The sequence below is a fragment of the Ovis canadensis genome, chromosome 4, assembly GCF_042477335.2.
Source record: "Ovis canadensis isolate MfBH-ARS-UI-01 breed Bighorn chromosome 4, ARS-UI_OviCan_v2, whole genome shotgun sequence".
Taxonomy (NCBI): domain Eukaryota; kingdom Metazoa; phylum Chordata; class Mammalia; order Artiodactyla; family Bovidae; genus Ovis; species Ovis canadensis.
The window spans coordinates 43884313-44172670 of NC_091248.1; the positions used below are offsets into that span (position 1 = coordinate 43884313).

Genomic DNA, 288358 nt, shown 5'->3' on the forward strand with positions numbered 1-288358 from the left:
ATATCTTCAGGACATTCCATCCAAATGGAGACGAATACACCTTTTTCTCAAGGGCACATGGAATATTCTCTAGGATAGACCACATCTTGGGTCACAAATCAAACCTCGAGCATCTTTTACGACCACAACACTATGAGACTAAATATCAATGACAAGGAAAAACTGTAAGAAATGAAACTCATGGAGATTCAACAACATGTTTCTAAATAATCAACAGGTTACTGATGAAAACAAAAGGGAAATCAAAAAATCTCTGGAAACAAATGACAATTAAAACACAACAACTCAAAACCTATGGGATGCAGCAAAAGCAGTTCTAAGAGGGAAGTTTATAGCAAAAATCCTGCCTTAAGAAACAAGAAAAATACTGAATAGACAATCTAACTTTATACCTAAAACAATGAGAAAAAGAAAAAAAATTAGTAGAAAAAAATCATAAAGATCTGCACAGAAATAAATGAAAAAGCAATGAAAGAAACAATAGAAAAGATTAATAAAACCAAAAGCTGGTTATTTGAGATGATAAAATTGACAAACCTTTAGTCAGACTCATCAAGGAAAAAAGAGGGAAGAATCTAACCAACAAAATTAGAAATGAAAAAGGAGAGGTTACAACAGACAATGCAGAAATACAAAGGATTATAAGAGACTATTATGAACAACTGTAGGGCAATAAAATGGATAACCTGGAAGAAATGGACAGATACTTAGAAAAGTTCAATCTTCCAAGACCGAACCAGGAAGAAATAGAAATTATGAACAAACCAATTATAGGCACTGATATTGAAGCTGTGATCAAAAAATCTCCAAAAAAACAAAAGCCCAGGACCAGATGGCTTCACAGGAGAATTCTATCAAACATTAGACAAGAGCTAATGCCTATCCTTCTAAAACTCTTTCAAAAAATTGTAGAGGAAGGAACACTTCCAAACTCATTCTACGAGGCCACCATTACCCTGATACCAAAACCAGATAAAGACAACACAAAAAAAGAAAACTACAGGCCAATATCACTGATAGATGGAAAAAATCCTCAACAAAACTTAAGCAAACAGAATTCAGTAGCACATCAAAAATCTCATACACCATGATCAAGTTGGATTTATTCCAGGAATACAAGGATTCTTCAATATACACAAATCAATGAGATACACTATATTAACAAATTGAAAATTAAAACCATATGCAGAAAAAGCCTTTGACAAAATTCAGCATCCATTTATGATTAAAACTCTTTAAACAATGGGCACAGAAGGAAGCTACCTCAACATAGTAAAGACCATATATGTTAAGCCTACAGCAAACATTATTCTCAATGGTGAAAAACTGAAAGCATTCCCCCTAAGTTCAGAAACAAGACAAGGGTGTCCACTTTCACCACTATTATTCAACATAGTTCTGAAAGTCCTAGCTTCAGCAATCAGAAAAGAAAAAGAAATAAAAGGAATCCAGATCAGAAAAGAAAAAGTAAAGCTCTCACTGTTCACAGAGGACATGATTCCCTAATGATAGTATCAGAAAATTACTAGAGCTAATCAGTAAATTTAGCAAAGTTGCAGGACACAACATCAATAGACAGAAATCATTTGCATTTCTATATACTAACAATGAAAAATCAGAAAGAGCAATTAATTGCTCAGAAAGCAATTCCTTTCACCATTGCAACAAAAAAATTAAATATCTAGGAATAAACTTACCTAAGGTGACAAAAGAACTATACACAGAAAATCATAAGACACTGATGAAAGAAATCAAAGATGACATAAACAGATGAAGAGATATTCTATGTTCCTGGCTAGGAAGAATCAATATTGTGAAAATGACTATACTACCAAACGCAATCTACAGATTCAAAGTGATCCCTATCAAATTACCAATGGCATTTTTCACAGAACTAGAACAAAAAATTTCACAATTCATATGGAAACACAAAAGGCCCCAAACAGCCAAAGCAGTCTTGAGAAAGAAGAATTAAGCTGGAGGAATCAACCTTCCTGACTTCAGATTATACTACAAAGCTATAGTCATCAAGATAATATGGTACTGGCACAAAAACAGAAATATAGACCAATGGAACAAGGTAGAAAGCCCAGAATAAGCCCAAGAACTTATGGGTACCTTATTTTTGACAAAGGAGGGAAGAATATACAATGGGGCAAAGACAGCCTCTTCAATAAATGGTGCTGGGAAAACTAGACAGCTACATGTAAAAGAAAGAAATTAGAACACTTTCTAACACTATACACAAAGATAAACTTAAAATGGATTAAAGACCTAAATGTAAGACCAGAAACTATAAAACTCTTAGAGGAAAATTAGGCACAACACTCGATGACATAAATCAAAGCAAGATCCTCTAATACCCACCTCCTAGAGTAATGGAAATAAAAACCAAAGTAAACAAGTGGGACCTGATTAAACTTAAAAGCTTTTGTACAGCAAAGGAAACTATAAGCAAGGTGAAAAGACAACCTTCAGCATGGGAAAAAATAACAGCAAATGAAACAACTGATAAAGGATTAATTTCCAAAATATACAAGCAGCTTATACAACTCAATACCAGAAAAACAAACGACCCAGTTAAAACGTGGGGTAAAGATTTAAACAGACATTTCTCCAAAGAAGAAATACAGATGGCTAACAAACACATGAAAAGATGCTCAACATCACTCATTATTGGAGAAATGCAAATCAAAACCACAGTGAAATATTACCTCACATCAGTCAGAATGGCCATCATCAAAATGTCTACAAACAATAAATGCTGGAGAGAGTGTGGAGAAAAGGGAATGCTCTTGCACCTTTGGTGGGAATGTAAATTGATATTTGGAAGACTATGGAAGTCTTCTATAGAAGACTGTATGGAGATTCCTTAAAAAAAAAAAACTAGGAATAAAACCGCCACGTGACCCAGCAATCCCCCCCTAGGCATATAGCCTGAGGAAACCAAAATTGAAAAAGACACATGTATCTCATTGTTCACTGCAGCACTATTTACAATAGTTAGAACACAGAAGCAACCTAGATGTCCATCAATAGATGAATGGATAAAGAAGTTGTGGTACATATACACAATGGAATATTACTCAGCCATAAAAAGGAATGCATTTGAGTCAGTTCTGATGAGGTGGATGAATAGAGAACCTATTGCATGGAGTGAAGTGAGTCAGAAAGAGAAAGATAAATGTTGTATTCTAATGCATATATACAGTCTCTAGAAAAATGGTATTGAAGAATTTACTTACAGGGCTGCAATGCAGAAACATAGAGAATAGACTTATGGACATGGGGAGAAGGGAGGAGAGAGTGAGATGTATGGAAAGAGTAACACAGAAACTTACATTACCATAGGTAAAATAGATAGCCAACAGGAATTTGCTATATGGCTCAGGAAAATCAAACAGGGGCTCTGTATCAATCTAGAGGGGTGGCACGGGGTGGGAGATGGGAAGAAGGTTCAAAAGGGAGGGGATCTATGTATACCTACAGCTGATTCTTGTTGAAGTCTGACAGAAAACAACAAAATTCTGTAAAGTAATTATCCTTCAATAAAAAAAAGTTTATAAAATGTGGTAAATTCAATCAACAGAATACTATTTGTCCATAAGAAGGAATGAATACTAGTACATGTTACAATACAAATAAACCTTGAAAATATTATTCTAAGTTAAAGAAGCTAGTTATAAAAATGCACAAATTATATGATTTCATTCATATGAAAGTTCAGAATAGGGAATCTCAGAAACAGAAAATAAATTAGCCGCTATTAGGACAGGAAGGAAGAGTATGAGTGATGGTCAGGTGACAGTCAAACGGTACAGGGTATCTTTGTGAGATGATGAAAATGTTCTAAAATGAGAGTAACAATGGTCACATATATCTGTGAATATACTAAAAACCATTAAATTTATACTTTAAGTGGGTGAATTATATGATTGTATGTATAGTTTCCTGGAGAAGGAAATGGCAACCCACTCCGGTACTCCTGCCTGGAGAATCCTATGGATGGAGGAGCCTGGTGCATGGGGTCGACAAAGAGTTGGACACGATTGAGCGATTTCACTTCACTTTATGTATGATACAATTGTATGATACATGAATTGTATTTCTAGAAGACTATTTTAAAATTGATAATACAGCAAAAATAGTTAATAATAAGGCAAATTGATAAAAACTGACAACACAGAAAAAAGTATTAATGGAAGAATTAGACCACTTCACCAGCATAATGAGCGATTTGAACATCTCTCTTCCAACTATTGACAAAGCCTCAGTAAATTACTAAAGAAAATCTCAACATTACTAAATAATATGGAACGAATGGTCCCAAATATTGAGTATATATTTTTATGAAATACATGGAATATTTACAAAATCGATCTTGTATAATGCCATAAAATACTTCCCTAAAGTTGAAAAAATTGTCACACAAAATCTCATTCTTTGAATAGAATGTAACTTAGAAATTAATAACAAAAAGGTTTTTTTTGTATATATGCTGTAGCTTTTCTTTTAATTTGTTTTTTTTTTTAATTTTTATTTTTCCTTTATTTTACTTTACAATACTGTATTGGTTTTGCCATACATTGATATGAATCCACCACAGGTGTACATGCGTTCCCAAACATGAACCCCCCTCCCAAAAAGAAGTTTTAAGCTTACATATTTAGAAACTAACTCCTTGGTCAAAGGAGAAATCATAATAGAAACTTTAAAAATATTTCCACATATTTTTATCCATTTTGGAGAAATCTAAAATATAAGGCTACAAATACTACCTATAACACAATAAAATTTTTCACAAATAAGTATATTAGAACTTTGCAGTTTCTCAAGGACTGCTGGGCTTATAAGCAGTAGTACCAAAACACAAGTAAGAACAAATGTTAGCTGATAGGAAAGATTACTCAGATATACACAAGAAATTGGATATTGCTGAAAGACTCCTCTATGAATGGTCCTATGGGTAAAAGCTAACAAAGCTAAACTTTTTTAGCTATTCTTATAAACATAATTCTCCATATCTATTTCCAAGGGAGAAGTGTCAGAGTGTTTCCGATTTTTGAGATCACTCTCCCAACAACAATTATTTCAGTCAAGAAGATATTCAGATAGGAAGAGTCTGAATAAATAAGGCTTTATAAATAAATTCTTTCCAAAGATTTTCCTTTCCCCACCTAAATCCAGTCAAAGTTTAAATACATCTATTTTAACAGGCTTCCCAGAAACAACATCAGAACTTCAACAAGCAAAAACAAAACCATATTTTTGTTTCATGGGGCACTAGTTGACATAATAATTGCATAGATGTGATAGATATTTTATTGACCAGCTTAAAATGTATTTTCCTTGGTAAAAATGGTATGGTACATACAGAAAAAGGTTGTATGGCACTAATACTTGAGTGAAGATAGTGAGGAATACCATGAAATTAAAATGCACTATTTTCTATGTTATATAAATACAACTTCCAATTTATTTTTAGAAAAAAAGTAGTTGGCTAAAATATGTCAATCATATTTCTGGTACATATATACAAGTTTAGGTACCAAATTGACATTTCTGGAATCTAAATTGTCTTTTGGCATTTAGAACAAAACTCAAAAATCTCGATGCTAAAACTGAAGCCACAGAACATGGTAGGATTTTTGTTCTATACATGTATCAGAAACATGAAGTCTTATCAGTAACAAGCTAAAAAAAGTTTCAAAAATATTGTTACTGTGTGAAAATTCTCAGTAATGTTTCAAGACATATGACGATAGTTATTTATAGAATGTGTTGGTTTCCTCTGGACAGCTCTCAGAATCAAAATCTCTCTTTTCAATGCTTTACCATCATATACACTAGAGCTGATTCTGTTAAATAGCATACATGTTATGAGCATGCCTATGTGTGTGCTGCCTCTGGACTGTAGCCCACCAGGCTCCTCTGTCTGTGGGATTCTCCAGCCAAGAATATTGGAGTGGGTTACCATGCCCTCCTCCAGGAGATCGTCCTTACCCAGGGATTGAACCCATATCCCCTTGGACTTCTGCATTGCAGGCGGATTCATTACCTACCAAGCCACTGGGAAGCCCTGTTGTAGCATATTTCACTTCTATTCACTCTCTATTTAATGAATGTCGCTAATAATGATGATGACATATGTTACCATTAACTATTTTCTTTATACCAGGCTTTGTGTCATATACTTACCATGTTTATCTCTAATTCTCATGATAACATAACAAAGCATCAGTTGTTATTATTGTTATTTCATTTTAAAGAAATCACATCTGAGACGACAAAAGTTTAGTTAGATCATCTACCCAAGAAACAATCCCTAATCTGCAGTTCTCAAGGGTCCAGAATCTTTCCTCCACTCCATGATTTAATCTGCATTTCCCTGTTGATCAGTTATAAAACCAAATTCAAATAGGTATGTCTATACTCCAGGCTGTGATAAATACATTTGACAATATACTATTACAAAAACATACACTTCTTTTAGACTTTAGAATGAAACACAAGAATTCTGTTAACCTTGGATTAGAGACTCCTTTTTCCTGCTTTTGGCTGTCTGTACCTACCAGTGAATATCCATGTATCCCTCAGGCTTCCTTTATAGAGTTGGGGCTGTTGATTTACTTAATAGTTTCCCATTCTCAGGAAATTGTGTGTTACGTATGGTTTTGAATAACTTTAAAAGGTGAAATGGGGCACGTATCATTTTCAATTTATGTTTTTCCAGCTTTCAATACCCTCTTCTAAAGCAACAGCTCTCAAATTTTAATGTACATAATTAAGTGTGTATGGGACTTGTTATAATTGCCATATCCCAGAACCTCCTCCAAGATTCTGGCTCTGTAGGTCTGGAATGAAACTGGGGGTTTCCAAATAATCCTTTTTTTCCCCAAATGATTCTGATGCAGGTGGTGTTTAGATGACAAAAGGACTGGATGTTATCCTTTTCCAAGATAAACTAAATATGATTATAATCATATTTAAATAAGAGTGGCAAGAAGATGAGCTCCAGGTCTAGATTAACCTGTGGTTATGTTCTACTTCTGCAGCTTTCTATCTCTGAACTATGACAAATCTCTTAAACTCTATGAGCCCCAGTTCTGGGAGGATTTAATAAGATAAAATGTAAAAGCCCTTAACCCAGTGCCTACTGCTCACCAAAGTCCTAAAAAAACATTTGTTCCCTGTCATTCACTCCCCCCTTTTAAAGCTCAGATCTTCATATTCCCAACCTTCCTTTCTTTCCTCTCCACAAATATGACTAAGAGCAAAATGCTGCCTGCTAGAACTGCTACAGCTCAAAAATGCTGCCTGTCTTTTTAAATTCCTATGCATTAAACCAAAGCTACTATTCATTTCCTCAATGATTAATCTTCTAGTCGTCACTAGATGAATTTTCCACCGGCACCAGTTTGTTTTGACATTTCGAGCCTTCTGTGGACAATAATGCCATTTATTTGGAGAAAATAAAATGATGATGGAAATTCAAAACTTAAAAAAACACACACACACATTTATAAGGTACTATGTTCCAGGCAGTAGGAAGTCACCCGAATTTTGTCAGAGACCTATTACTTTTCTGGTTTCCTTCTGAATATGGCTGGCAGATAGCTTCAGTCATCATGGCCTGTCCAGCTTTTACTCTGGCTAAATAGACATAAATTACCTTCTATTATTGGACACACTTCAGGAGACATAAGTGGCTTGGAAGACACTAAAAGAATACATTCTTTACATTGTAAAATAGCTGTGCTATGGAAGAGGACAGAAAAATCGTGTAAAAAGTTGGGTAATTGATACTTCAATCTTCATGTATATAGATCTTTGATATAAATTATAGGTTCAGTTTGGTGAAATACAAATATTCTCTCATTTTTTAACTTCTCACAGTCTATGGACATTTTATCTTAGAGAAGTTCTTAATTTTAAATGGTTTTCTAATAAAAAGTAAATGGTAGTAAAGGTTAAGAAAGAACAGAATGGTATAGTCATTAAAACATTATTGAAGGAATATGAAATACTTATTTGAAATGACTACTGGCATAGCCAGAAAGGATTTTTAACCTTTCAGTTAACTTTATAGCTCTGATTCTTATTTCCAAATTTAGATTTCACCAGTCCCAACAGAAAATATAAGAACAGTATCCTCACTGTAGGTTTGGTATAGGATTTGTTTTGATCATCTTTCACTTATAGTTCTAAAGATAAAACATAAACATGTGGAAACAAAAATGAAATACAATTATATTTACTAGTACTTTATTTGTAGCTTATTTCTTTCAGACAATAAACTACTATCAGGAGTCTAATTCTCAATACTTATTTCATCCAGAACTAAATCTGGCTGTTTTTAATCTGTGCTGCTTAAAAACTGGCTCTGCTGCTTTTAAGCTGTGTACCATTGGTAATGTTACTCAGCTTCTTTGATCCTTTATTTTCTTATGTGTAATACAGAAATAACATTAAATTGCTTATAGAGTTATTGTGAGGATTAAATTAAGCATCTATAACCAATGCTGAAACATAGTGGGCAATCAACAAATAAGAATTTTTAACATACTCTGGATATTTAAAAATAAAATGAAGGCCAATTAAAACTACAAAAGAAGACAGGCAGAGCATTTTCACACAATATCTACTTGTTTGAGGACTAGAATAATAAAAACTTAATTGCCAAGGGAAACTTAGGAAGTCAAAATGTATGCATTTCTTTAGAACCAAAAGTGTGAGCTTTGCTGTTTTAAGGTTCAGTTCAGTTCAGTCGCTCAGTCATGTCCAACTCTTCATGACCCCATGAATCGCAGCCCACCAGGTGCCCCTGTCCATCACCATCTCCCAGAGTTCACTCAAACTCATGACCATCAAGTCGGTGATGCCATCCAGCCATCTCATCCTCTGTCATCCCCTTTTCCTCCTGCCCCCAACCCCTCCCAGCATCAGTCTTTTCCAATGAATCAACTCTTCGCATGAGGTGGCCAAAGTACTGGAGTTTCAGCTTTAGCATCACTCCTTCCAAAGAACACCCGGGGCTGTTTTAAGGTTGGGTCATCACAATTAATCTTTGATTTTAATGAATTAATTAGTGCTTATAAGTATTGTGTCTGAAACTCTCTACAGCATACCTACCTCTTCATTAATGTGGAGATCTACAGATAGAGAATATAGCCTACTATACAGTGATACCTAGGATTTGAAAGCACATTTATTTATTATTATAACTATAAAAAATTAAGGATGTAATTTTCAAATTTTTAATTGTGCATAGGCAAAATTACTGAAGCCCCAAAATATGCAACAGTTTGAAGTTTAATTGCAACTGGAAAACTATGCTTTGGAAAGTGTATGTGGATGGAAATATTTATAAGTTAGCACCAAGAGCTGGCACAGTACATTTGCTATGGAATAATTTTAACTGTTAACCTTGTTTTACAAGCTGGATTTTATCTGGCACCTTTATGGGGGAGCTGAACAAGGCTATTATATGTACTTTAAGTGCTGAGATTTCTGTTTTTATTTCAATTCCAGATATGCTTGAGAAGGTTTTAGTAAACTTTTTACAGAAAAATGATCAAATGAAACAAACTAGAAACATTTTCCATATAAGAATGACATGATATTCACGTACTCTACTGTTTCATATGTCATCAATTTTGCACCAGATTTTGGCAAAGGAAAAGATCCTGCCTCCGAGAATTTTTATTTCTTGGACCACAAATAAAAATCCAAAAGTAAACAAAGACCAAACCAAAGAAGAAGGCATAAAACAATGAAAATCAGAACCATGACTTGCATGTAAACTAGAAAAAGAAATCATACAATAAGCTTTCTGCTCATTCTGATTATAATTAATGCTTATCAAAACAGAGCAGTCTTGCTCACAAAAGATTCAAAATCCTTGTTTACTCTTAAATATGAAAATAGCCCCACTTTGGAAATAATACTTCGTGTTCACCTCTGAACGCATACCTCAAAAATACTAAATTTTAGGAATATATCTTATAGAAATACCATGAGTCTAACAAATCTGTATACACAAAGATGTCCATTCAATATTATTAAAATAGAAAAAATGTTTAAAATCTATATTTTTCTAAAGCAAGGAGCTGATGAAGAACATACATTCACAGTACATTATTTTGCAGTCATTGAAAAAGTATATGTAAGAAAATATAATGAGGTGGAGAACTGGCATTTGATCTCAAGTGGAAAAAAGTAACGTGATTCTATTTTAGTTGAAAAAAAATGTGCTTATGCATCAGAAAAATTTTTAGTTTTATTCACCAGCATTTATCTCAATATGATATATAATTTCAGCAGTTTATTTGCATTGAAATTAAATATATTTTCTAAAATTTCTAGCAATGTACATACTATCTATATGATAAGAAAGCATTTATTACCATAAATAAAAATCTGTATAAATAGTGGGAATTATCTTTTTTACCAATAAGAAGACTACTTCTTAATTGATATTTCTGCTTCCAAACTCATGTCAGAATGTTCAGGTATGTCTAACTAGGACAAATCACCATCAAGGAAAAAAACTGAACAAAGGACAAAAGCAAGTTAAGAATTAGGGAACCAGAGCAAGGGTGGAAGCCAGGGAACTTGAGAAGGCTACAGAGGTCACCCAGTGATCAAAGGGCCAGATGCTGAAACCCAAAGAGGTCAAATCAACTGTTTCCTGCCCAGATCCATCTTCCACACTAAAGGGTCTCTCTTTCTCTCAGATTTTAATAGAGTTCTAGGAGAGCCCTAATATTCCTGAAAATACATTAGGAAAGACAACTTTAAAATAAATGCATAAGTTATGGTTTTCTCTGAATATCTGTCCAGGAATGGGATTGCAAGATTATACGGTAGCTCTATTCTTAGTTTTTTCAGGAGCTTCCATACTGTTCTCCATAGTGATTGTATCCATTTACATTCCCACCAACAGTTTAGGAGAGTTGCCTATTCTCCACACCCTCTCCAGCATTTACTGTTTGTAGACTTTTTGATTATGATCATTCTGGTTGGTGTGATGTGATATCTCATTGGAGTTTTGTTGTGCATTTTTCTAATAATTAGTGATGCTGAACATTTTTTCATGTGCATCTTGGTCGTCTGTATGTCTTCTTTGAAGAAATATCTATTTAAGTCTTTCTCCCATTTTTCGTTCAGGTTTTGTATGTTAAGAAGCATAAACTGTTTATATATTTTGGAGATTAACCCTTTGTTGGCTGCTGTCCTTTATTGTTGTTCAGTCACTAAGTTGTGTCTGACTTTTTTCTACCCCATGAACTGCAGCACGCCAGGCTTCCCTGTCCATCATCTCCTGGAGTTTGCACAAACTCATGTCCACTCAGTGATGCCATCTAATCATCTCATCCTCTGTTGCTCCCTTCTCTCCTTCCACTCAATCTTTCCCAACATCAGGTCTTTTCCAACAAGTAGGGTCTTTTCCAATGAGTCAGTTCTTTGCATCAGGTAGCCAAAGTATTGTCCAGCACCAGTCCTTCCAATGAATATTTAAGACTGGTTGATTTGTTTGCAAATATTTTCTCTCATTCTGTGGGCTATCTTTTCATTTTGTTTACATTTTCCTTTGCAGTCCAAAAGCTTTGAAGTTTAATTAGGTCCCATTTGTTTATTTTTGTTTTTATTTTCATTACTCTAGGAGGTGGACCCCAAAAGTTCTTCCTGCAATTTATGTCAGAGAGTGCATTACTTGTGTTCCTTTAAGAGTTTTATAGTTTTGATGTTTGATTTAGATCTTTAATCTACATTGAGTTTATCTTTGTATATGGTGTTAGGGAGTGTTCTAATTTCATTCTTTTACATGGAGCTGTCCAATTTTCCCATCACCACTTATCAAAGACACTGTCTGTTCTCCATTGGATATTCTTGCCTCCTTGGTCATAGATTAGGTGACCACAGGTATGTGGGCTTATCTCTGATCTTCCTATCCTGTTCCACTGATCTATATTTCTTTTTTTGTTTGTGAGCACCATACTGTATTGATGACTCTAGCTTTGGAGTATAGTCTGAAGTCAGGGAGCCTGATTCTTCCAGCTCCATTTTTCTTTCTCAAGATTGCTTTGGCTATTTGAGTCTTCTGTGCATCCATACAAATTGCAAAATTTTTTTGCTCTAATTCTGTGAAAAACACTATTGGTATCTTGATAGGGATTACACTGAATCTAGATTGCTTTAGATAGTACAGTCATTTTGATAAGACTGAGTTTTCCAATATAAGAACATGGTATATCTCTCCATCTGTTTGTGTCACCTTTGATTTCTTTTATCAGTATCTTATAAGATACATATATCCCAGTGTTCACTGCAGCATGATTTAAAATAGCCAAGATGTAGAAGCAACCTAAATGTCCATCAACAGAGGAATGGATAAAGAAGTTATGGTCCGTATATACAATGGACTATTGTGTGCTAAGTCACTTCGGTTATGTCCAACTCTGTGACCCTGTGAACTATAGCCCGCCAGGCTCCTCTGTCCACAGGATTCTCCAGGCAAGAATACTGGAGTATTTTCAGTACTGAAGTGGGTTGCTGTGCCCTCCCCCAGGGTATCTTCCCGACCCAGGGATCATACCTGCATTTCCTGTGGCTCCTGCATTGCAGGTGTATTCTTTACTGCTGAGCTACCAGGTAAGCCACAATGGAATATTACTCAGCCATAAGAAGAATGAAATGCCATTTTCAGCAACATGGATGGGCCTAGAGATTGTCATACTGCGTAAAGTAAGTCAGAGAACGACAAATATCATATGATATAACTTACATGTGGAATGTAAAAAAAAAATAGTCACAAATGAACCTATCTACAAAACAGAAATAGAGTCACAGATATAGAAAACAAACTTATGGTTACCAGGTGGGAAAGGAGAGGGAATAGAATGGGAGGTTGGGATTGACATATACACACTACTATATGTGTGTGTGTGTGTGTGTATGATATGTATGTGTGTGTGTATATATATATATATATATATAACATATATGTATATACACACATACACACAAAAGATAACTAGTAAGAACCTTTTGTATACTACAGGGAACTCTACTCAATACTCTGTAATGGCCTATATGGGTAAGTAATCTAAAAAGGAGTGGATGTATGTATATGTATGGGCTTTCCCTGGTACCTCACCTGGTAAAGAATCTGTCTGCAATGTGGGAGACCCCAGTTTGATTCCTGGTTCAGGAAGATCCCCTGGAGAAGGGATAGGCTACCCACTCAGGTATTCTTGGGCTTCCCTGGTGGATCAGCTGACAAAGAATCCAACTGAAATGCAGGAGACCTAGGTTCTATTTCTGGGTTGGGAAGATGCCCTGGAGGAGGGCATGGCAACCCACTTCAGTATTCTTGCCTGGAGAACCCCCATGGACAGAGGAGCCTGCTGGTCTACAGTCCATGCAGTCGCAAAGAGTCAGACACAACTGACCGACTAAGGGCAGCACAGCACAGCACAAGTATATGTATAACTGATTCACCTTGCTGTACAGCAGAAACTAACAGAACATTGTAAATCAACTATACTCCAAAAAATTTTAAATAAAATAAATACATTAAATTCTACAGGAAACCAATAGCCTAAATATAAATCCTAAACTCTAAAAAAAAAACTTCAGTCTTCAATTCCAGAGTGGTTTTGGTATGCACATTATGAAGAGAAGAAGCAGCTGTACACTGCTTGGTAATGTACCTGCTAATGTACCCCCAAATTATAAAGACCATGCCAATATTACTGATCACTATAATGGGAAATAACTACTTAATGAATTTTAAATTTTTATCTCTAGATTAAAATAATATTGATTTAACTGAATTTTCTTTAAAAGCTGACAAATGCTTTTCTTTCTTCAACTGGTCCCTGAACTTCTCAAATGTTTTTTCTGAAAAAAAAGTCCAAAATTGAAGCTAGAACTGCTGCATTGAATATCATAGGATTCCATTCTCAGCACTTCTATGATATTTAATCTCATATTATGAATAAACAACAACTTTTAGAACAACCTGTTCAGTTCAGCTCAGTTACTCAGTCATGTCCAACTATTTGCGACCCCATGAACCACAGAATGCCAGGCTTCTCTGTCCATCACCAACTCCCGGAGTTTACCCAAACTCATGTCCATTGAGTCGGTGATGCCATCCAGCCATCTCATCCTCTGTCATCTCCTTCTCCTCCTGCTCTCAATCTTTCCCAGCATCAGGGTATTTTCAAATGAGTCAGCTCTTTGCATCAGGTGGCCAAAAGTATTGGGGTTTCAGCTTCAACATCAGTCCTTCCAAAGATCACCCAGGACTGATGTCCTTTAGAATGGACATGTTGGATCTCCCTGCAGTCCAAGGGACTCTCAAGAGTCTTCTCCAACACCACAGTTCAAAAGCATCAATTCTTCAGCACTCAGCTTTCTTTAAAGTCCAACTCTCACATCCATACACGACTACTGGAAAAACCATAGCCTTGACTAGACGGACCTTAGTCGGCAAAGTAATGTCTCTGCTTTTCAATATGCTATCTAGGTTGGTCATAACTTTCCTTCCAAGGAGTAAGCGTCTTTTAGTTTCATGGCTGCAATCACCATCTGCAGTGATTTTAGAGCCCAAAAAATAAAGTCTGACACTGTTTCCACTGTTTCTCCATCTATTTCCCATGAAGTGATGGGACCAGATGTGATGATCTTCATTTTCTGAATGTTGAGCTTTAAGCCAACTTTTTCACTCTCCTCTTTCACTTTCAGCAAGAGGCTCTTTAGTCCTTCTTCACTTTCTGCCATAACGGTGGTGTCATCTGCATATCTGAGGTTATTGATATTTCTCCCGGCAATCTTGATTCCAGCTTGTGCTTCCTCCAGCCCAGCGTTTCTCATGATGTACTCTGCATATAAGTTAAATAAGCACAGTGCCAATATGTAGCCTTGACATACTCCTTTTCCTATTTGGAACCAGTCTGTTGTCCCATGTCCAGTTATAACTGCTGCTTCCAGACCTGTATACAGGTTTCTCAAGAGGCAGGTCAGGCGGTCTGGTATTCCCATCTCTTGAAGAATTTTCCACAGTTTACTGTAATCCACACAGTCAAAGGCTTTGGCATAGACAATAAAGCAGAAATAGATGTTTTTCTGGAACTCTCTTGCTTTTTTGATGACCCAGTGCATGTTGGCAATTTGATCTCTGGTTCCTCTTCCTTTTCAAAAACCAGCTTGAACATCAGAAAGTTCACGGTTCACGTATTGCTGAAGCCTGGCTTGGAGAATTTTGAGCAGTACTTTACTAGCATGTGAGATGAGTGCAATTGTGCAGTAGTTTGAGCATTCTTTGGCATTGCCTTTCTTTGGGACTGGAATGAAAACTGACACTTTCCAGTCCTGTGGCCCCTGCTGAGTTTTGCAAATTTGCTGGCATATTGAGTGCAGCACTTTCACAGCATCATCTTTCAGGATTTGAAATACATCAACTGGAATGCCATCACCTCCACTAGCTTTGTTCGTAGTGATGCTTCCTAAGGCCCACTTGACTTCACATTCCAGGATGTCTGGCTCTAGATGACTGATCACACTGTCATGATTATCTGGGTCGCAAAGATATTTTTTTGTATAGTTCTTCTGTGTATTCTTGCCACCTCTTCTTAGTATCTTCTACTTCTGTTAGGTCCATACCATTTCTGTTTTTTATTGAGCCCATCTTTGCATGAAATGTTCCCTCAGTATCTCTAATTTTCTTGAAGAGATCTCTAGTCTTTCCCATTCTGTTGTTTTCCTCTATTTCTTTGCATTGATCACTGAGGAGGCTTTATCTCTTCTTGCTATTCTTTGGAACTCTGCATTCAAATGGGTGTATCTTTCCTTTCCTCCTTTGCTTTTTGCTTCTCTTCTTTTCACAGCTATTTGTAAGGCCTCCTCAGACAGCCATTTTGCTTTTTTTCATTTCTTTTTCTTGGGGATGGTCTTGATCCCTGTCTCCTCTACAATGTAACAAACCCCTGACCATAGTCCTTCAGGCACTCTGTCTATCAGATCTAGTCCCTTAAATCTATTTCTCACTTCCACTGTATAATCTTAGGGATTTGATTTAGGTCATACCTGAATGGTCTAGTGGTTTTCCACTTTCTTCAATTTCAGTCTGAATTTGGCAATAAGGAGTTCATGAACTGAGCCACAGTCAGCTCCCGGTCTTGTTTTTGCTGACTGTATAGAGCTTCTCCATCTTTGGCTGTAAAGAATATAGACAATCTGATTTTGGTGTTGCCCATCTGGTGATGTGCATGTGTAGAGTCTTCTCTTGTGTTGTTGGAAGAGGGTGTTTGCTATGACCAGTGCATTCTCTTGGCAAAACTCTATTAGCCTTTGCCCTGCTTCATTCTCTACTCCAAGGCCAAATTTGCCTGTTACTCCAGGTGTTTCTTGACTTCCCACTTTTGCATTCCAGTCCCCGATAATGAAAAGGACATCTTTTAGGGGTGTTAGTTCTGAAAGTCTTGTAGGTCTTCACAGAACCTTTCAACTTCAGCTTCTTCAGTGCTACTGGTCCAGGCATAGACTTGGATTACCATGATATAGAATGGTTTTCCTTGAAAACGAAAAGAGATCATTCTGCTGTTTTTGAGATAGCATCCAAGTACTGCATTTTGGACTCTTTTGTTGACTACGATGGCTACTCCATTTCTTCTAAGGATTCCTGCCCTCAGTAGTAGATATAATGGACATCTAAGTTAAATTCATCCATTCCAGTCCATTTTAGTTCACCGACTCCTCGAATGTCGACATTCACTCTTGCCATCTCCTGTTTGACCACTTTCAATTTGCCTTGATTCAAGGACCTAACATATTCTTAAACCATCAGATGATAATTTCAACTAGTGATTATTATTTATTAAGTTGGTAATAGTAATGACAGTGATAACATAGTTTTACTCATTACACTTGTGATAAAAATATGACCCAAACACTGGCTTTTCAAGCAGAAGTTTTCCAGCTGGCTTCTCAGATATTCCCAGCTTTCCATAGAGTCCCATTATCTCCCAATGGCAAACCTCAAGAGTCAGTTTCTTCTTCAAGCACTTGACTCCTGCTCGAAAGGGTCTTTCCTTGCACTTCTTATGAGACCTCCTTCACAGCTAATTTCAGTAGAGCTATCCACAACAGCTACTTAAACTGCAAAAGCCACCTCTCTCTGTGTGTGGATATCTCAGTGTACAATACATTTCACCAAGTACAGGCTGGCTACTCAATTTATCTTAGTTTAGGTTAACATATAAAGCCAGGATTTACAGCCGTCTCCAACTCCAATTATACTCTACGTTCACTCAGTGTGACATCTGAAAATTTGTGCTTAACCACACACCTTACTGAGCCAACCTGATTTCATATGGTCCACTAGGCAGCAGAGGTGTTTACAAGGAATTGAAGATGAACAATACCCAAAGTGAAGATGTGTGTTAGTCGCTCCGTCGTATGGGACTCTTTGCAACCTCATGGACTGTAGCCTACCAGGATACTCTGTCCATGGAATTCTCCAGGCAAGAATATTGGAGTGAATAGCCATTCCCTTTTCCAGAGGATCTTTCCGATCAATGGATTCAACCCAGGTCTCCTGAATTGCAGATTCTTTACTGCCTGAGCCATCAGACAATGCCCAAGGCTCCTTGAAGAGATCAGCAAGGAGAAAATGAAAGACAACCTAATTAGAGGAATATATGGTATTTATAAGTTATATAATACACATGTGGAAGTGCGAGTGAAAGTCACTCAGTCATGTCCAACTCTTTGCAACCCCATGGACTATCCACTCCATGGAATTCTCCAGGCTCTGGCCTGAAGAATACTGGAATGGTTAGCCATTCCCTTCTCCAGGGGATCTTCCCAACCCAGGGATTGAACCCAGGTCTCCTACATTGCAGGTGGATTCTTTACCAGCTGAGCCAAAAGGAAAGCCAAAAAAATACTGGAGTAGGTTGCCATGCCCTCCTCCAGGGTATCTTCTCAACCCAGGGCTCAAATCCAGGTCTCCAGCATTCAGGCGGATTCTTTACCAACTGAGCCACCAGGGAAACCCAAAGAAAGTGAAAGTCGCTCAGTTGTGTCCTATTCTTTGTGACCCCATGGACTATACAGTCAATGGAATTCTCCAGGTCAGAATACTGGAATGGGTAGCTGTTCCTGCTTCAGGGGAACTTCCCAAGCCAGGGATCAAACCCAGGTCTTCTGTATTGCAGGTGGGTTCTTTAACCACCTGAGCTCCCAGGGAGGCCCAAGAATACTGGAGTGGGAAGCCTATCCCTCTCCAGCAGAGCTTCCTGACCCAGGAATCGATCCAGGGTCTCCTGCATGGCAGGTGGATTCTTTACCAGCTGAGCTACCAGGGAAGCCCTATGTATCATATACGTATCACATATATATCAAAATGTAAAACCACACACACACATAAACACAAATTTGAATTTTAAACAAGATTCAAAATCTACCACAAATAGCAAAAGTTACCTAGCTAGCTAACACTGCTTGTATTTAATAATTATTTAAATAAAATGTGCCTCTTTTTATAATTCTTTAAAAAAAGCTGACATTAAGAGGCTAAATGGGCAGTGTGTAAGGTCCCACTTTGGCATTGATTCTGACTACACCATTGCTCAAAACATTAATGATGGGAATGTTATAAAGATTATTAACCAGGAAGGGCATAATGAGGCAGATAAAATTTAAAAATATGCACGCTTCATTGACACTGGCCTAAGGCACCATGGAACCTTTTCTTTGTTATTCTTTTTCATTATATAAACTGTATATCTAATTCCTAATTCTGCATGACCTGTCATTATGGAGAAATAATGGAGAATATATCCAGGGTGAGTTGTGGCTTCCCTTAAAAATGAAAATTCCATTTAAAAAGGATGAGGGCTCCCCTGGTGGCTCAGTGCTAAAGAGTCCACCTGCTAATGCAGAAGAAATGGGTTCGATTCCCAGTTCAGAAGGATCCCATGTGCTGCATTGAGCCTGTCCTCTAAATCCCAGGAACCGCAACACTGGGCCCACATGATGCAACTACCGGAGCCCATGTGCCCTAGGGCCCATGCTCCACAACAAGAGAAGCCACTGCAATGGGAATCCCTGCACTGCAACTAGAGAGTAGCCCCTACATGCCACAGCTAGAAAAAAGCCTGCACAGCACCAAAGACCCAGCACTGCTGCTGCTGCTGCTGCTGCTAAGTCGCTTCAGTCGTGTCCAACTCTGTGCGACCCCATAGATGGCAACCCACTAGGCTCCTCTGTCCCTGGGATTCTCCAGGCAAGAACACTGGAGTGGGTTGCCATTTCCTTCTCCAATGCATGAAAGTGAAAAGTGAAAGTGAAGTTGCTCAGTCTCTTAGCGACCCCATAGACTGCAGCCTACCAGGCTCCTCCGTCCATGGGATTTTCCAGGCAAGAGTACTGGAGTGGGTTGCCCAGCACAGCGAAAAATAAATAAATAAAATTTTAAAATAATAAGAATGAAAGAAGATGGTAATGATAACCCTGTATGCGAGACAGCAAAAGAGACACAGATGTATAAAACAGTCTTTTGGCCTTTGTGGGAGAGGAAGAGGGTGGGATGATTTGGGAAAATGGCATTGAAACGTGTATAATATCATAAATGAAACGAATCGCCAGTCCAGGTTCGATGCATGATACTGGATGCTTGGGGCTGGTGCACTAGGACGACCCAGAGGGATGGTACGGGGAGGGAGGCGGGAGGGGGGTTCAGGATGGGGAACACGTGTATACCTGTGGCAGATTCATGTTGATGTATGGCAAAACCAATACAATATTGTAAAGTAATTAACCTCCAATTAAAATAAATTTATATTTAAAAAATAAATAAAATAATAAGAATGAAATAAGACTGAGCAGAAACAGAGTTAAAAACAATGGCTACTCTGACGATACAGAATAGGAACTTTAGATTTCAACATTCATAAGGTTGGGGTAGCCAAAGTAAAGAAAATAATCACAGAGATATGGGCAAAATTGAACCCCAAAAACCTGCATCCAGAGAGATACAACTCTTTTCTTAGCACACAAAGTAGGACTTTCAAGGTTTCTTGCAGTACAAGTTGAGAGTACCAGTAATAGGTACGTATCATACTTCGATTTTAGAAATGAATCAATATTCAAAGTGACAATTTTTAAAAGCATTCTAAATGGCAAAACAATCATAGCCATAGTGTGAAAAACATAACCTATAAGATATCATAACAACCAAAATATCATATTATTAAACTATAATATTATACAAATCATATAAAATCACAGTATTATTAAAGCTCAAAGTATTGTCATTGGCAGTCAGAAAGCAGCTTGTATACTGGAGTTCTCAAATGGAAAAAATATTGGGTCTTTTAAAATTGCGATTTAGAAAACACAAATGGAGGGAATGACCAAGGATGACTATATAAGGTCTAGTTATAAAGTCACTATAATTAAGAGATCTTATAAACCTTAAAAGGAATTCTACTGCTTGAAGTGATAGGGTAAACTGAAGTAGAAATTAATTTACTTTGCTGAACTTATTTCAGTCCTCTGTCCATCATTTTAGCCAATTTTTCTAACGCATATTACCAGCCCTCATTTTACCTGGCATAATCTGTTATGCCCAGAGTCTGAGTCCCCAAAACTGACAGAATAAGATGTCCACAGCAATGCAAAAGCATGAAGGGGTTTTATTTCTAGCTCGAGCTAGGGCTCCCGCCACATCCAACGCAGTGGAGTGGAGCAAGGAGCCCCGAGCCCAGATTTACAGCAGTATTTATAGGTTTTAGAACAGAGAGTTGGCAAGGGCTGATTGGCTGCAGGAGTTTCCTAGTATTTACTAATTGGCTAATCTTTATTGGCTGCAGGGGTTTCCTGGTATTTACTAATTGGCTATTGGCTGCAGGGGGATGTCTTTTACGTCCTGATAAGCTCAAACCAGGTTACGGGGAGTATGCTGATTAGACAAGTCCTGGCATCCGCGGGGATGACCTCACTGGGCAATGACTCAGCCTTTCCTGTGAGTCCTACCTTAGTCCCTGAAGCCTATCATGGCATTTGTTAGGTCCCAACATAATCCATACAAGCTAACAACCCAACTGCAGCTTCCCCAGGTGCCTATGACTTAGCGAGCATGCACACAACAACACAATGATCCTATTTTCTGACTTACAGTCTGATAGGGACTTTTTTCCCAATTTTTGATAGTCTTGCAATGGCATAAGAATTAAATATACTTATGAAAGCATGTAAGAAGTTGTTTTTGTTGAAAAACATAAAATAAGATGAAATAAAGACTAGGAAAAACTGAGACAGTTAAACACAGTTAATGTTATCTTTTTTTTTTGAAAGTAGCAATCAAGACTTAATCACATAGTTAATCTTATATTTGAAGTCAAATAACTGATGTATAACCAACCAAAGATGTGTGACAGCATCTGTAATGCAAAATCTTAATGTAATGCAATACTTTTGTATCAATATTTCATGTTTAAGGTGTTCAATTTATTTATTCCTTAAAATTATACTTGTGTGTGAATAAATTTGATTAGCATATTCACATAATTTATTTCTTATTAAAAGGAAGAAACTAGAAATAAATAAAACTCCTACCTCTCCCCACCATGCAGAGTGGAAGAGGCAGCTCTCCAGGGGCATTTGTTTTCGGTCCTGATAGGAAGGAAGCACTCAGAGAATCCATTTCCTGTAGTTGCTATTATCAGTCTCCACAGCCATAATAAAAGTCTCTCACTCTTCCTTGCTTTCAGATGTCCTAAAAAGTCATAGATATGCTTTCTCATTATTTTAAAAATACAATAAAATACACCAATTAAAGAGAAGGGAGTATGGTGGCCAGAAATATGTATTCGCTTTTGCTTAACTCTTAATTTGAAGGCATGTTTTATCTTTTGTTCTGAAATAATTTCAAACTTACAGGAATGTTGCAAAAATTATACAAAGGACCCTGTACGCTTCACTCAGATTCATCGACTGTTAATTTTTGGACTCATTTGCAGTCTCTCTCTCTCACTTTCTATATATATGTACCTTTATATACACATAAAAAAATTTCCAAAACAAATTGAGAGGAAATCTTAGACACTGTACTTCATTATTCCTTTAGTACTCCAGTGTGATCTGTTGAGAAAACGACGTTTTCTTACAAAGCTCCAGTATAATGAAAAATTTTAGGAAATGAACAATGATGCTGTTATTTAATCCACAGTCCATATTCAAAATTCACCAATTATTTAGCCACATCAATGCCTTCCTTCTGCTGAGGCATTCTTAGGGCTTAAAGTAAAACCTAACCTTCATACCATGACAGTTTACAATGAAATTATCAATATGAGAGAAATGGGCTTAATAATTCAATCAATAAGGGGACTGCTGAAGCAATCTATTAAAAAAAACAACAACAACACAATATCCTTTACATCACTGTACACACTGCTCAGGAAACCTTGGAAGACATCCCGAAAGATAAAAGTACTAATGTTAAGGCTAATTCCAGGACAACTATACAAGATGAAGACATCATGGACACTTCCGTGACCAAACTGATGAAATAGGAAATTCCAGCAGTTTTCATTAAAAGATAGTCAATATTTGACTTTGTAAATGCATAAACACATTTAATGAACACTGTTATTAAAGTTAGAGCATTATAGTCCAACAAATAATACTAGAATGAAGATTAACTTAATGTACCATAGTACTGTAAGGGGTACAGGCCTGTAAGGGGCAAATATGAGTGGAAATCTCAGCTCTCTTACTTCTTTACCTAAATAAAATCTTTTTCTGTTTAAACTTTCAGAATTCCAGCCACTCCAATACCAAATTTATCTGTATCTGCAACAGACTCTCTTAAATATTAATAAAGAAAAGTAATTGAGTTGTATTCTACTGACTGTATCACACTCCAGTATTCTTGCCTGGAGAATTCCAGAGACATTCTGGTGGGCTACAGACCATGGGGTGTGCTGTAGTCCATGCAGTCGTGTATCACTGATCATATTCGTAATGCCAATTGTCTTGCTGTTTACACTCTTCCCACTGTTCACTGAACCAAGGGTAGGCAAGGTGCGAGCTAACAGGCTGGAAGGAGACTCCAGGAGCTGTAGGAACTACAGACATGTTTATTCTCTCCTAGCTGGCATGGCAGCCATAACACAACCTCTCTCCTGACTGACAGAGCAGCCGCAGCAGCAGCCACAACAAAACCATAATATAGCCATAATGGAGCCATAACAGAACCTCATATAACACAGTCATGATGTCACTCCAGTGTAGCCCCAGGGCAGCAGCAGCCAGGGCTTCCCTGGTGAAGTTCGTACAGGCTTACCACACACAGGAGCCCATGACCAAGCAAGTACCTTGTGACATACACGCACAGTGCTTTAAGTGATCAGAGTTGTTACAGTATCTAGCTAAGTCACTGTTTACAGAACACGGGGCAAGAAGTGTGAGAGCATGGGACAAGAGAGCCTGACTGATGCCATCTTGTTAATTTCCCAATAGGTCACAGAGTCAGGCATGACTGAGTGACTAACACACACACAGAAGGAATTTTTACCATAACTGCTACTGTACTTTAGAACTAAAATGTGTATAAACTTTTCTGTCAATTCAAAATTTTAAATATTAATTTTTAAAGATATGCCATGCTCTCCTTTTAAAAGGAAATTATGTATTTCAGGTTTTTTTAATATAATAAGAAAAGTTTTAACAATTACTTAGAGTTTTGCTTCTTTTTTTTTCATTTAGAGAGCATGTTTAAAAACTGCTAGTTGGAAATTTTGTAAACAATATTTATAATCATTTCAATCCCCTCAGTATGCCTCTGTAAGCAAGTCTTCTATTTTGCGCAATTAAATTATATATATATATATATATTTGAAAATATATTGTATATATATTATATAATTGAAAATATATATTATATATAATTGAAAATATTTTGTTTTTTAACAAAAGTAAATTTAGCTAAATTACAGATAAAAATAAAAACTTAAAGGTGCTTGGCAGATAATTCAGTTATAATGTTCAACTTACAGAAAAGGAAACTTAAATAAAGCAAGACCAAAAAAAGTTCAAACAAAATCAAATTTGATATCTCATTTGTGCACCACGTTCACATGAACAATGTGAAAGAAATTACCTTCTCACTTTACATAAATTCATTCTTAGCTTCATTTTTAAGGATAATTAGGTTTTAATTTGAAAAATTCTTTTAAAATGTATTGTCTGCTGATGCTATTACTAACAACCCGAGTACAATATTCCTGGAGCCATGCCACCCCCAACAGTCCATCCGGCACCCTCCCTGCATAAATCATCCATCTAATTCACATCTTTACATTGTAATATTTAATCCCCAAGTCAAAATTTTGAAAAGAATGGTCAACTAGGGGTAAAAAAAAAAAAATCAAAGTTCCTTGGAATAGGGAATGTGAAAACATGGTAACAGCTGCTAGGTACTGATGAAGAGTTTATTTTGCATCCAAAATATAAATCATTAAATTCTCCAAGAAGAGTCAGAGACAGCCTTAACTTTCTGTGCTGTTTTTAAAAGCTTTACTACATTTCCAAGGAAGGGAGTGGCTACCTTTAACATTTATTTGGTAGCTATTTACTTGGAGCAAAAACTGAGGGCACCTAACGAGCTGAATAAACTATAAGTATCACATTTTCTTAGATTCATCTCCTCGGGTTTCAAATACCCACTTCTTCCTTCTGCTTTTCAAACCTGAATCAGGAAGAAGCACCTGGGGTAGGGGTTCACTTCACTACAACTTGGGCTTCCCTGGTGGTTCAGACCGTAAAGCGTCTGCCTGCAATGCAGGAGACCCGGGTTCAATTTCTGGGTCGGGACTAGAGGGGCTTATAAGCAAACAATATAAATAAAACAGGTTGAGTTGTCTGCTTACCAGGCTTTCTTAAGCTGCTCTTACTAAAGTATATATTTCATAAATGTGGGTAACTTTGTCATGGAACCATTCAGGGAGGAAAAATCCAATGAAGGAAGTTCTACTGCACTTGGACTCCAAAACATACAATGTTTGTATGAATTCCATGAGGGTATTTATCAGCATTATAGGCTAGAATCTGACAACTTGATTTTGAATTCCAACATAAGCAAGAAGGGAATATCCCTTGGAGAAGGAAATGGCAACCCACTCCAGTACCCTTGCCTAGAAAATCCCACAGCCTGGTAGGCTACAGTCTATGGGGTTGCAAAGAGTCAGACATGACTAAGCGACTTCACTCACTTCAATGCAGGAAAGATCACAGAAGAGCAAATGAATTAACTTCTCCTCATCTCTTTACTTCATTCATACATAATAGCTGGGAAGATCCCCTGGAGGAGGGCATGGCAAGCCACTCTAGTCCTCTTGCCTGGAGAATTCCATGGACAGAAGAGCCTGGTGGGCTACAGTCCATAGGGTCGCACAGAATCAGACACAACTGAAGCGACTAAGCAGCAGCAGCAGCAGCAGCAGTTAGCTCATCACATGGTAAGAGTGAAATTTAACAGAATGTGTAAAACTTTCATGGCATATAATATTTAACCATGCTTTGGGCTCCAAGTACCAGACTTCTAGAGTAGCAACATCTTGAACTCATATACCAAGTTGCTGAAGGTGGGCACCTGCACACATGGGCTCAATGACTCAACACTATGAGGGTCACATCTCTATTAGACTCATAGCCTTTTTCTTATGCTAATAAACTCATGGTTACAAGATGACTTCCTTAGTTCTGATGATCACATTAATGTTTTCTAGCCAGCCTCACCCCAGGTTTCATTAACTGAAAATATGCAATCTCTATCAAATTACTAATGACATTTTTTCACAGAATTAGAGCAAAAAAATTTACAATTTGTATGGAAACACAAAAGACCTCAAATAGCCAAAGTGATCCTGAGAAATAAAAATGAAACTGGAGGAATCAGGCTCCCTGACTTCAGACTATACCAAAGCCACCATCATCAAAACAGCATGGTGCTGGCACAAATACAGATCAATGGAATAGGACAGGAAGTCCCGAGATAAAGCCAGACACCTATGGTCACCTAATCTATGACAAAGAAGGCAAAAATATACAATGGAGAAAAGACAGTCTCTTTGATAAATGGTGCTGAGAAAATTGGACAGCTACATGTAAAAGAATGAAATTGAAACACTCCCTAACACCATACACAAAGATAAATTTAAAATGGATTAAAGACCTAAATATAAGGCCAAACACTATAAAAACCTAAGAAGAAAACACAGGCAGACTACTCTTTGACATAAATCACAGCAAGATCTTGTTTAACTCACCTCCTAGGGCAATGCAAATAAAAACCAAAATAAACAAATGAGACCTAAGCAAACTTCAAAGCTTTTGCACAGCAAAGGAAACCATAACAATATGAAAACACAACCCTCTGAATGGGAGAAAATATTGGCAAATGAAGCAACTGACAAGGGATTAATCTCCAAAATATACAAACAGCTCATGCAGTTCAATATCAAAAATAATTGGAAATAGATGCTTTAGCTTCAAGAAAGTGCCCAAGGGAGACAGGGTGGAAATGGCTGTTAGAAAAAATAAGGAACAGTACCTGCCACATAATTTCCTTTGAATAACTATAAAAAGTATGTTAGTAATGTTAATAAATCCCCATAAAAATATTTTGTTTTTACTCTACATAGTGTACATTTACATTTGTCCTATGATTGCTTACTTCATCAAATCCCATAAGCCTCCCTCACTCTGATCTCAACAGTACATGATAACAGGTGTTTTTCACAAAAGGTGATTAATATGCCTTCTGTAAAACCTGGCACAGTCATCAGAACAACAGAGGGGACATATCATGGGATCATCCTAAGGAATAAAAGATCAAATATATCCAATTATTTTATTTAATCAATTTACTAAAATTATATTTTTAATAACTAAAATATCAAAGTGTGCGATTTAAATACAATGCTTCCTTTAAACAACTACTCTAATTAGTTCAGTGAGGTAAGATGTCCTGCCTGAAGTTGCAAAACCTGGCTCCATACTTTGCACATTGGTTCTGCTAGCTTACACATGCTTAATCTTTATTGCCATCTTCTGGACGATGTGCTTCTATATACAAATAAGTAATACTGGGCCAATACATTTCCTCTGGAAACACATGCCCTTTTGGGTGTCTCAAATTAAAATATAGGTCAAATGCCATAATCACAGAGCATCTTATCCTGGGCCATGGAGACAAGTCACTTTAGAGTGCATTTCAGAAATAACAAGAAAGCCACTTGCCAAGAAAAACAAGAGCCCATTTATAAGCAAAGGTTTGTATTTCCACTATTATAGTTCCATATTAATAGATAAAATGAACCATGGCAAAAAACAGGTACTACTGGAAATACTGATCTTTCAAATGTATCAATCACCTCCACATTAGTGTAAATGAGTTGGGAGTGCCTTCTTTTTATGACAGATGATGAACAAGGTGCAGGGGTGAAGAATACAATTCATGAATGGCATGAATATCATTTTTCTAAACATCACATAGTTCAGCCCTGCTGCCAAATAGGTAGACACAAGAAGTCACAGTTTGAATCTGGAATTGCTTAGAGAGGGAAAGACCAAGCTGTGAAAGAAACAATGATTTTATTTGGCAGCCAAGGCATGGCATCCAAGGGAGTATGGCACCACAATTTGTAAACAGTTCGCATCTGGGAATCCAACCTCAATTCATTAATCATCCCAAGGCAAGGTGAGCAGTCATAGGAAATAGCTTAGGTAGAGGGGCTGACAGCTAAAACTGGAGAAATCCAGCAGCACAGTGTAGCAACTCAGTCATCTAGCCATGGCTCAAGATTAAATTCCAGTCTCTGAGTCCATGGCTATGAAAAGTAGCACAACAATTCAGTCCTAGAGTTACTGGGGTATTGAAAGTGTATTATGGCAAGAAACACTAGTACAGTGCATTTTACCCTCCTTGCTTTTAGGTTTACAAAGAAAATGGATGCAGGTGCTCACAGAAGAGGCTCTGGGCACTCAGCACTTCTGTAATCCTCCATCTCCACATACCAGAAGGGACAATGCAATGGGGAGAAGAGACTAAAGACTGGCTCTCTGAATCACACCCACAGGCAAAGCCAGAAGGAAGAAAGTAAGAAGAACCTGAAGCTCAAACTCAGGTCTGGAAGGTACCTAGGGTTGTGGCTGAGCTCTGAATAGAAAGCAGATGGCTCTTGCCATGCAAGTAGAAGACCCAGTACCTATAGTGTCCTTTATTTAAAGGATATACTCATATTGTTCATTCATTCATGAAGCAAATATTTACTGAATCTGTACTATAGGAGGAGCATAATGTTAAGCACTACAGATACACCATGAAAAAAATAGATATGGTCTGCTCTTTAAAATATTACTGACATTAAGTAACAAATTCAAAACTTTTCTTACATATTTCAGTAAGTATCATATGGGAAAAGAATACAAGACTTGTTCTAAGAAAGAACAGAGCCAGGTGGCCAACTACTTTTTGAGTTAAGAGATCAAAAGTGATCTTTCTAAGAAAGATATGTTACAAGAACAAGCAACAGAGAAACATAAATTCTTTTATAACACTTTAAATAAATTTAAACTTTAGTATCATTATATATGTGATATTATATAGTAATACATAATAATATATACAGATATATTACTATAGAGGGATTATCATCCAATGATTAATGGCAAACAACTAAAATTAACTTTCAAAAGACTGGTTTTACTATGAAATATAACACTACTGCTGGATTCTTAACGACCTGTCCTTTCAGGTAAGAGAAGAGTTTAACCTTTCATGAGAGACCCAGAAGATGAAGAGAGAAGATCATATCCCATATACTAGTTATATATAGGTATATCTACTTCTAAAACAGCAATATTTAATCTTGGTTATTATTTATGCAATCTGAATATAACAGCTGAAATTTGGGCAAACAAGCAAACTCAAATGGGTATCTATGTTCGAGATCAGAGGCTTCCAAGTTGATAGAAGAATCTTGAGCACTAGTGGGTACACCTAGTTCTGGGAAAAATATCAGAGTAATTTCAAGGAGTATTTATAGAATAAGCAGACAAACTTATTGGGGTATAATGTACAATCAAATTCACAATGCTATCAATTCCCAAAGGAGGGTAAGAGTTCTAAAATTTGAATGACTCAACTGGAGGTTAATGGGCCTACAAATTTTGCTTTTATATACAAAAGTTTGTGAGCATACAGAAGGAAATATGAAGGGGCCCTCCAGGGGTACATTTTATATGGTGTCTTAAATGTGTGAAAATTTCATCAAGTATATGCTTATAATTTGCACAAACTTTTCTGTTGGTATATAATATGAAAATGCCAATTAAAATTTGTCTGGCATTTGTTAGTTTGAGAAGAAAAAAATCAAGTCCAGGAAAATTCAGATATACTTTTATGGGACACAACAGAACAATATCTTAAAAGGAAAATTTAGAGCAATTCACAATTGTGAATCAGTTAGGAAGCCATTCCCAAGCATGCTACTTATTTTAAATAATGGGAGAATTTTCAAGAAGTACACGAAAGCTAATAAAATCAGAAATCATTGTGTTTACCTAAAACAAAATTTCACCTTAACTGCAGATTTTGAAAATCAGTATCATCTTTTAATCTGTATTTTAATCATAACTTTATCTTCACATATGGTCTAAATTTACACATACCTGGAAAGTTTATATTTGCTCTTTTGCAATTTCAGTCATTGATGCCTAAGGCAAGTGCTCATAAAACTATAAACACTGTGTTTGCATCTTTCATCTATCAAGCAAAAAGTAAAAGGAGCAGGATGCTTACTCCATAAGAACAATGGAGAAAAATCTGAAGTTGTACTTAATAGTTATGAAATCATCTAAGCTAAAGTAAAAATGTTTCTCTTTTGAGACTCATTTTGCTGTGCTTTTCTCTACTCTTTGTATTTTAGATACTTTCAGACATGAAACAACTTCTTCCAAATGTTCATCCTAATTCTTCTGGTTATTTCCCATTTACTAATATATTTTTTATACCAATATCCACTTGAAATTTTGGATTTCTAAATAGCAAGTAATTATACAAGGATAAGGTTCTCTTCTATTCTGTCCTCATGGATTTTTCTTAAATAACATACAGTTGATAACGATTATCCCCTCTACATGTATAATAGCAATGAAGCGGTTAAAGAGAATTGGGGTCAATTTGTATATTGTACTTGTACTTGTGTATCCTTACTCTTAGAGAGCTCTACATCATTACTCTTAGGGAACTGGTCAGACAATAACCTAGGATACAAGTTATACAGATTCATGACAGTCATTTATTTGTGAGGAAATGACAAAAGCAAAGAAAAGCGCAGAGTTTGAATATAATGAAAAATCACAATTTTCCATATCTGTGATTTTCTTAACCAATGAAACCTTAAATTCACTGGAGAAAAAAAAAAATCCCTGAGCACTTGCTAATGCTGCGGTTTATTCCAACAGTTGCTTCACATCAGATCATACAATCCTTCATTCACTTTGTGAAACCAGTTACTCATGGTCACTCAATTTCATTTTCTTTCTTATTGGACTCTAACAGAGGCATTCACCAGGCCTTTTGTTCTCAAAGGTTAAAGTACCCCATGAACCACTACATCACTTTTAAAGTATGTCCCAGTCATAGGAACAAACTCAGCAACATAACTCCAGGGAAGGGAATGGGGAAACCTTAATTTTAATCTGATCTCTGCTACTAACTAGATGAGGAAAAACTCAGCTAATTTTCCATCTCAAGTCTCTGCCTCAGATACAATTTTTTAATAAAAAAGCAGTTTTCTAGTGCAGAAGTTCATAAGATATATTCCAAAGCACTAAAATGCTTCACAAAAAGTTTGGGCAAGACTATATATATAGAGAGAGAGACTATATAATAGACTATATAGCTCTCTTGGAAATCCACAAGGAGCATTAACACAGTAAAGGTTCTGAGAATTCCTGCAGCTCTGTTTAATTGTGTTCAACCTATACAGACTATTTTTTATGACCTAACATCCCTAAACATCTATGGAACCTGTACTGAGAAATGCTGCACTGGTGGTTTTCAAACTAGGTTCTGCAAAATGGAGGTGAAGATCAGGAAGCACTCAGCAAGAAGGACATTGGGTCCTCCACCCCAACTTCAATCATTTTACTTTTGAGCCTCAAAATACAATATTACTTTGAATAAAAGAATTCATTACTTTAAAATTCTTTTGTGTTTCAAACATTTTCTGACTTAGAAATGATTTATTTGTAGTCTGAATCAACAAGTTGAGCTTATTATGGGATTGCACAGAAAGAGTTCACACTAATTCCAAGAGAAGTTCTTATGATAGGCTGAATTATTATTCATGTCACTACCTCCACATCCTTACTGTGCTTTCCTGGAGGCTGAGTTCACTTCTCTGCCCCTATGATTTGGGGCTAGGTCACATGACCTGCTTTGGTCAATGGATTATGAGGGTCCAATGTACTTATGTGGTTTACTCCCTTGATCTCTCTTCATCATGAGAAGAGAATGGCCCAGACATTAGAAGAGACATGAATCCCAGCTGATACCAACAAAGCCAACGAGCAACCCACAGGCCTCATGTAAACATGAACAAGAAATAAATGTTTACTGTTGTAAGCCTCAGGTATTTGGGGGTTACTTGTTGACATAGCAGAAGCTGAAACTGTAAATCAAATCTACACCGATTTGACTCTAAATCGTATCCCTGCAATATTACCCTTGAATAGCTTTGGATTAGAAAATAAACTTAAAGGTAGGGATTGTTAAAGCCACCAATAGTCTTGCAATACATCTGTATAACTTTGAAAAAGTAAAATAATGCTATGTTTCCTCACTCTATAACCAATTTCCTTTCTTCAATCTCCAAAGGTAAATGCTTTACCCACCATGATTCATAGGGACAATCAATGGTTAACATCAGTGTCAATAAAATTCACTATATAGTGTTCAGTCATGAAAATCAAGTGATTTTCCCTTTGTTCATGAAGCCAAATTCTGCTTTTGAGTTGAGATTCAATAAGAAAAAACTTAGTATGCTTTATCCATGCTTATAATTATTTTCAGACAGCTAATTATGTCAAAATTAAAACTCAGTTATATTTAATCAAGCTGTAACTCAAACAAGAGCCTTCCCAACCAACAGGCATGAAAAGCAATCCAGAAATAATAATTTAAAAAGCTACATTCATTTTCATTCTAAAAACTGAAACCACAACTACTAAAAATGGGTACATAGGGAATGAATAAGCTTTCACTTTACTCAAGTTCTTTAAATTTACAGGAGAGTTATATATGAAAATAGGTCCCATACTACATGGAATGACCATGGAACTACTCTATTTAATAGAAAATACAGTCGGAAAAACACTTAACTCTGAGAAAAAATTCTACCAGTAAGGTATCAACCCATGGCCATGCATAAGTAAATGCAAAATGAAAACCTTCTGGAAGCAGTCTATCTTCATGGAGTTAAACATGTGCACAGAAGGGCCAAACAATTAAAAGGAGAATTATATAGGAATGATAAGAGACAAATAGATTTAAAATTACTAAGCAGTAAATACTAATGATACATGTGAACTTACAGTTCATGATTCTTTTGAAAAAGAATGAGAAAGGGATTTGTGATCTATAGGGGGAGAGGAATCCCTCTTTTACTTAAATAATTTAAAATAATAGCCGGGTCTCCCGCATTGCAGGCAGATGCTTTACCTTCTGAGCTACCAGGGAAGCCCATTTATTAAGCACCAGGAATGTGACAGTAAAGAGTTTAATGTAAATAGGAAACAACAAATTAACACAGTAATGATATGTTCATTTTACAGATGAACAGATGAACACTTCCACAGTTTAAGTAACATGCATGTATAGCATGCTCAGTAGCTTCAGTTGTGTCCAACTCTTTGCGACCCTATGGATGATAGACTGCCAGGCTCTTCTGTTCATGGGCTTTTCCTGGCAAGAATCCTGGAGTGGGTTGCCATGCCCTCCTCAAAGGGATCTTCCTGACCCAGGGATTGAACCCACATCCCATGCATCTACTGCATTGCAGGCAGATTCTTTACTGCTGAGCCACCAGGGAAGCCCTTAGGTAATACATTTTCACAACTATTAAAAATGGATGTGCTTAAATATAAATTAAAGTGATAAACAAGTGACAAGATTAAGATAAAAAGAGAGAAGACAACTAAAATAAGAAATGAAAGAGAAGATATTATAACTAATACCACAGAAATTTAAAAAAGTCACAGGGGACTACTATGAATGCTGCTGCTGCTGCTGCTGCTGCTAAGTCACTTCAGTAGGGTCCGACTCTGCAACCCCACAGACGGCAGACCACCAGGCTCCGCCGTCCCTGGGATTCTCCAGGCAAGAACACTGGAGTGGGTTGCCGTCTCCTTCTCCAATGCATGGAAGTGAAAAGTGAAAGCGAAGTCGCTCAGTGTTGTCCGACTCTTAGTGACGCCATGGACTGCAGCCCACCAGGTTTCTCCGTCCATGGGATTTTCCAGGCAAGAGTACTGTAGTGGGGTGCCATTGCCTTCTCCACTATTATGAATAATTATACCTAAAAACTGCACAATCCAGGAGAAATAGGTAATTTCTAAAAACATACAAAGTACCAAGGCTGAATTATGAAGAAACAGAAAATATGAACAGATTTATAACTAGTAAGGAAGATTAATCAGTAATTAAAAACCTCCCAACAAGAGAAGAACCAAGGACCAGACGGCTTCACTGGTGAATTCTACCAAACATTTAAAGAATTAATATCAACCCTATTTAAACTCTTCCAAAAAAAGAAGGAACACTTCTAAATTCATTTTATAATGTCAGAATAACCCTTAATATAATAAAGCCAGAAAACACACTACAAAAAAAAAAACTAATTAAAAATCATGATCTCCAATTAATACTGATGCAAAAATCCTCAACAAAACACTAGCAAACCAAATTCAATGGTGTATTAAAAAACTTTTTTACATCATCACCACCAAGTGGAATATGGTTTATTTATTCATTTATTCTTACAATGCAAAGGTAGTTCAACATACAAAAATCAATCAAATGTAATCACCACAAGACAAAATGAAGGACAAAAAATTACTTCAGTTGATGCAGAAAAAGAATTTGAGAAAATTCAACACCTATTCATGATTTTAAAAACTCAACAAACTTAGAAATAGAGGGAAATCATATCAACATAACTAAGGCCATATATTAAAATTTCTGCAGATCCATTGCACAATAATGTGAATACACTTAACACTACTGAACTATACATTTAAAAATGGTGAAGATGATGAATTTTACATCATGTGGTTTTTTTCATTTTTATTTATTTTTTACTTTACAATATTGTATTGGTTTTGCCATACATCAACATGAATCTGCCACGTTCAGGATTGGGAACATGTGTACATCATGTGTTTTTTATAATAATTTTTAAGAAGTGAACATGTATCCAGATTGTTTCACAGATGTTTTCCTGAAACATGTACCTGGAGGAGATTGAAAGGAACAAACAGTAAGCAGTCCAGGTGGAATGAAGTGGTGAGATGAATAAGTATTGACAGTAATATGTGTCAAATGATAATAACATGGTAGGAAACCAGAACTGTTTTATAAGTACCAATATAAACAGTAGCCTGTAGTTCAAATGTCAGGATATGTACCTTTATAAGAGATTTAAATGACAATAATTTTCTTCAAAGATTTAGAACCTACTTCATTATCATCACTGTATTAGTTGCCAAGATAGCCATAACAAAATACCACAGACGTGTTTTCTCTTACAATTCTTCAGGCTGAAAGCCCAAGATCAAGAGGTCAACAGGTCTGCTTTCTCCTCAGATCTCTCTCCTTGGCTTCCAGGCGGCCTTTTCTCAGTGCACATGCATCCCTGATGTGATTCTCTATCTGTCCTAATTTTTTCTTATAAGGACACCAGTCAGACTGGATTAGGGCTCACCACAATAGCCTCACTTAATCATAATTAACTCTTTAAAAGCACTATCTCCAAACGCAGTAAGTCTTTAAGGTAACAGGGGTTAAGGCTTCAACATACGAATATAGAAGGAACAGAATTCAATGCATAACAATCACACTGTTTAATGCCTTAGTTAATTGTACATGTGGTTTTTGCGAAAGAAAAACAGAACTTATGGGTGAATGGTTCAGGTCATACGCTATCAGCCAGGGATAATAAACTCAATGGACAAGAGTTTGAGCAAGTTCCAGGAGTTGATGATGGACAGGGAAGCCTGGTGTGCTGCAGTCCACGGGGTCACAGTCAGACATGACTGAACTGAGGGAAAATAAGAGAATGTAATTCTTTTATGTTCTCAGCATCACCAGCCACTTACGATTTCACAAATTATACATTTCTACAGATGTAGCTCTTTTTTTGTTTGGTTGGTTAGTTGCACGATTGGTTAACTATTCTATATTTTACTCAGTAGCAGGGAAAATAAAAACATCAAAAAGCAGGCTGTCAGGGCCAAGTGAAAGTTTGAAGGAACACCTCTATAATTCTGCAAGATTGTTCCCAAGAGATTTCACAACATTTCCTTGGGGAAGTCTGAGAGCATAACTTTTCTTCAAAAGGTTTTAATATTCTGGCCTTATCTGATGTTCAGGACTTACCCTGGACTGCGACATCTCTAAGTATTTTTAAATGAAATTTTTTAAAAAACTGTAGGACTATTTCAGAAGTTTTTCTTTTAATATCGTAAACGAAAATGTGACTTAATTTTGACCCCTGGAAACCAGGTATGTTTTCTCTTTCTCATGTTCATTTTATAGTCACTTCTGTAATACACTCAACAGCCATTTCTCTTCTGAATTTTTAACTGATTTAAATTCTTAAGAAAATTATATTCTTGCACACACTGACTAATTTTCTCAGTATCACTAACATCAGTAAATATTTATGAAGGCCAGCTGCATTAACTACATACATACACATATATTCTTAACAAAATACAACACAAGAGCTATTTTTAATTTAAGAGCCTAAATAACTGTGTTTCTTTGATGGTTTAGTTTCTGTTAATAGAATCTGACAGAATTAAGGAAAACAACCCAATTTATGATGCTGCTGCTGCTAAGTTGCTTCAGTCATGTCCAACTCTGTGCGACCCCATAGACAGCAGCCCACCAGGCTCCCCCCTCCCTGGGATTCTCCAAGCAAGAACACTGGAGTGGGTTGCCATTTCCTTCTCCAATGCATGAAAGTGAAAAGTGAAAGTGAAGCCGCTCAGTCGTGCCCAACTCTTTGCGACCCCATGGACTGCAGCCTACCAGGCTCCTCCATCCATGGGATTTTCCAGGCAAGAGTACTGGAGTGGGTTACCATTGCCTTCTCCAACCCAATTTATAACTGTCTATAATTTATGAAGAGCTATGTAGCAGAGACATTACTTTGCCAACAAAGGTCCATCTAGTCAAAGCTATGGTTTTTCCAGTAGTCATGTATGGATGTGACAGTTGAACTATAAAGACAACTGAGCATTTAAAAATTGATGCTTTTGAACTGCGGTGTTGGAGAAGACTCTTGAGAGTCCCTTGGACAGCAAGGAGATCCAACCAGTCCATCCTAAAGGAAATCAATCAATCCTGAATATTCACTGGAAGGATTGATGCTGAAGCTGAAATTCCAATACTGTGGCCACCTGATGCGAAGAACTGACTCACTGGAAAAGACTCTGATGCTGGGAAAGACTGAAGGTGGGAGGAGAAGGGGACACAACAGAGGATGAGATGGCTGGATGGCATCACCGACTCAATGGACATGACTATGAGTAAACACCAGGAGTTGGTGATGGACAAGGAGGCCTGGCATGCTGCAGTCCATGGGGTCGCAAAGAGTTGGACACAACTGAGGGACTGAACTGAATTGATGTACCAAATATATTCCCTTTTCAATAATATGAGATCTGGCACATTTTAAAATCCATAAAATAGAGAAAAATGCAAGATAATAATTTAGAACAATTTCTAAATGGATGAGAAAATAAGATTGTTCAACTTTAAACATAATTTGAGACCACTTTACCATATCAGTAAGCACATCTCTGTTTACACAGATTTGATGTTCCCAACTATCATATTTTTAAATGGACAAGCAAATTCATGAACTTTACACCCCAAATACTGTTTACAAAGGCCCAAGTTTTTTTCTCTGATTATCTTACAAATATTGATCTACATGAAACATTATTTTAAAAGTAACATATTTCTATTTGTAGGTTAGAGTGATGGTTAATTATTTAATCTCTCTAGTACACTAATAATATTCTTACATTCAGCTTACTGAAGAAAAAAATTCATTCTAGTTCAATAGGAATATCAGCTAGAATACTGAGTACCAAAAGCAGGCATTCCACATTCAAATGCAGTGACTAAATGTTAAATTTTAAATAGATTGATATATTAAATTTTCCTCTATAAACCTAAATATATAGACACCAAATACTCTTCTACTTCCCTGAAAAGTTCAAGAAACAAAGCAATGTCATGTTAGTATTTAAAATGTTAACATCAAAGAAATAGTGATGATGATTTATATTCTGCTCCCCTTTTTTAAAATTTCTTTGAAGACACAGAAAAACCAATTTTTTATAACTCCTGGATTAGACTGCACCCTGGTGTCCATTAATATAGCAATAAAGGGCTTCCCTGGTGGTCCAGTAAAGATACACCTTGCAATGTGGTAGACATGGGTTCAATCCCTGGTCCAAGAAGATCCCACATGCCGTAGGGCAACTAAGCTCATGTGCCATAATTACTAAGCCTTCACTCTAGAGCTTGCAAGCCACAACTACTGAGCCCAACTTTGCTGCACCTACTGAAATCAGAACACCCTAGATCCTGTGCTCCACAACAGGAGAAGCCACCGCAAAAGGCAATGAGAAGTCCATGAACCACAAGAGTAGTCCCTGTTTGCCACACTAGAGAAAGCCGGCTTGTAGCAACAAAGACCCAGCACAGCCAAAAATAAAAATAAATAATTAAGTAATTTTTAAAATATAGCATAAAACAGGGGATAGGATGAGTTGAGACTAAATCATATTTAAATGTTAACTTCTATCTAACTGTCAGAGCACTGATGTCTTCTTGGCTTCTGAGGTCATCCTACAAAGTAAATATGAGAGCATAAATGCCAGGCAATATTCCTTCCAGACAGTCTAAAAACATGAGAAGACAAGTCTGTGACAGCCATTTAGAATAAGCCCTCACTCTACATAAGACTTACATAAGGCAAACATTTTCATCTCCTAATTATCAGCCACCCTGTGTACTTCTGGACTATCCTTCACCATTAATTTTTCCGCCTAATGAAACAAATTAATTGTAGTACAATTTTTTTTCACTTTTTATTGAAATATAGTTGATTTACAATGCTGTGTTAATTTCAGGTGTACAGCAAAGTGATTTAGTTATAAATATACATTATATATATTTTTTCTTACATTTTCTTCCATTATAAGTTATTATAAGATATTGAATAGATTTCCCTATGATATACAGTAGGTCCTTTATGGTTATCTATTTCATATATATTCATGTGCATATTTGAATCCCAAACTGCTAATTTATCCTTCCCTTTGACAGAGTCAATTCCTAGGCAGGTTGATAAGAAGTCCAGGGGTCCCTGAGGAGAGAGGGGTCTGGAGTTCTCAAGGAGGAGGAAAGGATAAGCTATTTTTTTCTCTACATTCCTTCGTTTTAGTCACATAAAACGTGTTTTGTTTTTTTTTTTCTTTAAACCCGGAACTGATGATTACACAACTTAAACTTTGTACTAAGGATTATACCACAACAGTATATCCTGCTTGAGGACAGTTTCTCCTTCCTGAAAGCCTTCTGGCTAATCCTGTTATTTAAAATGTAAATTATGGGAGTGAGTCTAGTAAGATCTTTACAACCTTGAGACATTCTTTTGATCTATTATAATAACCAATCAAAAAAGTATATAACTCGCTTACTAACACTAGAGAGGGGGTACTCTCCATCCCCCTTCTCATGTCTATGTCAGAAGCCTTTCCATACTTTAATAAAACTGCTACACAAAAGCTCTTGAGTGATCAAGCCTGGTCCCTTGTCCTCAAGCTAAATCTTCTTGGGAGATCACGAATCTGATGTCATTCACTGTAAACTATCATCTTCCTCCCCTTTAGTAATCATAAGTTTGTTTCTATGTCTATGAGTCTATTTCTGTTTTATAATAAAGTTCACTTGTATCATTTCTTAAGATTCCACATATAAGTGGTATCTTATTGTATTTGTCTTGGTCTGGCTTACTCCACTTAGTATGATAATCTCGAGGTCCATTTATATTGCTACAAATGGCATTATTTCATTATTTTTCATGTCTAAGTAATATTCCATTGTATATGCATACCACTTCCTCTTTATGCAGTCATCTGTCTATGGACATTTAGACTGCTTGCATGTTTTGGCTATTATAAACAGTGCTGCTATGAATATTGGAGTGCATTTATCTTTTTAAATTTTCTCTGGTATATGCCCAGGAGTGGGATTTCAGGATCATATGGCAGCTCTGTTTTTAGTTTTTTAAGAAAAAGCCATACTGTTCTCCATAGTAGCTGTAAAAATTTACATTCCCAGCAACAGTGTAGGACGGCTTTTTCTTCCACACCTTTAACATTATTTTCAGACTCTAATGTTGGCCATTCTGATTGGTGTGAGGTGATACCACATTGTAGTTTTTAATTGTATTTATTGAATAATTAGCTATATTGAGCATCTTTTAGTGTGCCTATGGGCATCTGTATGTCTTCTTTGGAGAAATATCTTTTTAGAGTTTCTGCCCATTTTTCTGCCCATTTTTTTTTCACACAGCCATGAAATTAAAAGACACTTGCTCCTTGGAAGAAAAGCTATGACCAACCTAAACAGCATACTGAAAAGCAATGACATGACTTTGCCAACAAAGGTCCATCTAATCAAAGCTATGTTTTTTCCAGTAGTCATGTATGGATGTGAAAGTTGAACTATAAAGAAAGCTGAGCACCAAAGAACTGATGCTTTTGAACTGTGGTGTTGGAGAAGACTCTTGAGAGTCCCTTGGACTGCAAGGAGATCCAACCAGTCCATCCTAAATGAAATCTGTCCTGAATATTCATTGAAGGGACTGATGCTGAAGCTGAAACTCCAGTACTTTGGCCACCTGATGCAAAGAATTGACTCATTTGAAAAGATCTGATGCTGGGAAAAACTGAAGGCAGAAGGAGAAGGGGATAACAGAGGATGAGATGGTTGGATGGCATCACCGACTTGATGGACATGAGTTTGAGAAAGCTCCAGGAGGCAGTGATGGACAGGGAGGCCTGGCATGCTGCAGTCCATGGGGTCGCAAAGAGTCAGACACAACTGAACTGCTCATTTTTTGACTGGGTTGGGTTTTTGCTTTTTGGATACTGAACTGTAAGAGCTGTCTGTATATTTCAAAAATTAATTCCTTGTCAGTCATATCAGTTGCAAATATTTTCTCCTGTTCTGTAGGTTGTCTTTTTATTTATGATTTCCTTTGTTATACATAAGTTTTTAAGTTTAATTAGGTCTCATAATTTAATTAGGTCTCAAAAGTTTTTAAGTTTAATTAGGAAATGGATCCAAAAAGATATTGCTTCAAATTATGTTAAAGAGTGTTTGTTCTATGTTTTCCTCTAGGAATTTTATAGTATCGTCTTAAAATCTAGGTCTTTAATACACTGTGACTTTATCTTTGTGTATGGTGTAAAGGAAGTGTTCTTAATTCATTCTTTTACATGTAGCTGTCCAGCCTTCCCAGTACCACTTATCAAAGAATCTATCTTTTATCCATATATTCTTGCCTCCTCTGTCACAGATTAGGTGACCATGGGTTTGTGGATTTATTTCTGGACTTTCTATCCTGTTCCACTGATCTGTATTTCTGTGTTTGTGCCAATACCACACTGTTTTGATGACTGTGGCTTTGTAGTATAGTCTGAAGTCAGCAAACCTAATTCCTCCAACTCCATTTTTATTTCTCAAGAATAAAATAATAATAATTTTATTTAAAGAATAAAATAGTAAAATTGCTTTGGCTATTTGGGGTCTTTAGAGTTTCTACACAAATATTAAATCTTTTTGGTCTTGTTCTGTGAAAAATGCCATTGGTAATTTGATAAGAACTGTACTGAATCTGTGAATTGCTTTGGGTAGTATAGTCATTTTCACAATATTCTTTCAATCCAAGAACATGGTATATCTCTACACGTTTGTGTTGTCTTTGACTTCTTTCATCATTTCTTATAGTTTTCTGAGTACTATTCTTTTACCACCTTAGGTAGGTTTATTCCTAGATATTTTAATCTTTTTGAAAGATGCTTACTACTTGGAAAAAAGTTATGACCAACCTAGATAGCATATTCAAAAGCAGAGACATTACTTTGCTGACTAAGGTCTGTCTAGTCAAGGCTATGGTTTTTCCAGTGGTCATGTGTGGATGTGAGAGTTGGACTGCGAAGAAGGCTGAGCGCCGAAGAATTGATGCTTTTGAACTGTGGTGTTGGAGAAGACTCTTGAGAGTCCCTTGGACTGCAAGGAGATCCAACCAGTCCATTCTGAAGGAGATCAACCCTGGGAATTCTTTGGAGGGAATGATGCTAAAGCTGAAACTCCAGTACTTTGGCCACCTCATGTGAAGAGTTGACTCACTGAAAAAGACATTGATGCTGGGAGGGATTGGGGGCAGGAGGAGAAGGGGACGACCGAGGATGAGATGGCTGGATGGCATCACTGACTCAATGGATGTGAGTCTGAGTGAACTCTGGGAGTTGGTGATGGACAGGGAGGCCTGGTGTGCTGTGATTCATGGGGTGCCAAAGAGTCGGACATGACTGAGCGACTGAACTGAACTGAACTGAATCTTTTTGTTGCAATGGCAAATGGGATTGTTTCTTTAATTTCTCTTTCTGACCTTTCATTGCTAATGTATAGAAATACAAGAGATTCCTGTGTATTAATTTTGTATCCTGCAACTTTACCAAACTCATTGATGAGCTCCAGTATTCTGGTAGTATCTTTAGAATTTTCTGTGTATAGTAAGTATCATGTCATCTGCAAACTGGTCTTACTTCTTTTCCAATTTGGATTCCTTTTCTTTTCTTCTGATTATCCTGGTGAGGATTTCCAAAACTATGTTGAATGAAAGTGACAAGAATGGACATTCTTTTTTTATTCCATATATTTTAGAGGAAATGCTTTTAGCTTTTCAGCACTGAGTATGATGCTAGCTGTGGGTTTGTCATATATGGCCTTTATCATGTTGAAAAACACTAAAATGAAAATATGGAGCTACACTGAGTACATAATACAGTGAAATAAAAATGCTTTTATGTTTTTTGCCTTTGCTTACCTTCTGAGTGAGAAGTTGGTTGCATTTTATAACTGATTTCTATGCTTCTATTTCTCCATTAAAACATTACTAAGTCATCAATGATTCTACCTTTGGTTAGTGGTTAGAAAACCTCTCCTATCAGCACTTCTGTCTAATCTTACAATGAGAAAACTGACATGTATACATATAAGAGCAGATATTGACTATGTTCGATAGTTGGCACAAATTGGAAACAAAACACATTACCTAACACATTATCCACATTACTAAGAAAGCAGGCTTCTTTTGTAAGATTTATTCCTAATTCTTTTGAGGTTAGAGAGCAAAATGTAGTAAGAAGGAAAATTGCTTTTGAAACCAGTTATATTCCTCTTGCTTCTCTGTAAGGACTCTCCTGTTATCTCAGCCATCATTTTGATGTGGATAACTTTAGCCCAACTCCTTCCCTTCCCTCCAGGACAACATTTCAACTTTTCAGTCCAATGGCTGACACTTCCATCTGGATGTTCTGCTAACACCTCTGGCTTTAAAATGTATTCAAAATGGAGCCTCTTATCTAGGTCCTCCATCTGCCTCCCTTTCTCCTATCTTAATAAATCTCCCTTATTATTATTTTAAAGGTTTTTTTGATGTGACCATTTTTAAAGTCTTTATTGAATTTGTTACAATATTCTGTTTTATATCATGCTTTTTGGCTGCTAGAAATGTGGAATCTTAGCTCCCCAACCAGAGATCAAACCTGCACCCACTGCTTTGGAAGGCAGTCATAACCACTGGACCACCAGGGAAGTCCCATCCCTTTTTCTGCTTCCTATTTGCCATTATTATCCCCATCTTTGAAATCATAGTATGGGTCCTTCATCCATGTGGATGCTACATCAGCCTGTCTTTACCAAGTTAAGCTCCTATTTTTGTGTCTACTATTGTTAAAGCCTTCAGTCCCTCCTTGAAGCAACTGGTCCTATAGTCTGCTCTAAGATGTGTCTCCCTTCAGCACATCTGTCCCAGGCTACTTCTAGCCCATTTGATGCTTTTGTATAAATCAGAAAAGACATCCTACCTTCAATACATTTGACTTACCTGTCAGGAAACTTGCAATAACATATTTACAATGACTGAAACATGGTCACAAAAGAAGGAAATGGCAACCCACTCCAGTACTTTTGCCTAGAAAATTCCATGGATGGAGGAGCTTGGTGGGCTACAGTCCATGGGGTCACCAAGAGTCGGACACAACTGAGCGACTTCACTTCAAAGAGTTTCCATGTGAATGGCACCCTCTAAGATTTTCAGTGGAAAATCTGCATACAACACTGGGCAGCCCTATGACCCTAGTGTTCCTCAACTGTATACATTTTAACAACCCCATCACCTGTGGAAATAAATGCACACCTGTCAGCTTAGTACAGGAAACTCATCATACTTGGCATCAGCCTGCATCTTCTGTATTATTTCCTATTTCCTACATTTTTACATACCTATGCTCGACTCTAACTAGCACAGTTTTCCAGAAACAACTCACACTTGCCTGTCATCTTGCTTTTAATCCTTTGTCTCCTTGGTATGCCCTCTATCCCTTTTTTCACCTGTAAATATCCCATCTGTTTTTCAAATGTCATTTCTTCCATGAAGACATATATCTTTTTCCCATCCCAAATAGAAGTGAGCATTCTCTTTGAATCTCACTGAACTTTGTTTACACCCCAGTTACAATACTGTAATATACTTCCTTTTATTAGAGTTATTGGCTCATTTGATTGATCCTGTACTATATTGTAAACTTCGTGAAGCTCTGGGTATTGTGTTTGATTTTACATCTTCTTTGGGGTCAAAATGACTTCCCTGGTGGCTCAGATGGTAAAGCATCGGTCTACAATGAGAGAGACCCAGGTTCAATCCCTGGGTCAGGAAGATCTCCTGGAGTAGGAAATGGCAACCCACTCCAGTAAGTATTCTTGCCTGGAAAATCCCATGGATGGTGGAACCTAGTAGGCTATAGTCCATGGGTCGCAAAGAGTCGGACACGACTGAGCGACTTCACTTTCTTTCACTTAGGGTCACAATGAGGATTTCATGCAGAATATTTTTAATTTGCTTAGTTGAACTAAATTAGTAGGCCTTTCTTGCAATAAGTATGTACTATGTTTTTGTGGTTAAAAGCCTTCCTTATTCCTTAGGAACATCATCAAGGAATTTTTTCTTTACTATTGAATTGGCAAAAAAATAGAATAAATAACTATGTTTCTAGTCTTCTTATCTGTATCACATTTCATTTGATTTCTCCTTTAGCTGAATAACAGGCAATTGCTATAAAATGTATAACTCATAAGATATATGCTCACTATTTTATTTTGTTCAACCAAGCAGTGTTAAATATAATTCTTTCTTGCCTACAGACTAACTATAAAGTCAGTCTATCTCTAATTATATAGATCTCATTCCTCTGACATTTTCACTGCAAATAAATAAGAAAAGTCTTTCAAAGAGAGTGGGTAATAAAGTATTTTCTTATTTAAAAAGGACCAGATCCAGCTCACAAACAATTATGGGACAGCAAGCATCTTCAATCTTTCACCTGCTGTGACTACTATGCCACTATGGATTTTAAAGAGTTCAAGAGCTCAACTGAGCTGAGCACTAGTCATTCATTTTATCAATTTTTTAAAATTTATTTATTTTTCTTTACAATATTCTTTGGTTTTGCCATACATTGACTTGAATCCACCATTGGTGTACATATGTTCCCCATCCTGAACCTCCTTCCCACCTCCTGTCCCATCCCATTCCTCTGGGTCATCCCAGTGCACCAGCCCCAAGCACCCTGGATCATGCATCAAACCTGGACTGGTGATTCGTTTCACGTATGATAATATACATGTTTCAATGCCATTCTTGCAAATCATCCCACCCTCTTCCTCTCCCACAGAGTCCAAAAGACCGTTCTATACATCTATGTCTCTTTTGCTGTCTTGCATACAGGGTTCTCATTACCATCTTTCTAAATTCCATATATATGCATTAGTATACTGCATTGGTGTTTTTCTTTCTGGCTTACTCCATCTGTATAATAGGCTCTAGTTTCATCCACCTCATTAGAACTGATTCAAATGTATTCTTTTTAATGGCTGAGTAATATTCCACTGTGTATATGTACCACAGCTTTCTTATCCATTCATCTGCTGATGGACATCTAGGTTGCTTCCATGTCCTGGCTATTATAAACAGTGCTGCAATGAACATTGGGGTACACGTCTCTTTCAATTCTGGTTTCCTTGGTGTGTATGCCCAGCAGCGGGACTGCTGGGTCATATGGTGGTTTATTTCCAGTTTTTTAAGGAATCTCCACATTGTCCTCCATAGTGGCTGTACTAGCTTGCATTCCCACCAACAGTGTAAGAGGGTTCCCTTTTCTCCACACCCTCTCCAGCATTTATTGCTTGTAGACTTTTGGATAGCAGCCATTCTGACTGGCGTGAAATGGTACGTCACTGTGGTTTTGATTTGCATTTCTCTTATAATGAGTATCACTTTGTGGTTAAAGTTATACAGACAGTGCTAATGAGACATCATTTATTTGTGTCAATTTATTTAACTTGTAAATATTTGATAAATATATGATTTTTAAAGAATATGTTTCTCAGGCCCTGAGACATACTGAATAAGCATGTGTCAGAAATTGGGCCCAGGACATCAATCGAAAATGGTGATCAATGACACAAGGATACAAATGCAAACAGGGCTGACAACATTAATAATTTAAAATCATTTCAAAATCCCTGTTATTTCATACTTCTTTCATTGATTGAGACACTCCGCATTCAATTGTCCTCTGAGATTCAGTTCAATCATGTCCAAATCTTTGCGACCCGTGGACTGCAGCATATCAAGCTTCCCTGTCCATAAAGAACTCCCAGAGCTTACTCAAACTCATATCCCATCGAGTCGGTGATGCCATCCAACCATCTCATTCTCTGTCATCCCCTTCTCCTCCTGCCTTCAATCATTCCCAGCATCAGGGTCTTTTCAAATGAGTCAGTTCATCACATTAGGTGGCCAAAGTATTAGAGTTTCTGCTTCAGCATCAGTCTCCAATGAATATTCAGGACTGATTTCCTTTAGGATGAACTGGTTGGATTTCCTTGCAGTCCAAGGGACTCTCAAGAGTCTTCTCCAACATCACAGCTCAAAAGCATCAATTCTTCAGCATTCAGCATTTTTTACAGTCCAAATCTCACATCCATTCAGGACTACTGGAAAAACCATAGCTTTGACTAGATGGACCTTTGTTGGCAAAGTAATGTCCCTGTTTTTTAATATGCTGTCTAGGTTGGTCATAACTTTTCTTCCAAGGAGCAAGCGTCTTTTAATTTAATGGCTGCAGTCACTATCTGCAGTGATTTTGGAGCCCCAAAATATAAAGTCTCTCACTGTTTCCATTGTTTCCCCTTCTATTTGCCATGAAGTGATGGGACCAGATGTCATGATCTTAGCTTTCTGAATGTTGAAATTTAAGCCAGCTTTTCATTCTCCTCTTTCACTTTCATCAAGAGGCTCTTTAGTTCTTCTTCGGTTTCTGTCATAAGAATGGAGTCATCTGCATACCTGAGGTTATTGATATTTCTCCCAGAAATCTTGATTCCAGCTTGTGCTTCATCCAGCCCAGCATTTCTCATGGTGTACTCTGCATATAAATTAAATAAGCAGGGTGACAGTAGATAGCCTTGACGTACTCCTTTCCCGATTTGGAACCAGTCTGTTGTTCCGTGTCCAGTTCTAACTGTTGCTTCTTGGCCTGAATGCAGATTTCTCAAGAGGCAGGTCAGATGGTCTGGTATTCCCATCTCTTTAAGAATTTTTCCACAATGTGTTGTGATCCACACAGTTAAAGGCTTTGGCATAGTCAATAAAGCCGAAGTAGATGTTTTAGGGCAAAGAAAAGGTTCACTTGCATTGATAAACTAAATTTCTACCTGTTTATCAACTTGAGAATGCATTTTCCCTCCTTGTTTTTTCTCTCAGGAAAATCAAGATTAGACTTGACTTTAAACTCTTACTTTCTAGGCCCCAAAATGCATATGAACTCTGACATTTATAGGAGCTTTCAAGGGTGATAATTTTCAATCACAAGGAGTGAAATTCACCTAGTCTGCCATTCCCACTCATATCTGAAATTCCTCTACAGCTTCTCTAACATATGGCCATTGAATGCTCACTTTAACATGTCAAGTATTATAATAGGAAGCTCAGCTTCACAAAGACTCCTTTTCCTAGAATTAATTCAAATTTTAGAAAACCTTTCCTTATGATGCACTGAAATCTACTTTTTTGTCTAATTTCCCCTTCATTCCTATCTGTACCTCTTTTACCCTCCAGGGCTACAAATTATATATATATATATATATATTTTTTTTTTTTTACTTTACAATACTGTATTGGTTTTGCCATACATCAACATGAATCCACCACGGGCGTACATGAGTTCCCAATCCTGAACCCCCCACCCACCTCCCTCCCCATACCATCTCTCTGGGTCATTCCAGTGCACCAGCCCCAAGCATCCTGTATCCTGCATCGAACCTAGACTGGTGATTCATTTCTTACATGATATTATACATGTTTCAATGTCATTTTACCAAATCATCCCACCCTCTCCCTCTCCCAGTTAGTCCAGAAGTCTGTTCTATCTATACATCTGCATCTCTTTTGCTGTCTCACATACAGGGTTATCATTAATGGAAAAGAAAGCTGTAGTACATATACACAATGGAGTATTACTCAGCCACTAAAAATAATACATTTGAATCAGTTCTAATGAGGTGGATGAAACTGGAGCCAATTATACAAAGTTCAGTAAGCCAGAAAGAAAAACACCAATACAGTATACTACAAATATTTTTTAAACTCCCTTTTAAGTTATGTTCCTCCTTCAAAATTTTAGTGAAAATTATCTTGCTGTTCATTATATTTTAATCCTAGCTCTGCTACTTGCCAGCTTTGTCATGCTAGCTTTATATGTCTAAAAATATTAATGACCCTGGAAAAGTTACTTAGTATCTTTAATTGTCAATGTTTTCCTCTATAACATGGAGCTAAAAATATGATCTGTCTCATATGGTTTATCTTAAGGATTTCATGAGAAAAACACTTACAACAGTGCTTCACACATTTTCAGTACTCCCTTTGACTATTACAAAGACCTCATTTTTAAGTGTCCTCTCTCACCTATCTGGAAAGCCCTCTTTTTCTCAGTCCATCACCATCCCTCCTTTTTGTTTTTGTTCAAATTGCTCTTTTCAGTGCCTTTTCTACCTGTCTGGCAAACAAAGAGAAAGTGGCAGTGATGTTGCTGTGGCCTCACACAGTTCTAGTGACTTCTGATAATATATTCAAGTCTTATTTGTTTCTTTGAGGTATACCTTCTCTATAGCTTGGAGCTCAGCGCAATGTTAAAGAAGGCCACAATGCTGACTGGCATCGCCTGCTTTCCTCTTGAAATTTCCACTCTTTCCACCTGAGAACAACTTCCCAAGTGGTGCAAGTGGTAAAGAACCCACCTGCCAATGCAAGAGACATAAGAGACTAGGGTTGGATCCCTGTGTCAGGAAGATCCCCTGGAGAAGGGCATGGTGACCCATTCTGGTACTCCTGCCTGGAGAATCCCAGGGACAGAGGAGACTGGCAGGCTACAGTCCATAGGTTCACAAAGAGTCGGACACAACTGAAGTGACTTAGCACACATTCATGCTCCCCTCTTGAAATTTCCACTCTAGGCTCCTCATCCCAGCCATTAATCCCCTCTCTGAGCTAATCCCCTCTCTGACAAAATCTAGACCATCACTCTTTCTCCTCCAGCTTCTCTGGCACTGCAACAGAGAAAAAGATAACTAAACTTGTATGCTCCACGTTCTTTTTCTGTCAGTGCCGTTGCATTAGCCAGCTAATCTTACAAAGCAATTTTGCTATTGAGCTAATGGGAACTAATGCTCTAATATTTTGCCCTTCTAAATAACAAAAAATGCTATATTTTAGACCAACTACAGAATCTAGATATGACTTTTACATGTTGGATAAGACTTAATTTTATCCTGTAGGTGTCTTAACAATTATGCTTATAAGGTTATTTTTCCTAGCAGTTTAAATTTACCTTAATTTATTGTCCTGTGTGCTGGAATGACGTGCTACAAGAAATGGTGACCCAAATGAAACTCAACACAGCCACAGATAAATAAGTATGTATTTTTTTAAATGTGCATGTATGCAGCACTTCACAGGTCTCCATATCTATTAATAAGAAGTGGAAACTACTTGGAAAATCAGTGACGGCAATTTCAGGCACTCACTAGTGTGAGATGGGCTTCTCAATGAGAAATTTTGCAACATTTTTGTGCCCACAAAAGTTCACACCATGTATTGCTAAGTCCAATTCTAAAACAAATTAAGTCTGATTCTATTCTAGAAACATGTTTATATGTAAAGAGTTATTTCACAACTATTGCTGTTACTTTTGGGAGGTGAATGTTCACTGTCAACAGATGATTACCTAAAGATTATGAAATTAACCTAAACAGAGAAAGGAAGAGATGAAATCAAACTTTTAACCAAAATCAACAAAAGCACAACTTTCCTGCCTATTCTATCTCCAAAACAGGAAATGATCAAAATTCTTCTAATATTTATTCTTTGCACAGCATTCCTTCAACCTTTTCCATTTAGAAGTTGTTCATGCTAAGTATGAGATCTCTCTTTGAAGTAAATTTACAGTAATATGTACAAACCAAGATTGCTTACATTAGTGGCTGGCTCTTCTGAGAAACATCCTCTCTTGGCTTGTTTTCTATTTTAAGGGAAGTGGTAAATTTCAAGAAGCCTATCTTATAGAAATTTAGATGGAATTAAATTAAGATATTAATTAATATATTAAGATATTACTATCTGATAGATAGAGTGCCTGATGAACTATGGAATGAGGTTCGTGACACTGTACAGGAGACAGGGATCAAAACCATCCCCATGGAAAAGAAATGCAAAAAAGCAAAATGGCTGTCTGGGGAGGCCTTACAAATAGCTGTGAAAAGAAGAGAAGCAAAAAGCCAAGGAGAAAAGGAAAGATATAAGCATCTGAATGCAGAGTTCCAAAGAATACCAAGAAGAGATAAGAAAGCCTTCCTCAGCAATCAATGCAAAGAAATAGAGGAAAACAACAGAATGGGAAAGACTAGAGATCTCTTCAAGAAAATTAGAGATACCAAGGGAACATTTCATGCAAAAATGGGCTTGATAAAGGACCGAAATGGTATGGACCTAACAGAAGCAGAAGATACTAAGAAGAGGTGGCAAGAATACACAGAGGAATTGTACAAAAAAGATCTTCAAGACCAAGATAATCACAATGGTGTGATCATTCACCTAGAGCCAGATATCCTGGAATATGAAGTTAAGTGGGCCTTAGAAAGCATCACTATGAACAAAGCTAGTGGAGGTGATGGAATTCTAGTTGAGCTTTTTCAAATTCTGAAAGATGATGCTGTGAAAGTGCTGCACTCAATATGCCAGCAAATTTGGAAAACTCAGCAGTGGCCACAGGACTGGAAAAGGTCCGTTTTCATTCCAATCCCAAAGAAGGGCAATGCCAAAGAATGCTCAAACTACCACACAATTGCACTCATCTCACATGTTAGTAAAGTAATGCTCAAAATTCTCCATTCCAGGCTTCAGCAATACATGAACCGTGAACTTCCTGATGCTCAAGCTGGTTTTTAAAAAAGCAGAGGAACCAGAGATCAAATTGCCAACATCCGCTTAATCATCAAAAAAGCAAGAGAGTTCCAGAAAAACATCTATTTCTGCTTCATTGACTATGCCAAAGCCTTTGACTGTGTGGATCACAACTGTGGAAGATTCTTCAAGAGATGGGAATACCAGACCACCTGACCTGCCTCTTGAGAAACCTATATGCAGTTCAGGAAGCAGCAGTTAGAACTGGACATGGAACAACAGACTGGCTGCAAATAGGAAAAGGAGTACGTCAAGGCTGTATATTGTCACCCTGCTTATTTAACTTCTGTGCAGAGTACATCACGAGAAACGCTGGACTGGAAGAAGCACAAGCTGGAATCAAGATTGCCAGGAGAAATATCAATAACCTCAGATATGCAGATGACACCACCCTTATGGCAGAAAGTGAAGAGGAACTAAAGAGCCTCTCAATGAAAGTGAAAGAGGAGAGTGAAAAAGTTGGCTTAAAGCTCAACATTCAGAAAACGAAGATCATCGCATCTGGTCCCATCACTTCAAGGGAAATAGTGGAAATAGTGTCAGACTTTATTTTTTTAGGCTCCAAAATCACTGCAGATGGTGACTGTAGCCATGAAATTAAAAGACACTTGCTCCTTATAAGAAAAGTTATGACCAACCTAGATAGTATATTAAAAAAAAACAGAGACATTACTTTGTCAACAAAGGTCCATCTAGTCAAGGCTATGGTTTTTCCAGTGGTCATGTATGGATGTGAGAGTTGGACTGTGAAGAAAGCTGAGTGCTGAAGAATTGATGCTTTTGAACCGTGGTGTTGGAGAAGACTCTTGAGAGTCCCTTGGACTGCAAGGAGATCCAACCAGTCCATTCTGAAGGAGATCAGCCCTGAAACCCCAGTACTTTGGCCACCTCATGCAAAGAGTTGACTCATTGGAAAAGACTTTGATGCTGGGAGGGATTGGGGGCAGGAGGAGAAGGGGACGACAGAGGATGAGATGGCTGGATGGCTTCACTGCCTCGATGGACATGAGTCTGAATGAACTCTGGGAGTTGGTGATAGACAGGGAGGCCTGGTGTGCTGTGATTTATGGGGTCACAAAGAGTCGGACATGACTGAACTGAACTGAACTGAACTGAAATTAAGAAAAACAATCAGTGACTTGAAGGGTTGTTTCCACTGTTAAACAAGGTATTTTGGGTCTTCCATTCCACTCACCACAAAGAGACCATTTGTGTCAATTAAGTTGATTAAGCTAATAAAGACTAAGGCATCAATAAAGTTCATCTTCTGTATTCACATTCAAAATTCTCATTTATAACACAAGGAAGAACATGTTCATGACTTCACAAAAATTATAGAAACAACACAAACACATCATGAACAAGTCATTAAAGAGATCTCCTCTAGAAACTGGATGTCAGGTGTGGGTGAAAGACATGAGACAATGGGAGAACTTAACTGGAGTCAACTAGTTAACCAGTTAACTGGACTTGCAATCTGATGTCTGAGATCTTTAAAATAATCAAAGAGTAAAACACTTAAGTATCTCACATTGTTAAAAACTTTTAATTTTTAAGGAGATTAAACTACTTTTTGATTCAATATTCTGTATATCCTAGATGTGCCACTGTTTTGAGGAATATGACAGTTTCCTAACACATGTATTATCTTACTGTATAAAAGCCCCTCTTGATCTCAAGCTTCCTTTCCCTTTCCCCTTTAGAACATACATGAAGGGACTTTGCACAGTTATATGCCATCCTAATGGTCAGCCCCAAGCTGCTGAGACCTTAATTTTGACAAGGAGTAACACAACGGCAGTAACTTACTCTGCAGTTCATCTTTTTATCCCTGGCAAGTAAAGAACTGGAAAAATCCTTAGACAGGGAGAAAGCAGTCTTTGGATGTCATATTAACTATGCCACCTGTTAGCTATATGACTTTGGGCAAATTACTGTACTTCATACAAGTTCAGTTTTTTGAGTGTTTAATGAGAATAATACTTTGCTCATTTACTCATTCAGGAAGGACTGGAGCCTAAGGCCAGGCATGACCTTCAGAGCTAGAGACATCTCTTAAAACCAGACACTACCTCTGGCCTTGAGAGGTCTATGATTTAAAAGAGAGGAGGCAGACATCTGAATTGGCAAGCAGAATAAAGGGTGATAAAGTGTCAAGCAAAGGGGCCCGATGACCTCCCTAAAAAAATTAACATTTCTCAACATTATTGAAAAATATATTCCTGACACTTAAAGTTGTAGCAAAACAGAGAGAAATATGAGTCAGCTAATGTACTGTCAAAATGTATACAAACCAAACAGGGAATTAAAAAATTTTTTGTGGTTGCTAGTAGGGTATCAACTAGTAGGGTAAATGTGTATATAACTGCAGTTCAGAGGATAACTAACAATGTATGCATGATTTGGTGAGTATGTTCTAGAAACAGGGTCCTTAGCTTTTATCAGATTCTCAAAAAGTTCAATGACTCCAAAATCCTAGGGGTCAATAGTTTCTAAGATAGATACATTTTGGAAGAATTATAAGTAAAATGCTTGGGAAAAAAAATAGACAGGTAGGTAGGTAGATGGATAATAATGTAGCTCAAACTCTAGATATATGACTTTTTAAATATGTTATTTATATCACTCTTGGCAAAACTCTATCAGTCTTTACCCTGCTTCATTCCTCATTCCAAGGCCAAATTTGCCTGTTACTCCGGTGTTTCTTGACTTCCTACTTTTGCATTCCAGTCCCCTATAATGAAAAGGACATCTTTTTTGGGTGTTAGTTCTAAAAGGTCTTGTAGGTCTTCATAGAACGTTCAACTTCAGCTTCTTCAGCATTACTGGTTGGGGCATAGACTTGGATTACTGTGGTATTGAATGGTTTGCCTTGGAAATGAACAGAGATCATTCTGTCGTTTTTGAGATTGCATCCAAGTACTGCATTTTGGACTCTTTTGTTGACCATGATGGCTACTCCATTTCTTCTGAGGGATTCCTGCCCAAAGTAGTAGATATAATGAGTTAAATTCACCCATTCCAGTCGATTTTAGGTCACTGATTCCTAGAATGTCGTCGTTCACTCTTGCCATCTCCTGTTTGACCACTTCCAATTTGCCTTGATTCATGGACCTGACATTCCAGGTTCCTATGCAATATTGCTCTTTACAGCATCAGACCTTGCTTCTCTCACTAGTCACATCCACAGCTGGGTATCGTTTTTGCTTTGGCTCCATCCCTTCATTCTTTCTGGAATTATTTCTCCACTGATCTCCAGTAGCATATTGGGCACCTACTGACCTGGGGAGTTCCTCTTTCAGTATCCTATCATTTTGCCTTTTCATACTGTTCATGGGGTTCTCAAGGCAAGAATACTGGAGTGGTTTGCCATTCCCTTCTCCAGTGGACCACACTCTGTCAGACCTCTCCACCATGACCCACCCATCTTGGGTTGCCCCACGGGCATGGCTTAGTTTCATTGAGTTAGACAAGGCTGTGGCCCTAGTGTGATTAGATTGGCTAGATTTCTGTGAGTATGGTTTCAGTGTGTCTGCCCTCTGATGCCCTCTTGCAACACCTACCATCTTAATTGGGTATCTCTTACCTTGGGCGTGGGGTGTATCTTCACCGCTGCTCCAGCAAAGCACAGCCGCTGCTCCTTACCTTGGATGAGGGGTATCTCCTCCCGCCGCCCTTCCTGACCTTCAACGTGGGATGGCTCCTCTAGGCCCTCCTGTGCCCACACACCACCACTCCTTGGACATGGGGTTGCTCTTCCTGGCCGCTACCCCTGGCCTCGGGCATGGGGTTGCTTCTTCCTGCCGCCGCCCCTGGCCTCGGGCACCACCCCTGGCCTCGAGAAAATGCACTGGTCATAGCAAACACCCTCTTCCAACAACACAAGAGAAGACTCTACACATGGACAACACCAGATGGTCAACACCGAAATCAGATTAATTATATTCTCTGCAGCAAAAGATAGAGAAGCTATATACAGTCAACAAAAACAAGACCAGGAGCTGACTGTGGCTCAGATCATGAACTCATTACCAAATTCAGACTGAAATTGAAGAAAGTAGGGAAAACCGCTAGATCATTCAGGTATGACCTAAATCAAATGACTTATGATTATACAGTGGAAATGAGAAATAGAATTAAGAGCCTAGATCTGATGGATAGAGTGCCTGATGAACTATGGAATGAGGTTCGTGACACTGTACAGGAGACAGGGATCAAAACCATCCCCATGGAAAAGAAATGCAAAAAAGCAAAATGGCTGTCTGGGGAAGCCTTACAAATAGCTGTGAAAAGAAGAGAAGCAAAAAGCCAAGGAGAAAAGGAAAGATATAAGCATCTGAATGCAGAGTTCCAAAGACTAGCAAGGAGAGATAAGAAAGCCTTCTTCAGCGATCAATGCAAAGAAATAGAGGAAAACAACAGAATGGGAAAGACTAGAGATCTCTTCAAGAAAATTAGAGATACGAAGGGAACATTTCATGCAAAGATGGGCTTGATAAAGGACAGAAATGGTATGGACCTAACAGAAGCAGAAGATATTAAAAGAGATGGCAAGAATACACAGAAGAACTGTACAAAAAGGATCTTCCCGACCCGGATAATCACAATGGTGTGATCACTCATCTAGAGCCAGAATCCTGGAATGTGAAGTCAGGTGGGCCAAAAAAGCATCACTACCAACAAAGCTAGTGGAGGTGATGGAATTCCAGTTGAGCTGTTTCAAATTCTGAAAGATGATGCTGTGAAAGTGCTGCACTCAATATGCCAGCAAATTTGGAAAACTCAGCAGTGGCCACAGGACTGGAAAAGGTCCGTTTTCATTCCAATCCCAAAGAAAGGCAATGCCAAAGAATGCTCAAACTATCACACAATTGCACTCATCTCACACGCTAGTAAAGTAATGCTCAAAATTCTCCATTCCAGGCTTCAGCAATACATGAACCATGAACTTCCTGATGTTCAAGCTGGTTTTCGAAAAGGAAGAGGAACCAGAGATCAAATTGCCAACATCCGCTGAATCATCAAAAAAGCAAGAGAGTTCCAGAAAAACATCTATTTCTGCTTCATTGACTATGCCAAAGCCTTTGACTGTGTGGATCACAATAAACTGTGGAAGATTCTTCAAGAGATGGGAATACCAGACCACCTGACCTGCCTCTTGAGAAATCTGTATGCAGGTCAGGAAGCAACAGTTAGAACTGGACATGGAACAACAGACTGGCTGCAAATAGGAAAAGGAGTACGTCAAGGCTGTATATTGTCACCCTGCTTATTTAACTTCTGTGCAGAGTACATCACGAGAAACGCTGGACTGGAAGAAGCACAAGCTGGAATCAAGATTGCCAGGAGAAATATCAATAACCTCAGATATGCAGATGACACCACCCTTATGGCAGAAAGTGAAGAGGAACTAAAGAGCCTCTCAATGACAGTGAAAGAGGAGAGTGAAAAAGTTGGCTTAAAGCTCAACATTCAGAAAACGAAGATCATCGCATCTGGTCCCATCACTTCAAGGGAAATAGTGGAAATAGTGTCAGACTTTATTTTTTTAGGCTCCAAAATCACTGCAGATGGTGACTGTAGCCATGAAATTAAAAGACACTTGCTCCTTATAAGAAAAGTTATGACCAACCTAGATAGTATATTTTAAAAAACAGAGACATTACTTTGTCAACAAAGGTCCATCTAGTCAAGGCTATGGTTTTTCCAGTGGTCATGTATGGATGTGAGAGTTGGACTGTGAAGAAGGCTGAGCGTCGAAGAATTGATGCTTTTGAACTGTGGTGTTGGAGAAGACTCTTGAGAGTCCCTTGGACTGCAAGGAGATCCAACCAGTCCATTCTGAAGGAGATCAACCCTGGGATTTCTTTGGAAGGAATGATGCTGAAGCTGAAACTCCAGTACTTTGGCCACCTCATGCAAAGAGTTGACTCACTGGAAAAGACTTTGATGCTGGGAGGGATTGGGGGCAGGAGGAGAAGGGTACGACCGAGAATGAGATGGCTGTATGGCTCGATTGACGCGAGTCTGAGTGAACTCCAGGAGTTGGTGATGGACAGGGAGGCCTGGCGTGCTGCAATTCATGGGGTCACAAAGAGTCGGACATGACTGAGCGACTGAACTGAACTGAACTGAACTGATTTCACTCTATGAAGTTCTTTAAAGCATTTTTAGAGATTTGCAAATAAATAACTATCTCCGTTGCACAAAAACAAATAATCAAAAAAAAACACATAGCTGTATAGTAACTATTAGAACAAGAAAGACAGTATTATAAATTAAAGTAGCTATATCGCTTCATGACAAATAGATGGGGAAAAGGTGGAAACAGTGACAGATTTCTTTTTCTTGGGCTCCAAAATCACTATGGATTGTGACTGCAGCCAGGGTTAAAAGATGTTTGCTTCTTGGGAGAAAAGGTACGACAAACATAGACAGCATATTAAAAAGCCGAGACGTTACTTTGCTGACAAAGGTCCGTCTAGTCAAAGCCATGGTTTTTCCAGTAGTCATATACGGATGTGAGAGTTGGACCATAAAGAAGGCTAAGCTCCAAAGAACTGGTGTTTTCAAACTGTGGTGCTAGAGAAGACTCTGGAAAGTCCCTTGGACTACAAGATCAAGCCAGTCAATCCTAAAGGAAATCAACCCTGAATATTCACTGGAAGGACTGATGCTGAAGCTGAAGCTCCAATATTTTGTCCACCTGATTCAAAGTGCCGACTCACTGGAAAAGACCCTGATGCTGGGAAAGACTGAGAGCAAGAGGAGACGGTTGGATGGCATCACCAACTCTATGGACATGAGTTTGAGCAAACTCCAGGAAATAGTGAAGGACTGGAAAGCCCAGCATGCTGCAGTTCATGGGGTTGCAAAGAGTCTGACAGGACTTGGTGACTGAACAACAACAACAGTAATTGGAGAGAGCCTGCAAACTTTTACAAGGACATATGCAGAGAAAAGGAGATTCACTTTGTTCTATAACTGATTTGATCTTGTTCTCAAGTCATACACTGCTACACATTAAGAGAAAAAAAATCAATTAAACATATTAAATTTCTCTTGTGGCCTAAAAGAATAGTTATACAAGGTATACACCCACCCATCCACACATATAATGAGAATTCTCTTATATTCTCATTCCCTCTGAATCCCTTGCATGCCAAGGTACACTATGAGGAACCAGAAAACTTTACCTCAGTTTTGTATATTGAGAAATCTCCCTTTGCTAATCCTGCATTTTGACTCTGAATCAGGATGTGTAACTCTGGAGTTTAAATGTATAGAATACCCTAGATGCCTTGCCAAGGAAGCAGGCCACTAGGCCACACATCTCCCCAGATTTCTCCTATCCATCTGGATGTAATTATGGCACTCCACCTCATCATGTCCACTGCCACAATATTCCTCAACAGAGAAAAAAGCAAAGACATTGCTCTTTGCTCCATTTAAAATCATTTACAAAAAAAAAAAATCTTATATTATCAAAAGTTCTAAATATGAAAACCACAGAAGCCAACTGTATTGCTGATCCTGTCAGTGATGCCAACTGTCTTGCTGTTCACACTGTTTGCTGAACCCAGGGTAAGAAAGGCTGGAGCTAAAAGGCTGGAAGGAAACTCGAGGAGCTGCAGGAACTGCAGACATGTTTATTCTCTCCTGGCTGGCACGGCAGCCATAACACATTCTCTCTCCTAGCTGACACAGCAGCCATAGCAGCAGCCACAACATAACCATGATGGAGCCACAACATAACTTCAGTGCAGCAGCAGCAGGGCTTCCATGGCGAAGCTCATACAGGCATACCACTCACGGGAGCCCGTGACATGCATGCACAGTGCTGCAAGTGACCTCAGCAGTTACATAACTGTGCAGTCATTGTTTACAGAACATGGGGCGAGAAAGCCTGACTGGTGCCATCTTGTTAATTTCCCCATACCAATCATAGGCCAACTACGTGACTTTGGATAAATTAGAACCTCAACTAAAGAGTAACATTGGAAGTTTAGGTCTTCCAGTTCCAATTTCATTATTTTTTCCAGTGTTCCTTGTTTCCTTAATTATGTCTTTGATACTTCATAAATCAGATGCAGTCCATATTTTAAAATCACTGGAGTTGAATATTAGCCACAGAGTGTCTTCCATGTAATAGTTATACACACAATGTTATTTACATTACAGTCAGAGTGATACTTTTCAAAATACCTTTACTAATGTAGTAAACATTTCCATAGACTTAGTATGTACCAGGAACTATTCAATGTACTTTAAAGATATAAATTACTTTGATCTTCATTCTAACCTCATGCTACATGTGCCATGGTCATCCCATTTTACAGTGAAGAAAACAAACACAGAAAAAAAAATTAACTTGTCCAACGTCATCAGCTAACCTCAGGGAAGCAAGATTCAATGGAGGCAGTCTAGCTCCTAGACCATTCACTCAGATAATGTCATTCCCCTACTTGGAAACATCCAATATCTTCCCATACTACACAAATGCCTTACTAGGTCCTATATGTCTCTGGTCTACCTTAAATGAACCAAGTAGCCTCCCATGTCAGGATCTTGGAGTTGTCCCTCCACCTGAAGCATTCTTCTCCTGTTTAATGTTTGGCTTGCTCTCCTGCCTTTCCCAGCTTCACACCCAGACTTTGCCCATCTTTGCTATTCTGCTTTACTTTTCTTCAGATCACTTAACTGCTGCCTAAATATGTATTTTTTTGCTTTTATTTTCCCACCATTCAAAATACAAGCTACCCAGCTCAGTGCTCTGTGATGACCTAAGTAGAAAGCCAGTTGGGGTGGGAAGGAGGCTCAAGAGGGTATGTATATGTACACATATAGCTCATTCACTTTGTTGTACAGCAGAAACTAACATAACATTGTAAAGAAATGATACACCAATAGTAAAATTTTAAATGGTAAAATAAAGTGAAGCTCCCTGAGACAAGGGCTTTGTCTTTTGTTCATTGCTGTTTATCTCCAATGCTTAGAATAATGGCTGGCATATAGCAGAGAGACACTGAATGACCCTCTGTTGGACAACTAAATAATGATTGGATGGATGTGCAGAAGATGTATACATATATTTGGGGAGGGAGGAAATTTGTATTCTACCTCTTTCTAGCCTGCCTTTTTGATCCCAGTGCTATTTGATCTGACATTCTGACTCTGCTGCTTGTTTTGTGTTTCAAAAGGACACAGACTGCAAAGTGATTCAAAGTACACAGAAAGTTATACTTATTTACAGCAAGGCAATCCTGGACATGGGCTTCCCTGGTGGCTCAGATGGTAAAGAACCTGCCTGCAATTCGGGAGACCCAGGTTCAATCCCTCAGTTGGGAAGATCCCCTGGAGGAGGGCAATGCACTCCAGTATTCTTTCCTGGAGAATCCCCATGGACACCGAAGTCTGGCAGGCTACAGTCCATGGGGGTCACAAAGAGTCAGACATGACTGAGAAACTAAGCACAGCAACCCTGGACATAGACTAATCCTAAACTATTTGTGGGAAATTATCAGCTTTCTCACAATTAAGCTAAAATCTATGTACAATTTAAATAATTTATAATAAATACTATTACTAGAAATCAATATATTTTCTTCACAACACAATTTTTACAGGTTGTGGGCTAGTTGCTCAGTGGTGTCTGACACAACTCCATGCACCGTAGCCCACCAGGCTCTTCTGTCCATGGGATTTTCCCAGCAAGAGTACTGGAGTGGGTTGCCATTTCCTCTTCCAGAGGATCTTCCTGATAGAGGGATTGAAATCACCTCTCTGGCATCTTCTGCATTAGCAGGCAGAGCTTCCATGGTGGCTCAGAAGTTAAAGCGTCTGCCTCCAATGCGGGAGACCTGGGTTCGATCCCTGGGTCGGGAAGATCCCCTGGAGAAGGAAATGGCAATCCACTCCAGTATTCTTGCCTGGAGAATCCCATGGACGGAGAAGCCTAGTAGGTTACAGTCCACTGGGTCACAAAGAGTCGGACACGACTGAGCGACTTCACCTTCACCTATTTATCACTGAGCCACCTGGGAAGCCCTTTTATAGGTTAAAAACTGACTAAATTTATTAACAGAACTTATAGCTACAAAGAGCAATAGTCATGTATGGATGTGAGATTTGGACCATAAAGAAGGCTGAGCGCCGAAGAACTGAGGCTTTCAAATGGTGGTGTTGAAGAACACTCTGGAGAGTCCCTTGGGCTGCAAGGAGATCAAACCAGTCGATCCTACAGGAAGTCAATCCTAAATATTCATTGGAAAGACTGATGCTGAAGCTCTAATACTTTGGCCACCTGATGCAAAGAGCTGACTCATTGGAAAAGATCCTGATTCTGGGAAAGACTGAAGGCAGGAGGAGAAGGGGATGACAGAGGATGAGATGGTTGGATGGCATCACCGACTCAATGGACATAAGTTTGAGCAAACTCCGGGAGATGGTGAAGGACAGGGAAGCCTGTTGTGCTGCAGAGTCAGACATGACTGAGCAACTGAACAACAACAATAGCTACAAGAGCAGAGAAACTAATAATTGTACTTTATACAAATAAATAATAAAAAATTGAAGTTAATAGTCTTAAGTCTCTGTATTTTTTTCACTACAAATACTTAATAGTTTTTTTTTATATAGTTCCAGCCACTACTCTGAAAGCTTTAACAAAAACATAGTTTACAGGCATGTGTTTGCGCTCAGTCACTCAGTCGTGTCCAGCTCTCTGTGATCCCATGGACTGTAGCCTTCCAGGCTCCTCTGCCCAAGGAATTTTTCAGTCAACAATACTGGAGTGGGTTGCCATTTCCCCCTCCAAGGGATTGTCCTGACCCAGGGATTGAACCTGCATCTCCTGTGTCTTACAGGCATACCTCAGGGATATTTTGAGTTCAGTTCCAGACCATTGCAATAAAATGAATATTGCAATAAAGTGAGTCACACAATGTTTTTGATTTCCCAATATATATATTGCAAAAAATTATGTGTATACTATACTGTAATCTATTAAGTATGCAGTAGCATTATGCCTTAAAAAATGTACATACCTTAATTTTAAAATACTTTAATGCTAAAAAATGCCAAGACAATTATAATAGTGGCATCAAAGATCACTGATGACAGATCACTATGACAAATATAATAATGAAAACATTTGAAATATTGCAAGAATTAGCAAAATGTAATACAGAGACATGAAGTAAGCAAATGCTGTTGGAAAAAAATGGTACTGATAAACTTGATCGACACAAAATTGCCACAATCTCCCATTTGTAATAGAAGTAGCATCTGCAGTGCAATAAAGCAAAATGCAGTATAATGTACTAATTCCTTTATTATTGACTAGAATATTAAAGAATATTCACATCTTCCTACTCAAATTCATATCTGCAAATTTTGACACACTCAAACTGAGCCTGTTAGAAATAATGGCCATAAAACTGTCAAAGCAAAAGCTAAAATCAGTGTGATATGATATGAAAAAAACTATGAATTAATAATTTATAGGAATTTACACAAAAAAATAGTTGATTGTGAAAATATATCAACCATTGATTTCTTTAAAACATGAACTTTTTAAGTGACATAAGTATGCAATACAAAACAGTTATCTAAGAGTGAAATAGGTTTTACGGAACCTGCTTGTCTATACTAGTTGGGGTAGGCCAAGGAAAGCTATAGTAATAGATGACAAATACATTCCAGTTACTTCAGTGGTGTGAAACTGAAAAGTTTATTTTTCATGCATGCTATATGTCTTACATTTTGGCAAGGGGTTCTGTACCCATTTTTCTTAGCTGGGACTTTCTGAAATGCCATTGACTGAGGTAACAAGCATCATCTTTTATTTCTTTCACCACAGCAAGTCATATGGCTGTGCCTACCTTCAAGCAGGTAGGGAAGTGCCATCAGAAATAGAGGGGAAGTATTAGTGAGGTTTTCAATCAAGATTTATCGACACATAGTTCCTAGATAAATACATAAAATCAGTACTCAGGTTAAAAGGAAGATAGAGAAGCAGGATGTGACTATAGATAAGCAACCAACATTTTCTGCTACCATCAGAAGTGCTAGAAACAATAAATATGATAATAGTGGCCAACATTTATTGAGAACTCACAAAAAGCCAGTCACTGTGCACTGTAGCCACTGTCATTTAAACCCAAATCCCACAGAGAAAGTGCTTTTTTGTCTATCTTCTAGAACACAAAACTGAAGAACAGAGAAGTAAAATATCTTTCTGGACCTCAGAGCTGGTAACTTGGAGCTAGGTTCAAGAAACTAGATAACCTGGTAATACTCCCTCTTAGAATGACTCCCCTATACCACTTCCCGTATAGTGCTTCTCTTCTGAGTTGCACATGATTCAGCGTTTAGAGCATTTTACCTCTGGATATTACACACTTTGCAACTATATTCATCACTGGATCATGAGTGCAAAGTAGACACTGACCCTGGTGGTTTAACTATAACCGGAAAAGACAACTTCCACAAAATTTTCTCATTAAGCCTGTTGCCAAGATTGTTGAGAACAACATGTGCTTTCCCAGATTACAGTGATACGAAGGTCAATGTTACTGAGGGCTGCAAATCCTAACGAAGCAGCAGGTCTCCGGGAGAGGGATAATTCTGCTGGCCTCCACAAAAGCCTGTGCAATGGTTTCTTGGGGAGGAGCTGGCTAAGTTGGTTGGGAAACATTGACTAGATTCATGCTGTTGGAAGGCCCATCAACAGGGAATGGTCACTAGATTCTCTTAAATCCACTGAGCTTACATTGGGGTACTGCTGCAATCAGCTGAGTATTACCATGCTGTCCATTTACTTGAAGACTGCAAGACTCCTTCTGTTCTAAAGAAGGAGTAATTAAAGAAAAAAAGAGTGTCTGCCAAAATTAACTATTCAAATTACTCACCCACAACTGGGAATTTACACCAATCCTACCAAGAAAAAGGTAACTATTTCAGTGTCTGGTATCTGCTGAGCTGTAAATATCTTCAACAGGTGTTTACTGTCATGGGCTGGCAGGTGCTAGTGTCAAACGGCCTCTAGCAAACACATACAAACACATACACACTCCACGTCTTCTTTTCATGTCCAAGTTCTTTTAAGTCCATTGGATCTCTGCACCTCCACTGGATCCTTTCTCTCACTCTTGGGGTACACAAGACTCAGAGGAGATCCTCAGAGATATTACATAAGGCTCTTCATCAGGCCATGGCTGGTCTGCTACTTCAGCCCCATGATAAACAAGGGCTTTCTCTTTATTTTATTTTTAGGCTGTGTTGGGTCTTCACTGCTGCACTCGAGCTTTCTCTAGTTGTGGCCAGGGGGGGCTACTCCTCATTGCAGTGCACCAGCTTCTCTTGTTGTACAGTACAGGCTCTAGGGTGTGCAAGCTTCGGTAGGTGCAATGTGTAGGCTCAGTAATTATGGCACACAGGCTTAGCTGCTCTGTGGCACATGGGCTCTTCCAGGACCAGGGATTGAACTAGTGTCCCTCGCATTGCACGGTGGATTCTTAACCACTGGACAACCAGGGAAGCCCCCAAGGGGCTTCTAACAGTACTCCAGTCTCCCTGGTTACACCTTGGAACCCTGGGAAGTGATGTACCAATTTCCTTCTGGTTAGGGTGAGGGAATACAGAGCAGGATTTGGGTTTCTCTCATTAACTCTTACATCATCATACATTCTTTGATTTTGGCATAATCTCCGTGCCTTATCACCTTCAGGACCTTGGATTCTAATACCCAAAGCCAAGCACCTGAATTTTAAAGTGCCTTATCTGTCTCAAGCACTTGGTTCCTAAGAATTTCACCTCTGCTCTAAGTTTCAAAATCCATTCATCATTCCAATTGTTTCCTTTCAAAGCTACATATGCCCTCCCTCTGTGGGTGGTGTATAAAGAAAATTATATTGTGGAGAAAAGGTAAATGGGTTCCAAGCTCCCCTACAGAAGAGTAGAAAATGGGATCAAGAACTCTGACTACTGTATCTCAAAATATAACATTATTTGTTGGATATGTATGGGTGTTTCTCCTATTTTGAGGTTATTCTAATAACTGTAATAGCTACACTTATGTAGCATTTGATGACACCATGTGTCAGTATCTTAGATGACTTTACCCTCTAATCCTCACAAAACATTATGAGTTGGAGTTTTTATCTCCTTTCACAGATAAAGAAAGGGAGTCTCAGACATGCTTATTAATTTGGCTAAATTCACACAAGGTAGCAGATGGTGGAGCCAGGCACTATATTAGGCCCTGAGTGTTGAAAGATTAACGGTACAAAGATGAATGTACCAACAGGTACAGACATCAGAAACTTAAATGGACCCAAGACAGCCCATGTGACTAGACCTGCTGATGAGGTTTACACACACAGGAAGGACATTTGACTAAGGACTATGAATGACTTCCTAAAGAGATTAAGTCCTGAGTTGATTCAAGAAGACTAAGCTGGAAGGTTAGACAAGTGAAAGAAATGGGAGAGGAAGAAAATAAACGGTATTTCAGGCCCAAGAAATAGAATCAACAAAGGCACAGAGGCAAGATTACATAGAATGATTTGCTCCCTATTTAGGCTTATTTCTCTGGTTACTGACTTCTGTGTAACAAGCCACCTGAAAACTTAATGTCTTATAACAGCAGTTATTTTGCTTACAGAGCCTGCAGTTTGGACAGGGCTTTGTGGGAACTCCTTATCTCTGCACTGCCTGGCTTCATCTGGGAGAACTTAAAGGCTAGAGCTAGAATCAACAAAGGCTGACTCATATGCAAGCTGATGATGGCAATAAGCTGAGACCTCAGATGAGTCTGTGGGCTGATAAATCTAGCCCTGGCATGTCCCTGTGGGTTAAGCTTCTTCACAACATGGTTGCTGGGTTGCAAGAGTAACCACCCTGAGAGAGAAAAAACTAGGTAGAAGCCATATCACATTTTTAAATCTCACCTTTTAGTCACCAAGTGTCACTTCCACCACCTTCTCTTTGTCAAGAGAGCCACAAAATGTCACCCAGATTCAAAGAAAGGAGCAAAATCTCAACCCTTGAGGGCATATGGCAAAGTTTTGGAGGAGCATATGGAACTGGAAATAAGTCTGTGATCACTTTTTAAACACACAATCTGATGGCGCTATAAACATGAAAGAATAATATACAATGCAGATAGCCCTCTCCCATAACAGTCATGTCATTCCTGATCTAATCACACTATTAGCTGTATGAGATCACTGACTGACTCATATCTTATTAGGAGGAGGTTAACAGCACTAAGTCAAGAAAAGAATTTAAGTCATTCACTATCCATGCACTAAATTGGACACAGGGAAATCCTGTCATCACTCCACAAAATTCAAAGAACACATTCATGAACTGTCTACAACAAAGACTCAGCTAAAAATTGTGTCCAAAAGCTTGAATTTGACTTTTGCAATTAAAAGACCATTTGAACCTTTGTCCCATGCTGCCATGGGACATGTGGAAATCTGTATGTCTTCACCAAGAATGCCTAACAGTTTTGCAGTCATTCAGGGAAGGTTTTATTGTTTGTGGAAACGTATTCAAAATGGCTTAACCACTTTTAGCTTCATCTCACTTGCAGAGTACAAAAATCACAGCCCCATGCCATTTAATCATAAGATTGTAAGATGCTGAGGTTTCTATGCCCTACAGGGTTCAGAGAACAAGTGGGTCGGTATTTCTTGCCATGTTAAGAAAATGTAAAGTTGCTTTTCTCAGGCAACTTGGAATGAAGCTAAAAAGATAAGAGCTCTCTTATCTAGGAAAACTTAGCTCTGAATTTTCAGCTTTTTAACCACCTCATCTCCACTCCCCTGGGGTCAAAACAGACACAGAGTAGAGCTAAGGTTTTTTTGTTTTTGTTTTTTCCAGGTATCTCAGAGATAAGTTTAGAACTAGCCATGAACAAATGCAGACAGGAACCCTGTTACCAAGCAATTTAATTCTAACAGGCACAAAGGTTTATCAAAGTCACACAAATATGGGATGTAACTAAGAAGATAAATGCTATTTAAAAAAAAAAAAGCACCTCAGACTACTAAGAAAGAAGAAAGAAAGTGAAGTCGCTCAGTCATGTCCAACTCTTTGCGACCCCATGAACCGTAGTCCACCAGGCTTCTCCATCCATGGAATTTTCCAGGTATGAGTGCTGGAGTGGGTTGCCATTTCCTTCTCCAGGGGATCTCCCCGACCCAGGGATTGAACCCGAGTATCCCGCATTGCAGGCAGACAGTTTACCATCTGAGCTACCAGGGAATCTCCCGAGGCTACTAAAGCATACTATAAGTTGACAGATGCCTGGGGAAGGTTTCCCAGAGGAAGTGACAATAGGGCTGAAGCTACAGAACAAGTATAGCTAACTTGGAGTCTGGCCTGAGAAGGGGAAAGGGACAGAGGCTGGTTCCAGACAGAGCTAAATGAGCCTGGTGAGCCCCAGGAAAGAAGGCACAGCATACAGGATGCTTAGAAGTTGTGGAACTAGGTGATCCTGGAGAGCCTTTGTCCTAAACCTGGTGCTGTGCCCAGGGGACACACATACAGACACACACACACACACACACAGACACAGGATGCTTAGAAGTTGTGGAACTAGGTGATCCTGGAGAGCCTTTGTCCTAAACCTGGTGCTGTGCCCAGGGGACACACATACAGACACACACACACACACACAGAGACACAGGATGCTTAGAAGTTGTGGAACTAGGTGATCCTGGAGAGCCTTTGTCCTAAACCTGGTGCTGTGCCCAGGGGACACACATACAGACACACACAGACACACAGACACAGACACAGACACAGACACAGACACACACACAGACACAGACACACACACACACACACACACACACACACACGAGAAAAGCCAGAAGAGCCTCACAATGAAGAAACAAAAAGCACCAGACCCTTATAGCCCGGCTCGCCATGTTGCAACTGTTGCAGAATTTTCAAGCCTTCTTGGGCAACATGGCTTGTCTCTTTTTGTCTCATATAAGGAAAGGTATTCGTCCTGGTCTCTCCTTTCCAGTAAAAGGAAAGTATATGTACCCCACGCAGTCAACAAGTGACTCAGAAAGATTTCTTTGTTCCCCAGCTATAAAAACAGGGAGATGACCCACGTTCCTTGAGGTGACCCAAGGTTCTAACAGCATCTCCCGCTCTAATAAACTCTATTCTCTTCATTCTGCTTCCTGTCTGGAAATTCTTTTCCAACACATGCATGGACTAGGACACTGAGGTCAATGAGAAGCCATTAACAAGATGTTAGTCCCTCGGTTTATAAATTCACTGCCTTCAGTATCATACAATTTTCAACTAAAAGGAAGCCAAGTCAGAGCAGGGCGGCAGTTTCGGCACTGAGGTACACGTCTTCTGTCACAGCCTGGCCCTTGGACACTACCGCTACCGTCCGCTTTGTGTAACCATACGTTGTATCCTTACCCTGTGCTCCTCTCAGAGCGTCTTCAGTGGTCCACACGGCTGGTAAGCACCCAGCTACCTCAGCACGGACCCCGGCCGTGCGCCGCTATGGCGGCGAGGACGCCAGCAACGCCTGGTAGGACCCGGATGATGAGGACGCCCTCTCGGTGAGAGGAACCAGGCTAGCAAAGGGGCCGCCGAGAGCTTCCGTGGCCCTGTGGAACGTGTTGCCTGTCTTCCGCTATGGCTTCTCCATCCTCTTGGTGTTTGGCAACATCTTTCGTGGCTTCTCTGCCTGAGGCCAAGATGCCCGAATGGGCGCCCGGGAAACTGAGAGGCCTGTGAATGTCCAAGAAGCCCACGGCTCCGGATCTGCCTCGACTCCACTGAGGACCGCCTGCCGGACCGTGGTGAGGACCGCCTGCCGGACCGTGGTGAGGACCGCCTGCCGGACCGTGGTGAGGACCGCCTGCCGGACCGTGGTGAGGACCGCCTGCCGGACCGTGGTGAGGACCGCCTGCCGGACCGTGGTGAGGACCGCCTGCCGGACCGTGGTGAGGACCGCCTGCCGGACCGTGGTGAGGACCGCCTGCCGGACCGTGGTGAGGACCGCCTGCCGGACCGTGGTGAGGACCGCCTGCCGGACCGTGGTGAGGACGTACCAGTTGCCGCGGGGGTTTAAGAAGTGCCGCCTTCTCCGCTCGCCGGCCGCCCTCTGCCCTCTCCTCAGAGCACTTAAGCAAAGGAACTGAAAGGCTGAACTCCACCCTCCGCCCCCCGTGCTTTCAGAACTTTATTAGGTGAATTTTGGGCAGAAATGAAAACCCTTGAAACTGTAGAAGTGGGGTAGAGGCGCCTTGGCTTGGAGACGTTTCTCTCACTGAAAAGAAAGCCATCTGGTTTGGTTTGTTTGTTTGTTTTTCTCTTTTTTTTTTTTTGTTTTTTGTTGGTTTTTTTTTTTTTTTTTTCCTAAAGAGGAGCTGACTGGCTGAGTATATCTGAACACAAATTATGTTCAGAATGGAGAACCAGAGGAAGGCAAGTCTCTGGGCACAAGACCAGACGAGAAGCAGAAGCCCCTGCTCTATAGGAAGGCAGACAGGTGCCAGTTTTATGTTGGGCACGGGAAAGTTGAGGGAAGGATATCTCTGCTCTTTGTAAATCGACATTTGGTGAGAAGGAAACCTGAAAAATGGCGAAAAGACCGGGATGAGGGATATAGTCACACGGGGAAGAAAACAGATAACGGAGCTCAAGAAGTCGTGATCCTTCTTCAGCATCTGCCTAATACCCAAGAGTTCATCTTCCTATAGTGAAATATTCCTCATGTCATTCTGCTCAAAAACTTTTAGAGGCATATTCAGAAAGAAGAATAAATTCCTCCTCTTTGTTATTTGTCATTTCTGGTTCTATACAATCTGTCTCCACAGCCAGCTCCCACTCTTCCCCAAATCTTTCGCTTCACCGGAACTCAGTATTTGTCGCCACCTCCTCGTTTGTGCTCATGTCAGTAGGCACGAGCTTGCTCTCTTCCTGCCTTGGCCAGCTCTTACTAATTATTAGAATATCACCCTAGTCCCACATCTGTGGAAAGTTACATTTTACATTTATTTCTCTGAGAGCTTATAGCTCCTGTTACCTATACCCTTTCTATTTGCTAAGTCTCTTCAGTCGTGTCCGACTCTGTGTGACCCTATAGACGGCAGCCCACCAGGCTCCTGCGTCCCTGGGATTCTCCAGGCAAGAACACTGGAGTGGGTTGCCATTTCCTTCTCCAATGCATGAAAGTGAAAAGAGAAAGTGAAGTCACTCAGTCGTGTCTGACTCTTCGCGACCCCATGAACTGCAGCCTACCAGGCTCCTCCATCCATGGGATTTTCCAGGCAAGAGTACTGGAGTGGGGTGCCATTGCCTTCTCCGCTTTCTATTTGAAACTAGTCACAAATGAATGCACACGCCTGTGTTATTCTGTAACTGTTCACATAGGTCTGTCTTGTCTCTTACAAGAAAAACACAAGTTCCTTGTCAGAAACCTTGCCTTTAATCTCTTGAACACCAACCTGCGTTGGCGATTCCATTTCTTAAGCAACAGTGCCATCTAGTGGTTGGAAGTTTTCATGGCTTCGACTGAATTTAATAGTTACATTTTTAAGAAGGTTATAGATTAAGTAATGAACTCAAATGATTCCCATCAATTATGCTTGCTCATGAAGGGACTTAAAATGCATATTTATGTGCTCTCCCTTCCCAGTGCTTTCCCCATCCTCCTGTGGTCCAGTGGCCCACAAACTGCTGGTAAAGGGGTCTCTGCATGTGCTCCCTGCAAACCACAACATCCCTTTCCCGTAGGAAGATCACTAGACGCTTTTATGGTGATTATGCGATTTTTAATTCTGTGCTTCCTGTTGATATAGAGGTTTATGTGCATAAATATTTATTTTGGAAATAAAATATGTACTTGAGGAAGAAACTTGAGATGATAAATATGATAGCCAGAGTAGAAACTCATTTCAAAGCCAAATGGGAGAGGCAGTGTGGTGTAAAGGAAAGCTTGTGTACTTTGGCTTCTGAAGGACTTGGGATCAAATGCCAGGTCTTTCCATTAAAGTCATGTGGTAGTTGTGACAACTAACATCTCTGAAACTGTTTTCTCATCCCAAACAAAGAAAATGACCTATACTTTGCCAAGCTGCTTTGGATAGGATTAAATAGAATCGTGTACCAAAAAATTCTGGTCCAAAGTAGGCAGTCATAAATGATAGCTATTATTATTGTTGTTGTTTACATTTCGCTAAGAATTATTACCATCGTACTTCCAATTTTGTATCTTTTAAAAACAAAATCCTAGTTTTTAAATTTGGAAACATCAGTAACTAATTTTGATTCTGATTAAAATTACCTCATCATTCTTGGTTTAAAATGATAAAGCTATAAAGTAATGAATTTGGGAAAAGTATTTTAAATCTCTGAAAATGAAACAGGAATTCTAATCTTCTGTAGACATCAAAATTTGAATAGTAATGAAGGATTTAGAAGAAATGAAGCAGACTGAAATTATCTTTACATAGAGAACTTGAAAAACAGCCACTTTAACTCAAGTTATAAATTTCGATGACAACCTGGATTTCTGGAGGGATAAAAAAGCACTAGGACTAAATATGCAAATAAGTTTAGCATAAGAAAATATAAAGTGCTGACTTGTATGGCCCCCTTGTGGGCAAAATGTGAATAACAATTACCCTTTTTAAATGTACTTTTTTTGTTTTTAACAATTACCCTTTTTAAATATGATTTGAGTTTTATCTGAACTTTAAGGTAAACCAAGAATTTGTTTAAAGTTCACTTTTTTGCCTATTATTTGGAAAACTTTTTTCCATATAAGGGATGTTATATATGGTGGTTTATTTTCCTGTCAGCCCCATATTAATGCTACATTTATGCCTCAACAATATAGCCCCACAAATTGTATTAGCCCAAGTAGCAAAAATAGACAATGATGTTTCTTTAAGCACATCAAAGAACAATAGAATTTCTAGTTTGGAAGAAATCTGAGATCTCTATTCTAAATTCCAGCTAAGTATACCAAAAATGGGCTTTCCTGGTGGCTCAGACAGTAAAGAATCTGCCTGCAATACAGGAGGCCTAGGTTTGATCCCTAGGTCAGGAATATCCCCTGGAGAAAGAATGGCTACCCACTCCAGTATTCTTACCTGAAGAATTCTATGGACAGAAGAGCCTGGAGGGCTGCAGTCCATTGGGGTCACAAAGAGTCAGACACGACTGAGCGACTCACACACACACACACACACACACACACACCAAAAACACTCCTTCCCCCCAACTGCCATCCCATCAATGGAAACAAATAATTCCTTCTTCTCTTAGATCAGACATAGCTCTCTTATCCTGTTGAGAATTATAATAGAAACAGCAAGTCTTGGACAGAAGACCTGGGCTCAGATTCTCACTTTTTTTATAGTTGTTGTAGAAGAAGAGTAGAGAGTTGGGATTATCATCCCAAAATTTCATAAGAGTAAGCAAAATTATCCTTTGTGCTCACGTTAAGGGCCTCCACAGGTTGACTGCTACTCTCTTCCCAAGTCTTTTTCATTCTGCTGTCTTGACTGAGACAGCAGCCACTGACCAGGAACCTGATAGTCTGGTGGCAGAAGGGAAAAATAAATTGACCAGTGAAATGCCTCAAAGTGCCTGCTTGGAAGCAGCGTGGGCCTCTTCCGCTCACATTCCTTAATCAAAGCAAGTTATAGGACCAAGCCCAATGTTAACAGAATAGTAAGTATACTCCTTTCACAGGGTAGAGCTCCAGAGAAGGGCAAGATAGGGAAGTCAGCAAATATTTTGAACAAATACTGAAATGCATCATTTTTTGTGGCAGTAAATAGATCACCTATGATCTGTTAGTCTTAAGACTCAACCCCAAAATTGGAGGTAACAATCCTCTCCAGCCTAAGCTCAGGATTGTGGTAAAGATCAAGTATTTGTTATTTTATCTTTTCCCATAGATTTTGTACAGCAAGTCTCATGTGGAACCCTGCTATCTATATTTTTTAAATGTCCCCGTACATTTCAGAACCCAGAGAGCTTTTAGGGAAGACATACTTTTGGGCCTTATGCCAAAAATTCTGATTTCACCAGGACTGGGATGGAGTTCTAGACATTGTATTTTTAAAAGCTCCTCCAAGTTTCTGATCTAAATCTGGGCAAGAAACCCTGAGCTATAGATCGTTTTTAACAACAAAATTCTGTAATGGATATAGTCAATAACTTCTCCTTTTTTTTTTTCAGAGAGCAGGGTATTTTTATTAACTGTTTATATAGCTTTCTTTAGAAATGTCATTTTTTTATATCTCAATCTAATACTGGAAAAAAACAAAAAAGATAGGTAGCAGATAAGTAAAGAGGAAATAAAGGAGAGAGATACCTAAAGTGACTACATAGCACTGAGTGAAGAAATAACAATGACGGCACTCATTAGTTCTGTGATCTCAGGCTCTGGCTTGGCATGTAATATTTCACTGGAACCTCAGGATATCATTATAAATTAAGAAATATTATACTACATTAACCTGGGTGCCAAAAAAGTTAAGTCAGAAATATATAAAGCAAGATTCATACTCAAAACTGTCTAACTCAAATCTCAGGAATACTGGAATGTGTTGTCATTTCCCTTCTCCAATTTAATCTGTGCTACATTCTCAATAGGTGGCCAATAAATGTTTATTCAGTTCAGTTCAGTTCAGTCGCTCAGTCGTGTCCAACTCTTTGCCACCCCACGAATCGCAGCACGCCAGGCCTCCCTGTCCATCACCAACTCCCGGAGTTCACTCAGACTCACGTCCATCAAGTCAGTGATGTCATCCAGCCATCTCGTCCTCTGCCATCCCCTTCTCCTCCTGCCCCCAATCCCTCCCAGCATCAGAGTCTTTTCCAATGAGTCAACTCTTCGCATGAGGTAGCGAAAGTATTGGAGTTTCAGCTTTAGCAGCATTCCTTCCAAAGAACACCCAGGACTGATCTCCTTTAGAATGGACTGGTTGGATCTCCTTGCAGTCCAAGGGACTCTCAAGAGTCTTCTCCCACACCACGTTTTTTACTAGACAACATAAAAAGAAAAATTAGGGCTTCCTGATTGATTTTCATGATCCCAATATACACCTGGAAGCACTTTTCTTCTCTAGTCAGCTTTCAGAATTCTGCTTCTTTGGCCTCACCTAGGAAAACCTACAGGAAGAATCATCCTAATCCAGTGAGCACCTTGGGGCTTCTAAAATGAGTGCTTTGGCCCACAAGCCTTCCACATCTGCTGGTAGAGTGAGACTTGGAGAAAATAATACTAGTTCCCAGTCCCACCAACCTTAAGTCTTTGTTTTATGCTAAAGCTGTTTGGCACTGGCTTTCTGTCACTTGTAACCTAAAGAGTCTTAACTAATATGTTCTACTCAGAAATATCCAACTTTTAACACATAAAATTTGAAAAGTAAAGCAGGCAGGTAACCTGGTTCTTCAGAACACCAGTGCTAAAACAATTCATGCCATACCACTGCTTCCCTTGATGTTGAGGCCTTTTAGTCATTTATAGATGTCTCTATGGTACTAGAGACAGAAATAGGAGAAAGAAATGGCAACCCACTCCAGTATTCTTGCCTGGAGAATCCCAGGGATGGCAGAGCCTGGTGGGCTGCCGTCTATGGGATTGCACAGTCGGATACGACTGAAGCAACTTAGCAGCAGCATGGTACTAGAAGCCAGACTTCCAAGAAACATAAAATCTCTCATAGGTGTTTCAGGAAGGTAAAAGAAAAACCACCATCTGACCAGATGAGGACATTTGGAAAAGGGAGGAATACTGTACTCAAAGAGCCTTCCTTCCAGGCTTCTCTGACTCTTCCAGTCCCTTTTGTCTACATTCTAACCACTTCTACTCCATACCTAAATCCTTTACCCAGTTCCCCTTTTTCAGAGATTCTTTAGATAGCCTTAGCTCTATGTAATAAAGTATCCTTTTCATCAAGAAACCAAGGGAATCTTAGCTCAACTCCTACTCCAGTGCCTGTAGTGGCAACTTTTGAGATGTAGCTGTTCCTTAGATTTACGGGTTTCTGGAGCAGGTCTCCTTCATTCTTATCTCATAACATTCAATTCTTTGCTGCTCCAATTATTAGTTCTCTTTGGCTACACACCAAATTTCAGAACAGATGGACTTGAATTGACAAACGCTGCTGTAAAGTTTAACTTTTTTCTTGCTCTAAATTTAAAATGTTACTGTAGAACTGCTGGTCCCATCACTTCATGGGAAATAGGTGGGGAAACAGTGGAAACAGTGTCAGACTTTATTTGGGGGGGCTCCAAAATCACTGCAGATGGTGACTGCAGCCATGAAATTAAAAGACGCTTACTCCTTGGAAGAAAATTTATGACCAACCTAGACAGCATATTCAAAAGCAGAGACATTACTTTGCCAACAAAGGTCCATCTAGTCAAGGCTATGGTTTTTCCAGTGGTCATGTATGGATGTGAGAGTTGGACTGTGAAGAAGGCTGAGCGCCGAAGAATTGATGCTTTTGAACTGTGGTGTTGGAGAAGACTCTTGAGAGTCCCTTGGACTGCAAGGAGATCCAACCAGTCCATTCTGAAGGAGATCAGCCCTGGGATTTCTTTGGAGGGAATGATGCTGAAGCTGAAACCCCAGTGCTCTGGCCACCTCATGCGAAGAGTTGACTCACTGGAAAAGACTCTGATGCTGGGAGGGATTGGGGGCAGGAGGAGAAGGGGACAACCGAGGATGAGATGGCTGGATGACATCACTGACTTGATGGATGTGAGTCTGAGTGAACTCCGGGAGTTGGTGATGGACAGGGAGGCCTGGCATGCTGCAATTCATGGGGTGGCAAAGAGTTGGACACGACTGAGCGACTGAACTGAACTGAACTGATAGAACTTAGTCTATTAAGAATTTAAATTTATTTATTCAAGTACTCTGTAAGTCTTTGAGAAGCAATATAACATTAACACATTACCTCAGAATAGAGTTAGTATGTAGAAAACAATCCACCCACATATGCTACAAGTGCATCTAATGTATGAATTCAAAAATTTGTCCTGTTTTATACCAACAGCCCAAGAACTTTTTCTGTATTTTTCATGTTTTTTGTTTTCTTTATTCTCTGATGCTTTTACATCTTGGGGCTTTACTGATCCTAGAGGGAATAACCCTCCCAGGGTTAGCTAATACCTAGGGAAATAGACAATTCAAGCTCGAGTGTTCCTTTTATATGCAAACCATATGAAATCCAGAGCCCGTACCCTTAATCATTTCCTTTATTAGGCTGAGTAATAAACATGCTGAGTATGCCACTATCCTTCTGCCCTAATCACCACAAGGAAGGTCAGGTACCAGACAACTAGAGACAGAACCTACTACATCCCAGCATCCACAGAAAGTATTCACATTAGCAAATTCTAAGCCTGCTTATCCTGCTTTGCTTTGGCCTTTTCACAGAAACTACAGCAAAGCCTCTTATACATGGTTTCTTTTGCTTTCCCTGCTTCCTTTCCAACCCTGGTACTTCTTTATGTGCAACTGCATGAAGTGGTATGCTTCGTGTTCCTAGGCTCTAGGAAATCTGTACAACCTCTTTTGATATGAATAAAATACTGTGAGTCACCCAAGGGAAAATAATTTCTCCTTTTGTTGATTAGAAGTGATACATAAATTTTTACAAAACTCTAGGGGAAAGGCATTGTTTCTAACAATTTACCTAATTGTTCATTCGAATCTGGTGGATTATCTTGCAGTTTATTTAAGACAGGGCTATTGAGAAGCAAGTGGCCCCTACATGTGACTAGCTAGTGTTTCCTTCCCTGGAGGAAATTAATCTTGTGGCAAATTATGCATTTTCTTTTAGTTAATCTTTAAATGAGTGTGGAGTTGATGGCCTACCTGGCTACCTGACGGGGAGATTTTACACACAAGGGTTACATTAATGTAATCTGTTGTAATTCATATTAAAAAATAAAAACACCACTGTCCCAGAGAAGTTATTTTTCCTCTATTTAGAAGAGGAAGTTTAAAATAGAAATTCTGCACATGAAAACAACCAGGGGTAGAACCAGCTGTCCATTATTTTATACAATGGACCTCAAATTCTAATTTGAATCAAATCCTTTGTGGAGTGTGTTTAAAATGTGTATTTATAGATCATACTCTCCAGAGATTCTGATTTAAGAGTCTAAATAGAAGGTCAAAATCTTTATTTTATCAAGAAGTCCGTATCCTGCCACACGTGTTCCAAGAATCACAATTTAATAAACACAAGGAAACCACCAGCCTACTTTGCCTGATTCTGAAGATTTATTGTTGAGTCACGTATGCAGTCAGCTGCCAGCTTTTAGGTCCTAAAGTATCTCCTAGTAACAGCTTCTCTCTAAACATTGGATTGATAATATTAATATCACGCATATATTATGTATACATTTATAGACAGATAGATCTAGCTATCTAGCTATAGATATGGTTTTGATATCACTTCATCTGAGCCAGACATAAATGAGTAAAATTTCTATCTCAGTCACTAACTGTCTGAGTCAGGGCAAGTTAAACACTTTGAATCTATTTCCTCATTTTTAAAATGGGATTATTATGCCACTTCACAGAATTGTGATAAGGATTAAGGGAGCATTTGTGTATAATGCATTTAAACCAGTACCCAACAAAGAGTGAGGATAGGAGTGGAGACAGTACTACTGACTGATGTTTTACATGTATAGAAAGTGTTACATGGTTTCCAGAGCTCTTTCACATGCATCATATAATTATATCCTCAAAATGTGCATGTGAGGTAGAGGCTGCAGATTATTGTTCCAATTACGAAAGTTTCCATCTCAGTCTGCCACCATGGTGGTAGGAAAGAAAGGAAAGTGTTAGTCTTTCAGGCATTTCATAAATGCCCAACTCTTTGCAACCCCTTCGTAGCCCGCCAGGACTCTCTGTCCATGGGATTTTCCAGACAAGTATACTGAAATGGGTTGCCATTTCCTTCTCCAGGGGATCTTCCCAACCCAGGGATTGAACCCGGGTTTCCCATATTGCAAGTTAATTCTTTACTGTCTGAGCCATCCTCAGTGGGAAAAAAAAAATGAGCATCAGAGTATCTGAGAGTATAGGAGTTTCTTTCACCTTTTGAAGCCGAGGAATTAGTGTGTCCCAGAATACTTCACACTTCAGAGTTCAAGGTGAGTTTCAAATATGTAGAATGGCAGAGTAGTAGTGGTTAGGAGCATGGGTTTTCCAGTAGACAAATTTGGCTCTGTCACTTTAATAACTGTAGTAACTTGACAATGTTATTTAAGTCTTCTAAGCCTCAATAGCTTCTTAGGAAAACAAGACTTATAAAGCAATGGTTAAATAATTTTCATAAGTGTAATAATGATATCTAGTATTTATCAAAGCCTCCATAAAATATTTTGTAGAGTGTTTAGCAGAGTAGTGCTCATAATAGAGCTAGTATGTAAGAAACCATCCACCCACACATGCTGCAAGTACTACTAATGTATGGGAACAGTTATTACTATTGCTAACAAAGAATAAAGCAATAAATTTTTTAACTTGAAGAGATAGCTAATGGGCAAATTCTTAGTTATTATTATAACCACAGACTTTATTAGAAAGCAGAGTAAACATGAAGAAACTATGTAGATAGACCCAGATCACAAAATGACTCCATAGCAGGGTCAGGTTTCTGCCCTGTCCAAGACCTTGTCTCTTCTCCAGGGATTACTATGATCCTTTCATTTTACTCAGAAGAAGGACTTACACTTGGAGAATTCCCTTGTAGAGTTCCATGGTTTTATACCAAATGCTCTGAGGTCTTGAAGATTGCCTTGTTTAATATGTTAAATTACCTTGTGTTTGATGTTCTGTGTTTATGTTGAAAATGGAGTTTTTGCAGAGTGAAAGGCCTACACAGTTCTTACAGGTTCCAGTTTGGAACCAACCCTAATTCTTTTGTGGCTTTAAGTTAGTCTTGGCAGAAGAATTCCAGAGTGGGAGGATTTTTAATGGTTTCTTTAAAAGATTCACTTTAAAACATTCATTTAGGCTCAAACCAAAGTAAACTGACCAATCTATTCCCATGGATTTTAGAGGAACAAGGGTTAGAATTCAGAGGAAATGTGGTAAGCAAAGCCTACTGAGAATTTGGTTGATACTGAGGGCCATTAAGTGAGCACGGTGTCACTAAAAGCAACTTTCTCACAAAGAAACTTTCTCACAAATAGCCTACTATATTATGCTCCCATAATATTAGAGGTGTTTTGAATATATACATATATGTATACACACACATAATTTATATACCTTGTATCAATCCCAAAGATTGTCATAAAAGTGATATTTTGCTGAACTTAAAATCATAAAATAACCTTCTAGTACAAAAGAATAACTCTAAATTTTTTTTGTTGACAATAGTAGTAAAAATTTAAAGGTCTAAGATGACAGTGAAGACCTATAATTTTCTAAAGATTGTCATCTGTTAATAGCTCCCACGGTCATTATACAGCACATCTGTCTTACTAAGTAGCCATTTTTCTAAGTGAAATATAAAGATATTTTCCCACAATACTTGTTTTCTCTCCCCCGTAGCTTTTCTATTCATTTTTAGGTCTGAAAATTGTATATGGTTTTGGAGCTTTTTCACCCTCAGGAATATTTGAGATGGCAAACTAGTGTTCTGCTCTTAATTACTTCTCATAAGTTGTGAAGAATCTTAATTGGGACTTTTTTCCTGAAAGAACTCATGGCTCAAATATATTCTAAAAGTTAAGCAATATGTGTTCTAATAATGACATTGTTTAGTATTGGATGAATGTTAGTGTCCAATAATTCTATAAAGATTAAAAGTATAAACCATTTCATTTCTTTTACACTCTATCTTTAAAGTCATATAGTGATTATTTTTAATAGTTTTCCTAAATCTATCTAGCTGAAGTATCTTCTCTTCTTTTAACACTCAATCAAATTTCTTACTTTGTTAACTCTTCTATTTTTTAAACTGAGATATAACTGACATACAATATTGTGTAAGTTTAAAGTATACAGCATGTTGAATTAATACCTTTATATATTGCAATATGATTACACTGTAGCATTAGCTAACATCTCTAGCACATCACAGAATTTATAATTTCCTTTTTTGTGAGAAGACTTAATATCTAATATCTTAACAACTTTGAAGCATATAAAACATGATTGCTGACTATAATCACACTGCTGTGCATTAGATCTTCAAAACTTATTTAACTTCTAACTATAAATTTGTGCCCTTTGACTACTGTTTCTGCATTTTTTCCACTTCCCAGTCCCTGGAAACAGCCATTCTACTGTTTCTCTGAATTAACCTTTTTTAGATTTTATATACAGTCATGCATCAGAAATATTGAAGATCTGGTTCCAGACAACTGCAATAAAGCAAATATCACAATAAAGCAAGGCACATAAAAGTTTTGATCCTCAAAAAATTATAAAAGTTACATTTACACTGTACTATAGTCTATTTTATGTCTTTAAAAACATGCCCATATCTTAATTAAATAATACTTTATCACTGAAAATGCTAACCATCATATGAGCCTCCAGCAAGTTTTCATCTTTTTGCAATAATAGCACCTGATATAACTGATCATCAATCACTGTAACAAAATATAATGAAATAGTTTGTAATGTTGGATAAATTACCAAAATGTGGCACAGAAGAGACATGAAGTGAGCAAATGCTGTTGGAAAAAATGACACTGATAGACTTGCTCAACACAGGCTTGCAACAAGACTTCAATTTGTAAAAAACTGAATATCTGCAAAGTGCAATAAAGCTAAGTGCAGTAAAACAAGGTATGCTGGAGTTCACTCAAACTCATGTCCACTGAGTTGGTGATGCCATCCAACCATCTCATCCTCTGTTGTCCCCTTCTCCTCCCGCCTTCAATCTTTCCCAGCATCAGGGTCATTTCCAATGAGTCAGTTCTTCGCAACAGGTGGCCAAAGTATTGGAGTTTCAGCTTCAGCATCAGTCTTTCCAATGAATATTCAGGACTGATTTCCTTTAGGATGGACTGGTTGGATCTCTTTATAGTCCAAGGAATCTTGTCTAACACCACAGAGTCTTGTCCAACACCACAGTTCAAAAGCATCAATTCTTCGGCGCTCAACTTTCTTTATAGTCCATCTCTCACATCCATACATGCAATAAACATGAAGAGCATATTTCTCTTCAATACTGTTTTTATTTTCTTTGTTTATGTACACAAAGTGGTATTTCTGCATCATTATGGCTGTTTTATATTGAATATTTTGAAGAACCTCCATACTGACTTTAGTATCAGGGTAATGTTGATTTTGCAAAATGAGTTTGGTGTGCTCCTTCTTCTTCAAATTTTGGAAGAATTTGAGAAGTATTGACATTAATTCTTCTCTGTTTGGTAGAATTTATGGGGAAACCATGTGGTCTTAGTCTTTTCTTTCTTAGGAGGTTTTGGATTACTGATTGAATATTCTTACTTATTGCTGATCTGTTCAGCTCTTCTCTTTCTTCATGATTCTTGATTGGTTGTCTTGAGTCTTAATAGGTTGTATCTCTTTCTAGGAATTTATCCGTTTGTTCTACATAGATTATCTAGTTTGTTCGTATGTAATTTTTCATAGTATGATGCTTTGTATTATCAGTTGTGATATCTCCTTTAACTTATTTTTCTTTTTTGGCCACATCTCACGGCATGCAGGATCTTAGTTCCCTGATCAGAGATCAAACCTGAACGTGCTGCAGTGGAAGCTCAGAGTTCTAACCACTGCACCGCCAGGGAAGTAAGTCCCTTAAATAAATGTTTAATCTTTTTTTGACACCTTTAATTTCTGATTTTACTTGAGTCCTTTTCTTAGTCTACTTAATGATTTTTCAATGTCATTTATCTTTTTTAAAAAATTAGCCGTTAGTTTCTTTTCTGTCGTTTCTCTAGTCTCAGTGTCAGTTATTTCCATTGTGATCTTTCTTACTTCCTTCCTTCAACTAACTTTACGTTTAGTTTGTTATCCTTTTTCTAGTTCCTTGATGTGTACAGTTAGGTTATTTGAGATTTTTCTTTTTCTTAATATAAGCATTTATCATTATAATCTCTCTTAGAACTACTTTTGCTACATACTATAAATGTTGACATGTTGTGTTTCCATTTTTGTTTGTTTCAAGATTTTTTAAGTTTCTGTGTTGACTTTTTCTTTGATTCAGTGGGTGTTCAGTGTATGTTGTTTAATTTTCACACATTGTGAATTTTCCAGTTTTCTTCCATTATTGATTTCTAGTTCCATACTATCATGGTCCAAAAGATACTTGGCATTTCAGTCTGCTTAAATTTGCTAAGACTTGTTTTGTGATCTAACGTATGATATATTCTGGAGAATGTTCCATGCGTGCTTGAAAGGAATGTGCATTCTGCTGCCGTTGGATGGAAAGTTATGTATGAGTCTGATAGGTTCATTTGATCTAAAGTAGTTCTGGTTCAGTGTCTCTATTAACTTTCTGTCTGGTTTAGCTGCTACTGCTAAGTCACTTCGGTCGTGTCCGACTCTGTGTGACCCCATAGATGGCAGCCCACCAGGCTCCCCCGTCCCTGGGATTCTCCAGGCAAGAACGCTGGAGTGGGTTGCCATTTCCTTCTCCAATGCATGAAAGTGAAAAGTGAAAGGGAAGTCGCTCAGTCGTGTCCAACTCTTCGCAACCCCATGGACCGCAACCTACCAGGCTCCTCTGTCCATGGGATTTTCCAGGCAAGAGTACTGGAGTGGGGTGCCATTGCCTTCTCCGAGGCTATCCACTGTTAAAAGTGAAATATTGAAGTTTCATACTGTTATTATATTGCTATCTGTTTATCTCTTTAGATCTGTTAGTATTTGTTTTCATGTTTAGTGCTCCAGTGCTGGGTGCACAAATATTTACAATTGTTATATCCTCTTGGTGAATTTATCTCTTTATCATTATATAATAATTACCTTCTTTATTTCATTACAGTTTTGATTTGAAGTCCATTTTGTCTGATATAAGTGTGGCTACTCCTGTTCTCTTTTGATTTCCATTTGCATGGAATATCTTTTTCATCTCTTCACTTTGCACATTTGTGTGTCCTTAAGGATGAAGTGAATCTCTTGTAGGCAGCATGTAGTTGGGTCTTGGGGTTTTTTTTTGTTACTCTGTCCGCCACTTTATACCTCTCAATTAAAAATTTTAATCCACTTATATTTTAGTGATTATTGATAGGTGAGGACTTACTAATGCCATGTTAGTATTTTCTGGCTAATTTTGTAGTTCCATTGCTTCTCTCTTCCTTTCTTGTTATCTTCCTTTATATATTCATGATTATCCATAAAGATATGCTTTACTTCCCTTTTTTTATCTATTGTGTATCCACTGTAGGTTTTTACCTTATGGTTACCATGAGGGTTATTTAAAACATATTTTATCAGTCTGTTTTAAGCTAATAGCAACCTAACTTTGATCATATCCAAAAACTCTAACCTTCTACCCCTCCTCCCCCACCTTTTATGTTTTAATATAATAATTTAACTCACTTTATATTGTGTATCCATTAACTAATATTACAGCAATTGTTATTTTAATAATTTTGTCCTTTAACCTTTATACTAGAATTAAGTAGTACCACCATATTATAGTATTAGAGTATTCTACATCTAACAATATACTTAACCTTACTAGTGTTCTTTATGTTTTTATATATTTACATTACTAGGGTGGCTCAGGCAGTAAAGAATCTGCCTGCAATGTGGGAGACTTGGGTTCTGTCCCTGGGTTGGGAAGATCCCCTGGAGAAGGGAACAGCTACCCACTCCAGTATTCTTGCCTGGAGAATTCCATCAATAGAGGAGCCTGGCAGACTACAGTCCATGGGGTCTCAGAGAGTCGGACACAACTGAGCAACTTTCACTTAGGGTTTCCCTGGTGGCTCAGATTGTAAAGAATCTACCTGCAATGCAGGAAACCAGGGTTCAACCCTTGGATTGGGAAGATTCCCTGGAAAAGGGACTAATTCATGTCCTTTCATTTCAGCTTTAAGAATTCCTGTCAGCGTAGGCAGGTCTTGTGGTGATGAACTTCCTCAGCTTTTGTTTGTCTGGAAAAATCTTTATCTCATCTTCATCTGTGAATGACAGCTTTGCAAGGTATTCTTGGTGGACAGTTGTTGTTGTTTTTTTTCTTTTAGTGATTTAAATACAATATTCCACTTTCTCCTGGTCTGCAAGGTTTCTGCCGAAAAATCTGCTGTTAGCTTTATGAGCATTCCCTCACACGTGAGAAATTTCTTTTGTCTTATTGGTTTTAAAATTCTCTCTTTGTCTTTAATTTTAAACAATTTATTATATAAGTGTGTCTTGGAGAAGATCATTTGGAGTTGAAACTGGAGACCTATGAGCCTCTTGAACTAGAATGTCTAATCTCTCCCCAAAAATGGAAAGTTCTCAGTCGTTCTTTTTTTTTTTTTCGTTATTTCTTTAAATAAGCTTTCTACTCCTTTCTCTGTCTCATCTCCTTCTGTAACTCTAATAAAGCTGGGCTTTTTCTCTTCATAGTGTCTTACAGTTCATGGGAGCCTTCTTCACCTTCTTCACTCTTTTTCATTCATTCATCATTTTATTTTCGTTTTTCCTTTGTTATTCTCTCACCAGTAATTTCAAATGACCTGTCTTCTACTTCATAGATTTCTTCTTCTGCTTGATTGATAGGCTGTTGATTCCTTCTCTTTCATGTATCTCCATTCATTGTATTCTTCAGCTCGAGGTTTCTCTCTTACGATTTTTATTTCTTTTATACTTCTCATTTTGCCCATGTATTGTATTCCTGATTTTGTTGAATTGTCTTTCTGTTTCCTAGTAGCTCACTGAGCTTCTTTAAAACAATTATTTTGAATACTTTATCAGGCAAATCTCAGTGCTCCATTTCTTTGGGATCAGTTACTAGAAAATTATTGTGTTCCTCTGGTGATATCCAGTTTCCTTGATTTTTTATGTTTCTTGAGGTTTTACATTGCTGTCTTTGCATTTGAAGAAGGAACTATCTCTTCTAGTCTTTCCTGACTGACTTCAGGAAAGAAATACACTTGTTCAGCCCTGTTAGGGAATTTTAGGTGTTCTTAGACCTTTTCTATGGTTATGTCTACTTTACACTTCTTGCTTCCTCATGGAGGGAGATTCTTAAGATTGTGTGCCTTCTCTTGATCCTGCACTGCCAGACCACATACTGACAGCTTCTCACTTTCTTTATTCTCCTAGGGCGGTGCTGTTTTGTGTGGTTTTTCACAATCCTGTAAACCTCTCTCAGTTTTCTGTGCATATGCATGCATGTTCACTAGCTGTTTGTAAAGCCTTGCTTACACCATCCTCAGGGGTGCACACAGGGAGCCAGTCACAGGTTGGGAGGCAGTAGATTGTGCGTGAGGCGTGCAGAATGTAGGGGGTACTCATGGGCCAGTTGAGGAAATCCGTAGGCAAGGCATCCCAAGAAACTTTCGAGCTGGCTTCTTGATATGACTAGTAGGATCATATCAAGACTAGTAGGATCTGCACCCCTTTGATATGTTCCATTCTGAGCCCCTGGCTGCTATTATCCCAGCTACTCCCAGCCCCCTAGTCATGCAGCACTCCTCAGTATTCTAGATAGGGCTAGAAAGAAATGGGCATCTTTAGCGGCTTCCTATATAGCTGAGAAAGTTAAACTATTTCTCTTACTCTCTTCAATCCATTTAGTCTCAGGTTTTTACTGCAATAGTGAGCTGAAATTTCTCTGCTGGACCATCCCAGACATCTCCAAAGGCACTCTTGTCTGTGAGTGATTGTCTAAATCAGTGTTTTGGGGTGGGAGATGGTAGAAAGCTCCTATTTCACCATTTTGACCTCTGCCTTCACTTCTTTTTTTTTTTTTTAAATCCTGATGTTACACTGACATCTTGTGGTAAATTGATATGGCTTGTTTGTCCTAAGCTGACAAAATGAACCAAGTAGTTACATACTTTAGAAAAGGAAGAGAGGTATTGAGTTGTAGACACTGTGCTTAGTGCTATAGTAAGGATTAAATGTCTTACCCAAAGTTATATGCATGGGGAGTACAGAATTTGAGTCTAGGCAGTTTGACTCTAGAAATGTACTTTTTAATATGATAGCCACTAGCCATGTGTGGTTTTTAAAAGTTAAATTAGTTAAATTATGTAAAACTAGAAACTTAGTTCCCTCAGTAGCTACACTGTGGTCATGGTGATTTGGTCGCTAAGTCAGGTCCGCCTCTTGGGACCCCAGGGACTGTAGACTGCCAGGCTCCTCTGTCTGTGGGATTCTCAGGACAAGAATACTGGAGTGAGTTGCCATTTCCTTCTCCAGGGGATCTTCCCAACCCAGGTATTGAACCTGGGTCCCCTGCATTGCAGGCAGATTCTTTACCAACTGAGCTATGAGGAATACCCCTAATAGCCACATTACAGGTGCTCCAATAGCTACACATGCCTAGTGACTACATCTTGGATGATATAGAGAATATCTTCATTTTTGCAGAAACTTCCATTGGATAACACTGCACTAGAAGCAAAACTCTTGACTTCTCTGCTATACCACTTCACCTGTACTTGTATATAACATTGTCAGATTATTAAAGCAAGTTTATCCTCAGATTGAAATGGTACCCCATTCCAGTATTCTTGCCTGGAGAATCCCATGGACAGAAGAGCCTGGTGGGCTATAGTCCATGGGGTCTCATAGAGTCGGATACGACTGAAGCGACTTCACACACATGCACGCATCCTTAAATTTTTAATCATTCATTCTGTGCAGATGACTATCACAAATATACATCTAGCTTAACAGTTTTCCTAATTATCAGTGTCACATTTCCATCTATATGAAAGATATGTTCACTTGGACACACAAATATTAACCAAGCTTTCATTTTTAATCTAAATGTAACTTTTTCCCCTAACCAACTTTCTCTCCTGACTTCCCTATTACCATCTTTCTTACTCTTTTACTCCCAGTTGCTGAAGTTTAGTTATTGAACGTGTTCTAATTCCTTCTTTCTTGTTTCCTGACTCTATATCTTGTCAATTTTTCCTTAAAAATATTTCTCAGATTTGACTTTCTTACTGCTGTTAAACTAGATCATAATGGGTCAACCTGGATTTTATCTTTTCCCATGTCCTTATAATCAACATTTATCAGGTTAATTGTATCAAATATCAATGGCCCTGTCACTCTCATTCTCAGAAAATTATAACAGTTGCCCTAAAATTTGGTTCAGTGCATTCTACAATCTCATCTACCTCATCTCTTTCTTGATTTTTGCATGAACTGTTAATTCTAACCAGACCGGTCTCATTCCTCTATTTTGAGATAATTCATCTTTGCATTCCTGAGATTATGTTCCTATTCCTCCTCCACACATCTCTACTTATTGACATATTAACCACCCTCCAAAGATTAACCTCAGGGCCCTTCTTGTCTGTGTGGTGAAACAATTTAGGTCATAATGTTCTTCTTAGATGCTAGAAAAGTCACTCTATGTACTATTCATCATATAACTTCCTGTCTTGCTGGGTATAATAATCAGGATTCTCCAGAAACTACCTATTGGTTTTGTCTATGTCTATATCTGTATCTATCTATCTATCTAGAGAGAGAGAGATTAGAAAAGGGGAGCATTAAGTTTTAAAAATTGACTCACATGAGTGTGGTGGCTGGCAAGCCCAAAATCTTCAAGAAAGGATAAAGGTTAGAAACTCTAGCAAGAATTTGATATCTTGAGCCTCAAGACAGTCTAGAAGGAGAATTATTTCCTTTTTTTAGAGAAAAAAGAGAAAACTACAAACAAATATCCCTTATAAATATTTATATAAAATTCCTCAACAAAATGCAGTAAGTTCCCTATATATGAACCTAAAGTTCCGAACCTTCAAAGATGGGAACATGCATTCACATGTCCAATCACATAAGTTAGTTCACGTGTCTGATGTATATTGTGATGTTCATGTATCCTCTACAAGGGTTTGTGCTTTTGTGTACTTTACTGTACAGTACTGTACAGAGTATAGTAGTATAGAATCTTTATTTTAAGCCCAGGATGTCCAAAAACAAGGGTAAAAGCTGTGGTGATGTAGCTGACACTGCTAAGAAACACCGTCTGTTTCACTGTACTACTATACTTTTTAGAGTACTGTACTATAAGACTAAAAATATTGTCTTTACTTTTTCTGCTTGGTTTGTGTATTATTTGTGTGGAAAGTATTTAAACCTATTACAGTTCAGTACTATATAGCCGATTGTGTTAGTTTAGGTATTATGTTAGTTTATGTTAGTTCAGGCTAATTTTGTTGGACTTAACAACAAATTGGACTTTCAAACACGCTCTTGAAATGGAACTCGTCCATATGTAGGGAACTTGCCGTACTAGCAACCAAATTCAACAGCTTATTAAAGTGATTTCACATCTTGAAAAAGTGAGATTTATTGCCAGATTGCAAGGGTATGTGAACTTTCAAAAAGCAATCAATTTAATGCATGTGTGCTTGCTAAGTCACTTCAGTTACATTCAACTCTTTGCCACCCTATAGACTATAGTCTGCCAGGCTCCTCTGTCCATGGTTTTTCCAGGCAAGAATACTGGAGTTGGTTGCCATGCCATCCTCTAGGGGATCTTCCCAACCCAGGGATGGAACCTGCATCTCATATCTCTTCTGCACTAGAAGGCAGGTTCTTTACCACTAGCACCCCTTGGAAAGCCCCAACCAAATTTAATACATCTCATTAATAGACTGAAGAAAAATCTGTGTCTATCTCAGTTGATACAATAAAAACATATGACAAAATTCAACACCATTTAATGATAATAACACTCTACAAACTAAGAATAAAAGGAAACTTCTTCAACATGATAAAGACCATTTATTCAAAAACCTACAGGTGACATCCTACTCAATGGAAAAAAACTGAAAACTTTCCCATTAAGATCAGGAGCAATTCTAGGATGCCTCCTCTCACCACTTCTGTTCAACACAGTTCCAGCCAGCACACTTGGGCAAATAAAGGAAACATAAAACATCAAAATTAGAAAAAGAACTCTGTTCTCAGACAAGATCTTTTATACAGTATCTGTCTCTGTCTCTCTCACACACACACAATTGTCATAGCTAATACATGTGTTCATCAACATGCAAAAATCAGTTGCTTCTTACTATTCACATTAGCCAAGATATGCAAACAACTGAAGTGTTCAGCCACCAGCAGATAAATATATAATGTATATCAGTCAATGAAAATGTGTTGTGCAAATGTGCCATTGACATTAGAGACATTTATTTTACTTATTACAATTACTAACTCAGCTAATAAAATTATATGGGACTAAACAATAGAAAACTGGGTATATAAACACTACACATCTTTAAAAAGAGTGTTTATTTGGCTCAGTGAATTTTCTTTGCTCATTTTGTTTCCCAAGCACACTATGACAAGAACATGGTGTGCTTTACTTGGAAATTCACCCTTGCTGTAATCAGATATTAAGGTGTGGTCAGAAAATAGGCTTTAGCAAAGCACAGTTCTGAAAATGCAGTTGGTTTTTTTTGTTGTTGTTGAAGAGGAGAAACCACTGACGAGTTTGGTATAAAGCAGCAGATCATGCACTTACCAAGGTGAGCCTAAATTGTTTTGGTTTCTTTTAATGAATTTATGAGTTTTATTATAGAATTGCTAATTTCTATGAAATGCAATGTTTGATAGAGTCTATTTAATTACTTACACATATGTTAAATAACTGGAGATGGTATAACATCAGTATAGCAATTATGAAGATTTCTTGTATGAAGTTATAAACATTGGTTTCCAAAACAGGAAGAATATGCCAGTGTATTGGTATCATGCCTTCTTTCTCAAGGTCTCCCCTGGCGGCCCAAATAGTAAAGAATCTGCCTACAATGCAGGAGACCTGGGTTCTATCCCTGGGTTTTTGGAAAGGTTCCCTGGAGGAGGGCATGGCAACCTACTCTCATATTCTTGCCTGGAGAATCCCCATGGACAGAGCCATTTCTGACCCATTGAAATCATTTCTTCATGGAGAAACTTACTATTTGAAAGTATATTTTACAGGTTTTTACAGATGCTTAGGTAGTACAGTCCATGGATCTCAAAGAGTCAGATAGAACTGAGCAACTAACACTTTCAAGTAGTGTTTAATTGATTACTAAGTCCACTCTACAGTTTAAGTCCATATATGTTATAATCATCTCAATATAGATATTACCCCATGAACTATACAGTCCATGGAATTTTTCAGGCCAGAATACTGGAGTGGGCTGCCGTCTCTGGGGTCGCACAGAGTCGGACACGACTGAAGTGACTTAGCAGCAGCAGCAGCCTTTCTCTTTTCCAGGAGATCTTCCCGACCCAGGAATCATACCCAGGGAGAACCCAGGTCTCCCGCATTGCATGTGGATTCTTTACCTGAGCCACAAGGGAAGCCCAAGAATACTAGAGTGGGTAGCGTATCCCTTCTCCAGCGGATCTTCCCGACCCAGGAATCGAACTGGAGTCTCCTGCATTGCAGGCTGACTCTTTACCAACTGAGCTATCAGGCCCATAGATATTGCATGGCTTAACAAATCATATTGAGTCAAAAACATCTGTGTATTTGCAAAGAAACGATAATTTATGTTGATAATTGCAATCCTGAGACTAGCTAAGATCCTAACTGGGCTTCATTGGTGGCTCAGATGGTAAAGAATCTGCCTGCAATGCAGGAGACCAGGGTTCAGTTCCTGTGTTGGAAAGATCCCCTGGAGAAGGAAATGGTGATCCACTCCAGTATTCTTACCTGGAGAATCCCATGGACAGAGAAGACTTGGGGGGGCTACAGTCCATGAGGTCGCAGGAGTCAGACACAACTTAGTGACTAAATGACCACCTAAGATCCTAAAATATCATCTAAAGGAAGAATACACTATATTTAATATAATGAGGTCTTTTTAATATTCTAATTTTTAAGAGCTATTAATTCATATATAGTAGAAGCTCTAACTTCCTCATATTTAATAAACTAGAGAACTCTGCTCCCTCAAGCTACTGGCTATTGCACCAGTTTTTTATTTGTTTGTTTTTTGTTTTTGTAACAGAGAAAACTAAGCACTAGATAATTTAAAGGTTTTTATTAGTAACAATAAAATCCAATATCCTGGGAAAACATGCATTGGTCATGAAATCTGGCTTTTCTCCTTTTTATTCTATTTCTAGAATTTTATTAGCTCCAAATCTAAGCCCAGAATGAAGCAAAGAAGTTATAAATTCATGTTAAGTTCTGAATAGGTGAGCTAGGTAACCAGAAACTTATTTGGTGTGTCAGGGTTGGGGGGGCATGGTGAAACTCAGCAGCATGCTTTTCTAGAAGCCCTTAGGGATGTAAAGAACGCTTCATATCAATTAAGTGATAAAAGTTCACATTGTCATGATATACTTGTTGGTATTTTATTTCAGAAGAATTAAGTTGTAAATAAGATGGCAAATTCTGAACAAACTGAAGAAATGCAAAAAAATTACCAGAGAAATGGGTATGTTTTGCCTAAATTCTACAAAACATGTTCTGCAACTTCAATTATATCTTATCCTTTTCTCAACTGTAGCAAAATGTCAATAATATTTTCCAAAAATAACAGTGCTGTTTGCATTTTGCTGGACTTTAACATAGTGCTATAACTGGATTAATAGTAAATTTAGGAAGCATAATTGCTAGAGGCTTTGATTTTGTATTTACTTCAGATATTTATTCTTCCAAATTTCTTATCTCTTACCAACATGTAGAGGGAAAATACTTAAATATTTTTAATTCTTTGTGAATCCTTCATTCCATGTGGTACAGTTAATAAAAGAAAATATTGGATTCTAACTATTTTTTCTATATGTATATTTGTATGTTATAAAATTTTCCTACACCTGTAATTCATTAACTTAGAGATGTAAAATGGAAATGATTTTAAATATTTTATTTCTATTTTTACCATAATAATTGAGTTAAATTTCAGTGTATAAACTATAAAACTGTAGAGGCCTGCTTTAGATTACCGGTCATATATTCCTGAAACAAAATTTATCAAAAGAAGATAGGGCTCACTAGATCTAGAGCTTTAAAAGTCCACATTTGAGCTGGGAGAAGGAGTAGTAGGGCTTTATCATCTTGAAGCAATAATTTTTGTCATCTATGAATTATCTCTGAGCAAACTGGCCCAATATGTTAGTAAATTATTAACTTCAGGTGGAATAAAATTAAGTGACTTGTCATTTATCAAAGCGGCCAGAACAATATGTTATGAAGCTGAAGAGAGGAGTCAGGAGTTCATCCTTCTGTGACATCTTTTTTAGGAAATTTAATCTGATCCCCTCCACCCTTCTTTTAATGCTTCAGAGTCGTGTGTGTGTGTGTGTGTGTGTGTGTGTGTGTGTGTGTGTGTGTGGTGTGTGTGTATTTAAAGACAGATTACAGATTCCCTGAAATCAGTGGACAAAAATTTACATTCTTTGTCTGGAACTCCTTGAAAGTGAGCTAAGAAATGAAATTTTCAGTGAGTACAAATTTCTCAGTACACTTGTTTAATGTGTACCTAATAGAACTTCTTTCATTTAAAGCATACAGTTTCTCTTAAGCAATTTGTTACAAAGGGTTAAAAATTCTAATTCACCACCTCATACTCATTAGGATGGCTCCTATCTAAAAATAGTAATAATAATATAAAGCAGAAAATAAGAAATGTTGTTGAAGATATAGAAAAATTGGAATATTTGTGCATGGCTGATGAGAATGTGAAATGATGTAGGAAACAGTATGGTGATTCCTCAAGAAATTAAAAGAATTCCCACATGATCTAGAAATTCTACTCTTGGTTGGATACACAACAGAATTGAAAGCAAGGACTTGGAGAGATATTTTTATACCTATATTCGTAGCAGTATTGTTCACAATAGCCAAAAAGTAGAAGCAACCCAAGTGTTCACTGCTGGTAAACGGTGAACAGAATGTGAGATAATACTTGCAATGGAATAGTATTCAGACTTAAAAAGGAGGAAAATTCTGAAAAGTACTACAACATGGGTTAACCTTGAAGACATTTTGTTAAGTGAGATAAACCCTTCAGAAAACAATAAAACACTGTATTATTCCACCAAAATGAAGTTCTTAAAGTAGTCAGATTCCTGGAAAAAGAAAGTACAATGATGATTGGCAATGGCTATGGGGGAGGAGTTATTTATTGGGTACTGAGTTTCTTTTGGCCAAGATGAGAGTTCTATGAGTGGTTGATGGTGATAAAAGCAGTATGATTGTACTTAATACCATTATATTCTTAAAAATAGTTAAGATGGTAAGTCCTATGTTATGTGTATTTTATCACTATAAAAAAATTCTACTTCAGATGTGTGTCTTTCAGTTGTTACCTAACTAATAATGCAGAGACAGCCAGTGATAAATTACTTTCCCAGTGATTATACTAAAAACCTTTGTACTGTATATCATCGTTTGATTTTAAAATTTCAGTGTTGATACAAACTTATTACCAAGTTTGATACTTCAACACAGTTTTAATTAGAAAATTCTACAAATTATATTCACATTGTAATCTTTCCATTTTAAACATTTGTTTTCCAGAAAACTCCAAGAACTGCCTAAAGTAAGAAAGCAAGTTGTTGGACCTATTGAAATAGTAAGTAAAAGTAGTTAGAAAGTGTGTCTATGTATCAGAAAATTTTAGGGAATTGTCAGGAGAATATAGAATAATTGTGTTTGTCTCATACAATTTATTTTTGTGTTTGGGGGGGTGTTTAAGAAAATAATTTACGAAACTATTATTTCCAACAGGAAAAATATATGTAAGTAACCCATAAATGCTATAATAAAAGATTTTTAAAAAATAACACAATACCTGTACAAAGATCCAATTTTGCCCAAACTAATGGCAAAAGCTAAAGGCTGATTTTTGATGTTTATTTAATGTGTTTTATTCATTTTCCTCAGTTTCGCTTTGCTGACGGACTGGATATCACACTCATGATCCTAGGATTACTAGCATCACTTGTAAATGGGGCCTGTCTTCCTGTAATGTCACTGATACTAGGAGAAATGAGTGACAACCTTATAAGTGGATGTCTAGTCAAAACCAACACAAGTGAGTACAATATTTACCTTTCCATGTTGCTAGGGACTCAAAAGTATTAAGGAAAGCAGACATTAAATTCATAATACAGATTATTCTCTTGTCAAACTGTGTAATATTTATTCTTCTGTGTTGCCAGGGACTAAAGAACCAAAATCCATATTTGTCAGCCTTCTTCAAAGAAACAGAACCAATAGGATGTGTGTGTGTGTGTGTGTGTGTGTGTGTGTTTATGTAGAGAAAAAGAGAGACATGTATTTTAAAATATATATATATAGCTCACATGATTAGGGGAGATCATAAGTCCAAAATCTGTAAGGTAAGTTGACAAACTGCAGACCCTCTGTTCCTTATTTGACTTTAAATATTAATTTATACCATATTATTTTCCACCCAAATTTTAATTTTTTAAATGCCCCAGTTTTGTTCAAGTGGAATAAATTCATAGTTTCCATTTCTATTTCCTTCCATGTGATGACATCCTATCTACACAGTTATTAATTTTTTGATATTTTAATGATAGAGTCTAAAGATGTCATTTCATTTGGTAAACAAATGGAACTGCCAATTTATTGAATATATGTTTGTTGATTGCCAGTTATGTCTGTCTGTCTCTTTCTCTGAATGAGTGAGTGAAGAAAGGGAAGGAAGGAGGGGAAAAAAGGGAAGGAGTAAGGACAAACAGCAACTTAAGACAATCTCTTTGGGAGTACTCCTTCAGTTGCAGGCAAATGTGCTAAGTAGCTTCAGTCTTAGATCTGCTCTGTAAATTATTACTTTGTTAACTTTAGATAGGGTAGTCATGTGTGAAAGCGAAAGTCACTCAGTCCTGTTTGACTCTTTGCAAACCCATGGAGTATACAGTCCATGGACTTCTCCAGGCCAGAACACTGGAGTGGGTTAGTTAGTTAGTTCAGTCGCTCAGTCATGTCCGACTCTTTGCAACCCCATGAATCACAGCACGCCAGGCCTCCCTGTCCATCACCAGCTCCTGGAGTTCACTCAGACTCACGTCTATTGAGTCGGTGATGCCATCCAGCCATCTCATCCTCTGTCGGCCCCTTCTCCTCCTGCCCCCAATCCCTCCCAGCATCACAGTCTTTTCCAATGAGTCAACTCTTCACGTGAGGTGGCCAAAGTACTGGGGCTTCAGCTTTAGCATCATTCCTTCCAAAGAAATCCCAGGGCTGATTTCCTTCAGAATGGACTGGTGGGATCTCCTTGCAGCCCAAGCTGTTCCCTTCTCCAGGGGATCTTCCCAATTCAGGGATTGAACCTGTAGTCATGAGTATCTGACTGATATTGCTGAATTTTAATTTTGTTTTTGTTTGAGCCGTGTTACTCAGGGTTTAATTGTGTGTTGTTTCAAATGTAATGAATACATAAAGAGGTTGAGAAATATCTAGGTAAATAATGGGTTTTATTTGTATAGGGATTCCCAGGTGGCTCAGCAGTAAAGAATCTGCCTGCCAGTTTAGGAGAAACAGGAAATGCAGTTTCGATTCCTGGGTCAGAAAGATCCCCTGGAGGAGAAAATGGCAACCACTCCAGTATTCTTGCCTGGAAAATCCCATGGACAGAGGAGCCTCGTGGGCTACAGTCGGTGGGGTCACAAAGAGTTGGACATGACTTAGAGACTAAGCACACATCCTATTATTGGTATAGCATATTATTAAAAAGAAGTGGAAATATTAAGGAGTATATTTTCAGCCTTCTAACATTGGTTTTCTGAAGGATAACAGAGGAGGATTTTTTGCTCCTACAATTAAAGATACATTTAATAACTATCATTGATCAGAGGCCCATTTTTATTCCAGCACTGAACTTTTTCACATTTTACCTCTATTAATATAATCTCCAAAATGAAATTATACCATTTTTATGTGATTCTAGGTATGATTTTTAGAAACAATATATATTCTTTGTTGTTGTTGTTTTTTTCCAAAAGATATATTGTAGGAAGAGAGCTGACTTCAGAGGCATTTCTCATTCAGAATGCAGAAACAGTTTTCTTCACAGTCTCCAAAAACCAAATTAAGAAATTGGCCCCATTCTTCACAAGACTCCTCTCCACTTCAATAAGAGACCTTGTTCTGTCTAAACAAGTGCTTCTGAGGAGGAAGCTTGTGAATTATAGCCACATGCAGAGTTCCCTTTCTCCATAACTCCTTACATCCCATGACCTCTTTTTTTAATATAAATTTATTTATTTTAATTGGAGGCTAATTACTTTACAATGTTGTATTGGTTTTGCCATACATCAACATGAATCCGCCACATGTGTTCCCCATCCTGAACCCCCCTCCCATCTCTTTGTTAATTCAGTTAAATTTCCTTAAAACTTTGTACTGAGGTTTAATATTTCTATGTCAACTTTGATATTTGTGATAAGCTGCTTTAAAAAAAGTTCCAAAAATGGAATAAAGGAAAAATGCACATAAAGATCATATATATCATCATATAGGATGTTATTGTGTTTATGTAAGAAATGAAGAGCATGAGGTCTGTTGATTTATTACAAATGTTTATTATGATCAGAGAAGGAAATGGCAACCCACTCCAGTATTCCTGCCTGGAGAATCCCATGGACAGAAGAGTCTGGTGGGCTACAGTCCATGGGGTCGCAAAGATTCAGATACGACTGAGCGGCTAACACACACACATATTATGGCCCTTTAAGAAAGAAAATTATGATAGTTGATATCAACCTCTGTTTTGTGCTGTTGGTGAAATTACAACCTTGGTATACTAATTAAGGTATGATGTAGGTTATTTTAGAATATATATAGAAATTTTACATGGAAACAGGTAAACCAAGAATTATTTAAATACTATTTTATGATGTTGCCATTCTTGTACCCAACAAATTTCAATGAGCTTCTTTTAAATTTTTCCCATAACTATTACAACTTTCATTGGTATTCTTGCTTTTCCTGGACTTTCTAAATTATTTCCTGGGGTATTTCAAACTGAATTCTAAATGCATAATCTCAAAGGAAAGGAAATTCTGTTACTATTACTTACATTCCTGTTACTGAAATCAGAGATATCCTAAAGAATTATTTCCAGGTATGAGCTACATGGTTAATGTTTCCTTGCAACTTTTCATGTTGCATGTGTACTTCATGTGACCAGAGATAATAAATTCAAATTTCAAATTTTAGTTTGAAGAATAGAAAAGAAAGATGATTATTAGCTATTGTGTTAAGTCCATTTTCTTGAGAAGGCATTATGTTTTGTTTGGAGGACTATGTATAAAACACACCATGGCCAATTATAAATAGATTAATATCCTTTATAATTTGAAAAACTTTTCTACAGCAAATTATCGGAACTGTACTCAGTCTCAAGAGAAGGTGAATGAAGATATGATTGTGTGAGTACAAATGAAATGTTAATATCATATTCATTGCATGCTGCTTTGTATGTAAAAAACTGAAATACCTATCTGATTATTAATATTACATATAAATAAGTAAAGTAAACACGTCCTCTTCTTTCATTAGATATATAAAACATAATTATATATTATTTTTTCACCTACTTGAAAGGTGTATAGCTTCATATGCTTTCAGTTTTGACAAAATTGTCATAATAGAAATGTTGTATTGGGATTTGCATTTTTGTATCAGCTTTGCTTCCTGGAACTGAAGGTACATATCCCAGAGGTTAAATGACTAAGTTTTCCTTTTTTTCAAGTAATTTTTCTTACAAAACTTCCAGAAAAAGTGCCACCCCAGTAAACTTTAAAAGCCAAAAATATGTGCAACAAATAGTTAAGTGGAAAAAAAAAAGTAAGGAATAGTAAAGTTTTATTCAGATGAATTTTGGAAATGAACTATTCAGATTGTTATCAGTTCAGTTCAGTTCTGTCACTCAGTCGTGTCTAACTCTTTGCGACCCCATGAACCGCAGCACACCAGGCCTCCCTGTCCATCACCACTCCTGGACTTTACTCAAATCGTGTTCATTGAGTCAGTATTGCCATCCAGCCATCTCATCCTCTGTCGTCCCCTTCTCCTCCTGCCCTCAAACTTTCCCAGGATCAGGGTCTTTTCAAATGAGTCAGTTCTTCGCATCAAGTGGCCAAAGTACTGGAGTTTCAGCTTTAGCATCATTCCTTCCAATGAACACTCAGGACTGATCTCCTTTAGGATGGACTGGTTGGATCTCCTTGCAGTCCAAGGGACTCTCAAGAGTCTTGTTCAACATCACAGTTCAAAAGCATCAATTCTTTGGTGCTCAGCTTTCTTTATAGTCCAACTCTCACATCCATACATGACTGCTGGAAAAACCATAGCCTTGACTAGATGAACCATTATTGACAAATAATGTCTCTACTTTTGAATATGCTATCTAGGTTGGTCATAACTTTCCTTCCAAGGAGCAAGCATCTTTTAATTTCATGGCTGCAGTCACCATCTGCAGTGATTTTGGAGCCAAAAAAAAATAGTCAGCCAATGTTTCCCCATCTATTTGCCATGAAGTGATGAGACCGGATGCCGTGATCTTAGTTTTCTAAATGTTGAGCTTTAAGCCAACTTTTTCACTCTCCTCTTTCACTTTCATCAAAAGGCTCTTTAGTTCTTCTTCACTTTCTGCCATAAGGGTGGTGTTATTTGTGTATCTGAGGTTATTGATATTTCTCCCAGCAATCTTGATTCCAGCTTGTGCTTCATCCAGTCCAGCATTTCTCATGATGTACTCTGCATATAAATTAAGTAAGCAGGGTGAGAATATACAGCCTTGACATATTCCTTTCTTAATTTGGAACCAGTTTGTTTTTCCATGTCCAGTTCAAACTGTTGCTTCCTAACCTGAATGCAAATTTCTCAGGAGGCAGATCAGGTGGTCTGGTATTCCCATCTCTTTCAGAATTTTCCACTTTATTGTGATCCACATAGTCAAAGGCTTTGGCATAGTCAATAAAGCAGAAATAGATGTTTTTCTGGAACTCTCTTGCTTTTTCCGTGATCCAGCAGATGTTGGCAATTTGATCTCTGGTTCCTCTGCCTTTTCTAAACCCAGCTTGAACATCTGGAAGTTCACGGTTCATGTATTGCTGAAGCCTGGCTTGGAGAATTTTGAGCATTACTTTACTAGCGTATGAGATGAGTGCAATTGTGCAGTAGTTTGAGCATTCTTTGGCATTGCCCTTCTTTGGGATTGGAATGAAAACTGACCTTTTCCAGTCCTGTGGACACTGCTGAGTTTTCCAGATTTGCCGGCATATTGAGTGCAGCACTTTCAAAGCTTCATCTTTCAGGATTTGAAATAGCTCAACTGGAATTCCATCAGCTCCATTAGCTTTGTTCATAGTGATGCTTCCTAAGGCCCACTTGACTTCACATTCCAGGATGTCTGGCTCTAGGTGAGTGATCACATACACCATCGTGATTATCTTGGTCATGAAGATATTTTTTGTATAGTTCTTCCATGTATTCTTGCCACCTCTTCTTAATATCCTCTGCTTCTCTTAGGTCCATACCATTTCTGTCCTTTATTGAGCTCATCTTTGCATGATCTATTCCCTTGGTATCTCTAATTTTCTTGAAGAGATCTCTAGTCTCAGAATATTTATAGTAAAATTGTATTCAGATTAAAAATTGTAAATTCTGAAATAGATAACTTATAAGGACATTTTGTTTTTGTAGGCTTGTGTCTTAAGCAATATGCTTTCCTCTGTCACATGTGTTGTTTGTTAGAGAAATGCAGTGTTACTGGGTATATTCACTGGATTTCAGTAGTGTCTCACTAAAACTATCTGTCTTATCAGACCTAAAGTGAAAGTAAAAGTGTTAATCGCTCAGTCGTGTTGGACTCTTTGCAACCCGTGACTGTAGCTTACCAGGCTCCTCTGTCCACAGGATTCTCCACACAAGAATACTGGAGTGTGTTGCCATTCCCTTCTCCAGGGGATCTTCCTGACCCGGAGATCAAGCCTGGGTCTCCTACATTGCAGGCAGATTCTTTACCATCTGAGCTACCAGGGAAGCCCTTATCAGACCTAGGGGATCTCTTATTCTTTTCCCCCAGAAGTGAAGCCTCCATGTTATATAACCCTAAGACACTGCAATGGCACTGTCTAGGCCATAATTCTTGATCTTCCACGCTGTTAGTCACAACCTCATGTGACTGTAGCTTCATAATCTTCAATTAATTAAAATTAAATAAAATTTTAAAATCAGTTCCTCATCTTCAGTCACATGCCAAGTGCTCACAAGTCATGTAAGGCTGGCTGCCATATTGTACAGCATAAATATGGAACATTTTCTTCATCACAGAACATTCAGTTGGGCTGTGCTGTTCTGCAACTAAATGTGAATAGTACTGCCTCAAGTTTTGCTTTGCTGCAGTCTCACCTTTCTTTGAGGGAACGTTTCTAACTTTTTTAGCAATTTTCTCATAAAATTTATTGGTATTGGATCTTTTGAAAATTCCTAATTAGGATCCAGGAACTTCCTTCTATTGAATATACTAGTCTTACAGTATTAGAACAGGGCTCTGATGTTACAATCATGAAGTATGAGTTTCTTACTGAAAAAGTTTGGAACCTTTAAAATTAGGGACATCTATTTTAAAAACAGATAATAAAAGGGCTAGAGTAAGATATGTCTATGTAGTCTATGCACAGTTATTAAGAGATTACAAAATTTATGAGGAAATATTCCTAACATTTATAATGTAATATTTGTTATGATGTTGTTTCTCAAACTAGTGTATCAGTTTTGAAATATTTGAGGTATGTAATGAATAATAGTTCCACAGTCAAGTTGGTTTAGAAAACACTGTATATGACACCCTTGTTGGACACTTTGGACAGATAAGCATAGTTAAGGCTCAGTTTAACCCAAGTTTTCCAAACCTCTTTAATTATGGAAACCAAACATCCTGCTGAGCTAATGTTTTGATGAACAGCTATCTGGGAAACAGTTTTTTATAGAACTCTTTTGGTAGGAATATGGTTGTGCCTCTTACCTCTGTAATAATCAGGAACTGAACAATTTTATTCTACCTCAGTCATTTTACAAAGAGAATCACTCATAGCCTTATGTAATTTTAATGTTTTAATGTTGTCTGTGCCTTTGTCTTACTAATTAGACAATTGTTCTGAAAATAAGATTCCTCCTTTGTAATCAGTTCCCATTTCCACCCCGCAGTCCAGTTCAGTTCAGTCGCTCAGTCGTGTCCGACTCTTTGTGACCCCATGAATCGCAGCACGCCAGGACTCCCTGTCCATCACCATCTCCCGGAGTTCACTAACTCATGTCCATCGAGTCGGTGATGCCATCCAGCCAACTCATCCTCTGTTGTCCCCTTTTCCTCCTGCCCCCAATCTCTCCCAGCATCAGTCTTTTCCAATGAGTCAACTCTTTGCATGAGGTGGCCAAAGTACTGGAGTTTCAGCTTTAGCATCATTCCTTCCAAAGAACACCCAGGGCTGATCTCCTTTAGAATGGACTGGTTGGATCTCCTTGCAGTCCAAGGGACTCTCAAGAGTCTTCTCCAACACCACAGTTCAAAAGCATCAATTCTTTGGTGCTCAGCTTTCTTCACAGTCCAATTCTCACATCCATACCCCCAAGCAAATACTTCTCTGCTATCTTTAAAGATTTGCAGAATTCAGACACTGCATGTGCTTAGAGACATACAGTATATAGGATTTCCCAGCTAGCTTCTTTTATTAAATGTAATGTTTTTGAGATTCACCCATATTATAATATGTATTAGTAGTTTATTTCTTTTCATTGCTTAGTAGTAATCCACTGCAAGGATATATCACATTTTGTTTGTCTGTTCACCAGATGATGGACTTTAGGGCTGTTTCCGTTTTCTTTTTTTTCATGTGCAATTTAAAAATAATGTTTCTATGAACATTAATATGTAAGGTTCTGTGTGGACATATGTTTTTATTTCTCTTAGGAGTGGAATTGCTGGGTCATATGGTAATTTCACATTTAACTTTTTAAGAAATTGCTAAACTGTTTTCCAAAGTGGATACACCATTTTACTTTCCTACCAACAATGTGTGTTTCAGTTTCTCTGCATCTTCACCAACACTTGTTATTGTCTTTTTCATTATAGCTATTTTGTAGGTATGAAGTGGTGTGGTATTGTGACTTTAATTTGCATCTCCCTGGTGACTAATAACGAGTATTTTTTTTCATTTACTTTTTAAGCATTCATGTATTTCTTTGGTAAAATACATATTCAAATATTTTGCCTATGTTGTTGTGTTTGTCTTAAATATTGAATTGTAAGAGTTCTTCATAAATTCTAGATATGAGTTCTTTGTCAGATATATGACTGGCATATATTTTCTCCTAGTGTGTGGCTCATTTTCTCATTTTTCTTAAAGATTCCTTTTGAGGCTGAAAAGTTTTAAATTATGATTAGGTACAGTTTATCAAGTTTTTTGTTTATGAATTTCCCTTTTGGATTTAGGAATTCTTTGCATAGGATCATGAAAATTCTCTTCTATATTTTCTTCTAGAAATTTCAACATTTAAGCTCATCCTTAGGTTTTTGATCCATTTGGAGTTTATTTTTGTGACTGTTGTGAGGTAAGGGTCTAACTTCTTTTTTGCATGTGGCTATTCATTTGTCCCAAAACTATTTCTTAAAAAAACTTTTTTTCCCTGTTGAATTGCCTTGGCACTTCTGCTAAAAATCAAATGCCCACAAATGTAAGGGCTTCTGTTCTCTCATTTTTGTTGCATTTATTGATATGGTTATCCTTATACTACTGTCGGGCTTCCCTTGTGGCTCGGACAGTAAAGAATCCCCTGCAGTGCAGAAGACCTGGGTTTGATCCCTGGGTTGGAGAGATCCCCTGGAGGAAGGCATGGCAACCCACTCCAGTATTCTTGCCTGGAGAATTCCATGGACAGAGGAGCCTGGCAGGCTGCAGTCCATGGGGTCACGAAGAGTTGGACAGGACCAAACGACTAAGTACAGCACATGTTGGTATCACACTGCCTTGAATACTGTAGATTTAGAGTTTAAATAAATAAAATTTTTAAAATCAGGTAATGAAGATCCTCCAGCTTTGTTCTTCTCTTTAGACATCTCATCTCTACATACATTTCTACATCTATTTTGGGATTATCTTTCAAAATCTGCAAAATAGCTTGCTGAGATTTTTGACAGGGGTTAATTGAATCTATAGGTCAATCTGGGGAGCTCATCATCTTATCAACACTGAGTCCTCCAAGCCATTTATTCAGATCTTTAATTTCTCCCAACAATGTTTTATAGTTTTCAGTGCACACGTCTTCCATTTCTTCTTTGCATTAGGTTTTCTTAACCCTTTTTCCTCTTATGATATTGCAAACATTTTCCCCACAACATTCCCCACAAAAAGTTCGATAAGATTTCTATTAAACCTATAGCATCCTGTGGTGTCTTTGGGCAGTCCCTTCTATTAGAAAAGTCATTTCTCATTATTGTAATAATTATCTTCTATTAAAGTCATCATGAACACCGAAATACCAATACTGAACCATCACTTCTAGGTTTCTGTGAACCTCCAGTCACAACATTTTCATTAATCAATTAATATTGAACTCATAGTCAACAGCACTGTAACTCATGTCTGAATGACACTTGGCTTTCACATGTATTTTCATGCTCCATAGGGGACTTCACAGCTTCCTGCACTTAGGAACACTAGACAGGACTTCAACTTGCTTCTGGAGAGTTATTTTAAACAGTGAAATCATCAACAACAACAACAAAAAAAACACACAAAAATAAGGACAATTTGCCACTACCTAAATCACAAAAATGACATTGAAGGACAGGGAAGCCTGGTGTGCAGCAGTGCATGGAGTCACAAAGAGTCAGACACAACTTAGTGACTGAACAACAACAACAACAAAAACAACGAGAGCTAAAACAGAGAAGCAGAATGTTGCCTTGTTCAGCCTCAGCTGGGAACATCTATCTATGTCGGGTGACTCAAAATTTTTGCCACTCTGCACATGTCCATAAATAACAATGAAAACAGCAATAACTGATTTTGGGGTTACAAGTAAATTTTATTGAACAGGCACATTTGCCAACAGAGAATCTGGGAATAATGAGACTCAAGTGTGCATTTCTTTGTGCTTTTTTGGTACTTTACTATCTTGGCTTTCCAATTACCTCACTGGCCATTTCTCAAGCTTTCTTTACTGGTTCTTTGTCTTCTTCTTAAACTCTACTATGTTTGGAGAGTACTTGAGCTCAGTCCTTGGCCTTATTCTCTTTTTTTATTGATATCTACACTTTATTCTCTGTCTCTGTGGGTGATCTCAGCCAGTACTTTAATTGCCATCTAGAGCTGTTGACTCAAATTTTCATCTCCAGCCAATACCCCTCTCCAGCACTTCAGCTTCTCATTTTCAACTTGTTATTTGGTATCCACTTTGATGTTTAATGGGCATGTCAGACTTATGTCTAAATTAGAACACTTAATATCTTCTGCAAATCTGTTCCTCTGTCAGCTGCCCACATATGTAAATGGCACCCCATTCACTCAGTTGCTCAAGACAAAATCTAAGCAGTTATGCTTGCTTTCTTCCCTTCCTGCTTCCTGTTTTCCTGCCAGTACACTGGCAATTCTTGTTTGTTGTTGTTTTTCCAAAATATAACGCAATCAGCTTCCACCATCTACGTCCAAGCCTCCATCTTTCTTACTGTGACCACTGCAATTGCCTCCTATCTAAACTGTCTTTTTTTCTTCTTCTTTTGTTGTTGCCTTCATCCATTCTCAGAGAGGATCCAGAGTAATCTTTAAAAGTGGAATAGATAAGGACATTGTATGTTTAAATGGTCTTCTTATCTCTTGGAATAAAACTTGTGCAGTGCACCATAGCTAAGAGCCCTATGACACGCCAAATTCTCCAGCCTCACAATTTCATACCACTTTGGGCTTCTTTTGTTCTGGAAATATAGTAAGCTCTTTCCTGCCTCTGAATGTATTACTTGCTCTTCTCTGTTCCTGCAATGCTTTTCTTGCTTTTTTATGGCTAGTTCCATTTCTTCTTTTGAATCCCAGCCATTATATATTTCCTCGAAGGAAATTTTCTTAATCATTCTTTTTATCTCCACTAACTCTCCTGACTCACCTTTTTGTTAGTTGCTAAGTCCTGTCCAACTCTTTTGGAACTCCATGGACTGTAGTCTGCCAGGCTCCTCTGTCCTTGGGATTTCCCAGACAAGAATATTGGAGTGGGTTGCCATTTCCTTCTTCAGGGATCTTCCCGACCCAGGGATTGAACCTGCATCTCCTGATACATACATATATATATATATATATATATATATATATATATATATAGCCATTGATTCGTCAGTGGCGCTTAGGTTGTTTTCATTTCTTGGCTATTGTAAATAATACTGTGATGAATGTAGAGAAGCATATGTCTTTTCAAATTATTGGTTTTATATTCTTCAGACAAACACCCAGAGTGGAATATCTGGATCATATGATAGTTCCATTCTTAATTTTTTGAGGAATCTCCATACTGTTTTCCATAGTGCCTTCACCAATTTAAGTTCCCAGCAACAGTGCACAAGGATTCCCTTTACGCCACATCCTCGCCAACACTTGTTATTTCCTGTCTTTGTGATAATAGCCATTTTAACAGATGTGAAGTGATATCTCATTGTGGTTTTGATTTGCATTTCCCTGATGATAAGTGATATTAAACACATTTTCATGTGTCTCTTGGTCATCTGTAGGCTTTCTTTGGAAAAATGTCTCTCCCGATCCTCAGCCCATTTTTTATTTGAATTGTCTGTTTTTTCCTTGTTGATTTTCATTAATTTTTATATATCTTGGATCTCAGCCATTATATCATTTCCTCAAAGGAAATTTTCTTAATCACTCTTTTTATTTTCACTAACTCTCCTGACTTACCATTTTGTTAGTCGCTAAGTCCTGTCCAACTCTTTTGGGACTCCATGGACTGTAGTCTGACAGGCTCGTCTGTCCTTGGGATTTCCCAGGCAAGAATACTGGAATGGGTTGCTGTCTCCTTCTCCAGAGATCTTCCCAACTCAGGGATTGAACCTGCATCTCCTGATATACATATAATATTAGATATATTACTTGTAAATATCTTCTCCCATTCAGTAAATTGTCTTTCTATTTTGTTGATAATTTCCTTTGTTGTGAAAAACTTTTTGGTTTGATGTCATCCCATTTGTTTATTTGAAAGCTGATTCTAAGAACCAATCTATTTCTTCGAGGTTGTCCAACTTGTTGGCAAATAACTGTTCATTATATTCTCTTATAATCCTTTGTATTTCTTTGGTATCTCTTGTAATTTCTCCTCCTTTGTTTCTGATTTTATCTAAGCCTTTTCTTTTTTCTTAGTAAGCTCAGCTAAAGGTCTGTCAATTTTATCTTTTCAAAGAATCAGCTTTTAGTTTCATTGATATTTTCTGTTGTTTTTTGTCTCTATTTCATTTATTTCTGCTCACCACTGTCTTCAAGCTTCATTTCTTTTTCTTTTTCTAGTTCCATGAGGTGTTAAGTTAGATTATTTATTTGAGATTTTTCTTATTTATAGGCCTGCTGTGAACTTCTCCTTAGTACTGAACTTGCTGTGTCCCATAGATTTTGGCATGAAATGAATAAATTTCTTATCTGGTCTCCCATTGTTAGATATTTAGAATGCTTACAATTTTATGTATTAATGCTGCAATAAACATTCATCAAATTAATCTTTGTACATATTTCCTCAGGGTAAATTATTTAAGTTGGATAATTTTGGATTTAATGGTATATATATATATATATATATATATATATATATATATAAAGCATTTAAAATATATATTTAAAGCATTTTATAAAATGCTTTTGACTACTATCATTTCTTTACTCTGCCTTTTCCACATACAACTAAAATAATTACATCAATGTAGCACTTTCAAATGAAAGTATTAAAAATATGGAAAGAAGCTATAACTAACAAACATATTTAGAAATACTAATCTATGCTAATAATATAAGAGATATATTCTGAATGTCATACAAGGGTAACCTAGATTCCTCTATCAGCATACTCAGTCTTTCTGATGGTGGTTTATTTTTAATTATGTGCTTTAGCACAAACTCTCTTAGTCAAATATGACAAATCTCATTTTTTGGTAACAAAGGAAAAAAAGGTGTACGTCAGTCTCACTAAAATTTCCAATAATCTTTTTTCCAGGCTCACCTTGTATTATGTTGGAATAGGAGTTACTGCCTTGATTTTCGGCTACATACAGATTTCGTTTTGGGTCATGACTGCAGCACGGCAGACCAAGAGAATTCGAAAACAGTTTTTTCATTCAGTTTTGGCTCAGGACATCAGCTGGTTTGACAGCTGTGACATCGGTGAACTCAATACTCGCATGACTGAGTAAGAGAATGGATGTGCAGTGTATCAACTTTGTTCTTATACATGATGTATAAATGACTTAATTTCACGTGTTTTCTTGTTTCAGTGACATCAACAAAATCAATGATGGTATTGGAGACAAAATTGCTCTGTTGTTTCAAAACATGTCTACTTTTTCTGTTGGCCTGGCAATTGGCTTGGTGAAGGGCTGGAAACTCACACTGGTGACTCTGTCCACATCCCCTCTTATAATTGCTTCAGCAGCCATATTTTCTAGGGTAGGTAAGATGGCTAATGCAGTGTTAACTGAAAGCAAGAATGTGAAGATATTTTACTGAGATTGTATAAAAAGAAGGCAGTTCTATTTATTTATGTGTCCCCAGATAAGAAAGAATATCATATGCCACAAATACTTTTGATTTTGTTCATCATTAACCACCTTTCTATCTTCAAGTAATTTGACTACAATGAAGTCTGGTTTTAATATCTTACTAACATCTAAAAATATTCCTTTCATTTAGAATCTAAAGCAGTTTCAAATACTAGCATGGATAAAGTTTTATGCCACTATACATTGAATGCTGGAAAAATCTTGTGTATTTTCAATTCCCAGATAAATGTGTTTCAATTAATTTCACTAGAACAGAATGGAGAAATCCTAAAACAGTAAACATTTAAGCTGTTATGTGACTATTTTATGTCAACCATTCCAAATTTATATTTTATAAGGTTCTGAATAACCATTTAAAATGTCTGCTAATGTATATGTTTATATATTATGTCAATGTTTCAATTTTTTAAAACAAATTATGTATTTACACAAGTTATAGTTTATCACTGTTATGGTGTGAATATTAATCTTTTTACAAGATATTAATCTATTTAAAGCCTGGTTTTGAAATCAGTGCCCTTTGTCAAGGGCAAAATATATATATCCCTGCACCAATATATCCTTAATATATCTCTCCATGTTAAGTCTTTGGCAATACTACCAATGTGTATATCCATTTCCTAGATTGGAGGCACAGTGTACTCTTGAAAGATGAAGTTTTGTTTTGTTTTTGGGTTTTTTGAGTTTGAAATTTTTCAAAGCTAATTGTTCTTTATGGAAGTAAAAACCATAAAATTCACTGAGTTTATTTTTTAGCTATATACAAATTCAACCAGATAATAACTTTCAGCAATAAAAAATATTCTATGATTAAAACTCCCTTCACAATAGATTCGGGTGTTTAGACAACAGATCTTTATTTAGTGAATTCTAGTGTTGACCTTGTAACCCTTGTAAAAATCTTCATCCCCAGCTTACCTGAAATGAGGACCCCTCAGTAGGAAAATTACCCATGTTACTAAAATCAGAGTTTTAACTTCCCAGGAAGTCAAGTGGACAATGAGTTTAAAAAGAATAGCAGTGGGGAAAACTAAAGTCTGCTCTTGTTATTAACTGGTTGCAATAGGAAGCAAAGTCAAAATTATCTAAATGACTGAAGAAGCCAGGCTGGATGGTTTCTAGCATCTTTCAATTCAATTTAATTTGACAAGTATTTATTGAATACATCGATAAGATGTTACAGAAAAGCCCAAATGAATTTTTTGGCCAACCCACTATGAGGTATTTTGCTATGTGCAGCTTCCCCTTCAGGGATACATTATAGAAATAGCTATCTTTATTAAGTGAATTTGGTAAATAATGAGGATTAGTCAGTTTATAATACCTTCTGCTTTAGCAAACATCTGAACATGTCTTACATAAAATTAGTTCCAATTCAGTTCAGTTCAATTCAGTCGCTTAGTCGTGTTCGACTCTTTGCGACGCCATGAATTGCAGCACACCAGGCCTCCCTGTCCATCACCAACTCATGGAGTTCACCCAGACTCACGTCCATCGAGTCAGTGATGCCATCCAGCCATCTCATCCTCTGTCGTCCCCTTCTCCTCCTGCCCCCAATCCCTCCCAGCATCAGAGTCTTTTCCAATGAGTCAACTCTTCGCATGAGGTGCCCAAAGTACTGGAGTTTCAGCTTTAGCATCATTCCTTCCAAAGAAATCCCAGGGTTGATCTCTTTCAGAATGGACTGGTTGGATCTCCTTGCAGTCCAAGGGACTCTCAAGAGTCTTCTCCAACACCACAGTTCAAAAGCATCAATTCTTCAGCGCTCAGCCTTCTTCACAGTCCAACTCCCACATCTATACATGACCACTGGAAAAAACATAGCCTTTACATAGACGGACCTTTCCTGGCAAAGTAATGTCTCTGCTTTTGAATATGCTCTCTAGGTTGGTCATAACTTTTCTTCCAAGGAGTAAGCGTCTTTTAATTTCATGGCTGTAGTCACCATCTGTAGTGATTTTGGAGCCCCAAAAAACAAAGTCTGACCCTGTTTCCACTGTTTCCCCATCTATTTCCCATGAAATGATGGGACCAGATGCCATGATCTTCGTTTTCTGAATGTTGAGCTTTAAGCCAACTTTTTCACTCTCCACTTTCCAACTATGTGGAGTGTATTTTGAAAGTGGATTGATTTGTTATGTGAGCAAGCCACAGTTACAGACTCATAACCCTAAGGACCATTTCCCTGCTTCCTTTCATTGAACTGTTACGCTAATTACTAAATTAAATCCTTCACTTATTAAAGGAATAGTAAGTGAGATATATAATAGGGAAAAAGGCACATGCTGATTAAAAACTTTGAGAAATCAAGTAAACTTGACTAATATCACCAAGAAATAGTCTCTCTCTCTCTCATTCCTCTTCTTGCTACAACTCTCTAAGTCACCCTTGGGAAGTCTTTTTCTTTTTTCTTTTTTACATAGTAAGAAATCAAATCAAGTCAAATCAGGCACACTAATTTCCAAAATACACTTAACAAGAATCATGTCCCTAATATTCTTCTCCAAATCAAATTTTTCCAAACTGAATTGAGATAGATACTCATTTTCTAAGCTTTCAAAAATATAGAGGAAAAAACAGTGAAGCTCCATTAGAAGGTAAAACAGATTTAGACTCTAGGTTATGTTAAGCTAAGCTTATTCACTGCTGTGAGATTCTAAAAAGTCAGTATCTGTCATCATTGATTTCCATATTTGCAAACTGACTGGGTTAGAATGTTATAAAGTATCTTTTCAATAGCAAAATTTTGTCATTCTAGATTCTACCTGAATTAAATTCTCTGCACATTGTTAGTATCTCAGGTTATTCTTTTTTTTTTCTGATAATCGGTCACACTTTTATTTTTTATTGGGGTATAATTTACAATATTGTGTTAGTTGAAGATGTACAACAAAGTGAATCTGTTATACATATACATATATCCATTCTTTTTTAGTGTCTCTTCCTATATAGGCCATTACAGAGTGCTGAGTAGAGTTCCCTGTGCTCTACAGTAGTTCCTTATTACTTATCTATTATATATATATGTTTGTATGTGTCAAACTCAATCTGCTAATTTGTCCCCTTACCCTTATCCAGGGTAGCCAGAAATGTATCTTTCACACCTGTAACTCTATTTCTGTTTTGTAGATAAGTTCGTTTGTAGCTGTCTTTTGGATTCCACATGTAAGTGATATCATATGGTATTTGTCTACCCTAAGTTATTCTCAGGTTAACTGTGGTCTTTGTTTATTATAGATAGTTATTTCATTATCCAGTAAGGAATTAAATGCCTATTCCAAAGCTGGTGCTGTAGCAGAAGAAGTCTTGTCATCAATCCGAACAGTCATAGCCTTTGGGGCCCAGGAGAAAGAAATTCAAAGGTCTGTTTCTTTAATCATGATAATATGCACTTGCTTTTATTTACCCTTGATGCTATTTCCACCAGGAGTCAGTGGTCCAGCTGTGATGGGAACACATCTCTGTCTGACATCACAGCTGCAACTTTTTTTTTGGTGGTTGTTTTTTTGTTTTGTTAAATAAGATCAGTAACTTTATTATTTGTGTAAAAGTGTTGCAGCCATATTATAAAAATTCAAGCCATTGGAGAAATGCACAGAAGAAAAATAACTCACCTTGTTTCACCCTCTTCAGAAAAACATAATTAATATTTAGTGACTATCATTCCAGGCATCTTTTCACATATATACACAGACATCAGAATAGGGAGGTCAGTGCAAAGATCAATGAAAATTATTCTGCTAAGTACGAGCCTGCACTTCATCTTATTCATAACAAAAATAATGACTTTAACTTTTACCTGAAGAAAATTAAATGGAAATGGAATTTGAAGAAATTGTCAAAGTTCAGATAGCAAATCTCTTCCCAGAAATAATCCTCATCCCAAAGTTATTCCTCTAAAGTGAAGAGGAAAATTATGGACTCACTTCATGGCTAGAATCTTTGTTTTTCATCAACTTGTTTCACTTTATCAAGGTTGGAGAAGGAAATGGCAATCCACTCCAGCATTCTTGGCTGGAAAATTCCATAGACGGAAGAGCCTGATGGGCTATAGTCCGTGGGGTTGCAAAGAGTCAGACACGACTGAGCGACTATCACTCAAGACTATTATATTTTGTTGTGTCTTTTAAAGGTATTTGCAGAATCTAAAAGATGCAAAGGATGTTGGCATAAAAAAAGCTATTGCTTCAAAACTCTCTCTTGGAGCTGTATACTTCTTTATGAATGGAACCTATGGACTTGCTTTTTGGTATGGAACCTCCTTGATTCTTAGTGGAGAACCTGATTATACCATCGGAACTGTTCTTGCTGTAAGTCTTATTTGAGAACAAAGGAGACTGGCTTAGATAATCTTTTCTTACCTAGCGTTTATTAAAAATTTCTCTTTGAATCATAGTAATATTTAAAGATGAGTGTTTTAATAAACAAGTATTTGTTTCCTTCAAATGATTTGTATGCACCTTTATAGTTGTATGTTGTCAGGATTTACTCATCCAGTATAATTTAGTGTCTTCTAAAGCATGATGCTTTTGAAAGAATCATAATTGAATTCTTCACTGGGAGTTAGAGTCATCTTAATCCAGGATTCAAAAAGACCAGTCTCTTGTAAGACTGTTTTCTTTCCATCTTGCTGAGATAAGAGGGTGCTCTGCATTCACCTTGCTAAATGTCTTCTTCTGGAAATAGTCTCTAGATTGGACTCTCCTACTCTTTCTCTGTCCTTTCAGCTCATAGTAATGTTTAAAACAAACTATATACAGCTATGTTCAACATCACAACTTAGAGTTTTTTAAACTCTTAATGGTTATACATTAAATTATAATTTTTTCACTTACACTCCTAAGTTTCAATAATAAACATATCAGTTCAAGGTTAAGAGTCATTTGTCTTGATGAACTAAATGGATCTGGCCGATATACTTTAGTTCTCATTTGGCCTTCCCATTCTATGTAGATTTCTTTTTTGTCAACTAAAGTCATCTTTTAAAGTTTAGACTTTTAAGACTTTAAGCTATTCATTAATTTCTGGTAAACAAAACTTGAGTTTGAGAAATTTTTAGCACCTTTTTCCTCTTCAATTTATATGTGACTCTAGGCTTATAACTAACTTGCTAAGCTTTAGCTTCCTCATCTATAAGACAGGGAAACTAGCACTTAGCTTGTGAGATTCTTTGCTTATTTGTCTTTTGGCAGAGATGTGTCTGTCTGAAAATGGACAACTGTCCACTAATACAAGTAATCAGAAAGTTGGGGAAGAATATTACAGCATCTCTAAGACAATGAAATGTATAACATCCTTCCCTTTAAAGTTAAGAAGTTAACCAGCATGCAAGAGAGTACAGCTCACCTCCTCACCTATCCAGGTTCATGTATGGCTAGCAGTCCTCAGTAAGCAGATTTTTCTGCTCAGCTTCCCCACAGGTAATAACAAGATGATTACAGGACAATTAGAAATTGTTCAACATTAAGAAAAGGCCAACTGCACTTGGATTAACTAATATTTCCTTTCTGTTTGACATCATCTTCCAATCTTTCCTATCTAATTTCTCTAAAATCCCTCTGAATCTCAACCAAGTATATACTTCATTCTCTGGTCCCTCTTATATAACTGTGAAGGATAAATATTATTTTTTTGTTTCTGTAGGTTTTTTTTAGTGTAATCCATAGTAGTTACTGTATTGGAGCAGCAGCCCCTAACTTTGAAACGTTCACTATAGCCAGAGGAGCCGCCTTTAATATTTTCCGCATTATTGATAAGGTAAGACTCCCAATTGATTTGAAAGATAACTATCATTACTGCAAGAAGAAAACCAAAGAACAGGCACACTCATTTCAGTATGAAAAGGGACAAAATCCATGTTGACCAATTGGCTATGGAAAGAGGAATTGTTTTAACTCTTCTATAAGGAGATTGTGTTTTATCAAAGCCTTCATATCCAACTCAATGCCCTTCTAAAGCAGAAAGGAAAATATTGCAAAAGAAAACACATCTTTAAACTACTTTTAGAATATAGAGAGTGTCAGTTTAGTTTCTCTAAGATTTATAATGCCCTCTTTGTTTTTCCAAGAAACCCACTATAGATAACTTTTCAACAACAGGCTATAAATTGGAATGCATAGAAGGAACTGTGGAATTTAAAAACGTTTCTTTCAGTTATCCATCAAGACCATCTATCAAGGTAAGTAAAATTTAATTACGGAAATGTACAATTTTCTAATATTACTTTCCACTGGCTCGATCACTTCTTAGGATATTGTTTCGGATTAGTCTGACCAAGATTTGGCTGCTTTGTTTAGAGATTTGAGGGGAGAGATGGAGATAGAGACACATAAAGAGGAGAAGGAAAGAAGGAAGGATAGATCACAAATGCACAAATAACGCTGGAAAAACTACTTGCATTTTGCAGCCTCTTCTCTGTATTCAACTGACTAAAGTATTTTCACCTCCCTGGAATTCCTTCACTCTGAATTTGGGAGCACAGCAAAAATGTCTTGAATTGATGGTGCCACCTATTGGTGGTCCCTGGATATTTTCCCACTCAGCATAGACAACTTGGTGAACTTTTTGAAGTTTCTAATCTGGGGGAATTGTGTATATGCTGTGTCTTTCCCTTTTCCCTTCCCTAAAGCCTTTACTGCACCAGCTTTTGTGCCTCAGCTTCTGTCTCTTACTTTTACACAAGCACACACTCACACACACACACCACTCAGCAAAAGTGCATCCTTCTCCGTTTACCATTCAGTCTTGGACAATTTCTAGTAAAAATACACCTGTCTGTTCTATTGTTTTCATCCTTTCATCTTATTAGTGTATGTATCTTAAAAAGTAGTTACTGTTAAAGATTGCAAGGAATAATTCCTACTAAAATACCTGTTTTATAGAAAAAGGATGATTTTAAGTGAAATAGGTAAAATTACTAATGCCATCAATCTTTACTGTCTTTTAAAGTGTCCAAATATCTCCTGCATAATTTGCATCGAAAAAAATATTTACCTACTCCTACTACCTTATTTTTTTCTATGTATTTGATTGAAATTATTGTTTTCAAAGATTGCTATTTTAAAAAAAAATTTGTTACTCAATTACCATTATTGGAACAGTGTTGTCTTCCATCATTTTTCTTAATATAAATAGAGCATTTTAATTCCATTTTGCAACTACATTTGGGTTGGCTTCCTGGAGACTTAAGCAACAGTTTTGCCAGTACGTTGCTTGGTAAAGAGCTCTCTGGGTTGTTGTTGTTGTTGTTGTTGTTTTTCTGGGTTTTAAACAACTATTTCTTAAATGAACCTTTGAAACATAGCCTTTTTTGTTAAATTTAAAAATGAATAATTCCCCCCGGAAAAAAGATCTACCCGCTGTAAATAAACAAAATATAGATTCTTCGAAAGAAAGAACAGAAGTGAATTCTAGAGTAAAATTGCAAATGGGAGAGGAGGTACTCCCACTGGGTTCCCTTATTTCTCATCTCTTTTAGCGAATTTTTCTCTGCTTGGCCCTTTGAAGGTTTTACCTTTGGTCTCTTTAAAGAGTCTCTTTCTTTACAAATGTGGAGATCAAAGTGAAAGAATTCAAGAGAATATTCCCATGTTTGGGAGAAATGTAAGCAAAGATAGGTGAGTTTCTCAACAGGATTACTGTTGTCATTTTGGGAGGGCAGTTTTTTGGAGTTTCTCTCATAATGCAGGTTCCAGGACACTAAATGCTGGTAGTAACCCCCAGGTATTGAGAAAAGTATAAAAGCACTTACTCCCCCTAAGTTAAAATGTTCCTATGAGATCTACCACTAGAAAAGGAGGCTTTCTAGTGGTGAAATCCTATTCCAGTGAATCCCTAAGAAGTCTGCCAGTTGTTTTACTTTAGAATATATTTTGCAACAGTGTTAAATATATTCTAAGAAAGAACTTCCTTAAACTGCTCACAGAGATATCTGGCAAGGTTTCATTCCTGTTGTTGCAAGTTAGAAGATATAACTTTCTTTAATTTGGTAGTCACGAAATTCACATGAAATATTTTGACTTAAAAGTTGAAAAGTTTTCTGTGGCTCATTAATAGTCTGAGTACTCAACTTAGATCTTTTTGTATAGAGAGATGATTAGTTCTTTACTGTTACTTTCTAAAATTGTGTAGGTAATACACATATATGAAAAAAAACATAGCAAGATCTAAGTTTGTTGTTAAGTGCCAAAATTTTTCTGTTTGTAATTATACATTAAATTTCTGAAGATAGGAAAATCATATTCTTACTTATCCTACTTTTATGAATTTTCCTCCCATACATTTCAATAGATTCTGAAAGGTCTGAATCTCAAAATTAAGTCTGGAGAGACAGTAGCCTTGGTCGGCCCCAACGGCAGTGGGAAGAGTACAGCAGTCCAGCTTCTGCAGAGGTTATATGATCCTGATGATGGCTTTGTAAGTGCACCTAGTAAGATCATGTACAGTCCTCACAACGAGATATGGAAATGCCCACCTGTTACAGAGAACTTACAGCTATGTCAACTTTTAACTTTTAACAGTGGGGCTGGGAGAGAAGCCATATTGTTTTCTCTCTTGGATATTAATTCATTCAGCAAGTATTTATTGAGCACCTACCAAGAGCCAGACATTGTTCTATGTGCTGGGAATACACTGCTGAACAAAGCAAAAAAAAGCCTCTCTGCCCTCATCAAGATTGCATTCTAATAAGCGGAGACAGACCATAAATAAAATCAGTAAATTATATAATGTTAGAAGATAATAAATGCTGTAGAGAAAAATAGTAATTTTTAACACCAAGAACTTAACAAGAATTTCACTCTCTCAAAACTTCCCAATAGAATAACATCTGTAGCAAATAAGCACTCTCATTTTTTTGCATCATCCATATGTTGCACTTAATTTTTTAACCTGTAAATAGCATAGAAAACAAGACTATGACAGTCACAGAAGCATAATTTGCACTGCTTCTATTCAGTTTTTCAACTGTGACTTTTAAAAGAAAATATATTCTTCTGAAACATAAATTTAACATCTTAAGTCTCTATGTGGAGTATACTGCTGCTGCTGCTAAAGTTGCTTCAGTCTTCTGCAACTCTGTGTGACCCCACAAACAGCAGCCCATCAGGCTCCCCCGTCCCTGGGATTCTCCAAGCAAGAACACTGGAGTGGGTTGCCACTTCCTTCTCCAATGCATGAAAGTGAAAAGTGAAAGTGAAGTCACTCAGTCGTGTCCGATTCAGCGACCCCATGGACTGCAGCCTACCAGGCTCCTCCATCCATGGGATTTTCCAGACAAGAGTACTGGAGTGGGGTGCCGTTAGACCTATGTATTCATGCTAATATTGAATAAATTATTGGCCAAGTATCCCGTATATAAAGCAGTTGCATGGAAATGCCCATGCCCTGACAGAATACCAGTTGGTGTGAAATACCAGAGTTGCGATTATCATACCTTGGCTTCTGTCATTGAAATATGTTGGGATAATGGATAATGGCATTATCTATGGGGAATACAATGTTCATTTAAGATTATTTATATCAGGGAGTAAAATGCACTTTTATCTTTTGCAGAGGATTGTGGTGTTGAAGGGAAGGAAAGAATTTCCTAGAAAACAATGCAGAAGTCATATAAGTCTTAAAACAACAAAACTGAAGTTTTTTACATGTGTCTACATAATAACATTTGTGACTCCTAGGGTATATATCCTCATAATACCTAATTTGTGGATCATGTTAGGGCCTGTAGATCATGTTAGCCTTAGCGTTAGGGCTTCCCTGGTGGCTCAGACAGTAAAGAATCTGCCTGTAATGCAAGGGACACTGCATTCAATCCTTGGGTCAGGAAGATCTCCTGGAGAAGGGAATGACTACCCACTCCAGTATTCTTGCCTGGAAAATTCCATGGATAGAGGAGCCTTGCAGGTTATAGTCTATGGGGTAGAGTAAAGATATTCATATAGTCTGACCAAATTTTAAGTCAATTTTTTTAGGTTTTAAGTCAATTTTTTTAGCTTTTATTAGTTCCCAACTGCCAGAAAAATTCTATTGGCAATGTACTTGTTATACATATTTTATCAAAATATAGTCAGTCTTTGTTTCCTGAAACAACCTGCTTCTCAGCTTATGTTTTGGAGTAGTAAAAAAGGTTTTAACCCAATGCAGTGAAAGGCATCACAATGATTCATTTCTTTGGATTTGTAGATCACGGTGGATGGTAACGACATCAGAACTTTGAATGTGCAGCATTATCGAGAACATTTTGGAGTGGTCAGCCAAGAGCCTATTTTGTTTGGAACCACCATTAATAACAATATTAGATATGGACAAGATGGTGTGACTAATGAAGACATTGAGAAAGCAGCAAAGGAAGCAAATGCTTACGATTTTATAATGGAATTTCCCAAGGTAAGCACACTATGTAACCTATATTCTTAGCTTAAACCTAAAGCACTAAAATATTCCAAAATAAGTTAAATAATGATAACATCTACACAGTAAGGTAAGTGTGATTAATTTTTGCATTGTCCTAGATGAAACAACTATAAATGAGAGAGCATGATAACAACCCAAAGTATACATTGTTGAAAGTCAATGTTTTAAATCTGTTTTGTTCTTACTCGTTCTCACTGCTAATGGAAAAGAAAAATAAAGGATATGTTCAAATATAACAAAGAAATATGAAAGAAAATCATCAGTCCACCCTGAGAAATGTGTTATCTGCAAAATGTTGATTTGCAAGGCCATCTTGTGGCTAAGAGTGGGAATGTCACAGGCAATGTTCAGAATTGGTTCTGTGTTAAGGCAAAGGAAAAAATTTTGTTTTTGAAGTATATAGAACTACTATTGGATAAGAAATGTGAAATCATAGTTGGAAAGAGATACAGTAAACTATAATTTGGGGTATTAGGACATATGAGATCCTAATGGAGATTTTCCAGGCAAGAGTACTGGAGTGGGTTGCCATTGCCTTCTCCGTTAAAATTGATAGAGAGCTATAAAAATATGTATATTTCTTAAAGTATTTGTTCATTAGTAGCATTTCATTTTCAGTTATTCATTTAATTTTCAATTTCATGCCAGTATCACCTGAAATTATTATGGGGAGCACCTTGTGAAATAAGAAAGGATGATATGTGAAAGTAAAACACAAAAAAAATTCTAACATCCCAGAAGGCAATAATAACAAAAAAGTTATTTTAATGAATATATTTTACAAACCACATTCCATAGGTCATAATAATTTTGTTCTTTTGTTTTATTCATAAAATTTTTGTTATGCTATTTATTACCTCCTTTCCCCATTATTTAGGGTCATACTTAGGACAGAAAAGTTATTCTTTGAAGTCATTCTTTGCCTTGTGGTTTGGGAAAACACAAACTTCCTTTCTTTGACCTTCATTCAACACTTTCACTGACTTCTTTTCCTCCAAAAAAAAAAAAAAATGATCTTCAGGTTTCCCCTTGGAATTAAGGAGTTTTCCGGTGTCTCTTGTCATTTTTTGAACTGTGGTGTTGGAAAAGACTCTTGAGAGTCCCTTGGACTGTAAGGAGATCCAACCAGTCAATCCTAAAGGAACTCAGTCCTGAATATTCATTGGAAGGACTGATGCTGAAGCCGAAACTACATTGGAAAATACCCTGATGCTAGGAAAGATTGAAGGTGGGAGGAGAAGGGAATGACAGAGGATGAGATGGTTGATTGGCATCACCTAATTAATGGACATGAGTTTGAGTAAGCTCTGGGAGTTGGTGTTGGACAAGGAAGCTGGCGTGCTGCAGTTCATGGGGTCGCAAAGAGTTGGACATGACTGAGCGACAGAACTGAACTGAACTGAAGTCATTCCCTGTAAGTTATGACTTATTTTTACTAAAAGGCCAATATTTACACAAAGGTGTCCTTGCTATAAATCTAATAGTAAATCCTAAAGATATAATGCAAAGAACAAATTAATATTTCTGGTTTATTATGATAGAAGCTAAATCCCACAGCCATGATCGTTAAACTGGGACATAAGAATAAACATAATAATAAATAAAAGTTACAGTAGTGGTTTCATATAGGTGAAAATTTAGGGAAAGCTATACTCAAAAATAAATACCATTTCTGGGCTTTCTATCTTGTTCCATTGGTCTATATTTCTGTTTTGTGCCAGGACCATACTGTCTTGATGACTGTAGCTTTGTAGTAAAAGGGCTTCCCAGGTAGTGCTAGTGGTAAGGAACCCACCTACCAGTGCAGGAGACATAAGAGACGCAAGCTCGATCCCTGGGTTGAGAAGATCTCCTGGAATAGGGCACGGCAACCCACACCAGTATTCTTGCCTGAAGAACCCCAAGGACAGAGGATCCTGGTGGGCTACAGTCCATATGGTCGCAAAGAGTTGCACATGACTGAGGCAACTTAGCAAACACGCATGCACATGAGAGTAAAATCAACATTTTCCTCAGAAGAAAACAGAACTGAGTCTCTTCAACATATTACGCATAGATTTCAATATGTATTCTACAATATCTAAATGTGCAAAGAAACAGGAAACTATGATCCATAGGCAAAAAAAAACCACCCATAATCTCAATATTTATTCACTTAAGCAAAATTTCAAGGGACTTCTGTGGCAGTCCAGTGGTTAAGACTTCCCCTTTCAGTGCAGGGGGTGCAAGTTCAATTCCTGGTCAGGAAGTTAAGATCCCACATGCCTCAGGGCCAAAAAACCAAAAACATTAATAAAAGAAGAAGAAACAATATTATAACAAATTCAATAAAGACTTTAAAAATGGTTCACATCAAAAAAATCTATAGGGCTTCCCTGGTGGCTCAGTCGTAAAGAATCCACCTGCCAATGCAGGAGACGCGGGTTTAATCCCTGGTCCATGAGGATCCCACATGACTTGAAGCAACTAAACCCATGCATCACAACTACTGAGCCTGTGCTATAGAACTACTGAGCCCTCCCACCGGAAATGCTGAAGCCCATGTGCCCTAGAGCCCATGCTCAGCAACAAGAGAAGCCACCGCTATGAGCAGCCTGCACACTGCAACTAAAGAAAAGCCCACACAGGAATGAACACCCAGCACAGCCAAATAAATAAACAACACTATTTTTTTTTAATCTATAAAGAAGAAGTCTTTTTTTTAAGTTTCAAAAAAAATTTCAAAATGCATGAAGCAAAAAGAATACATCTGAAAGGAGAAACAGGCAAATCCACAATTTTAGCTGAAGGCTTTAATACTTGATTGAACAAGCAGGCAAAAGATCTAAGGATATACATAACCTCAACAATACTATCATCCAACTAGATATAACTGATATTTATAGACAGTTTCACCCAATAACAGCATAAAACATTTTTCTTAAGTGCATGTGGAATGTTCACTGAGATAAACAATATTCTCGACATTGAAAGAAAAAACGTGTATAATTTCAAAGTACATATAGTTCAAAGTTCAAAGGAAACATACAAAGTATGTCCTTGGGCCATAATAGAATTAAAATGTAGACATCAATAACAGAAATATACCTGGAAAATCCACAAATATTTGAGAATTAAAGAACCTACTTCTAAATAATATATGGACCAAATAGAAAGTTTCAAGAAAAATTAAAAACTTTTGAAGTAAAAATGAAAATACAAGGTATCTGTATTTGTGGAATACACTTGATCTTTCAACAACATGGGTTTGAACTGTACATATTCACTTATACAGGAATTTTTTCCAAAAAATACATACTGTAGCACTACATGACCCCAGCTGGTAAAATTCAAGGATGTGGACACAGAGGACTGATTATAAAGTTATACTTGGATTTTTGACTGGGTGGGGGTTGGTGTCCCTAGCACCTATGTTGTTCAAGGATCAACTGCTTTAAGAGAAACTTATAGCATCAAGTGCTTACTTTAGAAAAGAAAAAGATCTAAAATCCATTAACTGAGTTTGCATCTTGAGAAACTAGAGTCAGAAGAGCAAATCAAATGCAAGGCAAGTAGAAGAGAAATAATATAGACTAGAGCAGAAAACAGTGAAATTAAAAACAGAAAACATTAGAAACAGTCACTGTGAAACTAAAAGCTGATTCCTTAAAAAGATCAATAAAATCAGTAAAACTATAGCAAACCTGATGAAGAAACAAAAAAGAGAAGAGAATATCAGGGATCAAAGAAGGTACATTATTATTAATCCCAAAGACATTAAAAGATTGATATAGGAATACTACAAACAAAGATATACCTATAATATTGACAACATAGAAGAGGTTCTATTCCCTGAAAGATACAAACCACAAAAACTCACTCAAAAAGAAGTGGGTAGGTAACCTTAATAAGATGTATAACTATGAAAAAAATAAACTGGCTCTCAGAATAGTAGCAACAGCTACAAATGAAATTAAAAGTGGCATTCACAATAGCATTAAAAATATAAAATAGAATAAATATAATGAAAGATCTGTAAATCTTCTATGTGAAAACTATAGAACGCTGCTTAGAGAAATTAAAGAATACCTAAATATAATAAATAAGATGTTATCTTATTCATTGATTTAGAGGTTGAATATTTTTAAAGATATGCATTCTCCCCAAACCAATCTATAAATTTAGTGCTATTTCAATCAAAATCTCAGCTGTCTTTTTCATGTGCAGAAGTCTGCAGTCCAAGGGGTCGCTGAGAGTCAGACGCGACTGAGCGACTTCACTTTGACTTTTCACTTAGGAAATGGCAACCCACTCCAGTATTCCTGCCTAGAGAATCCCAGGGACGGGGGAGCCTGGTGGGCTGCCGTCTATGGAGTCGCACAAAGTCGGACACAACTGAAGTGACTTAGCAGCAGCAGCAGCAATCAAAATCTCAGCTGTCTTTTTCATGTGCAGAAGTCAACAGGCTGATTAAAAATTTTATTTAGAAATCTAAGTGAAAGTGAAAGTGAAGTCACTCAGTCGTGTCCGACTCTTTGTGACCCCATGGACTGTAGCCTATCAGGCTCCTCCGTCCACGGGGTTTTCCAGGCAAGAGTGCTGGAGTGGATTGCCATTTCCTTCTCCAGGGGAACTTCCCGACCCAGGAATCGACCCGGGTCTCCCACATTGCAGGCAGACGCTTACGCTTTACCGTCTGAGCCACCAGGACCAACAATCGTCAAAACAATTTTGGAAAAAGAGCAACAAACCTGGAGACCTACGATAGTTAATTTTAAGACAGCAATTAAGACAGTGATAATTACCTAACAGCAGGTTTCCCAGGTGGTACAATGGTAATGCAAGACGCATAGGAGATGCAGATTCGATCCCTGGGTTGGAAAGACCCCTGGAGTAGAAAATGACAACCCACTCCAGTATTCTTGACTGGAAATTTCCAAGGACAGAAGAGCCTGGCAGGATACAGTCCATGGGGTGGCAAAGGGTCAGACATAACTGAGCATACACAGGCATTGACATAACAATGGACGTGTAAATCAGTGGAACACAGCACAGAGTCTAGAAATAGACCCACATATATCTACTGAATTGATTTTTGACAAGGCCAGTGTAATTCAGTGGGAGAGATGAAAGTCTTTTCAACAAATGGTGCTAGAAAAATTGGATATCCATGTGTTAAAAAAAAAGAAATGTGGCCCTTACCTCATACTATATACACATATAATTTACCATGAATCTTAGACCAAATGAAACTTAAGCCATCTAACTTCAAAAATAAGTGCACACTCTGTGATTCTATTTATATGAAATTGTAGAACTAGCAAAATTAATTTATAGTGCTAAATATCAGATCAATGGTATCTGAGACAAGGTGTGGGTTTTGACTGGAAAGGGTCATTTGGAACCTTTCTAGGATGATGGAAATTTTCTGTTTTTATTTGGGTGGTAATAACATGGATACATGCATTTTTCAAAACTCATACAACTATTCTTTTAAAACAGGTGCATTTTATTATGAAAAATTATTCATTAATAAGGTGTGTGTGTATATATATATACTTTTTTTAAAATGTGGGGCTTCCCAGATGGTGCTAGTGGTAAAGAACCCCCCTGCCAATGCAGGTTATCCCTAGGTCAGGAAGATCCCCTGGAGGAGGGCATTACAACCCATTCCAGTATTCTTGCCTGGAGAATCCCATGTACAGAGGAGCCTGGCAGGCTATTGCCGATAGGGTCACAAAAAGTTGGACATGAATGAAGCGACTTGGCATGCACATTTTTAATGTAAAGGTCAAACTCTAGAAGTTAAAAGTTTAGAAGTAGTATTTGAAAATAAGTCCTTGAAGAAATGAAGTTTGTATCAGGGACTTAGCACAATAGAATATTACTAATTATGCTTCATTAATTCTAGAAATTACTCCAACTTCAAATATCTAACAACATATACTTTGTTGAAGATATAGATATCAAAAAAAAGTAAAAGAAGGCCCAAAAATTCTCCCAAGATTGAAAAAACATTTTGAAGAAGTTTGTTTTTGCAGCAATCTTTTTCATACTGTTTTTCAGAATGTAAAGGAAATTTTGAGTAATACATTAAATTACTAATAAACATTTTAAATAATAAATTATGTGTACTACAGTGTATTATAAAAGTATCTTTAAAACTTTGAAAATTGGTTCAAATTATTGTTAATCTTCCTTAAAATCCTAGATTATGCTATGTCCTCATTTTTTTTTAGCCCTAGCCAAATTTTCCTTTGGTCTTCTCTTCAATAGATTCTTTTTAAAATAGTTATTTATTTTTACAAAGAACAAATCATAGATCAAATACTATCCAGACTGCAGCAGTGACTAATCTGGCATTAAAACACAACTATCTGGGGGAGAATGAATTCACATATATATATATATATATATATATATATATATATATATATATACGGCTGAGTCCCTTTGCTTTTTGCCTGAAACTGTTAACAACATTGTTAATCAGCTATACCCCAATGCAAAATAAAAAGTTCAATAAATAAATAAATGAGAAAAAAAAATCCACAACTGTGACTGCCATTTCCTGTTCTAATCATCTGACCATGCTGCCTTCTGTTTCTGTTTTCTTTCCTAATTTTCATTAGAAATTTAATACCTTGGTAGGGGAAAAAGGAACTCAAATGAGTGGAGGACAGAAACAGAGAATCGCAATTGCTCGAGCTTTAGTTCGAAACCCGAAGATTCTGATCTTAGATGAGGCTACGTCTGCCTTAGATACAGAAAGCGAATCAGTAGTTCAAGCTGCACTGGTGAAGGTAAGTAAGCAGAGTCATTATTTTAATATTCTTGGTTCAGCATTATTTTTAAGTACAAGGAAGTATGGCTCCATAGTGGATTATTTATTCATTTCAGAGCCCTCCTTAAGTTATGAATGCAGTGTTCATCCTTGTAAAAATTTCTGTAATGTTTATAGGAAGTGATATGGAGGAGAAAAGAAGATGCTATGCTTGGTGTTAAAAATACATATGAGGCTCGTAACCAAGCAATCATCCCATATATACAGGTCTGCATCCCATTCCAACAGGTCTGCACTTTCCACTTCCCCAGGGTAACTCCATACTCCTACCACAATTATAATCACATCCACCCTTTATCTCTTCCATATACTGCTATGGGGCTCTCTTCTCTGACCATTTTTTCCTCTCTAGGATAATCCCAGAGTACTCATTTTAACTTAATTTCACTTCAAGTGGAGAAGCATACCGTGTGGTTTGCCTTGACCTTGAACCATCCTCCTTCAACAGCCCTAAGGCCCTCATTCTGCCTTCCTACTCACTGTGTGGATGCGTGCTAAGTCGCTTCAGTCGTGTGCGACTCTTTGAGACCCTAGGGGCTATAGCCTGCCAGGTTCCTCTGTCCGTGGGATTCTCCAGGCATGAATACTGGAGTGAGTTGTTATGCCCTCCTCCAGGGGACCTTCCCAACCCAGGGATTGAACCCACATCTCCTGCGGCTCATGCACTGCTGGCGGATTCTTTATTGCTGAGTCACAGGGAAGCACCCTACCCACTACAAGCTGCTGAATATACTTCATGGCCACAATGCAGAACTGGCCTTTTACCAAAATGCACTGCATCTGGGAAGGTAGTTAGTGGTGGTGACATGAAAAACCATAGAATACTTTTTCCAATAGCCAAACCCTCTTTGAAATCATGGCCTTCAAACCCTTTAGAAGGCTTAATGGCACTTTTTACTTTGTGCTTCTCTAAAAATGGATTGGGTTTTTCTAAGAAAATTACAGACTTTTCTTTTTAAATACTGAGTTTGCATGACTAGAAATGGATACTGGCAACCAGAGTCCCAAACAATTATTGAAAAATCTATTACTTACTATTGTCAATTTGCAAATCAGAGTTTTACAAATTTATAAATTTTTACCTTGTTTCCATCTCACATGATAAGAGTACCGAAAGGTGCTCATATTTCTTATTTTCATAAAATAAGTAATATGAAAATCCATGTTCATTATAGACATTTTGCCAATTTGGTTCATTTTGGTGAAGAAATGATAATTTCCTCAAAGGCATGACTCATATTCTATTCATTTCTTAACACTTAATAACTAAGACAGGGCTCTATTTATAAAATACATTCAAATTGTGTATACTAATGGTGATGTTTAGTTACTTAAGGCTTGAATGTACTAAAAAATGATTAGATTTAACTGTTTCAAATTACATAATTTTTCTAGTTTTATTGAAATATAATCAACATATATATAAGATTTTTTAAAATATTATACTAGGCTCTGAAGTTGTTTACAGGTTAAATGTTGTGCCCATTGCCTTTTCATTCAATATGTTAATCACATCAGGCAATCAAAATTTGTTCAGACTTTTGAAAAAACAGTAAGTCCCCTACATATGAACAGGTTTCATTCTGAGAGTGCATTTTTTAAGTCCAATTTGTTCGTAAATCCAATAAAGATAGCCTGGGTACCCAACTAATACAATTGGCCATATAGTGCTGTACTGTAATAGGTTTATAATACTTTTTACACAACAAATCCATTAAAAACAAACAAACACAAAAAATAAAACATTTTTAATCTTACAGTACAGTATCTTGAAAAGTATGGTACAGTACCAGCTATATCACCTCTGCTTTTACAGTTGCTTTGTGACATCATTGCCTTGAAATAAAGATACTGTTCTCTATATAGTATTGTACAGGAAAGTACACCAAAGCACAACCACTTGTAGAGAATGCACACAAGTGATGATGTATACCAGACATGGGAACTAATTTATGTGATTGGACATGAGAAACATCTTTGAAAGTTCACAACTTGCAAGGGGAACTTACTGTAAATAGTTGCTTAGAGTCATGATAAACTAATCAATATTGTTTTCTACTGCCTGAAATGAAATCTATATCATAAGTGAAAATATAAAAATACAAAATGCTTGTAAATGATTATTCCAAGTATATATTTTTAAAATTCAGTTACTGTTATTCTTTTTCAGTTTTTAAAGGGTGTAATTAAATCAGTGTTATAGAGATATACAGGTGTGAAATTACTTTAAGTAGACTTTGCTGATCTTTTGTGAGGTGAGGGTAAATGGTTACTATGGGGTGACGAGTGGTACAGCTCATTAAATATGTATGCTTTAGTATTTAATTGACGTGTGGTGGAGAGGAGAGTTGGAGCTTCCCCATTGGCTCAATGGTAAAGAATCTGCCTGTGATGTGGAAGATGCAGGAGACCTAGGTTCAATCCCTGGGTTGGGAAGATCCCCTGGAGGAAGGCATGACAACCCACTCTAGTACTCTTGCCTGGAGAATTCCCTGGACAGAGGAGCCTAGCAGGCTGCAGTCCACAGAGTTGCACTGAGTTGGACACAACTGCAGTGATTTAACACACACACACACACACACACACACACACACACACGAAAGGAAGAGTTAAAATACAGGCAAAGCTATGAACACTCCAGCGCTGTGAGAGTTCTGTACACTCACTACACATATGGTGATTGTGGAACCAAGCTTTAAAGAGGTCCCCACCTAAAGAGGGTAGGGCATCCAACAGGTCTCATTTCTGCTCAGACATCTGTCTATAAATTCTAGAACCCTGTGGCATGATACAGCCTAATCCACAGCAGTTAACAGATTTTTATAGCTCAAAATATCATGTAAACCACTAGCCAACAAAGAGGGAACAATAAAATGTATTCTTTCTCACTGGTGAATGCAGCATCCACCTCCTTCCATACCCAGCCTTCAGATATCCTCCCAATCCTCCCAACTCCCCCTCTCCATTACCCCATCGTCTTCCTTTTGTATGAAGCTATAGAACCAACAAAATTAATCTATAGTGATAAAAAAATCAAATCAATAGTTTACTGGGAGAAGAGGGTGGATTTTGACTGAAAAGGGGCATGAGGGAAATATCACTCTTGTTCTTACTTGGATTATTGCAATAGCTATCTCCCACGGGCTTCCTTGGTGGCTCAGATGGTAAAGAATCTGCCTGCAATGCAGGAGACCCAGGTTCAATCCCTGGGTTGGGAAGACCTTCTGGAGAAGGAAATGGCAACTCACTCAAGTACTCTTGCCTGGAGAATCGCATGAACAAAGGAGCCTGGCAGGCTACAGTCAATGGGGTCACAAAGAGTCGCACACGATTGAGTGACTAACGCATAACATAATATCTCACATACTGCTCACTTCAGTCTGTTCTCAGCACAGCACACAGACAATATTACTAAAATGTAAATTTGATCGTGTTGCCCTTCTGCTCAAACCCTTCAGTGGCTCCTTATCTTACTTGTCACTCTAAGTAAAAACCAAATTCCTTACAGAAGCTATAAGGTTCTATGGAGTTGGGCACCAAGCTCTTTCTGGAACCGAGCCACTCTGTCCCACATTGGCTACCCCTTAAACATACCATAGCCCTTTATATCAGCTAATATATTATACACATATTTGTTTATTTTCTCTCTTCCCCTACTAAAATATCTACTCTCTTCTACTAAAACATCTGCTGTCTATCATCAAAGGCATTGATTGTTTAACTGCAGCATACTCAGCAATAGAACAATGCCTGGCCCTCATTAGTCAATACATTTTTGTTGACTAGTGTTTGGATGAGTGTGATACAGAAGAGTTTCAAGGCCTGAAGTGCTCTTTTCTGGACTTTTTTAGTGTAGGCTTGCTACCATCTAGTTTTGCGTCACTAATCTTGTTCAAGAGGAGGATTTAGGATCAGTGGATAAAGATCTATATCACAGCTATGGAGTTTTACTCTGCTACTGGTTTGGACCTGGTGTGCCAATGCAGCAGGCTTCCAAGCTGTCCTACTATGAGGAGGCATGGCAGTGAACACCTGCAAGCCCCTGGAGAAGCAAAGAAAGCCCATGTTGATTTTAGGATTAAGCCTATGAAAGCTCTTTGAAATGTTAAAAGTTGTATGCAAATCTAGGGAATAATTATTTAGGGAGGTTCAGCTATACCACATCAGTGGAGAACCTTTAAAAAGGCCCTTTGCTGATTATGAAAGATGGGTTTCCATCACAGCTTTATTCTTTGAAGAGACTGAGCTACTTTGTTGCAACAGCCATGGGCTTTTCTTTATCATCATTTTTGTTTCTGATATGATGCATTCTGTTGGTCTTCCTCTGAAGTCCCTTACATTATATTTATACTACTTGGAGAATTAATAAGTAAGTTGGTATATTGTATTAAGCTGTGGACTACTTTATTAAATTAAGCCCCAAGAAGTGAGGTTAATTATATTACACACACAGATGCACACACATACATACACACACACATACACATATGGTTTGGTGTGCCTGTGTTAAATATCTTTCTCTTTATATGTGGAATGGGAAATACTTTAGATCTTTTTCTTTCTGCCCTCCCTGTTTTTAAAACTATTTGTTAATAGTTGGGAACAGAAAGGGAATTTCTACAAGGGAAATTCCTTGGCTGAAATTTAATTAGGAGAACAAAGGTAACACAGATAACACCTCATCCCAAAGCATCATGGGACATTTTACAAGTTTGCTTAATCAAGCTCACATGCATAAGATTTGGTGTTAAGTTATAGGCCACTAACTCCTTTCAGAATAGTATTTCGCCCCATTTGAAAGATCAGGGGCCCATTGACAATCTGACTAAGAAAGGGAAAAATAAACCACTGTAAATCTTCCCCAAAATCTGCAAATTCACTTGTACACTAAGACTTATGTATAATATTGAGGGGTTCATAGACCCCCTGAAGCCATTCATAAGTCATTATTTTAGGTGTAATAATGAAACAGATTAATAAGAAAAACTAATCCTTACAAGAACCCAATGAAAGTTGTACATTTATTCTCCTGTTTCACAGATGTGTAAACTGAAGCACAGGGAGGTTGAGTAATAGCTAGGAAGCAGTGAAGCCAGAACCTGGACCCAAAGAGTCAGCCCTCCAGCTCATCCACGTAACCACCATGGTTCATTTCAGTTCAGTCACTCAGTTGTGTCTATGGACACAGAGTCACTCACTCTGTGACCCCATGGACTGCAACACATTCCCGGAGCTTACTCAAACTTATGTCCATTGAGTCGGTGATGCCATCCAACCATCTCATCCTCTCTTGTCCCCTTCTCCTCCCGCCTTCAATCTTTCCCAGCATTAGAGTCTTTTCTAATGAGTCAGCTCTTCGCATCAGGTGGCCAAAGGATTGGAGTTTCAGCACTAGCATCAGTCCTTCCAATAAATATTCAGGGTTGATTTCTTTTCAAACTGACTGGTTTGATCTCCTTGCAGTCCAAGGGGCTCTCAAGAGTCTTCTCCAACACCACAGTTCAAAAGCGTCAGTTCTTCAGTGCTCAGCTTTATGGTCCAACTCTCATATCTGTACATGACTACTGGAAAAACCATAGCTTTGACTAGATGGACCTTTTTGGCAAAGTAATATCTCTGCTCTTTAATATACTGCCTAGATTTGTCATTGCTTTTCTTCCAAGGAGCAAGTGTCTTTTAATTTTGTGGCTGCAGTCACTGTCTGCAGTGATTTTGGAGCCCAAGAAAATTAATTTAAGTCTGTCACTGTTTCTGTTGTTTCCTGTCTATTTGCCATGAAGTGATGGGACTAGATGCCATGATCTTAGTTTTCTGAATGTTGAGCTTTAAGCCAGTTTTTTCACTCTCCTCTTTCACCTTCATCAAGAGGCTCTTTAGTTCCTCTTCACTTTTTGCCATAAGGGCAGTGTTATCTACATACCTGAGGTTATTGATATTTCTCCCAGCAATCTTGATTTCAGCTTGTGCTTCATCCAGCTTGGCATTCAGAATGATGTACTCTGCATATAAGTTAAATAAGCAGGGTGACCGCATACAGCAATTTGGAACCAGTTTGTTTTTCTATGTCCGGTTCTAACTGTTGCTTCTTGACCTGCATACAAGTTTCTCAGGAGGCAGGTAAAGTGGTCTGGTATTCCCATCTCTTGAAAAATTTCCACAGCTTGTTGTGATCCACACAGTCAATGGCTTTAGGGTAGTCAATGAAGAAAATATTTTTCTGGAGTTTTTCTGCTTTTTCTATGATCCAATGGATGTTGGCAACTATTCTCTGTTTACAGCTTATTGCAAATAAGACATTTTTTAATGTATCATTTTTTGGTCAGTGCTCTGAGCTAGGTTAGACATTATTTCCTCTTAGAAGAAAGATGAGCTAACTATTGTAATATTTTCTCTTCTTATTCACTGTTTACTTCTTCATTTAGTTTTTGTTGTAAGTTTATCCACAAATGTTAGCTTGTTAATAAAGTTAAGAGAAGGAAAACAGTATTAAATTATTATAAATAATTTTATTATCTTCAATTGCCAAATTGTTTGTTAAGTTATTTAGAAATGATAATGAAGAGATTCCAGGATATAAAAAGAAAATTCTGTACTATAGAGTCCTGTTCCAATTTACTAACTTGGTAGACCACATGGCTTCAACTCAGCAGAGTTTAGATTTTCAATGTGTTTTCCTTTCTAAAGGGTCTTAACCTAAGCATACATACATATTCACATGCAAGTTGAAAGAAAGAGATTGGGAAGGAGGTGAGTCCCTTATTAAATATAGCTTCTAAGTCCTTAATATTTTTCTTTTCATCACATTTTACAAAAGAGAAAGCATTCTTGGACAGGTGATTAGAGGGGGCAGTAAATTCTTGTTCAGCTATGGAACTAGTATTGACCCAGAAGAACACCAAGCCAATGGGCTCTCAACATCATGAGGTAGATAAGACTTCCAATATCCTGTGATTCCCATATAACTATGATACATATATGCATACATACAGTCACTAAGTCGTGTGAGACTCTTGTGACCCCATGGACTATAGCCTGCCAGGCTCTGTCCATGGGATTCTCTGGGCAAGAATACTGGAGTGGGTTGCCATTTCCTCCTCCAGGGGATCTTCCCAACAAAGGGATTGAACCCAGGTCTCCGCATTGCAGGCAAATTCTTTACCTCTTTTACTAACTATGAGCTATGAGGGAAGCCCATATATAGAGCTTCTTATAGCAGATGAGTTAAAATTTGGTAGCTAAAAAGACGGAAACTTGCAAAAGAGTAGTGACAGGTTTGTCAGACTTTATTTTTGAAGTACTAGAGTTTTCCAGAAACCTCTTGAGGTGTGGAAGAAGGCAGGGAGGTGGAGTAGGATGAGGAGGTAGGGCTAAGGTCAACAGTTCATACAGAGGAGTTACTCATTAATCTGTATGGTTTATTTAAACATATTAAGTTTCTATGCATGCTTTCATTTGATGAAAGGATTTTTCATCTTAAAGAAAAAGAGTTTGAAGACCACAGGCCTGGATCATGGAGCATATGTCATCAGTGGGCCCCAAGTCTACCTGAGGCAATCTTCTAGGAGGCAGTCAGTGAGAACTTGTGGTTCCACAGGTTTCTTACATCATGCTTGCTGTTAGACACTAGAACTCTGTGTTTGCAGGCTTCTCCAGAGAGTCTATTACCCCTGTTAATTGACCCAGCAGTCAAATGCAGGCCCTCTCAAATGCTCACAGCTTGTTATTGGTCTCCCTTCTTTTCCTGCTGCCCACTCTTGTTCAAGGCTTATGGCTGCCAATGGTGAGAAGCTAGATGACCTCCTCAGGCCCTTATCTCTGCCCTAGCAATTCTGGGAGGGATGTTTTAAGGCATGCTGTCTTTCAAAATCCAAACTAATTACCTGATAATTTATGGTTGTGCATGAAACTGTGAAGTAATCTGAAAATGCCAGCCAAGTGTCAAGTAGAAATCTTTCTGTTGACCTTTCTTTGGTCAAATACCTAATGGTTTGTCTTTCAGCATTGTACAAACTGTGAAGGAGCAGAGGAAATGCCAGGAAATTCATTCAAATTGGTACTTTCTAGAAGGAATAATAGCAACAATGACATATTGAAAATCTACTACACCTGAGCATCTGAAAAAAGCATGGAATGAATTGAACTACCTTCCTTATCTTTACAGTGAAGTGAAAGTCGCTCAGTTGTGTCTGACTCTTTGAGACCCCATAGACTATACAAGTCCATGGAATTCTCCAGGCTAGAATACTGGAGTGGGTAGCCTTTCCCTTCTCCAGGGAATCTTCCCAGTGCAGGGATCAAACCCAGGTCTCCCACATAACAGGTGGATTCTTTACCAGCCGAGCCATAGTGGAAGCCCTATCTTTATAGTAATTATTGCTAAAAGACAAAGCATCAGCTCACACTTCTTTGATCAGTTTTCTAAGAGGCCTTGGCTTCCAAAATCTCTTCTCTGTTCTAAGTCTGAAATGAATGAGTTCTAGGTCACACTTATGATGTAGTTAAGTTGTACTTTATGGGCTTCCCAGGTGGCACAGTGGTAAAGAACTGCCTGCCGATACAGAAGACTCAAGAGACTCAGGTTTGATCCCTGGGTCAGGAAGATCCTCTAGAGTAGGAAATGGCATCCTACTCCAGTATTCTTGCCTAGAAAATCCCTTGGACAGAGGAGCCTGCAGGCTGCAGTCCATGCGGTCACAAACAGTCAGATACCTGAGCAACTGAACATACACACACAGTGTACTTTATGGTACCTTAACTGCATACCTTGATGCTTGCAGGCTCCATTTTATAGGCCTTTGGAGCAGTATTATGTATTTCTGTAATTTGTTTGAAATACTCAGATTCTAATGCATGATATCATAAATTAATTGTAACATAATATATGTACTTGTGCTCAGTCATGTCTGACTCTTTGCAACCCTATGAACTATAGCCTGCCAGGATCCTCTGCCCATGGGATTTCCTAGGCAAGAGTACTAGAGCAGGTTGCCATTTCCTATTCCAGGGGATCTTCTCGTTCCAGGGATGGAACTCAAGTCTCCTGCATTGGCAGGTGGATTCTCTACCACTGTGCCACCTGGCAAGCCCCAGCACAATATATACTTTAATCAAATGTCTGTAGTTTACATCAGGATTCTGGCAGAGTAAAGATGATACAAACGTGTAAGCTCAAGCCATTCCTGTTGGGGGAACATCAGTGCAGAAATGCTTATCTCTTAGTGTCAGTTTTCAGGTGTCTCACAACAGTATGAACTTTCTCAGAATAAGTACACCCACACCATGTGTAATGCCTAGTATATGAAGAAATACGAGAATATATGTGTGTAAAAGTGCCTGAGTCCCTCTTTGAAGAAGAGAAGGGCTAAACAAACTGCCACAGGAAACCTTGTGATTCTGACTCTGTCTCAAGAGGCTGCACACAACCCAGACCTCTTCTAGTTGCAATCTCCAAATTGTTTGATTTTTACAACATTCTCTCTCCTCACATTCTCCTTTGAACATGAGGTGTTATATGTGCCCTTTCATATTTTTAATTAAATGTCATACGCATTAATTTGTTTAGGAAATATTTAATAGTAGTGGGAAAATCATTGAACTAATTGACAACATAGCTTTATCAATAAGGTTTGAGCTCTGTTGCTTTTAGGAAATAACATTTGTAACCTCATGGAAAAGTAATTGAATAAATGGGAGCAATATAGAGCAGAAGCCTGAGTCTCTGGGTGTTTTCACCTTTGTGGTGATAGTTCTAAGTCATATCCACTTAACAACATTATTAACATTCTCTTTTAAGGCACTGTTGTTAAGTCCTAGGATCTCCAAGTTTGAATGAGAAAAGTGGGATCAGTATAAGCTGAATACCGTGCCCCTAAAAACTAGACACATCAGACATACCCAAACTGAGGGCCCTTCCACCAAGTATGTGACAGATATTCCTCAAAACTGTCAAGTTCATCAAAAATAAGAACAATTGAAAAATTGTCACAGTCAAGAGAATCTTAAGGAGTCATGATAATTAAATGCAATGTGATATCCTGGAACAGAAAAAAAGGGATCATAAGTAAAAATTAAGGAAATCTGAATAAAATTTGGAGTCTAGTTAAAAATAACATAGTATATATTAGTTTTATTAGTTGTGACACGTGCGCTATAGAAATATCAGATGATGATACTGGAGTATACTATGTGCAGGTACATGGATACTGTACTTCCTTTGCAAATTTTCTGTAAGTCTAAAACTATTCTAAAATTAAAAATTTATTTAAAGAAACTAAAAAAGTCTCATTACATTTTTTTACTAACCTTTTATACCATTCATAAGGATCCTTCCATATAAGGAAGGTTTAGAATTACCACATAAAAGTAAGTAAGAGACTGAGGAAAACAAAGCAAACAATAAATATTCATTGCCTAAATATATCCACTCATTAGTTTAATAAAAAATTATGTATTTGGCAATATGAAAAATGAAGGAAGCACTAAGCATTGTAGTACTTAGACCTCTCTTCTACTGCAGGGTATGTTACCTAAATATCATCCATAGAAACTCACAATGTCCATTATCAGACTTTGCTGAAGTTAAGAAAAAGAAAGCTTCCTACCTGCAATGCAGTTAGTTGATACTCAGTTCACTTTTTCATTATATTTGCATAATATCATTAAAATATCTGTCTCATTGGCGATTTTTGCAGAACTTCAAGATTGGCCACCTGGGGTGCTGTAAACATGCTTCTTTTGTTTGACTTTCTTTTTCTTAACAGCTTTTTGACTTACCATAACTGCACATACTAAAGTATACAATTGGAAAAGTTTGGGCATATGTATACACTTATGAAACCATCACCATAATCAAATCTGTCAACCAGTCACTCCCAAATATTTTCACATGCTTTTTGTAATCCCTCCATCCCAACCCCTCTACCCTTCTTTGACTCTTGACAGCCACTGATTTGTTTACTGCCACTATAGAGCGGTTTGTATTTTCTGGAGCTTATAGTATGTATTCTTTTCTGGCTTCTTTCACTCAGTGTAATTGCTTTGAGACTCATCCATGTTTAGTTCCTTTTTTATTGGTGGATGGTGTTCCATTATATAGATATAACACAGTTAGAGTTATTGGTATTGATGCCCATTTGAGTTATTTGGTTTGTTTGCAGGTTTTGAATATTAACGGATAACGAAGCTCTGAACATCCATATGTCATTTTTTTCTGTGGGCATACACTTTCGTTTCTCTTAGGTAAATACCTAAAATTTGAATGGGTGAATCTTATAGTAGGAGTATATTTAAGTTTTTCATTAAGAGCCAAACTATTTTCCTTTTATGTTCTTTTCTTTTCATAGATACCTTTTTTTATTCTTTCTTTTTTGTTTTTTTGTTAGGAAAATATGATAACACATTTATAGTAGACTTGGAAACAGCAGAACAAAGGTACATATAGTTCCACTATATATTACAATTACTTTTAAGCAGATAAATCAAGATTTTTATTGATGTTTCAATACCAACCTCTCAAAAATTAATAGAGTAAATAGACAGAAAAGTAGAAGAATAGGGTAGATCTGAAAAGCACTATGAACCAACTCAACATAAATAAGATTTATACAACTTTCACACAACAGCAGGATACAAATTCTATTCAACTCCTATAGTCTATAAACCCTGACTATAAACCCCTATAGACTATAGACCCTGGAACATATCCAGGGATATAAAACAAGATGCAAAAAATGTATGGCCTAAAGATAGTGAAATAATAGTCTGTTCTCTTATCACTGTGGAATTATGTTAGAAAGCAATATCAAAAAATATTTGAAAATAACCCACATATTTTCAAGTGCAATGTGACATTTACCAAGACAGATATTTGATTTAGCCATTGAAAGCCTCAATAAAACTCAGTTCAGTTCAGTTTAGTTCAGTCACTCAGTCATGTCCCACTCTTTGCAGCCCCATGGACTGCAGCATGCCAAGCCTCCCTGTCCATCACCAGCTCCCGGAGTTTACCCAAACCTATGTCCATTGAGTTGGTGATGCCATCCAACCATCTCATCCTCTGTCATCCCCTTCTCCTCCTTCCTTCAATCCTTCCGAGCATCAGGGTCTTTTCCAATGAGTCAGTTCTTTGCATCAGGTGGTCAAAGTATTGGAGTTTCAGTTTCAACATCAGTTCTTCCAGTGAACACCCAAGGCTGATCTCCTTCAGAATGGACTGGTTTGATCTCCTTGCAGTCCAAGGGACTCTCAAGAGTCTTCTCCAACACCATAGTTCAAAAGCATCAATTCTTCAGCACTCAGCTTTCTTTATAGTCCAACTCTCACATCCATACATGACTACTGGAAAAACCATAGCCTCGACTAAACATACTTTTGTGGGCAAAGTAATTTCTCTGCTTTTTAATGTACTATCTAGGTTGGTCATAACTTTCCCTCCAAGGAGTAAGCGTCTTTTAATTTCATGGCTGCAATCACCATCTGCAGTGATTTTGGAGCCCCCAAATATAAAGCCTGCCACTGTTTCCACTGTTTCCCCATCTATTTCCCATGAAGTGATGGGACCAGATGCCATGATCTTAGTTTTCTGAATGTTGAGCTTTAAGCCAACTTTTTCACTCTCCCCTTTCACTTTCATCAAGAGGCTCTTTAGTTCAATAAAGTTAAAAGACTGAAAAAACAAAGAGGGCAGCTGCAGAAAAGAAAGCATTTAAATGAGAAATTAATATCAAAGATACTTTAAAACCCCCATGTATTTGGAAATTAAATATCCACTTTCAAATTAAATATCTAAGGAGCCATAACAAGGAAAATTAGAAAATATTTGTAACAAAATAAAAATGAAAAGAGAACTTAGAATTAGTCACATGCAGCTGAAGCTGCTCAGTGCAACTAAATGCAATGTGGAATCTTGAATAAGGTATGAAAACGATTAATGGGCACCAGCAGAAAGTTTTGTGAAATTTGAACAAAATCTGTCCTTTAGTTCGTATTACTGTATCACGTTAATTTCTTTTTTTTTTTTTACAACATAGTATTTCTTTAAATTCTCAGAATCAGATTACAGGTTTCCAGCCTCATTCAGATTTTTTAATCACTAAAATAATAAACTTTCTAGACTTTTAGCAGTCACACTAGATGCCAGAATAAAGGGAATTATATCAAAGTTTTGAGTGAATATAAATTAGAAATCTAACATTCTGTTTGTACTGAGTATAACAAGTGTAAAATGTCATAAATTCTTTAGCTAAGCAAAAATTCATGTTTTCTAAAATATATATTATACATAGTATTTATATACATGTGTGGGTATACAAAAGCTTTTCTACTACACTTGATAAAGATTTGAGAAAGAACAACAAAGAACAGATGGAGAAACTGGAAAACATAAACCAAATGGAATACGAGCACTGAATATGAAAGAGTAAAAGTGAAACAAACTAGATAAAAATAAAAGATCATCATATAATCCAGTTGTTTTTAAACATGGATGCTCATTAGAATCATACCTGGAGCTCTGGAAAAAGAAACAATACCCAGGCATTTGCATTTTTCACAAAATTCCAAGATAATTGTAATGTGCATCTGGATTTTTAAAAATCATTATAGGTTTTTGTATTAAATGTTAGTTTTAGTGGTATAGAATTCTGTTATTTTCTGTTGAACAATCATGATACAATGGAATTAAAACAAATAATAGTTACATAATCACAACAGTAAAAGATATTTATCAGCTATATGAGAATTCCTGCTACTCCACATACTTGCCAACACTTGGTATATCCAGACATATTAATTTTAAAACTGTTTAGTGGTGCTTTATTTTTATTTTAATTTGAGTTTTACTGATGACTAATGATCATTCAGTTTTGCTGAATGATGCTAAAGCTGAAACTCCAGTACTTTGGCCACCTCATGTGAAGAGTTGACTCATTGGAAAAGACTCTGATGCTGGGAGGGATTGGGGGCAGGAGGAGAAGGGGATGACAGAGGATGAGATGGCTGGATGGCATCACAGACTTGAAGGACGTGATTTTGAGTGAACTCTGGGAGTTGGTGATGGACAGGGAGCCCTGGCGTGCTGCGATTCATGGGGTCGCAAAGAGTTGGACACGACTGAGTGACTGAACTGAACTGAATGACGTTGAGCATTTTTATGTGCTTTTTGAACATCCATATCTCTTCTTTTTTATTATATTTTATTTTTAACTATAAGATAATTGCAATATTGTGATAGCTTCTGCAATACATCAGCATGAATCATATCTCTTCTTTTTTAAAGTTTCCATTCACGTGTTATGCTTATACCATTTTTTGATTGGTCATTTGATCTCTTGTCATTGAGTTTTGAGATTTCTTTATATATTCTTTACATTCTGAATATAAGGACTTTATCAGATAACTGGAAAATATTTCTTTAATCTGAGACTTGTCTTTCCATCCTCTTAGTATCTTCCAAAGAACAGAAGTCTTTGATTTTGATGAAATTTAGTTTATCATTTTTCCCTTTATAAGTCAAGCTTTTGGTGTTCTACTTCAGAAATTTTTAGCCAAATTCAAGATCAAAAACATTATTTCCCTGCTTTTCTTCAAGAAGTATTATAGTTTTAGTTTTTACATTTAGGTTTATGATCAATTTTGAGTTAATTTCTGTACATGGTGCCATGTATGGTTTGAAGTTTGTTTTATTTTTGGTTTGTTTTATTTTCTTTGCACACTAACTTTCAACTGTTTCAGCAATATTTGTTGAAAAGACTGCTTATCTCTGCACTGAATTAGCTTTACATCTTTGTAGAAAATCAGTTTTTCCATATATGTATGGGTGTATCTTTGGTCTCTCTTATACTGATGTCTCTCTTTTTGACTTATTTTCCTCCTTTATATTTAATTGTTTTCTGCTTGGATCTTTATTATTTCCTTTCTTCTGCTTACTTTGAGTTTAACTTTCTCTTCCCTTTTTTGTTTTCTTAGGTTGACTCTGAGGTCATTTACTTGAAAAATGTTATTTGGTTTCCAAGTATTTAGGGAATTTCCAAAGATCTTTCTGTATTAAATTTTAATTTAATACTATTGTGGTCAAAGAACATACTTTGTATGATTTGAATACAAAGTCATACTTGTATGACTTCAATTTATTAAGATGCTTTAAGAAACAGAATATGGTCTGTCTTGGTAAATATTCTATGTACACTTGGAAATAATATGCATTTGCTGTTGTTGATCAAATGTTCTATGAATACTGATTATGGGAAATTGGTTGATAGTGTTATTCAAGCCTTCTTTATCCTTACAGATAGTCTGTGTACTTGCTTTATAAATTGAGGAAGAGTTATTGAATTATCCATCTTTCCTTATGGATTGGACTTGTCCTTGCAGTTGTGTTCATTTTGGTGTCATGTATTTTGGAACTCTGCTGTGATGTACATAAACATTCAGGATCGCCAGGTCTTCTTGATTAATTGATCCCTCCATCATTATGGAATATGCTTCTTTACTCTGGTTATATCCTTTGCTCCTTAGTTTTCTTTGTCTGATACTGATAATACAGTCCGCTCCGGCTTTCTTTTACTTAGAGTTAGCATGGTATGTTTTTTTTCATCCTTTACTGTAGGCTTATTTATGTCTTGATTTTAAAAATGTGTTTCTTTGTAGTTGGCATACAGTTGGGTCTTGGTTTTGTGCTCAGTCTGACAATCTTTGACTTTTAATTGGGGCATTCAGACTATTTACATTTTCTGTGATTATTAGATCCCCTGGAGAAGGAAATGGCAAGCCACTCCAGGATTCTTGCCTGGAAAACACTATGAACAGAGGAGCCTGGCAGGATATAGTCCGTGGGGTCACAAGAGTCAGATATGACTTAGCGAGTAAACCACCCAATTTATTAGTTTTTCCACTGGAAAGAAGTTTATCATCTTTAGACTCAACAAATTAACAGGGGTGCATGCAGATTACACCAGGCCCAGGGTTTTGTGGCTCCTAGAGACAGGCTTACTTACAGCAAACCCACAGGGAAATGAGGGGAGAAGTGAGCAGATTTGGTCTTGAACTTGAGGGGAGAGAGTGATGATTTTCTGGCTGGGGAATGGGGAACAGCAAGAGGCAGTCAGGGGTTGGGGAGGGGGTGCTCTGGGTGGGTGCAGAGGGGCATTCCCCTACCCCTGGGGCTGAGTGGGGAGGAAAGAGAAATGAGGCCCCTCCCCTCAGTGCTGAAGGAAAAGGCACTTGGCTCAGTCTCCTTCTGCCCCACCCTGTCCATGGAAGAGGTAGGGTCCTTGTCCCTCACTCCTTTCAAGGGCTCAGAAGCTGTTCCCTGTTGAGCCTCTGGAAGAAGCTTTTGCCGAACTCATAAGTGCTGATCATGATGGCGCAGGAAGGGGTGGCCTTGATGATCCTCGGGAGGAAGCCTGCAAAGAGGCCCCTGGTGCCTGACTCGGCCAGGATCCTCCGGAGCAGCAGCCACGTGGAGTCGGTGTATGGGGGCATCACTCTCACACCCTTCACTGCTCCTAGCGCGACCTGGCGCTGAGTCTTCACCACGTCGAAGGGTAAAGTCAGGGTGGCCGCCACCATCCCTGAGATGCCGCCAGCAACAAAGCTGATGCCCACGGAGGTCTGGTCCTTTGGCCTGAGCCCACTCAGCCAGCTCTTCACCAGTTCATAGTTGAACCAGTACAGAGCTGAGAAGGGCACATCCCGAAGGGCAGTGGGATCCCAGCCCAGCCAGAGTGAGTGCCAGCCACCCTGAGCCACAGCTGCTCGGACACAGGTGTCCAGCTCCCGGTATGATAGGTGCTGAGCCTGCAGCTTTGTCCGCACCAGCTCTAGGGGTCTGATCACAGTCACGGTGCCCAGGCGGGCCAGTGTGACAGCCACCATGGGAGCGTAGAGGTCAGAGGTCAGGGCTCGACCACACAGGAAGGCCTTGAGTTGGTCCTGGGCGGTGAAGTAGGCGGCAGTGGCTGGCACAGTCATCACCAGGGTTAAACCACCCAATTTAAATAGATAATCTTTGTTGTTTTTTCTACTCTTATTTCTGTTTTCCACTGCACTTGTTTCTGTTTTCCTCATGCCTCCCTTTACATGGATTAACTGAATACTTTATATTATCCCATTTTATCTCTTTTGTAAGTATATTAGCTATAACTCTTTTTTATTTCAGTGACAGGTTTAAGGTTTAGAGTATGTACCTTTAACTTATCACCATCTACCCTCAAATGACATTATATCACCTCACGTATAGTAAAAAAAAACTTACTTCCATTCCTCCCTTTCTGGCCTTCAAGCTATTATTATTATTATTTTCTAGCAAGAGATGCAAGAGACATGGGTAGGGAAGATCCCCTGATGTAGGAAATGGCAACCCACTCCAGTATTGTTGCCAGGAAAATTCCAAGGACACAGGAGCCTGGTGGGCTGCAGTTCATGGGGTCACAAAGAGTCAGATATGACTGGGGCAACTGAGCATGCACAATAATAATATACATGTGTTGTACACTTATGCATGTGTTATAAACCCCAAGCTGTTAATACATTGGGCTTGCCCTCAGTAAATTGTCAAGGGTCTGCAGCCTGAAAACAGTTAATGGTATAAAAGCTATTATTTACTGCAAACTTTCCATCTTTGAGGCATGGTACCAAGAATATTGGTACCTCTTATATAGCAAAAAAAACTTGCATTAGTATACTTCCACAACTGAGTGACTTTCACTTTCACTTCACTTCACCAAGAACATTAATCTGCATGATAACCCTAAAATATAGGTAGCATAATTTACCCCATTTAATAAATGAGGAAACTAGTCTTAAGATCGCAGACCCAAAAAGTGGCAGAAAAAAGACTGAAACCTAGGAACTGTGACTCCAGAGAACACAAATGATGAAGAAATTATTAAAAATTAAACTTTCCTTTATAAGTATGGCATATTTTATAGTCTATATATGAGATTGTTTACCATTTGTACTTAATTAGCATGTAATACAGTAAGTTGAACTTCCTAGGTGGCTCAGTGGTAAAGAATCTGCCTGCTAATGCAGGAGACATGGGTTTGATCCCTGGGTCAGCAAAATCTCCTAGAGGAGGAGCTGGGAACCCACTCCAGTATTCTTACCTGGAATATCCCATGGACAGAGGAGCCTGGCAGGCTACAGTCCCCAGGGTCACAAAAGAGTCAGACACAACTTAGCAACTAAACAACAACATTATGTCCATCAATATATATGTCAGAGTAACTGTATTGTGAGTTTTAATTGAAACAGTGGGCTCCATTCCTAGTTTATTGCTTGCTTAGCTATTCATGCAGTGTGATGATCTGCTTTCAAACTAAAAAAATCAAGGGCAATTTGGTGCCAGTCATATTATCTCATATTATTTTTTAAAAAGATCTAAAATATAGGTAGGCCTGCTGAGGGCAGTAATAACTACTCTATCTAATCTATGTGACAGAAGATGTGGATTAACTGTGATACAAGTTTAGATGTTTGAATAATAATTACAGTCTGATTATTAGAATGTTATTGAGGTCATGACAAGAAGAAACACTGGTAAAATATACATGACATTAAATTTACCATTCTAAAACCATTAAAGAAAAATTTACTGACATATACTTGACTTACAATATTATATAGTCTCAGTTGTACAACATAGTGATTCAATATTTTTATAGATTACACTACATATAAATTTATTATAAAATTTTAGCTATATTGGCTGTGCTACATTTTTCTGTATATACATAATACTTGTTAAAAAGTTAAAAACATATATTATCTTGAATCTGTACCTTTAGTTTAGAGATGGAAAATAAGAAATAATTAGTTACCTTTAGTTACTGATAGCCAGGCAGTTGTTAGGTGACTCAGATTAAATAGTCTTTAGTTTCCTTTCCAGCTCTAAGATACTGTGTCGGTGTTTTTTTAAAGTATTTATTTATTTATTTTTGGCTGCACTGGGTTTTCTTTCCAGTGCGAGCAGCTGCAGTGAGTAGGGGCTACTGTCTAGTTGCAGTGCATAGGCCCTCATTGTGGTGGCCTCTCTTCTTGCGGATCATGGGCTCTAGGGTGCGAGGATTCAGTAGTTGGGACTCACGGGCCCTAGAGCATAGGCTCAAAAGTTGTGGACACAGGCTTAGTCGCTCTGCAGCATGTGGGATCTTCCCAGACCAGGGACTGAACCCGTGTCTCCTGCATTGGCAGATGGATTCTTTAACACTGGGCCACCAGGGAAGCCCTACTATGGTTTTATAAATTCAACAATTTGGAATCTAACTTCCTGCTTTTTAATTTTAATTTCTATTGGCCTTCCAAATCAGCTAAAGTTTTCAAATTTCTATATCCAAAGGTAAGATTCTTTTCTACTTAAATGATAGTATAAGTTTTCCTGAATATTCCAAGTTTATTTTTCCTACTAACGTTCATTTTCTATGCTTATTGCTTTATAGGCAAGCAAAGGTCGGACTACAATTGTAGTAGCTCACCGGCTTTCCACGATTCGAAGTGCAGATATGATTGTGACCATAAAAGATGGGATGGTGGTGGAAAAAGGGACACATGCTGAATTAATGGAAAAACACGGTCTATATTATTCACTTGCAATGTCACAGGTAATGTTTACATGACATATGTTGTGTTTGCATATTTTAACTTTTCAGAGATCATGCCATGCTAGAAAACAGAAGTCCTGAATGAATCTTATGTTTCATGAGTCAATCAAGGATATTCATAGCTCCTTAGTTAAGAAATTCAGCGTGTCTAATATCCTCAGCATTGTTATAGATAATGATGAAAGTTAAAGAACTAATTGGTATATATAAACATATATATATATACACACACATACATATATAGTAGTTTTACCTAATATTTGCCATGCAGATAACAAATAGGCTTCAAAGCTTGTATCTGGCAGATCCAGAATAATCTAACTCTGTATACCGTGATCTTTTTGTTAAAACACAAAGACCTATAACACACAATCCCTACTTAAAGGCTTAAAACTTACTTAGCTACAGAGGTAAAATGCAGAATCGCATACAGATGCTACAAGTTGTAGAAATAAGAAGCAAGATTGTTGGAGACATGAATCCCATTAAAGTATTCATGAAGAAATCTTGCAGGCAAGCAGCGGGGTAAGGAGATGAAATCTAGGTAATATGAAAGTAAGAAGGAACTTGGTTTGCAGGTCAACAGAAAGGAGACCAGAAAGTAATAAGAGTGTTGGGAGAATAATGGAAAATTTGGATAATGAAGATCAGACCATGTAAAGATTAAGACTTCCTGTGTAGAAAGCACCTAACCCAGTGCCTAACACACAATGGGCACTCAAAAAATATCTGCTAAATGAAAGGATGTATAATACATGTCCATACTGTGTATACACTACATTATCACAGGTATACCAGAAAGCTTATGTTAGGTAATCAAGAGGATACATGACAATACTGGGGCAAGCTGGCAAATCCCAAATTTGGGATCCAAATTTCTGCATGTCATGTGATCTACCCTACTGAATTTCAGTTTTTTGTTAGGGCACATTAACATAAGTGGTAGTGATTAGGCTCTAGCTATCTTCATTCTGCCTTGTTCTCTTGGTCAAGAAGGCAGCCCTCTTTCCAAGGGGTCTTCTGCAGGCAACTAATATTAACCTTTTTTTGGTTTATTTTACTTCTTTAACTTTCTGACTATATTTTTTATATCAACATTATTATTTCACAAATTAGGAAATTTAGAAAGCTATGAGCCTATATCTCACGAAACTTAAAATTTCAGACCCCAGCTTTCTCCATATGCTAGAATGAAGGATTTTTAAACACAACCTAAAAGCAAAGATAGTTTTAAAAAGAGAGAGAGAAAATAAAAAGTTTGAAAATGTGATCTCACACTTGATTAATTTTAAAACTTCTTTATTTCAATTTTATTTCATGTTAGGCCATATTCCTCTTTAAAGATAAAATTTATGTGTTATTTGCCAGTTGAATTTGTCTGGTTTTCATTCCATAGTAAATTTAACAATTTATGAATTTCAATATTTTCAAACTAATAATTGTAAAAAATAAAAGGAAATAATTGTAGTCAAACTAACCCTATTTTAAGATTCTTAAAAACTACTACACTCAGATCTTTCTTTGAAGCAACACATATTTCATTATAGCCAAACTAAAACTCCATTTTTAGGTGTTAGGTTAAAGAGCTCCACAATGTAAGGAAAACAAAAATGGAGTGTTTATGGTATAACTGTGTAAAACTTCTATTCAAAATCTTATTCAGAATGGATTAGTACTCTCTGATTATCTAAAATAATGTTCATTCTGATATAATAATATAATTTTTAATATTAATACTCAATGAACAACTCTAATATTCTGGGAACTGTATATAGTAAACATAACATACATGATATCTGCATAAACAGTAACACAGTTCTGAAACTCTGGATGGACTTATTGGCTACCATTGCCTGTAGTGTCCAAATGAATCAGTTTATGACAATTCATGATTTTCTTAAGTATTACAAAGTTATAAAGGCCCTGGTTGGGCCTTCATCATCCTAACCAAACTCTTCGTTTCTGTCTTTACCCCTCCTCCCATGTCTTCATAAGGAAGTCACTAAAACTGGCCTTACTTCCTGGAGTAGCAAGAAAAACAAAAACTAGACTTAGAGGAATCTGGTTTAGAACTTTATCCTATTCTATGATTTAAGCAATTTCTTTAAGGTTAATTTGATGTCTTTGGAATTTCTCATTCTTTTGGAGCTGACCCCACCAAATTTGCTTTTTAGTTTGTTTGGAATGGGCAGCAGTGGCCAGCCTGCAAAATATTATTGTCTCCTGAGATCTATCTCCTACCTAGGGCCAGCTTCACATTTGAGTGCCTAACTATATGTTATAAATTTGTAAGCGCCAGAAAAGGCTGGGAAGAAGGAATCAGAGAGAGAGAGAGAGGTATAGTTGAGTCATTGCCCTCACAAAGCTCATTTTACTAAGATCTGTTCTTCCCAGAGGAATAATTGTTTTTAATTAAGGCATTATTTTCTGCGGTTAATTATACAGGTCTTTGGGGGGAAAGACACAATAAGCTATTGTCACTCACTAACATTTTAGTATGAATTGGACTTACTGGTTCTGTATTGAGTCTAAAAACTTCAGCAAGAACTGCTCAGAAATACACCACTTTCAGTAACAAAGGCAGTACAATTTTAGAGGGATGCTTAATAGAGTTGCTTTGAATTTTTCAGGCATTATTCTGGTGATAACATGGGTATTCTTCATTTAAGGATATTAAAAAAGCTGATGAACAGATAGAATCGGTGGCTTATTCTGCTGAAAAAGATACCAGCTCAATTCCTCTGTGCTCTGTGAATAGCATGAAGTCAGATTTTACTGACAAGTTTGAGGAATCCACCCAATATAAAGAGGTAATGGGTCAACTATCAACAAGTTACCAACATGTTCTCCAATGAATTTTGATACAATCCTTATAATATATTTAGAATGTATATATTATAAAATGTTATTATAGCACTTAAGTTACCAAACCTAAGTCTTTGCCGAACTTCACTCTAACATCACTGTGACTGTAAGAAAGAAGCCTTCAAATAAGACTGCACTGAATGTCAGAGGTCATTATTGGGGCAAGAAATCTTGTGAGAATCCTTTCCTATATGGCAAACCATGGGTTAAAACAGTGGCTCGTGTGGTGTGGTACTAACAGTGATGCTCAAGGTCAATCTAAGTCAGATTAAGACCCAAATCCACTCCACACACTGGATGCAGATAAGCACTAGCACATACAGGATCCAGTCTTTCAACCCCAGGGTGCAACCCTAATAGCTTTGCTCAGCTGGGCAAGGAGTACTTGTTCCCGTGCTTGCTTCCCTACACCTACCCCCAGGCTCTTCCTGAGTCCAGATCAGTCTCCTTTAAGCCTCCTTATGTCTCATAACTCTCTGTACTATCTCTTCAGTCTTCATTCTTACCTCTAGTCTAATTTCTCTTTCCCATTCAGCCTCCCTTTTCTTAAAATTCCCAGCACCTTCTTTGGACCTCAACTTCCACTCTAACTCTTTCCCTCAGCATTCTTTCATAAAACCTAGTTCCATCTCACTGCAGCCTGTGATCCTTCCAGCCTCCTCATTCCCTAAGTCCAGCTCTCTCCTCAACCCCAGGCAACCTTACTCAGCCCTTCTGCTGCTTCTCAGTTGTAAACTCATACACCATGAAGTCTCTCACCTCAGCCCCTGAATATTAGCTTCTGTTTTCCTAAACTCCAGCTCCCATATCATCCACTCTTATCTTTGGCTCACTATTTCTCACAAACTGGAGTTCCCTTCTTCTCCTTGGGTTGACAAATACTTAAGATTGAATACCCCTTAGCCATTCCCGCCATCTTCCTGCCCACGCTTCCCAGGCTCATCTATTATTTGTCTAAAGCCCTGGGATGACCTGTCTCAAACCTCCTCCTCTGCCTTTCTCTGGCACTGCCAGTCTGTTGCTTTTAATTCTAGATGCAGTTTTTTCCTTTTTTAGGTATGTGATCCTACATAGCATTCACATTTGTATGTTTGCTTATCTATTAATTTTATTTTAAAAATGCATTTATGTAAACATTAAAAGAACAATATTAAGTAAATAATAGCATAGGTAATTTTCTCTATGGCAAAAGGCCTGAGTATAAGACAGTAAAGAGTTTATACTATATAAGAATTTGTGAAATGCTGTGCAAGAGTATAAAAAACACTATGTTAAAACATCTGTTAACAGCTACTGGACCTCCCACTGTAATTGTTAAAAACAGAATGAAAGTCCACCTTGAAGTCTGAAAATTCACTAGGTGTATAAAGTGGAATTTTAAAATCTGATAAAGGTGAAAATCATAAAATTAAAAAACAACTCAGACTTACAGAGAAAATGATTGGGTAAATTTATACTCTGATACAACTGCTCTGCTCCATACATATAGTAATGATAGAGAAAACATAAAAAGGGAAGAAACAATAAGACATATCCAGGCTCCAAAACAAGATAAATATCTCTGCCTACTAGAAACAGAGCAGAAGTACCAAGTGGTTAGCTGGGCTTCAGTCATGCGTCTCCTCTTTTGTTTTGTTTTTTTTTTAATTGGAGTTTAGTTGCTTTACAATGTTGTGTTAGTTTCTGCTGTACTACAAAGTGAATCAGTTATGCATATACACACAGCCACTCTTTTTTGGATTTCCTTCCCATTTAGATCGCCACAGAGCACTGAGTGGAGTTCCCTGTACTATATAGCATGTCCTCACTAATCACCTATTTTATATGTAGTAGAAAAAGGAGACTACAGACTTGGTGACCAGTGCCTGGTGCTATAGCGAGTAGAAAGCTGAGAGCCTGGAAGGAAGGATACAGTCTTACCAAGGGAAGCAAGCCAAACCTCAGCTCCGTGGCCATATTTGCAAATAACTTTTTCAGACTATAGTAATGCAATAAAAAGTGAACAGAGACTATAAAAATAAATAATGAAACGGAAAATATGAAGTAGGATTTTAGAACAGAATTAATAGGAGGTTGGGTTGAGTCAGAAGACAGAAACCACACAATTTGAACAGAGACAGTTTAGTGTAACAAATCATTAGGGAATTAAAGTAATAGGAATTGGTTAGTTAAAATTAAGAGAACACTAAAGAATGCCGAGGTAGCAGATAAAAAGTGCCAACCACTATCCCTGGGGTGAAACAGAGACCCAAGGAAGAGCCCTCTTTAGTCCCTGCAACTAAATGACTCAGTGGCTAACAAAGAAGATACCAAGGTACCTTGCTGGTGAAGTTTACTTGAAATCTGTCCTTTAGGATGCCGGGTGAGGGTCTGAGCTTCAGAATAAAAAGATTCAACATTATTTGGAAGTCATTACTTCCCAAATTGGGTCCATAGTTCAAAGCAATCCCAGTCAACCTCTTAGCAGATTTTTTGTAGAATTTGGCAAACTGATTCTAAATGGAAATTCAAAAAGATAAAAAGAGAAAAACAACTTTCATAAAGAAGAACAAAGTTGTAGGATTTATAATTACTAATTCCAATTTTTAGTATAAAGCTATAGTAATCAAAATAATGTGCTATTAGAACAAAAATAGAGAAATAGATCAATAGAATAGAGAGAATCAAGAATTAGACCCACACACATATAGTCAGCTCTTCAGACAAAAGTGCAAAGGCAATTTAATATAGAATATATAGTCTTTTTCAATTTTATTTGTTTATTTTGGTTGCTGAGTCTTCATTGCTGGGCGGAGACTCCTCTAGTTACCTACCACAAGTGGGAGCTACTCTCTAGTTGCTGTGCATGGAGTTCCCTTTGCAGTGGCCTCTCCTGTGGCTGAGCACAGGCTCTAGGGTGTGCAGGCTTCAATAGTTTTAGCACCCGGGCTCAGTAGTTGTGACTCTTGGGCTCTATAGTACAGGCTACTTAATGGAGCATGGACTCAGTTGCTCGGCAGCATGTGGTATCTTCCCTAACCAGGGATCAAACCTGTGTCTCCTGCATTGGCAGGCAGATTCTTCACCACTGAGCCACCAGGGAAACCTCAAAAATATATAGTCTTTATAAGAAAAGATGCTGAAAGAAATACCTATGTATCCAAAAGAATCATCTTCAATCCATACTTCAAAACAGATGAAAATTAACTATAAATTGAATTCAGACCTTACTGAAAAGCTAAAAATAGAAAGTTTTTATAAGAAAATATAGTAGAAAATATTTATGGCTTTGAGTTAAGCAAAAATTTCTTAGCTACAACACAAAAATCACAATTTGTAAAAGAGAAAGATAGATAAGTTAGACTTCAAAATGAAGAACATTTCTATTTGTAAAACTTTTTTTTTTTTTTTTTTTTGGCTACATCACAAGGCTTGCAGCATCTTAGTTGCCTGACTAGGGACCAAACCCAGGCCCTGGCAGTGAAAGTACAGTGTCCTAGCCACTGGACTGTCAGGAAATTCCCAGTAAAACTTTTTAAGAAATGAAAAGATAGACTATAAACTGTAAGAAAATATTTGTAAGTCACATATGTGATAAAGGACTTGTATCCAGAATATACAGAGAACTCCCAAAGCACAGTAATAAGAATATCAAAAACCCAATAGGAAAATGGGAAAAATATTTTAATAGAAATTTTGACAAAGAAGATATGCATATGGGAAATGAGCATATGAAAATATGCCTAACATCATTAGGCATTGTTATTGTTTAATCACTCAGTCTTATCTGACTGTTTGCAACCCCATGACTGTAGTATGCCAGGCTTCCCTGTCCTTCATTAGGCATTAGAGAAGAACAAATGAATTATAATTGAGATGTCATGATACACCTTTTAGAATAGTTAAATCTAAAAAGACTGTACCAACTATTGATGGTGATGTGGAGCATCTGGAACCCTACATTTTGCTAGTGGGAATAAAAAGTAGTAATCCCAATTTGGCAAAATAGTTCAGCAGTTTCATTAAAAGTTAAATATGCACCTACTATGATCCAGCCATTCTTTTTCTAGGTTTTGTTGTTGTTGTTGTTAGTTGCTAAGTCATGTCCAACCCTTTTTTGACCCCATGGACTGCAGTCCTCCAGGCTCTTCTGTCCATAGGATTTCCCAGACAAGAATATGGGACTGGGTTGCCATTTCCTTCTCCAGGGGATCTTCCCAATCCAGGGATCAAACCTGCGTCTCCTGCATTGGTAGGAGAGTTCTTCACCATTGAGTCACCAGGGAAGCCCTTCTGGGTGTTCACTCAAGAGAAATGAAATCATATCTCCACACAAAGTCTTGTATGTGAATGATAGCAGCTTTATTTGTGATAGCCCATAACTTGGGATAATCCAATTTATGTCAAGAGGTAAACTGTGGTATATCCAAATAATGAAACACTTCTCAGCAATGAAAATGAATGAAATATTAATTCATAGAATAGCATGAATAAATCTCAAAGCAGTTATTTTGAACAGAAAGAAGCCACATGAAAAGAGTACATACTATGTGATTTGATTTATATATATTAAATAAAACTCTAGAAATTGCAAAGCAGTCTATAGTGACAAAAATATATCAGTGGTTGTAGGGGAAGAGCACGGGCAGCTGAGAAGTGTGGAAGAAAGGGATTAGAGATCAGGAGGAAACTTACCAGGGTAAGGAGTATGTTCATTATGTTGACTGTGGCAAAGCAGTCTATAGTGACAAAAATATATCAGTGGTTGTAGGGGAAGAGCACTAGCAGCTGAGAAGTGTGGAAGAAAGGGATTAGAAATCAAGAGGAAACTTACCAGGGTAAAGAGTATGTTCATTATGTTGACTGTGGTGATAGTTTCATGGGTGTGTACTGAAGTCTAATCTTATGAAAATGTACACTTTATATATGTGTAGCTTGTATGAAAATTATAACTCAATAAAGCTTTAAAATATATCTCATTAAATTTTAAAGTTTTTTTAACTTTTAAAAATCTTTTCATATCTCTTTATAAATTGACTCTAATTTCATATATTTTTATATCAAGTTCTCTTAAAAACACACTATTAATATAACCTGTAACACAGTTAAGTAGTCCAGACTCTCATGATTTTACTAAAATTTTTCATTTTGTTTTTATTTCAATTTATTCTTTTCTCTCTTTATAGCAATAGTTAAGTAATACCCTTTTTTCAATCTTTTTCATATTTTTAGAGGTAAAAAGGTATTTTACAGAAGCTGATAGACCATTTACATTAGCTGGCTCTGTAGTGTACTGGTATTGTGTCCTGGGACATACTTGTAGTTTCATTACAAACTGAGATAATTTTGTAAAGAGTTTGACAAAAAAGAAAATCCATGTTTAGGACTTCACAAAGAGTTGGAATGGAACTTTTAAAATTTCTCTATATTCTGTTGGACAGTGACCTAACTGAAAAGTGAAGCTCTTTATGATGAAAATCCTCAGAAAACTTCAGAAAGGAAGATAATAGATAATCAAATTATTAAGTGAAAGTGTTAGTTGCTCAGTCGTTTCTGACTTTTTGCAACCTCATGGACTGTAGCCCATCAGGTCCTCTGTCCATGGGATTCTCCAGGAAAGAATACTGGAGTGGGTTGCCATTTCCTTCTCCAGGGGATCTTTGTGACCCAGAGATCAAACCCAGATCTCCCACACTGCAGGCAGATTCTTTACCATCTGAGCCACTAGGGACTCCCCCAATATAAATTTGGTTTAGCCATCCTGAAAATAGACTTTAAAGGCTTTAGAATTTTAAAAGTTCTTTTGCTCAAACAATAGAGTTTGTATTATAATTGCCAGGCTCAGATTAAAACAAGAATTACATACTATTTTATATCTTACCTGAAATCTTTCCCTGGTTATCAGGTTCATAAATTTCATTACTTCAACAGTGAATGCCATGAGGAAGTTTCAACATATAAAATGCCTAATAGTTTGCTACCTACATTCCTATTCAAAAGACTTACTCACCGCAGAATTTATTCACAAGATTTTTGAAGTTTCTTAAATAAATCCCCTAGGTATTCCAGACAAGAGAAAGGAGAGATCATTATTATGTTATTTATCCTCTGATCATCATGACTACTACCTCCCCCATGGCACCCTCCATGGATCAGGAAGGACTGGCAGATACCAGTGTTATTTGCAATATTCATTCTCTGTATAAGACCCAAGATTTTTCATAACATTATCCTTCCTTTCACAGTAACATCAATAATAGCTAACATTTATTTGGTATTTATTGTTGTTGTTCAGTCATTAAGTCATGTCCGACTCTTTGACCCCATGGACTTCAGTGCACTAGGCCTCTGTGTCCTCTCCCAGAGTGTGCTCAGATTCATGACCTCTTCTGCTTTTGCCTTCAATCTTTCCCAGCATCAGGATCTTTTCTAACTAGTCAGTTCTTCGCATCAGGTGGCCAAAGTATTGCAGTTTCAGCTTCAGCAGCAGTCCTTCCAATGAATATTCAGGATTGATTTCCTTTAGAATTGACTGGTTGGATCTCCTTGCAGTCCACGGGACTCTCAAAAGTATTCTCCAGCACCACAATTCAAAAGCATCAATTCTGCAGCACTTAGCCTTCTTTATGGTCCAACTCTCACATTCATACATGACTACCGGAAAAACCATAGCTTTGACTATACGTACCTTTGTCAGCAAAGTTATATCTCTGCTTTTTAATATGCTATCTAGGTTTGTCATAGTTTTCTTCTGAGGAGCAAGTGTGTTTTAGTTTTATGGCTGCAGTCCCCATCCACAGTGATTTTAGAGCCCAAGAAAGGAAAATCTGTCACTGCTTCCATTTTTTCCCTATCTATTTGCTGTGAAGTGATGGAACTTCATGCCATGATATTAGTTTTTTGAATGTTGAATTTAAGCCAGTTTTTTCACTCTCCTCTTTCCCCCTCATCAAGAGGCTCTTTAGTTCCTCTTCATTTTCTGCCATTTAGAATGGTATCTGCATATCCGAGGTTGTTGATATTGGGTATTTATTGTGTGCAAATACTGAGTTAAGCTTAATTCTGAAAACAATCCTCTACTCAGCATAAAAATGAATGAAATAATGCCATTTGCAGCAACACAGATGGACCTAGAGATTATCATACTAAGTGAAGTAAATCAGAGAAAAACAAATATTATGTGATATCACTTATACCTAAAAAAAATGATACAAATGAACTTATTTGCAAAACAGAAACAGACTCACAGACTTAGAAAATAAAAGGGGAAATGTATGGGGGAGGGATAAATTAGGAGTCTGGCATTGACATATACTCACTACTATATATGATAATAATCAACAAGGCCTTATTGTATAGCACAGGAAACTCTACTCACTATTCCATAGTAACTTACACAAGAAAAGAATCTGAAAAAGAATGGATGTATGTATAACTGAATCACTTTAGTGTACGTCTGAAACTAACACAACATTGTGAATCAACTATCCTTCAATATAAAATAAAAACTAAAAAAACACCAGTCCTGTAAGATAGGAACTCTTATCTTCCTCAAAAAGATAAGGAAAGTGAACCGTGGTGATTGTAAGTAACATACTCAGATATTGCAGCAATTAACTTATAACTGGGAACCCCAAAACAAGCTTTTAACCAAGGTATTCGAAAAATGTTTCCATAAATAGTCATGAAACTAGAAAACTTTCAAGCTTAAAATGCTAGAAAAACTTTTACCTTCTGTCTATGTTTAGTTCCCATCTAGATTTTGTCCTATTCTAGGGCATGATATTCAATCCAGTTTAACAGGTGTAAAGGAAAATATGCCTGTCATTTCTTCTAAAGTCTTAGCTATCAGCACATGTGTATTAATTTATACTTTTTTAATGATAGTGACTGAGTGAAATGCCAAAAGGTGATAAGTTGCACAGTCACTTTTGTATAAAATTTATTTTATGTTTTGATATCATTATCAGTATTATAGGCAGTAAATTTTTTCTAAGAGAAATTCTGCTTTCTTCTCTATTACCTATTATATTTGATATTTTATATTATAGATCTATTCAAGATGGGCTAACTTCTTTAGATTCCATTATGCTCCCAAACTGGGGTTATAAACAAAGTATTTCATTTTATCTATAGACAAATCTTCCTGAAGTTTCTCTATTAAAAATTTTTAAATTATATAAGTCTGAATGGCCTTCTGTGGTTCTGGGGACACTGGCTTCTGTTCTAAATGGAACTGTTCATCCAATATTTTCCATCATCTTTGCAAAAATTGTAACTGTAAGTAAAACTAATTCTCTAATATTTTTACCAATTTTAAATGAAGTGTGACCTGAGAGAATAGACCTTGGGTACTTTAACTCAACAAGGGGAAAATTGAGACGCGTAGTGGGTCACCCCTAGTGTGGGATCCATGATAGAAAGGTTAGCTAATGTTCTCGGGGGATAAGCCAGCCTCTATTGTGAAGTGTTGGGCTGTACCTTGTTAATCTGGCAATCAGTAAAGAAATTGCTTTGTTTTCTAATTCTGACTCCAGTGCTGTATCAGCATTCCAAAACACTGAAGTAATAAAAGAGACAAATACGGCTACTCTTTCTTTCAACTGGTCTGAACAATGACCATTTTTTATTACCAGTCAGAAAGAGGAAAGAAGGAGTTCGGGACTGTGCTGGGGACCCAGGAGAGCTGATGAATTCAAGGATCTTATTAGAGCCATGTTAAGTCTTCAGTTTTAACAACAGCAACAGTCCAAGACTGTTGACACTGTGTCAACATAGATGCCAATACGTGTATAGTTACTAATTTTAGGAACAATTTCTAGAGACATGTTAAAGGTCTCATGTTGCAGGTGGTACTCTGAATAGAGGAATATTAAGAAACCTGAGTTATTAGAAATAATATTTCAATTAGAAAACTAATTTCAATAGTTTCTTTGAAAATATACAGTGATATTAATAGCAGATAGAGGACTCATTTGTCTGATCCCTTATTGATGTATCTTAAGTGAGAGGATTTATGACAAGTTATTTTTCATTAAAGTAGTGTTATTTTTTATTTTATGTAATGAATGTAGAGGATAGAATAAGGTGCATTTTTCCCCAGAAATATGTGGAAATTGTTATGTTGAAATTCATTTTTTAAATCCTGATGAATAGATATTTTAGTTTTTTTCTTTCTTTTTTTTCTTTTCTTTCTTTTATATTCTCCTCCAATCACCTGATTTAAAAAATTTACTCCTTTTCAGATGTTTGAAAATGATGATAAAACCACATTAAAACATGATGCAGAAATTTATTCCATGATATTTGTAATTTTGGGTGTTATTTGCTTTGTCAGTTATTTTATTCAGGTAAGCTTTTAATGAATTAACTGTGCACTTGATTACTGTTTTGTGTCATCCTATTTGAGTTAAAAATAGTAACTAGATATAACTAAATAAAATACAAATATGTAAATATAGTAACTAAATATTCCAAAGAAATGGAAAAGACAGTTAAGAATAAATGTAAATTTTCGTTTGTTTCTTTTCCAGGGATTATTTTATGGCAGAGCAGGGGAAATCTTAACCATGAGATTAAGACACTTGGCATTTAAAGCCATGTTATATCAGGTTGGTGGTTAGTTATTTTTATCTTATTTTATTTAAAATGTGTTTTTAAATATTCTAGTTTTTAGTTTTTTCTTCATAAACATTTTCTTGACATAACCTTTCCTTTGATCATTTAAAAGCATGCTTTTTGTGTCCCAAGCAGCATCTAACATCAGAATTCTTGTGGTGAACTTTCCTAACAGAAGCAAGTCAAAAATTGTTATGTTCAAAAATGCAACTTACAGAAAACAAGATTTAGAGTTCACTCCTTCTTCCTTGCATTTATCTTGACAAATCTCTTTCAATGTATAGTGTTCTAGAATCAGAATGGAAGGCTAACTTAAAACTGAAAAGGAGTGTTAAGAACTACAGTATCTCGAGGAACATGTTGAAAAAGGAGGAGTTAATTTCTCATAGTGCTCATTCACTGCTGCTTCTTCAAGCAGTCATTCTTTCTGCCCGCATCAGAAGAGTGCTGAATTCAGATAACATCTGTCTAGCTTGTGACATATAATCATGCACACCTATGAAATAACTAAAAATAGGTGAATCAAATAATAATCTTGAAAAGTGAGTCGTGAGGGCAAATGGCAGGAATGTCTCAGATTGGCACCTCTAAAATTCTTTCAGGAGGCTGAGGTGTATTGTGTTACCCTGAAAGCCAGTAATCATTTGAAGCCCTTTGCCACACTTTCTGTCACCGGAGCTCACCATGCAGGAGTAAATAGCTTCCTGCCGGGTCATTTCTTTTCAAAAGTAGAGATACTACCCCTCCAGCCGAGTCATCAAAACCAGTTTTTACATCTTGTGACTTTTAGCAGCAGTGCTCAAAGGACTGCTGAGTAACAAAACTCCTCCACCTTTGTGTGCTGTTAGAGGATTACAGATTAAAAAAAAAAAAAAAGAGTGAGTTTCCAAGCAACCTGATGCTTGGAAGCAGTTGGTACCTAACATCCTCTCTCAAAACGTCCTGTTAGAGACAACTGGAAGCACTCAGTCCAGAAAAACAAAAATCTACTTGATGGATCATAAAATGACTTAAAGATTGCACATCTTGTGTAATTCTCATTAAGCTTCTACTTTTTTTTTCCTATGAATAGTTTATGTTTTTACCTCAGATCTTTGATGAAATTAGGTGTGATTTTATTTGGCTAATACTGTGTTTCACATTTGTTGAAAATTTCTGCTCATTTTTGTTTTTCTTTGTGTATTTATGTTTTCTCACATTCAAGGACATTTGTTTTCAATTTCCAGGAACTTTTGAAAATGTTCCCTGAATTTCTGAATATCTTAAATAGAAGAATATAAATTTTAACTTTTCCAATTATTACTTTGAACTTCTTTCTAGAGGTTTACAGGATGCTTTTGGTGGCATATCCTAAAGGCCATAAGCCAGTTTAACCAGTAGATATTGTAAATCCAGTATCCTGATGGCTGATACTGGACATTAATCCTCTGCTTAGCATTAGCCATGTGACCACGAGGAGAGTAACATTCTTGGATTACATAGTGTCTGCCCATGAGAATACACCTACCTATAAACTATAAGCTCTCCTTCTTCAGAACATACAAAGACACAAATAGAAACTGTGCTATTCAGCAGATGTTATTCATTTCTCCCATAAATTCAGCTGAGCCCCTTTCAGCTTACCATTTGATTTCCCTCTTCATTCTTCAGCACTCTTTTTGCTTATTTGCTTTTTTTAAATTGGAAAAAAGGAGTAATGTAATTGGCTTTTTCTTCATAAATGTCTTAGAAATTTCACTTTTGTCTGTTAGTAAGGGAAATTCCTAATGTACAGCTTTGCCCTAACTTCTGTTACTTGTTTTTTTCCCCTAAGATAAGGTTGCTTTTTTTTTTTTTTTTTAGTCTTAGAAAGCATGCTGAAACTTGCAGTGCTTTTTATAACCATTTTGAAACTTCAGTTGAAGTTGAGGTATTTATGGAATCAGGTGTGGTCTTTTTGTAGGTATAAAATTGCTATTTTATTTGATCACTTGAGATCCTTCCAGTTGAAAAGAATGTTCAAATTGTTGCTGATTTCAGTGGTTATAAATAACTCATTGTTTATTATGTTTAAGGGCTTCTCTTATGGCTCAGCTAGTAAAGATCTGCCTGCAATGCGGGAGATCTGGGTTTGATCCCTGGGTTGGGAAGATCCCCTGGAGAAGGGAAAGTCTACCCACTCCAGTATTCTTGCCTGGAGAATCCCACAGCGGTCACAAAGAGCTGGACATGACCAAGTGAGCACAAAACGATAAATATTAGCCTATAGATCTATTTGGCTTTTTAAAAGATGTAAAACTTATTTTTGCCTGTTTCTCTCTAAACTGAATTGGGTAGGGCTTTGGCACGGGGGGTGGGCAGGAGGGAGGTCTAAATCATTAGATGATGGCGTTAGTGGAGATCACTAAGGAATCTCCAAAAAGATTTGAGGTAACAAATCCTGAAGCAGGAAAAACATATCATGAAACTCAACTGTAATGCTTCAGTTAGATGGGAGGCAGAAAAGGGTTTTGATTAAAAATTCTAGCATTTGGTTGCCTAGGTTTAAATCCTGGCCTCAGTTCTTTCCAGCTGTTTGACCTTGGGCAAGTTACTTAATCTCTCAGTTCCTCCTTCTTCTCATTGATAAAATATGGATAATCATAGTATCTGTCTTATACTTGTGATGATTAAATAAGCAAAAACATACCAAGCACTTACAATGCCACTACTGTAGATTTTTACTTCTTTTAGAATTATTGGCAGGAAAATGGGTTTTCTAGTATCAGAAAACTTAATGAAAGTGAAAGTTGCTCAGTCGTGTCCAACTCCTTGTGACCCCATGGAGTGTACAGTCCATTGAATTCTCCAGGCCACAGTACTGGGGTGGATAGCTGTTCCCTTCTTCAGGGGATCTTAGCCTAACTTATAACCATTTTACCATCAGGAAGATAAGAAGCAAGCTAATTTTTACTCAATACCAGCTGTGTTCCAGAAACTCTGCTAAGTGTTTTAGCATATAGAGCCTATGCTAAAAAGTAAACCCTAGAGTGAATAATTGCTGACTTGTTGAAAAGCAAGTTTGGATATCTTGCTGATTGAACATCATCAGATAAGGACTAAGACTAGTCATATATGTATCCTTTGCCTTACGTATTAGAGCAGTTACTATACTATAGAATCAGGAATGTTTACACTGTGTAATTATTTCTATATTTCAGCATGACATGGAATACCCAATGAAGTTTTAGATACAATATGAAGTATAAAAAAGAATTTATTATTTAATACTACACTCCCGATTCTATAGACTCTATACTATAGAATCCATGTCATGCTGAAATACAGAAATAATTACACAGTGTAAACTATATATATATATATATATATACATATATATATACACACACACACACATATATACACATATAATTGTGTTTGTGCATGCTCAGTCAGTCATGTCCAAAACTATTCATGACACCATGGACTGTAGCCCACCAGACTCCTCTGTCCGTGGGATTTCCCAGGCAAGAGTAGTTGGCAAATCACCCCAGTATACTTGCCATGAGAGCCTCATGAAGTGTATAAAAGGCCTTTTAAAGAGATATGACACCTGAAAATGAGTCTCCCAGGTCTGAAGGTGTCCAATATGCTACCAGGGAAGAGTGGGGGAGAATTACCAATAGCTCAGAGTGAATGAAACAGCTGCGCCAAAGCGGATACGATGCTCAGTTGTTGATGTGTCTGGTGACACAAGTAAAATCTGATGCAGCAAAGAACAGTATTGTATGGGAATACTGGTCAATATGGGATATGGTCAAGCAGGAGATGGTAAGAACATCGACATCCTAAGAATCAGCAAACTAAACTGGACAAGAATGGGCAAATTTAATTCAGATGACCATTATATCTACTACTGTGGGCGAACAATGCCATAGAAGAAACAGAGTGACCCTTATAATCAGCAAGAGTCTGAAATACAGTACTTGGGTGCAACCTTAAAAAGGACAGAATGATCTTGGTTCGTTTTCAAGACAAACCATTCACCATCAGGGTAATTTGAGTTTATGCCCCTACCACTGATGGAAGAGATAGAAAGAATACATGGATGAACTGTACAAAAAATGATCTTAATGAACCAGATTACTACCATGATGTGGTTAGTCACCCAGAGTCAGACATTCTGGAGTGTGAAGTCAAGTGGGCCTCAAGAAGCACTGCTGTTAATAAAGCTAGTGGATGCAATGACATTCCAGCCGAACTATTTAAATCCCTAAAGGAGGATGCCATCAAGGTTTTGCATTCATTATGTTAGCAAATCTGGAAGACCCAGCAGTGGCCACAGGACTGGAAAAGGTCAATCTCATCCCAATTCCCAAGAAGGGTAGTTCCAAAGAATGTGCTAACCATCAGACAATTGCACTCATCTCCCATGCTAGTAAGGTCATGCTTAAAATCTTGCATGCTAGACTTTGGCATTAGGCAAACCAAGAACTTCCAGATGTCCAAACTGGGTTTAGAAAAGGAAGAGGAACTAGAGATCAAATTGCCAACATTCGCTGGATTATAGAGAAAGCAAGGGAATTTCAGAAAAACTATCTCTGTTATATCGACTACACTAAAGCCTTTGACTGTGTGGATCATGAAAAATATGGAATGCTCTTAAAGAGATGGGAATACCAGACTATTTTACTTGTCTCCTGAGAAACTGTATTCGGGTCAAGAAGCAGCAGTTAGAGCCCTGTATGGAACAACTGATTGGTTCAAGATGGGGAAAGGAGTACAACAGAGCTGTCTGCTGTCACCCTGTTCATTTAACCTATGCTGAGCACATCATGAGAAATGCCAGGCTGGATGAGTTACAAGCTGGAATCAAGATAGATGGGAGAAACATCAACAACCTCAGATATGCGAATGATACCACTCTAATGGTAGAGAGCGAAGAGGAAATAAACAGCCTCTTGATGAAGCTGAAGGAGAAAAATGAAAGAGCCGGCTTAAGACTAAATATTCTTTTAAAAACCAATAAGATCCAGCCCCATTACTGCATGGCAAATAGAAGGGGAAAAGGTGGAAGTAGTGACAGATTTCCTCTTATTTGGCTCCAAAATCACTGCGGACAGTGACTGCAGCCATGAAATCAGAAGACGATTGCTTCTTGGCAGGAAAGTGATAACAAACCTAGACAGGGTGTTGAAAAGCAGAGACATTACTCTGCCAACAAAGGTACGTATAGTCAAGGCTATGGTATTCCCAGTGGTCACATACAGTTATGAGAGTTGGACCATAAAGAAGGCAGAACACCAAAGAATTGATGCCTTTGAACTGTGGTGCTGGAGAAGATCCCTGAAAGTCCCTTGAACAGCAAGGAGATCAAACCAGTCAGTCTTAAAGACCAACCCTGAATATTCACTGATGCTGAACCTGAAGCTCCAATATTTTGGTTATCTGATTCAAACAGATGACTCATTGGAAAAGTCCCTGATGTTGGGAAAGATCAAGGCAGAAGAAGAGGGCATCAGAGAATGAGATGGCTGGACGGCATCACTGATGCAATGAACATGAACTTGGGCAAACTCCAGGAGACGGTGGGGGACAGGGAGGCCTGGTATGCTGCAGTCCATAGGGTCACAAAGAGTCCAACATGACTGGGAGACTGAACAACAGCAACAGAAACAGGAATGTAATATTAAATAATCAATTATTTTTTATACTTTTACTTTATATTGTATCTAAAACTTCTTTGGGTGTTCCATGTCATGTTGAAATATAGAAATAATTACACAGTGTAAACTATATATATGTATATGTGTGTATATATATATATATATATATATTCATTCTATGACTGCATGCTCAATCACTCAGTCCTGTCCAAAACTCTTTGCAACCCCATGGTCTGTAGCCCACCAGACTCCTCTGTCCATGGGATTTCCCAGGCAAGAATACTGGAGTTAAGTTGCCATTTCCTTCTTTAGGGGATCTTCCCAACCCAGGGATCAAGCCTGCTAGTATACAATAAAAACCAAGTAATGTCTTCTAGATCAGGAGTGCTGTAGTTAAAATTACCACTCATGTGTGTTCACAATAAGATAGGCTCTTGACTGGGGTTCTGTTCTCAACACCACTACTGTATAGTGCAGATCGTGATCTCTATAAAATGTCCTTTGAGCATCTAGACCCTAAGTTGTTTGGGACACCTTCTCAATCCAGGGGTTTCCAGAGTAGTGATGTCATGCTAGGACTGCAATCCCCCGACCCCTCCCATATTCTTCCACAGGGGCTTTCTTCTTACATAGCAGCATGATTAATGCATCACCTTCTATCTGTCTTGTTTTTGTTACCTTAGTTGGCAGAAACGTGTTACCTGGGCATCAGGGCCCTGGCTGGCTTTAGTAATTCAAGAATTCTTTTGCTCTTCACTCACTAAAAATCAGTCATTTTTAGAGCCAGTCTCCACATAGTTTTAAGCCATAAGAGGTTTAAGTAGTTTGAGTGCATGGGAGGAAACATTTAATAGCTAAGGAAAGGAAATCAGCATTCCTCAAAGTTGAGAAGTGCTAAGTGCTATCTGTATTTGATGTTGAAAATGAAATTGGTTATAACATTACGCTTTTATTGTGTGTATTTCCGACCTATCAAATTGCATGCTTTTTTGGCTGCAGGGGTTTTACAGCAGGCCTGCCTCTTTAGCTTCTCACAATGTCCAGTACTTATAAGATCTAGGTGGGAATGTAAAGTGTCAGGGAAAATCTTGCCTATATAGGTCCTGAAGAGAAGGAAACAGATTTTTTTTTTTATCATTTCTAAGTTTAGATAGAAAGTTTGGAAATATTTCTAAGGTGTGTTGTGCATTACCTTACTTTTTTAGTAAAATCTGCTCTCCACAAAAATTACTTGTGCAGTAAAATTATAAATTACTTGGTGGTTCAAAATGATCATTTTAAACACCGATTATTATATAGTGTTGTAGCATGGTAGAGTCCAAGCTGTTGGGCTTAAGTTCTTCAGTTTGTATCTACATATAGATCTTCGTGAAGTCAGAAAAAAAAATTTATTTGCTCCACAAATTTTAAGTGCCTGTGAGTAAAGAGGCAGGCAAATAAATGCTTTCAAAGTTAATATAGCGCTTCCCTGGGGGTTCAGACAGTAAAGAATCCATCTGGAATGCGGGAGGCCTGGGTTCGATCCCTGGGTTGGGAAGATCTCCTGGAGAAGGGCATGGCAACTCACTCCAGAATTCTTCCCTGGAGAATCCCCTTGGATAGAGGAGCCTGGCAGCCTGCAGTCCATGGGTTGCAGAGTCGGACATGACTGAGCAAATAGGCACAGAGCAGAAGTTAATACAGCACAATCACAAGTCAAAGAATTTTTTGATAACCATTTTAATTCTCTTTTCTTTAGGATATTTCCTGGTTTGATGATAAGGAAAACACCACAGGAGCCTTGACAACAATGTTAGCCATAGATATAGCACAAATCCAAGGAGTATGTATATTGCTTTTATTTTTAAATGGTGTATGTTTGTGTTACACATGAGTGCATGTACATGTATGTGTCTTTGCCTATATGTGAGCTACGCTGAGATGACCCACATCATTAAGCAGACCAGGTAAGTCTCAGGGCTAACAGGGAGCTCTCAATGAAAGATATAAGGAAGCCTTTCAGTTCTGGACATTTTTTTTTTTTTTAGTTCTGGACATTTTTAACTAAATATAAAGGGTATTTAGGACACATAATAGGATAACCAGAGGACCACAGAAAATACCAAGAATGAGTTAGACAAAAAAGCTCAGAATTAGATAGTAATATAAGATAAAGTAACAAAATTAAAACACACAAATAACTTGGAAGTTTTAAAAGAAGAAAGTTTAATTTTTCTTCCCCCCCCAGAAAATAAAATCTCATTTAAATAATATGTAACAAGTTAAATTCATGTGTATCTGGAAATGGTTCTGTGCTGTTGTTATACAGATCAAGTTAAAGAGTTATGTGTAATCATGACTGGTCATAATATGTGTAAATAAAATGTACACTGATGCACAATATTCAAAATCAATGACAGAATAACTAGCATAATGTATGTCAAAGTGATGCATAAATAAGTATGGGGAGAAGGATAGTATGGAAAAGATAGAGAGTAATTTATTAGCTTTCATCCAGTTATTTTAATAAAATTAGTCTTTTATTACAAGTGGAGTTTCAACTATGATTGAGAAAAGAAATGTAAAACAAAATTTTTCCACTTTGAATTTAAGTGAGATAAAGTTTTTGATCTTTTGTTAAAATAAGAATTCTACCAGAGTTACAAACTTTCCTTTTTCCTTATGCATGTAGAGAAAAGGAAAGTCAATGATGCACCTCTGAAGGACAGAAAAATCTCAACAGTTTTTGGTTGTTGTTGTTATTGTTTAGAAATACTGAAATGTTGATTGCAGCATTGCTATCAGAGCAACAAATTGTCAACTAAAACAGCTCTTCAAAATTGTATTTTCTTTTGGAAGCTATTTCCACAAGACATGGCCACTATTCTAATTTTTGTAACTTTTGCAAAACCTCTTTTTCAATATATACATTCAAGGAAATAGATTTCTAATACTAGAGAACAGAGCAAGTTGGTTACAATTATAAACATTCACATGCTTCTGTATTGGTTTAGAAAACTAATTTTATGATGTAGAAAGACCTAAAGAGGAAAGAGGGCATCATCTTCATCGCTTCCTGAAACTCTTTTCTATAATTTTTAAAACAAGGCTCTAAATTTCATTGGATAGCATTTAAATTTTAAAGTAAGGCTGAGAAGTTGGATTTTACTGATATAAACGGGAAAATGAATAGAATTTCACTTAGTCATTAAGGAATGAGGATAGCAACAACAGAATTAGATGAATGACATCTGTATTTAGAAATTCAAGGGTTCACTAAATTTGGCAGAAATATCAGTCCCTATAATTCCATTTGGATCTCCATTCTACAAAACTTTCTTTTCCTTTGCTGTGTGAATGTTTTTCTCGTACTACCTATCATCATTCAGATCTTTTAAGAATTCAGTGGATTAGGTATTCTTACTACCAGCTATACTTTATAAGTAAGACACTTCTTTAATAAGTATTTGCTTGAATGAAAAGAACAAATTAGTACTAAAGACCAACATTGCTTTCCTAAAACCTTTAGTTGTGTCAAATGATAATCTTGCCTCTTATCAAGAGAAATTAATGAGAATATTTGTCCTTATAAGTGTTTGAGTAATACCATTTGATCATTTGAAAATGTCCTGTTGCAGTTAGTAAATGTTGTTCTCATGATAACTTCTGGGCAAGTCAAATCATTTTCATTGAATAAGAAGTAGTAGCTAAAGGCTAGATGGCTGGAATACCAATGACCCATTTAAAGTTGCAGAATTTGAAAAGCAAAGCAACCAAAGAAGGATACCAAGAATGAGACTGTGTCTGGTGCTGCTGCTGCTAAGTCGCTTCAGTCGTGTCCAACTCTGTGCGACCCCATGGACTGCAGCCTACCAGGCTCCTCCGCCCATGGGATTTTCCAGGCAAGAGTACTGGAGTGGGTTGCCATTGCCTTCTCCGGAGACTGTGTCTGCTAGCATATAATTCACATAAGCCCTTGCTTTGTCATATATAGGTAGAATCATATCTAACTTGAATGGATTCTCTTTCTATCAAAGGAAGAATTATTTCCAAATCCCATTTGACCAGTATTTCTTTTCTCACAAAGACACACCACACTACAGATTAATCAGAAAACAATAATTCAGGGTCATATGTCCTATCATATCAACTTAAGGAAGATATATTTCCATCTCAGTTTCTTCATCCTGCAATTTCAGTCACATGTTACTTTTATCAAATGTAATAGGGTGAATGTTCATGAACTAGCCCCTTAATAACAATAAATATTATTATGAAACCCTTACTAATGACCAAAAGTCTAAGCTCCGGGTCATTTTTAAATGTTCTGATACTCTGAGAGTCTTGAGAAAAACATCTTAGTGAACTAAGGTTACAGAACAAAATGATTCCTAAAACAGTTGATTGAATACAACCAATTTAACTGGTATTATTTCAGCCCAAGGTAATGGCATATTGCCAGTAGAGCTGTCAACAGACTTTTCTGTGTAAAATGTAGTTTTATTAAAGGTATAGAGCCATTTTAAATTCTTTGGGAGACTGAATTTCACAGAATTACAAGGTACTATTTCTGTATATTTTAGCAACTCCTTTTCATCAACCAGAAGTCTTACCTCCCTTTTGTTTTTAAGAAAGCCATAATGTACACTTGATATACCACTGACAGACACAATGTTAGTTCCAAGAATTCTCCTCATCAGAACTATAGTTACATTGCCTCCCAAGAAATAAAAATTTCATTTATTAATTCCAAGAGCCCAATGATTTGATTAGGTAGAGCTTGGCTACCATTGCCTAGACAATGGTGACCTCACTTCTTGATTAAATTTTTTGGTATGGAAAGAGTATAAAACAGCTTAACATTACTTACGATTCAAACAATGTGAGTAGTCACTGAAATCACTTTACTACAGTATAATGTTGGGTGTATACTTGCTGTTCGCCTTACAATTTTAGGTTGAATTCATTGAGACATTATCAAGTCTACAGCAAAACCTAATATAATGGTTTAAGGCAGTTCTTATAAAGAAAAATTTCAATCTCAGTCCTGAACTCAATACTCCATAGTAAAACTTTACCGCTGCTAAACCCACAAACTGTTGGGAAGACAAATTAAGAAATTCAACTTCCGCTTTTGACCAAAAAAGTAAGAGAAAGCTATAGGGACAAATGGACTTCATTGAGCATACTGGCCCAATAATGTGTAATTAGTTCAGTTCAGTTGCTCAGTCATGTCCGACTCTTTGCCACCCCATGAATCACAGCACACCAGGCCTCCCTGTCCATCACTATCTCCCGGAGTTCACTGAAACTCACATCCATCGAGTCCATGATGGCATCCAGCCATCTCATCCTCTGTCATCCCCTTCTCCTCCTGCCCCCAATCCCTCCCAGCATCAGTCTTTTCCAATGAGTCAACTCTTCGCATGAGGTGGCCAAAGTACTGGAGTTTCAGCTTTAGCATCAGTCCTTCCAAAGAACACCCAAGACTGATCTTTAGAACGGACTGGTTGGATCTCCTTGCAGTCCAAGGGACTCTCAAGAGTCTTCTCCAACACCACAGTTCAAAAGCATCAGTTCTTCAGCACTCAGCTTTCTTCACAGTCCAACGCTCACATCCATATATGACTACTGGAAAAACCAAAGCCTTGACTAGATGGACCTTTGTTGGCAAAGTAATGTCTCTTCTTTTTAATGTGCTATCTAGGTTGGTCATAACTTTTCTTCCAAGGAGTAAGCGTCTTTTAATTTCATGGCTGCAATCACCATCTGCAGTGATTTTGGAGCCCCCAAAAATAAAGCCTGACACTGCTTCCACTGTTTCCCCATCTATTTCCCATGAAGTGATGGGACCGGATGCCATGATCTTAGTTTTCTGAATGATGTATTCTGCATATAAGTTAAATAGGCAGGGTGACAGTATACAGCCTTGACGTACTCCTTTTCCTATTTGGAACCAGTCTGTTGTTCCATGTCCAGTTCTAACTGTTGCTTCCTGACTTGCATATAGGTTTATCAAAAAGCAGGGCAGGTGGTCTGGTATTCCCATCTCTTTCAGTAAATTCATTTATTTTCCACAAAATACTTTATTAATGAATAAGATGAATCCAAGAATAGCAACAAGCCTTAAACACCTTCATTTTCACAAACTTTATAAATTTGTCCAACTAAACCTTTTATTTTCCTCTACAAATATTTTTGCTACCATCAGTTGTAGTACATCTTAGCAGGTTACACTTCAGGTTGTACTCATCTAGGTTTTGTCTCAACTTCTTTGAAAATATTCTCAACTGTAGCTGTTACATACAGATTATCCATAGCAGCTAATTTTTCAGTCACTTCAAACTTGACATTGACTCATCAAAAAAACCAACAATTAAGCAGTATAACTATTTAGGTCAACGCATCAAGAGACAGGAAAACTACTCAAAATGACCTACCTTGATTTTCAATTGATCATTTATATTTCTGTTGTTCTCAACTTTTTGAGCAATAGTTTTCATATCATCTGATATAAGTTTATGCTCTCTGAACATATTTCTTCCACTACTGCAATCAAACATGATTTAATTAAGTCACTATCTGTGACTTTCTTTACTTAGCTAATAAATGAGATGCTCAGAAACTTATTTAGATTCAGCCCCATTTTCACTTTTTAGTCTTATGAATGAATTGTTAAGATGTGTTATTCCATTTTAATTTTCTAATTTTTATAAATGTTACTTTCCTGTGAATTAGGAATTTTATGATGAGTGCTGTCTCCTAATGTTGACCTGTTGTTTATTTCTAGAACTATACAGTATCATAGCATAATAAACTCAACACTGTGGCATCTAATTAGAACACAAAGTGATCCACAGCCTATTGTGCCTTAAAAGCAGACATCCCAAAGTCCACTTTTCTCTTCCTTTCTTGTCTTTAGATGATGGACATCAATGGTAATTTGAAAAATTTGAATAAAATACCATAGTACAGCAACACGTGTGGCACTCAACATGCCGCCAAATTACAGTTGCCTGACACTGAGCAGCAGTACAAAGCGAGGAGAGGGGCACATAAGGTCTCTCTAGCAGTGCCTCAACTTCCATCATTTTAGTGCTGAGATAGCCGTAGACAATAGGTAAACAAAGAGACATGGCTGTGTTTCAATAAAACTTTGTTTATGGACACTGACATTTTCATTTGTAGAAATTTGATGTGGGTCTTTTTCATGTATCCTCCTTATCTCTTAACTTTTTGAGTGTATGCTATACAATTATAATAACTTTCAAGGCCATTATCTGCTAAATCTAACATTTCTGTCAGTTCTGAGTCAGTTTCAATTTATTGATTTTTATGCTCATTAAGGGTCCTTTTTTGCTGCTTTTTGGCATACCTGATAATTTTTGACTAGAGGCCACATGTTGTGAATATAAATTTTTAGGTGCTGAATATTTTTGTATTTCTATAAATATTCTTGTCTTGTTCTGGGATGCAGTTAAATTACCTGGAAACAGTTTGATCTCTGGGAGGGAGGGTCTTGATTTTAAGATTTATTAAGCAAGACTGGAGTCAACTACTGAGGCAAGACATTGAACATGCGCTACCCAATGCTGGGTGAATAATGAGGTTTTCCAGTCAGGCTGCTATGACCAAACACTCTTTCTAGCCTTCACACATGCATTGTTCAATTGAATACTCAAGGGGGACCCTTTCTGGATATTTAGATTTCTTTCTGTATACCTTTAGCGTTCTGTATTGCAAACTCTAGCTTCCTTGGACTCTCCAGACTCTCAGCTTTGTCTATTCCACTTAGTCAGTCTGGTGGGCTCAGTCTTAGAGGTCTTAGAGTTCACCCTTTCTATTCTACAGCCTTGGAGCTCTTTCAAGGCATAAGCTGGGGCAATCATAGGGCTCACCTTCTTTGTTTCCCATTTCCCTTGGTTGTCTTAGGTCTAGTATCTTGAAACTTATTGTTTCATATATTTTATCTATTTTTTGTTTCAGCTGAAAGGACAAATTCATTCCTTCTGTTCATGTTCAGTTCAGTTCAGTTCAGTTGCTCAGTCGTGTCCAACTCTTTGCAACCCCATGAATCGCAGCACGCCAGGCCTCCCTGTCCATCAACAACTCCCGGAGTTCACTCAGACTCACGTCCATCGAGTCAGTGATGCCATCCAGCCATCTCATCCTCTGTTGTCTCCTTCTCCTCCTGCCCCCAATCCCTCCCAGCATCAGAGTCTTTTCCAATAAGTCAACTCTTTGCATGAGGTGGCCAAAGTACTGGAGTTTCAGCTTTAGCATCCTTCCTTCCAAAGAAATCCCAAGGCTGATCTCCTTCAGAATGGACTGGTTGGATCTCCTTGCAGTCCAAGGGACTCTCAAGAGTCTTCTCCAACACCACTGTTCAAAAGCATCAATTCTTCGGCGCTCAGCCTTCTTCAGAGTCCAACTCTCACATCCATACATGACCACTGGAAAAACCATAGCCTTGACTAGACGGACCTTAGTTGGCAAAGTAATGTCTCTGTTCATGTTAGCCAGAAGCAGAAATCCTGCCATATGGCATTTTGTTTCTACAATTACATACTGAGTTTACATCCATTAATTTTATTATGGTAGCCATTTTCTGGAATTTTCTTATCAAAGTTGTATTCCCCACATTTAGCACAGTACCTTGGACATAGTAGATACTCCATAATGGTTATCTGCAGAACTATTTAATTATTAATTTCTGCTTTTAATTTTCAAGGAAAAATTCTATTTTTCTGCACATTGATAAAGAATCTAAAGAAGTTTAATTAAATTTCTTCTGATTTCCAGTTCTAAATTCTTTCCAGAATTACACTATTACTCTAGGCTTTAAAGGCAATTTTTTTATTTTCCTTTAGTTCTTGTAGTATTTTTCAAGGCTGAATTTTTTTTTAATTCCTCCTGGAATAAGAAAGATATATTTGGATCCTTCTTATCCTGCTTCCATCACCAAAAGGCAGGAACTGTGGCCTGTCCATGGCTGCATTGACTGAATATTTCAATAAATTTCTGGTAGCTTAAACTAGAATGCCAGTAGAAATGTACATGATCTTATTTTCAAGAAGCAGATTAGTACAAAAGTGGATAACTCAAGCTTGTTGAATAAACAAGGATATGCAAGTACAAGTCAGTTTATAGAAAGTTTTTATGTCCTAAACAAAAAGTTCAAACACAAGACTGTTCCATCAGAAATTTGGCAGGTTTACACTTGAATGTTTTTAGACAAGAGGTTGGTATGCATAGTGTATAGCCTAATTTTCAGTGATTCTCAAATGTTCATCTACTGTGGCACCTACAGTTCATCTGCTGTACTTCTATCTCTCTTTCTAGCACACTGCATAATTTTACACACAAAAGCTACAATCCTCAGTATACTTTCTGTCTTTCCTCTTCTGGTTTTCTACCTCTTTACTTCCTTTTGACCTACTGTCAAGAATTTTAATTTTTAAAGAAAACAGGATAAAAACAGAGGAAGGCAGTGAAGAAAAGAACTATATTATGGCCACCTAATAGGAAATATCCAAACAGAAAAGAATAACTGTCCCCTGGATATATTTCATACTTTTGTTAATATAGATATAATATTAAGAACTGTCATCTGAAAAAGGAAAAGTCATTGACTTCAACCTAAGAAACTACAAAGTGGAAATTAATGAATGTATAAAGGCCTACAAAACATAGCTATCAAGTAATTTCTTACTAATATATAGATAAATTTTATATTAAAAGAATATCTTATTAACAAAGCCTGATTGTAATTTTTTTAATATTTCTATTTTATAGAAAAATATATAGAGTTTATGTGGCTGTAGGGGCATTCCATAGTTAATTTGATATGGGGGTGGGAACTTCAACATTACAAGTGCTTAAGTTCCACAGCCTCTTCATCCAACTATATGATCTATATAACTCTGAAACTCATGGTGAGCGTGGGAGGAAAGGAGCAAGTTGACAGTATATTAGTTTGCTAGGTTGCTGTAACCAAGTACCACAGTCTGAGTGGCTTAAACAACAGGAATTTATTTCCTCATGGCTCTAGAGGTTAAAAGCCCAGGATCAAAATGTTGGCACAGTTGGTTTCATTCTGCATCCTCTCACCTTGACTTATAGTTTTCTTCTTGTTGTGTCTTTCCTCTGTGCAAACATGTTCACATTGAAATTTCCTTTTTTTTTTTTCAAATAAGGAAACCAATCATATTTGATTAGGGTTCACCCTCCGAAACCTTATTTAACTTAATCACCTCTTTAAGGACCTTATCTCCAAATGCAGTCACATTCTGAGGAACTGGGAGTCAGGATCTCAACATATGAATTTGGGTGGGAGGTGTAGGACAATTCAGTCATAATATACACATCATATATCTCTGCATCATCCAGAACCCTCAAGAGACAGAGTGTGAGTAAGTATTAAGTACCAAATGATGTTCTTATTTTAACCTCAGAGATTAGAGTCAGTCTGTAATAAATACCCTAAGGCATATTTAAAATACGTTACCTGTCTGAATTTTCAGTATTTGGTGGTTTGTTTGATGTTTGCTATTGTTATTTGTTTTTACTTTGGGGAGTTTTCTTTGATTGTTCATTGAAAAATGGGAAAATAGTGAATCATTATGAAATGCAGTCTTGAAACTAAAACCACAAAAAATTTTTTAGGAGTAAGTCAGAGCCCTGTCTGATAGCTCAGTTGGTAAAAGAATTTGCCTGCAGTGTAGGAGACCCCAGTTCGATTCCTGGGTCAGGAAGATCCCCTGGGGAAGGGAAAGGCTACCCACTCCAGTATTCTGGCCTGGAGAATTCCATGGACTATACAGTCCATGGGGTCGCAAAGAGTTGGAGACAGCTGGGCAACTTTTTACTTCACAGAGCCCTGTGGGGAAAGAAGATTTTTCATTAATGTTATTTTAATGATGATACTAATTTTGGGGGGGGGGTATGTCAGTGAATAGTAATATCATTTTTTAGAGAAGCAATTTGACAATATCTATGAAGAATGAAAGGGTATATACACTTTAACATATAATTCCAGGCTAGGAATTTAATATCAGGAAATAAAAGATGAGCACAGAGATATTGCACACAGATGCTCATTACATCTTTGTTTTTATCATTACATCTTTGTTTTTAGTAGTGAAAAATTGGAAGCAATCTACTAAAAAATTTTTGAAGACTATTTAATGACCCACGAAAAAGCTTGCAATGTAATATAAAGGGATAAAAGCAGGATATAATGCTGAATACACACAATAATCCTAATCTGAATGTGTATGTATTTATGTCTGGAAGGATGTCATTTTAAACATTATTTAGACCTTTTCCAATGACCATGTTTTCACGATCAGAGCAAAACATATGTTCTAAAATGTGAATTGATATCTCAGTTGATTGTAGCTATGTTTCTAGGTAAACAGGGGTTTCCTTTTTTCATCCCAGTATAAAGGAGCTTAAAATTTCAAGACATGTAGTTCTCATAAAACAGCGATGAAGATATTTCTACCTATTTTAAGTTTTTTCCCCAAATTTCTTTTACATTACCTTATACCATAATGTTTCCAACTCTTTTTCTATCTTGATGTTGCCTCTGTAGAACTTTGCTGAGTGAAATTGTTATAAAGTGCAGAAAAGGGAAGATATTATATACAAAGGATATACTTCAGTGAATATCCTCATTCAATTCAGCACTACTATAGTATAGTAGCTAAGAGTACCAGCCCTTTTTCGGTATAAGAGGAAGGGGGCAGGACTGGGTTGTGGAGACCACGTATGGTGAGTTGGTCATTCATATGAGGCACCAGCCTCATGCAGGAAAGCAAAGCCAGAGCATGCAGAGGAGAGGGTATGCGTCCTGCGCAGAGACAAGGGTCATGATAGCTGATTGGTCATGATCTGCATGATAGCAGAGAGACTGATCATGAAACTTTGTTAAAGAAAATGGGAGCTAGGTTTCTTACTATTGAAGAAGTGGATAACAAATATTAGAAGGGAGAAAGCCAGAAATAATAACCTTGTGTTTTTTTAATTGGAACTGGATGTATTGATATAAATCCATGGATTTCAAGAAATGTAAAGAGAGAAATATAGATTTCAATATGTGCATGCATCTACACACATACACACACACACACACTCCCCTGTTATATCCACTAACATTCCACTGATAATGAACACAACTAGCACTATATATTGACTTCTAAATAACATCCTCTACTACAGGAACTCAGTCTACAGGAACTCAGACTCCTTGAAGAAATGACAAATTTAAGGTGTAGGGCCTAGAAAATATTTTTTATCAGAAAGCAATAATATATTCAAAGAATAATAGGAACAATTCAAAGGACAATAATATTGGACATAGGCATACAAATAAAACATAGTGACCCCATAGTAGAGGACATTTTTAAACTCTAAATATTATTTAATCTCTAAATGGACTTCTCTGGTGTTTTAGATGGTTAAGAATCTGTAATGGCTACCTACTCCAATATTCTTACCTGTAGAATTCCATGGATAGAGGAGTCTGGCAGGCTACAGTCTATGGGATCACAGCCAGACACAACTGAGGGACTAAAAAAAAAATCTCTAATTATTGGGTTGACCCAAAAGTTCATTTGGGTTTTCTGTAAGATGTTATGGAATATATTCAAAATAAAAATATATGTATAAATTAAAAAAAACATCTTATTTTGCAAGAAACTATCATCACAATTCTTATAAACTTAAAATTGACTGGCTTTTCCCCAATTTATGTCTGATTATAGGCAACAGGTTCAAGGGTTGGTGTCTTAACACAAAATGCAATTAATATGGGACTTTCAGTTATCATTTCCTTCATATATGGATGGGAGATGACACTGTTGATTTTGAGTATTGCTCCAGTACTTGCTCTCGCAGGAATGATTGAAACAGCAGCAATGACTGGATTTGCCAACAAGGATAAGCAAGAACTTAAGCGTGCTGGAAAGGTAAAATAAAGACCATTGCTACCATCATAACATTTTAAGAGAAAATCAATAAGAGATTCCATATTTAACATTAACTTCCTTTCTTAAGAATCTGTAAAGTGGTATATATGTATTGAAATCCATACAAATCAGTTTAGGATGAGTATAGATATGTCATAGCAATAGGGGGGCACAAAATTTAGAGCATGGGCTATGCAGTCAAATTGGTTGAATTAGAATTCAGATTCTATCACTAACAAATGTGTGATATGAGCAAGTTATATCAACATTTCTGGACTTCAATTTCTTCCTTTGTAAAGTAGAAATAAAATACTATCCACTTATAGATCTTCATGAGTATTATAGAAAACAGTCTTATTAGGTATATGCAGTAGTATCTGGAAGGCAGTAAGCACTCAATAATGTCAGTCATTATTACTGTTAGCAAATTGTGGGGGAATTTGTTAACATTGTGATTATCCACTCACTAATTGTTGAATAATTAAATTTCTTGAATAATTACGGGTGTTTCATTTTTCAAAATAAAGAGGAAATATAGTATTTACTAAATGCAACCCTGGTGGCTCAGAGGTTAAAACGTCTGCCTGCAATGCAGGAGACCTGGGTTCGATCCCTGGGAAGATCCCCTAGAGAAGGAAATGGCAACCCACTCCAGTATTCTTGCCTGGAGAATCCCATGGACAGAGGAGCCTGGTGGGCTACAGTCCATGGGATCGCAAAGAGTCAGACATGACTGAGCAACTTCACTTTCACTTTCACTTAAGGCAAGGTACTGCTATTGGGAGTGCCTAAAACAAAACTTTATACTGATCAAAAAGAACAATGTATTTACTTAGAAAATGCTTTGACATATATAACTTTCTTCCCTAGTACCTCAGTCAATAAAGAATCTGCCTGCAATGCAGGAGACCAGGGTTCAACCTGGGATGGGAAGATCCCCTGGAGAAGGAAATGGCAACCCACTCCGCTATTCTTGCCTGGAAAATCTCATGGACAGAGGAGCCTCACGGGCTACAGTCCATGAGGTTGCAAGGGTCGGACATGACTTAGCAACTAAACCTACATGTAACGTTCCCAAGATCAGTCATATTCATAACAATCATCATTGTAGTAGAGCTTTAGGGAAATATTGGAAATATAGTACCATAATATCTAAGAATTGAAAGAGATGTCATTTGATCCAGCCACTCATCCAAAGTAGGAATCTCTTATGTAACATCCCTGTTGAGTGTCTATCCATCTTCTATCCTCCCTTTTCTGCAGTTGCAGGTGGTTTATTACTTTCCCAGGCTGTTGCCTACCCCTTAGATGATAGTCACCTTTTTTGTTTGTTTGCTTTTGGGGACCTTCTATCCTTCTCGGTTTTCATCTCAGTAGAGGTCCAAAACCTGTTTCTCATGACTTTAGGAAGCTGCACCATGTAAATGTCAAGTCTTCTCTTGGCCATCCAGTCCAAGATATGGTATTAAAGATTTACATCAAAGCTGGTGAACATGCCTGGGTATGAAAATGATTTTAATATCCTTATGGTCTGAATCACAGTGACTGTATCATATTAGATATAGATCACATATTAGATATAGATTATAGATAGATATAGATCTAATATATATTAGATATCATATAATATTAATATCATATTAGATATGTATCTAATAAGATACAGTCACCTATTCATGAATAGGGACCCAATGAAGCATAAGACTCAAATAAATCTGGTTGTCATGACCCTTGGACCTTTCCACCTTTCTTGCGCTAGATAAGGACCTTTAGAATGTCTGAACTGTTTAGCATGTATTTGCCTCTGAGGGCTGAAATTTTGTTCAGCCCTCCATGTGTTTGCAAATTATCACTACCTCCAAGTTAAACTGGCCCTAATTAATTGTATTTTATTCATCTTAATTTTCCTGTCATGGTGGTGGTGATTTAGTCACTAAGTCATGTCTGACTCTTGTGACCCCATGGACTGTAGCCTGTCAGGCTCCTCTATCCATGGGATTCTCCAGGCAAGAATATTGGAGTGGGTTGCCATTTCCTTCTCCAGGGGATCTTCCCAACCCAGGAATCGAACCCAGTTCTCCTGCACTGCAGGCAGATTCTTTACCAACTGAGCTATGAGGGAACATGTCATCAGCTTTAGTTATAAATCAAAAATCTTTGATTTTTTTTCCTTTTTGCATTATTAGAGTAACCTCAGACTATACAATTAATAATTCCAATCAAATAGGCAACGTGTCCTTTTCCTACTGGCTTTTTAATCTGTCACTTTACCAAACACCAAAACTTAGAGTATGGACCAGTAATAATATGATCCTTCTTTGGTTGCATGTATAGATTTGGACAAATCATCAAATGTTTTATTTTTCAGATTTAAAATGATCAGTTTAAAATAAAGGTTATTTTCTAAGGCTCTCTTATTAGTCCTTTCTCCCTTGTGAAAAGTGAACCCAAGATTTTGTGTTCATTTCTCTTTATTTTCTTCAAGATTTCAGCATTCTTATCCATTTTCCTTATGTACTAAAAAATATTATAAATGGAGGTTTCTTTGAGTTTCTTTTGAAATTACAAGACTTTAGAGCAAAATCCAGGTGTCCTGATCATGGTCTAGATATCCAATTCTCTCCCATAACCCAAGTTCCCCTTCAAACAACCTTGAGTGTCTACCTAGGTCTTCATCTTTCCACAGTCCACTCTGCCAGTCTGGAAACAGACTGTGAAAGCAGGAAATTTCTCTTTCAGATCAACATGTGTTCTCATGTCCAAATTATTCTAAGCCAAAAGTCTCCTCCATTTTTGATCTCTTCTTTTTGAAAACTATGTAACTATGAAGAAGCATTAATATAATTAAACTAAATATCATTTTTAAGGGATATCTCTGGCAATCCAGTGGTTAAAAATCTATGCTTCGTTGCAGGGAGCACAGCTTTGATCCCTGGTTGGAGAACTAAGATCCTATGTGTTGGGTGGTGCAGCAAATAATTTGAATAAATAAATATCCTTTTAAGGTTACAGAAATCAAAATGAAAAATAGCCATAAAATATCTTATACAGAATTGAAAAGCCACACTCCATGTTACTTTATGGCAGTGTCCTTGGGTTGCTATTTGCATTTCTGTGCTAGAATGAAACAATTATTTATTTGATTCTCTCTGCTGTCTTTTTCTTAAATTAGCTCATAATTCATAAGACAGCTCCTTTGCATAGTTACATATGGATATAATGTTCACTAATATTTGATCCCTCCGCTTATGGAACTAGTCTAAATAGAAATTCAATGAATACTTAAAGAAGGCTAAATTTAGATCAGTGGACTAAATCTTTTCAAAAGGAATTTTTCTTGAATGTATTATCCTGATATATTACTTTCTTATCTTATTTTGTCCATGGGATTGCAAAAAGAGTCAGACACAACTTAGCAACTAAATAACAACAATCTTATTTTGGGGAAAGAAAAAAAGAAGCTAAGAAAACTCATCAGAAAAACTTATTGACTTGATGTACTTAACATGTCTTCAGTGTGACTGTACTTCACAATCAGAAGTTTAACCACTACTAATTTTATTTCTCTTTTATTATCTTGTTTTATAAGATAGCAACTGAAGCTGTGGAAAATATACGTACTATAATGTCATTAACAAGAGAAAAAACCTTTGAGCAAATGTATGAGGAAACTCTTCAGACTCAGCACAGGTGATTGTAGATTTATACTGACTGTATTAACTATAGTTTGTTCCTATAAAGGCAGTACTCCCAGGTGACTGCAGCGGTTTGCCTGCCAGTTCATTTGCTCTGGAATCATTCCTAATAATGGCATATCAGAATTTCTCACATAAGTCCACCAAGAGGAGACTAGAAAGAGGAGTTGAGAGTAAGCACATTTAGAAAATATGTTTTAGGTCCTCTCACATTGCCATGAAGTATAACTGGGTGAGCATTTTATTATTTCCATGAAACAAGGTTGAGGAAATAACATATTTAAGAAAGAAAATAATATTGCTTAACCCTTTATGGAGAAGGAAATGGCAACCCACTCCAGTGTTCTTGCCTGGAAAATCTCAGGGACGGGGGAGCCTGGTGGGCTGTCTATGGGGTCGCACAGAGTCGGCCATGACTGAAGCGACTTAGCAGCAGCAGCCGCAGCAGCCCTTTATATTGAATCTCTTAAAAAATATATTTACACATCAAATGTGATCACTTCTTTTAATTTTAAACTACCCCTCCTTACTTTATCAGAAAGATAGCTTTGTATTCTTTCACACTCATGCTTCTTTGGTTAGTACTGCCCTTTAATTTCCATCATTTATTCTCTTAGTGCAAGATTAAGATAGAAAATATTTTTAAGCCAAATCTCTTTAACTCTTTCATTAGGTCTTCTTTAACAGACCTTGCCCATTCATTTGAAAACGCATAGAGTCAGTTTTGTTACATCAAACTATAGAGCCATATAGCTATAGGGAAAATCATTATTTCTGTTGTTTTCTCTGTAATAATTGCTAGTAGTTAAAAAGGTAAATTCTTAATTCTTAGAAAAAATTCTCTAAAATTCTAAATAATAATGTATCTTGTTTTCTATATTCATTACTCTACATTTATTTAAAAGACCTTGCTATACCTCATGCCCCATTATCTGGTAAATTCTGTGCATTTCAGAAATACCTTGAAGAAAGCACAGATCATTGGAATCTGTTATGCATTCAGCCATGCCTTTGTATATTTTGCCTATGCAGTGGGATTTCGATTTGGAACTTACTTAATTCAAGCAGGACGAATGACCCCAGAGGGCATGTTCATGTAAGTCATGCAAATATATAAACTCTGTAAATGGGTTATGTACTTAAAGTAATCAGAAAGATGTGTAGTTTAGAGTGCAATATCGTTTAAATAATATATGTGTGAAAGACATACTGGGAAATTTAAAAATAATTGTTATTTAATAAGTACAGTCAAGTCAGTAAAATACTGATATAACACAGGACTTCCTGGTGGCTCAGACAGGAGCCACCTGTAAAGCATCTGCCTACAATGTGGGAGACCTGGGTTCGATCCCTGGGTCGGGAAGAGCTCCTGGAGAAGGAAATGGCAACCCACTCCAGTACTCTTGCTTGGAAAATTCCATGGACAGAGGAACCTGGTGGGCTACAGTCGTGGGGTCGCAGTCGGACACAACTGAGCGACTTCAATGTCAATGTCAACACAGGCGTATGTGTGTGTGCTGTTGCTTCAGTTGTGTCTGACTCTCTACGACCCTATGGACTGTAGCCCGCCAGGTTTCTCTGTCCATGGGATCCTCCAGGCAAGAATACTGGAGTGGTTGCCATTTCCTTCTCCAACACAGGTACTCTGAATTAAACTCTCAAATGAATCACTTACTACTTCAGTTTACTAGATGTGGGAATATAAGGTAAAATATGTGTTCTTGTTATCCATTATCTCTCCAGGTAGAGATGGCTTTAACAAGTATGATTGTAGAACAGAGGTGAGTTCCTTGCTAAGCAAACACTCCAGAAGAAACTCATGTAAATGAGTATTTCTTCTCAGAAAAGTCACACTGAGAATTGATCTTGGCATCCCAATGAGGCTGCCTCTTCCCAAAGCATTTGTTGGTGCTTCTATTTGAAACTCTCTTCTCATAGTTATGAATTTCTTTACTTCATACAAATACCTAAATTCAACTTTTGAAATTAGAAAAATTAATTTTGAGTATTAATTCTGAGCTTCTTAAGTCTCCCTAAAATGTCAGGATGTTACTAATCTATATCATAAATGTCACTGCTAAACATTTAGAGCTGCCCTGAGATTTGTTTAGAATTTAGAAAGATGGTAACAATAACCCTGTATGCGAGACAGCAAAAGAGACACAGATGTATAGAACAGTCTTTTGGACTCTGTGGGAGAGGGAGAGGGTGGGATGATTTGGGCGAATGTCATGGAAACATGTATAATATCATATAAGAAACGAGTTACCAGTCCAGGTTTGATACAGGATCCTTCGGACTGGTGCAGTGGGATGACCTGGAGGGATGGTACAGGGAGGGAGGTGGGAGGGGGGTTCAGGATGGGGAACACATGTACGCCCGTGGCGGATTCATGTTGATGTGTGGCAGAACCAATACAATATTGTAAAGTAATGAGCCTCCAATTAAAATAAATGAATTTACATTAAAAAAAAAACTAAGCAAACAATCTTCTTAGTTAAAGAATGATACAACCTCAAAATCACACCATCACTATCATGCCTGCAAATGACATCAGGCAGGATATTTTGAATGGGGCCTCTCAAGACTGCCAGCCATTCTGTTTCATATGATAATCACAGTAACAACAAACTTGATTGAGTCCTTATTCAGTATTAAGGATTTGTAGTACACTATTTGCTTAATCTTCTCAACTGCCCTGTGAAATGTTATGATTCCCATTTTACAGGTGGGGAAAATTAAGACTCAAGGAGGTTACCTAACTTGGCCAAAGTCACTTAATCAGTAAGTGGCAGAGCACAGATTCAAGTTCATGCTTCAAGATGCTAGGGGCTTTGCTTGGTAGACACTTATTATTATTAATCATTAGTTATTATTATTACTAACTGTGACAAATTTGCATAGAATATTTCTATAAAATTATTATTTTTAAAATCTTATGTAGTTTTCTGAACATTTAAATATCGAGAGGCGGGCTAATGATTACCATAAATGGAACAAGTGACTTGCTTAATGTTATTTTATGGCCCTAAAAAGTAGGAGAATCAAAAGGCCCCCATACAAAAACTCCTCCTCCTGCTGGCCTACCACATTTCCTGAATTTTTTTTAAGTTAAACTCATTAAAAAGGATAATTTCTGGAGACATAAAATTTTTATCTGTCAGAATATATGTTAAGACTATTAACATGAGGGCATTAATGAACAGTGTCACATTGGTACTTCCCAGTGCCCTGAGGGAAGGAAGAAACAAGGAGCTACGCACTAGTATCATTTTTTATTTGTTTCATTCAACCAGACTACAAACAGACTAAGGATACTGATACTTCTATAGTGTGGACACAGGGGATGGGCTCTGAAAAATATGGGAATGGGACTGTGCAAAATGTGAACAGATGAGATTTGTCTTCAATAGCAAAATCTTCAGCTTTCTTGGAAATCCAAAGTGGTCTCTGACAACTATGATCATGTCATGAGTGTCCCTTTATCAACACTAAATTATACCTAGCTTGAAGCATGCTGCACTTTCCAGAGTAGGACAGCTTTCTATCTCATCAGCTAAGTGAATGGAAAATTTTACCAAGTTAAACACTTCCTACTAGAACCCTCTTTAGGTAAAAAGAACTTCATGCTGTTTTCTAAATTAGTGATTTCCTGATTCATTAATCGAGAAACTGGTTAAAAATGAAGATATTTGGAGCTCACCCCACAGACCTAATCCAGAGATATGTAGATTTGGTGTAGGGCCAGGAACCTACATTTTACCAAACATCCAGATTATTCTGAGGCACAGAATCTGAAGATCACTCTTTAAGAAATATGAGTTATAGGGACTGAATCCCAGGCTGCTCTCCATAGTTCCTTAAAACCTTAGAGTTTTCTTTTGATCATTTCAGAAACTTTCCTAGAATTATCTAAAAATTGGGAAATTCATATTTTAGTTTATTGTATAAAATAAAAATGTTTTATTCACTCTATAAAATGTAAATGTATTTTCATGATTTATAGCTACCAGGATGGGTAAGCTGTCTCTCTTTCAGAAATGATAGTGTGTCTTTAGAAGGCTTCCTTAGTGGCTCAGATGACAACGAATCTGCCTGCAGTGCAGCAGACCCAGGTTTGATCCCTAGGTTGGGAAGATCTTCTGGAGAAGGGAATGGCTACCCACTCCAGTATTCTGGCCTGGAGAATTCCATGGACAGAGCCTGGCAGGCTACAGTCCATGGGGTCACAAAGAGTCAAACATGACTGAGCGATTTTCACTTCACTTATAAAAGGAGATATACAAAGGGAGTCTTATCAGCAGAATTCCTTGATGTGCTCATAATATTACTTTATCAGCCAAGCTACTATCAACCTTAGCTTTTTCTTCTTAAAAAAAAAAAAAAAAGGTCATATAGATTTCTTATGGTAAAAGCTGTCTCTATTATCGTAAAAGTTTCTCTGAAATGAGCATTTTTTTAAAAGGTTTTAAACATTTTCACTCTGTTGCCTTGCAGCCAATGCATAACCATTTAGAAAAATTTCTTGCTTAGGTTTTCATTACACATGTGTAGTAAAACTCTCCACTTCTGCCTCTGTTAGTTCTTGTAACACTTTGGGTTTACTCTAATATAAATGTACACACTTTGAGAAATACAACATAAGTTTATTCTGTCTGAATTTTAGTGTCTTTAGGTTAGTTTCTAGCTGACTTGTCTTGTGCAATGTAGTGCAAAAACCTTAGTGTCCAGCAGAGGTAACTTCATACTCCAACTTCAGAACTTGCCTCTCTCTGTTTCTTCCTTCTATGCTATGCGTATTAGCAGAAAGCTAAGCAGAGCAGATGGGTAAGAAAGAATCAAGGCATGACGCCTTCAGAAAAGTTAAAATAAAAGCCACAGCTTTGAAAACTGCCTGACAAGCAGAGCCAAGCAGCATATGTGTTGCGGCCTAGTCCTCCAAAAATCCAAATACAGTTAATGACAGGAAATCACATTGGACTTTGAATATTCAATCTCAGGTAGCTCAGTGATAAAGAAATTGCCTGCCACGCAGGAGACAGTTTGATCTCTGGTTTGGGAAGATTCACTGGAGGAGGAAATGGCAACCCACTCCAGTTTTCTTGCCTGGAAAATTTCATGGACAGAGAAGCCTGGTGGGCAACACCCCGTGGGGTCACAAAGAGTCAGACACGACTTAGCAACTGAGCACGAGCACAGAAAGCAAGCTAGATCCTCACTATTATCTTTGCTCTGGTAAGCCAGGGAGCCATGGAACAGTGTTAACATTTTATTGATAGTTAGGAAAACAACCTTGATTAGCCAAAACAAGGAAAACAGGAAAGTCTTCTTTCAGTGTTTACTGCCATGACAGCTACCCAACTTCTCCCCAGAGATTATCCAGAAGAGAGGAGGACAAGATAAGGAGACCAGATAGAGGGATCAAGCATTGAATGGATCTAAAGGAGACAAATCAGGGGAGATTTGATATCTAAGGTTGTCTGAAGATTCTAAAATGGGAAACAAGTGGTAACAAACCCCAACATGCAGGACACAGCTTGGGTCAGCTTTCTACCGAAAGGAGTACTGTAGAAGGGAAAATACAGTAAACAAGGAAGTTCAAGTTCCAGGCCTGAGGTTTTCACAGCTATGTGATCCTGGGCAAATTGCTTATTTCTCTGAGTTAAGAGTCTCCTGATTTATTAAAAAGGGATAAATTTTCCTGCCTTACTCCTAAGTGATCAAATGGTGTCATATATATGAGAATATTCTATAAAACCTAAAGAAACAAATAAATATAAGTTGTATATTTTCTTTCTTCCTTCTGTTGAGAAAGGGATTTAGGGTAAAAAGAAAAGGATCTTTGTACTGTTACCTAGATGCAGGGAGAAAGAGTATGAGTATAGGAATAATTGTAATGGCCACCTGTGTGAGGAAAGATACTTTATCTTCCAATTCAAAAACAGAAACTTACTGGGTAGGGACTTCAGAAGTTGTGGTTTGACCTGCTGCACTAATCTACATCCATAGAAATGTGTGAGCTTATTTTCCAACAGGAAGCGTCCCATTAACTTTCAGTTCTGTGAAAGGAATAACAACAGTTTAAACATTCACTGAGCACTATTCTAAACACTTTACATTATTAACATATTCAATTCTCACAACAGTCCCATAAGATGCAGATAGTCTTGTTACCTCCGATTGTCATGCAGAAGCAGAACCACAAAGAACGTGCAGAGGGTCACAGAGCTAGTACAGAAAGGATGGAATTTGGATGTAGGCCCAGTGGTCTGGCTTCAGAGTCAGTCTCAGAACCCCCTAGTATACTTCTTGAAGTCGTCAAAGGTATACACACTGGATATGGGAGCAGGGTTAAGGGGAGACATACAGACATGAACTAGTTATTATGCTAGATATTTCTATTTGGAGCAATTGTATTAAAATCAGGTTTGTTCATTTCTATGCTTTTTTATTGTTGTTCCTAGCCAAAAGATCTTTTAAAAATTTGAATTCAATTTCAGCATCAATGATGGGCAAGGAGATTTCTCCATTGTTGGGAAATGCTTGAAAGGTTCATTGTAGCAAGGCTGCAGTGACAATGACCCCATGCACCCATGAAGAATCCATATAACAAGGAAAGCTCAGCACGTGAAAACCCTCTCCAGATCTCTATTTGCTCAATATTCTCTTTCCTTAACTCTAGCCATCCCAGAGATGTTTGCTATAAAATCAGTAAAGCAGTATAAATTCAGAGTAAATCCATGTAAGGATAAGCTGTAGATAAGATTTCTTCTTCCATGGACAATTTAAATTTAAGAAAGCTATGGGAGTTAAATTTTAGGTTTTTTAATTCTTACATTACATATTTGTGGCTCAAGAATTTTTTCTACATGCAAATCATTTCTGAACTGTGCAGTGTTTCTTGTAATCTTATTTAGGCATGAAGAGGCTGTATAATACTATCATACATTAATAAGTACATTATACTGTAAGTTATATAGTATATATATAATACTATACATTATAAGTTATATAGTAGATATATAACATATATATAAGTACTATATAAGGATACTATATAGTGTATATATATAGTATATATAGTACTATTATATATAGTATACTATTACTATACATTATATATACTTATATATAGTATATATATAATTACTATATATTTTATATATATACTATATAACTTATAGTATATATAGTATACTATACTATATACTATATATAGTACTATATATACTATATAGTAATTATACATAATACTATATATATACTATTATATAAGTATATATAATATATAGTAATTATACTATATAAGTACATTAATACTTTGATGAATGTGTTATTGGTGACTTTAAAACATTTGTCATCATAGCAAATTACTCCTCTTTATATATCCTAAATGGGCAAAATTCCCATGACCAATATTGGCATGGGAAGTCAGCCTGAACATTTCCTGGAAGTAAGCTCTTGGTTCAGAGGCCTCCAGGAGCTAGGACCAATTTGAAGAGACTTAACACTAGGCTGCAGTCCATGGGGTCGCTAAGAGTCGGATATGACTGAGCAACTTCACTTTGACTTTTCACTTTCATGCACTGGAGAAGGAAATGGCAACCCACTCCAGTGTTCTTGCCTGGCAACCCACTCCAGTGTTCTTGCCTGGAGAATCCCAGGGATGGGGGAGCCTGTTGGGCTGCCATCTATGGGGTCACACAGAGTCGGACACAACTGAAGTGACTCAGCAGCAACACTCTCATGGAGTTAGAGCACTGGTTATTGTGCAATAAATACTTAAGTGGAAGTGAATTGCACTTTAGTTCATTCTATCTAATTGGGCCAGATGAGGTTAGGACAGATTCTGTAGCTTTGGTCTCTTTATACAGCACCCACTGGGAGAAAAGTATAATGGAGAATAATGCCCCTGACTAAACCCCTAGACTTTATTTTTGGGGGCTCCAAGATCACTGCAGATGGTGACTGCAGCCATGAAATTATAACAATGCTTGCTCCTTGAAAGAAAAGTTATAATCAACCTAGACAACATATTAAACAGCACAGACATGACTTTGCCAACAAACCTTGCTAGTCAAAGCTATGGTTTTCCAGTAGTCGTGTATGGATGTGAGAGCTGGACTATAAAGAAAGCTGAGCACCAAAGAACTGATGCTTTTGAACTGTGGTGTTGGAAAAGACTCTTGAGCATCCCTTGGACTGCAAGGAGATCCAACCAGTCCATCCTAAAGGAAATCAGCCCTGGATATTCATTGGAAGGACTGATGCTGAAGCTGAAACTTCAATACTTTGGCCACCTGATGCGAAGAACTGACTCACTGGAAAAGACCCTGATACTGGGAAAGATTGAAGGCAGGAGGAGAAGGGGACGACAGAGGATGAGATGGTTGGATGGTATCACCAGCTCAATGGACATGAGTTTGAGTAAACTCCTGGAGTTGGTGATGGACAGGGAGGCCTGGCGTTCTGCAGTCCGTGAAGTCGCAAAGAGTCAGACACGACTGATCGACTTAACTGAACTGAACTGAAACCCCTAGACAGTCCCATCACCACAAAGTTAGTTTCCTCAATCTAATCCTCATCAACATCAATGCCCGTTCCATTTAGCCTCTCCTCAACATAAACATAATGAAGACAGCACAGAGCTTTCAGCTGGTGCTTTCCTTCTTACTAAAACTTTTCTTCTTAATCTATTTTGCATCTTTGTTTTCCCTTCTCCCCTTCTCAGTAAATTTCATTTTATGGGAGACCTAACAAAGACATTAGCCTTGGTACACTTATGCCAAATAATTAAATTGACTTTTAATTATGCAAATTTTAGGACAGTAAGATATTCTGGCACATTTCAGATACTAAGGTATGTTCTTAGTTGTTCTGAGAAGCCTACTCTCATGTATTACCTAAATTCGATACTCACTTCTGATATTTATAGCTGAGTATTAAGTATTTTGAATGGCATTTTGAGCTCTGAATATCGGTAAATATTAGTACTAAAAATGCCTTGACATCACAGAGCTAGTGACTACAAAATTTTAGCATCACACATCCCAGTAAACCAGTTGTTTGTATATTTTATATGGTGTTTGACCTTTATAAAGAAAACAAGGTTCAAGATCTGAAGTCTATGTTGCTGAAGAGATTGCATCAAAATCCACCCCTTGATAGGTCCCATCCCTGGAGAAATTCATGAGACCAGTGTGTTTGTGTTTACCTTGCTATGATACAGCACGGCAAACAAGCAACTGGGTTCTGTGTATCCTTTTATTGCCTAATGTTTAAATATTGCCAGTGAAACTTATATAATTGTTAGCTGAATTACACTTTTAGCTCTGTCACTGAGATGCAGTATTTTTCATTCCAGTAATGTGTTTCCATGACTAAAATGAAAAATGAGAGGAAAAATATTTAACCATGGCCACATGATATGCCACATTTCCGTGACTATTATCCTGTGTGCTATCATCTGCATACTTACCATTTTAGAATTAATCATAATCCGTAGCAGATCAAAGATCATAGCACTTCTTCCAGTCTGGCTAACCTGTATTTTACTCATATATTGTTTTTAGGATCTTAACAAAGAACAGTCTCCATGCTTTGCTCTCTTTAAATCTTGTAGCACTTCAGGCAGATAACCAATCATCTGGCATCAGAGTATCTGTTCTAACTACATTATATGCAAAAAAGGGGGGGGGGGAACCGTTCATATCTACTGCGTAAATTCAGACCTCACTACTGGAGAGTCCATTCTTCCCATTGTTAGTTGAATTCTCCGTCAAATCTCCAAGCAAATGATCCTTATATCAAAGAAGCTAAGAAGTTTTATACTCACTAGTTAGAGCCTTTGATCTGTCTTTCTAATTGGAAGAGAAATTTTTAAGATTACCTGAGCCCCAAAGTTATTTCGTTGTATAGGAAAGGGATAATCGATACGTGGTAGAAAATTACAAAAGAGCTATATCATTTTTGAGCCTTGAGCATTAGTGGCTCTATCTGGGTCAAAAGATTATATCCCAGCGCCTGACTTTTCCTTCACTTTTAGAGCTCTTATTTGAAAATAGACCTAACTGAGATTCAAATGCTTTATCTTTTGATAGAGTTTTTACTGCAATTGCATATGGAGCTATGGCCATTGGAGAAACACTTGTTTTGGCACCTGAATATTCAAGAGCCAAATCTGGGGCTGCACATCTGTTTGCTTTGCTGGAAAAGAAACCAACTATAGACAGCTATAGTCAAGAAGGGAAAAAAACAGTAAGCACAACTATGATTTTAAATGTCCACTTATTATTAATTCTTCATATGCATGCTCTCTAATTAGACTTAAATGAAGGCATTATTTGATAACTGCAAATGAGTGCTGTAAATAATTAAAAGCTTGTATAAATAACTGCTATGGTTATAAAAGGAGAAAGGGGATCTTGTCTTAATCAAATTTTCACCTCTCCTACTAAAATGTACAGATTTTATATTAAGAAATATGTGCTTCTGGTTTATTTGCCAGAATATTCTTGAACACAGGATTGATTTATACATTTGATTTTATTTAGACTGCAGAAGTTTTAATATTGGATAAAGCTTTGCATTAAGATTTATTCATTTTTTTCTCTGATAACATATGCAAAGTAAATAGTATCCTGCTACTTCAGACGTCATTTTTCATGGAAAATATATGTGTAAACAGAAGAGAGGAAATGGGAACTATATTAAATTATTAATATTAAAACACATGTACACATTTAGTCACAAACTGTAAAAGATGCATATATTAAATAAATATTCAGTTTTTCTAGACATTTTAAATTTAAAAGAATAACTATTAGGTATACACTTAAAAGGAAATTTTCATTTAAATATATTTCCCTCTAGAATTTTAACAGTAGATTTATATGTATGATAGCTTAAAATAGTACATTATCACTCAAACCTCATAATTATTAAAAGAAATGCTAGTTGTTAGAAATAAAAAGATCATGACAGTCTCAAAATAGAATGCTTTAAGAGACATGAGTGTTACAATAAAATTTCATACGTGTCTTTTGAAAAGTAATGTAGGAAAATTTTTAAATCTTAGGATTTAGATATTTAGTAATATTACTAGTCATTTCTTTCTAAATGTTACAATAGAGGGATTGAGCATCTCACTGATAAACATTCCCATAGAACTGTATCAAAGGGATAGAATGTGGAAATGTTTCTATAAAGACTATAAAATTAAGTTATTTAATCTTTATTTTATTTAATAGACACGTACTTCTATCACTCCCTGTTTTATTTTTCATTTTCATTTTTATTCATTTATTTTTGGCTGTGCTGGGTTTTTGTTGCTGTGCTGCCTGTTCTCTAGTTGCGGTGGGCTGGGGCTTCTCTCTAGTTGTGGTACGCAGGTTTCTCCTTGTGCTGGCTTCCCTTACTGAAGAGCACAGGCTCTAGGTTGAGCAGGCTTCAGTAGCTGCAGTTCCCGGGCTCTAGAGCATGGGCTCAATAGGCTCAGTTGTTCTGTGGCATATGGGATCTTCCCAGATCAGGGATCAAGTCTGTCTTCTGCATTGGCAGGTGGATTCTTTACTACTGAGCCACCAGGGAAGCCCACTCTCTATGCTTTAACAAAATAAAGTCTGATAAAAACAAAACTGGCAAACAACGATAACTACTGACGTTGGGAGATAGGCATATATGCAAACAGTCCATTACATGTTATTCTCTCTACTTTTATAGATGTTTGAAATTTTTTCATTACAAAATGTTTAAAATAGTAAAAATTTAGATGTATTAAAGTCTGGAAGTCTAGAATATCTCTCTATACCTTTCCAAAAGGCATCAGAGCATACAGAAATAATTGCACTCTCCAAGGTTTTTTTTTTTAATTTTTTTTTTTCAAATAATATTCATGTGCTGTAATGGGCAAAACAGAAAGCATTGAAAAAGCTAAAAACAAGGTGCTGTTAAACTTAATATTTTGGTACATATCGTTTCAGGATTTTTTTTCTGATTCTAAAATACTTAACCACAAGTTAACATTTCTTTCCTTTGACAACAGAATAATTTCATTGTCAAATATTTTTTGATACTCCTCCCCTCCACCTATCCCTGCCTCCTACCTATATACTGGGCTCAGAATATGCTGATCATGATTATTAAACCTCACTAGTTAAAATGCATTTGACTGAGGGCAAACATGGAATTCAAAAGAACCTAGAATCTTATGAACCAAATATATAAAGAGAAAGTTAATCATCATTTAGTGATTGTTCTGGAAAGTCTTTTATAAACATCATACTTATGATATACATAAATATTGGTTTACAAATTATCAATCACTAAAGAGATTGAAGCATAAAGAGAAAAATAAATTTATAGGCAACTGTCACTGCCAAAAGATTAACACAGATAACTCTGAATTTAAAATAGAGATGTATATAAACTGTAAATCATGGTCCAACTTATAAAAACAACATTTATACACATAGTTTATGAGGGCTCTAGCTATTCTGAGTTAAGCAATAATACCTATAAAGCACAAATAATATCTGTAAAGCACAAACTAAGTTTTTTAAAGATGTATTTATTTAGAGCAGGTGGTCAAACAGCTCTTCTGCAGATCAGACTGAGACTGGGTACTGAAGCCAAAGGAAACTAGTGTTTTTAGCAAGTCTGAGAGTTAAGACCACAAAAACTACAGACATAAAAATCTCAACCAAAATGACAGAAAGTACTGAGGCTGAAGCTGAAACTTTGGCCACCTGATGTGAAGGGTCAACTCACTGGAAAAGACCCTGATGGCTGGAAAAGTTTGAGGGCAAGAGAAGAAGGGGGCGACAGAGGATGAAATGGTTGGATGGCATCACCGACTCAATGGATGTAAGTTTGAGCAAACTCAAGGATATAGTGAAGGACAGGGAGGCCTGGCATGCTGCAGTCCATGGGGTCGCAAAGATTTGGACACGACTTAGTGACTGAACAACAGCAACAATGTGTAGTCAGCAACTTGACAGAGAGGAACATGATGTTTAAAATTAAAATGGTTGTGGAGACATACACAGTTTCCAGAAAGCACTCAGCCAGTGTGCTGTAGTTTGTTACAGATTTTCTAAGTCATCCTTCTAAACACTGCCAACTTTCTTTCACCAGGACATATGTGAAGGGAATATAGAGTTCCGAGAAGTCTCTTTCTTCTATCCAAGTCGCCCAGATGTCCTAATCCTTCGCAGTTTATCCCTCAATATTGAGAAAGGAAAGACAGTAGCATTTGTGGGAAGCAGTGGCTGTGGGAAAAGCACTTCTGTCCAACTTCTGCAGAGATTTTATGACCCAGTGAAAGGACAAGTGGTAAGACTGAATTCAAATACAACTTATCTGGAGGTTAGTGGAGCTGTTCTTAAACATTCCCTTGGGCTTAAGTTCAAGCTTCCTGCTATTCACTCTGGCCATCTCCACACCACAATTCTCAAAACCATAGGCATGATTAGAGCTCTTCTGAATCAGCTCCATTAAGTTCTGCATCCTGATCTCAAAAAAGAAATGCAACCTCTCCCTCCTTTGAACTCCAAGGACGGATTTTCTTACCTGGCACTTTTCTTACTCTAACTTAGATTCAGATTTTCAACTATTCTGTCCCTTCAAACACCACCACATCACAAACACACACAGACAACTTCCTGTTCTTCCTTCCCCTACCACTGCAAAACACAAGAAGCCCGTAAAAGTCAGTGATCATCATGACGGTCATTTTGCTGCAATGTACAGTCTTTTGCCCATCACAGTCACAAAGATTATTTGCAAAAGGCTGTCTTCACAGAAAACAATAAACAATGAGGACCAAAACTAGGGAACACTCAGCTGTTTGCATATAGCGTAGCACACTCCTTCTTTTAAACTCTCCAATGATTTTCTATCGCAGTTAGAATAAACAAGAGTCCCTACTATCAAATCAAGGTCCTTTGTGATCTAGCCCCTGCCTCTCCCTCCAAACTCCTCTCCTATCATTCCTGCCTCACTATACACTGTTTATCAGTCTCATTGACTTCTTTATGTTCTAGAAATACACAATGTTCTTTGAACACACATTGTTCTTGCTGTTCCCCTGATCACAATTTGTTCTTACTATAACTCCTTTGCCAATACCTTCTCATCATTCATGTCTCAGTCTAAAAATACTACTTCCTTAGAGGGACTTCTTAGAATATAATGCATTCACCTGTCCCCTTCCCAAACCCTCAGCACATTCTTAGTCGCTATTTTATTATCTTGTCTCATGACACTTTATTTTTCTGACGTTGTTGTTTGTCAGTGTGCTTATTACCTGCCTCTCTCCGCTACAATATAAGCTAAGGAGGGTAAGACCTTTGTCTTATTTATTACTCTTTCCTCAGTGCCTGAAGAGTCCTCATCACATAGTAGGTATGCTTATGCTCATCAGATGTGAGTTGAATTTTGTTACATCACTAGGCTTTAATAAAGCAGGGTCCTTTACAGTGGAGGTTGGTCGTTTTTCATCTGACTTTAGTACAGAACACCAGACTTCATTCTAAACTCTGGGCGGGTCTCTAGAACATATGGCCATTCCCAGAAATGTCAAGTAAGTTTAAGAGTTGGTGCTTCAGTTAGTTATTAATACGTGCTGTCTGCTTCTATACAACATATGATTTATGAGCCCTTCTCGGGTAACATTTATGCTATGAAACAGCTTGAATTCCTAACCTTCTTGTTATGATTTGTATATGTTTGAATGCAGTGAGCTGTAACATGATGCAGTTGTTGGATCTTCACATACCATTCTCCCTTCTGCCTTTGGCAGCTATTTGATGGTGTGGATGCAAAGGAATTGAACGTACAGTGGCTCCGTTCCCAGATAGCAATCGTTTCTCAAGAACCTGTGCTCTTCAACTGCAGCATTGCTGAGAACATAGCCTATGGTGATAACAGCCGTGTTGTGTCACTGAATGAGATAAAAGAAGTAGCAAATGCAGCAAACATCCACTCTTTTATTGAGGGTCTCCCTGAGGTAAGAAAATGCCTGAAATCTTGAACCAAAAGCTGTCTAGTATTTTATTGGGCTTTAGTGGTTATTTTTATGTGCTCCTTGGATTACACAATTTATTGCTGGCATCTAATGTAAAGTGAGATATAAAAAGCAAAATTTGAGATTATGTTTGTGTGACATTTTCCAAGACCAACTGTATTAATATTCACTGAATATCAATTAATCTTCATATTTTGATTTTATACCTTCTATTCATTTATACTCTACTCATGGCTACACCACCATCATCCCCCTCTGGACCACCTTGAAAGTGAGTGAAAGTGTTAGTCGCTCAGTCACATCTGACTGTTTGTGATGCCATGGACTCCTCTGTCCATGGAATTCTCTAGGCAAGAACACTGGAGTGGGTAGCCATTCCCTTTTCCAGGGGATCTTCCCAACCCAGGAATTGAACCTGAGTTTCCACATTGCAGATGGATTCTTTACCATCTGAGACATCAGAGAGGACCACTTTAGTACCTTCGTAATCTGTCTTCCCTTCTCCAGTGGACCACATTCTGTCATGAGAACCCCATGAACAGTATGAAAAGGCAAAATGATGGGATACTGAAAGAAGGACTCCTCAGGTCAGTAGGTGCCCAATATGCTACTGGAGATTAGTGGAGAAATAACTCTAGAAAGAATGAAGGGATGGAGCCAAAGCAAAAACGATATCCAGCTGTGGATGTGACTAGTGAGAGAAGCAAGGTCCGAGGTTGTAAAGAGCAATATTGCATAGGAACCTGGAATGTCAGGTCCATGAATCAAGGCAAATTGGAACTGGTCAAACAAGAGATGGCAAGAGTGAACACTGACATTCTAGGAATCAGAGAACTAAAATGGACTGGAATGGGTGAATTTAACTCAGATGTCCATTATATCTACTACTGCGGGCAGGAATCCCTCAGAAGAAATGGAGTAGCCATCATGGTCAACTAAAGAGTCCGAAATGCAGTACTTGGATGCAATCTCAAGAATGACAGAATGATCTCTGTTCGTCTCCAAGGCAAACCATTCAATATCACGGTAATCCATGAACTGTTTCATGAAGACCTACAAGACTTTTTAGAACTAACACCCAAAAAAGATGTCCTTTTCATTATAGGGGACTGGAATGCAAAAGTAGGAAGTCAGGAAACACCTGGAGTAACAGGCAAATTTGGCCTTGGAATGTGGAATGAAGCAGGGCAAAGACTAATAGAGTTTTGCCAAGAAAATGCACTGGTCATAGCAAACACCCTCTTCCAACAACACAAGAGAAGACTCTACACATGGACATCACCAGATGGTCAACACCGAAATCAGATTGATTATATTCTTTGCAGCCAAAGATGGAGAAGCTCTATACAGTCAACAAAAACAAGACCAGGAGCTGACTGTGGCTCAGATCATGAACTCCTTATTACCAAATTCAGACTTAAATTGAAGAAAGTAGGGAAAATCGCTAGACCATTCAGGTATGATCTAAATCAAATCCCTTCTGATTATACAGTGGAAATGAGAAATAGATTTAAGGGCCTAGATCTGATAGATAGAGTGCCTGATGAACTATGGATGGAGGTTCGTGACATTGTACAGGAGACAGAGATCAAGACCATCCCCATGGAAAAGAAATGCAAAAAAGCAAAATGGCTGTCTGGGGAGGCCTTACAAATAGCTGTGAAAAGAAGAGAAGTGAAAAGCCAAGGAGAAAAGGAAAGATATAAGCATCTGAATGCAGAGTTCCAAAGAATAGCAAGAAGAGATAAGAAAGCCTTCTTCAGCGATCAATGCAAAGAAATAGAGGAAAACAACAGAATGGGAAAGACTAGAGATCTCTTGAAGATACCAAGGGATACCAAGAGATACCAAGGAAACATTTCATGCAAAGATGGGCTCGATCAAGGACAGAAATGGTATGGACCTAACAGAAGCAGAAGATATTAAGAAGAGGTGGCAAGAATACACAGAAGAACTGTACAAAAAAGATCTTCATGACCCAGATAATCATGATGATGTGATCACTCATCTCGAGCCAGACATCCTGGAATGTGAAGTCAAGTGGGCCACAGAAAGCATCACTATGAACAAAGCTAGTGGAGGTGATGGAATTCCAGTTGAGCTGTTTCAAATCCTGAAAGATGATGCTGTGAAAGTGCTGCACTCAATATGCCAGCAAATTTGGAAAACTCAGCAGTGGACACAGGACTGGAAAAGGTCAGTTTTCATTCCAATCCCAAAGAAAGGCAATGTCAAAGAATGCTCAAACTACCGCATAATTGCACTCATCTCACATGCTAGTAAAGTAATGCTCAAAATTCTCCAAGCCAGACTTCAGCAATACGTGAACCGTGAACTTCCTGATGTTCAAGCTGGTTTTAGGAAAGGCAGAGGAACCAGAGACCAAATTGCCAACATCTACTGGATCATGGAAAAAGCAAGAGAGTTCCAGAAAAACATCTATTTCTGCTTTATTGACTATGCCAAAGCCTTTGACTGTGTGGATCACAATAAACTGTGGAAAATTCTGAGAGAGATGGGAATACCAGACCACCTGACCTGCCTCTTGAGAAATCTGTATGCAGGTCAGGAAGCAACAGTTAGAACTGGACATGGAACAACAGACTGGTTCCAAATAGGAAAAGGAGTATGTCAAGGCTGTATATTGTCACCCTGCTTTTTTAACTTATATGCAGAGTACATCATGAGAAATGCTGTACTGGAAGAAACACAAGCTGGAATCAAGATTGCCGGGAGAAATATCAGTAATCTCAGATATGCAGATGACACCACCCTTATGGCAGAAAGTGAAGAGGAACTAAAAAGCCTCTTGATGTAAGTGAAAGAGGAGAGTGAAAAGTTGGCTTAAAGCTCAACATTCAGAAAATGAAGATCATGGCATCTGGTTCCATCACTTCATGGGAAATAGATGGGGAAACAGTCGAAATAGTGTCAGACTTTATATTTTGGGGCTCCAAAATCACTGCAGATGGTGACTGCAGCCATGAAATTAAAAGACGCTTACTCCTTGGAAGAAAATTTATGACCAACCTAGATAGCATATTAAAAAGCAGAGACATTACTTTGCCAGCAAAGGTCCATCTAGTCAAGGCTATGGTTTTTCCAGTAGTCATGTAAGGATGTGAGAGTTGGACTGTGAAGAAGGCTGAGCACTGAAGAATTGATGTTGCAGAAGACTCTTGAGAGCCCCTTGGACTGCAAGGAGATCCAACCAGTCCATTCTGAAGATCAGCCCTGGTATTTCTTTGGAGGGAATGATGCTAAAGCTGAAACTCCAGTACTTTGGCCACCTCATGCGAAGAGCTGACTCATTGCAAAAGACTTTGATGCTGGGAGGGATTCGGGGCAGGAGGAGAAGGGGACGACAGAGGATGAGATGGCTGTATGGCATCACTGACTCGATGGACGTGAGTCTGGGTGAACTCCGTGAGTTGGTGATGGACAGGGAGGCCTGGCGTGCTGCAATTCATGGGGTCACTAAGAGTCGGACACGACTGAGCGACTGAACTGAATCTGTCTTCCTGTTTCCAGTCTTGCCCCTTTATAATTCTTCCTCACATCAATTGGATCTTTTAAAAACATAAAGTAAATCATATCCCTCCCTGCCTAAAACCTCCTAACGTCATCCCTTTGAACTAAGAATGAAATCAAAACTTCTTATAAGACTGGCAGGGCCTTCTGCGATCTGGCCCTGATCTCTTTATGTGCTGACTCTCTCCAGCCATACTGACTTCTTTCTGTCTCATGAACTTTTTTATTCCCTACTGCAGGACATTTACACTCAAATTTATTCAGCTGGGTTCTCCCTTCCCACGACTCTTCGAAGAGCCAGCTCTTTAAATTTCAAGCTCTTTCAAATGTCACTTTTGCAGAAGTCTCCCATGGCCATCTTATTTTAAAGAGGACCCATGAGCCCTTATAGCCTATCGCATAGTCTTTAGAGTGCTTACCATAGTCTAAAATTACCCTGGTGCTTATTAATTTGTTTAGGGTCTCCTTTTCTCACTAGAGTGTTAGGTCCTTGCCTGCCATTTTTGTCATCTCTCTGTATTGGCTGTTACAGCTGACACAAAATTTCAGAAAAATTGAAAATCTTGGCTAACTGTCAAGAGGGCTTTAGCATAGCAAGCATTGATACAAATCCAGAATTAGTGCACAGGCACTAATGTTGGTTGCAACTTATAAGTTCTTACTATTTATACCTACATACATACATAGATAAAATAAAAATATAGGGACTTCCTGGTGGGCCAGTGGTTAAGACTCCACACTTCCTAAAAGGGGCACAGGTTTGACCCTGGTGAGAGAGCTAAGACCCCATATGTTGCACAGTGCAGCAAAAATTTTTTAAAAAGTATATGTATGTACCTACATATATATATATATATATATATATATATATATATACATACATATACATACACACACTTACTTTTGATTAGAAACAAATTTGTATAATGTGGTTTTCTAGCTCACTTTAAAAGGAAATGCCAAAGTTCAGTAAGTGTTATATTAAACAACTAATCTAATGCCCTGTTTTGGGAGAAGGATAATGGTCACCATACTCTCTTTTATACTACTAGATCATCCCTCAACATCTCCTGTCCACCTTAATTGGTTCCTCTAACTAGAAATGGGCCATTAATATGGGCCCTAACTTCAGTAAGGTTCTGCATTACTAACTATAATAGAAGGAGTAACAAAATATTGTGACCCTACAGCTTTCCCTTTTTTAACCAAGACATTCACTGAATTATTGATTCAAGGATAGATTATTATCTACATAATCCTAAGAGGGTTTTTCTTTAATTTATGTATGGTAACATGCTTTCCATTTTATATTTGTACCATTTGACTCTTACCCTTAAATTGTTTTTTATCTTTCATTATTTTCATTGTACTATTTCTCAGATTTACCCAAAACTATATACTGCAGAGATTCAGCATTCTTTTTACAATCAACTTTGAGAATCATAATGTTATTTCCAAAAGAAAGAATAGCTTGTTTCTAAGTTTTTAAATAAAACTGTAGTTTACTTTCATATCACTCTTGCCTGGAAAATATATAGAACCATAAAGAAATCTGGTGCCAAAATATCCTTTTGGAATAGGACAGGGAAATTACTAGTCTAGCAGTAAAGGACAAGGGTTTTGGGAAATCAACTTGGAGCTATTTCCAGGGTTTAGTTATGAAGGTCTGAATTAATAAAGTAAAATAAAACAAGGAAAAGGATGTAAAAAATATCATAAAAGTGGAATTGTCAGGACTGAGCTTCAGGTTGTCTGTAGAAAGTGAGCAAGAAAGTACATAATACACTGGGCAGCTTTCTGGCATGAAAACACAAAGAGCATATGATGAGAGGATGAAAGCAGGAATGACGAAGTTTCACAGAAAATCACACAGAGGACGTTGCTTTGAACTGGCTTTTGAAGAATGAGTAGTTCACTAGGCAGAAATGGAGCAACACCATTTTTAGGAGACAGAATAAGCTCGTGCAGAAACACATACATATGAAAGGGTTTTATGTGTTTGAAGGAAAATAAGTTTAAAGTTCTGAGCACAAACTATAAAGTGGGGAATTAAGAAGAAGCCACACAAATATGAGCATGGACTAAATGTGAAGGTTCTGAATTACCAGACTAAGTTTGGACTCTGTTATTATTGGAAAGAGGAAACCGCTAGACTTTTTTTACACAAAGAAGTGACATGATTGAATTTTTAAAGGAAAAAAATGTCATTTGAAGCTCAGCCTTTTGTTTGCTCATTCAAGAGACGCTGTGGCCTCTGTGGCAATGGCCCAGACTACATGAAAGGGGCAAGTCTTGGTACATTACAACGTTGATGAGAGAAATTCAGGTCCATACTTTTCTTTCCCCCAGTTCCAATTTCCAAAAATTCTTAAACATCACACACTCCCCTCCACAAACAAAGACCATATGTTTGAAGTAAATTTGTTGGGTGGTCAAAATGACATGAGGTTTTATGTAGTCTTTATTAATCCTACTTAGAATGAATTGTCAAATATTTCTACAGAAGTAGTCACATATTTGATTACTGATTGCTACCCAGCCCTTTCTGGGGGTCTTAAATAATATATGTGTGTGGGCTCAGTTGCTCAGTCCTGTCTGACTCTTTGAGACCCATGGACTGTAGCCTGGCAGGCCACACTGTTCATGGAACTTTCCAGGCAAGAATACTGGAGCATGTTGCCATTTCCTTCTCCAGGGGATCTTCCCATCCCAGGCATCAAACCTGAGTCTCCTGTGTCTCCTGCGTTGGCAGGTGAATTCTTTACCCCCGAAGCCTGGGAAACCCAAAATAATATATATTGCATATTAAATATAAATAATGTATGATGTGTACAATTTATAGTATATTTTATTCTAAAGTAAAGAAAAATAGAATTGTTAAGTAAGTATAGCCCTGTGGGTTTCAGGTACAGGATTATGGACCTGTCTGGCAGATCAAGGCTAGAACGTGAATAGCAGTCAACTTAGAGTGTGCTAAGGATAACAAATCTATGGTGTATGCCATGAATAGAACCTCCAGGCATTTGGAAATATCAGCCTGGGAGAGAAGTTCAGATAACACTGGCTTGGTCTTGAGGATCCCTGAGAAATACATCAGATGTAGAAATCCCCTAGTGCCCACAATTTCACACAGTCAGCTCTCAGTCAAACCACTTCCTGGCTCCACTGGAACCACCCTAAAACTCCTTTAAAGGGCCTGCAGAGAATCTCCAGCATGCAGCTGGTTTAGGATTAGACTCTATCTGATGTTCCTTCCAGGATCAAATTGGTATTTAGACCCAGGTTTACATTGAACAGCTACTGCTTCTTGGGTATCTCATAAAACAAGTGATTTCAGGGCACTCACCATCCTAGTGTTTGCCAGAAAACTGATTTAGATTTTCAGCTGAAACAGGAAAGAATGAAATCCTGTAGTTCTTCATTAGAAACAAACAAAAAGACAAAAACCTTCAGTTTAAGTGTCTGAAAATGTTTTTAGATTATTATTGAGACAACATGTATATTCATATTTATAATCTGTTTTGCTTGGAAGTGTTAGTCTTTCAGTTGTGTCCGACTCTTTATGATCCCATGGACTGAAGACTGCCAGGTTCCTCTGTCCATGGAATTCTCTAGGCAAGAATACTGGAGTGGGTGGCCATTTCTTCCTCCAGGGGATCCCCCCGACCCAGCGATTGAACCTGTGTCTCCTGCATAGCAGGCAGATTCTTTACCATCTTAGCCACCAGGGCTTAATGATGGGCAAAAACATCTGAATTGTATTTTCATCCAGTTCATTCTTGCGACTTATATCTTCCTGAAAGCTAAAGAAAGCCAAGAAATGCAAAGTGATTTCTAAGCTAGTATTATATCTTCTTCAGCTGTAATAGAAGAATCCACATACAATTTAATCTAGACTGGCAGAAAGAGCTACAAGTCCATTATCATTGCCACCAAATCCAGTTTTTGGCTTAAGATTGAATCCTCTAATTTAGATGGGAAACTTGCAGTGTGTGGATATGAACCACTGAGTTTTACCTGATTATTTATAGCCCTGTGGTTCCAGTTTTAATAAAATGTGTTTTAGAAGGAAAAGGCCCAGTGGGCTAGCAGTCTCAGCTAAAATCACAAAGAAAAATGAATGAAGGTGAAGTAGCGTCCGACTCTTTGCGACCCCATGGACTCTAGCCCGCCAGGCTTCTCCATCCATGGAATTTTCCAGGCAAAAGTATTGGAGTAGGTTGCCATTTCCTTCTCCAGGGGATCTTCCTGACCCAGGGATTGAACCTAGGTCTCCCGCATTGCAGGGAGATGCTTTACCATCTGAGCCACCAGGGAATCTCTCAAATCACAAAGGAGATAGCTGAAGTCTGTTTCCTTTGTAGACCATTCACAAAGGACACTTTTACTGGGCTTCAATAATTCACCCATTGTTTGATATAAAGTAAGCAACTAAGCATTTTAAGTTGAAAATGAACTTTGAGATTAAGGAGACATATCTGTTATTAAAGTTACTCACAAGCTTTCTCAAAACCTCCTCTGCTGGAGAAACACCTCCTGAAGGCAGCAGGTGTGGAGGGAAAGGCAGTTGAATCAGGCCTCTCCAAGGTCCTAAGCTAAACAGTACATCATCACGTGCAGTGTTTCTCTATGATGATGCTACAGGATCCACCTTTAGAAGGTTGTACAGTTGGACTTACTTTCCCAGTGGAGCTGATCCACCCACACATCCTTGTTTGGGTACCAAGGGCATGTATTTCTCAGACAACTGGCAAGGGCTAATAGAGAGCAAGGTGAAACCCTGGAGGAAAGCAGACTCAACAGGACAATGCAGAAAACAAGTGGGAGCCTGCTTGCTGATCCATTATGATTTAGATATGTGAGAAATTTCCTTTACCCTTCCATGGAGTGTAATACTGAAAAGGGGGTCATTAGTAAGTAGGAGAGTGTAGCAATTTGTGAAGTGCTAAACATCACTATCACGGCCTGAAAAGTTTCTAGGATGATACCTGCACCACTGAGAATGGCATCATGACACCTGAAGAAATGTGCCCACAGAGATTTAGTAAGAGCCACAACTAAAAAACCCAGTGATTTCTTTTAAAATGATACTTTAAATCATTTTGACCTGAAAACAGAAGACAATTTAACTTAATGGGGAAAGATTTGTGTTTACCGGGAACCGGGAAATTTTTCCCTAATGATTTTTTTTTAATGCTTTAATTTGAACAATTCCTTTGTAGAAGCAAAATGGCAAAGGTCTACTATTTGTGATCAGATTAGATATGTAAATGAAATAGTAGTGTTTACTGTTGGTTTAGCATTTATTTGCAACAAAGCCCAAGAATAGATTTCAGCATTTGTTGGGACACAAATTTTAGAGAGTAGCAAAATCTGAAATATTTAGATGGCTCTCGCCCACAGTTGCCATGTTAATTTAAATAACCAAGACTTGCTTTCTTAATTGCATGTTCCTGTAACAGAAATACAACACAAACGTTGGACTGAAAGGAACACAGCTTTCTGGCGGCCAGAAACAAAGACTAGCTATTGCAAGGGCTCTTCTCCGTAAACCAAAAATTTTATTGTTGGATGAGGCCACTTCAGCTCTTGACAATGAGAGTGAAAAGGTAACTTTCTCTTCTTTCATCTCAGGATTAATATGAAATATGAGAGTGGAGTATTTTGGAAGAAATTAAGGTCAGTTGGTGGGGAAAAAAAAGGCCTGGAGAGAATTGTAGTCATAGGGTCACCAGTTGTAATTAAGGTTTTGACCTTTATGTAAAGGTCAGAGGCTGGTGGGGAGCGGGGAGAGAGTTAGGGCACAAGGCATCCCGTGTGTTAGAAAGGTTTTCTCATTAGAATTGGTCTCATCATCAAAAGGGTCCCAATTCTTGAAATGCTTCTCCACTCAAGTAAAAAGCCCAAGGAAGATTACTTTCCTGTTTTATTATTATTCTAATGATACCAAACAAAATAATAAGGTAATCTACATATGTAAGAGAGTGATCTACACAGCAATGTTGGGGCCTGCTAGTTTCTCTACCTTCTTTAGAATATTTGCTCAGTTTGAAAAGAAAACAAGGGGGCAAATAGACATGTAACAATAGGCGTACAGTTCAAGCTTCTTCTCATGTTTAATTTTACTATATTCTTGTCCCTTAGTAGTTCTTACATATATAGTATGTTCTTATTTGTTAAATGAAAGCTGGTTAAATGAATAATAATCTTCAATATTTATCAAGTGCTTATTATACACTACTATCTCAATCCTCACAACAGTTTGACTATTTTTCACTCTGTTCAATTTACAGATCAGCACATTAAGGCTTAGAAAAAGTTAAGTAACTTCCTTAAATCCCTTGTGGCTCAGCTAGTAAAGAATCCATCTGCAGTGAAGGAGACCTGGGTTCCATCCCTGGGTTGGGAAGATCCCCTGGAGAAGGGAAAGGCTACCCACTCCAGTATTCTAGCCTGGAGAATTCCATGGACTGTATAGTCCATGGGTCTCAAAGAGTCGAACATGACTGAGCAACTTTCACTTTCACTTTAAATTCTAATAAAGTGTATCTGAGCTAAGATCCCATGAGATTAATCAGTACACAACTACTATTTGTAGATGATTATCATTCTTGATTTCCAAGGAGACAGTGTGTTATGAAAGAAAAAAATGGGACTTTTGGAATCAGACATATTTGGGCTGTAATTCTGGATTCATCAGGTACTAGCAGTGTGACCTAGGTCAAGTGACCTGAATTTTTCAAATCCTGGTTTATTTATCAGGAAAATGAAAATACTCCTTACAGAGATACTGAAAGGATTTAAATGAGATAACCATCATTAGAATATCTTATATATTTAGCAAATAATCGAATTTTACCTTCTGCTTCCATTTCTTGTTTGTTCTTGTTGTGTTGTTTTTGGCTACACTGCGAGGCATGTGGGATCTTAGTTCCCCAACCAGGGATTGAACCTGTGTTCCCTGTAGTGAGAGCACAGATCCTACCACTGGACCTCCAGGGAATTTCCTTATTTCTCATATATAGCATTATTACCTCTTTGTCACTGAGATGCTGTTTTAGCTAGGACAGTTTTACAACTAAATTCTAAAAAGAAAAACAAACAGAAACTATGAGAAGAAATGAATTTTTAAATAGACAATTGAGTATGGAAATACTACTTTCTGGGTTTGACTTTGAAACCCCCTGGTGGCTCAGAGGTTAAAGCATCTGCCGCCAATGCGGGAGACCCGGGTTTGATCCCTGGGTCGGGACGATCCCCTGGAGAAGGAAATGGCAATCCACTCCAGTATTCTTGCCTGGAGAATCCCATGGATGGAGAAGCCTAGTAGGTTACAGTCCATGGGGGTCGCAAAGAGTCGGACTCCAGGCAAGAGTGCTGAAGTGGATTGCCATTTCCTTCTCCAGGGTATCTTCCTGACCCAGGAATCAAACCCAGGTCTTCTGAATTGCAGGCAGACGCTTTACCATCTGAGCCACCAGGGAAGCCCCAGTACTATTGCCTGGAAAATCCCATGGATAGAGGAGCCTGGTAGGCTACAGTCCATGGGGTTGCCAAGAGTCAGAGTCGGACACGACTGAGTGACTTCACTTTCACTTTCACTTTCAAATACAAATAACCATCTAATTTTTATTGTCACAAAAGCTACTCCAACTAAAAATCTTAATTAGTGCCTATAATTACTTTTTCTAGATTTCTATTAAGATATTCCACAAAGAAGGGTAGTTTCCTTGAAGATAAGCAAATACACAATGAATGTTATTAGATTTCCTTAATCAATTTGACTTGGGCAAGTTTACTGGCATTTAACCAAAGCTAGCAATCACAGGCCCTTCTCTCTTCCAGGTGGTTCAACATGCCCTTGATAAGGCCAGTAAGGGGAGGACGTGCCTAGTGGTGGCTCACAGACTCTCCACGATACAGAACGCAGATTTGATAGTGGTTCTGCACAATGGAAAAATAAAGGAACAAGGAACTCATCAAGAGCTCCTGAGAAATCGAGACATATATTTTAAATTAGTAAACGCACAGTCAGTGCAATGATGCTGTTAGAGTTAACACATATTTTGATCTTCGTGTAATGCAAAGAAAGACTACCTAATAATTATTTGGTATGCTTTGATCTTGTTTATTGCATGTATCAATAAAATCATGCTATTCAAGTAGACATATTTTGTTCACACACCATCTACCCTTCAGATTCTTAAAAGGAAACAAAAATTCATTTAAGTGAGATAATGCATATATCCTTCAATTTATAAAAAGCACATTTGCTTATAAAGCAATTTGCTGAAAAGTGAGTATTTTCCTATCAATTTCTGCTATAAAATTGGGAATATATTCCTAGAGGGAAAAATTACCCAACTAACTAAATTAAAAGATTTTAGCAAATAGTATGATATAGTTGGACCTGTGGCATTGCAGGAAGAATGATTTGGAACATCCCAAAATTTCTAGCAAATATTAGAGTAATTTGAGCTGGTCGTTTTCTCCAGACCATCGGATGTTCTCTCACAGTCTCTCTCAATGCTTCTTTCAGTGAATATCCACTATTATTCAAAATTCCATTATAACCTTTTGTCATGAATATCCACTATTACCCAAAATTCCATTATATCCTTTTGTCAAGAGGATAGGGAAAATTATAATGTAATTAAGAATGTAAAATTTCTGGCAGAATTAGGTAGTTATCTTCCACTTCAGTAAATGAAATGGTTTACATGATCCATTCTGAAGATTCCACTATTTCAAGCTTTGGGTTTGGCAAGTAAGTCACAAGCTTACTCTATATATGAACACTTATTTACTTAAAATAAGAGCTACTTTACTATGGTGAAAAAATTTAAATGCCTTCATTATTGTTGAATCAAGTAATTTGTTTAAACTTTGTATGTAATACATGTACGATTTTAAAATTCCATGTAAATAACAGTACTGATAAACTGAGTCATGTTTTATACTTATTTAAATATGTAATTTCATCCAGTGATTTTATGTCTCTTTTTCATTGTATTTCTTTCTATTTACAGTGATACTTACAACCAGCCTTCCTAAAGTGCACTCTGCCAGTAATCTGAAATGTTGTGAAAAAAATTAAAACCATTTGTGTTTTATGTCACACTTTAGAAAATGCAAAATAAAAATAGGATTGGGGGATTGAGAACCAGATTATTGTTTAAAAGCATTGGCATGAAAGCCTGTGGCCCCTTTGCTATGTGTGGATGTCGAGCTCTTGGTGATTTCTTTTTCCTGAGTACGGTGGTAAGGAGGGAGAGAGCAGTATGGTATTGGATATGCTTAATTCCTCAGAGCAGGAGCAGTCCAGGTTTCAATTCTGTAATGCCTCCTAGATTAGAAATACCTGCCAAGCCTATATTCTCCTTGGCCTTAGCCATAGCAGTTCCACAGTCATACTACAGACGTCAGTGAAACACTTTCTAATTAATAGCCCCCGTCTAATATTTTATTTTTATTTCAAAAGATTTTAGACAGATCAACTAAACAGAAAATTAACAAAGAAACACAAACTTTAAATGATACAATAGACCAGTTAGACCTAATCGATATCTATAGGACATTTCACCCTAAAACAATGAATTTCACCTTTTTCTCAAGTGCTCACAGAACCTTCTCCAGGACAGATCACATCCTGGGCCATAAGTCTAGCCTTGATAAATTAAAAAAAATTGAAATCATTCCAAGCATCTTTTCTGACCATAATGCATTAAGATTAGATCTCAATTACAGGAGAAAAACTATTAAAAATTCCAACATATGGAGGTTGAACAACACACTTCTGAATAACCAACAAATCACAGAAGAAATCAAAAAAGAAATCAAAATATGCATAGAAATGAAGGAAAATGAAAACACAACAACCCAAAACCTGTGGGACACTGTAAAAGCAGTGCTAAGAGGAAAGTTCATAGCAATACAGGCATACCTCAAGAAACAAGAAAAAAGTCAAATAAATAACCTAACTCTACACCTAAAGCAACTAGAAAAGGAAGAAATGGAGAACCCCAGAGTTAGTAGAAGGAAAGAAATCTTAAAAATTAAGGCAGAAATAAATGCAAAAGAAACGAAAGAGACCATCACAAAAATCAACAAAGCAAAAAGCTGGTTCTTTGAAAGGATAAATAAAATTGTCAAACCATTAGCCAGACTCATCCAGAAACAAAGGGAGAAAAATCAAATCAATAAAATTAGAAATGAAAATGGAAAGATCACAACAGACAACACAGAAATACAAAGGATCATAAGAGACTACTATCAGCAATTATATGCCAATAAAATGGACAACGTGGAAGAAATGGACAAATTCTTAGAAAAGTACAACTTTCCAAAACTGAACCAAGAAGAAACAGAAAATCTTAACAGACCCATCACAAGCACGGAAATTGAAACTGTAATCAGAAATCTTCCAGCAAACAAAAGCCCAGGTCCAGACGGCTTCACAGTTGAATTCTACCAAAAATTTAGAGAAGAGCTAACACCTATCCTACTCAAACTCTTCCAGAAAATTTCAGAGGAAGGGAAACTTCCAAACTCATTCTATGAGGCCACCATCACCCTAATACCAAAACCTGACAAAGATGCCACAAAAAAAGAAAACTACAGGCCAATATCACTGATGAACATAGATGCAAACATCCTGAACAAAATTCTAGCAATCAGAATCCAACAATACATTAAAAAGATCATACACCATGACCAAGTAGGCTTTATCCCAGGGATGCAAGGATTCTTCAATATCCGCAAATCAATCAATGTAATTCACCACATTAACAAATTGAAAAATAAAAGCCATATGATTATCTCAATAGATGCAGAGAAGGCCTTTGACAAAATTCAACATCCATTTATGACAAAAACTCTCCAGAAAGCAGGAACAGAAGGAACATACCTCAACATAATAAAAGCTATATATGACAAATCCACAGCAAACATTATCCTCAATGGTGAAAAATTGAAAGCATTTCCCCTAACGTCAGGAACAAGACAAGTGTGCCCACTTTCAGTGCTACTATTCAACACAGTTCTGGAAGTTTTGTCCACAGCAATCAGAGCAGAAAAAGAAATAAAAGGAATCCAAATTGGAAAAGAAGAAGTAAAACTCTCAGTTTGCAGATGACATGATCCCCTACATAGAAAACCCTAAAGACTCCACCAGAAAATTACTAGAGCTAATCAATGAATATAGAAAAGTTGCAGGATATAAAATCAACACACAGAAATCCCTTGCATTCCTATACACTAATAATGAGAAAGTAGAAAAAGAAATTAAGGAAACAATTCCATTCACCATTGCAACGAAAAGAATAAAATACTTAAGAATATACCTACCTAAAGAAACTAAAGACCTACATACAGAAAATTATAAAACACTGATGAAAGAAATCAAAGAGGACACTAATAGATGGAGAAATATACCATGTTCATGGATTGGAAGAATCAATATAGTGAAAATGATATACTACCCAAAGCAATTTACAGATTCAATGCAATCCCTATCAAGCTACCAGCGGTATTTTTCACAGAACTAGAACAAATAATTTCAAGATTTGTATGGAAATACAAAAAACCTTGAATAGCCAAAGCAATCTTGAGAAAGAATGGAACTGGAGGAATCAACCTGCCTGACTTCAGGCTCTACTACAAAGCCACAGTCTTCAAGACAGGATGGTACTGGCACAAAGACAGAAATATAGATCAATGGAACAAAACAGAAAGCCCAGAGATAAACCCACACACCTATGGACACCTTATTTTCGACAAAGGAGGCAAGAATATACAATGGAGAAAAGACAATCTCTTTAACAAGTGGTGCTTAGAAAACTGGTCAACCACTTGTAAAAGAATGAAACTAGATCACTTTCTAACACCATACACAAAAATAAACTCAAAATGGATTAAAGATCTAAACGTAAAACCAGAAACTATAAAAATCCTAGCGGAAAACAGGCAAAACACTCTGCGACATACATCACAGCAGGATCCTCCATGATCCACCTCCCAGAATACTGGAAATAAAAGCAAAAATAAACAAATGGGATCTAATCAAAATTAAAAGCTTCTGCACAACAAAGGAAACTATAAGCAAGGTGAAAAGACAGCCTTCTAAATGGAAGAAAATAATAGCAAATGAAGCAACTGACAAAAAACTAATCTCAAAAATACACAAGCAACTTATGCAGCTCAATTCCAGAAAAATAAATGACCCAATCAAAAAATGGGCCAAAGAACTAAATAGACATTTCTCCAAGAAGACATACGGATGGCTAACAAACACATGAAGATGCTCAACATCACTCATTATGAGAGAAATGCAAATCAAAACCACAATGAGGTACCATTTCACACCAGTCAGAATGGCTACAATCCAAAAGTCTACAAGCAATAAATGCTGGAGAGGGTGTGGAGAAAAGGGAACCCTCTTACACTGTTGGTGGGAATGCAAACTAGTACAGTCACTATGGAGAACAGTGTGGAGATTCCTTAAAAAATTGCAAATAGAACTGCCTCATGACCCAGCAATCCCACTGCTGGGCATACACGCCGAGGAAATCAGAATTGAAAGAGACACATGTACCCCAATGTTCATCGCAGCACTGTTTATAATAGCCAGGACATGGAAACAACCTAGATGTCCATCAGCAGACAAATGGATAAGAAAGCTGTGGTACATATACACAATGGAGTATTACTCAATCACTAAAAAGAATCATTTGAATCAGTTCTAATGAGGTGGATGAAACTGGAGCCGATTATACAGAGTGAAGTAAGCCAGAAAGAAAAACACCAATACAGTACACTAACACATATATATGGAATTTAGAAAGATGGTAACGATAACCCTGTATGCGAGACAGCAAAAGAGACACAGATGTATAGAACAGTCTTTTGGACTCTGTGGGAGAGGGAGAGGGTGGGATGATTTGGGAGAATGGCACTGAAACATGTATACTATCATGTAAGAAACGAATTGCCAATCTATGTTCGATACAGGATACAGGAGGCTTGGGGCTGGTGCATGGGGATGATCCAGAGAGATGATATGGGGTGGGAGGTGGGAGGGGGTTTAGGATTGGGAACTCATGTACACCCGTGGCTGATTCATGTCAATGTATGGCAAAACCAATACAGTATTGTAAAGCAAAATAAAGTAAAAATAAAAAATTTTTTAAAAAGGATTTTAAAGGGTACTCCATAAGCAGAATTCTCTTAAAGCTACTGCCTTCACTGGAACAAGTAACCAGGCTGAGAACTGGGGTCCTGGATAGTATACAAGGATCTGTGGGGTTATCAGCTGATGAAGGCAGAAAGTAAGTAGAGACCAGTTGCTTCTAGTAAACATCACAATTTAAAATTTTTAAATTGCTCTATTATTTTAAAAATGGTTTTAAAATATAACCCAACCAACTCACTTTTTATCTTACCATTCCTTAAAACAAATGGTGGTTTGTTTTTATGTTCAGTAATCTTAGGTCATAGCTAATAACCTGGCCTTTAGCCTACTCAATGTGTCGGTTTCATAGTATATATAGAGTGCTTTGCATATGACTTATTGTATGAAAATATTTTCTGTTAGTGTCCACCTGTGTATTCATTGTTTTAATTTGAGCTCTTATTTCCAGAGAACTACTGAAGCGGAATCATAAGCTGACTAGAATATTCACTCATAAGAACTAGTCAAGGGAGGAAACTGGGAAAATTGGAAGTAATAGAAATTTAAAAGCTCATTTAAAAGACATAATTATTTTTTAAAAAATGCATGGATCATCAATCTACTATGTGTAGACACATAGTAACCTCAAGCAACACAGCTTGCCTCCTTTTAGCAAAAGCACACTAATAAAAGTTTGTATTACTTTTCTATTGCTGCGGTAACAAATTACCACAAATGTAGTGGATTAAAAAATATATACATTTGTTATCTGGCAGTTCTCGAGAACAGAAGTCTAAAATCAGTCTCCATAGGCTCTAGGGACAAATCCATTCCTTGTTCTTTACCCATGTACCTCAGCATGCATCCCTCAGATCTCTGATTACTTCATTATACCGCCATCTCTGCCTTTGCCCTTCTTCTCGTCCTCTTATATAAGGACCCTATGATTACACTGGGCCCATGTAGGTAATCCAGGATAATTTTCCCATCTTAAAAAAAAGCATAGTATCTGTGAATATAATGTCTCTGGAAATACACTGAAAACCATTACCAATGTAATTGAATTTGTTAGGCATGTTTCCTTAATGATTTATACTTAATTATAAAGGTGCAGTTCAATCCTATTAAAATATTTTACTTTTAAAACTACTTGAGGAGCTCCTTAAAGATGTTTGAGATTTTAGAAAAGCGAAAGTTATAGACAACTCAGTGTGAAAACTATAAACGAATGCAATCACTACTGCATTATTAAACTGAAGGAAAGAATGGTCTCGTAAACTGATCTGTGTTTCTGCAGATGTAGTAAATGATGGAATGCTATTCTTTATAAGCCAAGTAAAATTTTCTATTGAATGGAGGTATTTTGTTTGACCATCAGCTTTACTACAATCCAGTAATGTAATACATGGCTAAAATATTTTCTCCCCAGCTGAAAGTCAAGAAAAGATTCTAGGAAGATAGTTGAAGTTGTTAAATTACCAGAACATTCTGGACAACTGTACAGCAAAAAAGGAGAGAAAGCAAGAGAAAGAATGAACTAGAAAAAGAGGGAAAAAACTATTTGAAAATACTCAAACTGTAAAGAATATAATAGACTCAAGGATTCAGCTTAGGACTGAAAGGGGAAAAATATTCCACCATGAAATCCTCAGAAAATCTAAAAAAAAAAAAAAAAAAAAAAACCCTACAAATTTAAATTTGTAGTTTCATGGCCCTAATTAAAGCAGAATTACTTTGCCTATATTAGTTTCATAAGTTCCTTTAGCCCCCACTTTCCTAGAACTAAATCCCCTGGGAAGAGATGGGTTAAGACCAACATACAAACCAAAAAGGAAAAGCCTGGCTCTCACAGCATGGTATATACAGGACACCAAAGGAAATCAGGAGCAGGAAGGGGTCATCAAATAAGAGCAAGGTCAACAGGGCTCTCAAAGAGAAAGGGAAAAGAACCTCCAAAGTAACCAAGAGAATGTCTTCCATTATAAAATGAAATGCTCCTGTCATTAGTATCCATAATAATAAGATCAATAATATAAAATAAGCTAATTTATAAGTTCCAGTTTTCATATACCATACATACTTTTTATACAGAACTTATAAAATTAAGTTCACATTCATTAAGCACTCATCCATCAGGCACTATGATTGAGCCTTACAGGCATTAACCTACTGACAGTAAGATTCATTCTTTTATTTAAACTTTACCAAATGAGGCACAGATTAATTAAGGAATCTTCTCAAACACCAAGGAAGTAACAGAATGAGGATTCAATTCAGAAAATCTGACTCTATAACCCACACTCAACTAACACATTACCCTTCTAAGATGGAATTAGAAGTTGTACTTTTGAATTGTTTACATAGAAAATAGCTTGCTATGTGCCTCCTCCTTACAGAGCAAAAACATAAAGGTGCATGGTTCCTCCTTGGTTAACATTCTGATGTGAATCTAGATTTTTTTTTTCTGCCAACCCACACTCTGAAAAAAATTCCCATGCACAACCTAATTATGATTTGGAAGGCTTAGAAATATAGCTGCTATGGCAATAGCATATTTTCCCCACAATTGTTCAATCTTCTCTACCTTCAGACATCAGTGCTCACAAGTGTAGAGGCAGATTAGACCCAAGGTGTACATAGACTGTCTCTCTCACTGTTGAATCACCCCTTCTATCTTTATTTTCAGGGTGTTTATCGTAACTCTTTTGTTCCATTTACAGCCCACTTGCTGATGCATCATTCTTCTCTTTGGTTAAGATAAAAAAGATGTTGATAGCTGTATCATGCAAAAACTAAGACAGATTTACAAATGTAACTGACAAAAAAAAAAGATAGTAACATACGCATTGGATAAAGTTTTGGCTAAGGCGGTGTGCATCAGAAGTGGTTTGGGTTTGCTCAACTATACTGAGGCTCCTATTCATATGAATGACTTTCCAAATATTAGAAAATAAATACTGCTTCAGTAATAAAATTATTTTAAAGTGGGATATTTAATGATGTACTATAAAATTCCATCTATTTCCATATTAACAGAAGGCCTAAGACATTAGCCTAGACAAAATTAAAACATCTGGAGTGACTACTAGTGTATCACAGACCCAGCATAGAAAAGCACAAACATCACAAAATTTTAGTCATACACTTCTGAAATGTGAAGGGCAACACCCTGGTAGTTCTTCTTTATTGGAATCTTCAGAGACATTCCAGTCTGTTGGAAAAGAGTCAACCTTTCTCCACATTCATTTTTATCAAGGTTAGATAACAGAGTCAAAGATAAAAGACACTTTCTTTGACTTACTCAAGTAAAATTCCTCTAAAAACATGTGCATTTTAGTAGAACATACAAACTAAGGACTCACCAGTATACATCTACCTCTAAATCTTGAGTCAATTTATAGGTTTCAGAGAGGTATTGAGATGGGTATATTCTTAAGATAAGATCCATAACCTGAATCAAATTCTCAAAGGGGTTTGTTAACAACAAAACTGAGAACCACTGTTTTAGAGAAGAATTTTTAAAAAAAGACAAAACAAAACAAAAACTGTCTCCAAAACCAGCCACCTTAAATATAGGATTCATAAACAAAAGTTGTAAACTTGAGCATGGATAGAACAATTAATTAAATCCAATAAATATTACCTTATTTTCTTTGTTGAAGTTTAGTTTTATAAAGGCTCTTGGATCTTATAAAAGCTCTTTGATCCATTTTTTTTTAATGTATTCAGAATTTCTTATATATAGTTTAAAAAGGAGAGCAATTACTTTTACAAAAGTCTATTTAGCAACATCAGTGACTATCAGTTTATTATATACAATAGAAAATTTACATTTAGTTAATAATCAATTAACTTTATTTGGAGGATGAACTAATATTAACTTGTTCTCTTATAACAATTTTAGATTAAAAATAGATTGGGCATAATTCTGGGTAAGTACATATACACACACAGACTAAAGTTTAAGTTATTTTAACACACTTTGAGCATTTCAAAATTATAATGCAAAAATGCCTTCATACTGTTAAATTTTTAAATAGTTGATTTTAGTCATATGGTCAGAATGATGGAGTGATTTCTTTTCAAATGATTATTTTTTTCTTAAAGAAAAGACATAAGAAATATTTTACTCCTGTTTACAATAATATAAGTTCTCAAATTATGTCAGTGATTCGTAATAAGGCTTATTTTTAACCCAAACAACTGAAAACAAAGTAGGCATTTGGTATTTGTTATTTAAAAAAATTTTTGAACAACAGCAAATATATCATTTAAAATATCACTATGAGATAGTTATCTCTATTACAAGCTGAGGCTATATTAGAGATATAATGAATGTCCAATCTACTCACCCTCTTCTTCCTTCTCTTCTCCCAGTAACTCAAGGGTTTGACTCTTTAACGGTTGTACTTAAGCATTCCTTTCAAGGGCTAATGAATATGTCATGTAGTTATTACTTCAAGCTTGTTAAGGAATAATTATGTAAAAAACTTTTTTAAAAAGTTAGAATTCATTAGTGATTATGTAGACCTCACTTTATTCTTGGACATTATTTCTCCAATGGTCATAAAATATCAAAATTTTTAAATAGATCTTTCTGTCCTGCTAAAATAGCTGATTCAAATCAAACTCATTATCTATGGTGGCCAGGAATTAGTTGAGTGAGTGAGTGAAAGTCACTCAGTTGTGTCTGACTCTCTGCAACCCCATGGACTATAGCCCGTCAGGCTCCTCTGTCCATGGAATTCTCCGGGCAAGAATACTGGAGTGGCTATCCCTCTTCTTCAGGGGATCTTCCCAACCTAGGGATCAAACCCAGGTCTCCTGCATTGCAGGCAGACTCTTTACCGTCTGAGCCACCATGGAATGAAATAAGTCTCTTGAAAGATCAAATCTGTGGCTTCCTGCAGCCAGAGGCCCTAGCTACTTCAGTTTAAAAAGTAAACTATTAAAATTATAAGTCATTTTTGGGGACCATCCTATAGACTCTTTTTTTTTAACTTTTCAAACAGTTACAGTTAACATGTTCAAGTGAATCTATACTTAGTACTGTGTGACAGTGCAAAGCAGTGTTCACACTTAGTTGGAAAATACAACTGGTTGTTTCCAAAAATTCTTTTGTAAAATGATAGCATGTATTTATGTTCCACTCTGCCCACTTACTGCAATTAATCTGGTACCAACAAAAGGAAACCGATCTGCAGGTTTCACCTTAAGGGAACTGTATGGTGCAAAGATGGAAAAGGAGTTTCTGCTTCCAGAGCCAACACTGTTTCTCCACAGTGTTCTTCAATGGCCCAGATCATCTGCTTGATTTTGCAACCAAGTGGACAATCATTCAGGAAAGGGCATAGCCATGGAAGGACAATTTACAAAAGAGAGAATAAAAATAACAAACACACACGGTGAAGAAAAGTTTAGGAATCAGAAATATATGACTTAAAGCAATAATGAGAGTCATTTCTTTCTTATTAAATGAACAAAGAATTCAGTGCACTTAAGTCAGTTCTTTCAACTGCTGTTTCCTGAAGTATAAACTGCTATATACTACAGGGTCAGTAATCTGGTCATCCTTATCTACAGTCTTAAAATGTTCTTATCCCACAAACTCTCTCCTCTTTTAGTATCCTAAGGACATAATCCTAGAAATTACAACAAAAAGTCATACATAAGGATGTTCAATCATTTGGGAACAACTAGATGCCCAGTATTAGGGAAGTAGTAACATTTTGATATATGGGGTCCATAACCACTGAAAATTGTATTTGCAGATAAGTTTTAATAGTGAGGAAAATTAATTTTGATATTAATGAGGAAAAAGTAAACTATACTCATATAAAACTCACAAAGAAAAAATTATAAGACATAATGTATCTCAGAAGTGGGTTTAAGGTATCTGTTTTCTCTGCTTCTTCACAATTTCTTGAATTTTCTAGGATATCTTCAGTGAGGCTCTCAGTTCAGTTCAGTTCAGTTCAGTCGCTCAGTCATGTCAGACTCTTTGCAACTCCATGAATTGCAGCACGCCAGGCCTCCCTGTCCATCACCAACTCCCAGAGTCCACTCAAACTCACGTCCATCGAGTCGGTGATGCCATCCAACCATCTCATCCTCTGTTGTCCCCTTTTCCTCCTGCCCCCAATCTCTCCCAGCATCAGAGTCTTTTCCAATGAGTCAACTCTTCGTGAGGCTCTAATAGTCTCCAAAAACTGAAGTTTTTCAAACTTTTATTGAAATGGAAAGTCTTTGGATTAGGATGGAGGTAATATGTTTTGACAAATTTGCATTTGTATATGAATACCTTCCTTAAAAGTCACAGAGGTAATTACATTTTTAAAAATTAACCGAAATGAATATCTAACTAGCTTTATAAAACAAAGTAAAGTGGAGGGGAAAGTAGGGCATTTGGTGAAAACTTGCCTACAATTTAATTTTCAGGGAGTGCTACCATCAAGACAGCCTTCTAAATAAATTTTCCTACATGTCCCACTTAGCCATTTCTTCCGACCCTTAGAATAATAGCTTAACTGTCTGATAAAAGCAGCTACCTTTAAAGTCTGGGCTTTTGATAAATTCCTTGTTTATGAATAAAAGACTGCCTGTATTGTTCTTAATGATTTATCTCATTGGTATACATGGCCTGTTAATGTCTTTACTTACTCTTTGAGCTGTGTGAAAGCAACATGGATAAACCTCAGATGCCAGGTTCACTGTCCCCCCTCACCACTTATTTATTAGCCTGTATTGTATCTAAGCTATATAGAATTTTACTCATTATTTTTAGGAATAATCACAAATAATAATTGCCAAGAGATAGGAAATTGTTAGAAAAATTAATAGTATAAGTGAATCACAAGGAGGGAAACTATTATGTTAGGATAATGGATTGCTACTGGAGAAAATGTCATGAATAAATAAGTGGATATTACCTTTATGTCCTACAGCAATACTTCCACAGAAGGAAAAACAAACTCTCCTAGTAGGGAGAACTTTAACTTCTAGTTACTTAGTTATAATTTATAGACTACCTGGCAAATGAATTTCATATGCAGTACTACTGCTACAACTTATACATGACTTCTGGAAATACAGGAATCCACATTTATGCAGTTTAGGTAAGAGCAATTAAGTAGGTGTAAAGTACCTGGGGAGTAGAATTTGCAAGAGAAAAAGTTTACTATAGGCTCTTAACTGCATGAATCTAATGACTAGAAATTAGGGTGATTTTTTAGATATCTCCTTTTTATAGCATTAATATTAGAAAGAAGAGTGTATACATCAGCATAATATTACTTTCTTGAAAGCTAGGTAAATGTAGATTCTTAGTATGGCAAAGTAGTACTCGCATTATTCTAAATGTATAAGGAATCCAGTTTGAAGCCAAACAAGCTGAAAAATTAAAAACAGAAAAGAGGAAAACCAATTTTATATTTTCATCCTACACATAACAAGTAAATTTTAATTTTACTATGTCATGTACTTCCTTTTTAAATAGCACAGAATGCTATCTTTAGCATTTTCATGAACAAGCAGTAGTTATTTTATATTTATATTGCCTTTTATTTTTAGATTTATCCTTATAAATACATGAATTTCATTTAAAAAAGGAAAAATAAATAATCAGGACACCCAATTAAATCTGAATTTTAAAAAAACAACAAATCATGCTTAGCATAATTATGTCCCAAATATTACATGGGACATACTTACACTAATAAAATTATTTGTTGTTTACCTAAAACACCAGTGTAACTGGATTTCCTATATTTTATCTAGCAACTCTATATAAAGTTAAAATACATTTTAAATAAAGAATACTTCCTTCTTATGAAATTGCTTATAATCTCACTTAAATGAGACAAAGATCCAAGCAAATGTATTGCTCCATGGAAACACATTTATCTGTGTTTAAAAAAAGAAGAAAGAAAAAGCATTAAGTTTCAAAGCTTTCTATATGCTGACAAACTCAGTTCCTTAGTAAAAGTGATCCTAAAATTTAATTTGGAAAACAGGAAATAAATAGAATCATTATATTATCAAAAATAATGAGCAAACAAGTCATTTTAAATTACAGGAGAAAACAGTTCTAGGCTACAAGTCGAACATTGCTAACAATAATTGCTTTATAACTTTAAGTGAAACCATCAACTGAAAATTTAATCTGATGCTTTCATACAGAAATAAAAATGAAAATTGAACTATATATGTTCATAGATTTTAACTATGAATTTTAAAAAACCATTTTATTCTAAGAAACAATATTTTAAAAACACACCCCTGTAGAGTAGCTTTCTACATAACTTGTTTATTAATGTAGTATATAGCCTCTGCATAGACAAGTTGACTATAAGTTGAACAAAAAGAAGTCAGCATTTTCCTAAGCTGCTATCTACACTGACAGATATGCAGTGTAACATTTGTTGACTTAAATTCTTTATTTAAAACAATTATATACCAATATTGATTTCCTGGATGTGATAAATACACCATCATAATATAAGATGTTATTAATAGAGAAACCTACTAGAGCTCACTATACTGTTCTTACAGCTTTCCTGAGTCTAAAATTATTCCAAAATGAAAAGTTTACTTTAAAAAAAAAATGAAGTAAAAAAATGCCACTGCTTTTGGATTATAAAAATATTAAAAGTCATTCTAAACCTCTTCACAGACATAAATACCATTTCTTTACAATAGGAATCACTATTATATCCCACTTTTGAAACATTTTCTCTGTAAAACAACAGGCAGAATTTTAAGAATGGAACACTTCACAGATTCTGATTTTCTTGGGTATACATATTAAAACATTCAAGTGAACATGTCACTAAGCAAAGTACGTTCACATTTAATAATTACACCATATACTAAATAAATTATATCATATACTTTCTACAAAGTATATGCAACTAAAGAATATATAACGTTCTATTGCCAAAATATTTTCAAGGCTGTTTTATTGCCTTATATTCCTTACTATTACAACAGTCAATTGTGATAATAAACTAAAATATGTCACTACTGAGGGCATAGGAAATATGATATATGTATATCGTACTCCAACATAACCACTACAGTTTTAAACCAAATAGTTATTTATTGGGAAAATGAGAAAAACTCAATTTGCCTAACAGTACAAAGGACACTGAACTGTCATCTACAAGAGTCTTACTTTCTTAAAGGTTTAGGAGAAACAGAATTTAATGTTAGAAAAATGATTATTTTTCCTTAAACTGAGACTTCATATATTTGTAGTCAAATTCTGTTAAGAGTGTATATATATATGTATATATATATATACATACATACATATACATAACTTGATAATATTGATTCACTAAATCAATGTGAATAACTCTTAAATTCACTTCCACCTACTGGTTCCCCCTTCCTTACAAAGGTCATTGTTTGTTTCATTGAAAGGGGAAAGTGCTTAGGAAAAAAAAAAAAAAGCCAAAATAAGGGACAGGTATGTAAAACAGAAACGAAATATTGATCGGTACAGAAGAATGAGCACAAAACTTCCTGAAATGATGGGAAACCTGATGATAGGGTACCTGAATAATTAGGGGTATTAAATTGGGTGCAAAATTGGGCAGTACAATCTTTATTTTCAGTTGAAGTAGACAATCACCTGAACTCTGGGGGAGGTGGGGGTGCATAACATCTATTTTCTTTCTTTCTTCTGTTTCAGGGATTAAAATGGAGTGGCTAAAAAACTTAAAACTGGAAGGATCAGTCCCCTTCAAAGATATAAAGATAACCCTAGGTAAATTGAGTTTTTTTCTAACATTCACAAGAAGTATAGAGTGAAATGAACGTAATGTAAATCAACTCATTGTTTGGGCACTTTCAAATTAGTTGCCAAGAAAGGAGTGAAAACTTGATAAGCAGGCTCCAGTTTCCATGTGTTAAGAAACCTTAAAACTTGTGGGAGCACAATAAATTTAAAAGGAAGAAAAGTAAACAAGGAAAATGCTAAGCAGTGAAACACTGATGTGAACAGGGTATAAAGGATTTTCTTTAAAGAAAAAACTATAAAGAGTTCCATTGTGCTTTTAAATTACAAATTTGGATTTCTTTGATTTAAGCTGAGTCTGATTTTAAAGTATCTGTCAGAATCTCCTGATCCATTTAAATATTCAGACTGTTGATGCTATTTCTTACCTATCTTGGGGAGAAATTAAATATAAATCAAAATCTTAAGGAAGCCCACATTTTCAAATAGGTAAATAGCTATTTTGAATGAAGCAACAATGTACTATACTTTTTATCCTCCCGCTCTGGCACAGAAAGTGCATTTCTGAAGCGCAAACCAGGTATGTTCACTGTTTGCAGCAGTTCCAGGTCTTGAGCCTTTTCCCCAGGAACCAAGCAAAAAACACACAAATTCACTAAAATAAGTGACAAGAGATAGCAGGCAAATCCCAGGTGGCTCGTCTGCCTTTTTCCAGGAAAAATGTGGCCTCAGCTTTCATGAATGTGTACTTTGTCTTGATAGGAATGCATATTTAATCATCAAAGCAAAAATTTTTACACTCAAACATCAGATCCTTTAGTAGAGATTTTTAAACTTTTTAAAAGTCACAAACAAAATGTAAAAAGTGATGCCAAACTGTTTTGCAGGCACAAGAAAGGTGAGAGCAGGGAAAGATTAGATCATCCAGACGGGGATTTTGAAAGACACTTGTAGTTTACTTGTGAAGCTTCATTTAGCATTGAGGTACAGGGGAAATGCTGTTCCTGGTGACATCGCAGTGGGAATTCCCACTCCAACAACCCATGAAATGTTACTGCATAATTATTCACCTTCTGAGGCCCATTAGAACTTATCAGCAGAGAAAGAAATTTAATTTAAACTCACCCCTCGGTGGTAAAGAATGACCGAGACATGAGATCAAAGCCGGAAGCTCTGTCCTCCAGTGGTTTGCAACACCTAGGCACAATAGGGTGAGAGAACGCTACATTCCAGCACTTTCCGGCTTTCCGGACCCTGGAGAGAGGGGTGGAGGTGGGGGCCTCCACACCGGCTGGTTTGAGGGAAGGACTCCGGAGGTGGATGTGTCAAATACACCCTTGAATTCTAGGAGGCCAGACTGCTTCTACCCGAGGCTTCAGGGGCTTTTCGAGAGAGGCCCAAACTGCAGACCAGTTAAGCCGTTCCCCTCCCTTGCCTGCTACTGGGATTGCGGGTCAGTGGTGCCGTGGATTTAACCACAAGCTGGACATGCTTGGAGCCATAGCACACGCAGGTGTGCAGCTCTGCGAACTCTTGAATATTGAAGACGACGCTCAGATTGCGGCACATCACAGGGCACTTTAAAAGCCTATAGAGGCTCCATGTATAACCAAAAACAAACTCCAAATTTAATCCCTGGCATATCTAGAGAGCACAAAGTGGAACTCAGATCCAAACCTGCTGAGAGGGGCCTCTGTTTCTCAGTCCACCCCAGGGAGCAGCAGGTACATTCTCCAAGTAAAGATGATCTTTAAAGTAAGTATGGTACTTTTTCTGAAGGACTGACCCGTTCCTCCTTTCAGATGTCACCAAAATATGGGGCCCGGAGAATATTGCTGGCACTCCTCAAATATTCAGCTGCCAGAAGCGTGGACCAGCAAGAAGGGAGAGGAAGAAGCCCAAAAGAGGTTGTTGGGTTTTAGGTACAACGCAGCAAAGACAAGTTGAGTCAGCTCAACAGGTACAGTGATTATATATCTATATATACCTGTCGATAAGATTCTCCTCTAGATCGTCATTTGTGATTACTGAAATAAAAAATCAGTCAATCGGTCCTGATTTTGCTTCCCTTATGCCAATAGTGTGAGAAAATGTGCACAAATTCCTTCATTTGAGTCCGACAAACCCTTAATAAAATGACAAGAATAAAACTTACTGCCGACAGAAGACCGCTGCAGTTTGTTGAACTGCTACAGAACCAGAAACGGGTAAGAGACAAGTGAGAGTGAACAGAGTAATTTAGCCAGGAAAAGAGCACAGTCGATGCTATACCGAAAGAAATCCAACAGGTTCAGGAAGAAGGACCTTGGCCCGCCACGCCGCGGGAGGCCCGGGTAGTACCGGCAGGACGCGGCACTTGGCCTGCCATCCCGGGATAGGGTGGGATAGAGGCCCGAGGGTGCCGGCGCTCGTATGGCCAAGGGCAGTGGGCGGATGCTGGTGATTTGGCGAGCAAAAGGAGGGAATCCGCCCATCCCAGGCCGCCGGCTTGTCTTTTGAGCCTGGAAATGAGCGCGGGAGAAGTTCACCCGGCGATTCCCGCGGTGGGTTCGCGCGGGGCCAGACAGGCTCTGGGAAGTGCGGGCTGGTTGGGCCGGTGTCGGCAGCGGCTGGCGCGCTGCAGAACGCGCACGGGGCACAGGGTGGCGCTCGCTGTCCGTGCAGCGGGAGGAGGCGGCCGCGGTGCCTTTGTGTGCGCGGGCGCCGCGCGCGGCGGCTCGGCTGGCAGCACAAGGGGGAATGCGGGCGGGTACGGTGGTCCGGGATAGACTCGACTGCCGCCCTACCCTTCGCTGCAGCTCTTGGGTGGACAACGCAGCTCGTCCGCTCATACGCTTCCGGGGAGTCGGAGAGGCTTTTTGAGAGCAGCTGGCAAGTCGAGAAGGGAAAGCAAAGAGGAAGTAGCGTTGAGAGAGGCTGGAAAACTTGGGCTCAACACATCGCTTTGAATTCACTGAAACAGAATAAGGGCAACTTTGGGCAGCCCAAACTCAGCCTCGAGCCCCGCAAGAGAAGCAGCGGGCGTCTCCACCTGCCCTCCCGCGCGGCCAGAAATGGCTTGTCTGAGAAGTAAAGTTAGGGAGTGGGCTTAGAAGAAATTCCCCAAATGGACAGGAAAGAACAGTGAAAAGCAGCAGTTTTGAGCGAACGCTTCATTCCCAGTTCTCAGTCATCCTCCAGCTCCTTTCGCTGTCTCTGAAGCTCTAGAAGCCCCGACTGTCGTTAGGAATCGAAGCAAAATGTATAAGGCTGCTTCCTCACCGCCAGGAGACTCCGCAGGAAATTAAATTAAATTAACACGCGCCCAGGGACCAAAGAAAATAGATACCACCCCTAAACCCCCTCCCCCCGCCAAGCAAATCAACACTTCAGCGTACAGGGAATGCGGCGAACCTAAAGAGATCGCCACTGACGCGCATCCCCTTAAACCTTAGCGGCTGGAGCAAGGAATTATCGGCTTTCCTTTAATCCGGAAGCAGGGAATAGGGCGAAAGCAAATTCTGAATCTTAATTTTTAAACAACAGCAACAACTGTATATCGAGCAAAGCCTTCAAAAGATACCACCCAGAACGACAATCCAAAGTTAAAAATGAGTACACTTCACTCCCACTGATTCTTTACTTAACACGATTTTCTTTCAAGACAGTGATAGAATTAATCTGCTTGTCTACTTTTTAAAGAAAAAGGGGGGGGGGGGCGCGACAACATAGAAATCATATTTTTAAAAGACAGAGGGGCTTGATCATACCTGAGTTTTTCTTAAGGGTGTAGGGAGAAATAATAATACCTGTTTGGACAGAAGCAGTAAAAGTCAGCAGTAAATTTTAAACCCCAGTTTATTCAAAATATCTACGTCAAATTAACCCCTCTTTGAGGCTGTTTGAAAAATTGAGCAAAATGTAGAATTTCTCTACCAGTTTAGGCAACCAGAGAACAATTAAATCTACACTCCCCCTACCCCCAAAGTTCCTGCCTTAATTTACCAGCCTAAAAGATCAACTGACCTTTAAGCTAATCCTCTAAAATAAAACATTTATTTAAAAAAATTCCTCCACAGGCCCTCTGTAACATTCCACTCGATAATTTCAACAAAAGATCCATGGGGAAATGAAAATGTAGATGGCAGGATTATCGATTTGTCCGCTCAGGAGTCCAGTCTCATCATATGCTTGTCTTTAATTTTTAATTTCAGCATTCTGTCCCCAATTGAGAAGGTATACCAAGATTGGGGTAAGATGAGAGTGGAAGGAGGACAAACCCATCCAGGAACTTTTTCTAGTATCAGTTGATAAAGAAGAGTACCTCATCATATTTGCTTAAATTGTTTCAGCTTAAACAAATTCTTTGCTGATAGTCTGTCTCAACAAATCATAGTCATGGTCCTAAGCAAAAGACATCATCCAAAAAGAAATTGAACCTGAACAGGAGAAAGCAGGGTAAGGAAGAAACACTCAAGTTTGGGGATGAAATGAAGCAGGTTAACAGAAAAGCTGGACTCAGCTGCAGCCCTATTCTAGTCTCCTGAGGGTGGACTGATATATGCTGGCCTGTCTGTGGGTCAACAACTAGTTTAACTCTACCTTGATCTGCAAGACTGAAAGCTTGTCCCTTGGTTATAAGTGAGACCAAGCCTTTGGCTTCATTTGAGTGAGCCTGCAGGCACTGTTATGGGGTGCGTTTGCACAGATCAAACGGGGAGAAACCAGAGTTTTATACTTCATCCTCTATCCTCCAAAAAGATGTGCACCCCCAAAAGGAAACCCTGGCCACCCTGCAGAAATGAATTTGTTGGCTATAGCCAACAATACAAAATAAACCAAAGCTAAAATGGGGAGAAGCCAAAGGAAGAAAGTGAAAATCTGAACATCCATCCATACTGCAGAAAAATCTGTCCCCGTTTATGCACCCCAGAATCTTCTTCCAGACAATATCTATCCTTATCATCAACCACTTTGTAAATCAAATGTGATCCTGGGTAAAATGCAACTGATATAATGAAGGTACCAAGCAGCTTTTTTCTTACCTGCCACTACATTTAACTCCTTCAGAACCGTTTTCTCTGAATCCCTCAGCACTGCAACTTTCAATAAAAAAGAAACAACACTTAAATTGTGTTCTGCGTGTTATTCCTAGGAAGAAAGTGACAGAAAGAGACCATTTTACTTTTTAAAACCATTATGTAGAGCTGTAGTATACCAAAGAATTAGAGTTTACTTGCTTGCCTAAAGCCATAGGGGTTGGAGTTCTCAAACATCAGCACAAGCAACAGGATTAAGGCATGCTGTTACCTGGGCACAAACTACATTATTCTAAAATACTTTATCCCTGTCTTTTTCCTATGAATTTACAGTATTTATAACACTCCGTATTTTCACTTGTTTCTATGGCTAATAATGACTTTATATAAATTTCATTGAAAATTTGTCAGTTCAAGATGCACACCAAGACTGAATTTAGGGTGGGGAAATGCAAACGGAAAGAAAGAAGCTAAACTTAAAAGAATCTGAACACACTAACTTTTTATTCAGTTTGTTTCAAAATAATATTAATCTAATAGTGAAATACTTTGATATAACAGCAATCAACATTTAAAGTATTTTATGTTTCAAAGTATGGCTCAAGGAACACCCATTGCTTAAATGCACTTAGACATAACAAGACAGTATTTTTTTTATTGGCATCATTGACACCTATGAACAATAGCCTAGTAGATAGATTAAGGTTTAACCTTCCTTTTCTTTGGTGTCTGTTTAGAGACTTTAAAAGAACGGATAACTCATTTCAACAGGAATCTACTACTGATATTTACCACTACATAATCTTTAGCTAAGACATGGAATGCCAAAAACAAGCTTTTGTTAGCTTGACCTCCTCCACCCCCTAACAACAAAAAGTTATTCCCAAACCCATGTTTTTATTTTAGATGTACTGATCTTCTAGTGTAAGGCTTGGCCTTTTAAATACCAAATGCAACCAATGGCCAACAACCTGACTCCTTCTGGAGAATGAGAAGAAAGCAGAACGAAGAAATTTCTTTCAATTGTTTTGTGACTTTGTATAAATTTTAAGAGCTCAGTAAATCCTGATGCTTGGAGCTAAAATCTACTGGTAAATAATTACATTTCTTAGACACTACAGTCTTTATCTTGGTAAACAGAGAAAACACAGCTTCCCCAAATATACCATTCCATCTAAGTAATAGCTTAAAAACAATTATTTAAATATTACCTCAAAACAGGGCTATGTTTTGTTTAAATTAGACATTTAACTGAAGATAAAATGCAAATGTCCATAGTTTAAAAAGGAAAAAAAATACAAATTAACTGACCTAGTCTTTATCTGAGTTTATTAATACCATTTAAAATATTACAAATAAATCAATTACATTTCATGCATTTAAAATGCAAGTCTAAAATGTTCCAGAGAAAGGCTTTTCATTTCAATGTGAAATATCCAAATTATTTCAACATTACAATGATCAATTAGTTTGCAGAAGCTGCAAACATTTAAATGTAGTGTCAGGAGTGTTTATTATTAACAGTTAATATTACCTTCAGGAAATACACAAAGGCCAAAGTTAGTTGAGATTCACTTGGACATTTTATTTAACACATGGGTTTTTGGCAGACCCAGTTATTATGAAATATAAGAGAACTCTCACTTTAACTATGCCTGAACTGCCAGCAAATGCAAGTAAGTACATGCTTCATTAAATTAAGTGTCATCCCACATTTATCAAATATTGTCTTAGTTACAGTTTGATACCTATCTAAATTCATATTCGAGCAAAACTAGGCCCTGAAAGTGCGTTTGTGGCTCTGCACCTCCAGAAGTGAGTTCAAAAAATCTGCAGCTCATCAGAACTGCAAGAATAACTCTTAATATTTTCGTGTCAAAAAAAAAAAATCAAGTTTACTTCAATATATTTTCAAATATTTACTGGAAGTAATGTACAAGAAAAATACTATACAAAATCGTCTCCTGGACAACTGCACCTCGCACCCATACACTGGTGGAGTTATAGTTAATTGATATCTAATCTAGAACGATTCTCCAGTTGTACAAACCATTAGGTTCAGATATATCTTACAATTTTTTTTCTGTTTTTCCCTTTTGGCATTTAAACTACAGCCTGGTCCGAAATAAACAATAGCTTCTTTACTTGTTTATAAGTTTAAATCACACACAAAAAAGTTAAACCCTAAGAATCTTCAACGAATTGCAAGAATTTACAGAAATGGGTTCTATACAAATTGACTGCTGGACTAGGGGAAAAAAAGAGATTATGCTCGGGAGTGGTGAAAACGAGGTAGCAAAGGACAAACACGGATATAGTTAATCTGGTCTCACCGGAAAGGGGTATTTTTGCATAAGAAAAAGACACCTACCCTCACCCCCACCCCCAACCCCATAAGTTAATGCGATCAAAATAACTTTGGGATCAATATTAGCACAATTTTGAGAGAAAGACTTGCTTACTGATAGAGGAAAAACTACCTACAAGGGAAACCAAATAGAAGGATGCTGTTGTTTTCTTTAGATTTTCCGTTTAAAAAAGTTATAAAGATTAAAGAAGGCTGTTGCATCGATTCACCAAGACTGCCCTTAGCTAAAACTTGCATCGGTACCACCCAAGGGAACAAAGGGAAAGAGTCAGGGCTGGCGTTGGAGAGCTGAACTAGGCAAACTCCGGGTCTCCGTGCCCCGAGATGGGCACCCGACAGCTCTGCGAAGGGCAGGCCGCGACGCCCGGCTGCAAGGCAGGGCGCTCTGCAACTCAGACGCCCGAAAACGCGGTTCTGGTAATGGTACCTAGCCAGTCGGCGGCTGGCCTGCCCCGGAGGCCCTGGGTGGCGCTCAAACTTGCTCAGCCTAGTTGTTAACCGCGCGTGCAGGCACTGGATCGGTCGACCCTTACCTCCAGCGGCCACTTCCCTCTAAAAGATGTGCCCGTCCCAACTGGGGATGCTGACGGGAGAACAAGGAGAGGACCAGAATTAAAGGCCTGGCGAGGGGCCGGCTGGGGCTGTTCTGGGCCCCAACGGTGTTATCCGGTAGACAGACAGCTAGGGCCCAGGAGAGCAACGCGTGTTACTTACATGTCCACATTCCCTTTACAAAGTTGTCACAGAGAGAGTTAAGAGAGAGAAGGGCAGAGACAGAGATAGTGAGCAGGGTGGAGAGAGACTGAAGCCAAAGCCAGGACCCACAAAGCCCAAACGGACCAAGGTGGGAGGAGGAAGGGGAGAGGGGCTGGGGCGGGGTGCACGTCACTCCAGGCCGTTTCGGTGACCGGGCTCGGGGGGCGGCAGCAGCTCCGGGGAGTGGCAAGGCGGGCTGCCTGCGGCGCTGTGCTCGCTGTCGGTGTCGCTGCCCTTCTTGCCGCCGCTTCCGGACCCTGCCGAGCCGCCGCCGCCGCCGCTGTGCGTCTTCACGTGCTTGCTGAGGTGGTCGCTGCGCATGAAGCGCTTGTTGCACACCGGGCAGGCGAAGCGCTTCTCGCCGGTGTGGGTCCGAAGGTGCCGCTGAAGCTCATCGGAGCGCGTGAAGCGCTTGCCGCAGAAGAGCCAGTTGCACACGAAGGGCCGCTCGCCCGTGTGCCAGCGCAGGTGCGCTTTGAGGTGCGACGTCTTGCCGTATACCTTGCCGCAACCCGGGATATGGCAGCTGTGCAGGCCCTTGCGCCGCAGGCTCGCCCCGGCCGGGCCCAGCCGCTCCGCCTCTTGGCAGTTGGGGCAGTCGCAGGTGGCGCGGCCAGAGTAGCGGCGGGCTGAAGAGCGCGGGGAGCCCCCCAGAGGCGCCGACGGCCCCGCGCTCAGCATGGAGCCCCCAGCGCCGGCCAGCGGCGACGGGGCCGAGTCCGGGTAGGAGCCGGGCAGCACCGGCTTGAAGCCGTCCATGAGGTGTTGCCCCGCGGGGCTGAGCAGGTGCGAAGAGGCGCCGCTGCTGAAGGCTGAGTGGCTCAGGCCTGAGTAATCCGAGTTGTAGCCTCCGAGCGGCGAGTGCAGCGAGGTTTGGAGCCCCCCGGCGGCAGGGTGCAGGGAGCCGGGCAGCGCCGCCGCGCCGTTCGGGTTCTGCACGTCGATCCAGCCCGCGCCCACGTCCCACCAGCTGGAGGCGCCGGCCGACCCCACTTCGCCGGCGGCGCCCAGGCCGGGATGCGAGGGCTTGAACCACGACTCGTAAGGGTGCGCCATGCCCACGCGCGGGTAGATGCCCTGCAGCCCGTCCACAGAGGTGTGCACCTTGGAGATGAACACGGGCTGGTGGGAGCCGTCCTGCGAGTGTGCCGAGGAGCCGCCGCCGCCACCCCCGCCGCCGCTGCCCCCCGACACGCCAGGGGCCTGGAACACCGAGTAGTCGTTTGCGAAGGGAGAGCTCGAGGCGGCGGCGGCCGCGGCGGCGGCGGCGGCGGCGGCGCTGCTGGAGGTTAGGGAGAAGGCGCTAGAGCCGGGTGAGCCGCCACAGCTGAAAGAGTCGGACACCAGAGCCGCCGCCGCCGCAGCCGCCGCCGCCGCCGCCGCCGCGGCCGAGGATGAGCCGCCGTTTCTGGAGGGCCCCGACACGCCGAAGCTTGAGAGACTGGAGCCCACTACGTTGCAGCTGCCTGAGGACGAGGACGAGGACCGTTTCCAGGGGTGGAAGCCTTTGCCGAAGGAAGATGAGCTGTCCGAGAGGGAGGAGGGAGACGGGCTGGGGCTGCCGATCTTATTACAGGTAGCAGCAAGCATGGCCAAAGGAGTTGATCCCAACCTCGGTTCTTCCTGAGAGAAGGAGAGGAGAAGGGGTGGGGGAGGGGAGGTGGGCAAAGGTCCGGTGGGGGAGGGAGGAAGGAAATGTGCATCAGTCCTCCAGTAGCCTCCAAAACGCCCCCAGTGCACCCCATTTCTCGCTGCGGCGCGGCGCCACCAACTCACCTGGCTCCCCCAACAGCCCCGGCGCCCGGCTGCTTCCTACTCTACGGGAGGGGACAAGTTTGGCTGCCGGCGTCTGATTCGGGAGTAAAGCGCCACGCTAAAGAAGAGTTTGACAAGTATTCTCACCTAAAACAACACTCTTTTGCACACAAGGCCCCAGGCACTTCGAAACAAGCAAGCAAAAAGTCCAGATTGGGGAGGAAGATTCCTTTGCGGAGAAGCCTGGGGAAAAACCATTGGATTGGTTTTAAGAGCTACTCCTGAAAATCCACAGAAGAGCTTTGAAAATCCTGTTGCAGTTCCCAGAAACCCATCCTGGGTTGTTTCTCCCAGGCCAAAAGACGTCAAACTATAGGGCTCGATCGCTCTTCCTGATTTTCTTTAAAAAAAAAAAAAAGTCTACAATACTAAAAAGAAAATGAGAGCGAGAGAGAGACGGGTTCAACGTACCTGCAAGACAAGGCGGGCTGAGGAATTTTTTAAGGGGAAGAGGGGAAAATCTGCAGTTTGCCCAGGAGAAAAAACTTGCTCTCTTTACCCCCGAAATCGTCTCACGTAAAATAGGCTGGACGCACGTCTCCGGGGCGGGGAGCGGCCAGGCGCTGCGAGGTGGCTTGTCTAAATGCCCTCCGAACCTTTTCCTGCGCTGAAAAAAAGTGACTCTGCCCCCCTCCCCCTCTTTCTTTTCTCTAAACTCACTTGTATTTAAAGGGGGGAGGAAAAAAGCTCTCAATAGAGACTGATAGCCCGTGGCCTGGCCGGGGCGACTTTAACCCCCTCCGATCGGCAATAAAAGAAAACTAATTAAACCAGCAAGAGAAAATCCTGAGACTCACCCCTAGAAGTGAAGTTGCCATCACACAAAAGTGCCCTCCTCCTCTCAGAGGATCTTTTTTATATTGATAAATCAGAGGCAGTGTTTTTTTTAGAGGTGTGCAATACAATGATCAGTTCCGCCCATTCCACCACAATTGTAGCTCCCTCTCCGGCTTTGAAGTGCCGCGGAGGCGCGGCCAGCCAATCTGCGGCCTCGCCGGGCCGCGCGGCGCGCGCGCCGTGAGGTCATCGGCGCCGCCGCCGGCCGCCGTGGGGGTGCTGCGGGAAGCGGTAGCGGGAGGGGCGCGCGTGACTGCGTGTGTGTTACAAAGCGGTTTTGTGTGTGTGTGTGTGTGTAACTATGTGCGAGTGCAACCAAGCTGAGAACACAGTGCAGCCGGGGGAGGGGGTGGGGGGGATGCGGAGAGGTTGGGGACTAGAGTCTGGCAGTGTAACAGTGACGGGGGGAGGGGAGGGACAGTGCAGAGAGGGAGAGGGGGTTGTGAGTGACAATTTAACTGTATGTGTGACAAAGGGTAGCAGACCAGTAAATTGTTGAGGGGAAGGGTGAGTGTAGTGCAACTGAGTGATAAACCTGGGGAGGGAAGAGGGACAGTGCAGTAGAGTGTGTGTTGCGGGGGCGGGAGGGGGGTGTGATAGGTGGTGTCTGAGTGTTTGGTTTGGAGAAGAGGAAGAGTGAATATGTGGGTTTGTGTGTGTGAAAAAGGAGGGAGAGTGGATGCGTGTGTGTTCGCTTCACATGGGAGAGGCAAGGGCAGTGTGTCACAAACGTGGGGAGGGGATCGTGTGTGCTTGTGTGTGTCTCTGCAACGAAACTGTGATGGAGAATAGGACCGGTGCAGTAAAGTGTACGTACGTAAAAGAGAGACATGGCGATTAGAAGAGTGAAACTGACTGCGAAGTTGAGTGAGGTTGAATAAATATTCACAAATGCTATCACTGTCGCCAACTTCCTCAGGTTTTCTTGTAGCTCAAATCTTGACTGGTTTTCTTCCCCTTAATTTTTCGGGTACTGTCACTACATTTTAAAACAATCATACCATCCTCTCCTTTCCTAGCTTTACAGCGGGAAGAGTAGAAATTTAGGGAGGCTGACGGGTATTTTTAGAGCGTTCTGGAGGGTGTGCGCCTGCGTCAAAGAGTTGTTACTTTGATGCGGTAGCTTTTTTTTTCTTCTGAGGGGGGATTCGGCTTTGGAAGTGCAAGTCTCACTGTAGGGGAGACCGTGTGTTTGTCCCGTGGCGATGAGTAAATTTCAATACAAAAGGATTAGATAAAAGGGGGGGGGTAAGAGTATTGTTTTTTTTTTTTTTTTCCTGAAGGGTGAGAAATTGAGCGTTTTATAGAATGTAGAAGTTTTCGTAGGATATCCCACTGCCTCTTTCTGAGAAAAAAAAAATCGGGATTTTGATTGAAATCTGGGGGTTTTATTTATCTGAGAAGAGAAACAAGCTTTTAACAAATCTTGGACCACGTGCATTGGAAGCTTCTGTGTCTAGTGGGGTTTGGGCCAGATGTCTGTTAAATGTATGCATGTGAACAGTTCAAATTTGGTGGATTTTAGAACTTGCTTGCCATTTGTGTTAGTAGTTGCCTACAGAAATGTAATTACAATTTCACTGCCACCACAATGAAACATCTTAAACTACAGAAAGCACCACACTAGTGTAACAAAATGTCCACAGCCTTTGGAGCCCTGTTGAATATCCATATGTTTTTAAAAAGTAATTCACATATTTAAGCAATTACAAATGCTCCCAGAAATCTATTTTTAAGTCAGAATTGATTTTAAAAAATGTTACTAGCTGAGAGAGGTGTTTTGTTTTGACAGAGGAAACCTTTTCATTTTATTGTTGTTTTGAACCTTCCTCAAGTACATCACAGCTTCTGGGGATGTAAAAAAAAAATCCTCCCGGGGTTTACTGAACTCCAAAGTCAGGTTGTAGCATTGTGTAAGTTTCACTGAACAGAGTTGAGGCTGATGTTTGTGGTGTGAGAGTGTTTCTGACCCCTTTATAACAGTGTTGAGATATTGACTGTACATCATATCTATTGATTAAGGGGATAAGGTACATTCTCATACTTCGAAGTAAGTGTGAAGTAAATTAATGAACTGCTTTCTTTCTCTGAAGGCTGACGCTTACCATAAATGTCGTGTTTCTCCCTGCAAGCCACTCTGAATGATTTTAGCGTGTTGAGAAGGCGTGACAGGCCAGCCCAGAAGGAGGAAGGGGTGGGGGAAAGGAGGGAACTCCGTTTAACAAATAAAAGAGAATTAACTTCATTGCTTTGGTCTCCTTCTATAATGATATTCATTTTAAAGACCTAATATACAGTTGTTCAAATTTGGGATTTAATTCTAATCAATACCGTCACCCTCAAAGGTGGAGAAAGAAAGCTTTAGGGAAGACTCCCTTCTATGAATAGTTATTTATTTTATCTTTTTATCCTCCTATCTCTAGTAGGAAGTGAGGCAGGACTTTTGAAAAGTTAAAAGCTGATTCTGAGAGTAAACAAACATTAACCATTGTTTCCTCAAAAAAATGCAGGAATTAGAAAAACACGCATCATGTGATTACAAATTTGAGTATCTACTTTTAAGATTGTATTTATATAAATTCACTTTAGAATCATGTAATTCTGCCTAGGACAATGGGTCACAATGTTGTTATGGATATAATGAGTATACTGGATTCTTCAGTTTGCATAAGGTTGACTTGCAGATTTTCACAAAGGTTTGTATGTACATCTTCATTATGAAAAAATATATTTTCATATGTATATGTATAGTCCATTTACTCCCACTTTAAAATCAGGTGTTTATTTTATACTAGTATTGTCAAAGTTTCTTTTTCACCCTACCGCTCACCCCAAAATAAGTGGTTAGTGTTTGTCCTAAGGTATAAGACAGAATTAAAAAGGAAAGGCAAAGAGAATTATATAATTGACCAAAAATTGAAACAACAATAATCTTGAAACAGTGACCAGCAACCAACCAGACCAACAATGAAACTGGTCTTAATGGCAGCTCTTTCTCCACTTTGCAGAAGTGACTATTATTTTTGAATCCCCCCACAGGAGGGAACATCTGTAATCCACTGTAGACACAGTCTGTCAGGGAAAGCATTTCATAGCACATCCAGTTCCGTTTACCTTTTGTGATATGACTGCTCTTGAGTATTAAACTGTAATAATATGGAGGTTTGGAAGGGGAAGAGGAAGAAAGATAGGAAGTGCAGGCTTTCTAACATCAGTTAAAAGTTTCCCCCACCTCCTAAGTTTAAGTGCTGCCTGGGAGAGGAGTAGATGGCTATTCTGCTGTTTCTTGCAAACCTGTGAGATCCACTTTCAATAAAGCTAAAATCTATTAGCATTCTGTATGCATCTGCAGCATAAATTTCATTTGAATTTCAAATTTAATAAACCAGGAGGTTTTTAATCATCCCTGGTTTTATTTGTTTGATATTAACATGCTTATTGACCGGGTCTGGTGACCAGTTTGATCATTACAGGACAGCAAAAAGTTAATTAAAACGACCACAGCCCCTTAATCATATCATCTGTCTCATCCATGTCGCTCTCTTTATTACCGGTGATGATGGATAGTCTCCCAGATTAATTTCTCTGTTTCTTCGATTTGGACAACAGCTTTTGGGACCTAATTTACATCCTGGGAACAACTTGCTCAAGTATATCTAACACCTTGCAGCTACAATATACATCAACATCTCTTTAGATAGAGTGGAAAAGGGGAGCTTTTTTGCTGGCTGGTTTGAAGACTAATCAATGCTGTGATTTGGAATTCTCAGGTTTTCACAACCAAAGAAATAGAAGGTCCTAAAAGCAAATTAGAGGCTTCAGTCCATGATTTTCCTTTTCGTGGAGTGGGGAGTGAAATATACCTCTGCTGTTTGGTTAAACAGATTAAAATGTGTAGATAGAAGGACAAGTAAATAAAGCCATTTGTAACCATTGAGTACAATTGGGGATTTATAGTCAAAAACATCAAAGTTATCCAGGCTTTCAAGTGTCCAGCAACAGATCTACACCAAGTAAGGTTTTGAAAGTGTCAAGTGTGGTCTGGTAAATACACAGAGCTGAAAAAAGCCTAATAAGGAAAAAAAAAAAACCGCACATGAACTATATAGGCGAGTACCTCTGCTGGGTACGTTTAAACAGGGGTCTACGCTTCTCGGTTTCCTGAGCATTGGCGGAACGCGTAAGCTCTGGAAGCTGATTTGGCCGGTGCCCGCTGAAGACCCAGGTGACCTGATGGGCGCCCCTCCTCAAAGAGGGAGACAGCTCCTAATCTGTGGCCATTGTGCAGGGACCTCGCGCGCGGACTCTTGGCTACTAAATAAAACGTGAAGAAGGGTAGGGAGCGAGCCTAGCGCAGCCAGCCGCTGCAAGGAGAAGCAGTCTGGGCCAGGTTGGAGGTGTCTCCTCGTCCGGAGCTCTTTGATCAAAGTTTCTTTCCTGCTGAAAAGAAAACCTGGCCAGGCATGGACCTGTGGATTCCCGAGGGGCATCCTTTTGCTTTCGGGCGGCTTTACTAGGAAGTTGCCTAACATTTCCTGGGAAGGGAGGTAATAAAAGCCCCTCGCTGGTGGCAGATTGTTGAGCCGTAGGTGGGAAGGGATCAGTCAGCCAGAGTCCAGAAAGGGCTGTATTTTCCTGATTGGAAAATGGGAACTTCCATACTAAACAATAGCCCCTATTAGTGAGGTTATTCGGTTTCAAACTATCCGGCCACATTTACAGCCGAGTCCTTACTTTCCTGGTTCTGCTTAATTGGATGCATTTGTTGACCACAGCGAAGCAGTGGTGACTCTTGATCTACGTGCAAGGATCTCCTGCAAAGCATTGCTTTGGCGACTCTTTTAAATAAATAGGGTCGCTTGAGAAAGCATAGTTTCTTAATTGACTAGATTCCCCCCCCACCCCCACCCCGTATCACGCTGCTTAATATTTATTCTTTCTCTCTGCCACTTAGAAACACTCAAAAGTTAGGGACATTTTAATTAAAAGGGACTCATCTAACTTAGGATATTATGATGCTTTGATTCCTTTTAGCCAGGGCAGTCAAATTGCATATATTCAGAAAGACAAGGAAGACTTTAATGTAGCAAACATATGAATGTGTTGGCAAATTCATAGATAGGAAAAACATGAAGATATTTACCCAAATAGGCATTTTGGAGTATATTAAAGGAAGATAATAATTCCTTATTTGTGTGCATGCATAATGTTCATATCCTCATAGTATGTTGATATGATTGCGTGCTAGTTCTACAGGCAGGCATGTACTCAATGGTATATTTCATATTCATTTCCCTGCTACCCCACAGATGAAATTGATAATTAATTCTACAGCATTTCATATTCCTCTTTCATCATGCAAATGAAGGAAACACAAGTAGGGAAGAGAGTTTGCTCATTTGTGGTGGGGGGTGTGTGTGCGTGTGTGTGTTTGTGTATATTCTAGTTGAACAAGGCAAGAAAGAGAGAGGCTTAGACGTTCAGACAAGTTGGCCTCTGATTTTTCCTACAGTGGATTTGTTTCAGCTGTTTTCTCTTTTGGTATTATATATCACTTTATCACAGCTAACATGCAGAGTTAAAAACTACTGAATTCTTATCCTCAACACTATTGATTTCTTTTCATTCTGTTCTGTTACTAGAGGAGGTAATGCTCCCAGATTACCTCCTTGGTCTCTTCCAGACGGTTGACAATTGCAATCGCAGTTTCGGGAAGATAAATGTTACTTTGGGAATTGTGTTTAATTACAAATAATCTAGGAGCTGCACCCGGTCTCTAGGTTTAACCACACTTATACATCATTGTACAAGATTTACAAATGGGTGATATTTGTGAAAGGGGATACAGTTCACTTTTCCAAAATCAGGGGGCAAACTAGGATGCCCCCACTTGGTGTTTGTCTCAGATATAACATAGACCAGAAAACACAACAGAAAGTGTGGGGCCTCAGGGTACTTGAAAGCTTAAGAAATCTTTTTCCAGTGAAGTTTACCTTCAGATCAATTTTATTAAAATGAAAACCTGAAAATAAACCAGTCTTTGTTGAGTCTTTAAAATCTCTTACGTAAAACCATTTTTGTAGACAGCATTTATGAATTCATATATTATATTTTCTTTTCTTTTTTTTCTCACAGTCCTGTAGATTTTCATTGAAATAGCCCAATGGTTATTTTTTACAGTTCCTCTTGTAACTCAGCTGCTACCTTTGTGTGTCTGATTCCTTGCTTCTAGGGTAGCTCAATTAGTGTTGTTTGTGTGTGTGTTCGCTTTTTTTCTAATAGTCTTATTAACAAGAAAAAAGGTGGCGAACAGGTTATTCTCTTAACCTGACCTGGCTGTAAGAGTAAGATGAGCAGCACTGAACAGATGTCCCCATTTAAGCCGTTCCTTTCCCACATGCCTGCTGGATATTGCAGGCGCTCAGGAAGCTCGCTTCAAACCTGGCCCATTTCAGGCCATAATGGCCACGTTATTTCGGCCCAGTGAACACGAACAAAATCGCGTGCTTTAGAATCATTCGACTCTGAGTCCAGGAAAAGCAGGGGGTGTGGTGGCAGTGGGGGTGGCTAGGGAGGGGTGTGTACGAAGGGGAGGTGGGGTGGGGAGCCCATTTCATCTGGGATCTCAGGAAGAGAGCTTGCTCAAAAGAATTTTTCCCTAGCAAATATGGTATAATTTACAGCGCAACTTAATAATCCGAGGGGCAATGCAAAAGCCCTTTGCGTTGTAAACTGCTTCTAATTACCTGCCAGAGCAATTAGCTGACTATCACGAAGAAATTAGATCGCTCAATGTAGCATAAATAATGCGAATAATTTTGTAAGAAGAATGGAAAGCGAGACCTGGTGTTTCTTTATAAGGAAATAACACCTCGTACTGTACGAGCCCTCCATGAACACATATTAATGTCTAGGCATGCATGGCAATGAGTCCGAGCAGGAACCCTCTGGCTGCTGTTCAGCACTTTTTCCGTTTACGTATGCGGGGTGAAAGTCGGCTTCCAGGCGTTCGATCTCCAGCCTTCCAGCTCACAGTAATTAACACATAGCGACTTCAATGGGAAAACCTGTTTTCCAGATGATTTTTACAATGCAGCTTTATGTCTCATTTGGCAGTTTAAATAGCTGGAGTTGTTTTCTGGCTTCATCTCTACTATCATCTGTTGAGCATATTTTGGTTAGAATACTGAATCTCACCCAAAACTTGGGTGCAGGCTTTCTCTAACTTTTTTTTTCCCCTAAGAAGTAGGGCTATCAGAAGTCACTCTGAGGCCACTAGGGCAAAGAATTCTTGTGGAGACGTGAAAGAGACCTGCTTTCCTGAATGTGATTGCCGGGTATATTGGAATATTTTGATGTGCTTCATTTTAACTTTTTATTTAAGTCTACCTCAGTCATATTGTTATAGATGTATATAATTTCTCTTGTTTCCTATAGGAAATTTATATGGTGAGTTCACACATAACTAAGCAAAAGATTTTAAGTCAAGTACTGTGTTTGTAAATCACAAATGAGTAGACAGATTCCAAAGATGTTTGGTAGTCGAATACCTATGCCAACACCTACACACACACACACACACACACACACACACACACACACACACGATTTCCAGTGCCGCGGAAGTGAAGGGAGTCACAGCCCCTCTTTCCATGGTTAAAGAGATGGGTCACACCCTTGGGTCAAGTTGAATCAGTCTGGAGAGCTTCCGTGGTAATCGGACTGGACGTTCGCGCTGGTCACTGCAAAGGGTAGCTTGTGAATCCGGGAGCAGCCTGGTCGCGCACAGTCCTCAGGGTGTGTTCCACCCCCGCGACCCTAGTGGCTTAGGGCTAGCGCCGCCACACCCCCATACCCTACTCAGCCCTACACATCGAAAGCTTCGGCCCAGGTCATTGGTGAGCATCTTTCACTCCTGTTTTCACTGAATTTTGCAAGACTTCTCAATGGCCTTGGCCAGACCGGCCGCACTATGCCCAGTTTTCTGCTTCTGAGAAGACAGACTGACTGGTGATTGGGGAGTTCTAGATGGAAACGCAAGGAACCTCCGTGATCAACTGAGTCAGCCCAGTCTACAAATTTGAGTTACTGCTGTTTATGGCTTCACGTCTATGCAGCCCTCCCTCTTAAATAGATGGGCGCTAGCCACCTTAGGCTCCTTTCCTGGAGCTCAGGGCTGCAGGGTTAGCGGGAAGGATATAAGGGTACTAAGAGGGGGACCTGCTTAGCACACACCGCCCCCACCTTAGAAGGTGTTCGAAATAAAATATCTACATCTGCTCTAGGAAAGTCGTGAAGTGATGCGCTAAACTTTTGAGTTCAAGGGTGTCTACCATAACCGGTGCGAAAATTCCCCTTTCAAACCCTTAACAGAAACGCCCATCTAGACTGAACAGAGGCACGTTTTCATTTAAGGCTAGACAAGTATTGACTTCTTTACTCAGCAGCAGTTGCTTTTCAAGAGGAAATAAAACCTTGAATCTTGCTTATGGATTCTGGAAAAGTAATAAAGTTTGCCCAAATACTGAGAACGCAATTTTCCACAATCGCCTCACCGGAACAAACCAACTTACGGTATTTCACTTTGTAGCTCGGTTTCTTTGGAACTCTTAGCACCACCCCTCCCCCAGCGTCGCTGTGAAGATTCTCCCTCTTAAATGACAAGGATCTTGCTGGCCACTAAAGAAGGCTGCCGCCCCATTTTAGTTCAAAACAAGAGCAGGACTGCAGGGTTTAGAGAGTGGGTGAGTGAGGTTCTAGCTTTTTTCCCTTGAAGTAGCAGCACTAATTCGCAATAGCCAGTGTAGTCCTTTCCTTATCTGTCGTCTTTACTTAAAAGTTTCTTTCTAAAAAATTCTCGCAGCCTTTCTTAAGATGAGACAAATAAACTGAATTGATCGTTTTGTCTGTTAATTGCTCTAAAAACATCTTCCAAAGGGGCCTCATAAGACAAACACATAGCTCTTTGATCAACACTGAAGAAAGCAAACATTGGAAGGACGGAAGCCCACTACTTTGGAGTCTACACTCAGCATTTACAGCCCTGAGATGGAATGTCCATTACCTTCAAAGGGTCAGCTATTAACGGCAGAACGTTCTCATTTTTCTGTAGATGGTACTTTTCTCAAGATTGCTATTGCTATTACACTCGTGCTAATATAGGCATAATCTCCTCATCCCACCTCATCCTCCTGAAGCGGGAAAACGCGCGCACATGCGCGCGCGCGCGCACACACACACACACACAGAGACACACAATTGCTGCAAATTGAAACGATTTGACAAGTACTGTCCAAGATCAGTTTATTTGAAGTTTTCTGGATAAAAGTGTTGGAAGAACTATGGAATCCACTTCAAAACTCTCTCTGCTCTGCTTCAAGAAGCTTAGAGAACAAAAGGAAAACAAAAGTGATTTCCACAATTCCGGCATACCTACCCATTGGGACTCTAAGAAGTGTGTAGCAACCTAATAAAAGCCAAAGTCAAACCAGAAGCAGCAGTGTTTGTTGTTGCTGAAAGACACCCCGCACTACTGACTTTATTGACTGACTGGTATTAGGACATTAAAGAGTGTTTTGCCCACTTTCAGTGCTTTAACAGATTTTAGCAGATTTAACAGAAAATCGGCCAATTAATATAGGTATCTAAAGTTCCAAAACAAACCTTAGATGGATATACACAACTAATTTTGCTGGGTGATGCTGCTGATTGACCAACCAAGTCAAAACTACTCTTTTTCGGAAGCTTCGTTCATTCGCATTTCCTTCCCCATAGTTACTAGGAATTAAGGACAGAAATTCCAAAATGGCCAGAAATTGTAGGAAATCTGTGGGAGAAAAGTCAACCCAGTGTTGACTTTAAAAAGGCCTGATATGTACATATTCCTAACTCAGCTGCAGGTGAGACCCTTGCGGACAACGGTTCCAGTATCACTTTAAGCACCAGCAGCCACCACGGTCTGCGACAGGCAAGACTCGCGAGGCCGCGGTCGCTGCGCGAAGACGCGAACATCCGCGAGTTCCCGCGATTAGTTATCCGGGCCACCTCAGAGGCACTCCCCCCTTTTTTGCCCTCCAGCGTGTACCGGTGGTCTCATGTCCTTTCTCTGTGCTATGCCATCTAAGAGGTCAGGAGACTGGCAAAGAAAACTCAAGACTGTAGCCGACGGGTGGGGTAGGGGGATTAGAAAGACTAGGAGAGGCTCCCCCGTCACATCCGCCTCCCAAGGTGGTAACCGCCCAGCGCTTTCCTGGAGCTGAAGCTCCCCAAGATGTCACTTAGTGTCCTGTCCTTGGGACTCTAGGATAAAACGTGAGTAGTGGACAACGTTCCCCACCCGTCTCAGGTCGGGATGAAATGGGCGCCGGTTGTCTGGAAGGCAGTCACGAAGACCTTCCAAACGAGGGCCCGTCGGGCCTCCCGGGTTTCCCAGGGCTCGGAGCCGGGATCTCCGACAGCACGGCGGAGAGTTTCCGCACCCAGCAGTCACAATATTTGCACAGCCTTTTCTTCCCTCCCCTCGCCCTACCCCCACCTCGACAGCCGCCCATCCCCAGGCCCGGCGCGCAGGCCCGCGCCGCCTCGCACCTCCTGGTCTCGGGCGTACGCCGCCCGCCCGCGCGGTCCGGACACCGGTGGCGGCGGCGGAAGGCGGAGGCGCGGCCGCTGGGCTCAGCCGCGGCCCAGCCCAGCCCCGCCCCGCCCCACCCTCCGGCCCTCCCCTCCGCTTAGCCGCGCTCTCCTGCCGAGCGCCGCCGCCGGCTCCGCGCTCTGCCCCGCTCGGCCGCCGCGCTCCCCGGCCGGGAAGGCTGCGTCGGCTCCCGCCAAGGGGGAGGCGCCACCCCGCCTCGGGGCGGGCGTTCCGCGGGGACTCCCGGGCCGGCCACAAAAGCCCCTTTTCGCGGGCCGAGCGGGACGGGAGTCGGGTGTGCGGCGGCGGCTCCCCACCCCTGCACTCAGCCGCCCGCCTTGCTCCTCCTCCTTCCCTCCTCGGTTCCTCCTCCTCTCCCGCCCCCCGAGGGTTCTCACACCCCGCGGGCGGGAAGGTGCCGCCCTCGGGGCGGACAAAGGGGCAGGCCGGGCGGAAGGGGGCTGCGGCCGGCACGCGCGGTCGCGGGAGGGGCTCCGAGTCCCGGGCTGTCGACCCGACTCCCACTGGGCGGCCGGCGCGGCCTGGGGGCGGAGGGGGGCGGGCGGCGAGGCCGGGGGGCGGGGTGCCTGCCCCAGTCCCCCCGCCCCACCCCCGGGACCGCGGGGGGCGTGTGTGCGGAAGGGGGTCGCGGACAGGTCACGGGGCCTGGGACTCACCCCACCCCACCGGGGCAGGAATTGAACCTCCTGTTCTGCTCGTCTCCCCCTCCAGGTTTTGACTGGACTGGACTTTAAAGCTCCTTTAGAAAATTTATAATCTCGTTTTTCTGTCAGTGATAATACATTAGAACCACCCAAAGGGCTAGTTAAACGCAGATTGCTCGGCCCCAACGCCAGAGTTCCTGCTTAAGTAGGCCTGGGGGGTGGGGACCGATAATTTGCATTTCCAAATAGTTCCCACGTGATGCTGAACTGCTGATTCGGGTACCACACTTGAGAATCACTGCTGCACCATTCTTTCCTCACCACTCCCTTCCTCTAGAATTGTGGAGAGGCTCTCCCACAGGAATTCCCGAATGCACTGTTTGTGCTGTCATTGCCAAGGTAGTTTTCCCTCTTTTGAAGGTAAGCTGTACAGAGAGTATGAACTGGATGTTCTTGCCAGTGGCTCTAAATTTGAGACTGACCAAATGCTGGAGTGTAATACTAGTGTGGAAGGATTTCCTCGTAGCTCAGTTGGTAAAGAATCTGCCTGCAGTGCAGGAGACCCTGGTTCGATTCCTGGGTTGGGACGAACCCCTGGAGCAGGAAATGGCAATCCACTCCAGTACTCCTGAGAATCCCAGGGATAGAGGAGCTTGGCAGGCTACAATCCATGGGGTCGCAGTAGTCGGACGACTTAGCGACTAAACCACCACCAATCCTAGTGTGAGTGGTGCTTGAGAAAGAGGCTGCAGAGATGAACCAGAGCAAGCCATAGTTCAGCTGGTCATTTCCCCACATTCAAAACCAGAGCCAGGGAGATGAGTCCTGTCGCTCCAGCACAAATTCAGAAGGGAATCAAGTAGTTACATCTTACTGAAGGACCTAAAAATGTTAAAACAGGGCACATGAACTAGATAAGCAGATAAGAGATAAGTATGAAGCTTTATTTAAAAGCCACATTACTGTTGAAATTTTCTCTGATGCTTTAAAAAAGCATAGCTATGTATTTAAAGCTATGTATTATTTATAAATTAATAATTCGTCTTATTTTAAATGCATCCCCTGCCATCTCAAATCTGATTTCTCAAAAAAAATTTTTTTTGAAAATCTAGTGTGAGATATATTTTGATATTTCAATTCAGTTAAAGTTAGTTGAGGAAACTCCCCCTAAAAGAGACATGCTAAAGTTTTCTTATCCCCAGTGGACGTTGTTAGTCATCTGATCTGAGCCTTGTAGTTTTCATTGTCAATACTTGGGTTCTCTCAAAGGAAAGAAAGTTGGGAACTTGCATTCACTGTTTTTCAAGAGGAGATTAAACACAAAATCGATTTAATGGAGCATCTGTAATCTTAAATACAAGAAGTCAAGAGCTAAGGTTGTAATAGAAAGGTTAGCTTTTCTCCATTGTTCACACTCTCTAACTCATATTTTTGGAACTTAATTATCAAAGAAAGCTGCTACATCGATGCAATACAGTATAGGCAAATTACAAGAACCTTTTACTTCTTCCAACTGGGTTTAAATTGCAAATCTTAACAGTGAACTGTGTGCTTTTGGCACTGAATATTCAATACAGTGAAATGTGTTTTAAGTGAACCACCCAAGGACCCAGGAACATTTGCTTAATAATGATACTTTGCAATTCTATAGGGCCTTTCAGGCAAGGATCTCAAGTGGAATGCTCTTTAACTACACCCTGCATGGGAAACCTTGAGAATATTTTAAAGTGCTCACTTAAGGCTTATTGGAAAGAATCCTTAGTATAGATTTCACAGTGTGGTTTTAAGAAATGAGGTACTGCAGAATTTTCAATCTCAAGGGTATCATATTCATGGGGGTTTGATGGTTACTGAATATTTGTTAGTTATTTTCTGTGAAACTTAAAATGCATAGATTTCCCCCAACTTTTTATTTTGAAAAAAGTTCAAACTTACAGAAAAGTTTGAAATAATAGCACAATGAACCATTTCAGTGAACACCCATATTCCTTTCTTCTAGGTTAACAGTGCTAACATTTTGTGACAATTTCTTAGGTTCTTTCTCTCTCCCTGTAGATAGGTAGATGTTGACATACTGTATCTATATAGGTAGACATCGATATAGAATAAAATTATTTGTTTTCTTGTTTATTCATGTACCTTCATATAGTTCTGTAGTTCCTGTTTAACTTATGAGCATCATTGCACTTCACTCTTAAATGCTCCTCCTGATTCTTCTACCTAACTATAATGCCTATAAATAATGTATTTTTGTTGTTGATTTTTAAAAAGAATTCCAGTGACCTTATTTTTGAGTTCAGAATTTTGTCAGTGTTGTCTATGAATTCTGAAAAGAGATTTAAGCCAATGCTTATGTAAATGATCTAAAATACCTAGGTATCTTGGGAACTTAAGAATCCAATTAAATAATTATTATAGAAACAATATATACTAAGTGTTTTGAAATCTAATTTCAAAAGTAATTCAAGAAACAGAAAATCTTTTTAACAAGCTTATGAAACAAGAGGAACATTTATATTCCAATCCAAGCCCATCCCCATCCCTCCACCCCCCACTAAATTTAATCTGCTTTTACCTTAATTAATGTTTGATCTAAATTATCAGGATAATTGTCTTAATTATCCACTTCATTTTGCTAGCTAGTGTAGACTTGACCAAAGTGAAAATAGCATTGGCAGTTATGTACTTTGAGAAGTGTATGCAGACAATTTACATAATTTAGCCAAAATGGCCAATTAATTGGTGTAATTATGAATGTCTAGACTTGGCCTTTATTGGGTAGGCAGAAGTAAAACCACTCCTCTTTCCAATGGTTGTTCGCCTCTAGCTTGAAAGATCCATATTTTTCTTGTATTGAATATTTTTACATTCCTAATTTAAAATATTCTCATATTTTTATTATTTAGGCATGTTAATTAAGAGTAATTATCCAAAGACTATCAAGTGCATCTTCTTGCCTCTTACAAATCCTTGAATTATGACATAACTTAATGTGTGATTTATCCCACTTTTGGAAATGTATGTAATTACATATTTATCTCCATAGTGTTACTGCCTTATACTTAATATTCAGTCATTAGCATTATTCTCTCTTCTATGGAAAGTCAACTTCTAACTGCATGAAATTCCCAGAGCTTAAAGTCATTTTACAAATAAATGTTAATGAATTTTTGCAGTTTTTCAAGTGTGAAATTCATATAACTTTATGTAAAAATTAGTGGGAACTTTAAATTTTTTGCATACAGTTACCTCCTTAGATTAGAATCACTGCTACTTTGACTATTTAAATATAACATCTTCTTTTATTCTTATGTAGCTCACATTTTAAAACATGTTTCAATAAAGTTTTAATCCTCTAAAGCTGTTTGTCAAGGCAAAGCAAAAGTACTGATGGTTGTGCTAATCCTACTAAGCAGAGAACTACAGTATGATTAGTTTTAATCAGAACTTAAGCATCAGAAATGTACAACCTAAATTAGAAAACATGTTTTTTGACAACTAGTAATGGTTATTGTCCTCATCCATGGGAAATTTCTTAATACTAGTCAATGAAGGCAATTGAGAATAAAAGTACTTTTATAATTAATATACTTGTACATACACTTGAAACTGTACCTATAATGAATACTGACTTATAAATTGGGAAAATTTATTTCTATTTCTAGTTTCACTGATTCTATGTTGGTTAGAAGACATATCACTTAACCTGCTGAGTCTTAGTTTTTTCGTTTCTAAAACATGGGTATTACTTGCCCTGCCAGCTCCACAAGTTGGACAACATGGCTCTGAGGCTCCAATGAGACAAAGTATATGAATCTTCATATTTATGGAGCACCTACTGTAGGAAGAAAGGAAAAGATAAGCAATAGATGCCTGATTTCAGATTATTTAGAGTACCTGAGTAGAAGAGCAAAAGTGCAAGAAGTCATTGGCACATATGGTAGGTAGAGAATTGAATATGTGTTTAATGAATTGTACAAATCATTAGTTAGGGTCAATAGGGAGTTGCAAGAAGACAAAACCTAGGGGTCTTGAGTGGATTATAAGACGATAACATGTAACAGATGTGGAATATTCTGAAGATTAAAATTTTTATTTTTCAGATTTTTTATATGTACTAAGATAGATCTAGAGCTGCACTTATTATTTGATACATGTGATAAAGCTGTAGATGGAACTGTAGCATATAATATATACCTGGCAATATAGATATATATATAGCAATATATGTGATATATTTTATATACATATATATAATTAAAAGGTAATCATAAGTTAGGGAAAAACCAATTGTTGGTGTTTGCTTGTATTCTTAGGTAAAAATGGTATTCTGAGGCTTAATCAGTAAATATTGCCTTATACCAGTATCTTGTATATGTAAAAAAGGCAGCTGGCTTAAAAAAAAATTTATTGAAGTAAATGGGGCTCCAAGACTGTCATTCTCTTTTGTTTGTCCGGGATGAGGTCCTGCCCACTTCGGGGCACTGGCTCTACATCTGTCATTCCATTTGCCAGTGAATCTCAAAGTCAGGACACTACAGCTGTCCTGTTCTTTTCAGCCTTTTCTGTGATGGAAGAGATGAGATGACTGGCTGGCTGGTCAAGGCTTCATCACATATTCAGCAATTCTGTACAAGTACTATCCTGTAATTGTATTGTTCTCGCCTTTATTTGTGGAGCAGAACTTTTCACTCTGAAAGGTCATTGGAATGTTTATTTTACTATGTGTCCCTATTTAATTATTTTGCTTTGAGTTGTGTTTGTTAATAAAACAATGGTGTCAAACTGTTAGCCGTAATTTATGTTCCACCACGCACACGCATGCATTTGCATAGCCAGGAATAGTGAATGGAAGGGGAAAGAACACTGCAGTTGGAAGGTTCCCGTTAGGTTTCCTTCCAAATAAGGACTAATCTGTTGACTTCCTAAATAAGACATGTGGACATAAGCAACGTCTTTTGTGTTTGAAAGTACCAAAGTCTACTAATTCAATATAAATGTCTTGGATTTGTCAGAGGAACCCGAATATAAATAATCAGATGAATTTTCTATTGGTTGGTGACTGGGCTGGTTCTGGCTAAACTAGCTTTGAGTTGGATGGAATTGGTGGAGACAAATTCGAAGTTCATTTGCACTTTCTTTTCCTTGGCTGGGATGTGTATGTGTTTGAATTAGTCTTTAATCAAACCAAAAATTTTGATGGAGGAAGCACTGTAATGAGGCATCTCTAAATGTGCTATGTGATAGTCCTTGCACAATTGCCATGAACTTGAATGCATGATCTTGAAGCATAGCAAGATCACATCTTTTGCCTTCTCCCTTGAGTCTCAGTTGTTTTTAACCTTGGCTATACAATCATACTCTCTTGAGAAGGTTTCGGAAATGTTGATGTCTGGGCCGGATACTCAGAGGTTGATTTAATCGGTCTGGAATGTGGCCTGGGGCTTGGGATTTTGAAAGCTCCTCCAAAGAGTTTTGCCACTTGATTCTAACTTAGAGCTGAGGTAGAAAACCACGGACTCAAGGGTAGACTGTTCACTGAGTGTGCTTAAGCACTTGCTTTTGAGTTTGGCATCTCCTCTCCAGGTCTTTCCTGCAGGTCTTCAGTTATAGCTGACAATCCCAAATATCTAGGGGAGAGAAGTAGGTAGGGTAAGTTACATAAATTCAGAATGAGGCCAAAGTAAACAGGATTCAGAGCCCTGTGGTTTAAACACTTTCTTATTTAATTACCTTAATATCCTGCACTAAATAACTCCATTTGTGTTAAAACTACTGTTAGATTTTAAACATTTTTAAAAAATGAAGTGTGATTGGCTTACAATAATATGTTGATTCCAGGTGTACAACATACTGAAATTCTCTGTTTCTATACATTACAAAATTATCACCATGATAAGTCTAATTACCATCTATCACCAAAAAAAGTTTTTACAATATTATTAACTATATTCCCCATGCTGTACATTTCATCCCCATAACTCACTTATTTTTCAGCTGGAAGTTTGTACTTCTTAATCTCTGTCACCAATTTCAGTAGAATTCACCTGTGAACCTGTCTGGTTTTACACTTTTGTTTGTTGGGAGATTTTAAAATATCTGATTCAGCTTAATTACTAGTAATCAGTAAGTTCGTATTTCCTTTTTCTACCTGACTCAGTCTTGGGAAGTTGTACATTGTAGGTATCTGTTTAGTTCTTCTAGGTTATCCATTTTATTGGCATATAATTGTTCAAAAGTAATCTCATGACTTTTGTGTTTCTGTGGTGTTTGTTGTAACTTCTTTTTCATTTCTGATTTTATTCTGATTTTGTTTTATTTATCTGCGCCCAACAAAGAGTCAGACACACTTAACAACTCGAGAACAACAATTCACTAAAAAAAAAAAGAACAACAACAGCATATGGGTATAACTGCAATTTAAGATAATCAGTACCAGTAGTTAAGTGACCAGATTAAGTATATAATTTGATTTTTATTGTTGTTCTTCAGTTACTAAGTTGTGTCCAACTCTTTGCAACCCCATGAACAATAGCATGCCAGACTTCCCTGTCCTTCACTATCTCACTGAGTTTGTTCAACTCATGTCCATTGAGTCAGTGGTGCCAGCCTACCTTCTCATTCTCTATCCCCCTCTTCTCTTACCGTCAGTCTTTCCCAGCATCTGGGTCTTTTCCAATGAGATGGCTCTTTGCATTAGGTGACCAAAGTTATTGGAGCTTTAGCTTTAGCATCAGTCCTTCCAGTGAAAATTCAGGATTGCTTTACTTTAGTTGTGGACTGGTTTGCTCTCTTTGCTGTCCAAGGGACTCTCAAAAGTCTTCTCCACCACCACAGTTCGAAAGTATCAGTTCTTCACTGTTCAGACTTCTTTATGGTCCAACTCTCACATCTGTACATGACTACCAGAAAAATCGTAACTTTGACTTTATGGACCTTTGTTAGCAAAGTGATGTCTCTGCTTTTTAGTACACTGTCTAAGTTTGTCATAGTTTACCTTCCAAGGAGTAAGGGTCTTTCATTTCATGGCTGCAGTCACCATCTTCAGTGATTTTGGAGCACAAGAAAATAAAATCTGTCAATGTTTCCATTTTCCCCCTATCTATTTGTCATGAAGTGATTGGATTAGCTGCCATGATCTTAGTTTTTTGAATGCTGAATTTTAAGCCAGCCTTTTCACTCTCCTTTTTTACCCTCATCGAGAATAAAGACAACAAATCTACTTCCATTATAAAAAGCTATCTCAGTGTAAATAGTTTTTGAAGAAAATGAGATTTAGGGACATATAGTTAATATAGTTAATATAGCAGATTGAACATGTATACTTTTTTCACTTCTCTTCAGAAACCTATCAAAATCATAATGGAATAATATAAGAGAGCAAAGTAGAACCAGAAAGTAAACTATGAAATGAATAGTCATGGAGTCCATGAAACAATCCAGTCAAAGAAAAGAAGTGAAGTAAAGAATGACAAATGGGTTTAGAGGGAGCCACCAACCCATATTGAAATAGGAGGCTATGGGAGGGAGGATTTTAGGAAAAAAATGTAAAAGTAATGAAGTGTTTGATGTACATAAACTTTTAGAAAAATTAATGAACACTTGGCAAGTCTGTAGTAGCATTTGGGTAAAAACAGAGTAAGTACATAGAAAACTTGGGCTTCCCTGCTGGCAGAGTGGTAAAGAATCTGCCTACCAAGCAGGAGATGTGGGTTCAATCCCTGGGTCAGGAATATCCTCTGGAGAAGGAAATGGCAACCCACTCCAGTATTCTTGCCTGGTAAATCCCATGGACAGAGAAGTCTGGGTCTTCAAATCCCATGGACAGAGAAGTCTGGGTCTTCAGTCCACTGGGTCACAAAAGAGTCAGACATGCCTCATCGACTAAATAACAACGTAGAAAACTAAACCAATGTGAAATCATTAAAATTAATAACTACAGGAAAAACAAAAAGTATAATGAGAGAAAAAACACAGTAAAACATATCACTTGGTTCACCCAATAGTAAACAGTTTTTATGTAGTTGTAATATAGTAAATATCAATTATTAATCTAAATAAAATTTTTGATGTAATTATATTTGGTGGATGGGGGAGATAAATGTGTATTCCTTTTTTTGGAAGGTAGGTGAGGTGGTGTAAGAGAGCTCAATTGTCATCCATGTCATCCGTGATAGAAAATCAGTAGTTTATATGAAAAAAATTTTATATATTTACAATTGGAAAATATGTACTTAATTACTAACAGCAGTTGCTTTGGGCTATAGGATTTTGTTGGGTGGGGGATGGTGGACATAGTGGGAATGGGATAGTGGAGACTTTTTAATATTAGTCAATTTGATTTTTAATAGTAATTGATTTAGTAATAGTTTTGATTTAATAGTGCCATACACATGTATTACATAGGGAAAAATTAAAATTAATTTAAAGAAATACTTTTAAAAAGACAAAACATGGTTTGAAGAAGCACCCTCAAACTAATCTTTCACTCCTAAAATAGTTAACGTGTACGTGTGTGTTTTTTTTTTTAAGGCTTCCCAAATCAAAATATTCTTTTCAGGTTATTATTTTTGGGAATGCTTAAGTCCTCAGAAACTCAGTTCAGTGGGCTCAGAGTTCTAATGAAACAATTAAAGCAAAATCAAATTATAACAATGAAGGAAATAATTTACTTTTGATTTTTATTTCACCTCTGATTTCTTAGTGGTGAAGTGCAATGGAATCAACATTCCTGAGTTTGAACAAGTTCTATTACTTCCTGACTAGGTGATCTCAGGCTAATAGTTTAACTTCTCTAAGCATCAGTTTCTTCTCTAAAAATCGAATGATAAGATTTTCTATCTCGTAGGGCAGTTGTGAGGATTAAATGAAATGAATTACTTAGCAAAGTGTTTGAACTATCATAGGCATTGCTTAATGCTAACTGCTATTACTCATCCTTCTTTCTTCCTAGAAAACAGAATATTCTCTAACAGCTCTATATGCATTGTCTTCTACCACTGAGCAACTAGATGCTTTTTAACTTGTCCTATTAGTTATCACTTTATCTCTAGCCACATCTATTTTTATAAGCACATGAATTATGGGCCATTATATCACAGCTGAACTAATTTCTTAATGAGTGTCTTAATTATAAGTTATACAAGAACAAGTAACTAGTTTCTGATGTTCTAAGGGAGTAAATTTTTTCTTTTTTTCCTGAGGGAGTAAATTTAAGATTAATTACAATTGTTTAGAACTTTCATTTGTCAAGCTTAAATTGCTATGTAAATAAAATCTGATTAAACCTTTGAGTAATTTATGATCCCCATTTGGCAGATGAGAAAACTGAGGTTTAAAAGTTATAGGTTTATAGGTTATATAGTTTGTCTTTAAAAGACCTGTTATAATATGTTATGTGCCTTAATTCATTTTAATTTCCTCATTTTAGCATTATCATAAGTGTTACTGAATAGGTAATAATACAATGTTTCAAAACTTAAATATGCAGTCAGTGATAACTTAGTGCCGCAAATTAGGTAATATTTCTGAATACGAAAGAGCTATAGGACTGTCCTTGATTGCTGCAGGGTCAGTAAGGTTTTTCCCCATGAACTACTTTGGTTTATTTGTGTGTTTATGCATGCAGTAACCACAGAGGGCTCTCTGTATGATAGGCACAGTGGTTAAGGTTGGGCATCCATAGTGGAAAAGGTATGGTTCTTACCTACCCCCAAGCAGTTCCAGCAGGGAGATCTATCTGTTTGCATTTGTAACACATTGCTGTCAAGGACATGATGCAAATGTGAACAAAGTTCCCAGAAAAATAGCACCTAGGTATATGGCTATGGTTTTTCCAGTGGTCATGTATGGATGTGAGAGTTGGACTGTGCAGAAAGCTGAGCGCCGAGGAATTGATGCTTTTAGACTGTGGTGTTGCAGAAGACTCTTGAGAGTCCCTTGGACTGCAAGGAGATCCAACCAGTCCATCCTAAAGGAGATCAGTCCTGGAGGTTCATTGGAAGGACTGATGCTAAAGCTGAAATTCCAATACTTTGGCCACCTCATGCAAAGAGTTGACTCATTGGAAAGGACCCTGATGCTGGGAGGGATTGGGGGCAGGAGGAGAAGGCGATTACAGAGGATGAGATGGCTGGATGGCATCACCGACTCGATGCACATGAGTTTGGGTGAACTCCGGGAGTTGATGACGGACAGGGAGGCCTCGCATGCTGCGATTCACAGGGTCGCAAAGAGTCAGGCATGACTGAGTGACTGAACTGAATTGATATCCAGATAATATCAAACTGGTTTAGGCCAGTCCCACCTACACTATCCAGGGGCACAGGACCTTTCCTCTGGAGCTTGTCCTCCTCTCTCTGAGAGGAGACCCCAGGCAGATTGTGTTGGCATTACCCTTTCAAAGAACTTTTCTCATGGAAAGGGCCATGGTATTTACTTCTCCTTTCTTGCAGGGTCCTTTTGACTACCCCCTCAGTTTCTCTAAGATCCTTTACTATGAGGGACAGTATTCTAATCTCAATCTTTATCTTAATGAATGAACCTCTAGTTGCTGAGACAGTTGGCTTCTTGTCTTTGGATACCAATTGTCAAGTGAATAACAGATTCGTTTTCTGAGGTCCAGCTCATGAAGGCACTTGACAAACATGACTGCAAATTCTGTGCTGCATCACTACGTTATACTGCCTCTGAAGCACATTTGCAGTCTCTATAAATAGCAGAAATATGGGATTTCATAATGATCTGATAATGACTTTTCATTAACTTGTTTGTGTTGTCCTTTTGACTTCCTTATACTGGAATACAACAGACAGGTATAGTGTGACCACAAAGGCTGATATATCCCCCCTAAATTTAAGGTGGTCTGTACTGGCTAAGAGTACAATGATTTGAGTGTTGGCTCTTGTTCATGGCCCTCTTGGGTGAATTACTTAACTCTGTAATGCTCAGTTTCCTATCTGTGAAAGGAGAATACAGTAGTATTAATTTCATGTAGTTCTGAAGAATGAATCATTGTAAGTACCTAAATCAGACTGTTAGGCTTTACTGTTTGCTCTGTCCTAGCTTGGCGTGAATATTTGAGGAAAATACAAGTAGGGAGAGGTTGCCAGCACGTCTTCTGCATCTTCCCTCTACTGTGGTTGATTAGAGGATTGTGCCATTTCTCCATCATATCTTACTTTGGTATTTGCCTCATTTCCAGAGACTGGATCTACAGATGGAGCCTTCCCTACCCTCCTTCCATCCCTGAAATTGCAGCTACTGTGAGATTTTATAAGTCTAGGGGATGTATTAATTGGGGTATTGGGAACTGGTTGAATTTTACTTGTCTGATGGTTATTTCCCAGAGTTTCAAGATTGTAAATAGGTTAGTACCATTATTCCCAAAGGGGTGTGTTTTAATATCATATAGTTTGGAGCACCTAATAATTTATGAGAAGTATTGCTTTTTCTCTATAATATAAACAAAAATAATGGATTGTTGTGACTTAAGATACAGAAGTAATTATTTTGCAAGTAAAAATAGTGTGGAATATTTTTATTTATCATAATGTATATCTTAATCATAGATTCCATAAAAATCCTAACTTTTTTTGAAATTTTTATTTTGTATTGGAGGATAGCTTGGGAAGTGCTTTCCTAGTGACTCAGCTGATTAACATTATTAACAATGTTGTAATAGTTTCAGGTGAATAGGGAAGGGACTCAGCCATACACATACATATATCCATTCTTCCTCAAACTCCCCTCCCATCCAGGCTGCCAGGTAACATTGAGCAGAGTTCCTTCTGCTATACAGTAGCCCTGTATTGATTATTTGATTAAGCAGTGTGTACACATCCATCCCGAACTCCCTAAACCTCCCCCCTAGCAACTATATGTTTGTTTTCTAAGACTGTTAGTCTCTTTCTGTTTTGTAAGTAAGTTCATTCGTATCATTGTATTTTAGATTCCACATATAAGGGAAAAATCCCAACATTTTAATCCTAAAATTTCAGCTACAAAATGGTTATTTACTAACTTATATTTTGATAATATATATTTTATGTCTCTTTAAGAATTTTTCTCTTAAACTTATTTCTTACTAATAATATAATTTTATTAAAGTGTTAATCACCAAGATAATTTTCTAAATATCTGCTTAGTGCTTTTTCTAGTTTTATTGAGAAATAATTTAGTATATCAGCATATAAGTTTAAGATTTATAGCATGATGGAGAAGAGAATGGCAACGCACTCCAGTACTCTTGCTTGGAAGATCCCATGGATGGAGGAGCCTGGCAGGCCCCAATCCATGGGGTTGCAAAGAGCAACTAACACACATACAGCATGATGGTTTGATTTACATATATTGTGAAATAATTGGGCTTCCCGTGTAGCTCAGTTGGTAAAGAATCTGCCCGCAGTGCAGAAAACCTGGGTTCTATCCCTGGGTTGGGAAGATCCCTTCGAGAAGGAAATGGCAACCCACTCCAGTATCCTTGCCTGGAAAATCCCATGGACAGAGGAGCCTGGTGGGCTGCAGTCCATGGGGTCGCAAAGAGTTGGGTATGACTGAGCAACTAACACTTCACTTCATGAAATAATTACCACAGTAGTTCTAGTTAACATCTATCATCTCACAAAGATTAAAAAACAATTTCTCCCTTGATTACAACTCTTCAGATCTACTCTTAACTTTTCCGTATATCATACAGCTTTGGTAACTGTAGTCAGCATGTAATATTAATACATTATATCCCTAGTACTTATTTATCTTATAAGAGGAAGTTTATACCTTTTGGCCACCTTTCTCCAGTCCTTCCGCCCACCACTCCCACTTTTGGTAACCACAAATCTAATCTGTTTTCTTATGAGTGTGGTCTTTGTTTGTTTTTTAGGTTCCACAGATAAATGTGATTATATAGTATTAGTTGTTCTCTGTCTGACTTATTTCATTTTGTAACAATACCTTCAAGATCCATGTGTATTGTTGCAAATTATAGGACTTCCTTGTTATTTATGACTGGGTAGTATATGTGTTCAGTTCAGTTCAGTTGCTCGGTCGTATTCGACTCTTTGTGACCCCATGGACTGCAGCACACTAGGCTTCCCTGTCCGTCACCAACTCCCAGAGCTTGCTCAAACTCCTGTCCATGAGTCGGTGATGCCATCCAACCAACTCATCCTCTGTCGTCCCCTTCTCCTCCTGCCTTCAATCTTCTTCAGCATCAGGGCCTTTTCCAATGAGTCAGTTCTTCACATCGGGTGGCCAAAGTATTGGAGCTTCAGCTTCAGCATCAGTCGTTCCAGAGAATATTCAGGACTGATTTCCATTAGGACTGACTGGTTTAATCTCCTTGCAGTCCATCTTTTAACAGTTTTGGATCAATAATTTGGATTAATAATTCCATAAATCTGTTAAAGGACTGTTGCTAGTTTGTGAGATGAGTGCAATTGTGAGGTAGTACAAAAAGTAGTATGTGTATATATATATATCTGTCTCACAACTTCTTTATCCACGTTGAGATCAAAAGACTTTGATCTCAAAAGTCTTTTCCAATACCACAGTTCAAAAGCATCAATTCTTCAGTGTTCAACTTTTCTTTATGGCATAACTCTCACATTCATAGATGACTACTGGAAAAACCATAGCTTTGACTAGACGGACATTTGTTGGCAAAGTAATGTCTCTCCTTTTTAATATGCTGTCTAGGTTGGTCATAGCTTTTCTTCCCAGGAGCAAGTGTCTTTTAATTTCATGGCTACAGTCGCCATCTGCAGTGATGTTGGAGCCCAAGAATATAAAGTCTGTCACTGTTTCCATTGTTTCCCCATCTATTTGCCATGAAGTGACGGGACTGAATGCCATGATCTTAGTTTTTTGAATGTTGAGTTTTAAGCCAGGTTTTTCACTCTCTTCCTTCACTTTCATCAAGAGACTCTTTAGGTCTTCTTCACTTTTTGCCATAAGGGTGTTGTCATCTGTATATCTGAGGTTATTGATATTTCTCCTGGAAATTTTGATTCTAGCTTGTGCTTCATCCAGCCCAGCATTCTACATGATTTAACATGATTTAACCTCTGCATACAGATTAAATAAGTAAGGTGACAATATACAGTCTTGATGTACTCTTTTCCCAGTTTGGAAGCAGTCTGTTGTTCCATGTTTGGTTCTAACTGTTGCTTCTTGACCTGCATACAGATTTTTCAGGAGGCAGGTCAGATGGTCTGGTATTCCCATCTGTTGAAGAATTTTCCATAGTTTGTGATGATCCACACAGTCAAAGGCTTTGGCATTGTCAATGAAGCAGGAGTAGATGATTTTCTGGAACTCTCTTGCTTTTTCAGTGATCCAATGGATGTTGGCAATTTGATCTCTGGTTCCTCTGCCTCTTCTAAATCCAGCTTGAACATCTGGAAGTTCATGGTTCACATACTGCTGAAGCCTGGCTTGGAGAATTTTGAGGATTACTTTGCTAGCATGTGAGATGAGTGCCATTGTGTGGTATTACAAAAAGTAGTGTGTGTGTATATATATATCTATATGTCTCACAACTTCTTCATCCATTCATTCATAGATGAGTTTATAGGTTGTTTCTAGGTCTTGGTTATTGTAAATAATGCTTCTGTGAACATGGAAACACAGATATCTTTCTCGGTTAGTGTTTTTATTTCCTTGGGATAGATTTTCAACAATGGAATTGCTGGATCATATGGTAGTTATATTTTTAAGTTTTTGAGGAACCTCCATACACTTTTCCATAGTTGGAGGTATAAATTTATAATCCTGCAATAGTGCACAAGAGTTTTCTTTGCTGCATATCCATGTCAGCATTTGTTATCTCTTGCCTTTCTGATGATGGCCATTCTAACAGGCATGAGGTAATATCTCATTGTGGTTTTAAGCTTTAGAATTTTTTAAAACAGAATTTTTCATGAGACAACTCTTCAACCTATCCACCCCTCCACTTTTAAGGCTGTGCCACTTGGCATATGGGACCTTAATTCCTGGATCAGAAATTGAACCTGTGTCCTCTGTAGTGGAAGTGTGGGGTCTTAACTCCTGGACCACCAGGGAAGTCCCTTCATGAGACATGTCTTAAGGAAAGAATATTTGATACAAAATTTGAAATACTTGTTCTCCTTTAAAGTAGATCTGTAATCAACTTGAGGTCTCAGTGACCTAAGTTCAAGAGTCAAAGATGGTGTTTGCTGGTTTACTAAGAGGCTAAAATTAATCATTTCCTTTATCAGCTTGAAAGTTCTTTGAGAACAATGACAGGATCTTAGGACTCTTTATTTCCCTTCCAGTATACATTATCTTTTTATAATATGGTGTGCTACAGTCCAAGGGCTCACAAAAAGTCAAACATGACTGGGGAACTGAACAACAACAACATACATTATCTTGCCTTGCACATAGAAAATTCTAAATGAATACTCAAATGAATTAAATGAACATCAAACAAGGTGAAATTGAGGTCTGAACTTTTTGGAATGAACTCTAATTTTTTTTATTTTTAAATTTTTTTTTTGAACTCTAATTTTTAACTTGGGTCTAATAATTCTTATCCATATTAGTAGAACATTTGGTTCGGTTGTAGAAGATCAATCTTTGTGTTAATTTGCAATGGTAGACAGAGTTTATCATGTTTTTTTGAAAAAAAAAATAATAAAACTCTGGGTTTGTAGATAAGATATGATTGGTGAAATACTTTGGAGATGTTTTTCTCAAAAATCATGGTAAAATAGTGGCTTGGATGAACATATGGAATCATTTGTGTAAGATAGACTGCTTCTAATTCTTCTGGTTTTTTTTAATACTAAGTATTAGACATAAGATAGGATGAAATTAATATTCAAAATATATAGTGTCTTTGGTTCTCTTAAAGTCTTGATTTATTTATTTCTTCCTTTTCTTGTTTAAAAAAATGGCTACTGTAGCACTTGAAAAATCATATATACTTCATTCCTAGAAATAGTGGTATTGCCAAAGCAAAACATCTTCTATTTGCATATAAATATCCTCATTCAGCAGGACTGAATACCTTTCTCATTTATAATGAAGTGACAGCAACCACAACAATCAAATTCTAAGACATAGATACTAGATTAAAGTGACTGAGGATATCTCAGCATCAAAAAAAAGTCTTTCAAAAAATTCAGCCTGGTCCTCCTGTATAATCCTTCTTAAAGCAGTTTTGAGTTACTGCCAGATCCCTGGGTATGATTTTGCAATCCCAGCCAATCAATTCATAAGACCTTTGGAGGAGAATATCAGAACTTCCTGCCTTATCCAGTGACACAGAGGGAGTGTTGATGTATTTTCACTATACCATCTATCTCTTGCTGAAAGGCCAATATTTTGCATTTATATAGTGACTTACAGAAGTCAGTGAACATTGTAGTTTCACATTAACCACAGTACTGTCATTTCAAAGGTAATGTACAAGTTCATCACAATTTATCCTAGCCCTTTTACGTCTGCAGAGCAGTAGGATGCCAGTTTATGTGGTCAGTTGACTTTGATGTACATAATTTGTGTCCTACTCTGATCATTGAACTTTAAATATCTTTATTTATTTAATACTTTTTCATTAATTAATTTATTCTCTTTTTGGCTGAACTGTGAGGCATTCAGGATTCTAGTTCCCTGGTCAGGGATCAAAGCTGTGCCCAGCTACAGTGGAAGTACAGAGTTTTAAACATTGGACCACCAGGGAAATCCAGAACTTAAGATAACTTAAAAAAAACTAATCAGAATACTTAAAAAGCTGAGCACAATTTACTCTGCAATTTTTAATTTTAAAATTTAAAGTAATCCAATTGCTAATTTATTATTTAATCTTTGAATAAATGTCATTTAATTATCACTCTCACTACCAATTTAGCATGCTCTTTTAAATCATTTTCTTTCTCTTACATGTAATTTTGTATCTTCCATTTTGACCCTTTATTCATCCATTCATAAAGCATAATTCCATAAAACTGTTAAAGGACTAAAAGTTTTTCAACTAGTATGAGAAGGAAGGATTGGTACAGGTGATTTTCATAAAGTTTATAATACTTCGGCTCCTGCATTCAATTAATTATTTATTTCTTAAAGAGATTCCATAAACCTTTGACTTCAATATATGATTTCTATAGAAGGAATGATAAACAGCCTGAATGATGTGTGACTGGGAAAATAATTGTTTTGCATATTTGAATCAAGTTTATTTTTACAGTGTAAGAAAAATTAATAAAGAATTTTCCAAGTTTGTCCATTTAATATTAATGCTTATAATTATTGGTCTTATATTAATATTCAATCACTGTTGCATTTTAAGAATCTGAACTATATGAGTTTAATTATTAAGCATCTAACATGAAATTAAAAGATACTTGCTCCTCGTAAGTAAAGCTATGACCAACCTAGACAGCATATTAAAAAGCAGAGACATTAATTTGCCAACAAACATCCATCTAGTCAAAGCTACGGTTTTTCCAGTATTCCTGTATAGATGTGATAGTTGGACCATAAAGAAAGCTGAGCACCAAAGAATTGATGCTTTTGAACTGTGGTGTTGGAAAAGAGTCTTGAGAGTCCGTTGGACAGCAAGGAGATCAAACCAGTCAATCCTAAAGGAAACCAGTCCTGAATGTTCATTGGAAGGACTGATGTTGAAACGGAAACTCCAATACTTTGGTCACCTGATGTGAAGAACTGACTCACTGGCAAAGATCCTGATGCTGGGAAAGATTGAAGGCAGGAGGAGAAGGGGACAACAGAGGATAAGATGGTTCGATGGCATCACCGACTTGATAGACATGAGTTTGAGCAAGCTCCAGGAGTTGGTGATGGACAGTCCATGGGGACGAAAAGAATGAGACATGACTGAGCAAATGAACTGAACTGAACTGAACTGATCTGATCCAGTGGTGTAGCTGCTAAGAAGGTGCTCAGATGCAGGGTCTAAACTAGGCATCCCTGATTTTACCAAACAAAGTAAACAGGGAAGTAATTATGCTTAAGCAAGGATAAGGATCTTTGGGGGAGTACAAGTGGAATTAGTGCCAACAAGTTTACCAGAGAATCAGAGATGGAGGCCTAGGGGCCTCCGGTAATTTAGTGTCATTGCCCTGATGTTGAAGAATGTTCTTAGAGAATGGCTGCTGCAGAATTGAAGCCAGTATCTGCCATCATTGCCTGGACAGTATAATGGGGTCCTAGCCCACTGCTCCAATATGGTGTTAGAGCTACCTCAGCCTCGCCCTTATATGTTTCCAGCATACTTTCTGTGTCAACTTGTGCCGCATACTTTCAGATGCTTCTTGGTAATGAGCTTTTGTGGGACCCTTATAAAGCCTATGACCTGAATGGCAAAGCATCAACCCTGGTTAAATTTTGCCATCTCTGATTTCTTTACTCTGGAGCTGGACAAATGGCAGGAATGCAATTCCTTTTAAATGAAATTATGGGTACATAAAAATGAGGAGCATATAAAGTAGAGCATGAATCCACTTTATTGAGTTCCCTTTTTGAATTGTTATATGAGGTAGAAGGAAAGGCCTTGGCAACCCGGATGAAACTGAGAGGGATAAAATATGCACAAGGTAAATAACCAAGAAGAGGGTGATTGAGGTCACTGTACCATTGGTAATCTATGTTGCTTTGTAGTGGAATGTGCAAACAAGCCCAAGGCCTGACCTGTGCTCTTCACTTGTTGTAATGCCTCACTTCCTTTCTTGCTTAGTGGAGTACTGAATATCCTTTAAGTAAAAGTGAAGTCGCTCAGTCGTGTCTGACTCTTTGTGACCCCATGGACTGTAGCCCACCAGGTCCTCCATCCATGGAATTTTCCAGGCGAGAGTACCAGAGTGGGTTGCGATTTCCTTCTCTGGAGGATCTTCCCACCCAGGGATCGAACCAGGGTCTCCTGCATTGCAAGCAGATGCTTTTATTATCTGAGCCACGAGGGAAGATGTTTTTTGGAACTCTCTTGCTTTTTTGATGATCCAACAGATGTTGGCAATTTGATCTCTGGTTCCTCTGCCTTTTCTAAAACCAGCTTGAACATTTGGAAGTTCACAGTTCACATATTGCTGAAGCCTGGCTTGGAGAATTTTGAGGATTACTTTACTACCGTGTGAGGTGAGTACTGCAATTATGCAGTAGTTTGAACATTCTTTGGCATTGCCTTTGGGATTGGAAGAAAAACTGCCCTTTTCCAGTCCTCTGGCCACTGCTGAGTTTTCCAAATTTGCTGACATATTGAGTGCAGCACTTTAAGCTATATATGATTGATGTTCTTATAGTGAACTGATAAATAGTTGTTTAAACATCTCCAGAGAAAACAGAAAGGACTGAACTGCAGTAAGTTTTATCCTAAAACGTAGCATATGAATATGAACTATTCTTTTGTGAAATGCATAAACTTGTTTGGTTGGTATCTGGGAGAAAGAATTGGCCAGTGCCCAAACCACTGGATCCCATTGTCAAATACTAAAGAACACACTGAGCATCAGCAGAGGACTTTCCATTAAAAATCATTCCCCTAAGGAAACCAACTCCCTGGGATTTAGAAGCTGTAGAAAGAGGTCAGAAAAAACAGATTTGCAAGAGTTTTTAAAGTAAAGGGAAACAAGTCATGCATTTCTTCAGAAAGGGGTTCTCTTTAATGACAGTGGAAAAGAAAGCAAGCAAGAAAGGAAGGAAGATAGGAACAGAACAAGGAAGGAAGAAAGAAAAGGATTATTTCTAGTACTGTATTCCAGAAGTTTTCTAATCATCTCTTAGAAAAATAATAGCTTTACTGAAATATGATTCACACACCATAATATTTATCTGTTGACTATGCTAAAGTCTTTGTGTGGATCACAGCAGGCTGGAAAATTTTTGAAGAGATTGGAATACCAGAACACCTTCTCTGCCTTCTGAGAAACTGTTTGCAGGTCAAGAAGCAACAGTTAGAACCAGACAGGAAAGAACAACTAGTACAGCCACGATGGAGAACAGTGTGGAGATTCCTTAAAAAATTGCAAATAGAACTGCCTTATGACCCAGCAATCCCACTGCTGGGCATACACACTGAGGAAACCAGAACTGAAAGAGACACATGTACCCCAATGTTCATCGCAGCACTGTTTATAATAGCCAGGACATGGAAACAACTTAGATGTCCATCAGCAGATGAATGGATAAGAAAGCTGTGGTACATATACACAATGGAGTATTACTCAGCCGTTAAAAAGAATTCATTTGAATCAGTTTTGATGAGATGGATGAAACTGGTGCCGATTATACAGAGTGAAGTAAGCCAGAAAGAAAAACACCAATACAGTATACTAACACACATATACGGAATTTAGAAAGACGCCAATGACGACCCTGTATGCAAGACAGCAAAAAAGACACAGATGTGTATAACGGACTTTTGGACTCAGAGGGAGAGGGAGAGGGTGGGATGATTTGGGAGAATGTCATTGTAACCTATATACTATCATGTAAGAATCGAATCGCCAGTCTATGTCCGACGCAGGATACAGCATGCTTGAGGCTGGTGCACGGTGATGACCCAGAGAGATGTTATGGGGAGGGAGGTGGGAGGGGGGGTTCATGTTTGGGAACGCATGTACACCTGTGGTGGATTCATGTCAATGTATGGCAAAACCAATAAAGTATTATAAAGTAAAATAAAGTAAAAAAAAAAACAAAAAAAAACAAACAAAAAAAAACCATGAAAAAAAAATAAACGTTAAAAAAAAAAGGAAAGAACAGACTGGTTCAAAATTGAGAGTACCAATTATAAGCAAGGAGTATGCTTACTCCTTGGAAGAAAAGTGATGACCAACCTAGATAGCATATTAAAAAGCAGAGACATTACTTTGCTGACTAAGGTCCATCTAGTCAAGGCTATGGTCTTTCCAGTAGTCGTATATGGATGTGAGAGTTGGACTGTGAAGAAGGCTGAGCGCCGAAGAATTGATGCTTCTGAACTGTGGTGTTGGAAAAGACTCTCGAGAGTCCCTTGAACTGCAAGGAGATCCAACCAGTCCATTCTGAAGGAGATCAGCCCTGGGATTTCTTTGGAAGGAATGATGCTAAAGCTGAAACTCCAGTACTTTGGCCACCTCATGCGAATAGTTGACTCATTGGAAAAGACTGTGATGCTGGGAGGGATTGGGGGCAGGAGGATAAGGGGACGACAGAGGATGAGATGGCTGGATGGCATCACTGACTCGATGAACGCGAGTCTGAGTGAACTCTGGGAGTTGGGGATGGACAGAGGGGCCTGGTGTGCTGCGATTCATGGAGTCACAAAGAGTCAGACACAACTGAGCGACTGAACTGAGCTGAACTGAACTGACCTTGCTTATAATACTCTTACTATATTCAGAGTACATCATGCAAAATGCCAGGCTAGATGAAGCCCAAGCTGGAATCAAGATTACCAGGAGAAATATCAGTAACTTCAGATATGTGGATGATACTACCCTAATGACAGAAAGTGAAGAGGAACTAAAGAGCCTCTTGATGAGAGAGAAAGATGAGAGGGAAAAAGTTGGCTTAAAACTCAACATTCAGAAAACTAAGATCATGGCATCCAATCCCGTCACTTCATGGAAAATAGATGGGGAAATAATGTAAACAGTGACAGACTACTTTCTTGGGCTCCAAAGTCACTGCACATGGTGACTGCAGCCATGAAATTAAAAGACACTTGCTCCTTGGAAGAGAAGTTATGACCAACGTAGACAGCATATTAAAAAGTAGAGACTCACTTTGCCGACAACATTCTGGATAGTCAAAGCCATAGTTTTCTCAGTAGTCATGTACAGATGTGAGAGACCATAAAGAAGGCTGAGCGCCGAAGAATTGATGCTTTTGAACTGCGGTGTTGGAGAAGACTCTTGAGAGTCCCTTGGACTGCAAGGAAGTCAAACCAGTCAATCCCAAAGGAAATCAATCCTGAATAGTTATTGGAAGGACTGATGCTGAAGCCGAAGCTCCAGTACTTTGGCTACCTGATAGGAAGAGCTGACTCACTGGAAAAGACCCTGAAGCTGGCAAAGGTTGAGGGCAGGAGAAAAGGGGGTGACAGAGGGTGAGATGGTTGGATGGCATCATCAACTCAAGGGACATGAGTTTGAGCAAGCTCCAGGAGATGGTGAAGGACAGGGAAGCCTGCTGTGCTGCAGTCCATGGGGTCACATAGTTGGATATGACTGAGTGACTGAACAACAAGAAATTTAAAGTGTAAAATTCAGTGGGTTTTAGTGTATTTACAGGATGGTTCAACCATCACCACATTGAATTATAGAACATTTTTGTTGCCCCCTCAAAAAACACCCATGCCCTTTAGCTATCACTTCTGAAATTTTACCTCTCTCCCTCACCCCTGCCCAACACAGTTTCTTTCTGTCTCTGTAGATTTGCCTCTTCTGGACATTTTATATTGATGGATCATGTAACGTGTAGCTTTTGTGATTGACTTCTTTCCCTTAGCATAATGTTTTCAAGATTTATTCTCTATCAGTGAATACTGTTCCATTGTATGGATAGATGACTTTTTATTTTTCCCACATCAGTTGTTGGATAAGTTCGTTTCCACCTTTTGACTACGGTGAATGATGCTGCTGTGAATATTCAGGTACAGGTTTTTCTGAGGATATGTGTTTTCATTTCTTTTAGGTATATACCTGGGCCTGTTTTCCCAGATGCTCAGCAGGCAATCTTCACATATATAGCCAAGGTCCTTTTGTAAGTTCTTAGGGTTATCCCCCTGAGCCTCTGACTGTAAACCTGACAGTGTAAGCCAGAATTTTAGTCAGTTCTCAAGGCCTATTTCATTCATTTATGCATTCACTATTTATTCAGTCCCTACTATGTGCCAGACATAGTGCTGTGTCCTAGAGATGAAATGGAGGTGGTGATTTAGTTGCTGAGTTGTGTCAGACTCTTGGGACCCCATGAACTATAGCCCACCAGGCTCCTCTGTCCATGGGATTTTCAGGCAAGAATACTGGCAGCGCAGAAAATTGCTTCACTTGGGTCTGACTGTTTGTGACCCAGTGGACTGTAGCCCGCCAGGCTCCTCCATCCATGGGATTCTCTAGGCGAGTATAATGGAGTGGCTTCTGTGCCCTCCTACAAGGGATCTTCCTGAACCAGGAATCGAACCTGCATCTTTTATGTCTCCTGCATTGGCAGGCAGGTTCTTTACCACGAGCAACACCTGGGAAGCCAGTACTGGGAAGAATACTGAAGTGGGTAGCTATTTTCTTCTCTAGTGGATCTTCCCGACTCAGGGGTTGAACCCAAGTCTCCACATTGCAGGAAGATTCTTTTACTGACTGAGCCACCAAGGAAACCCAGGAATACAATAGGAAACAACAAAACCAAAGTTATTACCAGAACTTATTTACTTGGTGTCAGTCATGTCCGACTCTTTGCAACCCCATGACTGAAGCATGGCAGGCTTCCCTATCCTTCACTGTCCCGCAGAACTTGCTCACACTCATGTCCATTGAGTTGGTGATTCTATCTAACCATCTCGTCCTCTGTCGTCCCCTTCTCTTGCCTTCAATCTTTGCTAGCATCAAGGTCTTTTCCAGTGAGTCAGCTTTTCCCATCAGGTGGCCAAAGTATTGGAGCTTCAACTTCAGCATCAGTCTCTCCAATGAATATTCAAGGTTGATTTCCTTTTGGGTAGACTGATTTGATCTCCTTGCAGTCCAAGGGACTCTCAAGAGTCTTCTCCAACACCACAGTTTAAAAGCATCAGTTCTTTGGTGTTCAGCTTTCTTTGTGGTCTAGCTTTCACATCCATAGGTGACTACTGGAAAAACCATAGCTTTGACTAGATAGACATTTGTTGGCAATGTAATGTCTCTGCTTTTTAATACGCTGTCTAGGTTGGTCATAACTTTTCTTCCAAGGAGCAAGTGTCTTTTAATTTCATGGCTGCAGTCACCATCTGCAGTGATTTTGGAGCCCAAGAAAATAAATTCTGTCACTGTTTACATTATTTCCCCATCTATATGCCATGAAGTGATGGGACTGGATGCCATGAAGTGATGGGACTGGATGCCATTTTTTGAACATTGAGTTTTAAGCCAGCTTTTTTAGTCTCCTCTTTCACTTCATCAAGAAGCTCTTTTGTTCCTCCTCACTTTCTGCCATACGGGTGTTGTCATCTGCATATCTGAGGTTATTGATATTTCCCCTGGAAATCTTGACTCCAGCTTGTGCTTCATCCAGCCCGGCATTCCACATGATGTATTCTGCTGCTGCTGCTGCTGCTGCTGCTAAGTCGCTTCAGTCATGTCCAACTCTGTGTGACCCCATAGACAGCAGCCCACCAGGCTCCCCTGTCCCTGGGATTCTCCAGGCAAGAGCACTGGAGTGGGTTGCCATTTCCTTCTCCAATGCATGACAGTGAAAAGTGAAAGTGAAGTCACTCAGTTGTGTCCGACTCTTCGCGATCTCATGGACTGCAGCCTACCAGGCTCCTCCATCCATGGGATTTTCCAGGCAAAAGGGCAGGAGTGGGGTGCCATTGATGTACTCTGCATACAGGTTAGATAAGCAGGGTGACAATATACACCGTTAATGTATTCCTTTCCCAATTTGGAACCAGTCTGTTGTTCCATGTCCATTTCTAACTGTTGCTTCTTGACCTTCATACAGATTTCGTAGGAGGCAGGTTAGGTAGTCTGGTATTCTCATCTCTTAAAGAATTTTCCATAGTTTGTTGTGATCCACACAGTCAAAGGCTTTAGCGTAGTCAATGAAGCAGATTTAGATGTTTTCCTGGAATTATTTTGCTTTTTCTATGATCCAACAGATCTTGGCAATTTGATCTCTGGTTCCTCTGCCTTTTTAAATCCAGCTTGAACATATGGAAGTTCTCGGTTCAGGTACTGTTGAAGCCTCACTTGGAGAATTTTGAGCATTACTTTGCTAGCGTGTAGAATGAATGCAGTTGTGCAGTAGTTTGAATATTCTTTGGCATTGCCTTTCTTTGGCATTGGAATGAAAACTGACCTTTCTAGGCCTATGGTTATTGCTGAGTTTTCCAAATTTGTTGAGATATTGCGTGCAGTACTTTCACGGCATCATCTTTTAGTATTTGAAATAGCTCAGCTGGAATTCCATCACCTTCAGTAGTTTTGTTCGTAGTGATGGTTCCTAAAGCTCACTTGACTTTGTACTCCAAGATATCTGGCTCTAGGTGAGTGATCACACCATTGCAGTTACCTGGGTCGTTAAGATCTTTTTTGTATAGTTCTATGTATTCTTGTCATCTCTTCTTGATAACTTCTGCTTCTGTTAGGTCCATACTGTTTCTGTCCTTAATTCTGCCCATCTTTGCATGAAATGTTCTCTTGTTATCTCTAATTTTCTTGAAGAGATCTCTAGTCTTTCTGATTCTGTTGTTTTCTTCTATTTCTTTGCATTGTTCACTGTGGAAGGCTTTCTTATCTCTCCATGCTATTCTTTGGAACTTTGCGTTCAGATGGGTATGTCTTTGCTTATACTTATTTATACTTGGGACGGATAAAGTTCTGGTAACTTGTAGAAATGAAAGAGGCTGGATTAGTATTAAAAAATTTAGTCTCAAATCCCATGCCCCAATTTCTTATTATGTAATGTTGGGCAAGTGATGCTATTCTTCAAATGTGTGTTCCTAATCTGTGTAACAGCTATAAATCCTCTGCCTCGTGGAGCTGTGAGAATTCACTTTAATAATGTACATGAGAACATTCTGTAATATATAACAATGTGTTACTAGTTACTGTTATTTTGACTCTTCTAGTACTGATGAGACAGAAGGGTTATGGGTATTAGGATTATACTCTCTCAGCTGGATATTACCACTGCCACTTACTTGCAAGATTATTATGAGAAAAAAAATGAGTTAATACATGTAAAATATTTAGAATAGTGCCTCACACATAATAAGCACTTAATAAGTATTAGTTATTATTTATGAGGTAGACTGACATGGTAGAATCTTTCCCTTTTAAACTGTTATTATTTTTTATGTAAAAGCCCTTCTCTGCTAGAAAAATTCACTGTAATTTCCCTTTCCCAACAAGTAGAAGCAGATTTCACAAGCAAATAAGCATTTCAGGAGTAAATATAAACATTTCTAGTAGATGAGCTGAAATGTTTATATTTACTCCTGAGCAGCCTCATAGACTTGCTCTGTGACAAAATCGGGGTTGTCAGTTGTTGCACAGACAATAATAAATGAATCAGGCTGAAAATTATCTAATTGTGCATGAATGTCCGATATAAGATAGAAAGTATGCCTTACATTTTCCCAGGCTACTTTCTGGAGAAACATGGAGATCATTGTAAACAACCCAAGTCTGAATATTTAGTTCTGGCAACACGTTGCATGTTAACAGTTTTCAGATAAAGTTTATTTTTTTCATATGTGAAACATTGATGGCATCTTATTCCCTTTGTTTCTTAGTTTCCTTTAATGAACTGTGTGTTTAATTGCTCAGTGAGTGAGTGAGTGAAAGTCACTCAGTCATGTCCAACTCTTTGCGATCCCATGGACTGGGATTCTCTGGGCCAGAATACTGGAGTGGGTAGCCTTTCCCTTCTCCAGAAGATCTTCCCAACCCAGGGATCAAACCTGGGTCTCCCATATTGCAAGTGGATTCTTTATGAGCTGAGCCCCCAGGGAAGCCCGTTTAGTTGCTCAAGATGACCATAATTCATTTATTAGTATTTCTAACATTTATAAGGATTCATGTATGTTTAACTTAATTGTTTAGTGTTAGCAGTAATTGGATGCCACTGTGGGTTTGTGAACTTTGCCCTCATTTAACAGTTATAGCCTATATCCTCTATCAATTACCTGTATACTCACAAATATGATATTCATTATCATGAGAAAAATCTGAGTCTTCAAGGAAAACATGTTAGCTAAAGCCAAGCTGATCTAACAAACATGCTAAATGAAGTGGCTTAAAGAAGACAGAGGTTTATTTTTCTCTTTTATGTGTAAGAAGGAGAATAGTTAAAGGCAGCTTGGCTCCATGAGATCATTCAAGGACTCAGGTACTTTCTTCAGCCCCCACAAGCATCCCCTAGGGCATTATTGCCATGTGCTTGGTCAAAGTGGGATTTCTTCAACTGGAAAGGGAAAAGAAGACATGAGGAAACATGCCCACTGTCCTAAGGTTCAGGCTAAGGTGTAGCAGAGTCTGAGGCTGCACCTAACCACAAAGGATGATGGAAAATGTCTAGCTCTGTAGTCACATGCCTAGAAACAGAAGGAAAATAGATTTTGGTAGACTGCTAGCGGTCTGTGTTATGTTGATTTGCAGAATTATATCTCCAAGATAAATATTTTGTTATTTCAATAAAGTTTTTCTTTCACACATTCATAGCAATTTAAACCTGCTTTCATATTCCATTGGATTGCTATTTTATCATGCTATGAGGAGAGCAAAATTCCCACTCGGGAATATAGTACCTACTGATTTTGGCTGAGTTTTCTCAGCCAAAAGTCAAATATTCCAAGAATCTTTTGAATGAAGAATACGTTTTTCTCAGGGGCCAAAGATAAATGCTTACTATTTGGAGATATAGTAAATGTTAAAGCACTTTGGAAAGTGTGAAGACTTGTACAAATGCAAGACTGTTATTATTATTATAGTATTATTATCACAGAAGTGAAAGTGTCCTGCTCTTCATAATATGTTGTGTGATTTGGCCCCCAAAATATTGAGCTCCTTATAAAGACATTTTGTTCTTTATTTTTAAAGTTTATTTTTTTACAGTCTATCTCAGAGAGTTCCATGTGCCCTGCAAAGGTGACTAAAATGTGATGTAAATATAATAGACTTTGTCATAGAAATGAACAATATAGCTAAACACTATGTCTTCATTATCATAATCTACATATTTGTGCAGTTTACCTTCTTGTACTAAACTCATAAAATTTCCTTTATTGTCAATATACTAGTTTTCCCAAATTATGTTTATTTCTTACATTTGGTCTTATTCTTTCAGAAAAACCTTCTTTAAAATTTACTTTTGTTTATTGTGATACTGGCTTTTTTATCCAAGAGTTTCATAATTGTTTAGAATGTTGTTTGGAGAAGAAACCCTTAATTTTCTTTACAATTCCCTCAACATTTCTCCCAACAAAAGGGGGTTGTTTGTCCCGTGGCTGTTAGTAGGGGAGAGGAAACTTGTAAACATTTTGCCTCTTCTTAGGAAAAGAAATTTTTAAAAAGCCATTTATTTTTAAGGTAACCAATTCTTTTTTTCTTATCAGATGCTCTGTTATCATTGATGAATGGATGTGATTATTGTCAAACAATAATTACTTCTTATAATTGCCTATGATTTTTCACTTTTGTACTCTGTGGTATTTTCTCCCAATATCCAGGAAAAATGAATGGAAGAGGTGCTTTACAGTAATAATCATACCTTAAGAGTGCCTAAGAATATAAGACAGTATTAGGAGAGCAAATTACTTAAGTTTTTATTAATTAGGCAATCCCTGCAGATTAGAAGCCTTGAGGCATGAAATCCTTGCCTCCAAAAAACTCACATTGTAGTCTTGGAAAAATTGGACCAAGCTGAGTAGATGGACAGACAAAGTTAGTTTTACCCCTCATGGAAAAACGTGTTACTTTTAGAAAGTACTTCTTCTTAGTTACTGAAACATTAGCCTAGATATTCAGTTCAGTTCAGTCGCTTAGTCGTGTCTGACTCTTTGTGACCCTATGGACTACAGCACGCCAGGCTTCCCTGTCCATCAACAACTCCTGAAGCCTACTCAAACTCATGTCCATTGAGTTGGTGATGCCATCCAACCATCTCATCCTCTCTCATCCTCTTCTGCCTTCAATCTTTCCCAACATCAGGGTCTTTTCCAATGAGTCAGTTCTTCACATCATGTGGCCAAAGTATTGGAGTTTCAGCTTCAGCATCAGTCCTTCCAATGAATATTCAGGATACACCACTCCTTTTGTTTTAAGAATGTTTGTTCTCTACAAATGTCTCTTCTTTCATAAGTAAACCCATTTGCAGATTATGGTACTCTTTGTTCCTGATTAAAGTTTCTCTGTCCTGTTGCTTGGTATTTTACCTTTCACAGAAGCTTAATCCACATTTTATGGTTTTGTGATTAACTCTGAATATGGAATCTTAGTGTAGGTTTCATGAGCCTCATCTGAACTTGAAGCATATCTCTTTGTTTCATTTGGAATTTCATCAATAGCATTGATTTACCTCATCTTCAGTTTTGTTCACTAAAGCACATAATTTTCTTTTGAGTTTTTCCCCCGCATTCTTAATTGGTGGGCAATTTGGGGAATTTGTTTTTGTTGTTATTCAAAGCACTGATCAGTGATTCAAAAAAATCAGTAATTCACTTTCCTAATACTGTCTTATATTCTTGGGCACTCGTAAGGTATGATTATTACTGTAAAGTACCTCTTCCATTCATTTTTCCTGGATATTGAGAGAAAATACCACAAAGAGTACAAAAGTGAAAATCATAGGCAATTATAAGAAGTAATTATTGTTTGACAACAATCACATCCATTTGTCAATGATAATAGAGCATATGATAAGAAAAAAAAGAATTGGTTATCTTAAAATAAATGGCTTTTAAAAAAATTTCTTTTCCTAAGAAGAGGCAAAATGTTTACAGATTTCCTCTCATCTACTAGAACAGACACATAGCCACAAGACAAGCAACCCCTCTTTGTTGGAGACATGTTGGTGGAATTATAAAGAAAAATTAAGAGTTTATTCTCCAAACAACATTCAAAACAATTATAAAACTCTTGGTTAAAAAAGCCAGTATCACAGTAAACAAAAGTAAATTTTAAAGAAGCTTTTTCTGAAAGAGTAAGACCAAATGTAAGAAATAAACAATTTTACATGATTTTCTTTTTTCTTACAGTTAAAATAACCAATGACATTTAGCCATTACAAGCCCTACCAATACTGTCCTTAGTGTTAAGATAACTGATTAGTTCTGCAGCCCTGCTGAACACCTCCCAGCATTCACCTATAATGGGTCATAAACTTGAAAGCCTTCCAGCCTCTTTCCCTGTCCCTGGGTGAGGCTTGCAGAGTGGAGGAGGGGCACCAAGCTCAGCAGAGAATGAGTGAGAAACACTGACAGAATAACGGGGGGAATGGAAAAAAAAGAACTTAAGAGGATTATAACAAGAAAGGAAGCATTTGGAGTCCAGGGAGGTGATGCCAGTCAGGATCTCTGAATTGCTAAGAAAAGAGAAAAATTTCCCATCCACTTATAAGACGCGGTCGGGGAATTTCTTTTTCCCTCTCATATCCCCTTCTTTCTTCCTGAGAAGTGATGGTCCTTCTCTTCAGGGAAAGGACCAGGCCAACCTCTCCAAAGAAGGACATTTCCTTGAAAAGTGGCTTTGACCTGGCATTCTCATGGGGTAGGAAGAGCAATCAAGAGAGGCATGAGTTTCAGCCAGATAAACTGATGACATCTGGAAAAGGCAGGCCAACATGATTCCTAATGGAATGTAGAAAATTGCTATTCAGTTGTGGCTATTCAACTTGGGACGGTCTAAGAAGGGCTTTTCCACAAAAAGCCTTGAACTTTCTGAAGGGAGGTCAGGCAACATGGATCATTTAAATGAAGATTTTAATCTTGAAGTGCATTTTGATTATATTAGATTGCATAGGTCTTAACATGTTGCAAATATTTAGTGCTAGAGAATACTGTAGTTTTAAATTAAAAAGATATTAGGGTTGTTACTAATCACATAATTTTCTTTGATGAGCCTATTTCTAGTGCTTATAATTTAGATAATAGATTGGCAAAAATATTCAAAATTTTAAATATGTATAGTAATTACTGATTGTCAAGTGAGAACGCTATTTTTTAAACAACAGGAGAAATTTGCTTAAAGTATAGTGCCAAATACTTTAATGGAATCCAATTCATAAATACTTAATGATATTTTAATATCCTATAAAAACATTCTGAGGGATTGAAATAACAGCAAAGAGGTAACTGTTAAACACAATCTTTCAATAACTATGGAGCTTTGGGATAGAGATGGAAAGAATTCCACTAATAGCCAGCAACTATAGGAATCCACAGAAAATTTCTTTAGTTGAGACCATAGTACCAGTAGACCTGTATGTCTTTATAACATAATTGTTTCTCCTAAATTTTTTTGATACAATTAAGGCTTTATATTTTAGAACTTTTAAAAGAAGGTTTATACCAAAATTGAGAGGAAGATACAGAAATTTATCATATACCTCCTGCCCCCCACATTCATAGCCTCCCTCATTATCAGTATCCCCAGCCAAAGTGGCACATTTGTTAGACCTGATGAACTTAGATTATAATTGTCCAAAATCCGTAGTTTGTTACAATTCACTCTTGGTATTGTATAATTTGTGGGTTTGGACAAATGTATAATGATATGTATGTATCCATCTTTATGGTATCTTTGTGGGATGTTTTCACTGCCTCAAAATCCTCTGTGTTCCACCTATTCATCCTCCTCTCCCTTCTAACCCCTGGAAATTACTGAAATTTTCACTTTCAGACTGGTTTCTTTCACTTAGTAATATGCATTTAAGAGTTCTCCATGAATTTTCATGGCTTGATAGCTCATTTCTTTTTAGTGCTGAATAATATTCCATCCTCTGGTGTACCATAGCTTATGTATTCATTCATCTACTGATAGACATCTTGGTTTCTTATGAAATTTTTGGCAATTATGGTTAAAGATGTTCTAGACATTCATGTGCAGGTTTTTGTGAAGACTTGAGTTTCCAACTTATTTGGGTAAATACCAAGGAGCATGATTGCTATATTATATGGTAAGTATATTTGTCCTGATAAACAAGTACCAAACTATCTTCCAAAGTAGCTGTACCATTTTGCATTCCCACCAGCAATGAATGAGAGTTCCTGTTGCTTTATATCCTTACCGACATTTGGTGGTGTTAGTTTTCTCAACTTTTAATAGCAATGTGGTAGTACCTCACTGATGACAGAACATTTTTTAATTTGCATTTCCCTGATGACATGTAATGTGGAACAGTTTTTCATGTGTTTATTTGCTATTTGTTTATCTTCTTTAGTTGGTATCTGCTAAGGGCTTTGGCCCATTTTTAAACTGGGTTGTTAGTTTTCTTATTGTGGAGTTTTAAAAGTTGTATGTATATTTGGATAACAGTATTTATCAGTTGTGTTTTTTGCAAAAAATTTTCTCCTAGTCTGTGATCTATCTTTCCATTCTCTTGACATTGTCTTTCACAGAAGTTTTTAACCTTAATGAGGTAGCTTTTTGTTTCTTTCATGGATCATGCTTTTAGTATTCTCTCTAAAAAGTCATCACCATACCCATCTAGCTTTTCTCTTGTGTTACCTTCTAAGAGTTTTATAGTTTTATATCTGTTTGTAGTATAGGAGTTTATATTTTTAAGTCTGTGATCCATTTTGAGTTAATTATTGTGAAGGATGTAATGTTTTTTTGGGTGTGGATATATACATAAGCACGCATAATCGGGTACACAGTTGGTATTGTTTTTGCGAACAAAATGTTATCTATTAGATCCATAAAGAATAATAAAAATGAAAGTTTTAATTTTACCTTACCTTGACTTATTCTTTCTTTGCTGCTCTTCTTTTTTTTAAATGTAGATCCAAGTTTGTTACCTCTCTCTCTATATATGTGTGTATATTTTTTTGTTTGTTTGTTTTGTTTTGTTTTGTTTTTCTCCCTTATCTCTAGGGAACTTCTTTTAACATTTCTTGCAAGACAGGTCTGTTGGCAACAAATTAGTTCAATTTTGTTTCTCTGAGAAAGTATTTCTCTTTCATTTCTGAAGGATAATTTTACAGGGTACAGAATTCTGGATTTTTTTTTTTCCTCTCCCTTAAGACTTCAAGTGTTTCGCTCCACTTTCTTCTTGCATGGTTTCTGAGGAAAAGTTGGATGTAATTCTTATCTTTGTTCTTGTGTTGGTGAGATTGTGGCTTCTTTTACAACTTTATCTTTACTTTTCTATAGTTTGAAAACGATATAGCTAGATGTAGTTTTTTTTTTTAAATTTATCCTGCTTAGTGTTCTTTGATATTCTGGAGCTGTAGTATGCTATCTGACATTAATCTGGCGAAATTCTCAGTTACATTATCAAATACTTCTTTGTTCTTTTCTCTCTTCTTTTCTGATAATTCCATTTCACATAAATTACACTGTCTGTAGTTGTCCTGCAGTTGTTTCTTTTAGCCTTTGTTCTCTTTACTTTGGTTTTTGAGATTTCAGAGATTTCTCCCTTAGCCATATGCAGTCTAGTAATGAGCCTATCAAAGGTGTTTTTCATTTCTGCTACAACTTTTAAAAAATCATCTCTAGCAAGATAAGATCTTTCTTAAGAGTTCCCTTTTTCTGCTTATGTTGCCTGTCCTTGCATGCTGTCTTCTTTATCCATTAGAGCTCTTGGTTTATTAATTCTTGTTTTTTTTCCTCTCCCCTTAAGTGGAATAGTAGAGCTAGAATGGCTGGAGTTGGATATCCCACCCCCACGCCCCCTGTCAGTTAGGCTCTGATAATCTTCGAAACAGGTTAGGATCTGGTTAGTTAGTTTCCTCTGAGTTCAGGCCTTGTTGAGTGCTCTGGCATACTTAAAAAAGGTTCCTTTTCCCATTCTCCTGTCATGAGAGAATGAGAGGTTTTTTTCCTCTGTTGTTTACTTTGAAGCTTGATGGAGCTCGTGGAATTAAGTCTCACAATATTGTGAGAGTTCTGTTTGTAACTGAGTCCCCCTTGAAGTTTTAAAATCTCAGACTTTTTCTCACTGAGCCTCCAGCAGTTGATTAATTAATAGTCCAGGCTCTCCTCCCCCAGCACTGGTTCCCACTGTGGTTTCTGCTTGTGAGTCTCTGCTCCGGAAAGCTGTGACTGCCTGTATTTGCCAGTCTCTCTCCTATTTTGGGGGTGGCAATTTGACCTGTGTCCTCTTCTCTCTTATGGATCCAAGAAGAGTTGTTGAATTTTTAGCGTGTTTTGCTTTTTACATGATGTTAGCGCCAAGTGGTATCTTCCAAATTCCTTTTTTGTGAAACCAAAACTCTCCTAGAGTTGTCTTTTTTAAAGCCAGTTAGAAGAGTATGGATTTGAGAAGCTGCGCTATGGTTGTGACTATATTAAGCTGTGAAGGTGGTCAAGGAAGACATAGTTCTTAATTTGTATTCTGCTTTTGTGCAGTTCTCAGGAAGCCTGGTCAAAAAAATACCACCAGAGAACTCTAGACGTAGTTCTGTGTCTCCCTGGAATCAATACCTAAGGTGGGATAAATGTGACAACATGATGCCAGCACATCTGCTGTCCATGGCTGGTTAGTTTCATTATCCTTCAGTCACGGTGGGAGAAGTTCCTAGCAAAAGCTAAGTGTCAAGGTAAATTTTCTTAAAAACAGCATTCAGGGTATATTCTTGCTGAGTCCTCGTTCTGGGTAGATGATTAGGATGGAGGCACACTTTGAAACAGAGCCTCTGTGATTATGAAACAGGACAGGCTCCATTGGGTGGACGTAGAGGAACATGATCTGCACCAGTGCCAGGCAAACTTTGGGTGGTCTTCTAGCAAACCTGAGTCTACTCATCCTCAATAATCTGCACTGTCTTTTTATACTGAGTAACTTAAGGGTAATGAGGCATGATAGTCTTGGTTCAGGTGACTCTTGACTGCTAATCAACTTAGTTTTGGTAATTTTCAGAAGCTACAGAACATTATTATCAGTGAGTTACACTTGACAGCAGCTAGTCTTAGGGTTGCAACTGAGGTTTAAGATGGAACTAGGAGCACTTCCAGCCCTTCTGATAGTAAGATCTGGTACCAGCTTCCTACCTTTCTCATTTCATCTTGTATGATATCTTCCCAGCTCCCTGATGGCTCAGAGGTTAAAGCGTCTGCCTGCAATGCTGGAGAACTGGGTTCGATCCCTGGGTTCAGTCCCTGGGTCAGGAAGATCCCCTGGAGAAGGAAATGGCAACCCACTCCAGTATTCTTGCCTGGAGAATTCCATGGACAGAGGAGCCTGGCGGGCTACAGTCTATGGGGTCGCAAAGAGTCGGACACGACTGAGCGACTTCACTTCACTTCACTTCACTTCACTCTGCTCCAGCCTCACTGCCTTCTCACTCTATCCCACCAGTAAGTCTCAACTTGAATCATCTCAGAAAGGTCTTCTGTGTGGCAGTCCTCCCATCTCTCACCCCCATTTATGAAAACATTACTCTGTTATATTTTCTTCATAGCATTTATCACTCTGTAAAATTTCTCTCTTATATTTTTTCTTTGATGACATTCTCTACTAGAATGTAAACTCCATGAAAGCTGGACCTTAGTTACTTAATGCTGTATCACTAGCACCCAAAAGAGTATCTGGCACTTAGAAGGAACCTGATAAGCAAATGTTTAATAAATGGATAAAATGCATTCTTACCAGAGTAATCCTCTTTAACTCTGGGCCATTGCCCCATCGTTGCTTTTCTCAGCTATCAATTTGATCTTACATGCTCAAGCTCTCATTTTCCAGACCAGTCTAAACAGATATATTGTAAACAGCCTCAGATTCCCTTTCAGATCAAGATGGGGAAGGGTCAGGGGTGTTGGTGTTGGTGGTGCAGTGGTCACTAGCTCAGCACAGGGTCCTGCAGACCCCTCTCTGATCATGACAAAGAGTCTTCTAGGCTGCTCTTATATCTGGAAATCTGTGCCCCCCAGTGACCATGAGACCCTGCAGTCACACCCTCTTCCATTGGTCCTAATTTTCAGGACTATGCTGCTGCTTGTTTTCTAACACCCCCGTGTCTTTAGCATGGGAACAGAAGCCCTGCCTTTGGCAAGAAGCCCCTTCCACATGGACAGAATGCCTAGATGACAACCATCTGTGTCCACTGGCTTGCTTTCCTTCCTAGCAAACTCTGCCTATTCCCCTACCCTCACCCAGGTTAATTACTGCTGACAATCCAGAAGGTGTCTGTAGGCTAGGGAAAGCAGTGCAATCATTACTCAAACTTGCTTAGAGTTGCTTGCCTTAGGAGAGAAGAAAAACAGTTTATAGTAAATAGCTTCAGTGAAACTTGAAGTTCTTGCTTTGCTTTTGGAGTAAGCATTTCTTGTGTCACTAATACTTTATTTTAAATGCAATGACTACATGCAGCATTGATTTGATCTAAAGTGTCTAACAAATTGATTGGAGTTTCTGATTTCTCCTTTCTCTCTACCTCTTGCTTGTTTTTATTTATGTTTGTATCTTAAGACTCTAAATATAGGGTTTCTGATACCTTTCCTTTTTTTTTTTTGATACCTTTCCTAAAATACAATTTGTCTTGGTAGCCATGCCTTTTATGGACTACATAAATTAGCTTCTTTGGCCTTTAGTGCCAGCGTGTATGAAGGAAGAGTGAGGTTAAGGTATGCAACCTCCTAGTGCTTGCCCTGCTGGTTGACAGGAAAGGCACAGCTCCTGCCAGGTGGACTTTCTGAGCTGTAGCTATTTCTTCTGGGTCCTTGTACCTGCTTTCCCTCTTGCCTCATTCAGACTAGGAATGGTAATAGTGTCCCACTGTTGCTACTTTCTGGGGTGATTCACTCTTGTTGATTTCTCTTTTCTCTTCCTGTACTCATAAAAGATCACTTTATTACGCTTTTTCCGATTGTCTGTTCATGTGTGTCATTTGTTTTTGCTGAGACCCTAAGTATAATACGTGGGACATGAATTTGGATAAAGGTATTAGTATGTAAGGTATGGTATATGTATAACCATTTAAAGAAAACATAGGAGGAAATTCTTAGGACCTCAGACTAGATGAAGTGGTGTTAGATATGACACAGGAAGCACAATTCATACAAGAAAAAAATTATTAAATTGGTCCTTCTCAAAATCTTTTACTCAGTGAACGACCCTTTAAAGAGGATGAGCAGGCAAACAACAGACTAAAAGAAAACATTTGCAAACCATGTATCTCATAAAGAACTCTTAAAACTTAACAGTGAAAAAAAAAAACTTAACAGTGAAAAAAGCGAGCAATCCATTTTGAATCATAATGGCTAAAATTAAAAAAAAAATTAACACCAAATACTGGCAATGATGCAGATGAGGTAAATCACTCATGCATTGCCAGTGGGAATGAAAAATGTGAGAAATATTTTGGCAGTTCTTTAAAAATGTGAACATTCTCCTCTCATGCAACCCAAAATGACACTCCTGGGCATTTATCCCAGAGAAAAGAAAATTTATGTCCAGATCAAAATATCTATGTAAATGTTCCTAGCATCAGTATTTGTAATATGAAAATTTCTATGAATGAATGATTAAATAAACTGTGTTGCATCTGTACCGTGGAATACTATTCAGTAACAAAAAGAAATCAGCTGTTGAAATACGTGCATAACTTGGGTGGACCTCATGATAATTATGCTGAGGGAATAAGTGTACAAACAAGAGATTATGTACAGAATTAATTTATACAATATTATCAAAATAAAATTATAGATATGCAAAAGAGATTTAGTGGTTGTTAGGAGTTAGGGACAGTACTTGGGAGGGAGAGACACAGTATGAATATGAAAGGTACCACTAGGGATCTCTGTGGTGATGAAATGATTCTGTACCTTGATTGTATGGTAGTTACACAAATCTGCCTGTGATAAAATTGTATAGAATCTCACACACACAGGAGTGCCTGTCAAAACTGGTAAAATCTAAACAAAGTTGTTTATGTTACCAATGTTAGTTTCCTGATATTATATATATATGTGTGTATGTATATATACACACACACACTATGCTGCTGCTGCTGCTAAGTCACTTCAGTCGTGTCTGACTCTGTGCGACCCCATGGACAGCAGCCCAACAGGCTCCTCTGTCCCTGGGATTCTCCAGGCAAGAATACTGGAGTGGGTTGCCATTTCCTTCTCCAATATATACACTATATAACATAGTTATATTAAGATGTTATCTTTGAGGAAAAATGGGTGAATGGTACATGGAACCTGGCTATATTATGTTTGTGACTTCTTGTGAGTCTATAATTATTGAAAAATAGAAAGTAAAAAAAAAATCAGTCTCAGATCGGGACCATTAGCTTGGAAAATATATTGTCTTGATCTTTAGCAGGAGGGAGGGGAGGAGAGGAGGGTAACACCATAAGCACTTTGCTGTTAGCTATATGTCATTGCTAAGCTGTGTCAATAATAGTTAAATTGCCAAAAGATCTGAGTATTCCCAATGGGAAGATTTTATTTTCAGTTGTTGTTTAACTTAAACTTAAAAAAAAAAATGAGCCTTCCATATCTCTTTGTGGAAGCATTTCCAAGGAAAGATACAAAATCCATATAAAATTTCTCTTGACAAATATATAATTTGTACTCTAAAATGCTAGTAATTTGCTTCTACAGAATATTCAAATTTGTACAGAGATTTCAGCCATCTTCAAGACACACTTCCAGAGACTTTCTAGAAAGATGTCACCATTCAGTTAAACACTCTGCACAATGAAATAGGGTTCTCTAGACATTGAGAAGGTAAATCTCTCCACCCAGCTCTAATTTTTTCCTAGGTTGTGATTGTTGTAGTTGTTAGCTCTAATATTAGTGTTTCTTTATGGTGATCAAAACCACAGCTACAAAATGCTATGATGAAAACATAGGAGTGGTAGATATGCCAACTCAGCAGTGGGAGGTTTGAAAGAGGCTGTAGCTTGTGGCAATTTGATCTCATCCAGGGCGACAAGCTTCTCTTTTTTGGTCACAGATCCAAGGAGCTTGGCTTTCAAGTCAAATAACTGACCCAGGGTTTGGGCACAGTAGAAGGTGGACAACATTTCAAACATCTCATTAATTAAAGTAAAAAGTAGAGAGATCAGTCTGATTTCATTAAACTGTAGACTTACACATAGTGCTTTCCAAAAGGCTAATATAATATGTCCATATAACTGTGTATCTAAAAATAGATAAGAAAATATGTGATAGCATTTCAGGCACTTATATATGGTATTATTATCGTGTAAGCAATTCCTTGACAATTTTTAGAGAGACCTCAAAAAATTCCCTTAAAAGTGTTCCCAGAACCTCCAGTACATGTTTTGCTAATACTGCCACGTTCAGGAGTGCTTCTGCAGTGCTTGATGCTAATGTACTTTACAAAGAACACTATTTTCCTCATAATCTTTGTTTTCTGTGTGCATGTGTACATGCTAAGTCGCTTTAGTCTTATCTGACTCTTTGGGACTCTATGGACTGTAGCCCCTAGCTTCTCTGTCCAAGGAATTCTCCAGGCAAAAGTACTGGAGTGGGTTGCCATGCCCTCCTCCAGAGGATCTTCCTAACCCAGGGATCGAACCCTTGCCTCTTAAGTCTCCTGCATTTGCATGAGGGTTCTTAACTTCTAACGCCACCTGGAAAGCCCAATCTTTGCTTTCTAGAGACATATAAATTACCCTATTTTTAGTATCACCCATGTTTTGATTCATCTGGATGATAAATAACATATTTTCTGAATGAATGAATGAAATTCAAGACTTAATAAAGAGTTGCTATATTCTTATTTTATGGATTAAAAAGATTTTATGACATGGTGAAACAATACCTAGAATTGAAGAGAGATGTCTTTGACTTTAGGTAAGTTGCAAAATCAGTAAGTCTTGGTTTTCTTCCTAGTAAGACTTATTATGTCATAGGTTTTTTTGGAAGGATGAATGAGGTCTTAACTGTTGAAGTGATTTGAAATACAAATTGCTTATATTAAGACTGAAGTCAGTGGAGTAACTCAAAGAATGAAGTTAGTGGTATTGACAGAGATTGGATTTAGGTCTTCACAAATAAAATTCCGTGTTTAATGTTGTTGCTCATCTTTCAACATTTTCTAAAGCTGGTTTGAAGACAGTGAGTATAGTTTTCTACAACATGACACAGAGAGTACCAGAGCAAGATTATATCTGTCACAGATGAAAATACTCTATTTATGTGTCATAGTAATCTATTCATTGGTTTATGGACCCAAAATTCTCCAGGGGGACTCACAAATCCACATAATGTTTCCAGGTGCCAGATTTTTCATTTGGAGAGCTGATTTAGTTGACAGATGTGTAAAAATCAAATGTAGCCAAATGACTCTTCAGTTACTACTAAGTTGATAATGCTGAAGACTGGTTTATCCCAGCTGAGTCACTGGATCCTCTGTCTTGACTGTGCTTTTCAAATCTTATAATAGAGGTTAATGCTATGCTATGCTAATGCCAGTGCTTTTGTCCCCTATGCTTTATCTTTAAAGTATAATGCCTCTTTCTATTACAAACACTAACTTAAAAAGAGATCTCTCTGAGGACATCAGAAGAGATCAGTAATAGCATCCAGTTCCTCAAAGATATCAGTGAAAACGTGGCTTGAAGATTCACACACAAATCAGACTGAGAGAAAGTTTCTACTGGGGATAACAAATTATAAAATCTTAAAACATAAGTATTAGTTGGACATATATATTGAGTCCCCAGATGTGTCCTGCCACTGATAAAGAAGATCAGTGGAGGAAAACTGATTTGCCGGGTCTTGCAGACAGTAACTGGTAGAGCTGAAATTTGAATCCAGGTCTTCTGATTACTCTAGTTAGAATGCTGTTTGTGCTATTACTGTCCTTTAGATAAAAATGTTAACATTATGTGAGAGAAACCTGGCAAGCATAGAAGTTATATTAACACCAGTAGGAGTGACATTAGGTTTCCCAGGTGGTGCAGTGGTAAAGACTCTGCCTGGCAATGTAGGAGATACAAAAGACTGGATTTGCTCCCTGGGTCAGGAAGATCCCCTGCAGAGGTAAATGGCACTCTAGTATTCTTGCCTGGAAAATCCCATGGATAGAGGAGCCTGGCAGGCCCCAGTACATAGAATTGCAAAGAGTTGGACATGACTGAGCATGCATGGACAAAATGATATTTAACATTAAGAAATTGTGTTAGGGGACTTCCTTGGCGGTCCAGTGGTTAAGACTCTGCATTTTCAGTGCAGGGAGGAAAGTGTTCGATCCCCGGTCAGGGAACTAAGATCCCACATGCCACACGTGGTGTTAAATAGATAAGTAAAATTAAAAAAAAAATAAAGTTAGGGTTTTCCAGAGAAAAAGAACTAAAGGAGATCATATGCATATATGTGTATATATATATATTTGTACATGTATATATGTATGTATATATATACAAATATGTATCTAAAATTATAAGGAATTGGCTCACACAGTTACGGACGCTGAGAAGTTCCAGAGTCTGCCCCAGGACCTGCAGTCAGCAAGCTGAAGACCCAGGAGAGTCAAGGTATTTGTTGTTGTTTAGTTGCTAAGTCGTGTCTGACTCTTTGTGACCCCATGGACTGCAGCATACCAGTCTTCCCTGTCCATCACCATCTCCTGGAGTTTGTTCAAGCTCTAGTCCATTGAGTTGGTGATGCCATCCAACCATCTCATCCTCCGTCATCCCCTTCTCTCCTTCTTTCAATCTTTCCCAGCATCAGGGTCTTGTCCAGTGAGTCAGTTTTTCGCATCAGGTGGCCAAAGTATTGGAGTTTTAGCTTCAGCATCAGTTCTTCCAGTCAATATTTAGGTCTGATTTCTTTTAGGATTGACTGGTTTGATCTCCTTGCTGTCCAAGGAGCTCTCAAGAGTCTTCTCCAGCCCCACAGTTCAAAAACATCAATTCTTCTGCACTCAGCCTCTTTATGATCCAATTCTCACATCTGTACATGACTACTGGAAAAACCATAGCTTTGATTATCCAGACCTTTGTTGGTAAAATGATGTCTCTGCTTTTAATTCACTATCTAGGTTTGTCATAGTTTTTCTTCCAAGGAGCAAGCGTCTTTTAATTTCTTGGCTGCAGTCACCGTCTACAGTGATTTTGGAGCTGAAGAAAATAAAATCTGTCACTATTTCCATTGTTGCCCCATCTGTTTGTCATGAATTGAGGAGACCAGATGCCATGCTCTTAGTTTTTTGACCTTTGAGTTTTAAGCCAGCTTTTTCACTTTCCTCTTTGACCTTCATCAAGAGGCTCTTTTGTTCCTCTTTGCTTTCTGCCATCAAGGTAGTGTCATCTGTATTTATCTGAGGTTGTTGATACTTCTCTGGGCAATCTTGATTCCAGCTTGTGGTTCATCCAGCTGTGGATGACAAGTGACATCCACAAGTGACAAGATATAGACCTCACTTACTCCTTTCCCAATTTTGAGCCAGTGGTGTAAGTTATAGTCCAAGTCTGAATCTGAAGGCAGGGAGAGAAAACACCAGGGTCCCAGTTTCAAGACAATCAGACAGAGAAATGGAATTCTTATTTCATCTTTTGTTCTGTTCAGGCCTTCGATGGACTGGTTTGGCAAGGCAACTTACTTCACTCAGTCTACCAAATTAAATTCTGATCTCATCCAAAAACACCCTCACAAATACCTTTAAATAATATTTGACCAAATATTTGGGCACCTAGGTATTTAAACTAACCGTCACAGAAGTGGACAAATTCCTGGGTTAATATTTTAGATTTTATAGTGACAATGACCTCTAGTAGGATAGTTGTTTTATAGAAAAAAACTCCAATATATTTTGTATTCCTGGTTTTGTTTTTTTTTTTTTTTTTTGGCCCTTCACATAATTCCAGGGTATTTTTCCTCTTTTCTCTCTTCAACTGGGGAAAAAAAAAATGATACTATATAAAAAAGTTTCAGAAGGTCGATTTTTTTCTCCTAAAAAGTCTACTGTTATTCTAAATAAATGATACTAGCTATTTTTTTGTGATAAGAAAAAATAAAAAGTTTCAATTTGTAGTACATGCATTGCATATCAAACCTGTGCTAGGATGTATATCAGTGAAATCTGATCTTTAAATAGAGTAGATCTTGTTTTTAAGAAAAAATTATTTATTTTTGGCTGTGCTGGGTCTTCATCGATGAACACAAACGTTCTCTAGTTATGACAGGTGGAGGCTACGCTTCAGTCGTGGTGCACAGGCTTTACCTTGTGGTGGTTTCTCTGGTGGAGCACAGGCTCTAGAGCTCCTGGGCTCAGAAGTTGCAGCTCCTGGGCTCCAGAGCACAGGCTCAACAGTTGTGCTGCACAAGCTTAGTTTCCCCATGAGGTGCGGCATTTTTACAGACCAGGGTTCAAACGTGTGTCACCTGTATTGTAAGACGAATTCTTAACCGCTGGATCACCAGGGAAGCCCAGCGTAGGCCTTTTATATTTATAAATCTCTACAAATGGCATCTTCCAGTCACTTTAAAGTTCCTGTTTAAAAAACAAACAAACAAAACCACTATGGGAGTGAAAAACTAAATTACTTCCAAAGGTCAGATAGGTAATGTAAATGAAGGAAGCATTCTAGAACAAGTTCATAGAGAGCAGTAGGCACAGTGGCAATGCACATGACCTGTCTGTATGGGTCTGCAGTCAGCTCCAGTCCTGTGCTGCCATGAGAAATGTGAGAGCAGTATTACAAATCCCCACGCTTTGTTTTTTAACCTTTAATTAATTTATTTGCTTTTGGCTGTGCTGGGTCCCTGTTGCTGCTTGGGCTTTTTTCTGACTGTGGTAAGTGGGGCTACTGTCTAGTTGTGGTATGTGGTGGGTGCTTCTCTTGTTGCAGAGCATGGGTTCTAGGGTGCACGGGGTTCCATAGTTACGGTGCATGGACTCAGTAGTTGCAGCTCCCAGGCTTTAGAGCACAAGCTCAGCAGTTGTTTTGTACAGGCTTAGTTGCTCCTTGGCACGTGGGATCTTCCCAGATCACGAATCAAGCCTGTATCTCCTGCATTGACAGGCAAATTCTTTACCACTGAGCCACCAGAGAAGCCCCCACAAATCCCCATGCTTTTTTTAAAAAAAGAATTTGAAGTGCTGTGATTTTAATTTTTAACACAAAGTTGCAACTAATTCTAGTTTTTTTTTTTTTTTTTAAGTTCAGACCAAGCTAAATACATCTGTCTTGTATCTGGCCTATAAGTTTTTAGTTTTTGACACCTGATCTAAAGCATGTAATTTCTACTTTTAAAATTTATTTGTGACAAGTAGAAGGCAACAAGTCCCAATTAAGAGCAGATTCTGGGCAATTAGCCAGGCTTAGTCCTTTTTGTTGTTGTTTTACTTGAGGTAATACTGGTTTAATAACATGATGTAATTTTATGTGTACCACATAATTTCAACTTCTGTATATACTACAGCATGCTCACCACCGAAAGTCTACTTTCCATACATCACAATACAGTTGACCTCTTTTATCCATTTCACCCTCCCTCAGTCTCTCTTCCCATTTGGTGACTACCAGTCAGTTCTGTATATATTTGTGTTTGTTTTAAATTTGTTTTGTTTGTTCATTCATTTTAAAAATAATGCACATATGAGTGAAATCATGTGGTATTTATTTCTTTTTCTGTCTTATTTCACTTAGCATAATACCCGAAGGTCTATCCATATCATTGCAAATAGCAATATTTCATATTTTTTAAAGCTGAGCAATATTCCATTTTATTATATATCACATCGTCTTTATCTGTTCATCTTTTGATGGGTGCTTAGGTGTTTCCATATTTTTCTTATTGTAAATAATGCTGGAATGCACATGGGTGCTTCAGTCCTGTCCAACTCTGTGCGACCCTATGAACATAGCCCGACAGGTTCCTCTGTCCGTGGGATTCTCCAGGCAAGGATGCTGGAGTGGGTTGCCATGCTCTCCTCCAGGGAATCTTCCCCAACCAGGGATCAAACCTGAGTCTCTTACATCTCTTGTACTGTCAGGCAAGTTCTTTACTACCAGCACCACCTGGAAAGCCCTGCAATGAACATGTGTGCATGCTAAGTCACTTCAGTTGTGTTGGACTCTTTGCGACCCTATAGACTGTAGTCCACCAGGTTCCTCTGTCCATGGGGTTCTACAGGCAAGAATACCGGAGTGGGTTGCCATGCCCTCCTCCAGGGGAGCTTCCTAACCCAGGGATCGAATCTACAACTCCTGCATTGCAGGCTGATTCTTTACC

At 38.0% G+C, this 288358-nt stretch overlaps 2 protein-coding genes and 1 pseudogene across 2 annotated transcripts; 1 reads left to right on the forward strand and 2 right to left on the reverse strand.

Moving 5' to 3' along the window:
- The first annotated feature begins 91797 nt into the window (after positions 1 to 91797).
- On the forward strand, positions 91798 to 207496 carry ABCB5 (ATP binding cassette subfamily B member 5). The gene is made up of 27 exons (XM_069587638.1): positions 91798 to 91850; positions 93938 to 93992; positions 94304 to 94454; positions 97764 to 97818; positions 107648 to 107839; positions 107925 to 108096; positions 111447 to 111571; positions 112342 to 112519; positions 113853 to 113966; positions 114277 to 114387; positions 116499 to 116624; positions 118392 to 118595; positions 125234 to 125404; positions 144882 to 145043; positions 147713 to 147853; positions 156024 to 156167; positions 157133 to 157237; positions 157421 to 157498; positions 164868 to 164951; positions 175876 to 176079; positions 179669 to 179769; positions 180730 to 180870; positions 189875 to 190031; positions 192909 to 193106; positions 194575 to 194781; positions 203793 to 203939; positions 206176 to 207496. Exons 1-27 carry the CDS (start codon positions 91798 to 91800, stop codon positions 206371 to 206373), a joined length of 3774 nt encoding a protein of 1257 aa, XP_069443739.1. The 3' UTR covers positions 206374 to 207496.
- On the reverse strand, positions 141566 to 142416 carry LOC138439685 (mitochondrial glutathione transporter SLC25A39 pseudogene; annotated as a pseudogene).
- A 22012-nt stretch (positions 207497 to 229508) lies between the features above and the next one.
- SP8 (Sp8 transcription factor) lies at positions 229509 to 232012 on the reverse strand. The gene is made up of 2 exons (XM_069588802.1): positions 231992 to 232012; positions 229509 to 231002 (listed from the first exon to the last, which is right to left on the reverse strand). The coding sequence occupies exons 1-2, from the start codon at positions 232010 to 232012 to the stop codon at positions 229509 to 229511; spliced, it is 1515 nt and encodes a 504-aa protein (XP_069444903.1).
- Between the last annotated feature and the right edge of the window lie 56346 nt (positions 232013 to 288358).

Excerpts from the sequence above, each read along its gene's own strand:
- ABCB5 (XM_069587638.1), top strand. The coding sequence starts at position 91,798 with ATGGCAAATTCTGAACAAACTGAAGAAATGCAAAAAAATTACCAGAGA. Across the intron at positions 157,499-164,867 it reads TTAAAGCCATGTTATATCAG|GATATTTCCTGGTTTGATGA; the intron begins GTTGGTGGTTAG and ends TCTTTTCTTTAG. Across the intron at positions 180,871-189,874 it reads ACCCCAGAGGGCATGTTCAT|AGTTTTTACTGCAATTGCAT; the intron begins GTAAGTCATGCA and ends ATCTTTTGATAG.
- SP8 (XM_069588802.1), bottom strand. The coding sequence starts at position 232,012 with ATGGCAACTTCACTTCTAGGG. Across the intron at positions 231,003-231,991 it reads TGGCAACTTCACTTCTAGGG|GAAGAACCGAGGTTGGGATC; the intron begins GTGAGTCTCAGG and ends TCCTTCTCTCAG.